This window comes from Sylvia atricapilla, chromosome 1, assembly GCF_009819655.1.
Source record: "Sylvia atricapilla isolate bSylAtr1 chromosome 1, bSylAtr1.pri, whole genome shotgun sequence".
Lineage (NCBI taxonomy): Eukaryota > Metazoa > Chordata > Aves > Passeriformes > Sylviidae > Sylvia > Sylvia atricapilla.
The window spans coordinates 118,847,101-119,057,405 of NC_089140.1; the positions used below are offsets into that span (position 1 = coordinate 118,847,101).

A 210,305-nucleotide genomic window follows, 5' to 3' on the forward strand; every position below is an offset into this window, starting at 1 on the left:
ACTAGGTAACAGGCTTCTAAAGTAATAAATTCTACATGCTTGTCTTGTTTAAAACTATAGGTTAATTACCAAAATTTACCTTCCCCCCGTCACTAGACCCCCTCCTAGTAATATTTCAAATTTTATCTTTAAGACGGTGTTCCCTTTCAGCATGTTCTTCATGCTTTGCTAATCCCTTTGATTATTGTTTCCACAGACCCAGCATATTCCCAGGCTACCTTCCCAAGGCCTAGTGCCCTAATGCTAGCCAAGAAGCCTTAGCATAACTACTGCTATACAATTTTCTGATATTTTGGTAACATTTCCCCCCTTTTGAGCATTCTTCAAAAATCTTCTTTGCAAGGATGCTCAATTCTTCAAGTTGTGGTTTCAACATACGGCAGAGGAGCAGTTCTTCTAGAAGTTGGAGCCATTACTTCACTTCGGGTTACTGCTTTCATGATCTTCCGGGTATGTGTTCCTTCCCGGATAATCATTCCCAGAAGGCACCTGTATGAGATTACTACTACAATAATGATTATTACAATCATGATCATATATTGTATCACTGAAGAGATCCAACCAGAGATCTGGATTCCAAATGAGCTAAATAAAGCTCCAACCCAATTATGTTCTGCCTCCTTCTCTACCTCCTGGACTTTTGATTCAATTTGGTCTAATTGGCTAATATCCCTTTCTACTTTGGTAGTCACATTTGGGATGTGTATACAGCAATGGTCATCCTTACCCTTTAAATACCCACACACCCCATGTTCCTTGAGTAATATTATATCCAATGCCATACGATTCTGTACTGTCATCTTTGTGGTTGCCTGTAACTGCAAATTAACATCTTTGAATCTTTTTTTGTAACTGCAGCCAATCTTTCGGTTTGATTCTTATTCTTAGTAGGGCCAGTGGTAAAGCTTGTGGCCACTGGATTTTGGCTTCCTGGCATATTTTCTTGATCTGCCCTTTTAGTGTCTGATTCATCCTCTCTACCTGTCCACTCAATTGAGGCCTCCACGGAGTATGTAAGTTCCACATGATTCCCAACATCCTAGCTATCTCCTGCACAATTCCTGCCACAAAATGAGGACCCCTGTCTGATGATAGCCCTAATGGCACCCCAAATCTAGGGATTATTTCTCTCAATAACGTTTTAACTACTTCTTTGGCCTGATTTGTTCTGCAAGGGAAAGCTTCTGGCCATCCTGAAAAGGTACACACATAAACCAACAAATATTTATACCCCTGTGCTTTAGGTAACTCAGAAAAGTCTACTTGCCAATAGTCTCCAGGCTGTGGTCCAATTTGTATTTTACCCATTTGCACCTGTTTTCTTACCACCGGATTGTTCTTAATACACAAAGGGCACATAGCATTGATCCTTTTAGCCATTGTTAGCATCTGGTTAGAGATTATCTCATTTTTCAAGAATTTCGTCAGCGCCTCTGCTCCCCAATGGCATTTATTATGTTCTATTTCCAAAACTGTTTTCATGATCCTCTGAGGCAGTACCACCTGTCCAGTAGAAGTTACATACCATCCTCTTAAATTTTTCCGAGCTTGAACAAATGCTGCCAATTTTTCATCATCTGGCGAGTAGAGGGGTCGTTGATCCATAAACGGTGTGGCTGGATTGATTCGTGTGGGCAGTAATACCAACTGAGTCCATACCTCTCGGGCTGCCTGCTTGGCCGTCCGGTCTGCGAACTGGTTCCCTTGGAATGCTTTCCCTTCCTCGTTTCGGTGTCCTCTCACATGCATCACCGCAACAGCCTGTGGCTTATGGATAGCTTCTAAAAGAGCTTTTACTTCTTCCCGGTGTTTAATTAATGATCCTTGAGAATTCAGCAGGCCCCTCTCTTTCCAAAGGGCACCATGTACATGTACCACCCCAAAGGCGTATTTAGAATCTGTCCATATGTTTACCCTCTTCCCTTGACTTAATATGAGAGCACGTGTTAGGGCCCAGACTTCAGCCTTCTGGGCCGAGGTCCCAGGAGGCAAAACTTTAGCCTCTATCACTTGTTTCAAGGTGACCACCGCATACCCAGCATACCTGGTTCCATTCTCCACAAAGCTTGATCCGTCCGTGAACAGTTCCCAATCGGGATTCTCCAAGGGCTCATCTTTTAAGTCCTTTCGGCTGGCATATACTTGCTCAATACTTCCACACAGTCATGTGCCAGTTCTCCAGTTTCCTCTTCTGCTCTTAAGAATTCTGCTGGGTTAAGATGATTAGTCGATTTTAATTCAATATCATCCTGCTCTCTCAGCAATGCCTGGTATTGTAACATCCGGCTTGAGGATAACCAATGCCCCCCTTTTTGTTCTAAAACAGTCAACACCATATGGGGAACGTATACCTCCATTTTTCTTCCAAGAGTTAATTTCCTGGCTTCTTGTATCAATAGTACTGTTGCGGCCACTGCTCTCAAGCATCCTGGCCATCCAGCACTAACTGAGTCCAATTGTTTGGAAAAGTATCCTACCGGGCGTTTCCATGATCCCAATTTTTGGGTGAGCACTCCCAATGCCAATTTCTGCCTCTCAGTCACATAGAGTTGAAAATCTTTATTGAGGTCAGGCAATCCCAGTGCCGGAGCTTCTCTCAGTGCCTGTTTGAGGGACTGGAATGCTTTTTCCTCAATCTTGCCCCATTTCAGTTCGGGATTTTTCACAGCCTCGTAGAGAGGTTTGGCCTTTAATCCAAAATCAGGGATCCACAACCTGCACCACCCCACCATTCCCAAGAATGACCTCAATTCTTGATGATTTCGTGGGGTCGGGATAGCACAGATAGTCTGAATTCGATTGACCCCCAACTTACGCACTCCTTGAGAAATTTCACATCCTAAGTAGATAACTTGTGGTCTTACCAGTTGCGCTTTTTCTTTGGACACCCGGTATCCAGCCTGACCTAGCATGTTCAGCAGATCGATGGTCAACTTCAAACAAATCTCCTTATCTGCAGTAGCAAGAAAAATATCATCTACATATTGCAAAATCACAAATGAGAAAGGTGACTCCTTTACCTGTGTTGTCTTCCATTCTTCTAATTCCCGAGCCAATTGATTCCCAAATATTGTAGGTGAGTTTTTGAATCCTTGAGGCAGACGACACCAAGTGAGTTGTTTCTTCCTCCCTGTCTCTGGGTCTTCCCACTCGAAAGCAAAATATTTCCTGCTTTGAAATGCCAAAGGGATGCAGAAGAACGCGTCCTTTAAATCAATTACTGAGAACCACTGAAATTTTTCTGACACAGATGTTAACAAGGTATAAGGATTAGCCACCACTGGATGAATGTCCTTAGTGATATTATTAATGGCCCTTAGATCCTGGACTAACCTATACTTACCATTTGGTTTTCTTACTGGGAAAATGGGAGTATTAAACTCAGATTCACATTCCTGCAAAATACCTATGGTCAGGAATTGGGATATCATCGGGGCCACTCCTTTCTTTGCTTCCAATTTTAAAGGATACTGCTTTATTCTTACCGGGCTGGCTCCTTCTTTTAATTCCACTACTACTGGTTGTGCAGCCTTAGATTTTCCCGGAATACCTGTCTCCCATACCCAGGGGACCACAGCCAACTCTATTTCTTTGGGGACTTCTACTGACTCCACTTCCCTAACCAAAAACAATTTAGATATGTTTTCTTCTGGTATTTCTAATTTCGCCCTTCCTTTTTCAAATGTTATTTTTGCTTGCAACACAGACAGCAAGTCCCTTCCTAATAAAGATTCAGGGCTATTGGGCATATACAAAAACTGGTGGTCAAATTCTTTCCCCTTCCAACTTTTGTAATTTCTTCCTTATATCCTCCTGTGACTGTCCTGTGAATATCAATGCCAGCTGTAACTTCCCTGATTCCTCCTCTACTTCTAAATTAGTAAATCGCCTAGCAACCTCTTTCAACCGTTCCAGGAAAGCCGATGGGGACTCATTTTTTTTCCTGCCGCACTGAATACAACTTTGGCCAAATTAATGTTTTCGGGATCCCCGCCCGTACCCCTTCAATCAATAATTCCTGGTAAGCCTTCAACTTCTGGTATCCTCCGATCGAATTGGGATCCCACTCCGGATCCTCCCTGGGCACTAAATCATTTAAAGTGCCATCTGCTACTCGCAATCGTAGCATTTCCCGAGCCTTTTCAGACATTACTCTAAATACCATTTCTTTCTCAGTGGAGTCCATAACTGTATCTAACAATACCTGCAAATCATTCCAGTCAGGGTTTTGAGTCTTTATAACCATTTTTACCACTCGTGCAACCCGATCCGGGTCCTCGCGATACGAACCAGCTGATTGTTTCCAAATCATTAAATCATTCGGGGAAAAGGGCACTTTTACCATTATCCTGTCCCCCTGCGGTCCTACCGCTTCTCGCAAAGGAGCCATCAAAGAGGGTTGTACCATCCTCCCCCCTTTCCCTGCTACCCGACCTCTCCTGGTCCTTTCCGATAAAGGAGTTCTAGGCTTTTCCTTTTCCCTCATTTTCTCTCTACCATCCTCTTCCTCTGAATCCCCCTCGTCTGAAGATTCCAGAGGAGGGGCACTGGGTGCTACCAGCATTGAAACATCCTCCTCAGGTTCTTTGAATGTGACAGAACAGCACTTACAATTTTCCCTGCTTTTACAACCTAAACATTTGTCATCTGCAGTAACGTTCAACACCAACAAACCACACTCTTTCTGCCACTCCGGCTTTCCTTGCAAATAATAAAACAAATCCAAATACGGTATCTCATCCCATTTCTCATTATTCCGCAAAAAGTGCATCAAAGGAGTAATAATATCAGAATTCAAAGTACCATTCCGGGGCCATTGCATTCCCCCAGTCTCATATTGTGGCCAAACATGATTACAATAGTCCATTAATTTCTTTTTGCACAGTTCTTGCCCAAAATTACCCACTTTCCAATTTTTCAGCAAGCACCCAAGCGGAGAATCATCGGGGATCTCCATACCTACGGACGCCAATGCTTTGAAGTTTTTAAACGGCATCATGACACACTTAATCAACAAACACTCACTCACAATTTTATTATCTCACTCACACGACTTGATTATTCCACAAATTCCACCAATTCTTGCCTTTTCTCGTCACTGCGAGCGGCAAGTGCTGGTCCTGCACAGCTTCCTTGCCGTGTCTTACGGCCAGCGCCTAGGCTTTTACCACAACCACAGACGTCTTTTTTACCCAGCCCTGTGGGAATTACTCTCCCGTCTTATAGGGCGACACCCTTATTAGCGGAATAAAGCACTTGTCGGGCTTACCTCACAGTCGTCCGTCAGGCGCGGGGTCGGGCACGGGTTGATGTCTCCCCAGAAATCACCTGGTGCCGGCGTGGAGTTGATCAGCTCGCGAACCGCCCCAGCAGCCTTCGGAGTCCTGCCGCGGTCGCCAGAAAACTGTTGCCCGGAACGAAGTTAAAAACACAAACTAACAAGGAGTCAGTTTATGTCGTGCTTTATTCGGGGCCCGGGGACCTGGGGACCAACGTCCCAAATCAGGATTCCCAAAGACCCTCATCAAGACTCAGGTTTTTATACCTTTTTACAAAGATTACAAACAGAAAAATCTTTGATAAAGCAATGACGTTCAGCTACTAGGTAACAGGCTTCTAAAGTAATAAATTCTACATGCTTGTCTTGTTTAAAACTATAGGTTAATTACCAAAATTTACCTTCCCCCCGTCACTAGACCCCCTCCTAGTAATATTTCAAATTTTATCTTTAAGACGGTGTTCCCTTTCAGCATGTTCTTCATGCTTTGCTAATCCCTTTGATTATTGTTTCCACAGACCCAGCATATTCCCAGGCTACCTTCCCAAGGCCTAGTGCCCTAATGCTAGCCAAGAAGCCTTAGCATAACTACTGCTATACAATTTTCTGATATTTTGGTAACAAGGTGAGCTTTTTTTGGTCTTGGGCTTTAAGTGAATTGATACTTGAGGATCCTGTATCATTCAATCCAGCAATTATAGCAAAATACAAACTTTTTAAACCCAATTAGAAGCCTTGTTTAGTTTAAGATTAATTTGAGATTTTCAGCAAATATTGACAGTATCTTACAAAGCACGTGCAGTGACTAGACAGATTACTGATTAATTATACACTTAAAGAAAATATTTAAAAATACCTGTCATTGTCCAAGAATAAGAATATTAAAATACTTGAGAAAAAACCCACCTTTTTGAACATCAAAGATTTTTGTTAAATAAAATATTTAATGTATTAACCTCTGAATAACAATAGTAAGTCTTTGCACTCTGAGGAACAGAAGTTCCTTACTAAGATGTGATAAAAATACTTCTTGTATCAAATACTTTCAAGCTGAAAGAGAGCCTTCAAGTGGGTCTAGATCTAATGTACTTCCTAAAAAAGAATACATGCCTGTAAAAGTCAGATACAGATCTCTCTTATAGCTTGTACCAGCTGATGAATCTAATGTTCTTTCCACCTCCTGTCCTTCAAAATAGTTGCATATGTTTATATAACTGTTCAGTATCTTCTGTGGGAAACTTATTGATGAGTTACTGCCCTGTGATGAAATATAAGCAAACAAACATGCTACACTCTTTAGAGAACTTTCTGTATCAGCTAACATTATTCCTGAAAGCTCTTAATCAGTTTCTTCCTCTTATAAGATTGTTTTCATTTTTACCCTAAAGTAAATGGAATGGAAATTCATTATACTTTTTATTTGTACCATACTTTGTTTGTCTGTTAGCTAAAAGCTAAAGAAGTCGTTGAGTTACTTTTCTGTCATTGTTTCCACATAAATCCCTGTAGCTCAATCCCTCTTTGGTTGCTTTGCAGAGACCCCAAGCGCATATCAAAAAAGGTGTTTTAATTGATCAGCTATGGCTTCTCTTCATAGTGATATAAAGATGGCGAGCAGCATTAAACATCTTTTACTTCTTACCAAGATGGGTTTTTTGACATTAATTGTGTAAACAGTATCCCTCTTATTTCAGCTTGAGTTGTTTATAAGGGATTTTATTTCAACTTCTTACCAGCTTTAAAAAGGTTGCTAAATAGCTAATGTGAAGAGGCTGTAATTAGATGTTCTCAAATCGAGGTGAAGTAATTGTCTGCAGCTGTTCTTTCTGTTCTTCTGCTTAGACATTACACAAGGTGAGGGTTTAGTTTAAATAGCTTTCATCAAAATACCTAAGTTGGGGTTGAACCTTGTGGGGGCTGTTTTTATTTTGTAATGGTGATTTCAGGTAAGGGCAATTTCTTCCTGAACTAACTAGAGTTTCTTGAGGAAATCTTGCCATGCATTTGTGTTAGTACATGGTCTTTTAATACCAATTTAAAGTCAAAAGACACTTGGACTAATTCTGCTCCTGTCTTGGGGTTCTGTGTGCCTGCTGGCTTATGCTAGATAACCTTCTGAAGAAAAACCATCTGTACTGACTGCTTGTCATTCTAAGACTTTGGTGGCTTTTGCTGCAGGATTTCTTAAAGGTAAAATTTATTCTCATAGGGAAAATCAAATACATTCACTTAAGTAAAACGCAAATCACCCTTTTTATTAAGAGCTATAACATTCATATTTAATTTTATTTTTTGATAAATCAGGTTTGGATCATGCTTCAGCAGTTCTTTCCATGCTAAGTAAATATTAATGTTAAGGTTTTGTTTGGTACAGATGTTTGTGTGTCTCTTGTGCTGGTGGGAATAAAGTGATTAAAAGCCTTTTGAATAGATACACACCATCATAAGAAGCTCCTGGAAAAGTTTTGTGGTGAAGTCCTGTGCATTCATATTTGGGAGAGCAATGTTGTAGCAGCTTGGGGTAAAAAGTCTGGTTTAGGGAATGAAATCAGCTTGTGTTCAGAATACCTGCAGAAATCTTTTGGATATATGAGCTTACTCATTATGTTGATGATTATTTTAGAGTGAAGATTATAACTTACTATGCTTGGGACTGTTTAAATGCCTTGGTGGTTAAAGTACCTTCATCTTTCTTCCAAGTGTAGCAGATCGATTACATTTCCAATTTCTATTCCAAAATAAAGTTTCTTTCCAACCCCCCCAAACAAAAACAAGCAAGCAAGCAAACAAAAAAAAACCCACACCAAAACCATAAAACAACCCAAAACCCCCCACAAAACCATCCCATATATATATGTATAGCCATAAAGGAAGGCTACAGAACTGATTATCTTGGTTCGTTCTTTGCATGCAATGACTTACCTTTAGAACCTGGTTGGTGGTTGCAAAGTTGGTTTGTTGTTAATTCTCTTGTGAATGAACAGACAGTAATGTGTCAAAAGTGAACTTTGCAGTTTATTTACTCTCCAACACTTACCTCATAAGACTTTACAGCTAGTCCCATACATATTAGCCTTTTAATTGCACAGGGTGGTACACAGGAGAGCCACCTGTTAAGAAACTTTTTATTCTGGTGAACTTTTTTAGTGTTTGTTATCATATTTTTTTGCATGGGCCTCTTAGTAATTCTTAAGGAGTTTTTGTTTTTTAATGTAAAATATTGTTTCAGCTGTCTCTGAAAAAAGACAATTTTAAACTCCCAGCTGGACTGAGGAACAGTTCTAAAACACAAGAAAATGTCCCCTGCAGAACACTTGACATCATTCTTGTGTGATACTGGAGCTGTCTTGCATTGATAGCCATAATCCAGTGGCAATGCAGAAACAAATCCAAGAGGTTTTCCCATAGAGGCCATAAGGGTCATGGCAGATCATTGGAGTTTAATTGCTATCATCTGTCATCCATAAGACATTTAATAAGCAATCTTCGTCTAGATCATCAGATAGGACCACAAAGATCACTAAGGAAATGGAGGACCTCACACACATGGAGAGGCTGAGGGAGATGGAACTATTCAGCCTGGAAGGAAGAAGGTCCATGGGCAATTTTATCCTACTTTCTAAATGCTTGATAGGAGGAAATGGTGAAGAGGGAGCCAGATTTTTCTCAGGAGTGCCAGTTGGCTGGATGAGAAACAATGGGTACACATTAAAACCCATTAAATTCTTGGTTTATGAAGATTATTTTATTTTTTTTTAACTGTAGAATACTGGTCAAACACTGGTACGTGTTGCCCATAGAGACTGTGGAGTTCCATCTGTGGAGCTACTCAAAACCTGGCTGGACAACCTGTCCTGTTTCCCTGGGCGCAGGAGGGTTGGACTAGATCTGAAGAGGTCACATCCATCCTCAGTATAGGCCATATGTGTTGCCATATTTTTTTCAACAGGATTCTAAGTAGAAATCCAACTTGGGCCTCAAATACCCTTGGGCCAAAATAGTTGTTCTTGGATTCCAGAGTTGTAACATTCCATGGGAATGGTGTGATTTTTCCAGTTTCTCCAAATCGGTGTCTTTCCACCTAGGGAGCAAAGATTGCTCTCTCCTACATGCTGCATAACTAATACACTGTTTTACACAGCGCTACCTGTCTAAAATACAGAAACAAGTTACCTACTAGTCAAGTTTCCTGGTACATCGCAGTGTAAAATCAGCTATTTAGTTGCTTAAAATGTCTTGTTCAGGCTTTTTTTATTTTTTAAATCCTTTGTCTCTAAATTCTACCTTTTTTCTACATCATCCGTTTTTACTCAATTTTGGTGTAGTGAAAACTACAATTGGAGCAATTTAGCTTTTTCCTGAAACTAGGGGAAAAAGAGTAATTTGCCCCATGTCTTTATTACTTCGAGCAAGTTGTCAGGAAAATTGTCTGAGCCTGTAGACATGTATGTTTTCCATAGATTGTGTCTGGTACTTAAAATGACTTTTCCTATCATTGCACATCTGCTGTGGGTTTTGATGGGTTCAGTGGCTTTAGATGAGTCATAAAAATCTCTTGTGTGCTGTCCCTAATGCTTTTGCTGGCCCAGATAGCTGGAGCTGCTTGCTTCAATGAAGGAGCATTGTGTGAGGGCAGCAGGAGTGTAAACTAGGACAAGGATCACTTTGGCTTTGAGGTCTTCTGGCAGTGAGATACAAACACGCAAAGGGAAGGGATCCTTGATTTTTACTTCTATAGATGATGGGAAAGAAATACTAAGCTGCTGCTCCTGCCTTTTTTAGCTGTCACCTTGGTCTGTGAGTGTGCATGGGACAACCGGTGGCACACGGCTGAAGCTGAAAGCACAGGGGAATGTCTGAAATAAAAAAAACGTGGACCCTTGTTTCTGATTTCCTAAAAGAAAGAGAGGGTGCTTTTTGACAGGAAATTTAACAAGTTTGAGGTGTTAGGTTATGACTGAGGGTAGGGTGCCCCTGAAGAAGGGCACCCACATGCTTTTAGGAGTGTGAAACAATAGCATGTTCTACTCCAGTGGCTTTGGATCTTTTTTTTGTGGTTATCACTTGAGAACTTCATCATGGGGTTCAGTGGGTGGTTAGAAGTAGCCTTCTTGAAGCTAATGCAAGCAATTGTGAAACACTTAATCTCATCCATAGGATCGGGGCAGATGCCACAGAACCTCAGGACTTTGGGCCAGTGTCTCACTGGTGATGCCCACCAAGAGGGTAAAAAAGTTTTGAGCTATTCATCAGACATGCTGTCTATTTTTAAACAGATTTTCTAAAGAAAGAGGCTTCAGTGAGCTGTGTTGGGCTTTTCAATCCGTCAGTCCATTTGAACCAAATTTAGCAGGGCCATGAGGTACTAAAAATGTGAAGTTTTGACTTCCATGAAAATCAGTGTCTGTTTTTGAAATGGACTAGTGCCATATTGAGAAAGGAGCTATGTTGAGGTCAGCAGGCAAGTTCCAGGTTTATCTGCACATCATAAATGACTGAGCAGGTTACATATGGCAGAATTTGTCTCAGCAACTGCTGCTCTTTGCCTTGGCTTTGTGCACAGGAGCTGTTTGTGTTTGGGAACGGGAGGATGCAAGGAAGTAGGTCACATTCAAAGAAATACTTTTTTTTCCCCCCTCTGCTCTTTGAGAAACTTTTTGTGGGAAGTGTATCCTCTGTTTCACAAAAAATGTCTGAGGCAGACAGCTTGATGATGCCCAGTTATCAGAACATAAATGTCTTTGCTTATTTTCTTCCACTAAAGGATTTTTCTCACTGCCTCAACTTGTTCTGCAGCTGTAGAAGAGTTTCAATCTCAGGTTTTCATTTTATTCTGTCCCTTTAGGATGTTGCAGGTTTAGAAAGAGAGTTGATGCGGAATATTTAAGTTTGTTGTAGTTTGTCTGTATTTTCTTTCCAGTCACAGACTGAAGAGCTAGCCAGAGAAAACTTCAGCTTTCATCAGTGGTCTTCAAATTTGCATGGTAATCTCTTGATATATTTCAGTCTTCAAGAAATCAGTTCCCCTCGTCTAAAGTGGCTGTATACTTTTCCTAGCTGTTTGAAATACCTACTGAATTATATTGTATCCTTTTAATAGATCATGCAAATCTGATAGGTAGGAAAACAGTATAACATGGACAGTTTATAGCACTTTGTTTCAATAAACAAACAAACCAGCCAACTTAAACCCCCTCACTGTCTTCAAAGAACTTCTCTGTACCTGCTCTGCACATGCTTAGCTGTGTATGTTTGTTCGGGAGAATATCACAGCTCGTATTTATAATACACATTGTAATATACATCTCGTGGGAAGGTGCGGAAGGGGAAGTTGAAATGGCTCTTTGCTGATGATAAAATCAAAACACAAACAACTGCCGATTCCCTGGCCAGCCAGCTTGCTGGGACATTTTTATAATTCTTTTACTCTCTTGTTGGAGGTCTCCAATTAGCCTCAAACTGGAGCTCGCAGCTTGTGTGTGAAACAGGCAGCTGCTGGCACGCAATCCTCCCTGAAGTTGTTTCCTTTCCTTTTTCCTGAGATTTAGCGAAGGGGGGGAAGGGGTTGGAGTCACATGGATACAAAGCTTTTGATTAATGTCCAAGACTGTGCTGCCGCGGAGGCTTTCCAACCTCTCAGCTAGCAGGGCGAGCTGGGAACCAGTGACCGCTCGTTTCCTCCGGGCTGTGTCCCCTTCCTGACGGGAAAGGAGCGCGCTCGGGGGTGGCTCGTCGGCTGCGGGGTGAGCGGGGCTGCGGTGCGGCTGGGCAGCGGCCGGAGCCCGGCCCCGCCGTGTAACTTGGCGGGGTCTTTTGTTGTCCGCAGCGCAGCGCCGGGGCGCACGGGGGAAGGCGCCGGGCTGGGAGCACCGATCCTCCTCGCTGCACCATGACAGAAGAAAGCAAGGGGGAAGGCAAGGGGGAAAGCGGGAAGGACTTGGAGAAGCAGCTTCGCTTACGCGTGTGCGTCCTCAACGAGCTGCTCAAGACGGAGCGGGACTACGTGGGCACGCTGGAGTTCCTGGTGTCGGTGAGCGGCGGGGCCGGGGCCGCTCCCGCCGCTGCGCGGGGCAGCCGCGGGGCTCCGGGCTGGGAAAGGGTTTTCGGCTTTTACCCCGAGCTGTTGCTTAAAGGGGAAGGAGAGTAACAGGTTTTGAGATAGCCGGAGGGTGCGTTGCCCCCTCCCCCCCATTCCCCGGCCGCACTTTGGCACGGATGATCGCGCATCTCCGCGCGTGGAGGTGGATGAGGGTGATGTGTTCGGGCTCCCCAAAAACCTAGCGGCTGTGGGGGCTGGTGTTCGTTTTAGGGCGCCGCAGTTCCACGGCTCGGGATGGTGTTGGAAACCCAGCGGTGCGGGGGGAGGGAGCAGGACAGGGGGTGCTGGTGTGCAGCAGCTGCTTGGCATTAAAGCCACATGTGGCGTTCACTCCTGTCTTGTGATATGGGGTCAGCTGGGAAGCTAGCGCGTTCTGCTGAGCTTCCTTCTACATTTGACCGTCACTGTTGGTAGGATTATTGGTGCCAGGTAAAAAAATACCCTGGTCAGAAAGGCAGGCATTCTCACTCTTTCAGAAAGCCAAAGTGATAAATTAGTGCACAACAGATTGCGGCCACTGCTTCATTTGTGCCTGATCTTGGTAGCATCACTTTAGGGCTCTGATGTGATAAATATGTCCAAATCAGCTGCTTAAGATTGCAAAAGTTTTCACAGTAGCTCCATCATGCATTTCTCTTCTCCTGTCCCATTGAGGAGGGGAAATCCTTCCAACTGCAAACTTCCTGCTTTGCTGCCTTGAGAATTGTGGACTTTCTGCTTATTACCATGAGAGAGGAAATTCTTAAGTTGGCTGTGACAGGGAGAATAAAAGCACAGACATTGGAGTGAAATAAGATCTACAGAGTAGCTTATTTTCTCCATATGTTTATCCTCAGCAGAACCATGAAAAATGGTAAATGGTCCAATGTGTTGGATTTTTTTTTAAATTTTGGATGTATATTTGAAAGAGGCTGTGCGATTATTTTACTTGTTTCCATTTAATGATCAGGTTTTACCTATTAAAAAAAACCAAACAAAACAACCCTATTCTAAGGCAATGTTCTTCTGTATTTTACCTTAAGCCACAAATTTGGTGTATGCCAGAGTCAGATTTCAGCAAATTAGAAGGATTCGTAATATCTTTAATTTTGAATTCTAAGGTTTTAGACATAAGATATTTGAGTTCAAGAACTAAGTGCTCAAGTTCTCCCACAGATCAGAATCTGTATGTTTTTCAAGTTCTATCCAGACATTGAATTCAGTAATAAGTCTTTTTGCAGTTTGATCAAGATGATGTAAACAAATCATGTGGAGAAAGGGAGAATGGTTGGTGTTAAATACTTGGTTCTACATCAGCTTTTCGGATTCATTAATGATTCATTAATGGACAGGGTTCAAGTGACAGTCCAGAGAAGTAAATCTTTCACAGAGAAATGTCACATGTTCCAATTATACCTCATCTTTGTTTGAGGAAACAGTTTCTGAGCTTTCCTTTGGTCTACCTGCTACGACTGCTGTTGAGATCAATGGTGGTGGTGGATTTATGAGGGCCACTGGTCTAGGATGGAGACCATCACATTGATTTTACATAAGCCATCAAAACCATCATTGTGTGACGGGTTTGCGTTCCAGTCAAAGTTGACAGTTAGGCTTCCATGTCATCTCAGCATCATCAGTGGAGCTCATTGTGATAGAAACCACGTTTCCTTTATGACTGAGGAGCTGAAGCCAGTTATAGTCTCCCTAAGAGTTTGCTCAGAGTACCTGCAGTTTTCACTGTAGTTAATAGGGAATAGGGTATTCACTTAGATAAATGAAAAAAAAACAAAAACAAAAACAAAAAACAACCCTCTACATGGCTAGAGGATGAAGAGGTTATAAGCAGGAAGTAACTTGCTGGTATCTGTCAACACAGGAAATGCTTTGCTGGTTTTCCTACAGTGGAAACATACCTATTATATGCCAGATTTATTTAGGTTCTTTTGTTTACATTGGAATTAAAAGAGTATTGCTCAGAACAGATTTCTGGTTGGTTATTTAAAGTCTTTTTTTTTTCTCCCCACTCCTCTATGATTGCTAATCTTCCACTTATCATCAGTGTAGTGAGAAGTAGCTTGGTTGTGTGTTCTGTCAAAAGTCTGTAACACTGTAAGGTGCAAAGCAGAAGATTTGATGTGTTTGTTACTTTATTAGATAGAAGTAGCTGAGTAGTCATTCCCATGTGAATTCATTCACTTCTTTTTTGGCTTTATGCTGTGTAAATACAGCATATTGTTTTACATCTGGGCTCATCACAAAACAAATCCAAGTGGAAAGGTCTGGTTGTATTAATATTATTCTTTCGTATCTCCTGAATCTTCCAGTAATAAACTGTAGTAGTGTAGTCTGTTGAGATTTCAGTGATACAGAGCAATAACAGTTTTGGGCCAATTGCAGTAAGGTATGTAAACATATGTGAGGTGGATAAACTTAAGTCGCCCAGTAGTGGCAGCAGTGTTGGAGGGAGGAGGCATGCACAGGAAATTACGGATAAATGCTTATCCTTTTCCTTCAGATGCTTCACTGTAACATTTAGAGTGTCATTGCAATACCAAAGGTTTTGCTCCTTCTAGCATTTCTTAAAAGTAAAAAGTGATGGGAGAATTTACTTTTAAAATTATATCTGTTGATGGAGGGTTTTATTTTTTTTAAATAAGCTACAATATTGAAGTTTCTGTTATGAGCAATTGATACTTTACTGGCTAAATTAGCACTTGGACTTCTGCTTCTGGATGTTCTTGCTGGTGATCATACCATTTTCCTGTGGCAAAATCTTTGTTTTCCAATGAAAGAGAAGCTTTACTTGCAAGAATAGAAGAAAATATTTTTTTCTAAGCAAAATGCACTTTCTGGAGGCGACAGAAAGCAACAGTTGGTGAATATTTGCACAGTCTAAAATAATTCTTTGTCATCTAACTGTGTGGCTGAATAATTAATAATTACCTTGAGTACTTATGGTAAAGATGCTTCAGAAAATTTGTGACATTATCAGTACGTACCTTATCTCTTTCATTCTTTACAGCAAATGACCAAATGTCTATATTTACTGTGATCTGTGTAAACATAGGGAAAATTTCCTATGTTAGCCTGGAGAAAAGGAGACTGAGGGAAAAATTTATCACTTTGAAAGTAGTATGTGAAAGGAAGATGTAGTGAGGTAAGAATCAGTCTTTCTTCCTCAGCTAACAAGTGCCAGGACAAGAGGAAAAGGCCCCAGGCTGCACTAGGGGAGATGTGGGATAATTTTGTGTGAAATTAGGAAAAATTGATTCACTTGATGGGTGTTCAGGTATTTGAATGAGTTGCCCAGGGAAGTGGTGGAATCACCATCCCTGGAGGTGTTCAAAAAAACATGTAGATGTGGCACATGGGGACATGGTTTAGTGGTGAACATGTCAGTGCTGGGTTACTGGTTGAACCTGATGATCTTGGAGGTCTTTTCCAACATTAACAATTCTATTCTATGACTAGCTAACTAGAGCAAAACTGCATAAATTTTTCTAAGATTCTCATCGGTTTGTGATTTTTGTAATTTGCTGAATGTTTTCATGTAAGGTTTCATTTACTGTGTAATCAGAGTATTCACTTGAATCCTCAACATAGCAGTAGTAAAGAGCCCAGTAAAACTGTAGGTAGAAGTTGATGAGACATTAAAAAGTATTTAATAGTACAGATTTTTTACTGTACTAGTTTTAATTTTAAAGTTTTTTTAAAATTTGCTAAAAAGTGGCTAGTTTATTTTGTCACCTTATTACCTGATATAAGGCTTAGTTCTTATGTTTGTGATTTACACTAGTTGACAGACCAGTAAAGGCAAACCAGGGCATAAAGAATTTTAAGATGCATGCACCTATATGTGTGTATATATACATGCATGTATATACATAGATAAAATGTACATATATATTTTTTAGAAAGAAACTTTATTTTGGAATAGAAATTGGAAATGTAATCAATCTGCTACACTTGGTACTTCAGGGGATATCCATGGAAGTAGAGTTTAATTTTCTGTGGCAAGAGATTGTTTCTCTGGCACAGTTTCGTGTTCTGACAAATTTGACGTTGATGGGAATAGAAGCAGATGTTGGCACTCCTGTAATCCTTCCCCATGGCCTCAGCTGGGGTGGCTAGTTAGGTCTTGAAGCAGCTGGGGGAAAAAAACAAAGCTAGTTTATTATGTAGACTATAGTATGGTTTACAGAGTCTCTCAGTGAATATATATGTTTCTGCCAGTTAACTCTCAAGTATCAGTTTGCTTTTATTACATCCTGCTGTACTATCTTCTGCTTGCACTAAAGTGAACAAATCGTTAGTTTCCTTTAAATGTACCCTGTTAAAGGGAAGCTGAATCCTTGCTTTTCAATTGGCATAAGAGATATTGTTTATAAAGTTTATTGTGCAGCCTTTTCAGTGTCTGTGTGACTCCTTGGGGTCTGGATTCCCCTGCTGAACATTCCCGGTCTCTTGGCTCAATACATATTTCTCTGATTGTTGAGCAGACTAATTATTTGGAGAAGTGATCCAAGTAATTGAGACTTCAGGTAACCTTTATAGTCGAATTCAGTGTTACTAACCCTGACTAGCAGCAGAGGATTTATGTTATGGATGAAAAGTCCTCAAATGGTTATGCTATGTAATAAAGTTAGATGTTGGGCTTTCCACAAAAAAGAACAATTTATAAATGGTCTTTTATGATTGTGGTTTGATACAACAACATCGCGTCTGTGTGTGTTGTTTTCTGTGTGCATGTGTATATATATATCACAGAATACCTAAAATTGGAATGGTCCCATAAGAATCATCTAGTCCCACTCGCTGAATACGTTATATGTATATCTCAATTACAGTGATGATTACTCACTTTATAGTGCTTTTCATAATTACATTTATATTTTATAAAAGGGATTTAAATGAATGGAAGGGAAGGGTTTTAGCTAGCTGCATTTTTTGATAAGGTTATGTGATTTCCTTTCTCTTCAGGAAAAGAAAAACAACATTCTATGGCTACTTCATCATGAAAAGTCAAAAGGAAGTGCAAACACAATTACCATAGAAAGTCAATATCTTTTCCATTCACTTCCAATTTCTGCTGTTTTTAACTTGCTTAAGTGTTAACGAAAAATGTGAGTGTGACATTCTATTTTTATTTGACTTTGCTTCTCTATATCAGTGGCACTACCTGTGGTCCCTATTAGACTAAGGGTAACTGCCTAAAAGCTGTTTGTTTCTTTATAACCCCTGCCCCAAGGTTGAACACTGCTTTATGGAGTGGATTAGAAAGAAAGACTTTTTTTGTGTGTGTCTTTACTAGGTGAGTGCAGAGTTCATGCAATGTAGGACAATGGCAAAACCCAGAGTTTTCTGAAGAATTTTCAAGTATATATCTTATCTTGCTTGGAATTGGAGGGATTTATGCTAGACAATAACAAATGTTTCATACTTTTCAATGTATTTCCTCTTACTGCTCTCAGATTGGATTGTATTGTGAAAAACTCTTCTTTAGGAAGAAATGTGATTTGTTAAGCTGTTCAGTGAAAAGTTTGGAATACTGAAAAGAGAAATCTTTGTTCCACAGCATTTAAGAAACTTTTCTGCTCTTAAGCCTTATTTTAGACTAAGATGAAGATTATAATGTGCTCAGAATTGTTGTACAATTTCGTGATTTATCTGTATTTATAAATAATAATTGCAGTGTTCCAGTTATTCCTTTGCTCTGCCTTATAGCTCAGTCTGAGTTCTCCTGACACACGCATTTCACAAATTTGTAGTGTGAGCTGCTAATTAGAAGAAGCTACTTGGAGGGCACTCGCCATCAAAACATCCAGGTTTAAGTTATTCCATGCAGCCTAGTGCTATTGTATGCTGTTTGCACTGATTTCAAATAATTATGGAGACTTAGTGTTCAGCTCCCTTCGGTAGTAATTTTTGTCACCATTTTATAAACACCAAGCTTTAAAACTGAGTATCCCAAGGTTGGTTTGTATTCATTTGGTAAGGTTAGCATGAAGAGCAACTTTGTCAATTAGATGAAGTTGACGTCATTGTAACAGTATTACAAGTGAGAAATTGAAAAATTCTTTACACTGGAAACTAAAAGGAACTATCTCTTGGCCAAAATGAATCCAAACTGGCTGTAGTTGACTTGAGATACTGGTTGGCATGATTTGCTAATCTGTAGAGAGCCATAACTGTGTATCTCTAAGTAAAGTATATGTCCCTGTTTGGAAAGGAATTGGATTACCCAGGAATGTATAGGCTTGAGCAAGGTAATGAACTTTATTTATGACTTTGCCTTTTTATACAAGTGTCTTCAAGAACTTCTTGTACTCACATACTCATGCACATTCTTTTTCAGTAACTTTGTCTAAGTATTTTCACTTTAGGACCCAACTACATGTGTGTTGATTCCGTTTTCTGTTTGGGATTGAGCAGGATTATTGCTGTCTTTGGTGAACATGTGGATTGGTGTGGGATTGGCTACTCAGGAGGAGTGCAAGAGTGGAGATAGCAAAGTGGAGTTACCACTCCTGGAGGTGTTCAGGAGGTGTCTGAATCTGGTGCTGGGTGATATGTCTTAGTGCCTGGGATGGCATAACCCTGTTCACCTGTGCAGGCTGGGGGCTAGAAAGCAGCTGTACAGTGGTTACTCTGGGAGTATTTGTGGGCAAGAACTGGAATATGCATCAGCATTGCACCCTTTCAGTGCAGAAAACAATCAGCATCCTGGGACAATTCCAGCAAAGGTGTTGCCAGTAGGTCAAGGGAGGCGATTCTTTACCCTCTGCTGTACATCTGTGGGACTTCTGAGAGTCAAATTTTGGCTCCCTAATTGAAGAAATAATTTTACCTACTGACACGAGTCTGGTGCTGGGACCAACCAGCAAGGTGAGGAGGGGCCAGGAGCATATTGCTGCAAAGAGGCTGAGAGAGCAAGGTTTCTTTGACCTTGAGAAGGCTCAGTGGAATTTTTACTGTTGTCTGCAATTCCCCAATGGATAGATGTGGGCAAGATGCAGCCACATTCCTCTCAGAGGTGCACAGTAGAAGGAGGGGAGACTGTGGAAAATGGGAATTCCAATGTGATGTGAAGGGAAACATATTGCTTACAATAAAACTGGTCAAAAACTGGTATAAGTTGTTCAGAGGCTGTTTTTTATTTTGCTTAAAGGTCATCTAGGCTAGACTGGACTACCTGTTCTAGTTGACACAGCTCTGTTTGAGCAATTGGGCTAGATGACCTCCTTTCCAACCTCCATGACTCATCAATTTGCAATTTATTGCTATGACAAAAAAAAAAGGCTGACTACCTTGAAGTTTCAGCCAATTTCAGGAGAACAGAATTTTCAGGGTTGCATCTCTACTTTGTTTCCTTTATACCCTGAAATTGCAGTGCAAATGGCCAGTCTCAGCAAACAATTATTCAAAATACAAGAGAAAACTCAGGTGCACAGTTTTAGGGATTTTTAAAAAAATTTCAACTGTATTACGTTTGCTTGGGATGCAGATAACCTGGCACTTTTGTACTATTTTTTATTCAGAAATGTCTCAGTGCATTGCTTTATTTAATAAATCAAACCTGCATAGTTCTGCAGTTGGGAAACTTAGATTTGATTTTTTGGTCCCTGTGGAAGTTTGTGCCAGAACCAGAAATATAATCTGATGTCATGATTCGCAGTTCACTACTCTGACAGCAAATCAACCTTTTCTCTTCATATATAATTGATGCTAAAAGTATGGTTGTCTGCTTAAAATGTCTGAGAAACTGCAAGGATAACTCTTCAAAGCCAGCTTCATTTTGTGCAAGCTTGATTGCTCCTGGGATTGTCTCACAGGCTGCTCACAGTTGAATTTATCCTGTTGTAGGGACAGAACTGAGAAATTAGGGGTTGACACTTATTTTAGGTATCATGAGATCTCCAGATTGTCCTTTGTGCTTTTGGCAATCTGGCTGCCAAGTCACCTGGCATCCCTGATGAGCTTTCAAGTTCAAGACTGAAGAACACGAAGGGAATGTGTAGGAGAAACAGATAGAACTGAAGTAAGTACTGGAAAAAAACAGTAATACATTGTAGTAAGGTGGCTTTCTTTATTTCAGTGTAATTTGTGTGATACAGGCCCCTTGAAAAATTGATAATATCTTGATGAGTGAGGCGGAATAAATAATCTAATGCTTGACCTTCCTAGGGAAGTCTTATATGAATTCTCATTTCAGAAAGAAATTTGTCCGTGGGTGCTGATACTTGTGCCTGAATTTTAAATACATTAATGTATTGGCATGTTTACTTTCTAAATACATTTTTGCCTATTACAATAACTAGAGCAAGTGACCAGTATCAATTAATATGATGGTGAATTTACCTTAAAAAACGTATTTTATAATTTGGCCTGTGGAATAAATTGTTAGTTTTCTAAGGCTGTTTAAAAGGAGTCATTCCTGGAGTGAGGGATGAAAGTGTTCCTACGTGTTGATGTAACAATCCGAGTCTCTTTATGCTTAAATCAAATATGTTGTGACAGAGTGATTGATGTCTGGATTGCTATGAATTTGTGCAACAAGGCTGGAAATCCACTTCATTTTATTGCTTAGTATGGGTTAAGTTACACTATATCCGTAAATTCCTTGGGTAAGGTATCTGGATTTCTAGAAGAAATAGTATGGGATGGCATGCTTCGAGACACCATCCTCTGACTTTATAGTGTGAATGTGGTCTTTGCTCTAAGAGTCACAGAGGCATTTAAGACTTGAACAGATGCAGCAGCATTTAAAGCTCTGCAGCATATAAACACCACTTTGATTAAAAAGGTACCAAAGCTTGACGAGGTAGAGGGAAGAAAAAGTGGCAGACATCTGTGGAGTAAGTGTTGTGTCACTTGTAAAATGTTTGTGGCTGAATAGTTTGTATTTATCCTTTTGTTGCCTGGGAGGGACAGCTATTTTGCAGAGACCATTTGAAGCAGGAAGGCAATAAGTAAGTCCTGATTCATAGAATGCCTTTGTAAAAATGGTCACCCTACATTTACAATGAGAGCTGCTTCCTTCCTTCTAGTGTCTGTTGGGTTTTGTCCATGAAAGATATGATAAAATACTATTTAGAAATGAAATTGCAGAATATATAAAGACCTAAAATGAGACATGCTGGAAGGAACCTGTGAATTTGTGTGACGGATTTAAGAAAAGGTCTATCCCACTGCCGTGATTCTGGCCAGAATACAGTTGCTTTTTGCAGTAGACAGGAGGAGGCATGGCTGGGACTCGGAAATTACTTTATACCATCTCACATCGTTGTCTGAGCTGGGAAGGGAGTCCCTTCTGGTCAGGGTAGCATGGTGGAGGCAGTGGTCAGGTATTGCTCTTTCCATCTGAATCATTTGCCTCTTTCTTGTGCCCTCTGCCATTAGTAATGCTGGTGTTACTGTTAGTTTTCTTATCTCACTGCTGTTTCCAGTAAATTGTTCTTATCTCAACCTCTGATCTTCACCTTTTATGCCTCAAATTCTCCTCTCCAGCCCACCACAGGGGGAGGGGGGAGCAGGGGCTGAGGGAGTCAGTGATTTGTGGTTTCAGTGGGAGCGCTAATCTGGGGAATACCATTACTAAACTACAACACACAGTAGTTTTTTTTATAATGGGAAGTAGAAGCATAACTTAGGGAGTTTGTGCTTCAACCTTGGGTGCTGTCTCTCCTGAAGAGTATAGTAGGTGTAGTACCTGGTTGCAAACTAAATGATTTCTGAGTTTGATTACTTTATTTTTGTATTTGTGTATTTTTTTTGGCATCTGTAACTTCTGAATGTGTATCCCATAAAATAATTCCTTTTATGCATTTTAAATACTCTATCTAAAAGATTTGCTAAGTACTTGCATCACTGTTTTTTTGTTGGAAATCTAATTATTCTTTTTATGAAACCCCTTTCCTACTTTGAGCCATCTTTCAAATTCCTCTGTGATGAATTCTTCTAGTGTCAGTATCATTGATCTTCTGCCTAGTTTCATTCCTAGTCTTTTGCATACAGTTTTCAGAGGGCAAAAACTAACATCTCCAAATGTGTGTAATAGATGTCTGAGGTACTGAGTTATGCCTTTTCTTGTCATAATTCAGTACCTCATACTTGTCATAATAACATCTTTCTTGACTGAAAGATGTTACAATTCTGTTTATCCTTCTTCAATGTGTAGTTAGCGCCTTACCTAGGCCCCTTTTCACCTCTTTACTTACCTCTAAATATCAAAAAGTGATATTTTTAGAGATTGGGTAAGATTCTTGAAGTATGACTTGTAGCTACCATTTGCTTTTTCTTACCATTCTGTTTTGCTGTGTGAATAGGGAAAAAATTTAGAAGGAGGTCTCAGTGAAAGATTAAGTAGCCAACCAGGACTAACACCAGGGATTAATACAAACAGTAAGAGCTGTAAGACTACATTTCTGTGCTCCAGAAATAAGAAGGAGAAAATATTAAGGAAAAATACACTAGCAGATAGAAAAGGAAGAGGAAAGATCTACTAAAATTAGTTCTCAAAATGAAAAATCACACAAAAATCGCCTTTGAAACATGGCAAATATGTGGTGAGATTTCCTCATATATGTAGTATGTGTTTTGATAAAACAGGCACCACTGGCTTTTGCAGTGTTAAATTATATGCAGCTTATGGTCCCAGAAGTTAACTATGTTACTGGATGTTTGCTGTGAGTGTGGTGGAGTGCAAGTGCAGTGTTTCTCAGACACCTTCAAATATGATCAGCTTAAGGTGTGAAAATACCATTGCCTTTGAACTTGGTTATTGTGTGCTATTTTGCTTTTATGTTAAAATATGAAATTTCAATAATTATCAAGAAATAACTGAGAATTTTTTATTGGAGAGAGCAGCATGTGAGCTGTCTTTAGTTAATCTTTTTTATCAATAAAAGAGATGTCCAGGTTTTCAGAAAGGTGTTACTGATTGAACATTTCAAAAGTGCTAAATTGCAGATTGCTTCCATAATTTTGGAAACATTTTGGCAGAGCTGAGACCTTTCTGTGGCTTAGAGTTACAATGGAGACATTTTAAGTAGAAGGATTGTGTCTGTTGTTTTTTTCTAAGTGGAAAGGTTCATTTTCTATTAAGATGTTGGTTCTGTAATTCAGCTACGCAGAACAATAGGTAAACACCATTAATAATAATATGGGAAACAATGAATAGAAATTGCAAAATTAATTTGTTGTAGAGCACATTTAAATATCTTTTAATACACCTGGAAGAATTCTTTATGTGGGCAGGGGCAGAGGAGTGAAGAGCTGATGGCAGTAAGTTTTCATTTACTTAAGGGTTCATTTATCTCTTTGACACTGCATGAGATCCTGTTTATTAAGAATAATGCCTGGAAGTTGGCAGTTATATTCTGTATGAGTGTGTTAATTTCTTCCCATATGCTATGAGGTTGTCCTCACAGGAAATAAAGGGACTTTTTCCCATGTTTAGTTATACTGAACTGTTGCAATAGTCAGACCGGACAGAAACAATGGGAAGGAAAGTTTCCTGTTTTCTGCAGATATTGAAGTGGTCTTCAACCCTTACCAAGGAAGATCTTCAGTCCCACTGTGAGTGCACAGAGAACTGATTGTCATTACTGTATGAAGATGCTGTGATCTCTCTTGACAAGCAGTGCTTCACTCTTAAATGTTTGAAGACAATTTACTGTCCATTCTGTCTGTCTCAATTACATCTCAGTATTTGTACTTAGAAATAGCAATTTTACAGCAGGGAATGCTTCAAGTTGCCTCTTTATAAGCACTCAGATATATTATGCTGTGTTTAGAATAGTTTTAGATAGATGATGAAATAAAGCTTGGGCCTGACTGATATCCTCAAAAGGAAAGCAGAGGAGAATACAAATATAGTAGACTTGGAAGCTTTTCATAATAGTAAGGATTTGAACTGCAAAAATGAATCATGCTTTGTTTTAAGTCTAGGCAAGGCTGGGCAAGGCTGGTAAATCAGCATCTCGGCAAATACTCTGATGAAATTTTCACGTGAAGCTGAGGGTAGATTATACTGATACTGCTACAATATAAGCTGTGGTTTTCCATAAGTAAGGAAAGACAAAGGCTCTGACTGGCCTCCCCAAAAATACTGTGAAAATCTTTTTAGTCAATATTCAACTTGTAAGTTCAAAAGAGATTGCTTGTCTTTAAATTTCGCATACTTGTGGTATAGAACAATCCCATGAGTTGTGGGAGATGACCATCAGACATGATTAAAAATTATTTTAATTAGAATGCAGGAAGATAAATTTGAACAGGAGCTGTAATACAGGTAGAATTACTTCATAATTTCATTCAGTAGGCCTTCATTCAGTGAAGAAACTTCTTCCAAGTTAAATTTTATTTTAAAAAAAGCAGAATTGTATTTTATAGTTACAGTAGTTTATAATCTGTTATACTATCAATTTTTAAGTGATTTAGTTGACTAGTTACAACTCAATCTCATTAAGTTCTTAACTTTAATTTTGTAATGCACTTTTCAACACATACAATCCAGTAAAACATAGGTTTTCCAAGTCAATTTGCAGAGTACTTCTTCACTGAGAAATATTTTTGATTTCCTCACACACTTTTATGTCTAAGTCATAATTTTAAGATGAATTAGTTAACAAAGCTTCTCTTGTTTCTCTGTCAAACTTATTGGGTTTATGCCACTTTAAAATGGTTATCAATGCAGTATTACATGAAATACTCAGTTGTACTGACATTTAAGTGGATTTTTTGTACCTTTCTATATGGTATGTGTGAGCAAGTGGTGCTGGCAGCTGCTGTATCATGAAAAATGAAGGACTAACTGAAGTTTATTTGGGCATCCTGTGAGAAATGTGTACTGGATTAATTACTTTTCATGTCTCTTACAGTAGCATCCAGCACAGAAAGTAACAATTTTTGCATTTGTAGATTTTGCTAATAAAAAGAGCTCAGTGTTTGGACCAAATGAGAGATTCTTACTACAATATGAGAAAACAAAATATTAAAATATGACCACCATGACAACCATTATCCATTTGCATATTGCATATCTTTGTAATGAAAACTTCCCCATATTTACTTGCCAAGTGCAATTTGGCTTTTGACTGCAAGAACTGTTAGATGTAAAACAGGGCTTTGGCAAATGTTATTTTGTGTCTAAAATGTTTGTTCTTTGTATGCTGTTGTCTTTCTTAATGTACCATAGCAGTAAAGGCTGTAATGGCTATTCCAGTCCTTTTCCTGTTGTTTTCCAGCCACCAAACAGCTCTGGGATAATCAGAGCTCTAACTTTCCTATTTAATTCTAAAACTTTTAATTTACCTTTTTAATAAAAAATTAAAATTTAATTTTAAGAACTTTAAGAAAATATAATTTTAAGGAAATTTTAATTAAGTTTTAATAAGTTAATGTTTCTCATATTCTCACTAGTGGTAACAAAGAAAGCATTTACTATAGTTATGCCACAGAATTCCAAAAGAAATTTACCAGTATATCACAGCAATTCTGGTTGCTGACCCTTTATTTTTCCATTTCTGCAAGTTTATTTACTTGGTTTTGTCTTGCAGGAGATGGTGGATGGTTATTGATGGATAACTGGACTTGAGATAGGTGCAACATTCATTATCAATAGGGCAGCTGTGGCTTTACTGTGCACTACATATGGGAAACAAATAATAGCATTTAAAATATTCAGTGAAAGATTTGTGGTTTCTTTTTCTGGGTAATGAAAAATATGTGTGAACTGGAGATTTTCCACATGCAACCAAATTCCACTTTGAAGGCTTTAAGAGAAAATGAAGCATCTTAAAATTATATTTTTGGCCTTTAGAAAGCTTCTGCTACTACAATTAACCCAAATATTATAGGGGACTACTGTTTTCATGAATTTTCATTTTTAGGAAAAGTGAAATCAGATGCTATTAAATATTGGCTTTCTATGTAAAAGACTTGTCACATCACTTTATAATTTAGTGTTTACTTCAGCAGATTGTCATATACAGATACACTAGGAACAGAGGGCTAGATATATCTTTAATTCTGATTTACATGCGTACACCAAATATGACATGGATTTTAAAACCATGATGAGTCATGACCAGACCTAAGATGTGAATATGGTTAATATAAATTATGAAGTAGGCTGATTCTGTGCCCAGGCTAAGACAGAGACTTGAGGAACCAGACTGCTGGGTAAATTTCAGATTCTTCTCAGATCACCAGTGCTTCTGGTGCAGAGTGAAAACAGTTCAGCTGCCAGCACTATGCTACCCCTGCCTATGCACATGGGGACAGGAGTTAGGCAAGACACTTTGTCTCAGCCTCTGAATGTGCATTGACTTGATAATATTATACTTCTTTTGCTGCTCTTTTTTTATAACTGCTACTCAAGACTTTGCCATCTGACCTTGGGGAATTAGATACTGCTGCTCCTGCCCAACAGAGGCTTTAATTTTTTTTTTTAATTAAAAAAGTCTTTGATTTTTTCCTTAATGAGAGAGAATGTCTTTGGTGATAAGTACTTTGATAACTGAAGAATGAAAATACATTTAGATTGTTTCAAATTTTCAGTGAGCAAACTTTTATGCAACAGACTTCTAAATTTGTATGCTCACACTTATGTGAGCTTAACTGGAAATTTTGGGAAAACAAACTTTCCTTAGATTTTAGGGTGACGTAGGAAACGGACTGCTGATGTCCTTCTAATACAAATTTTCTTTTCATGTCTGCTTTAGAAGCAAATAAAGCTGGGTTAAGTATGAATAATAGAGTAATTATGGCTGTGCAATATATATATATATAAGCATATGTGGTTGGGGTTGGTCCTAACCTGAGGTATTTCCTGGAGATGCCTGTATCAGGGGCTGTTTATCTAGGTAATTAATGGATGAGGACAAACTTGGATAGCAGGCTTTCTGTCTTTGCTTTTTGCTCAGTTACTGAATTAAGTTAAATACCCTTCCTAAAAGCTAATAGGTTTGTCCCTTGTTTCTTTACTGGTGTTTGAATTGGAAGGAATCTTAAAAATCATCTATCTCCAACCCCCCTGCCACGGACAGGGAACATTCCACGAGATCAGGCTGCTCACAGCCTCATTTAGTCCGCCTTCGACAGGTGGAGTTCACAACCTCTCTGGGCAACTTGTTCCAGAGAGAGGTTTGTTAGACCTTCTCAAACTCAGTCTCCTACAGTGAGTAGTTCTTCGCTCTCTCAGTTCCTGCTTTCACCTTTTGCAGCTTGGGTAATGTGGCTGGGATTCTTGCTGCTGAAGACAGAGGTAAAATATGGCATGGAGAGCCTCACCCTTCTCCGTGTCCTGGTAACCAGGTTCCCAGTATCCTTCCTGAGTGGACCCACATTTTCCCTAGTCTTCTGTTGCTGATGTACCTAAGGAAGCTTGTTTTGTTACCCTTGGTGCCCTTGGACAGATTTTCTTCTGTCACTACTTTAACTTTCCTAACCACCTCCCTGGCTGCTGGGACAATTTTTTCTGTATTCTTGGGCTACTTTTCCCCGCTTCCACCCTTTTAAAGCTACCTGTTTGTGTTTAAGTTTGCCCAGGGGCTACTTGTTGATCCATGCAGGCCTCCTGGCATTCTTTCCTGATTTCCTATTACTTCAGAAGATTTCCATCAGATTTATCTGTAGATTTTCAGCTTTAGATTTCCACTGAAAACTGTTCCTTATGCTGTAAAGAATTCCTTTATTCATATTCAGTTTCTTTTACTTTCAGTCTTTTCTCCCTGCCTCTAGTATGAATAAAAGATGACAGCTTTTGTCACCTCTCTTTGGTAACCAGAAACTGAATTAATTAAGTGACCATGAATAAAATACTTGTTTCCAGAAGCTTACTTAATGTTTGTAAAGGCTTTTACTGGAGCTACTGTACATGCTCAAAAAAGCAAAAAGAAGTTAACATTATCCTGGAACTCTAGTGTCATAATGGAAGTGCTTTGTCTTAGTTTAAATAAATATTTACTTTGAGTGTCCAAATTTACATTAGCTAAGAAGACTCTTAATGTGTATTGTAGATTGTGTATTCTGATAATAGTGCTGGATAACACATAATGGAAAAGCGTCCTAGAGACGCCAGAGTCATTCTGAGATTTACCTGTTGCTTATGGTGCATTCAGATTCCCATTATTTGGACCAACTGGAACTCAATCCATACTGTTCCTGGCAGAGGTGCCACTTGCCAGCAACTGGCATCTGGAGTTGTTGCTGAATCAAAGATGGGAGGGAGCAGAGACAGGCTGAGGAATGCTACAAAAACTCCTAGTCCTGCCAATAACAAATTGCAAAATAGGAGACTTCAGTGTCTGGAACTTTATTTTCTTGGCCCAAGTATTTTAAAAATTTATGGGTAACAAAGTTTGAGTGTGTACCTACGGATGCTGGAGGCTTTCTATGGTTCTCCTAGATATGGTTAGGGAAATAGCATGAAGGGTTAATTTAATTGTCTCCTTGTGGTATGTCTGAACCTCTGGCTAGTTCTTTCTACCATAGATTTGCCTTGTACTATCTATGTTAGAAGTAGCGCAAAAAACCATGATATAGAAAGGCTGCTCCACCATTCAGTTGAGCAGAATTACGGGTGTGAAAAAGTTGCTGGCAGCTGTGGTGGGGGGAAAAAGAGGAGCAGGCTTTGAGGACCTGGAGGAGGTAATTGTTTTTTGAAACAGATGAAGGAGAGGTCTGGTTAATTTTAAGATATTGCAGGGAAAACACAACAATGTGATAGGAGAAAAAATAGTGCTTCAGGTGTTAACAGTGTCTTTAATATAAACTGGTGCTGTTCAGAGATGTGCATGTGCTCTCTGTTAGTGAAGACTACCTACATAGTGCTTTATTGATTTAATTTATAAAAATCCCACTCATTCTTTCTCACGGTGTAGTTAAAGTTTTTAAGGCCAAAAGTGATTTTTAAAGTTACGTATTTTAATAATTTTATAATATTGAGAAAATATGATAATGCTGATTTTGTACAGCACACTGAGTGGTAACATCCTTCTGCATGTATTTAAGCACTTAGCACAAATTAAATGCTTATCTTTACTGTTTTATGGCCAAGTCTGTAAAGCACAGTACATTTGCTTTTAATAAACAGAAACGATGCAAGAACAGTTTTCTCTGTGTTTGGTCAGGAAACTGACACCTTCATATTTCATAGAATTTCATTAAACGTGAGGGAGGGGCAGAGTGGAGGATGCAGTGGAGTTATTTTCCTAATGGCAGAGAACAGGCTTTTACTCTTGTGTGTGAATCCAGTCAGCTCAACCAAGTGAAAAGCTCGGAAGCACTCAGTGGAGGCTAATTAGAAGCCTCCACCATCACTGCCCACAGAATCTGTTTGCACTCAGTGTTCTTGGCACTCTGCACACCGCTGCACTGATTTCACTCTTCATCTGCCACCTTTCTACAGCCTCCGAGCCTGTTCCAGTCCAGAGCCACTGGCTTGAAAAAAATTTTCCAAGCAGTTGCATCTTTGATAGCCTGCACCCTTTCAGTACCAAGCCTTAAAGTTGGATTGGGAAAGGATTTTACTCTTTTCCCACGTGATGAATATTTTCATGATTGCAGGATCAGGGAAAAAAGGTATAATAGCATAAATCAGCAGAATGATGAGCTGGGAGTGGATAATAGCTGTGGAAATGGTGAGCTAGTGAGAACAGGCAAAAAAAGCCAATGAATTGTAAGTAGAAATCAATAGATAAAAATCACTTGAGTGCGCGCTGCATTGAAACTCTGGGTTTCTAGGTCTTCTTGTTTGTTCCTGCTTATTCAGAAATAGTCATGAAACACTAGGAAAGTGAAATTCCTTGCTCTGGTAAACTCCAAGGTTTACTTAATCTATTTCTATTACCAGCTGGTCTTCTGAAGCAGTAGAGAATTCTGCTTTGAATGTAAAGACTAATGACTTATACAGAGGTGAGTATCAATTTACATGTCAGAATGCATGTTTTTCAGCTTAAACACAATTACTGGAGTTGTACTTCACTGCTCATGTTAATGCAGTTCTGTTGGACAGAGAAGAGCAGGGAAAGATTAGTCTTCATTGCAGTGCCAGGGGCTGGTATCTGTTCAACTTCTGCTAACTCTGTTAATCCTCTTGGGTGATTTCATTGTCATATGTACAGCTTTTTTTTCACTGTAGAGGATCTACTCAGTGTTGTAGATAAAGACATAATTTGTGCAACAGTGTTATGAGATCAGGGAAAACATGGCCCGTCCCTGTTCTTTCAGTTAACCAATATACTAATCCTTATTCTGCTCGTTGCCATGGTTGTCTCTGCTTGCCCAACCCCATTTTTTTGCAACAGCGAGGAAATATGTTTTACTGAAGATCTGTCATGTGATGTGGAATGGAAGTGGTCACACTAGAAGTCCATTGCTTTTCTAGTGTATTCTCTCTCTCAACTTTTGGCAAAGCACTTCACAATTCATCTGTAGTTTTGCTGTCTAATGAGTCTTTGATGTGGGACAAAGAGATATCATTTGTGTTGGATGGAGAGAGGTGATGAGGGAAACTGCATCTGGAGCCCTACTGGTTCTCTCCCTGGGGAGGTTCCTCTTATGAAGTAGAGATCAGTTTGCTCATTCCTCCTGCTCAAAGTCAGAAGCTTCCTTCACATTTTGGGATTGATCTTTTGAGGTCATCATGTAGATGTAGGTTACTTGACATGCACTAAAGTATATTTTATTTAGTAAAATGGGATCCTTTTAAAGTAATTTAGCAAAAGAGAAATGTTCATTAATGAAAAATCTAAAAGCCCAGGGGTTTAATAATATTTACAGTTTGATTGGAATCATATCTGGATAAATTCTTTCGATAGACATATAAAAAGAACAGTTTTGGAATGGGAAAACTTGGATATTTACATATAGAGAAGTTCCTAAAAACTGAAGTGATAACCTTGAATTATGTGCTAGGCACCTTAGCATATTAGTATTTTAAATAAAAGAAAACCATTAATACAGTATTCCACAGAAAAGGTTGTTATTTTTCAGTTCTACTGTTTTAAGTGCACATTTAAAACTGTTTTGAGATGAACATTCCTGAAGTCCATCTAAGCATTATTTGAACATAGTTAAGACTGTAGAAGAGAACTAAACAAATACACATCTGAAACAGACATTGTGATTGTTCTTTGAATTTTTTAATAGCATGTATTCCAAGTCTGACTCAGCTCTGAAGTTAATTAAACTAATTACTTAATAGCAGCTGGATCTTTTTCCATATTCAGAAATAGTTATTTAAAATCAAGTGTGTTATGAACTTTTTTTGGTAAGTAGGGCATCTATTACTAATTTTGAAGAAAATGTGAAGTTTGATTAACCTAAGTAGATTTTGTATTGTCTTGTGCGTTCTGAAAACTCCCTGGATGTAGTACTTTAATCAAAAGCATATGGTAGTCCTTATGAGTGAATAGAAGAATAGGGGTTTGCTGCTAGAGTAATTGCATGGGATTTTGCTGTTAGAGTAATTGTATGGTAATAAAGTCATGGGTTTGTTTTTTCTTCTTGATCACTATGTCCTGAAACAAAACCAAAATCAAACCTTTAAGGACCATGGGCTGCAGAGTCTCTGGGGTCGCAGTAACTTAGGAAAAGTATGCAGGGAGGTCAGAGATCACTTTAGGCGCCCATTTATCAAGGGAATGAGCACGGAGGGCTCCCTCACCATTGGTTCATGAGTTGATTTAGAAACCAGGAGTGAGAGCGGCAGGACGGGAAGCGCAGCTGAGATCTCTCAAGCAGGGCATTGATGGCACTGAATGCCTTTCTGGGTCATGGTCGTTTCACCAGTGAAGGGTTGGTTCCCCAGTCTCCCCAGCACAGGGAAGGGCGAAGGCCCCAGCTGGGGGGGAGGAGGAGGAGTAGGGCATGTGGCTCACGCCGCTTCATTCACAAGCACAAGGATGGCAATGGGCCCAGACTCTTCATAGAAGACCTGCACAGCAGCTTTCAGTCTAAATTCATGCCACTGATTAGATGCAAAGTTTCTTTTCATTCATAGCAGCCAATTCGTTCCAGGGAGCAGAGAAACATAACATAAAGTATAGAAAACACAGCCAGCGGTTGCCAATTTCTAGGCAGGCTAAAACCTTTTTGCTGTAGCTGAAGTATGCTTATCATGTAGATTTCCCTCATCATGACTTGTTTTCAGAGTTAGGCACAATAGCAGAGTGGGCTCTAGTAAGCATTTGGTATGCTTTGAAACTTTGCTGCCTAGCTAATTAATGTGATTTCAGTTTGAAGTATGGGCTGTGTTGCTGTTGTTTCTGTAAAGAAAAAACTATAGAGAGTTTAGAATAAAGCTGTAATGATCATCGTGACTGTAATCAGCTTTTTGTCAAGGTTTTCTTAACCTTGAAAACTATCCATACCTTATTTTCACATGTAACATTTTTGTGTCCATCTCTAATTAGAACTGTGAAATTTTTAATTTGTGGGCTGTCTGTTTTCCCCTGCTCCAAATTATATTAATTACTGAAAACTTAATTGGAAGACAACTGTTTCTAGTAAGGAAACTGTTCTGTGGGTAGTTGAAAATATTACAAAAGGCCTTCCCACTTATTAGCTATTAATGCTCTAAGGATGAAAGTAGTCTCTATGACTTAGAAAATGAATTCGCTTGCTAGCTCTTTATATATGTATTTATATAATCCTCTCCTGTACTGTTATTGCCTTGCTGAGTTTGAATAGGTTTTGTGGAGGTAGGAAAGTGAGCAGATTTTTTTTTCTACTTAGGTGCCTGAGTAACAGTCATTTTTGAAATGCTGCTTTTTTCCTAGTGTTGTGGCTTGTTTTGCATGATCACTGTGATGTATACAGTCAAATGTTGGGTTAATTTAGGTCTCAGTCGTTTTGTAAAATGAAATTAAAGCCACAACAGATTCATTTTTGGCTTCTAAGCCTGACATCCCATTGGCGGGTAGGTAAAGGGTCCCAAAACTTCTTCCAAACTGCAGTTGGAAACATTCAAGGGGTGATACAGTTACGGGTTCAGTGCATGAGAAAAGTTTAAGTATTTCAAGGAATTAAAGATGATGATGAATTAGAAGAAAAGACCTTAGTGATCTAAATTCATCAGATGAGCTAAGTACTGTCGTGCCCAATCGTTACTAGGTCTGACCAGAATAAAAGGGTGTTTGTTTATTATTGCTGTCTGAGGACATTCTTCTTCCCCTCTGTTGCACTAAGCTGTCTACAGTTTCTTATGATGCTTAAAAATGGAAACAAGCCTTCATAATTAAAATACTTGTGTAGCTGTTTTGTTTAGTCCTTAAATATACTGAACTGTACTAAAGCACAATTGAGAAGGTAATATTTAAATTATTTGCAACCAACAGAAAAGATACTTAGGAAAAAGGACCCCAAAAAGTGTGCGAAAACAAAGCAGTGCTTATGACAGTGCCCTGAATGATGATGATTAGAGTATTATTTTTGTGGTTTTTCAAGTGGTGAGAAGTGTTCTCATTGTTAGTGGAACCTAATTAAAAATAATTATGCTCTGGCATTTTCCTTTCTGATACAGTTGGGGCTGTAGTGGCTCTCCATGCTCTCCCTTAAAGTTCAGGAGGGTTTTTTGTTAGGTTTGTTGTTTTTTTCCCCCCCTAGATGTGATGTTCTAAAGCTGTCTCAAACATGTTAATATATTTGAAATGCAACGTGTTGCGCCTCGTGTTCCATGAGTATTGAATTGAACATCAGAGATTTTTGGAACCTTATACATTAATTTACAAAGCTCAGTGTGGTAGTAAAATTACCTGAATTTTTTTTCCCACAAAATCCAACAGCACTTCGAGAAATTCACCATTGTTTTGCATTTTCAAAAAAATTATTGGGGATCTTTCGAAAACAAAAAACGTTTGGGCATCTTTTTTTCCATTGCTTCATGGCACTTGAAAAATTATTTACCTTGTTTATTTCATTTCTATGTGATTTGATGATTATAAATGTAAAGTAAAACACAAATTCTGATGCAACATTTTTTTTTCCTCTATATGCTTCAAAATGTCGTAACTCCTTGCAATACTACTTGGATTACCTGGTTTTGTACCTATAGGTTGGCGAACAAAATTTTCTACTTTCATATTTTTTGGAATTTTTCAACTTCTTAAACTTTTTTCAGTGTACCACCCAAGGATTTGAGAGAAAGGATATGTTGGTTATTCTTGATGATGACACAGTTTCATTAAAGGGATACTTTAATTCCCCAAACTTAGTTTCATTGCTTTTGAATGAAGCCTCTGGTTTTTTTAAGATGGTCCAGAAAGTCTGAAGACTATGCCTTTAAAATTCAATGTGAATTAGTGATAAGACCTATGCCATATGTGTAAGGCATTGCTAACAGACAGACTTTCAGGTGTGTCTTATCCAAAGAAAGCTGTTAAGAAATGTCTCCAGCATAGAATTCCTCTGTTCTACAGGTAATGAGGAATGCTGTCTGTTTCTAGTCATCATGCTCTTTGCAAGCACCAAACCTCAGAGGACTGGGATAGAGCCCATGCTACAGTAGATGAAAAAAGTCCAAATTTATGTCCAAACTTAATGTCTTTGAAATTGGGTCCATAGGCAGATTATTAGCATTTATAAGTATGTATTTCCTCTCCCAATCTTTCTGTAATTTCTCTTAGTCTTTTTGACTAAAAGCACTCTTAAATCTATTGTCCAGTGGGTAAATTCCTCCACATAGTTCATTAAATTGAGTGATTTGCTTACTGATAGAACCTATTTCTAGAAACGTGTAATACATTTCTAAGTCTGAAATATCTGGTTTGTATGTGCTTACTAATTAACAATTAATTATAGGTATTGCAGAGGGTGGTGACCTTAGGATATGAGGTATTTACATAATAGATATTGATAAAATGCTCTTTGAACAAATCTGTGACAAATTCTTTTGGTTCTGAGATGGTAATAATTTATAATGGTTTTTCCTCTTTACCTTGCAAGGGAGCATAAAAAAGATTTTTTAATAAAGAAAGTAATGGCAACTTCTCTTACAGATATTATAAGCAAGCAACCATAATATACCTTCCACTCCTTCATTTGCTATACTAAGCCCCCTTAGCCAAAAAAAAAGGAAAAAAAAATGTGTATATGTATCTTGTGGCAGCACTGTCTTCCTGTGTCAGCCTCTGAGTACTGCAAAGGAGTCTTTGTGAGATAATTCCATCTAGCAAGACATCATATTATTATCAGAAGAGAGTAGGAACTATTTGTACTTGAGAATATATGAATAAATGGTATAAAAAGTCAAAGATAGGCACTGGCTGTGCTGGTCTTGGGAAAATACACCACTTCAGCCTTGAGAGATCATCTGTGATAAGGGGTCTGTTGAAGGGATCATCTCTTGAAGGTATCAGTGTATGCAGGTCAGAAATCTTCTGTGAAGCAGATTGACAGAATTCTTAAATACTGGCCCTTTATAAGACAGATGAGGATTGTAGTCATCATTCAACATTGCTCTTACAACTACAGCTCTGTACTAGTTAAGAAGGTCATAGAAAGCAAGTTTTTACTTTTGAAGAAATCTCATTTCATTAATACTGATGTTTTAAAAGTGAAATAAAAAAGAAAATACAAGCAATGATTATCCACTATAGAGTTTCCCTGATTTTTATATAAATTGTATATCTCAACTGATGCTTGGGTCCCTGGATGTGATCGTACGGCTGCTGTGAGTCGTGATTTCAAACCTAAACTGAATTTTTTCTCAGGGCATTGAATTCCTCTATTGTGTGGAGAAGGCAAATGGTGAATCTTCTCATTGCAAAGGCAGCTCTTTGCTGTGTGTTCTTACCTGGGGTGTTTTTGCAGGATGAATAGATGTACTCTGTTTTGCTTTGGATTTTTAACTGTCTTGAAGAAAACCTTCGCATCTCAATTTAATTTGCTATTGCATTAGATGATATTTTTTCTGGGAACTTTGAGTGAATTGTTCTTAGAAAGGCAGTAAGATTCGGCAGTAGTCTCAAAATGGCATCTCACAGTTATCATCACCAAAAAATTGTATTGAAGACCCTTATTGATCCTTAATTCTTGAGACTGGGAATGCATGGAGAAACAAGGAAGGAAATCACATATCTTGTTAGATTAGATGTGCTTTTTGAGGCAGAATTTCTTCACTAAAGGGGTGGTTAAGCATTGAAATGGGTTGCCCAGGTAAATGGTGGAGTCACCATTCCTGTAAGTGTTCAAGAAACAACTGGATGTGGCAATTAGTGGTGGGGTTAATTAGCATGGTGGTGTTGGTCAAAGCTTGACCTGGGAGTTCTTTTCCAGACTTTATGATTCTATGAGCCTTGTTGTAAGTGGGAGAAAATTATTACCACAGTTATTTTGTTTTAGATTTACAGAGCATCGTTTTCTGCTGTATCCATATGCTAAATGTAACCCACAGTGGTCTGGTTTCTATAGGATTGTGTAAATTTAGGAATGGTCCACTATCCCAGCCAGTGCTCCCACAGTTCTATGGAAGCAGTTACTTGGTACTTTGATAAAGGTTTATGACTCTGACTTGTTTTTTTTTATTGTAAATTCTTAGGTTTTAGTTATTCTTAGTAGTTATTCAACAAAAATAGGAAACCAATCATATTTTCAAGTTAATGACATAAGAATTGCCGTATCTCAAAACCTTGCATAGTGATCTCTTAATTTCTAAAGCAAAAACACTTTATATAAAATTCACTTCAAAATCTCACAGAAGTATCTATGAGAAATGTGCGTTACTTTATCTTTTGTACATTTCATGCAGTTTAGAGGAAAAAAATTACAATTGGTAAGAAGTGGATTGGCAAGTTCTGCAGTTCAGACTTGCTGCAAATTTTGTAAAAGAAAACACATACAATTAACTTAATCCTGATGCAAGAGTTAACCAAAATGGGCTTTTTTCTGCACCTAATGCAGGCACACTGAAATATAAGTGTAAAAAGAAGTTTTCTGAGTTGCATGCTTCTGAAAAACTCGGACACCAATGGAAATTCGATTGTGCATGGGTTTTAAAAAGTTTGCTAAAATTAATTGTCTAGGACAGTAAAAGTGCTGTCAAGTTTCTAGCCCCAAGTAAATTCTCACATTGTGGACATTATGATGGTTTTCTTCCATTTACATGCTAAACGATATGACTAACAGTTGGTTTTTGCTTTTTCATCATATGGTCTTTGCTTTTTCATCTTTTCTGCAGAAGGGGAAAATCATGAGTAGTCGAGATTTTTTCAGGAGGGCTATGGTTTTTTTTTTTTTTTTTTTTTTTTTTTTGGTGTTTAGTTTGTTTCTTTTGTTTGTTTGTTTTATTTAAATACTCTTTTTGCTTGGATTTTTTAAGGCATGACAAAATCAAAGAATGTGTTTTGCACTTGAGGCGGAAGGTGGCTGAGACAGCAATGTGCCCTATTTCCTGTAAGAACATCAGGAAATGCTTCTTGTACAGCCACTGACTATGCACTAAGATTTTTTTTGTTGTTGTTGTTGTTCGTTATGTTTTGGCTTTTTTTTTTTTTTTTTTTTAAATATGAGTTTATAAGATCATTACTTGCAGAGAGCTGCATGGTGCCCAGGGAGCAGGAATGTCCCACATAGCCATTCGCTGAAGTTTAACAATCTGTTACATTGTCAAAGCCCTGTCTGTGTGATTTCATCAAACCATATTGAAATTCTGTAGAGAAAGTGATTATAAGTGATGTTTCCAGTTTATTTTGCTGCAGATCTGTGTCTGTGTTCTGCACAGTCTGGAATTATTAGACACCAAGGGCTTCATACCAGAGTATATTTACCTTTATGTGGGCCTGGTATGGGAATATTGGCCTTAATAAGTATTCCAGATGAACATAAATCCACATAAGTGGATTTGATGATTTTCTGGCTTTGGTCCTCTCAGTTTTGATTCTCCTTCACAGAAAATTAAGCCTTTTAATTGCGTCTTTGCAGAACTCACTTTTGTTTGCAAAGAAAACCAGTTGATTTCACATATGTAGTTGTGCCTTTTTTGCAAATGTGTCACAGCACCCCGTTTTCACTTCTAGCTTCTACAGCTACAATATGTAGAAAAAGTTACTGAATGTTGCAAAGAAGTTGTGGAAGCTCATTGTGCCGTTACTCATGTGCTTCCATGCCCCTGGATGAGGGACATGATAATTGCTCTCCAATTATTAAGAACTAATGGTTTTTGCATTTGTCTTGCCATTAAACCTAGAAAACCGAACCCCAAACGAAACAAAAACAGTCATCCCCTCCACCAACAACCAAAAAAAGGAGGGGTGAGCAGAAATCAGGAAAAGCACCATCTAAGGTTTAGCCCTCTGGGACTTTGCACATGCTTCTAAAAGCATGGCTTGTAAACCTTAAATAATTTAAGGATTGTTTTGTGGTTTTTTTTCCCCATGACTTGGTATTTTACTTTTAAGATATAACCTGGATAATCAATAAAATTTAATCCAGAACACTACGTTGTTTTCAAACTGCGAATATAATCAACTAATTCATGAAAGGATATAGAAATGCTAATTAATTCCCTGACATTGCATCACAAACATTGGGTGTGCTTTACTGTGTCCTTGACATTGTTTCAGCCAGGAGTGTTAGCTACCAGCCTCTTGCTTTTGAGATCTCTGACCTAATGCCTCTTTGAGAGGAGTGTTCCTGTTCTTCTAACATGGAAAAAAAGAGGTTGAGTTCCTGTTTGCATCAGCACATCCTTATTGTTCTGGCTGCTTTCTCCAGGTCTGCCTTTTTTTTTTTTTTTTTTTTTAACCCTGTGAGTGAAATGTTTGTCAGGGTTTTGTTTTTATAGAGCCTAGAAGAAAGTGTTGGACCCTGAAAGTTTATACAGTTTCATGTGTTTGGATGGGGGAAAAGGGTAGGAACATACTAGTTAGATTAATATACTCTACTGAGGATTACTCTATTTCCAAAATACTACATTAAATTATATGGAAAAAACAGTTCTTTGTGTATCCCAAATATCTAATTAACCAGCACTTTTATACGTTTTTGAGACTTGAATGTGATATCTTTAGCAAACGGTCCTATGGAAAAGAAAAAAGAGTAAAATGTTGATGCTGGATTTTGCCTTGCAAACTTTGCTGACAGTTATTATTTGAAGAATCTGTTTCAGTAAGAGTTTCTATCCTTTCTAGAAGTGAATGACCAGTATACCAAATTAGCAGAGTAGTTTGATCGTGAAGTTCAAACTCAGTAAGAACCTAGTAAGGTCCTTGGAATCATGTAAGGGAACTATAAAATAGGTCATAAAATTATTGTAACCATCTAAACCAAATTCCAAAAAAGCATTAATGTTTAGTTCATATGTGAGGGAGTGTCAATACTCTAACAAAATCTAGCACTGATATTTTACTTTACTTTTTGTTTACAATAGTCTGGTGTAAATCATAGCTATAGCATACTTTTAATGGCTACCGTGACATTTATTGAAAATAGGTGGCTGAATTCAGTTATTTTCACCTGTGATCCATCTGATAGCACAAGATCTACAGGAGTAGGACTAGATCATGCAGGTGGAATATGCAATTTGTTAGGAAGGCCAAGCAACGGAACAAACCTGTTATATACAATGGTGACAGTACTAGAAAATCAAATACCTGGGAGAAAATATCCTGCTAATTATGCATCAGTTAAATCATAACCTGACTAGTTTTAGCGCCTCCTCATTTGAAACAGTGCATTTCTAATCCATATAATCTGACAATCCATGTAGCCTCCATGTAGATTAGATTTAGCCAGTGAGAAAATATTCCACTTGGCAAATTTTGGTATTTTGGGTTTTGTAACAGAGGGTATTATACTAATGTCTCATCCATCAGCCTTTTTTTCTGCCTCCTTGTACTTTTTACTTCTTTGGAAGGTTTATTCATACTGATTGATGAAGTCTTCATATGTTATATAAGGGAATTCTAAAGAAAATGCTTAATGATTATTATTTCTTAGCCTTAAATATCTGACTAGGTAGGAAGTCTGCTCTGGGCTTCTGAGGCCTTTGTTGTCACTCAAGTATTTGTCTCTCTTGGAAGTTCCGTGTCGCTTTTAAATTGCTAGAAGTCCTGTTGGTATTTTCTACTTAATGAGTGTTGATTTTATTCATCATGGTAGTGGATCTGATAACAATCGATGTATTTGACTCTTTATCAGCTCCTGTGATTGTGAAGACAGCTAAGAGAGCCCTTTAGAGTGGTAATCCTGTATGCATATACAAGTGAAACGTCAGCTTTAATAAAATCGGATTAATTCATAAAGTGGTCAATAAACAAAATTTGTTGCAGGATAAACATTGAAAAGACTGTTATCAGTTTCCAAAGTCAATTTTTTGCCAAAATCAGTGACTAGGCATGCTGTTCCTTTCTGAGAGCAAGACTTGCTTCATGGAGGTGAGGCAAAAACAGACATGTAGGTCCTCCTGCCTATCAAAATTGTTGCAGCACTCGCTCCAAACAGACACAAACAGTAAAGCTGTGGATGTTTTCCTGTGGTCAGAAATTAATCCACTGGCGTTCATGGGGATTGAAAAGCACATACATAGTCTAAACATAGGAGCTGGAGGGATTTTGTCTGCTTGGCTTGTTTCTAGTGCTCAGGAATCTCAAACTAGACACATCAGACCTTTGGGCAGATTTTACAGCACTGGAAATTTTGAGGCCGAATAGCCTGAAGGAACTGCTGATAGGTTTTCTTCCGGAGATCACAGGACCTTTCACATGGACATTGAACCCTCTGGTTCAGTGCTGTGGGTCAAGCTCATCCAGACTCCATTAATTTATGTGGAATTACAAAATTCTACTGCCTAATCTAAAATAGTTTTAAATAACCCATAGTTCAGCAAGCTCACAACCTATGAATTACCAGGAGCAGCCCTATGGAATGACTTCCACTGAATACAGAAGAGGTTTTGGACCTTAGGAGGCCAAATCTGCCTGTTCTGTATTATATTACCATGTGATCCCATGGTAAAACAGTAGTCTGGTTTGTTCCTAAAAAGGAGGCTGTGGGACACAAGATGTGAATTTTAGGAGTTAGACCTAGATCATGGAATTCTTGCTCTTTCAGACATAACAGCAAAACTTTGCCTCAGTTCCTACATTAATGAGAAAATGAGCAGAACTGGGTAAATGCAATAAGCAATCTGCTCTTTTTTCTCCTTTGCTAGGAAGGGAAGCATGTATTCAGTTCCAATAAATGCTGAACACTTCAGGAAGGAGACAGATTTGGTTTAATATTTGTTCTCATATAATTCTCTGATAGTCTGGGGTGGCCATATAAGAATGTGATTGTGTAGGAGCAGGAGGTTCATGTCCATTGACAACTTTGCTTGTTTCTTAGTTAGAGTCAGATCTCTGCATGTTGCTTATATGAAGAATGTCAAGTAGCTTTGAGATAGCTGCCAGACTGACAACACTGCATTGAGACTTGTGCAAGGTACATTCAGAAATCCTTCTGGTTTCACAGTATGCTGTAATCCAGAATTTTACTGTGGGAATTTTTCATGTGCAAAAGAAATTTGACAAAAAGAGGCACTGTGCCTCTATGATATAAATATCCATTTGCTGAAAGGGAGCATGTTATGAAATCATTTCAACTTGATGTCTGGTTTGGGAAGAGAAAATAGAAATACAGATTATTGCAGGTATTTAGAGAATGACTTAGTCCTGATTCCTTGAACATAGTTTGTTGGACAGGAAGGAATTTTTATAAAGCCATGCCATTCGCTTCTACCCATTTACATACAGGCTATGTGACAGACAGGGTGTGTATTTCTGGTTGACTTCTGATCTTGCTGCTGATCTGATCCTTTTCATGCTTTAGCTTCTGAAAAAGGCCCATGGCTAAGACTCCTTTCTGTTTTAAAATACACCAATATTTGATAATACAACATGACCAGGAAGCCCCATTTGGCCATCAAATCCTCCGAATACCCCTTGCACTGGCCTGGCAAAGTGTGTTGATATATTGAGCTGATAAGGTGCAGCTCAGCCAAGAGCAGCTCTATCTTCACTAGGGATTTGGCTTCAGTTTGACCCACCTTTTCTGTACATGGAGACTTTTTTTTTTTTTTTTTTTTTTTTTTTCCTGTCTGGCTTAATTATTTGAGCATCATCTGGTTGCTCTAAATCTTCCCTACTTCCGTGCACTTACTCTTGTCCAGAAGGACTCAGTAGTGCTGGGGCCTCCACCCACCTTTGTTCCTTAGACGAACTCTGATTTTTAAAAATAGACAGGAAATTGTGCTCTTTTCCTTTAGTTTATTTCTTTGAATGACAGTGAAAAAGAAGTGTCCTTGCTGTCTGAAAGGATAGTTGGAAAACAATATCTGGATATCAGCCATCCTTTTGGAAAATGAGATGAGCTTTCTGGTGCTTCCCAAAGAGATCCTGTGTCCTGTGCTCCTCCTTGGAACTTTTTGCATTTGGAAGTTTCCACCCTGAGGTGGGACAATTCTGTGTTCTAAGGTCTTGTCATATTGTCATTAACACTGACTGAAGGCATCTCTAGAAGGCTTTTCTGTAGCAATGGATGTTGTATTTCTGTTTTATATGGATACCTGTCCACTCAGAGATCGGAAGGATAGTGTCCAAAATTTGCATGTCATCATACTGCTGTTCACTCGTATTAGTCCTTGATGCTGAGTTTCATTACACAGAGAGTAAAATGTGATGTGCGCTTACTGTGCTTTGTAGATAATGACAGAGACTGCAAAGGAGAAAAGGAAATGTTCCCTAACACCAAATTAGTTTTTGTCTCATGCTAATGTTTGAACTTGTGTTGTTTGGCTGATTTATCTATTACAAAAGGGAGTGCAGTTTTCTTTGATGACTGTTGTATTTCAGAAGTTGTTACTTTGAAGCGGTCATAGAGAGAGGGCTCATAAAATTGAGTAAGATTTAAGTTTTTCTGTAGCTCTGTGTGATAGATATAACCCCACTATTCCAGACTTAGAACAGATTTTTAGAAACAACACATGAGTTACAAGATAATATCAATTATGTAGTAAGCATTATCCCATGTTGGTCTTCAATGAGTTATTCTTGTCACAGAAATGATAATGATTATATTAGTGCTGACACTGTATTTTCGATTTGCGCTCTTCATCACATTTGTTGCTGGCAATTCTGGTGAAGTAGAGTATTAATGGAAAGGAAATTCCATAAAAATGATGCTAAAAATAGGATTAAAATATATCATAACATCCGACAAATGGTGGTCTTCTTGTAAACATTAAATCTTTTTGTTTGTTGGACCCACAGTGATTTTCTCTTTAAATGAAAATGTATCAGACTAACATCCTGTTACCTAAATGTTTGCTGTGGCTTTGGTCAGTAAATGCCCAGTATGTTTAGCATATTTTTTGACATATGTTTTTGTTACCCCTCTCTAGCCAAAGGAGCAACAGTTTTTCTCTTTCCCTTAGATTTGAGGGAAGATAGGAAGCTCTTTCTGCCCTATAACACAAAGTATGTGGGCTGGGTAAGCGTCTGGAGGATACGCAGTGAGGATCCACTGCTTTTGCCTGATTTGGAGGACATGAGTGGAAGGAACGGGAACATGGTATCAAAACAAAACAAGCCAAATTATAGTCAGCAAACAGGATGATAAACTTCCTGGAAGCTTTTAGTTTATTGCTTAAGTTGATGTAATGATAAAGTTCAGTTTGTGCATTTTTTCAGGCTCTTCTTTTTAACAAGAGCAACAAATTCAACAGTACATACTTCTGCTTCACCATTTAGTTGCTGGAATTTACTTTCTCACAAACATAGCTGTTTGTTTTAGTTGTATGTTTTATTCTTCTAGTTAGTTGCAGTCCGTGGCAAACTTGGGAAGTCAAGACTAGCACTTAGTTCCATAATTCAGTCAAGGATATTTTAAGGATGTGGGCTGCTGCTGCTATGTAATTTGCCATACTATTTTAGGATGGAAGGTTAAGGTCAAATCTCTTGTGAATGATGGTTTTGTTTATCTATAGAGATAGCATCCATTTTGTAAATTATTGCACTGCAGTCTTCACAGTAGAAGAGGCTAGAAAAATATTTTGAAATTAAACTCCATTTCTTCTAAAAAAAAGCCTGTTGAAAGTTGCTAACTTTTTGGCAACCTCCCTCAGTTCTTATCCCAGTTTCTTACACGTGCTACCAGAAAAAAAATAAAAGTTTAGCAATTAGTAATTTTTAACAGGCAGTTTGGAGAAAGGAGGATAAAGCCTGAAAGACCAAGCAATCTGCTTTTCTTTTGTCTTCCTTCTGACAAAATTTCATCCTGTCAATATACTGTCTGCTTCATTTGTGTGTGTGAAGTATTAGGTATGCTTCTGGGCTTGTATTTCATAATTTAAAGTGAACCCATCTTCCTGCAATTTTTTTGTCCTTAAATTTTGATACATTTTTGAAAACTGAACATCTGGAATAGTGTTAGTAGATAGACCATCTTGTCCTGACCTCACTGCTTGCTTGCCTCCCGCTGCTGATCATTCCTGCATGCAGCATCTAAGAAAAGAAGGAAGATGAAGATGTTTCTATTAGGATCATGTAGAGACTGAAGACTTTCAGTCTTGATCTTGAGTTTGAGTCTCTTCTTAAAGCTACTCCATAGCTGTGGATCTGCTCCTGAAGCTATTTTGCTTTCATTTCCAAGCCATCTTTACCGATACATTCATGCAGTCCCATGGCTCAGATGAGTTGTGCCATCCATAACCTGTTCCTGTGCCAGCTATAACCTATTTCTTAAAAGGGATAAATCAGGCTTCCTAGGGGAGAAGCAGCACCTTATAGTCAAGAAATGAATCTGTGGCCTCAGTAGCTTTTATTATTGCCCAACAGATGAGTCTCTGCATGGCTCAGTGTCTGCAAATGCAATGTCTTTGCCTGGCCCTGGTATGGCACATTATAGTGGTCTATATGGGAACAAAGAAAATCTGCAGAGGCGTCATTTCCTCATCCAGAGGAAGCATGTACGGCAGGATCCAGAACTATTGAAGATGCTGGGAAACAACATTTGATATTTTTTATGGTTTCTTGATTTCCTGCTCCCACTAACAGCATTGTTCCCTTCTGTTGTTCTTAGAAATCTGGTATCTGAAGGTTTCAATGGTTTAGACAATTTTTTTTTTCACTTTGGAGATAGGAACTGAAAGTATGTTGCTCAAAGCAAAATCATGAATGAAGTAAAAATTATTAATAAAAAATGTTCCTTATCCTTATGTAACCTTATGTGGAAAGACTCAATGAGACTTCAGTCTGTGGAATCAACGTGGGTGTTTTGGTAAGCAGCAGTGTATTCTGGTATGAGTAGTATTCAGTGCTGTCAAACTCTGGTTGAGTATTTACAGATGGCATCTGCCACCAATGTGTTCTGTTTGTGCTTGTCTCCAGTTATGGTGCAGGTGCTTTGTTGAGGAGGGTGATTTGCATGATGCTGTGACTGCTGAATATTCTCCTTTTAATTTAAACAGTGGCCCTTCAGACTGTCCCCATGGACTGACTGGGAGTGACAGTCTCACTGTACTATTTTTACAGGTTTAATATCTAATAAAATCCCTAATTCTCTCTGCTTCAACCAGACGATGGTTTAAAGCTTTTGATTATAGCCTAAATGAATGAGGCTCTTATTTCAGGAAAAGGTAATAATAAATGGTGTTATCTTAGGGTCCCAGCATTCAAACAAAAAATTTCATTAAGAAGGCAAAGAAAATGATATTGTAATCAGGCTTTGTCTTCTGTTTCCCTATAAAAATGTATGAAAAGGGCAAGAACAGCCATGTAGTCTGTATTCCTGAGGAGCCCATGACTCACAGACAAGGCAGTTGTGTTGTGAAATTGTGCTGGGAACTCACCAAAGCCAAAGACAGGCCATAGACTTACATAAGACCAAAAAAGAGCCTGTGCTTGAATAGCAAAAGGAGAAAAGAAAGGACCAGTGAGAAAAGGATAGCCTGTGAATGAGTGAGGAGTTATTTCTCTCTAGTATGCATGTAGAATCTTGGTCCATATATCTTAAATTAGGAATACCTTTGACAGGAAGGCAATCCAGCTAACGTGGATAAATTCAAATGGTGTGGCTTTACACCTACAGCTCTATTCTGGATGTCAGGATGCTCAGTTTGGTTTTCTATAATCATGAATTGGTGATCATTGTATGCTTCAAGATATGGAACCTCTCTGATGGATGTAAATGATGATTAGCATGTAAAGATCCTGTGGCATAATTAATGTGCAGCAGATGTACAAATGTAGATGTGTAGGTATTTACTTCATGTATAGCATAAAGGAAAGAGAGAACTTGGTTTGATGACTGTTAAAAGGAGAAGATGATAAAACCAATAAAGAAATAAAAGATGAACTATTCTTTGAATTTGCACAGTTGAAGCATCATGTGAATTAAATACAGTCTAAAATAATAATATTAATTTTTTTTTTCATGGAAATCATTTCCAAACCATATAGGCATGTGGAAATTGATGAGACCAACTCAGGCTGGGGAATTGAGACATAACAATCTTTTGTTTGTATGAAGCTATGTTTAAAATAATTTAAATTTTTATATTATTGTGTTCTTTTTGGAATGAAGTTACAACAACTAACATTGGCATCTGATTTTCAGGAGCCAGTTGTTTTCTCCTTTATTTATTTTATTGTTTTTATAGTAAGTAAAAGTTATGGTTCAAACTGAAAAACATTAAATACTTAAAATATACTGCAGTGTTTATTAAATGATGGTTTCATGAACTGAGGCATCATTGCACACGAATCTATCTAAATGTGGGCCTGTTTAAATGACAAGCAGTAGGAATTATGCAAGATACAAGTTTTGTTATGTAGGGAAGCATTCGGAATACTACTGGTTGGGGAAGAGCTTAAATGGGGTTTCAGCTTTTTTTCTGTGATCAGGGCCAAGCACTTAACAGAAGTTCTATACTCACTATAGATTCCCTACAGGCTTTGCAAAGAATTGGAATTGGGTAAGAAAACGGCTGTTTCATATTCTTCCTTCCTTTGTTTTTTTCTTGGCGTGAGTGTGCAAGTGCAAATGGCAGCCAGAATTTGCACTGAATAGTGTTTGAGGGTACATTTTATTTATACAACTCTGAAAATGAAAATTGTAGATTTCTCAAGCATTCTAATTCCTAATTAGTGTCTAGCCATATTAAACATTAAATGAATTCCTAATTAAGGACTGTGCGTTCCAATGTTAGAAAAAAATATGTTGTGTTGAAAACTGAGCACGTAAAAAGGGCTTGATGGGCTTCGATTATGATTGCCTGTCAGTATTTTCAAGTTTTCTCAGTTTATAGGTAAAAAAATGTTTGTTTGTTTCTTTGTTTTTTTAATAAGCTGCATCAATCAAGAAGGACAAAATAATTTGTTTTTATTGGTGGTGAGTCAACTTTCCTCCCTTATTCAGATACAATAGGAATTAATAGTTAACATCTCCACTTTCAGAATTTAAATTATTTTCAGATTTCCTCCTCAAAATGAGTGATAAAGCTTATTTATGACTCAGGTTATTCTGGTGGGTATTTTTGAGTTAGAAGAGACTCAAACTTTTCTTCAAACATGTTAATGAACTCCAGAAAGATATAGAAGATGAACAGAGGAGTTTCTTGAAATATTTTTTAGATTTCTAACTATTATTTCTCAAATTGAATCAGAAAACTAAAAATTATATTTTGGGGGGTATTGGTGACAGATGCTTCTCATCTTGTCCTCTCATGTATTTCTCATCTTTGACACTTTCTGAAATTACTGATTTGCTAAAAGAAAAAAAAAATGATGTGTAGAATTAAAGAGTTGTCTCAGAAATATTCTGGAAATGTTAAATTCTTCCTAGTTGATGTTGTCCTACTTAAAAAAAGAAAAACGTTCAGGAAAATCCTAATTTTACAAGTAAAAACTGAATAAAAATTAGAGTTTTTTTTCCCAATTGAACAGAATAAGATATGCTTGCATAAAAGGAGCAGAAACTCTGGTATGAAGTATAAAGGTTTTAAACATATTAATTATTTTCTAATTATGATTGCAATATAATGGGAACATACTGTTACTTCCAGATGTACATTTGTTCTGAAGTTTCCTAGATTCTTGTTTTAGTTTGCTAGTAGTGGACACAGCTGAATTCACTGAGATTTCCTAACAAGAACCTAGTGTTCTATAAATTCAGGAAACAGCTGACTTTTATGAGAGGTGAGCTGTAATGGTAGACGTCATTTCTTTTCCATTTCAACTTGAGTGATACAAGGTCAGGTATGTGATTAGCAGTACATTATTCACTGCATGACATACATCAACAGGACCATGTGATGCATTGGCACAGGGAATTCCACATACATGTTTTTTATTACTTTTATTTTAATACAGCAGATATTTTTCTTCAAAAAAATCTTCAAAATGTAATTAAGAGGAATCTTGGCATGCTGGAAGCATTTTTTTTTATTGATCTGGATGCCTCTTCTTTGGTCAGTTTGTTGCAATCCCAGCAGACTTCAGAAATTCACAGGGCTTGTCAGGCCAATCTCTTTTTTTGCCTTTCAGAACCTCTCTTGGTCATGCTGAGACTGGAATCTAACCTATTTGTATTTTTAATGGGATAAAGGCTTGGTTAGAAGCAACCCATGTTACATAAAATGTTTGCCAAAATTATTAGACTAACTACCTTCTGCTTATCTTGCAGGTGGGTGTGCATCACTTATGCCAGCATATGGCCTTTTACTAAAGCTCTGGTTAAGCTGTATTTTAATTATAATTAAAACATAGCTTATATTAATGGATTAATTATAATTATTTATCATAGTAAGCAAAAATTTAGATGGTCTCCTAGAAGTTTTCTGTTTGTGTCATCAGATGACAGCAGCATGTGTGAGCCAGCCTCTGGTTTGGTGAGATTTGGAAAGATCTCAACTGCGAGCGTGTGAGTACCTCCGTTGTTACTCACCAACCAAACTTCTGTGGACCAGCAAGAGCACAGCTAGTCCTCAGAAGAACAGATTCCCAAAATAAGGATACCAGATATGGCAGACAGGATTCTTGACATCTGGGAAGAAAAGGAATGGAATGTCTTCTGAACTGGGTCAGGAAAAGGTTGTACTAAATCTTTTTGAGAATGGCTTCAGTGCAAGGAAGAGGGTGGAGACATCACACATCCTGCCTGGCTGTGTGGAACTGGACTTTAACTATAAATCTCTTACTTTCATCTGCAATGGAGCTGAAAGGAAGGAAGGGAACAAAAGTGAAAGCTCAGGTGATTTTAGAGGTGGGGAACATGAAGTGCCTTTGAAGGAGGCACTTCCTCATCAAAGGAGTGAACTGACTTAAAAGTCTCACAGTGCATGAAAGAAAGAACAAGATGTCCAGTAAAAAGTCGAAAAATATCTTCAGTGACCACAAAATGCAGAAAAGGTGACTGAGAAACAGAAGAGGATGAGGAAAGGGGTTTTTTTGCTTTACTCCTTGAAATTTTCTGATACAATAGAGAAAAAAAAAATTGTACATGATGTAAATGAGTTAAGATTATCCCAAAATGTGTCATCATACTTTAAGGAAAGAAGTCAGACCAATGCCCCTTAGGATCAGATGAATGGAGAAGTGGATTGTTTCATAGGTTGTGAAGAGAAATTATCCCTAGAACAGAAAACATTGCAGATGTTGTCCATTTATTCTCTCTATACTTACAGGCATCAGAATATGAAGCCAGCTTTGAAAGTAGCTCTAGGTACAGCAGGGAGAAAGAATGCATCTGACCTTGGCTGATGCTCTCTCTGCTGGTTGTGATTCATCCAGTCCTGCAGGCAAGATGGGAGAAACAGGTGGTGCCTCAGCTGGTGAATCACTGGAGAGAGAAGAAGAGTCTTTTGTTCAGTAGCAGAAGCCAGCCTGAGCAGTTACTGCCACTGCTGCTGGCACAGGTTAATGGAAAGAGGAGGGTAAGAACACAGTGTTTGCCACAGCTGCTACTGCTGCTGGAGTTTTCTCTATTGATTTTTGTGTTTTTCCTCCTTGTGGCAAAATCAAACAACAGTGCTTCAACAAAACTGGCTTGGTGTTCTTCTGGGACTTGGACTCTGATGTGCATTAATTATAGTGTGCGAAACTGCTATGCTAAATACTACCTCGATGCCTGTGAGCTGAATTAGCCACAACAGGCTAGTCAGCTATGATAGGGAGCAGTTTTCTTCTCAAGTATAGATCTTCGTGTTCTCTCTAGGATCATTTGGAATATTGTGAAAAGACCAAAAATATTTTCCACCGTGCAGGTGCCTTTAGTTACAATAAGAATGTAAAGAGTGAATGCAGAAACTACAAGTATTTCATATTTGTGTTTCTAAATTTGTGAAGATGAGGCTATTATCATAGACACAAAAAGGTTGTATAAAAATATAAATATTTCCTTATAGTGGGTCCCTTTATAGGATTTTGTCTTTGACATTGTGCAAAATAAAATTGTATTCAATTTTAATGTCCATAAAGGCTAGATGGCTTTATTCAGAAGGCTTTATGATAGGTCGGGCACTTCATTTGAACAGGTTCTCCTAGAGTGAAAATGTGCAGGAAATTAAAACCTTATAAAAAATGCATGTGTTTTTTGCAGTCCACCTTGGTTTTGTTTATGACAGAGTAGATTTAAATATAGAAACACTGTTAAAAGTATTCTGAGGGGAAAAATAAGTAGGTATTTAAAAATTATTTTTTATTTTTTCAGATAAACCCCAATATTTATTTATAGGTTTAATTTTAAGTAGGATTATTACTTTCAGAAAGACAGTTACATATCTTTTGTGGTCCAGGAGCTCTGACATAATTTCTGGCCTTTTTATCTGTAAAGAAGGAGAAAACTCTTTGTGCCCTGGGAGTCTTCTGCAGGCAGACTACTTTGTTTTCCCTGATTCCATTCCAGATGTCAGAGAAGTCATTTGTGCTGTTGGCAGCTCCTTGTGCTATCTGTAGCAGTGCTAGGTTTTTGTTTTGTTTTTTTATTCAACAACACACAGAGCAACCATCAAGAAAAAACCCACCAAACAACAAACAATGCAACTCTTATTTTGATAAGACCAGAAGTCAAAATCCCCATAATAGGAACCCAGTGTGTGTTCTCTGTAAAAAAATGCTGCTTCACAAAATGGCAGCTGATCAGCAGACAGGCAAAAAACATTAGTATTCATTTGTGAAAATGAACAATTTTTTTTACATTCCTTTGATTTTGGATTTTCAGTGTTTTGTGGTTTAATTTTCATCCACATTGCTTCCTGTATTGTGTTACTGCAGTGTCAGACATAGAGTGTAAGAATTAGAACAGGGAATAGTACAGAAAGTACATAACAGTTCCCAGGTCATATGAACAAAGTGTGTAATTGGCTTAATTGCTATTGTTAGCATGGAATCATCTCCAAACGATTCTTTACCGCATTTCTCAAATGCAGAGGTGAATTACTCTTCTCTCTACCACCATGGTACAGGAACACTGAATCGCAGCTGAAAATAGAGGCATTTTTTTGTTCCCCATAGGAGTTGAATGGAGTCAGGGAACTTTAGTACTAAACTGTTATCTTATATATTCCCATGTAGTTGCTCCCCTATTCCAAAGGACTTAGTTGGAATCCCATGTTTTGGTCTGCAATTTTGTCAGACTGTAAAGATCATAAAATTTCTTACTATGTGGCTCTCCGTATCTAGAATCTTATCAGCATTTTGGGGCATTTCCTCTCAAAAGCAGATATGCACTGGTCTTGCATCTGCCATTTTGTGTTAATGAAGTTTCCAGAAGGATTCTTTAGAAAGTTTTGGTTTGTAATTTGAATGCCAAGCTTTGTGGAGGCAGGAGTTGTGGCACTCTGAGTGACTCAAGAATATTCCTAGAGTGACAGAGTTTTCCATAAACAGTTCTAAAAACTGGCAAACAAAACTGGGTGTTGTTTTTTTAATGTGAGTAACAAACATCCTCCTTTATATTTGCTCTTCATCTGGTCTTTGAAATTTAGACTGCTCTTTATGGCACCCAGCCAAGTTGCTGCTCTGAAATGTTGTGTCAAGATCTCTTTAAAGAGGAATCATCAATATTTGGGCTGGCAGAGAGTTCCAGGAATGGCTGTTTGCTGTGCTGCAGGGTTGAATCCCTATCCTGTATCAGGGTGGATAGAATGCTGGTGGCACAAGGGGAACATCTAGAGAATTGCATTCTGTTTTTACTATATGTCTTCAAGAAAATTTGGAAGTGAAAGGAAGCTAAGGGAAACTCTGGAATCCACTTGAAAAGCTTTGATGAAGTTGAGGATCCCTGTCTAGGCGACGTTACTCTGGGATCCTGGAGTGCACAGAGGTATTTGTTATTCTCTGTTTGATTAGTGCTGTCAAACTTCTTCTACACTAATGTAGGTGAATATTGAAGTAACCTCAACAAGATGTAATGTATACTCCAGTAAGCATAGATGAGTCATGATTTTCTGACATGTATGTTTGATGAAATTATATTAAGTTTGAACTGATTTTTTACTTTGGTGATTTTTTTTTCTTTTTTCTAAGCATGGGAATTATGTACAACAATTGATTCCTACAGCTGTTTGGTCAGTCCAGGAGCAGGATCTATTCTATTGTTACCTTGCAATTTGTAATTGCTTTGCTCCTTCCTATAATGTGGTACTCAGCAACAAGTGTGGACTTGGAGTCTCATACTTGAAGTAAGTTTTAGAAGGAACTCAATGTTATTTCAGAGGAGTTCCTGACTTCTTGGTTTGTTTTTTTATTTTTTGTTTTTATGGGTCCATTCCTTTAGCGAATTGTAAATTGGCCGAGATGTCCGTTCTACTTTTGTTTTTTTTACAGGTGTGTTTTTTTCTGTGGTTAATTAGATCTTTTGCAGTATATTTTCAAAAGCTTATATGTTTTTGGTTTTTTTTTCCATTAACTGAAGAGCTGACAGTTTGTGAGTAGTTTCTGTCCATTCTTATGTATTTTCCTTTTAAAGTCTGTAATTTCTGTGCTGGGGTCCTCCTTACAGTTGTGTCTGCAAATTATGTGCTTTTTCTCTGTCTACTAATTTTTGCAGAAATGCTCATGGTTGTCCTTGGTTGATGCTTAAATAATTATGGAGATTTTTTGAGCAGTCAGCTCTCTCTGAGACCTATGCATTTATATAGGTTCAGAGACATTAGTCATTTCATAGTTGCAGTGCTGGGTTGAGGTTATTTTACACTGTAAAAAAAGAAATTACTTCTCCATCTTCCTGCCTGATGATGGCTGTCCATTCTCCCTAGCAAAGTACTAGTCCAGAGGTGTTATGTGTGTGAAGTCTGTGGTGTCTCTGTGCTCCAGGAAGGGAGTTGATAAGGGGATTTATGTCTTGGAAACCTGGGTTTCATCGATGCTTTGCATCATTCACTCCACAGTGGGTGAAGTCCTCCAGGGATTAGCCTTGGAGGGTAGACACATCCATCCCTAGCTGCACTCCCCTGGATTTTCTTAACACTTCCCTTCTAGAAAATGTGAAATTGTTCCAAGTATTTTGCAATATGTGCAGTTTGTAGAACTTTATGTAAGTGCCTGAAAAATTCAAGTGGGCCCATGCATTGATTTTTGAGACACAGCATTATGATTTTTTTCAGAAAGCAAATCTGCATTGATAGAGAGAACAATGGAGCATGGAGCAACCAGATCTAGTGGAAGGTGTCCCTGCCCATGGCAAGGGGTTTGGGACTACATGGTTTTTGAGGTCCCTTCCAACCCATAGGCAATTCTGTGATCCCATGATACTATGAACAGGTGGCAAATCTTCGGGGAAAACCTGGCCTCATGGCCATACTACCTCTGCAGAATGAGTGCAGTAAAATATTACAGGGGCTTGCAGGAAGTTGTCCCAGGCCTCCCTACCTTAATCAGTGATTTGTGTCTGGATTCTGCAAAAGTTTGGATTTTCCTGGATTTATTTTCCGATAACCTCTGCAGATGTGATGTCTGGGACAGTGCTGCTTGGACAACTGTTTATTGCAGCTGATATATTCTCTTCTTGACCTCATGAATTCCATCTAGTGTCTTGAATCACTTGGGAATAACTAAGGCCTCAGCTCTCAGTTCTTTCTTAGTTTCACCATCAGCCAATTTAATGTTCACCTTCCTTCACAGTTACAGGAAATGAAGGTCTTTTGAGATAACATAAGTGGAGATGAGCAGCATGTTTGGTCTATGGGGAAATAATGTGAACAGAGAGAAATTACAGACAGTAAAAGTAGATGAGAGTTTCAGAGGTTGTTCTTAAAGGTTGTGTTTTTTTTCCTCTTTGGTTCTAAAGCATATTTAATGGTGTTTCATGGTTTTGTGAAAACTTCCAAAATTTAACTGACTCATACAGGCTTTCGTTCTTTGTGGGGTTGGTTGTACAGATAATGCACCCAGAAAATTTGCCATAACCCCTGGGAATATTCATCGTGAGGAATGATGTAAAGGGCTGTTGTCCACCATCAGTTAACTGCTGCAAATGAGTTAATGGCATTTTTTTAGCACCAGTAAAACATTAAAAGGGAGCATAAATAGTCAGGAAAAAGACGGGTTTAATGAACTAGAAAATCTACGTCGTTGTAGGGAGCGATAGGAAACATACAGCCTGCTGGCAGTATTCCAAAGTTAATTCAGTTTATGTCCTGGATAACTAGATTTGACTCTTCAATAATAAAAATGTGTAATGCCAGCTACATAGTCCTCTTCAGCAGAGAAAGGAGCGCTGCTTGGGAATGAAAATATTTAAGCCCCAGCAGAGGGTAAAGAGGATTGCTGTGACTGCTGTATTTCCACATAGGGTTTATTTATGGCCTCTTTTATGGAATTTGCACCACGCCAAAATTCAGATGAGCTCATGTACAGTGTACAATGCACAGTGACTTGGAGCTAGATGGTTATGAAAGACATGACATTTGTGCACTTATGGTGCCAGATTTTAATGACTGAAGAATATGCATGTCTGTGTGAAGAATTATCAATGTAAGATTTTAGTCTACAATGTGTAGATATTTTTTAGAACATACCAATATCTTTGAAATGAGATGATTTCATAAAAAATAATTCTGCTCTTTGTACTTGAGATATTTTTATCTTTAGGAATTAGGTACTATATTCATCTTATTTTTGTGTCCAGGACTTAAATGTAAAATAAAAGAAAACTTACAATTTTGGTATTTCATTGGTGATATTACTAACTTCTTATTTGATCCCTGGGGATTGGGTTCTTGAGTAGGGAGAAGGAAGAGCTTTCATTAAGCAAAACCAGGTGCAGCTGACTGTTGTTTAAGGCAATTTACTTTACAATAAGTTTGATCATTAATACATCTGAACTCTGACTTTTGGTTGCTATGGTAAAAGTTACATGACACAACAAGATCTCCTGATTAGTTTAATTTAGAAATTAGCAGCTTGTCTTGTACTCAATTTGTAAAGTAGTAGAGTGAGATTTTGAAAATTATTACATTTTCGTCTTGCATGATAGTAATATGAGTGCAGGGTGGAAGTGGTGCTTCAGAGGATGTTCAGTTTCTCAGCTTCAATAATATTTTACTCTTTTTAACGCTATGTAGAAAGGTTTTTTATCATGTTAGAATAACAGGACTACTAAATGATTTATAAATAAAATGCTTGTTTTAGATTCTGAATAATACTCTGATGTGGCTCTATATCCAGTTTGGGAAACAAATTAAAGCATAACATGCCAGAAGTTGTTCAAGTCTTCCTGAAATAACTTTTTCCTTATTTGTCTTGTTTCATGCAGGCTTTTCTTCACCGAATGATCCAATGTGCTGCAGCCAAAGTGGATAAAAACGTCACAGAAGAAACAGTTAAGGTTAGTCTCCTAATTGCATTTTTTTTCTGTTTTGTATCTGATGTTTCACTTATGTATGTTTTATTCTTTTGCAGATGTTGTTTTCAAATATTGAAGATATTCTTGCAGTTCACAAAAACTTCCTGTCCCTTGTGGAAGATTGTTTACAGCCAGAACCTAATGCACAGCATGAAGTTGGAACCTGCTTTCTGAATTATGTATGCTATCTTTTATTTCAGCCTTTTTTTCATGTCTTTTTTTTGCCTTTATTAATTACTGTTACAATCGTAAGTCTACATAGTCATAAAGCCTAAATAAAAAAGAGTGAAGAATGAGCATATTAAATGAAATTTTGTTGTTTCATAATTTTTTATATTCACCAAATTACTCAGGCTGACAAACTGAGCCCTGCAACTTGGGCAAAGCTGTGCCTATGTGTTTGACAGAGGTACAAGGTTGCATGCAACAACAGGAGTAGTACTATCTTTTCATTCCCCCTTAGTGCTAGGCAAAAAAATGAATATTTAGTAAAGAATTGTATATGCTGGATAAAATACCTCCATGGTTCTGGATTGTGAAGGTATTTTATTTCCAACAACTGCAGTACCTCCACAAGTGTATTTGTATATCCTGTAGTAATTGGTTTCTGGAAGTATTATTTTTTTCTGTTGGAGCAAAACAAGGATGTTAGTGTTACAGAACTTGCAAAATGAGGAGAAATTGGTTTACTTTCAGTTGTAGACCTAACAAAAAGTCGAGGTTTCATTGTTATCTCTAGTTAGAGTCCCATTTGTATTCATGGTTAGTGGAAACAATTTAGAAGAAGTTGAGTAACATCAGCTTTTAACTCTGCAGAAAAATGGATCATATTTGAAAACAAGTGTAGCAGAGAAATGGAGTAATAATGTCAACAAATTAGCCACTCATTTTGCATTTTCTTCGTCGGTATTTTTATCCTGTGTGTTTGTGGTAGTTCAAGCTCTGAAATATTTCAGCAAAATCTTGATGAAGTTCATCAAAGACAAATGTAAGATCTTGCATCTGGAAAAACAATCTAGGATTGCAGCATAGGCTGGGATCTGCCTAGCTGGGGATCAGCTCTGTGGAAAGGGACCTCAGTGTCCTGGTGGACCACCATCTCAATATGAGCGAACAAAAAAAATAAAGCCAAGAGCATCCTGGGTTACACCAGCAAGGGCATCACCAGCAGAGATAAAGAAATTATTATCATTGTCTGCTCAGTGCTTTTTAGGCCACTGCTGGAATTCTGTTTTCAGTTGTGATCCCTGCTATACAAAAGAGATGTTGACAGTCTGGACAGAGTTAAGATCCACAAAGATTACCATGGGAAGTGTTCCATGTGGCTGCCTGAGAGAACTGGGTTGGTTCAGACTTGAGAAAAGCAGGCTTAAATGTGACTTTATCACCGTGTTCCAGTATTTAAAGGGTGGCTGCAAAGATGGAGACTCCCATTTTACATAATCAAATAGATAATATGAGGGGTAATGGGTACAAGTTTCTCCTGGGGAAATTCCAGTTGGACACCAGAGAAAAATTTTTCACAGCAAGAACAATCAGCCATTGGAATAATCTCCCCAGGGAAGTGGTGGATTCATGAACATTGGACACATTTAAGATTCCACTGGACAGGGTTCTGGGCCATCTTGTCTAGACCATGATTTTGCCAAGAAAGGTTGGACCAGATGGTCCTTGAGGTCCCTTTCAGCTTTGTTTTCTATGAATCTGTGTTTGAAATTCCCAAGTGGTGCTTCCAGACTGTTCATAATTTGAGGCTAGACCTCAAATAATAAATGTATGAGGAGGAGCTGACTTGAATCAAGCTGAATGAAGGCTATATTAGCTATGGAGCTTTGCAAAGTGTTCATTCCATGTTTTATTAATTAAAAAAAAATCAAAATGGCAAATGAAAAACAATGTCTCTCTTTGTTTCTGCAGAAAGAGAAATTCCGTATCTATGATGAATACTGTAGTAACCACGAGAAGGCACAGAAAGTTCTTCTTGACCTGAACAAAATAAGAACAGTGCGGACGTTTCTTCTGGTAAATAAACTTTGAGCTGGTGTTCTCACTTTGTATTTTTTGATGGGCCAGTGAATTCTTAGCACTGTTACTTCCACCATGGCCCAAGTACAAGTGCACCTGTAAGTGGTTAGCAGACAGTTTCATCTGGGGTTGCTGTTTCCAGAGGAAGGGGGAGGTTAAATCATATTTTCACTGCTGCACGTGGATCTGTGGATAATACAGAATTAGGCAGTGTGCCTTGAACATGCTGGCGAGGGGGCAAGGGTGTGAATATCTAGAAAGGACAAAGAATAGGATAAAATAGGTGAGGAGGGATAGGGAAAGGAATTACAGAAAGGAGCTGAAGAACTCAGCAGAACTTCTGAAGGGGAGGTCCATGTTCTGGTATTGTAGCCAGTGCTCTTGCAGACAGAAAAATCTTTTGTTACGGATCATTGAGTAGCCATTCTAATCTTAGACGCTGACTTAATCTAAGGTTGAAAGAAACAGCTCCACAAGTAGTCTTTCACTTTTTTAGACAAGTAAGGAGGGATTTGAAAATGTTAAGTGTGATAGTCTTCATGTTTTTTCAACAGCAGAACCAATTTCCATGTAATATTGAGTTTGCTAATAGTTGGCTTTGTCTGTTAAAAGAAGGGTTCAGTGTGGAATGATTTCCTTGGTGTCCTGTGGTAAAAAGGTCAGCTTTGAAATGTGTAGCCTACTATATTGGAACTTAAATACCTGAAGAGGTGTCCATGGATATGCTATCAAATTTTTGAGTTTTCAAATTCAGTCATTGTGTTTTGGGGCTAGAGAGCAAATGACCCTATCAGCAAAGCATCACAGATGTGTTTGATAAGAAGAGGTTCTATCAATGCTGACAGTATTATAAGTCTTATTTAGTTTTATTAATTATTTTTAGAGTTGACAGAGTTTTTGGTGAAGTCCTATTACAGCTCACTGATGCTTTGAAAGATACCAGATCTGACTCCCCAGCTGCACTTACTTAAAGACAAGTTAATGAGCAGTGTGGGAATTTCCTTATTCTGGGAGATGCTGTGTGACATGTAGCACCATCTGCCTTTTTGCTAAGAATCTCTTATACAGAAATGGTTATTCACAATTAAAAACTGCTTCAGAGTTGTCCTGTTATCCCCTGGTGGTTGACACAGTATCCTTTACCTTGTCCCAGATTGAGGAGCTTCATTCACATTGTTCTTGTATTGGGAGGAGCATGGCCAGACTCAAGAAGAAAGGGTAAATGCTGACTACAGAGGCAAAAAGCAAAATACGCTTTAGAAAGATTGCAAAGGGCTTGTTTTGTGGCAAGGGAAGCCAAGTGTGCCGTTGTGGCAGTTCATGATGTTACGTGCTCTGGGGAACATGCAGAGGGTTTCTCATCTACTTTGGGTTCCTCATCTATCTGGGGCATGTCTGTCAGATTAAGTGGCAGCAGTCTGAGAGAACAAGACATCTGACTGTGTGATTTGAAAGCACAGTCAAAGCCTTTTAGGCACACCACAGGGTTCAGGACATTACAGTTTTGGTTATCTATGAATAACTGGGTGCTGAAACCAGAACTTTTGAGCCTTTGTGTATAGGGGCAGTTGTTACAATAACTGTAGTCTGCATTGCCATTATCTTGGTCTTTATCAGTAAAGCTTTTGTGTTGGCAGGTTAAGTGGGATCTTTTAGGATAAAGCATGCTTTAGGATAAGACAGAACCTGGTTAAGCATGAGTACAAAGCAGATACTTAAGGGTGGGTGTGGGGATCCCCATAGCGGCGCTGGTTGTAGGATACTTGTGTTGGGTGGCCACCCAGTTGTGCAGCCTCTGTTCCATCTACAGTGTGTCTGCATCCAGATCTGTGGCCTGTGTTGACATCTCATCTGGCTGTCTTAAACTGCTTTTGTTTAGTGTCCTCAGTTTAGACAACTTGTTATTTGAAGCTAAGATTATCTCATACCTTTGCATCACAATTCCTTCTGATCTCTCCATAAAATAATTGTCATCATTACTTTAGGTCTTTATGTACTTACACTTCAATTGCTGCAATTCCAAATATTTGCTATGATGTCCTTTGCATGTTTTCTTATCCCCAAAAGTTCTGATTCTTTTCTTTATCTCAGCTGCTTTTATTGGGTATTTCCACCCAATGTTTAATTTACTCTCTGCTTCGGTAATCAGATATCTTGTTGAAACTTTTTAATAGCCTTTTGCCCATGACTTTGAGATATTTTATTCATTGCACATCAAATTTAAATATAGTAGCATGAAAAAAATGGGGGGTTTTTTGAGGCGTGTATTAGGATGGCCATGTTCAAACATTCAAACCACCTTTGATACTACTTAATACTGCAAACACTTTTTAGAAAAACAGCTATAGTGGTCACCCAGAAATATCTTTATTTTTGTTTGTTGAAGTCTGAAAGTATATTCTGAGCACCTTATTTACTGTCTTTTAGTTTCAAACTTTAGGAAAAGGTCCTTCTCTTCATCAGACTGGATGAAGAAGGCACTTATGTGAGAGGTCTGCATTCTGCCTTTGTGACTTCCTTGTCATATGTGATAGCTTGTGCATGAGTTCAAGCCTGTACTTTTGACAGTCTTACAAACCTTCCTCCATATATATACATATATATGTATGCATATATATGCATACGTATATATATATATACACACACACAGCTTATGTATACTTGAGCCAAACACTGCTTTATACCTATGTCCTTGTCTTTATTTCTGATAATTTTCTTGGGATTTTTCAATAATTTGTGAACCTGTTCTCACTCCAGAATTGCATGCTCCTTGGAGGACGCAAGAACACAGATGTACCGCTGGAGGGATATCTAGTGACACCAATACAGAGAATATGCAAGTATCCCCTTCTTTTGAAGGTACTTACCAGCTTTTTATTGAGGACTTTATACTTCCTACATAAAACTGGTTGCTAAGCATGTTTCTGAACTCCAGGAACAATCTTTCTACGCAGTGAATTATCTCTTTATTAAGATATTGGACCCAGCCTTGCTCTCATTAAAGCTTGTGGCAAGTCTTCTGACATCAGTATTAAAAGAACTGAGGAGCTTGGCTGGATCAAGATGATTAGCTCCGTTCTTCTTGTAGTTGTAAGGTTGCCTCTCTATTGTTGGCCAGAAGTGAGCCATTTGGGAGAGTTTAATGAGCCTAATTTCAGCTGGGTATAATCATTCCCTTGCTTAAAATGCTTGGGATAGCAGAATTTGTTGATGATGCTAATTTACCATCAACAAATCTAAAAGGAAAAAAAATTAATGGATTTTTTTCACAAGAAAAACTGTGGAGTAGCAGTAAGGTGCTGTAAATTGTTTTATGTACAATTATATGTTTATTCTTATGATATTGTGATGGCTTAAAGAAATGAAAGATGTTCATGTGATGATAAACATTAGATATTAACGCCTCTGAATTTGTAATTTACCATGTCAGGAAATAAAATACAGAACAGTAAGTATTTTAAGAAGATTTTTACTTAACAAATTAAGGTCTTGTATTGCTTATTGTTCCAAACTCTAAGAGAAAAACCAGAGCAGATTCTACTCTAAAAGCTACCTGAAAAATTATTATTGGACAGTATTTTTCACAATGCATATGTGAGATTTGATCTGTAAGATAACTAGTTGTGAGGCATATGACACAAAAAACATAAAAAGAAACAGGTTAGAATAAAGGTTTTTAAAACAAATTAAAGATATAATCATTACAGTGAGGTATGAATCATCCCAGGTAGCTGTGGCTTTACAGTTCTCTTGGTCTATTTTGAAATTATTTTTCTATTCTATTTTTGAAAGGCATACAGATAAAACAGAGGAAAATGACTAATGAATTAGTCTGGAGCAATGAAACCAATATATTAAGAAGATTTAAATACAGGGTGTGGTGGCAGCAGGGTTAGGGCTTTGCTGAAGGCTGTTCTCAGTCAGCCCAGCTGTAAATGGAAAGTTGGTAGTTTGGGATGGGGAATGTCAAATAAATGCTGATGACTCCACTTTTGTTTATCAGCATGGCTGCCTGTACCCTCTGAAATCAGTGAGTCACTAAGCTATTGTTCAGTGCTTTGCTGCATTGCATGAGGTTAAACAATAGTGTGGGGCTAAAGGAATGTTTTCTGCCCTGAGTTGCAGGAAAGGCAGGTGTTAATTTTGACATGAGTGAACTACTGTTTTTTTAAGCAGAATTGTTATCCTTGCTCTTGAACAGTTATGTTCTGCAGAATATAAAAAAACAACCAAAAAACCCCAAACCCCAAAGCTGAACATGAAGAAACATTGTTGGGGGAGAAAGTAGCTGAGATGCAAACTTCTTCCTAAATCATGATTATTTATTCTTAGTAATTAGTTACTCTTGAGTTTTAGTGTCCTGTTATGACACAGTCTTAGACAGGTTACTACTTGTCTGCTTAGTAAAAGAGAAGACTGGCTACTTTTTTTTTGTATTATGCTGGCTTGATTTAAGTCTCCTGTAATGGATCTTTAGAGATCAAAGACTAATTTTTTTTTTTCTTTCTTTCTTTTTTTTCTTTTTTTTTTCCCCCCTTTTTTCCTCCTTTTCCTATGGCTAAATAGGAATTACTGAAGCGGACTCCAAGGAAGCACAGTGACTATGCGGCCCTAATGGAAGCTCTCCAGGCCATGAAAGCTGTCTGTTCCAACATAAACGAGGCCAAGAGACAAATGGAAAAATTGGAATTTTTGGAAGAGTGGCAGTCTCATGTTGAAGGATGGGAGGTAATGTCATTACTGTCATTTGTTGCTTTCTATGTTGAGGAGGGAGTAACAGCTTTCAGCAAGTATGTGTTGCACTGTTTTTGTGATCCTGAGGTTCTGTCAAGTCCACAGTTCTGTGAAATCACAGCTTTTGAGATCTATTCTGTAAATTAAGTTGTCTGTGACTGAGCAATGCTGTATGAAATAGCAGACTTCAAGGAAAGATAGTTATTTAGCATTTGAATCAAGATGTATCTGTGCACACAGACCCATCTATAAATCCTAATTTAAATGCTGATTTTATTTTGCTGCTGTCTATGCTGGTCTAGCAGCACTTTGTCTGGCTGAAAAAAATTTAGCTTAGTATTTATTATTGGTTAAACATTAGCCTAAGTTTTTGTCACCTTGTTGGTAGTCTCTTAATATTGGGTGAGCTAAACTAATTTAAATGTATTCAATGGAATCTGTGTGAGATTTGTGGGGCTTTTTAATGGTTTGCAAATGAAAGAACTTTAGTGCTCCAACCAAGTCTTGTAAAGTAATCATAGATCTAGTTCTGAATTAGAATTTTAAGCAGTAACCAGAAGAGCCACCCTTTCCCCAAGAAAACAACAAGATCAAGTAGTTGTAGCACCAAAATCTTCCTTTTGAATTATTCTGAGCACTATAATTAGTTCCTCTGGAAAGACGGGTGCAGATAAGAGTGTATCTTTAAATTGCCTTGAGGGTTTTGTATTGACATGTCTGAGCTGACTGCACTGGGGTGGAAGGCAAACACAAGCAAAGAAATATAAAGTAAACAGTTTAATCATATTCAAAACTGACTCTAAAAACCAAAGAGACATAGGTTTTTTTAAGAGGCAGATTTCAACATGGAAGTAGTTCTTTGCTTTTTTGAATACTTTGCTCAAATATGCTACTTCTCTTACTGAGAAAGCTGCTTAAGAGCTGGAGGAAGAGGTTTTATCTCTTTAAGCTTTGTGGAAAGCTTGCAGACTGGGAGATGTAGCAAGAAAAATGTGTTTGTTGCATGTTAGTCTGGCACTAGAAGATAGTAGTCTGTATAGTAGGAAATTCCCTTTGCATAGTGCCGAGGAAAGAAAGGGTTAGGGACACTGAAGCAAAGAAAGTCTCAAGACAGACCTGTCTGAACTTTAACTGAGAGAGTTCCCCATGAAGTCTGACAAATAACAATTAGAATATTGACTAGAATAGACAACTTTCCAGTAGATATTTGTAGAAATAGGTAAAAAAGCAGAAATAAGAAATAGTTTCTGTGCAGCTCTGTTCCCTCTCTACACCTCCTGATCTTACTGTACCTGCTGTTTCCTGAATTTTGCTGTGCCTAAGGTTGTGCTCTGGTTCTGCAGTAGTGGATTTAGCTTTCCCCTGTCATCCAGAAGGATTCAGCAGAACAAGCCACTCTCTGAAAGGAGCATAAATGTGAACAAAGACCCCCCCTAAATACTATACCACATAATTATTTCCTGTGTGCTCCATGTGATACGTCCTGATCAGTGGACTTTCACAAACCTTTGGTTTATTATTAATTGAGTAGGAAGATTTGGTTCATTCTAAATGCAAATTAAGCAACTAATTTTACTTTAATCAAAATTCTTCATGTTTCTTCAGTGCATTGTGTGATTTGAACTGTTTCGCTTCAGGTATTTTTTTTTTTTCTTGTGTAGCAGCATTTTCAAGAACTGCTTTTCCATTTCTGGCAAATCATCTCATGCTGGAGCTCAGTGTACTGTAATGTTTTGGTATAGGATGGTCACTATGAAATGCTACTAAAAATCACTGTGCGTCATGTGAAGGAATTTTAGCAAAGTGATAAATTTAGAAAAGTGATAGAATTGCTGGTCCATATTCAGGCAAAACTTTCTGCACTTATTTGTAACTCTCTATCTAAAATAAAATAAACTATTTTTTTTTAAAAAAGCCATTGTACTCTTTGTAAGATTTTGAAAAAGAAAGGATTAATATAAAGTGAAATTCTAAAGGATTAATATGAAGTGAAATTCTAAAGGATTAATATAAAGTGAAATTGAAGTTGAATTTTGAGAGGAGGTCTAGGTGACATCACTTAACAGCTGCTTCTTTAGGTGAAAATGTGTTTCTTCTTGTAATTAGCTTGAGGTTGCTGTCATCACCAGTAACTTGGGAAGGTTAGTGTATCTGAACATTTAAATGCATTGGAAATGTCTTTGTGATAACCTCATGATAGAAGCAATAGCAAGTTAAGTGCTGAATACTTTATGGCAAGGAAATGTGCTAAGTAATGCTTATTGTCTATCACCACTTTATTCCTTCTATTATTTCAAACTTTTCAATTAAATTTTCTACTGCACTACAGTGATTAAAATTCTTCTACTTGCTTCCAATTTCTGAGTCATAGATATTTGTCAAATCCTTCTTAATGAACACACTCAAGTATAAAGTTAAAGTATTATTAACTCAATGCATTATTAGTCATATAAGTTGGTTAAGAACTTACTGTTCTCAAACCTCTATCCCTGTACAGGGAATCCACTTTCCTGCATTAAGTTTCTTCTGAATTCTTGGTGAGACATCCTATAGGAAATATGGTTGCTTTTGGAAATGTGTTAATGAGCAAAGGTAACAATAAAGAAGAAATGAAAACAATATGGACATAAGCATTTGAAACAGGCTTATTCTCCCTGTGCTCAGAATGTATTCTCTACTCTGTAACAAATTAATTTCCCACCAACATTGGGTGTGGCTTTTTTTTTTTTTTTTTTTTTTTTTCAACTTCACTCTTCCTAGATTTCATTTTAGGATTTTACCTGTGCTTGAACTCTGAATGACTGCCATTGTCTTAAAATAGGATGTTTTCAGTAGAGTTATGTGGTGTTTATTGTATTTTAGCTGATTTGGTTTGATATCATATGGCAACCACAGGGTGCACAATCTGGCAAAATTGCCTTGATTTTAGTATGTGCATCTTTTTCAGACATATTATAAGGTTAGTCCTTGAAATGGTTAGAATTCCAGAGCATGTATATGAGCTAACAGTATTTTTAAGGATTCCCAACAACAACTACAAAAAAAAAAAGTTCCTGAATGCAATGTTTGAGAGTGGATTTAATTAAATAAACATCTGGTTTTCTGCAATGCTGAAAATAAAGAGGCAAACTTGTTGGAGATTTCCTTCCAGAAGGAAATGCTTAGCACATTGCTTGGCCTCAACTAGAAGGAAAGGGGAAAAAAATAAAGACTATTTTTAGAATCTGATCAAAGCATGGCTTGAATTCCTATACTTAAGTGTCATAAAATGAAGCTTGTGTTTATTATGATAAAAATACAGATTCATGGAAAAAATGGAACATCTGTTTCAAGAAAGATGATTTTGAATATAATGACATTCTCACTTTATTCCCTAAGTGGTTAAATTTATTGGCCTGAATTCAGAACTTGTGTAGGTGGCTGTCTCAGTTGGAGAATGGCTCAGCAGCTGAAGGAGTCTTTCAGTAAAATTTGCATGGATGTTTCAGTGAGAGAAGAAAAACCAAAATTGATGCATTTGTTCGGCTGGAAGCTGAACAACCCAATCTTGAGTCATAGGCCAACTTAGTGACAGTAGCATGGGGTATTCTGTTCCTTTCCCTTCCAACATATCATCAAGTAATATTTTACCCGAGATTTCAGTCTTAAACTCTGAAATTTCTAGCCCTTTCAGGTTTTATTTGTTCCGTATGTCGATGTGCAAATACAGAAGGGTAAGTTAGTATTAGTCTGTATCTTCTGACTTTTATCACTATTAACAGGCTTGCCACTGACTCAGTATAGTCAAACCTCTGTACTTTACAGAAATTTGCCCAGAATATACAGATAAGTAACTTTTTTTGTAACAAAAGATACCAACTAAAGCTGCTTTTTGTCTCAAGGTAATGAAAGTAATTTTTTTATGTCAAAGAGGGCTATTTAATGAAATGAGGAAGGTTTTGTTTTGAATTTCTTTCATATAATCTCTTTCCTTCCAGTGTTTTTATTTTTTGATATGGTCATGGTAGCCCACATTTCAGACCTCTTGCCTGAGCTGTTTCCTTAGTTAGAATCACAGATGTCTGACTGACAGCCAAAGGTTATTAAAAGCCAGTTATACCTAAACAGTCTGCTTTGGTCAGGATGCTACCCACAGAGGAGGATTGCTGTACAGTCTTCAGTGACCTAGTAGGACAGATGGAGGCAAAACTAGTCTAGATTCACAGTATAGGCCTGCTTTGCAAGTTGTTTTTCCTCCAGCTGAATCATTTATATGATTTGTTGAAAGATGATCAGAATAGGTTTGTTTCTACAATACATAGCATTTTCAAATTGATGGATAACAGAAACACTGGTCTCACTGAAAATAGCCCATAGTTTCTACTTACAGGAACTTTAAATATACAGAAGCACGAATAGCATAGTAGTAGTGATTTTGCGTTTAGGTTGAGCGACTCTATTATCTCCTCTTACAAGCACTGAATTTAAATGCCCGTGAAAACTTTGAAATAGTAAATCACTTTTCAAGTTCAAGTTTCTCGTATTGGAAATGCCTGTGGTAGTGTCAATGCAAACACTTAATGAAAACATGTTTGTGTCAGAGGTTTTTGGTAATACTTGTTCCAAAAGAGTTGTAGGTAGTGTAGTTTCAGTTTTCTTTTCAGCAGAATGACTCACCTGCTTCTGGGAAGAGAGTGACCCCCTCATATGTTACCCTAACCTTGACCCTTCCCCTGTCAAGAGGGTCAACTTGGAGCTGGGTAAATGAATTGTCCTACTGGGCTGGATGTCCACTGTAGCTTGGTGTTCCTGCTGAGAACCCATGGGAGGGTTTAAGGAGTAGCTCCATCCTTCGTGAAAACTTGTTATGGTTCTTAGCCCTTTGAATTGCATGGTAGATATGGCAGTGATTGTATGTGCTCTCTGCTTCATCCTTCCTCAGGCATGTTTTTCGTCTCTAAGGGATGTGGTGGAGAGCAATGCTCACCCCAGATGTACAAACATCAGTGCTTCAATGTAATAGGCCCTTCCATTTTTCTCCATTTCAGCTCTGTGCTCACCCAAAATCTGGGAACAGGCAAATCCTAAGTATTACATAGGCAGGGGAGTGACAGGGGATATTTCTGCACTAGCAGTGTTACGTAGGATAGCAAGATGTGACTTCTGATCCTGTTTGCCTATTCCCTTGGACTTCAGCAAATGAAAGAGCCCTAACAAAATTCACTCACCTGTGATCACACCAGCATGGGTTGTGATCTTGTCAGAAGGTATCTGAGAAGTGACACTAACACTGATCAGTCTTTGGATGAAGTGTCTCCAAGAGGAAGAAAAGTATCCCTAGAACTTCGTTTTCATCACCTAGCAGTATATTTTAGAAAGGAAAGAAAATTAGGAGGATAACATTAGCGAAGGGTAGTAATGTGAGACAGAGAGCTCTCACTGCCATATTGTCACATTGAACTTGAATCATGAATGAAGAGATTGTAAATAAATCAGGTAGCCTGAATTATGTATACTTAAAATATGGGTTAAATGTGTTATTTTGTGACATGATGCTGTCACAGTAGCTGATCTTGTTAAGACTGCAGGGAAAAGGTTGTGTTTTTCTATACTGAACATGAAATTATTCAATAAGAAAAGACAATTTTTAAATAGAATCCTTTCTTTGAAAAAAATCCCATTCTTTTTTAGAAAGCTGAAAATTCTCATATGATTCTGAAGCCTTAAGCTGATTTTTTTGGCTTCCTCACAAAAAACTATTTTTCTGCGAAGTTGAAGTTTTGTGTAAAAACAAACCAAGACCCTTTTGAAAGTATCAAACCTTTTAAAATGCAAATTGTTACTAAGTACTGTTCCAGCAAATTTGAAACACAGAAGAAGATATTGTTTACTCTTTAATACACAAAAGCAATGAAATGGAATGGAAAAAAGTGGCCTGTTTTTCTGTAATTATGGTCAACAAGCATTACACATAGCCCTAATTTATGCCTAATTTATATCACTGATTGTGCTTTTAAAATGTTTCAGTGTGTGATTTTGAATAAAACTGAAAAATTAGCATGCTGGTACTGATGCTGTCTTAGGAAGGGAAATATGCTGTAGTGGCTGTATGTGGCATTAATCTTTGGCTTGTTTGATCACTTACTTGATCCTGAGTGGAAGCAGGGGTGGTTAGATAATACAGATCCTGAAGTGGCTTTACTTGGAGACCTGGACTGTGTTCCAGTGTGATTGTTGTGCAATCTCATCTCTGTAAACACTGCATTCTCCTTAGGACAGTCTGAGCTATTGCTCAATATTCACAGCTGTGACATACAAAGGATGAACAGTAGGATGAAGAATTGTGAGAGCAGAATGCATGATCCCTTCTTGGCTCTTAATTAAGTCCATTTTTCTTTGGACTACTGTGGTTAGATCAAGAAGAGGAAGTAACTGCAGCTATCACATGCCTAAACCATCCAGAACATGTGTAGATGACAGGAGAGTCCTGGCTTTTGTGTGTTTTCCAAGCTGACTTTGACTCCCTCAAGTCAGGAAACTCTTCAAACCCTAGGTGTATGCTTGATGCAGGCAACACAATAGATAATATAATTATCAATATATTGTTTGTCTGGATGGACATGCACATGGACAGCAGCTGTGTCCCACAGGACCATAATTTTTCAGACTAGGAAAATGCACCTCAGAATTCAAGTAGGCTTTCCTGAGAGGTAAATTGCTCTTTACAAGCAATAGAAGTGCTGTGAATTTTTCTCTCTCTTTTTTATTTTTTTTTCTTTTTCTAATATTTTCCTTTGTTAAGAGTTGCTTCTCTGTCATTAACTTTTATGAAAATGCCTGACACCATTTCACATGAATGATCTGTCTTGAAGCAAAAATGAGGCATGGGAAGTTTCATCCCTAATATCTAAACATTACCAAAATTCTGATGTCTTTGGAGTAGGTTAGGAGGAAGTATACTAGACAGTTCAAGCTGCACATGCCACTCTTAGCTTTGACCAAGTTTTATATCTTGCTGTTTTTGTGTGTAGCTTAATCTAGCATAGAAGTATCTACCCCCACTGATGTTCAAATCCCAGGCTGCTTCAGCTTCCAATTTCATCATCGCATAGATTATGTCTTGTAAAGCCCCATTTTCATAGATTATGTCTTGTAAAGCCCCATTTTCAGGCATTTCTGAGTAAAGTTGCTAAGGGTAGGAGTTATTAGATAAAGTTGGTCTGATTTTCAAGAGGTCTTTGCACAAAAGTAATATAATTTGGAAACTTTTTGTGATTAAATTGTATCAATTTACAAAGCTGGTGTTAAGCATCGTTACAGATTATTATATAACTACAATGCAATAAATTGCCATTACTTGTTTTTTTCAGTCTTTCCAGAGAATCCTTATTCTTGTGAACTTGTGTAAGAAACTTCCCTTTAGTTGATGCAAAGTACTTCAGTTCTCACTTAGAAGTAATCTCTTTCCACTTAATTTTAGGGGTCCAACATCACAGACACATGTACAGAAATGCTGCGAAGTGGACTACTACTGAAAATTTCAGCAGGAAATATCCAAGAGAGGATTTTTTTTCTTTTTGATAATCTTCTGGTCTACTGCAAAAAAAAGCACAGGTAAAGTCTTACTTTCAAAAATAATGTGTTTTTCTCACAGTAGAGCTAGTCATGAGTATGCTGTTCCATAAGAAACACAGCATAAAAGTTAGCATTTTTGAAAAGAAAATTATCAACCAAAGAGAAATGTGTTTAATTCAAGCAATTGAAAAAAAATTATATGGGTGCAGAATCCTAGTGGTGACGTATGGGGAAAAAGAATGTGTTCTGTCAGCCTTCCACAGCAGGTATGTGATGGCCTCACTCTCTTCTAGGAAGTGTAAACAGTCTGAATTTTTAGTTCAAACAGATTAGAATTGTAGCTTGTGCAATAAAAATAAGTGTCTACGGATTCAAGAGTCTCATGCCTTATATTTATAATCAGAGAAAACAACCAGAAAGCTGCTGCTTGCTGCATTCCAAAGACCAATTCCTTAGTTCAGCAAAAATCTGTAGATAATGTTGTGGGAAATAAGGGTTCTTCTATATATATATAGCTCTTTTGATACTCAAGTTTTCTCTTTAATCCAGAACTTGTTTTAGAGTAGCCACTACATACATATTACTGGGTAGATATTTGATAGATTCCTAGATACATGATACATCTTGTTTTAAAATTTTCTGATGTTTATTGTAGTTTATTGTCCAGCAGTTACAAGTAAGTTGCTGGTTACGTGGTATTTTTTCAGTTTCCTCCACTAGGTTGCATATTTTTGTAACCTTATTCTCACTAAAATGCACTATTGGATGAAAATCTCAAAATGCATGAAAGGTTGTGGTTTCTTTAGTTTTGAACAGTCATGTCCTTGGCTGGTACCATGGTGGCATCTCTGCAGATATAGGAATAACTCAGTTTAGAATGTAATTTCAAAGTTTAAGATGGGAAATTAATCGGTTATTTCCAGCAAGATCCTTTAAGTATTGATTGGCAAATATGTAAAGAGAGAAATTGTATCTTGGTAATTTTGCAAAAATTGCCTTGTCTTTGTGGTGTGAGATATTTTATGTCATTTTTAACCAACCTTTTGTGGTAGAGTTGTGTAAATATGGAAAATCATATTTGGGTTTACAGTTTTAAAACTCAGTAGAGCTATTGGATTTACTCACTTTGGAGAGAAAAAACATTTAATTCTGAAACTTTATGCTTTATGCTGGTTTTGCTTTTTTGCTTTCTTAGTATTTTTAATGTATTACTCAATTTTTGAATAATAAATTTATGATGTAGTAGAGTTACTCATAAGACAGTAATGAAGTAAGGATTGAGAGGCAGGTAATTTTCTGAAAACTAGTACCTCTTTGGAGTGAATGAAGGTCAAAATTCAGGACATCCTTAATTCTTAGGAACTGAACTTTGTTTGACATACAGTATTAATTATCATCATAGGCAAAAATAAATAGACAATAATCCCTGGCTTATCTGAGGTGTGAAAAGCTGTCTAGAACTGGGGTTCTCCAAAGGCATTGGCTTCACTGGGAACAGTTACAGCAATGCAAAGTGCTTTGGAATATATTGCAATGAAACTGCCACAAAATGTCAGCAATCCTTCTAATTCTTGGTTCACCCTCACGTTAGGAAGGAAAAATGTTGTCTTTGTTCTTCCTTGCATAAATCCCATTTATGATGCGAATGTACAAAGGTCAGGATTTGTATCCAAAGATGTTATCATTTAATTTTTTTCAGTCGCATTACCCCCATGCTGATTTTCTAGGCTAACATAGGGAGACCATGTTGGTTAGAAGGAAAGGCTCTCCTTTTTTTTGTCTTTGATGGCAGACAACAGCATATAGGTACCAAACTGTTGGAAAAGAGCTTTTCTAAAGTGAGACTTCCCTGATGAACTCCCATTCAGGCAGGAATTTGTAGCTTGCTCTTACCAGCTGTAGCATCTTTGCATTTCTATTAGCAGCATCCGTCCCATTCAACCGCGGTCCAATTCAGGTTTCTGCAGTCCAATTGCACAAGTATAAAGGTATTGGTGATCCTCACGGTGGTCTCTAAATGCTGCACGTGCAGTGTAGCAGTGTAGAAACATAGAACGGACTGGATGACGTGCTTGTCTGCTTTTTATTTTTTCAGGAGATTGAAGAACAGCAAAGCATCTACAGATGGCCACCGTTACCTCTTCCGGGGCAGAATAAACACTGAAGTTATGGAAGTAGAGAACGTAGACGATGGAACAGGTGAGTATATATTTGTGTGGCTCTTTTACAGAGCTGTCTTTTGAGGTGCTGAAATCAAATGCAGCTTCATAACTTCTTTGAGAATGAAGGATGCTCCTTACATTTAGAAAGAAAGAGGAGGATGTTGCTTTAAAAGCATTGTCTATTAGTATCAAAATTCTGCTTCTGTGACACATCTTGGCTTTCATCCGTTATTAGCTGGGCAGCCATAGGCTACTACTTTATGCTTACATGAACAGGGTAATAAAATAAGGTGACATTTATTGCTCAATTGAAATTACATATTTAACTTCACTTTACAGCATTCCAGCACTCTTAAAGAACTTATCCCTAGGTACATGGTATATATATAACAGCAAGCGAAAACCTACCTCTGTTGGGATGAAACACTATAAATGCTGAAATTCTAACATAAGGAAGGTTTTAAAGAAATATTTTTAGGGATATAAGCCATAAGATGACTTGAAATTTTCCTGATATATATTAGTAAAGTGAAAAGCCAAAGTATTCCTAGACATGTCAATTTTTGTTTTAGTATCTTGAGTTTAACCTTTGAGCTTAACAATAATTACTTTTTATGGCAATTAAAATATTTTGGGCTTTTTTAATGTAGAGCTAAAAAAATGTGGTATGTGAAACTTGTAGTGACATTGCAAACATGTAAGTCTGGAGGGAATTTCTGTGAGGTATATATTTCTTCTCCTGATATTTTAAAATAGTGCTAAGTTTGTAGTTTATTATGTATTCCAAGCATTTCTCAATGTAATTTTGTTCTAGAATTGAGCATTAATAACAATGATTTCACTTCTAAGTAAGCTTCATAGGAATTCAATTTTTCTTTAAAACTGGAATTTTTTTTCTATTCTTGAGCTCCTTGTGTTCAGAATACTTTGCTCACTTCTTGTTTTACAGAGTAGATTGTAGAATTGACTTGGAGAATATATTGACTATTGTTCATATTGCAACAAAACAGTTTATTGAAAGACTGTTGTCTCTTTCCTCCATGTCGTATTTTAAAGTCTTTCAAGCTTTTTTCATGTGTTGTGGTTTTTTTTATAATTTCTTATTTTATAATTTTATTTTTGTCCTTTGGATTTTGTTTTTTGATCAGTTTGCTTCCATCTTTTATTATTCACATTCAATTTCATAAAGCAATTACAGTAATAAATTCTTGAAATTCATAATTTAAGTGTCTAGAGCTGAAATTTTACTGATGCCAGAATAATTACTGTAGTGCTGCAATGTGGGATGTCTGCTACTAATCCCAGGATTGTTTGGCTCTTCTGAGAGCATTATTTTTCACTCTTTTAATTTGTGTTCAAGAATACCAGAGCAGAGTGTTTTGTACAGTACTGGTGCTTATCCCATTATATTTTATACTGTATTAATGTCTGAGAGTAGGACTGATAATTACTTTCTTTTCTGTACTGTTTATCTTACCATTCCTACAATTTGTTAAGCATTCAGAATTCACATCTCTTCTTGACATGGCTGCATGAGCAATGTTACCACTGAACCATTAAAACTACTGATAAAAATGGTGAAAAATACTGAACATAAGGTAGAGCTCTATGGTGTCACACTTGATTCATTGTCATTGCTTGCCAGACACTTTTTGTAAGAACCCCTTGACATCTGTTTTGGGTTATGTCCTTCACCAGGCCCACTGATTTAGTTAGTGATTTCAACCCATCTATGGTTACACTGTCATTAATTTCTTCAAGCCTCTTTGAGTTGAATATATTGTATTCAATGTTCTTTACCCTGCTATTCCCCTTTTCCAGCCTGTATCCCTGCCCAATGTTTAGCTTAATTTGTATAAAATCTCAGTGTTTTATTTGTGCAAAATAGAGAGTTAATTATTTCAGTCTTGTACTGTTTGACTACTTTCATTTATTTTTTTTATGCTCCTAAATATGTTTTAGAAGTAAAAGGCAGTTTCCCTGTTCATATCATGTCACTTTCTAAGACACCATCTCTTTGCTTGCGTTAACATTACTGTGTCCAGAAAATTACACTCACCATCTTCTTCGTGATGAACATTCCAAGAATTCTGTAACTACTCATCTTTAACTGATTCCTCGCCTCATATTGTCATGCATTTAGTGTTGGCTTTAGAAATTTCTTTGATCCTTTATCTGTCCTACCTTTACTTGTTCTACTGATTCAGTCCTTGGTCTTTTCCACACTGTTCATTTTCCTTCCTGTCTGTTCGTTTTTTTTTTCCTGAAGGAATCTTCAATTATAATGTGACTAAGCACAAATAGTCTTCCTCTATGCTCTCGACACCAGTTGTCTAATTTCCTTCAGCCACAGGAAATTTTCCTACTGTCCCCATTTCCTATAGCCTTGCACCCAGTCCTGGAGGGCTCATGCTTCCTTTCCCTTTGCTCTCCTGAGCCATTATCAGACCTTGTCACTTTATATACACATTATTTCTAAAATCCATACTACTGTGACATCATTAATAGTTTGGTTAGTCTGATTTCTAACTTTATTAGAGTTGGTGGATGCTCAATCCCTGGAAGCATTCTAGGTCAGGTTGGATAGAGCTCTGAACAGCCTAACCTAGCTGAAAACGTCCCTGCTTTTTGCAGGTTATTTCTAAGGGCCCTTCCAACCCAATCTGTGCTGATTCTTCTTTCCTGCTTTTTTCCTTATCACCACATTTTCCGCTTTTTCCATTTTAGTTTATCCAATATCCTAAAATTAATTTCTTGTAATTATTAATATTTCATCCCTCCTTTTTGTGGTTCTCTTTGAAATATGGAAATTTCTATGTTAAATTCCCTGGCCTGTGACATCTTTTCTGCCTTTTTCTTGTCATCCTCCCCCACTTTTTTTTTTTTATCTCTACCTGCTCTTTTCCTTCCTTGTGAGACTTCTGTATTCCCTCTCCTTACACAGATATTTTTTCTTTCACTCAGATCATGATGTCCTTCTTTAACCTTTGTCTGTTCTGCTTTCTTTGCTGTTCTCATTTGTTACACCCAGATGTCTTGTTCTCATCCCCTGCAGTCATCCGTGTTTGAAGTGTAACCCAGTACTATTCTGCTGCTTTCTTTTTGTCTCATTGCATTCCCAGGAGAAGTAATATGGTTTTCCTAGTGTCTCTCACATTAGCTTTGCATGTGCTTTTTTTGGTATTGTATTATTTTATTCTCTTTAATCATCTATTACCTATCGATTTCTCTAATTCCTAATTTAGAGTAGAAGCTCTGGGTGCAGAGTGGTTATATTTTCATATCTGTGCAAGACTCTTTGTCATGCACTCCAAATGGATCTCTTTATAGACATTAAAGACTGTTGAGTCTAGATGATACTTCCACAGTTCCTCACTGCAGATTTTGGGATCCCCTCTCACTTTATATATGGTGCTGTGGAGCTCCAGGAAAGAGGGCAACTGACAGTGTTTGCTTTCAGCATTGATAGATGTAGGAATGTAATCTTCCTTGTTTGGGAGTAGAAGCATAAGAATAACAAAACAGATTCCCAGTGTGGTTTATTATCATGCTAATGACATGCCTACTGAAATTAACAAAGCTTTTTCTGAAAAGCAATTTTCCTTGATGAAATTAGGCCTCGGCTGAGCAGTACAGTTGGTGTGAATTTTCTTTTTTGGTTTCAGCACCATGAAGCACTCTGCTTTTACTTGATTGCACTGATTAAAGTGGAATGCATATTACTTATCAGGGCAGACTATTTATGATCTTAAAATAAAATGCGGCTACACAACCACTTGCAAGTATTAGAAAGGTGGTCTTATGGTAATAGTATTCTTTTTTCTGTACTAGTTTCTAAAATTCAGTTTTGAGAGAAAAATACATTTCTAAAAGTATTCACCAGCCATTAAAGGAATGGTACTTAGTTTATGAAAAAAAGCACTTGAGACAGAGAAAATACCAGATTTATGTTTTCACTATAGCGGTTCTGTCCTCTCTAATCTTGAAATGAGGCATTATATAGAAAAAACACAAGATGGTAAAAGTAGCTGGAAACTGCATCAAAAAGTATACATGGAGGATGGCAGTTGATATTGTGCAGCAATTATTTCCTTGATGTTTCTGAGATTGATTCTCCTAAGAATCTCTAAGAAAATTTAGAAGTATTTCAATACAGAGACTTCTGTTTTTATTTTTAAGGGAAGAAGAAAATTCTTTTGTATATGGCTACAACAGATTTCTTCTTATGCATCACTAAAAGACATGAGTCTTGAATTTGAACAATATATTGCAGTTCAAATATCAAGCTTTAATGTATTACCAAGTCTCATTAAAAGATGAGACTTGGTAATACAAGCCTCATCTGTCACCACCTTTCCTACGGAGGGTGTAGGTTTTATGATTCGTTGATCCTGCTTGTTCAGACTTAGAATGGAGTCTCGTGCTCTTCTTCCTTCTGTAACCTTTATATCAGGTTTGCAAATTGTTTGTTTAGCCTGACTGGCAGCTGTGATTGCACTGGTGTGAAGAGTGTGCATATGTGCAGAGCAGCTGGGCAGCCAAGACATGCACACCTCCTGTCTGGCCAGCAGCTCTTGACCAGATTTTGCCCAATATCCAGTCTGAAGAAGGTAGGAGTTTGTATGGGATGACAGTGTAATGTTGAACTGCTCTTGATTATGGACATGGGGAGAATAAATTACTCATGGGAGCCTTGCAGGATTGTAAAGATTGCTCCCCTTTGTGGGGAGTGTGAAGAGCAAAGGAGAAAGCAGACGTGTTAGAGACAGAGGCTGAAGTCCAAGTGGGCATCACAGCAGTGCGTTACTATAGCAAAGCTGCACAACTGCTACACATTTTCATCCGCCTGAGCTCAGTGCCCTCTGTATACATTAGGCAGTCACAGCACCTAGTTTGGTGACTGGGCTTTTCCCAGAATTCTGTAAGTTTGTGGAGGAATGAGGTGAGTGTGGTCAAACAGCCAGGTTACTCCTGGCCCTGTAGTTACAAATCCTCTGATTCCAAGGAAGCTGCATATTTAAAAAGTCATCTCTACATTGAGAGGTTCAAGTGTCTGGATACATAATATTTTTCTGAATTAAGCTACTAAGTTGACACCAAATTTTTGTCCAAAGTTGTAGGATCTAAATCCATTTGTTAGTCTGAGCCCTCATTTTTGATTTCTTTGGTCACAATTCTAACTGTTATGGTTCAGTGCACCAGTAATCATTTCCCTACCCAATATGTCTTGTTGATGATAGACATGCAGTAACAAAGACCACAGGACAATTTTGACCCTGTAGTTTTATATGTATTCACCTCTAACTTAATAAAAAAACAAAGGAACCTTAACTTTACTTCTTCCAGTAGTGTTTCTGCCTCTGATCTGCAAGGGTCTGCACTCTGTCAGTTGAGAGTTTCTGTCTGAGACTTATTTCTTGTCTTTGACTTCTGGGTCTGATCTTCTAAGAGTGTATGAATAGTATGATGGGTAATTTTCAAGAAACAATGTTTTTAAAGAAACTAAGGATATTATGCATAGGTTATGCAAATAAAAATGTGATAAATAGATAAATGGCATAAACATGATATTGGAAAAATAACTTCATTTTTCCCCGTCATAGACTTGTTGCACTTTTTTATGTGCTTTGAGTACTATAAAGTTTAGCTGGTTTAGAAATTAGCCATCAGCCTCATGATTTTGTAGAAGTTCCTGACATTTCCCAGCCCAGTACACAAAGCTTGGCTGCTTTCCATCTAATTAAAATGCAAAGTTATTGAAAGGATACTAGCATGTCTGCTGAGATTTATGATAAATCTTAGCAAGCATTTCAGCAAGGGTTTCAGTTTCAGAAGATCTCATCTCATAATAAAAAGTAGAGCTGAAAAAGCATTTCCTAAACAAAAAGCTGCATGGTTATTGCACTAGTTCAGGGTTGACCTTAGGGCTTTTTTTGCCACTTAATGAAAGTTCATGGTGAGAAAATATTGACCTTTGATTTTTCTTAATGTTTTGTATTGTAGTTGCTAGCTCTAATTTTTTAGTCTGTGTTTTATGTAAATAAAGGTTGTTTCTTATGATAAGGCATTTATGCCTCACAGATTTTCCCCCAGGAAAGTCATGTAGTCTTAGTGAAGGATGGTTAGGGGGTTAATTTTGGAATTTCTGAGTGAGACTTATGAACTAGCATGGTAAAATCAATTCTACAGGAGTAAATATAGAGTAATAAGTAGCAAATAGTTTGATTTCTATAGCATAGAAATTTTTGCATGTTAAGTGTCAGGAGTTCTAGTTCTCTAAGAACATCAGCAACCCTTATCTCTCATAATGTGCCCATTGAACATAGGGCTGTTAGTAGCGTATTTCAGGAATTATGCATTTGGTTTTTGATCAGAAACATCTTTATTATATTTCAGTTTGTTTAAACTAGTAAGGGTAGGTATTTGCTTATTCTGGTAACCAGTAAACCAAATATCTGTGCTTTAGTTACCTGTGAAATTTAAATTGTATTCCCCCCATCCTTTATATATTTAGTCATTTTTACACTTTATAGTAAATCAGTCAATCAGCACAGCAACTCTGAGCAATTTAAGGGGCAAAAGCGCAATGCTGCTTGTTTAAACAATTATTTTTTACAAAAGTACTCCAAGTACCGTTACCTTTTCTTTTAATAGAACTCTGCCTGTTTTAGTGTTGACTTTATACTTTCTTCATATGCTAGGCAAATGTCTGTTACACTCTGCAGAGGACACTATTTACTAAAATTAAAGCTAGTGTTTATTAAGTTATAACATAGTTCACGGTGGCACAGATGACTTTAAATTAATTTTTATTCTTCTGTGTTTTCTGGGATTTTATGTGTGGTGATAAGTTTCTAGTAATTGTGGCAATTATTGCTATTGCTTTTTTTAAGAGTTTGTGCTCTTTTAAGCAATTTTATCTATTCCCAGCTGACTACCACAGCAGTGGCCACACTGTTATTAATGGCTGGAAGATCCACAACACGGCAAAGAATAAATGGTTTGTATGCATGGCAAAAACCCCTGAAGAGAAACAAGAATGGCTGGAAGCTATTTTGAAAGAGCGAGAGAGAAGAAAAGGTAGGTCAATAAACTTCCTTGTGTTGCTCTGCCAGAAAGCCATACTGTATTTTTATGTTGAGATATAAAGCAAAACCAGCTGGTAGGCAAACTTGCGGTGTCAGGTTGAGCTGAAGATTTATGAATACCATTCTGGGAATAATGAATCAAACTTGTACTGGGAAGGGCATCATGTCATATATGCTGATAGAAAATGCTGTTTGGGAAATGGGGAGATGGTTTAATCTGTGATTTTACAGCTTATTCTCAACTAGCATGAATTGTCATAAATTCATTGAGACCTATGTATTATCATGGTTTGTGGTATCTGAGGGTCTATCCAAATGCTTTGTGGGATTTCTGTGCACTGATTTCCTTTGTGACTGGCCATTTGAATCACTGAAATGAGCAGGCTTTTTGTGTTGGACCTTAATGCAGATGATCCAAACTTAAATGGTATACACAACACATTCACAACTCCATCTTGGATATAGTCTCCTACTCAAGAAAGTAATTACCATTTCCAATCACCTTTGGAAAACCATTACCTTTCTGAGTAACTGAATTAAGGTGGAAGAATACTTGGATGAAATACAATCCTGATCTCAAATGTGACCACGAATTACTTCAGATGTTCAAGGTGAACCCAGCACAAAGTAGAAGCAGGGAAAGATGATGCATCATCATTTTCTGGAGCTAATTTCATTTGCAAGCTCAAATATTCTAATTAGTAATGTTATTTGGAGCCTTGATATTGAAAGAAAATATGACCTTGTATTTAGATCTGCGATTCTTTTCCTGATTTTTGTGGATTTTCCATTGCCTGTTGCAGTAACTGTTGGTTTGTGCCTCTGTTGTAAACAGACAATAACAATATATTTTTTGGTCTTTTAAAACTGAATACTGGATGTTGTAGAATCTGTTGTAGGACCAGAGTTTCAAGTAGAGTGTCTCAGCACTGACTGATCAGTAGTGTCATGAGGAATTTATAGCAGAAAAGCTAAAAAGGTACTTTAGAGGTCTAAACACTTAACACTTTTAAAAAATGAAAAATGTTTAAAGAATGAAAAAGCAATGCAGTAGACATGGTGCCAAATGCAAAAAAACCCCAGGTTTGTCTGCTTCTGTACAGGACCTTGTGTGGAACTGACTAAAATGTTTTCATTAAATCTTATTTCTCTGTTAAGTTTCATGTCTCCCTTAGGTTTTTGATGCTTTAGGTAAGAAATACGAAGAGTAAGTAGTAGTATTTTATGTTTATGAATTCTTACTATTTCATGCTAATCAACTGAGCAGCTGGTAGTAGAAATTAGTTGGAGCTAAACTTTGCCAAGCTGGAGGTCTGAGGTAGCCATCCCAAAGCCAATGAATGTCTTAGGATTTTAGCATCCTGTGATTTGTGGAAGCTTTCAGGTCCTGATGCTCTCAGTGAGTTTGCCACCAAAAAGACAGCGATGAAACAAGGAGGTAATGAGGCACACATAAACTCAGATTGCAACACACATTTGTCAAAAACCAAATGAATTGGAAGACTCAGAGATTCAATGGACTGAGAGAAACTAAACCTGTATTTTCACTTGGAATCCATGTTGCAGAAGCTGAACAAAAAGGAGACAATGCCCTGATTGAAATGATTTAGTGGAGTTTTCAGCTTTTGTAATAAAATTGTAAACTAGGACCACTTTATAGATTGTATTTGCTTGCTAGGGGGAATCAAGGTGTGCTGGAAGCCTCTTGCAGGAAATTTTCTGTCAGTTTGCTGGCTTTTCGGTAAACACCTGAGACTTTCAGTAAGTTGGAGATTTATTTCAAAGGCGGTCATCTTTGACTGATCATGCTGTGATGACCTTATTTGAAAAGTCAGTACAAATAACACCATCAACATCCTATAAGCTCCAGAAGTAGTTAAGTTTTCTTTTTCCTGGGGTACTCCAAGTTTTACTTTGTGTGACATTACTGCTATCTGGTTCATGGATAATGAGAGACAATCCTTCTTCAATACTTAGTGCCCAGTACTACTGTTAGCTTCTTCTCATGACACATTTTTTCAGGCTGTATTTTCAGAACTAAAGAAGTACCAGGCCCTTACTCAGATGGAATATCATAAAATGACTTCGGTTAAAGGGGGCCACAAAGATCTAGTTCCAACTCCCCTGCCAAGCCTGAATGCTTTTGTGGGAAAAGGGTGGATTATCTATGTGAAACTAGCATATGTATACCTGATAAGTCGTTTTTACTATTAATGGAAATTTGAAAAATATTCCTTTAAGTGAAGTCTTTTTATTATCACATGGTAAGAGCAAAACCAAGACCTTTTATATAAAAATTGTGAAGACATGACTACTCCCTTGCAAATGTTCATGTACAGAAATCTGTTATTACTACAAAATAAATGGTGATGTCGATAGAATAGAAATTTAACTTCCCTGTGAGAAAAGTATCTTTTGGTTCTGCTTTATGAAGATCAGATGTTCATGGTTTAACTTGATCGTGAGAAAATAATGAAAAACAGTTCTTTAACTTTTTTTTGTATGTAAAATATCAGTATTGCTTCTCCATTTCAGGGAAGATACTGAACTATAATGGCAATATCACTTCATAAAATGTTAATGCATTTTTGGCAGGTTTAAAATTGGGCATGGAACAGGACACTTGGGTGATGATCTCTGAGCAAGGAGAAAGATTGTACAAAATGATGTGCAAACAAGGGAATCTCATCAAAGACAGGAAGAGGAAATTAACCACTTTCCCCAAATGCTTTCTTGGAAGGTATTATATGCATTTCATGGCACGAATTCTTACCGTCTAAACCCACATTTTAAATCTTCTTTGGGATTCTGTAAAACCACTTCATTTGTAATGTCTGTTAGGCCTATTTACCTCACAGAGTTTAGCCAGAATGTGAAATAGTCTGCCTGAAATTTATGAATGTGTACTTGTTTTGCAAAGTAGCTTTATTAATGAGACAAGGCTGCAAAGGAAGGGCATGATGAAAATATGGAAATGCAGCAAGTGAATTAGTTTCTCTCAAGAAATAATTCCCAACTTGTTGAGTGCAGTTTGTCTCTGTAATGACTAGTTTGGAGTGTAAAATTTTATTTATTCCACCTAAGTAATCCTTGTCTCTTAAAATAGCTCCTGTCCTCTTGCTTGAAGGTCAGAAACAGAAATACTCTATAAAGTTTATATGTTTAAATTATTAGGAGGATCATTATAATGCCTTATTATGCCTGCGGCTTGAGAAGACTAAAAGAGCAATAGATGTTCTAAAAATGTGTATATGAAAAAAAATAATTTGGGAGACAGAAGGGTTGTCACTAACTTCATTTGGCCATAAGATAAGTATGAAAACTTATGACCATAAGTTAAGTGTGAAAAGCATTTTTATAAAATGGAGTGTTTCACACACACACACACACAAAAAAAAAGTTGTTGAGAAGATACCACTGGGTTCAAAAGGGGAAATAAAACTCGAGAGATTCTAATGCACTATCAGAAGTCACACAGTTTATGTGAAGTCACACAGTTGAAGAGAAGTGAAATCAGGATTAAGATTAATCTTGATTCAATTATGGTGGAATCATGTTTCCTTAGGGAAGTTGTTGGATGCAGGTGAAGAACACACTCATGGTGAGGAGCCATTTAAATCTACCATCAAATGGCTTCTTTTCAGTGCTATCTTTGGAGTGAACTGTTTTGAAGAACGCTTCTGCTGGTCCCAGGGTCACCAGTTAAAACACCTGAATGTGAAGGTTGCACTACCTCGTTTTCTCTTGATTTGTGACTTGCACGTTTTGTGTGCTACAGATCCAATGTCTCTGAACTGCATCAGCTTTGCTTTGGTAGAAGCCAGGCATTTTCTGCACATGAATATACACCTGGTGTATATGCTCTGGATGTGAATATGTTTGACACACCTTGGGAGTTACAAGCCTATTGTCCTGTCACACTGTGTTTATGTTCTGCCATCATGGCATATCTGCCCTGGGCAGGTGCAGTAGGAATGCCTGGGATTGCCTTATATTGGTCTATCTGATCACATGCAGCTATGCTAGCTGAGGATATCCCAGAAAACATGGAAAATCTTTACTATGTGCCAGGTTAACTTCATGCATGGAAAACTTCTGAGCAGAAAAGACATCTCATGGGAAACCATATGTAGTTATGTTGAAATAATAGAAAAGCTGTAAAGAGTGAGTTTTTAAAGGTGGTATGACATTTTGAGGATCGTTGGGCTAAAGAATTATTTACAATACTAGTAACGAACACTGGTAATGGAGAGGGACATGCAGTAGATCTGATGGTATGAGATGTAAATTTTGTTTTTTGCATCTGTTTTTCAGTGAATTTGTGTCCTGGCTCTTGGAAATTGGAGAGATACACAAATCGGAAGAAGGTGTTCATCTTGGCCAAGCTTTACTAGAGAATGGCATTATTCACCATGGTAAATATAGTTAGTTTTAACTTACTTGTTTTCAAGATAATTGTTGTAACTATAATGGACTTAATTTTTTTTTTTATGGTCTTGTTAACACAAGATGGCTTGTTGAATCTGCATTATATCCTTACATGGGCCTCATGGAGCCATTGTTCATGTCCATAGCAGATTTACTGGGAAAGGCTCCACTGATTTAATCAGATTTCCACTATGCTGTTGGCATCACAGCATTGAGAAAAGGGACCTAGAGAAACATTGCTGTTCTCTTGTAAGCAAAAAGATACTCTGGGGAAGCACAGAATGGTATACTGCTTGTAAGAATTCTAAGGATTCTTTATTAAAGCCAGGCATTTTAGGGATAGGTGTTCAGGCTAAGAATTTTACATGACAGTGGGTCACAGCTGGCTGTTTTTATAAATGTGCCTGCTCATCTGTTAGATGTTACAAGTGGAGCTCATGAATCTGTAACCCAGCAGTTTAATCTTTTGAATTTTAAGGCTTTCTCTTCACTACATTGTGTAGTTACTGAAATTGATATTTTGATGATGAAATTTGCAGTCAACTCTCTGCATTTAGCTCATTGTGGAGAGAAATATCACTGAAAGGGTTCATTTTTTTTTTAGCCAGTAAGAAAGTTTGATTTCTGCAGGTAATTTGCATTGGCAACATTTTTTGCTAATCAGAGCATGTCCTTATCTCTGTCATTATTACAAGGTATATTCTAACAGGACCATATAAATAAACTGAAGAAACTTTTAGTTTTGAAGCCATATTTTACAGAATCAGATAGGTACAGTCACTCAAAACAAAGCTGTCAAGTTAACTACTGTTCTATCATAGATTCAGGGTGTAAATTTATATGGAGTCTTTCATAATATACATTCTAATACTTCTGTACTCCAGCCAGCAAGTACTTCAACACTTAATTTAAGTCCTTTGCAATGATTTTAGTGTCCTTGACTCGAAAGAAAGTGGGAGAAACATAGTGCTACTGAACTGTGTGTATTTTAAACATATGCGGAGTAGGAGGAAAAATATTAAGGTTATTCATCAGTAGTCATGTAGTCTTCATTTCTTTAATGTCAGTCTAGATGATTTTCCTCCACCATCATTCAAATGTCAGATGCTATTATGTTTACTACACACACTGAATTGTTTTCAATGGAATGGTTCTGTTGCCAGAGATTCTTCTCCTGATTTTATAATTTATATCCTAAATACACCCATAGATTTTGTCAATGCAAAGTTAAATGAATATTGTGTAACTCCATGAGATAAAAGGGTAATTCTATTAGAGCATAGAAATGTGAGCCAGACATGCTACTTTGAATAGTGAATCCAGCTGTGGTTCACTGAAAATAGCATTCCTAAAATAAAGTTGAATGAACCATCTGTTTTCACAGAGGGAGCAAGGGAGGAAGAACGTTTGACTGTTATTTACATTGCAAATATTGTAGAGGCCTTTGTTGAGAGTTTGCATATTCACTAGGCTGGCCATTATTGTCACTGTGCTGGAGTTCATTCTAGCAGTGACAGAACCATGGTGTGATGGACATTGTTGTACTCCTGATGTGTGAACTCTGGCAAGTAGAAAAGTTACAGTTTTTCCTTTTTTCCTCTCTCCACTTTTATGTAAGAGAAAAAAGTCTATTTGTATGCTGCTGTTTTAAATCTACTTGGTGGAATTCTCTGATATCTGAAATGACCGATACCAGTCAATGGAGTGAGGTGCTTTGTTCACTTGCTGCAGCTGATTAGAGATGGAAGCCTTGTCTCAATGGATTAAGGAGCTTTGTAGCTGCAAAAATAAACTGAATATTAGATAGTTTTAAAATGAATAGGTGGCTGTGCAGCTTTCTTGGACTGATGTAATGATCTGATTTAAAATTACTTCGGCAAAAAAAATTAGAAGACCAGTTTAAACCTTGATCAGTTCCCTTTTCATAGCATATGCCATATAAACAGCTATCCCAGCAGAAATGTGGGTACAGTGTTGGAAATGACACATAAAACAACTTGGCCTTTCTTATTTTAGTGGTAATGGAGCTTTTTGTGAGCCTAAGTGTTTGAAACCCAGCATGTTCCAGATCTGTGGAGCTACTCCCTTAGTTTCTGGTGCACTGTGGTAAGCTGGGGCTGCAAAGACAGAATGGTACTTGTGTTCCTCAGAGGGCATAGCCTGCTCTGTTTGTCATGAGCATGCAAGAAAGGAAAGGTGCTTTGCCATCCTGGGTCCTTCCCAGTGCATCCCTGTAAGAGTGAGGAATAATTTGGCTTTAGGCCGAGCTACCTTGATGGCATTTTTTTTATTTTTGGAACTTGCTGGTTATAAAGAACTTTTTTAATATGTTAGTCTATTGGAATACATTTTTTTTTCTTCAACAGTAGGAATACTTTTTAATTATAGAGGTAGAATACATCTTTTTTTCTTAGTTAAATGGTCACAAGCCATTAAAATTCACTTAGATACTTACGTTAGGCATTATATGTGAAAATTTTGTAGTCTGTATCTCATGTATTTAGAAGCAATGATACGTAAAAGAGCTTAGGAATTATTTTGAATAACCATCCGTTCAAGGCAATTGGAATAATGTCCTGGGCTTTACTATTAGTGGATATATCAAATGCAAGTAGAGAAGTTATTTTGCTCTTGCACATGACACTGGTGAAACCACTTAATATATGAAGTTCAGTTTTTATGTCTGTGCATCAGATGATGCGTGGAAATACTGAAGAGCTTGACAGGGCATGAAAAATGACACAAACAGAAGGAACTTCACTATACAGAGTTTATGATGCCTAACTAAATTTTTAGAAGAGAATTATGTATGGTGGCTTAATCACTTGCTATAGGAAGGCATGCACAGAATTACCTAACTCTGTCAGGTGTGTTATTCTGATAAATGAAGACATTACACCACCCTCCTTTATCAGTTGATGACAAGTAAATTGACTTCCAAAATTAAAGCTTACAACTGCAAGCAAAGCTGTAATTAATGAAGTAGTTATCTTAGGATGGTGATAATGCCTAAGCCTGTCGTCACCCATCAAATGGATCAGCTGGTTTTCAGAAAGATTTGCAGCAGTGCAGTTTCCAGGAGAATCTTTGTATCCTCTGATATGACTTGTTTTGACAAAACACTTGAAGTTGTGAGGTTTGTTGCTGGAATCTTGTGAAACTCCTGAAGTTCACCTTTAAGATCCTTTTTCCCAGGTCTTTGGGGAAATAGACTATGAACATCTTCGTAATAATTGTCAGTCTCCTGCACTTACGACATTTAGGTGGCTATATATAGAGGGAGACATTCCTCTCTCCTTTGTTCCCACTATAAGACTGTTGAAATGTGTTGTGAATTGTTTGTATATTTACTGAATCATCTGATATTTGCCTCATCAAGAATGATGACAGAAAATAATGTGGAATAATAATATGAATAGTTGCAAAATAAGTCTTATTTGGCTATTTGCTTGATAAGCTTTGCAAAAGCACTGAAGATTAAAAAGGTTTGGGTGCCTAATTTTTCATGCTGTCCCTTGCCTGTCTTCCTTAATCTTTGCCTCATGACTTGAAATGGTTTGTCTTCTTCTGTACTACTTAAATGTTGTAAGAAATATTGTCCCCAGTGGCATAAAAGAGCTTAGGGCAGATGATCTAATTTGGGTTCCTGGCCTCCTGAAATCTACCTATTGCTGTGTTTAGGGCTCTTAGTAGAAGAAATGATGCTGACCTTCTTCTCTCTCCTTGGTTTCTTCAGAAAGTCATCGAACAATGCCTTTGTTTTTTGTGTTTTTTTTTTTTTTTTAATTTAGTTACAGATAAGCACCAATTCAAACCTGAACACATGCTGTACAGATTCCGATATGATGATGGAACATACTATCCCAGAAATGAGATGCAGGATGTGATCTCCAAGGTACAGAATAAAATAGTTGCTATTATTAGGAAGAACACATCAGAAACTGAGATTCTGCTTGAAAAGTAATGTAAGATTTGCTGGGATAAACAACATCCCCTCATAGTTGCCACTCTATATTTATGTGAATTCAAATTCAGTTTTCCATTTTTAAGATTTTGGTTAGTTTTTATACATTTTAAATGCAAAGTGACAGTTTACTATTCTGTAGTTACAGTTGCTATTAAATGGTTTCATATGCAGGATGCATTGTCTGTGTTTCTGAGGTCCAGTCTATTGTATTTTTCAGTCTCTTCTCATAGATATGAAGATATATGTAGGAAACAGCTGTCAGATTTCTCTAAAATCTGAGTGTCCTTTATTTTTTCCCCTTCAAGACAGTAAATCTATAGTCACACAGATGTTTAAACATGATAGGTTATACTACCTGTCTATGCTACTGACAACAATGAAAAGATTGATAAAAGTTACCTTTAAAGTCATTAATATTTAAATTTGTCATCATTTGGAGTCAGCAGAAAATGTCTGCATTTGGGTATTATGCTGCAAACAAGTATAAACAAACAAGTATAATTTAATTTTTGCTTCACTGGTTAGTGTAAAGTGTATCTAGAGGAATCTACAATACTGAACACTCAGGGCAAAGTAGGATGGAATCTAATTTGACACAACTTTTAGTCATTATACTTGCATATTGTAAACATAATTGCTTTTTGATAGTTTCCTAAGTAATACTAATGTGTTTTTCCTTTTTTAAAATACAATTTTCTGATGGTAATTTCTTAAATTACTCCAGATATATAATTTATTTGTTTTTTGTAGAAAACATTTCTAATCTTCAAATCTTTTTGCATTTTTAAAATTGATTAGTTGTAATTCCAATTTGTAACTAAAGTATTGATGCATATAATGAAATGCAATGTTTTTTTACTTTAATTAATCAGTTGTGTGTAGAATAGCAACCACTGTTTGAGATAACCTTAATGCATGGAAATGTTGATTTATTTTTTTGTGTGCTTTTCTTTCTAAGTATATCAAACCATCAGGATACTTTAATGCTACCTTGAAGCTAATCTGTTTTGCATGTGTCTCAGTAAGCTTAGGTTAGATTAGAAATGTTTTCATTCTCAATATTGTTATCAGGATACATTGTTTTGGCATATGAAAATACATAGAAATTTTAACAGGTCTTGTTACTACATAAATGCAATCCATTGACAGCATACAGGCTTCCTTACTGTGTCCCTTCCTGTTGTCCTGTTGTCTGTGATGTGAATGTGTGGTTAACTCAGCACCTCTTTCTCTTTAACAGGGTGTACGACTGTACTGTCGCCTTCACAGTCTCTTTACCCCAGTAGTTAGGTGAGTCCAATTGGGAAATCCTGAGGAGTAATTTGGAAGAAGTACATGATCTGAAGATGTTGTGTTTGAATGTAGGAACCTAAACCCATACTTTCAAGATTGGTCTTTTGAGATTAATCAGATATGATTAAAATGCTATCAAGACAAAAAGCATGACTGAGACACTAAATGGCTGCCAACTCTGTTCAGTATAACTATTTAAATGGACTTCTAGAGCCTCCTAAGTCCTGATGGATATGCATATATGCTTACTTTATATATTACTGCACTCCTTTACTAACACACCCTTACCACATTTGAAGAGTCCCTGCTGTAACAACACACCTGCCTTTATACTCCACTGACAATATCACTCAAATAAAATGTGATCAGCCTCCTCCTTTCTGTCTACAAGAAAAACTTAATTTGCTATTTTTTTCTCCAGGGAAAACTTCTCAACCATTAGGTGCTCAATTCATGCTTGCACTAACTTGTTTATAAAATACAAGTCTTCTTCTTTTTCTTCTGAGCCTTTGTTTGATTTTTTAAAATTGTTTTGTGTTATTTTGAACAGAGATAAAGACTATCACTTGAGAACCTACAAATCTGTGGTTATGGCTAACAAATTCATAGATTGGTTGATTGCCCAGGCAAGTAGACACCTTTGGATTTATGTATGTTTTGCATTTAAATTCTGATTTGAAAGCTAGTGATAACAAGAACAACATACAAATACTTTGTGTAGGGGGTTATCAGAACAGTATGTATAAGTGTAATCCTCTTAAACTAGTAGAGTAACAGAAATCAGCTGTCATCAGCTATGCTTTCCATCCCTATTGTGCTTATCTTCCTTATTTAAAATTGAATTAAAATGTTTTGATGACCCTTAGCTTTGTGATTCAGCATATAACACTGGCTTAAAATGAAATGAAATGAGAAACTCTTAATTACTAACTGGATGAGCAAAAGTCAGTGCCAATTTGTTTCATTTTCATTTTGTTTCATTTTTTGTTTTCATTTGTTTCAATTCTGTTTCATTTTAAATGAATGAGAAAAAAAACCCAACATGGTATCCTGTTCAGTCTCTCAACATGCACTACTTCCATAAAACAAAAGTTTAAAACTTTGATGCTTATAGATTCTATTATGTTCAATTTTAATGGAGAATGCAGTCTTACTGAAGTCTTTTCCTATTTATTTGTAATTATAGAGGGTTATGGCATATAAAGAACCCTTACAAACGAAATTACTCTCTGATTCTATGATAAGCATATATATACTGGTTCATATATATATATGCTAGAAATGTATACATAAGGGTAGTGGTGCTGGTGAATGTAATCTACACCAATTGCCGTTGTGCAGTTTCCACTTTGCCAGTGTATTAAAATATGTTTTAAAAACGTACTGTGTTTTAACAGGGGGATTGCCGGACGAGGGAGGAAGCTATGATATTTGGTGTAGCTCTTTGTGATAATGGGTTTATGCACCATGGTAAGTAAATACATTCTGCACAAGCTATGCTTGCTTTCTGTTTAATGTTATCTGCACAGTTGGGAGGAAATGCAGGGACCGATAAAGATATTACAGAACAGATGGAAAGTTCTTCCATTGTATCACTAAAGAGATTGATGTTACAATCTTGAAGAAGAAAAATAACTCTTGTACACTCTGAAAATTACATCCAAATTTTATAGCATGTGCTGAGGAATTCATCCGCTAAAGGATTTAGTGGGGGCAGTTTTATTAGTTACATTGCAAGAAAAGTCTTAAGAAAGTAATTAATTCATGTTGGCACTGATGAGACAATAAAAAATAGCGTAGGAAAGAAATGTGAGATTTTGGGGGAAATTAATGAAGAATGGAGGAGCATGACTTCAAAAAAAGGGAAGTGGTGACAATGGGAGAAAGTGGATTGGAAAAAAATGAGAAAGGATAGCAAAGAACAAAGAAGACCAGATATATTTGTAGCACCAAAATTAGGGTGAACAAGGATCCATTTAATACCATCAGAGGGAAGATTTCAGTAAAAGTATTGAAGTAGTAGGTCCTTTACTGAAATGAAAAGAGGAAGAAATTTCTTTTTTTAGCTTGTTTAGACAAGGGGTTTGAGAACATACTCTCTGGTATTGTTCATTCTTTTTCCTTTGACTTTTGAACACACAAACTGCATCCATTGGCTGTTCTACTTGCTTCCACATCCCCAGCAAACCTGCTTCTAATTCTGAACCATCTGGAGAGTGCCAGAACTTGGTGGTGAGCATCTTCAGTAGCTACCCAGCAGAACTTCTTAAAATCATGCTTTAAAATCCCTTTTCAGAAGAAGCCTTATGCTGGGTATTTTCACTAAAACTATTTCAGGCTAATATATTTTTCTCAGCTTGGTGGAACCCAGATGTTGTAGTTGAAAAAATGAGCTTAGCAATACCTATCTCTCTATAATGAATCCAAGTGACAGTTGTTATTGCATGTTAAAAGATTTCCCTAGATTCACACACACAAGAATAGTTTGCTAGTATTCAATATGTGTATGCATTTTATGGTTCATGAAAGACATGATATTTAAAAGTCCGAAAGAAAATAAATATGTGTGGATTTCTGTTATACAGTGTTAGAGAAAAGTGAATTTAAAGATGAACCACTGCTGTTCCGTTTTTATGCGGATGAAGAAATGGAAGGATCAAATATGAAGCACAGACTCATGAAACATGATCTGAAAGTAGTGGAAAATGTCATAGCCAAGTCATTACTGGTGAGTGAAACACCATCATTGTGTGCTTTGATGAGTAAAAAAATTGGTCATAGTGACAATATATTAGGACAATTTATGGTTAATAAATGCATACTTCAGTTTTTATTAATGCCTTTCTGAACAATATTTTTAAAAATTTATTTTACAGATTAAATCTAATGAAGGAACCTATGGTTTTGGTTTAGAAGATAAAAATAAGGTGCCAATTATTAAAGTGGTGGAGAAAGGATCAAATGCTGAGGTATCAAATACTCAAAATTATCTTCCCTGTTTTATTTACTTGATCACAGATGTATGTTTTGTACATAATTTAGGAAGGTCTATAGTAGTAGAAGGTGACTGAATACTTACCAAGTAAGTTGTGCCTATGAATCTTTTTTTTTATTTGTTGTTTTTTTTTGGTTGGTTTTTTTGTTTGTTTTCTTTTTCATGTTTTGTTTTGTTTAAAATACTGTTTTGAACATTATCTAACAATTATTTTCTGCCTAGCTAAATTGTCATATTGAGTGATGATGACAACTTCCAAGTTGTCATTTTATTTTTATGGATTTTATAATTTTTCAGTCATGACATTAATCATAATTGAAATAAACATTATTAGTAGAATATGAAATTGCAACTCTGTGAGTTGCAGCTGATATATTTCATAATAAAGGATGTATCAAGCTTTAGATAAAATCTGGAATTTGAGAATCTGAATGAATAAATTACAGCCTTCCTCTTTGGTAGCATTGCTTTGGATTCTCTTTGAGTTAATAAATATTCTACTGAGCAGCATGGGAGTTTCTATATATGTAAAGTTAAAGTACCGTGCTCTTTCATAAGAGAAAAACTTTGACTTAGATTTCAAGGCTTTCTAAATCTCATGGTGGAGTACAAATTTAAATTATAAATAGACACAGCAGATGAATAATATAATTCAGCCACAGAGCTAAACAGGGTGATTTCTAGCAGTCAGATTCTGCCATACTCTCAGATGGCACTAGGGCTTTGCCTGTACCCTGAGCCACTCTTTGTAGTCCTGTAGTTCAACTGTTATGGTGCTTTTCTTGTTAGATTGAAGTTTAAAGACTCTCTTGTTTTGGAGCTTACCAAATATTCACTTACTGAAATATTAATTGGGTCTTTCTTTATGAAAAGAAACTTTAGTTCCTTTGGAAAATAGTGGATGAAAAATTAGGTACTGTCATAAAATAAATGGCTCAATCAAAGCTGTTGTGTTAATTACGAAGAAATTAACTGATATTGTGATACTGTCACAAAATCTTGATTAAGACTAGGTCTTGTATTTAGCTCTCTTCAGAGTGAGTGTTTACCCTTCACAGGACTTTAACCTGTTTTAGAAGGATTTTGTGATGTAAGTCCCTTGTGCGTAGTATGTGAAGGAGTCATAAAGAGTATAAAGAAAATGTGAATGTAATTTTTTCTATTGGGGTTGCATGCCAGCTGAAGAAAACATAATGTTAGTGGTCATAAAAAGCAAACATATACACAACTGTTGTTATTTTTCCAGATGGCAGGCTTGGAAGTTGGGAAGAAAATCTTTGCCATTAATGGTGACCTGGTCTTTCTGCGACCCTTCAGTGAAGTGGATTGCTTCCTGAAAGCCTGTTTAAACAGCAGAAAGCCCCTGCGGGTGCTTGTGAGCACTAAACCTCGAGAGTAAGTTATCATTCCTTTGGGAAATTTTACAAACAACAATTGAAGTGACTTTTAAGACCAGTGGAACTTCAGAGAGCACTGCTGTAACGGGTTTTTACATGTTGTATCTGGTCTGAGTTTGCAAAGTCAAGCAATTCAATTTGCCTTGATTTTGTTTTATCCTATTTGTGAGTCAGCAGAAGAATCACATGAGTACTTCATATCTTCAGTTCTGCCGCTTTAAATACATGAAGGTTCTGCAAGTTTAAATGAAGTTTTGTTGACTATATGGACAGTTTTGATCACTTATCTCTCACTGCGCATATGAAACAAATTCCTGTGTCTGGGGATTATTTGCTTGTTTGGCACTGTCAGACTCTTTGGTCTCATGGGCCCCTTCGGCTTGTGTGTTGGTTGTGTAAACAGCAGGAGGAGATAAACAGCTCCTCATCTTTATGTAACAGATGCATTTCTGTACACAGTTTTGACCGTTCCTACCTAAACACAAGTTTTGTTATGTAAAAGAAATACAAAGTGAGGCTGAATAGGTGAGTTCAGTCAATATGTAAATGAGCATAAGTATACTAGTAAAGTTAATGTAGTTTCTCCTAGGTTATTCATAACAAAGAAGAGGGAGACCAAGAAAAACTCACCAGGAGTAATTTTTATTCAAAATTTGCAGAATAAAGATGTGACATTCTCTGTTACCTTACAGCACTATAGAGTGCTTTGCTCAGAAATGGCTCTGGTTAAGTTTTGAAGATTTGGTTTAGATTGAAGATCTGTTTTTCCTCTTGATAAGCAAAGGTGTCTTGAGAAGTAAAATGGTACCCAGAACAGAAAAAAGAGCAAAGAAATAAATAAGGCATAAAGATGCTGATAGTGCAACACCTGCTCCCACCCCCTAAGCAAACAAAAAATAACAATTAAAAAAATCCCCCAGGCCACAGGATTGTAAAAAGCATAAAAGGCATATCTTGGCCTCTCTCTAATGCAAATCTTGGTTTAATTTCTGACTCAACTTGTGGGTGAATTTTAAGGTTGAGAGAGATGATCTAGTGAATGCAGGGTTCACAGGAGTCAAATCTATTTCTCAGTGTTCCTTGCTTTTTGTCAGCTGATGCTGCTAGCACAACTGAGTTCACAGAACTTCTCTACTGAATTCTTAGCCTAAACTGCCAGTGATGGTCTTTTACAGTTCATTAGCATGTTGTCAAAGCAGTTTCAGAATGCAATCATATAGATGATATCAATATGAGTACATTAAGTGATGTTATACTTACAAAATGTTTCAGGTGAAAATGTATTAGTCTCTATATATTATTATATTTTAAAAAAATTATAGACTTCAATGAAGTTTGGATCTCCCCTCTGATGATAATCATCTCTAAATGCCTAACATTATGTATACTAGAAAAAAAAAATAAGTACAAGAAATTATGCAATTCTGTTATTCAAAATTGTCAGTAAATCAAGTTTGCTACAGTCCAAATGTATTTTAAATCACTTTTCAGCATCAATTTGAATTTGTTTGCTTTTGCAGTGGGAAATGGAGCTTGGGGCAAAGATCTCTGAAATAATAGCAGAGTTGGCTCTGGATAGAAAGGCTGCAAAGTTAAATCAGTGCACTGTTATGTATGACCTAACTTGCTCTGATAAGGGCTAATGCAGCTGTGTTGCTTTTTGTAGACCCTGAGCCAGTATCATGAGGGTATGTTAGCTTACTTTGGGCAAGCTCAGGGCTGGATTTTAAGAAGTAGATGTGAATTTTGATTCTCAGAACTGTGTTTTTGTTGGTTAGGTTTGTTGGTAGGTTTATTACTCTTGTTCTTAGACCAAGCAGGAGCTCACCCCAATGTGCTTACAAGCCATACAAACAGCAGTGGATGATTCTTACTTTACAAAACTCAGTACTTTCCACAGGTGCTCAGAAAAACTGCAGCAAAACGTTATTTCAAGAAAGTTCAGCAAGGAGAGGCACATGTTGCTGGGAGTGCCTGATGCCTCTTTGTGAGACTGGGGACTACAAAGAGTTATTTTGCAGAAGATGTGCTGTGTTTGAGGAGCTGTGTTGCAGGTGGAGCTACAGGAAGAAGTCAACTGGATATGCAGTGTTTGAGTGAACAAGCAAAAGAGATGAATTATTTTCAGCAACTACAGTCTCAGACTCCCAGGAGTCTTGAATCTCCACTGTGGCGAAGAAACACACGGACTCAGAACCCTGTGGGGTAATTAGTCAAAGAACTGTTATCCAAGGGTCTGTTAAAGATGAAGGCTGGAGGCACGTCATGGCAAGAAGGTTCCTCCTTCTCTGAATTTGGCAAGTAGGATTGGTACCTTTAACAACAGGTATGGAGTCTAGAAGGCCAGACAACTGATGAGGTGGGGGAAGATCTGTCTGGAATGGTGGGACCTCCTGAAATGACACCACCTGCACCCTGCATCAGAGCCTCCTCTGTTAACAGGATAAGAAGGGTAGATGTGACAGGAGACTCCTTCTAAGGGGAATGGAGGGTCCAACATGCAGACCTGACCCAGCTCACAGGGAAGTCTGCTGTCTCCCAGGGGCTCGGATAAGGGACATTACTGGAAAACAATCCAGTCTAGTAGGGCCCTCTGATTACTATCTGATTACTACTGGTTGTTCAAACTGGCAGTGATGAAATAAAACAGAGAAATCTGAGGGCAATCAAAAAAGACCTGAATTCCCTGGGACAATTGGTAGAGGGACCAGGAGCACAGTAGTTGATTTCACTGATTCTTCCAGTAACAAGGAATAATATCAGTAGGATTAGGCAGATCCATCAGGTCAGCACATGGCTCCAAGGTTGGTGTCAGGAGAAAAAATTTGGATTTGTTGACCATGGGATGATCTACTCAACACCTTGTCTACTGACACCTGACAGGATTAATTATTTCAGAGTGAAAATGTCTTTGCAGTTGTCGGGTGCTAGTCAATTTTCAAACATCACCTCCTAAGGGCACAGGAACAGGTAATTCCCAAATGTCAGAAGTCAAGCAGGTGAGGCAGAAGGCTGGCTTGGTTGAACAGAAATATTCTCTGGAGATAAAGCCGGAAAGGAAATGCCCAGTGGAAACATGGTCAAATGACATGGGAAGAATATAAAGATGCTGCTCACTACTGCTGGGAGAAAATTCATGTGGCCAAAGGTCAACTACAGTTGAAGCTGGCTGGAAATGTGAGGGACAGCAAAAAGAGTTTTTTCAAGTATATTAATGGCAATAGGTAATGTAAAAATAACATGGACCTGTTACAGGATGAGGATGGTCACCTCACAAATGGGGACAGGGACAGTGCAGAGGTGTTTAATTTATTCTTCACCTCCATCTCTGACATGGGTGATAGACCAAAGGGGTCTCAGTGCCCTGAACTGAAGGACCATGACTGCAAGAATGATCAGCTCCCAGCCAACCCTGACACTGTGTGAGATCTGATGCTTCAGTTGGAACTCTACAAATCTATGGGATGGAATTCATCCAAGAGTCCTCAAGGCGCTAGCTGATGTAATTCTAAAGCCTCTCTTGTTGATTTTTGAGTTGTCTTGGGAATCTGAAGAGGTCCCAGCTGACTGGAAGCTGGCAAACATGGTTCCAATTTTCAAGAAGGGGAAGAATGAGGACCTGAGAAACTACAGGCCTCTCAGTCTCACTTCTGTGCTTGGTAAAATTATGAAGATTATTCTGGAAGGTATTGAAAAACACCTGAGAGGCAATGCAGTCATTGGTAACAACCAACATGGTTTCAGGAGAGGAAATTCCTTTTTATCAAACAAAATGTCAGGCTACTTCACTGCAGTCTGCAACTTTCTCAGGTGCAGAAAAGGAGTGACAGGCACTGTTCTCTTCTCTGTGGTGACCAGTGACAGGACCCAAGGGAAAGACCTGTAATTCTGTCAGGGGAGATTTGGGTTGGATATTATAAAAATGTTCTTCACCCAGAGGGTGGCTAGGTACGGAACAGACTCCCCAGAGAAGTGGTCACAGCACCAGCCTGACATAGTTCAAGAAGTGTTTGGACAATGCTCTTGGGCACATGGTGTGACTCTTGGGGTGTCTGTGCAGGGCCAGGAGTTGGACTTTGGTGATCCTTGTGGGTCCCTTCCAACTCAGAACATTCTGTGATTCTGTTAAACTAATATGGATCTAGGCTCTGCAGTCTTCTGCAGCTTGTCTGATCAGATGTGCTGTGATCTCTGGTCCCCAGGCTCTGTCCTCTCAGCTGGGGAATACTGCCTGCCTTTCCAGGGCTTTCAGTGTTGCTGTGCTATGGCAATTTATCTAAATATCAGTCCTTTAAGGAGGAATTTTAAAGCTATGGTGGTGTTGTAATTACAATCAGCATATTGAATTTCCCTGTGAAATAGATTGTTTGTGCTGTCTCAGCTTGCTCTTATTTCTGATGTTGGTGGTGCATGGTATCTGGATTATGAATGCTGCAAAATCTGAAAACTGATTTGAATAAAATTGTGGAGTTTTACACGTTTGTAACCTATATGCTGCTGAATATTAAAATGCTACCTGTTGCTACATTCATGTTAAATCTTTGCTTGTATCAGGACAGTTAAGATTCCTGACTCTGCAGATGGACTTGGATTCCAGATCCGAGGTTTTGGCCCATCTGTTGTCCATGCTGTTGGGAGAGGTAAGCCATAGGACCTGTCAATGATACTGGTAAATATACATTTAATATCTAAATGACTTGGTTGAGATAAGTCAAAATTAGGTCTAGTAATCTGTCTTAGATTGTTATTTTTCCCAAAGTAACAAACAATATTATATAAACTCAAGCAGAATCGTTTTGTGTACTTATACTCTGTAAGCTTTGGATGCATCTTCCAACTCTTTTTTTTTAATGTTGTTAGACCAATGTAGGAAAGTTAAGTTAAAGCTGTGCATTCTTTACAGATTAAGTAGTTGAAGGATGCAGTATCACTTTGTCCAATGAATGGCTGTTGGGAACCTGTGTGTTAATTTGTTAGATGGCTGTATGGTTCTGCAGCGTTCTGAAGACATTTTACAAAAAAAATGTGCTTTTTACAAATATTTTCAAGAGTGTTAGTGGCTTTGTCTTGGTAATTCCGTATGTTTCATGTAAATACTGTTTTGGGATGTGATTTTTCGATCCTTGCCATCCTAACTCAATGTTTTTGAGCAGTGCACTTGTGCTAAAAGAAGCTGAAGCTTTATGCCATGCTGTCTCAGGTTTTTTGTGGTAGAGCAAAGTGACTGTATTTTCAGCTGTGGGACAGTTGTGTCTCTTTCCCCATCCTGCCTTTGTAACTGGGGAATTAAGAGTGAACTGATCTGCAAAACAGCCTGATTTGAACAGAGTTTAATGATCTTTTTTCTAGGCTGTGGTGCCAGAAATTTTATTTTCAAAAGAAAGACTAATGAACTACAGACTTATTACCTGATGTGATAATTTTTTCTGCACCTGGATCTCAATTCAGTTGCCTATCATTATTCATTATGCACATTCTTTATTCTGATTAGCCTCAACAATATGCAAGTGCTTGCTTGCGGGGTTTGCTAAACCTGGAAGACTTTAAGCATGTGCTTAAATACTTTGCTGAATTGGGACCTTGGGGTTTTCTGAAGAGAGATTTGGGTTTGGTTTTTTTTTTTTTTTTTTGGAGAAGGATATTCAATAAGGTCAATTTGTATGTTTATTTTTAGACTTTTTTGGGGGGAGCGAAGATTATGATAGCTGGTAATAGTGTAATTTCCAATTACTTTATTTTATATTAGATTTTAAACACAGCTTTAATGTAATAGTGATAATCCCTAAAATGAGGGAAGCTCATGTATATTCTGTAAGTTATTTCCTTGTCAAATACGCTCAACTGACAAGTCATGAAGTTGTGACAAGCTTTCTATTTGTCAGCCCTGCAAATTCAGTCTAGCCTTTTTTTTATAGCCCCTAGCTGCTGCACCCAGTCTGGCAGTCTCCAGGCAATAGATTTTTACTTCCTTGGCACTTCTGTGGCAGCATCAAGAGGCATTAGGAGGTGAATGTTCAGGTAGCTGGAACTAAGGTCATACTCCAGCAGGCTGTCTTTCAGAAGTGAATTTGAATTGAACTGAAAAGACCTGGAAACAACTGCTATTTTTGTAGTGCCTATTTAGTCACTAGATTTTTCCCAATGTGGTTATTCCATTGTGAAAATAAGTCACTGAACCACATATTTTATGTTGCTTAAAGAGAATGTTTTGTTTTGGTATCATGTTGTGTATGTCCCCCTGTCCCATCCTCTGATAATTTAATTTGAGATATTCTACTTAATTATCTTTGAGATTTTGATTTATTGCTGTAAGACCCTCTGCTATAATTGTGTTGGCAGGGAAGATGAAAATAAAAACAAAACATTTGGAAATGTCTTTGGAATTTAGATATTTAATTTCATGATTAACATGATACTCTAGTATGCTTTCATACTTCTTTATGTATTGCCAGAAACCTTCTCTTTTGTATGTAAAATTGAAACACCTGAATTAAACAAAAAGCTCATAAGCTTGGGTTATATAAAAGTAGGATAAGTTGTAATTAGTGACTTTCAAGCTAGAGCCATTTTATCCTTTCGAAGTCCTTTTCTTTGAGGTGAATTTTCTACATTTTCATATTGCTAGTCAATGTTTGTTGTTTTATAAAGTAGCCTTTATAAAACTGTCTGATCTCTTTTATGGAAACATCTGCTGGCAAACTCCATTTTCTTGGCATCCAGCTGGTCTACAGAAGTACTCTGTGGTCAGGGGAAGTATGTAAGAATCAGTCAGACCAGGTTCTGATTTTCAAAAAAAAAGAAGGTTTTTTTGGACTGTGAGCTCAAAAGGACATGTTTAGAAAAAAAAAGTCTGGTAACTATGTGGGTTTTTATTAATAGGAACAGTGGCAGCTGCAGCAGGCCTCCACCCTGGCCAGTGCATAATCAAAGTGAATGGAATTAATGTCAGCAAAGAGACTCATGCAAGTGTTATTGCTCATGTCACAGCCTGCAGGAAGTACAGGAGACCAATGCAGGTATGTCTCATTTGGTGTCCTCGCACATTTTCTTCTACGTTTCTATTTTTGTCAAAGTAAACCAAAGCAAGTGTGGTGCTTATCTCTGTGCACATTTCTGTTGTGTTTGCGTGGCGTGAGAGGAAAGAAGTGGTGAATGAAACTGAAGAGAAGCCAGTTGAAACATAAAAGCTGACGATTGCTCCATGGTGATGTTCAAGATCTGCTTGGTTTCTGCACTGAAATAAATATCATAGATAATTTTTGTATGGTGTTTTTAAAGGGCTGTTTCAAGCATTTCTGCAGTCTTAGGCAGAAAGCATTTTGAGATAAATTCTCATCTTGATGGAGAGGGAATCACACAGCTTGCTGCCTGCTCAGCAGCAGGAGAATGAAATGTTTAAAACTGATCTTCTTCCAGAATTTTGTTACACTTCAGGACACAGAGAGCAGAGTGCATATATTCCATGCATAAAAGTAATAGTCCCCATTGCATTCCAGTCTTGACAATATGCATAGTCAAGGACTCATAATTTCCTTTTTTTTTTAAGTGCATGCAGATTTTTTTCTCTTTGTCATGTTAGTTAAGGATAAAATCTCAGGCTTCCAAGACACAAACTTAGGAAGAAAAACAAACCAAGCTGGATTCTGTAGTGTGATTTTCCAATTCTCTGTAAATTTTTCATAAACTGTGAATCAATAATTAACTCCACAAACTCTTGAAACTCTTGAAGTACGTATTTACTGAGGAGAAAAATCCAGCTAAAATGAAGCGTTGAATCCTTCTCCCACACCTAATGCATAGTTATAAGAATTATATAGTTAGAACTGGGTCATATAAATACAGCCTTTATGAAAATGTTCTTGGGATGTTTGTATTTAAATGATAATACAGAACTGAAATTGTTACATGGCATGTTGAGATAAAGCTCACCTATGCTTTAAAGGAAGATGCATTCTAATAAAGAGAAAATGTCCTGTTCACTAGTAGCAAAACTGGCTAGAATAAAAGATAAATTAAATTCATTATAGCAGTTTTGTTCTCTCTGTGTATAGCTGTAGACTTCCTATGGATATTAGTGACATCCAAAGGTGGTTGATTAATGTTGGCTGCCGTGAATGCCTTGACATTAAAAAATTACTTTGGTTTTTTTTAATTGCTTGTATAATAACTTCAAGTTTTTTCCTATATGTAGTATTTATTTCAGTTTTAAAAGTAGCTGATCATAATTCAGCAAATTGCAGATAACCGAAGTTCCTCAGACAGACAAGAAAAACTTCATTTAGGATGCAATGTTATCAAAAACTATGGGAGAATTGTCTTGACTAAAGTAAATGGTAATATTCCCACTGGTGCAAAGACAGCTAAAATTTAATTTCCTATTCAGAAATTTGGAGGGGTTTTAAATTATTATTTGGAAAATGACTATGGATTTCTCCTATTTTGTAAGTACAGTGCATACAGCCTATCATTTAATTACCAGGAATATTGCAGTCTCTCCTGTGGTTCCCAATTGCATAATTGAAAGGGAATCTTTTTCTGCTTCTTGTATCTTCTACTTCTCAGGGTAAAAAGTCTTCCTAATTGCCTGGAGCATGAAGCTTCATTTCAGATTCTTTGAGTCAGTAACTGTGTAATTTTTATTGGACAGTGTTTATCTTCTGTCTTGTCTGAATAAAGAAAATTGAGATCAGATTTTACTTCTTGGAATTACAATTTCCTTGCAGTGATATTAATCATGATGTGACACATTTCTGCTTAGTTTGTTCTCCTATGATGATTTTGAAGAACATTTCTCCAAGGCATATTGCATTAGATGGTTTGTTAACTTTTGGAAAAGGAGCTTCCAGTTTAAGTAGTTAGTATTTCGTATTAGAGGTTGGTATGGCAGTCTTCATGCTGCCAAGCAAGTCTGTAAGAATCCATAAATAAGCATCAAGCTTTGAGGTGAACCTGCAAAGAAGTGTGGATTTCAGAAGCATTCCTGTTGATCAGATTCTGCTCAGCTGTCTTCCAACAATCAACACAGAGCTCTTAAATAAGAAAATTAAGCTTTCTTATTAAAGTATTTCTAAAAGTAAACTATTTAAAGTATCATTAGTGAAAAGCAAGGCATAGATGAATCTAGGAAGCCTGGAGAAACCATACCAATGGAAGAAAGATAGAAGCTGAATGTTGTATTTTAGCAAAGGATAACCTGGTGTATTTGGCACTTAGCATGAAGATTTTAACATTTAGTCTGTTTGCTGTCCTTGTTTAACTTTGAATCCTTCCATGAACTTCTTTCTGTTATTCAGATTTGTCATAATAATGACATTTATTCTGCTGTAGCTATTGGATAAGGAGTGATGAACTGACTGTCAAGCTTGTTTTGAAGTAAGGGACAAAGAGTAATCTGAGGATGCCATGCTTGATAGGACCTTCCACAAGGGTATGATGGACATGTGCCTGAGTTGCAGACTGGGTAGAAGATGTGAGACATACATGTGGCTTCTTCAAAGGTTGTACGAACCATGTAAGCCACCATTCCTGTGCTCGTGTGTCACTCAGCCACAGAAGATGGTGGATTTTTGGAGTCTATGGTTCTTTTTCTTTGAGGGGTGCTAATCTGTGAGAAAAAAGAAAAAGCATTTGTTACTGCTCTAGTAAAATAAGTTTAGTAAAGGCAAACGTAAGTAATGAAGGCTGCAGTATAAGTTCTTTGTGCCAGTGACCCATGGGTGATAGATTAACTGGACATTCTCTGTCTTTGGTTGATATTCCATGATATTTGCCACTGGATTTGAGGATGCACAGCAGATTTAGCAAAGCAAAAATTGGTGTTTTTTTCTTCCCCTCGTGATTTCTTGGGGAAAAATGTTTTTCAGTCTGCAAATTGATTTGAAATGTCTTGAATTATTTTTGGCAGAGACATGAAAATGATGGATGTCATGTTGTCATAGACTTCATACTGTCTCATGACAATACATGCTGAAATAAAAAATAATTTGCCAAAATTCTTTGAATGGTTTTATACAATGCCAAAATTCTCTTTTTTTTTTTTTTTTTTTTTTCTTTTTTTTTTCTTTTTTTAATTTAGGCCTCAAAAATGGTGAAATAGCTGTTATCAGTTGCACTTGCAAATTTTTTTCTAGCTGTCCATTTTCTGTTGTTTTTCTAGCAAGATTCTATACAGTGGGTATACAACAGCATTGAAAGTGCACAGGAAGATCTTCAGAAAACAAACACCAAACCCTCTGGAGATGATGGAGGAGATGCCTTTGACTGTAAAGTGGAAGGTATGTGATGCTTGTTTGATTTTGTTGTTGCTGAGAATTCTATTATAATACAAGGAAAATGTAGGCAGTGGGTTGTTTTGCAGAGAGGAAATTTTGAGCAGATCATAAGATGTGTTTTACAAAAGGATTTGCTTTCTTATGTTTTCTAAACATATAAATTTAACATGGTATTATTTCAAAACTACTATCTTTCCCATTAGAGAAAATACTTCTGTGAACAGTGATGAAAATCTGTTTATTTTAATTTGTAAAAAACATAAACCTAGGTGTTACCTGATGTATTTTCCCCACTAGTAATAATTTATGGCAAACTAGATACATTAGTCATTACTGCATGGGAAATAAAAAAATTGCTATTCTTCAGATTATTTTCAGGCAATTTACATTTAAATAAAACTGCATTCATCTGCAACTTGTAATTAAAGAGACTGTTAACACATGACTTGTATTTATATCCTCTTCATAAATGCAGTTATTGTGGTTTCATTTCTGAATGTTGACAGTTTTCACAGTGATTTTCTTCTACTTTATTTAGAAATTCTCAATTTTCCCTTTTTTGGATCTTTCTTAATGTCTCTGGATTATAAATGAAATGGAATTATCTCCCTTTAATAATAGTACAGAAAGAGTACTGCCTGTTTTGCAGTCCAGTATTTTAAATCTATAAACTACCAGTGTTCTGATTGTTATACCGTTCAGCTAGGTTTTTTAATGAGTGTTTTAAAATAGAATGATCAGAACATACGTCTTTCTAGAATGTTTGCCTATCTCCTTTGTAGTTCATTTAATGGCCAGGACTTGTCAACTGATTTGTGTTACTTTATTTATTCTAGAAGTAATTGACAAATTTAACACTATGGCAATAATTGATGGGAAGAAAGATCATGTGAGTCTGACTGTTGACAATGTTCATCTGGAGTATGGAGTGGTTTACGAGTATGACAGCACAGCTGGAATAAAGTGCCATGTCTTGGAAAAAATGATTGAACCAAAGGGATTTTTCAGTTTGACTGCAAAGGTATGAAGCATTTTTTGTATGTTAATGCTTATTATGTTTAATGCCAATGGAAAAACTTCTGTCTTTTTTTTACTCTTATGATTATATGTCTTTGATTTGATACCTTATAATTGATCACCTTTATCTCTTTGATGTTTTGGAGGATGATTGTGTGCTCAGGAGGAAAATGAGTTATGTTGTTACTATAAATTGAGCCTTTAAATCTAAAAAAAGTTAAAATATCTTCAAAGTTTTCCATTCCTCCTGCCCCTCTCCCTTATCTCTTAATTATCAAATAAAACTTGGGAGAAAGTGAAAGATCCACTAAAATATCTATAAAGGCTATATATTACCCTCATCTCTTCAACATTCCTTTTATTTAGTTTTCTCTCACCATTATAGCAAGGCTTCAGTCTTTGCTGGGCAGTACAGCTTGTTTTGTGCCCTATTTCCTGGCCTTTTTATGCAGAATATACAAAAGGATAGCATTCTGTTTTCTTTTATGCCTTTTCAGTGTGTTAGTATTCTGCCAAACCAAAGATTTTCTAGAAGTAATGAATGAATTAATTCAGCAGCTTTGCATAATATGTGCTGATCAAGTAAATATAGCAGATAATGTATTTCAGAGGAGCCATAGTGGTTACATTAGTAGGAAATTAGTAGTAAATCCATTATCAGACAATGTCATGAGAAGCCAAGCAAAAATACTTATGGGTGTAACTTATCAGGGAGTAGATTTAAGAAAACCTCTTTGCATCCCATGCTTCATTCATTGTTGCTGTGCACCATTTTCTGTAATGTTATCAGACTTTTCAGCTTTAGTTATGAGATGATTAGTACGGGGAAATTTTAGTCAACTTATTTTCATAACATACTTCTCTTGTTTTTATTATCCTAGATTCTTGAAGCACTGGCAAAAAGCGATGAACATTTTGTGCAGAATTGCAACAGCCTCAACTCCTTAAATGACGTGATCCCCACTGAACTTCAAAGTAAATTCAGTGTCATTTGCAGTGAGAAAATTGAGCATATCTACAGAAGAATCTCTAGTTATAAAAAGGTATGACATGCATGTTCTAAGCTTGATTGTATTTTTATTTTAAGGGAAAAACAGGGGAATGTGGTACAATTTGAATAAGTCTTCAGAGCATCTATGGCAGCGACAAAAATGTGGCTGAAAGTTTAGCTATTTTGAAGCATGAATGCCTTAACTAAGTAATTGCATCATTATTTTTTTCAAGCCATTCTCTTTCTTATCCCTTTTTTAGACATTGGGTAGTTTGTATTCTTTCTTGTTTGCTGCATTCAGTTGCAGACACAACCAACTGCATATTCCACAAAAGGCCTTCATTCTTGTAAATGCCTTAAACCAATACTCTAGTGGATTTGCAGATGTTAACCAAAAATGTAGCAATAACAACAGAATTGTTTTTTTCTTTCTAGACCAACTCAAATACCAAATTTTAACCCATTTATTCAACTTTTAGGCCCTAGCATAGCTGTTAATAGTAACATCCCTGTAAATTATTAGCTTCACTTGGTTTAATGAACGATAATAGCATGGAAAAATGGAGAAGGTGCTGACTTTTATATGCTTGAGATCTGAATTAATGATATATGAATGAATAAATAGCCCAGACTATGACCTCCAGTTGCTGTCAGTGCATTTCTCTATAGTTGTTTAACCAAGCAGGGCATAAATGAATCAACTGTTGGCATTTTGTTAATGCAAACTCATTTTCTCATCCAGACTCCTAGTTCCTCTCTCATGGAACCTAGTTGTGGGGAGTTGAATTGCTTTGAGGTAGGCTCAAAATGGCTCCAAAAAATGTATCTGCCCTGTCTTACCTCATTTGGGGATCTGAGTTGTGACAGTTACAAACTGATCTGTTCTCAAAGTTTATACATAAAAAATTGAAAAGAAAAAAAGCAAAGGCAAAGGAAGCTTCACACGTTTGCAGAACCTGCATTTAAAAGAGTAGATAATGATTTTTTAAGTTTTCAGAGGAAAACTATGGAGAACTGTTAGGAATATCCGTAGCTTCAGTAGTCAGTAGGATGAAGGCCAAAAAGCAGCTTGTCAGACATTTCCAGGTGCTCTCTAAAAAGAAATGGAATAAACTGAGTTGTGTCAATGGAGACATCAATAGATGTCTCCACTGCTTTAGCAAAATCTGAGTTCTCCATTGTTTGCTGGAATTACAAACCTCCATGTTTCCAATTTGGTTAAAATCCAAAATATATTTTTAAAACCCAAAATTTATTGATTTGAATATTAATAGTTACATATTTATAGTTACAGTTCAAGTAACATGCAGTTGATTTATATGTTTTCTGTAGCTGAAAAATTTGACTATGATATACAGCCTCTACAGAGGAGGCCAAGACAGTAAATCAAATCTTGTTGTGTTTGCTGGATGTGAAACAAACAGCCTTAGGGAAATTTTCATAGTTCTTACACTGCCTAGAAGCGAATATTCCTGACACAGACGGCACTTTAAATCTCATCTGCTCAGGAATCAGTAGTTTCACAGTTATAGCTTTTAATGACAATTAGTAATGAAGTGGATTGCAGGAATAGATGTGTCATTTTCTTGGCAAGGTAAAGGTAACCATAGTTACAGGAGACTTTCAAAGTGCCTGAGCCCTGCTTGGCTCTTGGTTTTACTGTGAAAGTTTGAGTTCTATAAATAAAAGAGACTGTAGATTTCTGCAGTTCGTACTATTATTATTATCAGAACATTTTGCTCCTAATAGACCTCAATTCCAGTGCCACGAGTCCCAGATGTTTCTCAACACATATATGAAAAGAATTTTGGTCCTGACTTATGACCTGATTAAATCATAGCCAGCATTTGGTCTCTCTGGAGCAGGATGTGTGGGAGATTGAGATGTGAAATATGTACTTCTTGCAGAAACATTTTCATCATTGAATGTCCTTAGTACCCTTCTTAACAACTTTTACATTCTTCAGACTTTGAAAAATTCCATAATTGGATTTCTTGTAACCCTCCAGATCTTGTTGTGATCTGAAGATTTAAATGTAATTATCCCAACAAGTGTTTGTCAGGCTTAAGTAATATGGCGCCAAAATAAACAGAATTTTAAGTCCCAGAAACATCTTACTTTGCAGACGGGATGTGTCTTAATTCAGCTGAAGTGTTAGTAAAAAGTTGACCGATTCAAAATTTTACTGACATTTATTAGTGAAGAAGCTTTGCAAGTTAACTGAAAATATTCTTATGCGTGAGCTGTGCTTCATAGCTGAGGTAGGTCTGTGTAATATTTTGACTGGAGAGATATTGTGATTAAAATGCTGATTATGCCAGAAAAAACTCCTCCCTAACAACAAACTGCACTGGAAATTACACATATTGACAAAAATCTTACTTGTGACTGACAACTCTCTTATCCAATTGAAGAGCTTGTTCACATGACTTGATCTTGAAGTAGATGTAGCTGCTGAGTGTCCAGCTCAGTCTTCTCCATTTTGGGTTGACATCTTCTGATCTTAAAAACCAAATAACTCTAAGCCTATTCAGGACTCTGCACAAAATTTAAGAAGTTAGAGTCAAGGAGATGTGGCTAAGCACTGTATGAGAATTAGACCATAAAACCATTCCTCACTGTTGAGCTGATATACAGGGGTGAAAAGAGGTACTGGGCTAGGCAAGTCTGTAAAATATGGTGTTTGTAGTTTTTATGTACTAGTGCTCATCAGCTTCCTAATGTCACTCAAAATAGAAGAATGGTTGAGGTTGGAATGAACCTCTTCAGGTCTTGTCCAGCCAACCCTGATTAAGCAGGGCCACCTAGAGATGGTTTACCAGTACCGTCTTTCAGGAGGGAGACCTGACCTCTCTTCCCGCAAACTCTCTGAGCTGCTTGTGCCAGTGCTCGATCACACTCACAGTGCCTAAGTGTTTCCTGATATTCAGAGGAAACTCCTGTGTTTAAGTTTGGGCCCATTGCCTCTGGTCCTGGCACTGGACACCACTGGAAAGAACCTGGCTTTTTCTCTTTTCACCCTTCCTTCAGGTATTTATATACATTGATGTGTTTCCCCCTGAGATTTCTGTTCTCCAGGCTCTCTCAGCTTTTCCTCACAGGAGAGATGCACCAGTTCCTGAATCATCTCAGTGGGCTCACCTCCACTAGGCCCTCTCCAGAATTCCCATGTCTATTTCTGTAAGGCCCAGACTTGGACCCAGGACTCGAGGGAAGGCTTCACGAGTGCTGAGGAGAACAGGATCACCTCACTCCAACTCCTGCCAATGCTTCTCCTAATGCAGGAGGATAAGATATAATTGATGAGGACTTCCTCCTTCCTGAATAGGAAATCCAAAATTCATACTTTCTGATTTTGTCTTCATTATAGCTTCAGACCAAAATTTCATGAATTTTTGAAAAATACTGGCTTGAAAACATCGGCAGGTGTTTATAAATGCCATGAGCAGTACAGCAGTTCCAGACTTGCTTGCCAGAAAGACACTTATTTTTTTATTATGTTCCATGGGAAATAAATTCTATCTCTCTGTGACAAAGCTACTTACTTCTTAAAATATCATTTGCTTCAAAAACAAACCTTTAAAATGTAAAATCTTTTTCTTTCCCTTTTAGAGAAAGATGGAAATTACAAAGTCAAGACACTTTAAGTCACAGATGACTGAAATATTTTAAGCTTTTATTTTCTAGTTATGTACACAAGAATTGTTAGCTAAGTGCAGACACAAGAAGAACTAATGATCAAAAATTTGTTTTTCTTTCTTCTAGTTTTCAAGAGTATTAAAAAACAGAGCTTGGCCTACCTTCAAACAAGCTAAGTCAAAGATTTCACCACTTCACAGCAGTGATTTCTGTCCAACCAATTGCCATATCAATGTGATGGAAGTGTCTTACCCTAAGACCTCAACGTCCCTTGGTAGTGCCTTTGGTGTACAGTTAGACAGCAGAAAACATTCTTCCCATGAAAAGGAAAATAAAAACACTGATCAAGGTAAGTCAATTGAGCTTGAAAGAGCTACTTCCAGTGCTTCTGATAAAGAGTCTTAAAAGGTGATCAGTTTAGGTTTATAGCCCAAATATTAAAATTAAGGACAAGCCTTTCTGAAATCACCCCGCTTTCAATTCTTAGTTTTATTTTAAAGCAGAATAACGGGTAGTAATAATTTCACAATGACTTTTTCCTAAATGGCTTGACTTTGAAATGCAAATAAAATGCAAAATCAAATAAGTACATGAATTTTTAAACAGAAGAATATTTCAGTGTCTTTTAGATATTTTACCGACTTCAAAATGTATGTAGAGGAAAAGATAATGATGAAATCCCTTTGGATTATTCCCAGGTAAACTGAATCCCATGATTTACGTCCAGCATACCATTACTACTATGGCTGCCCCTTCAGGACAGTCTCTTGGCCAGCAAGAGGGCCATGGTCTGAGGTACCTCTTAAAAGAAGAAGACTTAGAAACACAAGATGTCTATCAAAAATTGCTGTTCAAATTACAAACTGCACTGAAAGAGGTGGAAACATGTGTCTGCCAAATAGATGAGTAAGTAAATGGTACCATCTGGACTTGCCTTTAATATTTCCATCGAGGATAATGATAAATCTGGGCAATGCTTTTGTGCAGCATAGGAATCAATGCTGACTTCAGATAGAATTGAAATAAAGTAAAGAATTAAGTGCAGGTAATGTATTTTGATCTTTTTTGCAGCATGCCTGACTTCTTTCCCCACAGTTTGTAGTTTTTTTTCCAGTTTGTAGATTTTCTTTAGAATGTGGCAAAGTTAATGGATTTGAATTGAGGAAAATGTGAGGCACACCAGTGTCACATACAATTTCACTAAGAATGGAAAGAAAGAGCAGAAGTATAAAAATTACTTGTATTGAACTCTTTGGGCATTGCTGAATAGTCCCACGGATGAATTTTTGGGTAAGGCATTACTCACCTAAGGGAGAGCATTAATTTGTTAGACATTTTTCAAAACCAATTTGACCTTAAGAAAGAACTATGGATTTAGAAAGAGCTACTGTTGAGTGATTAGGACATTTGGCTTGAGTGTGAGAGGCTCAGAGTCTCATCACAGTTAGTCCTAATTCAGGACATGGATTTATAACTTGCTTTTTCATTTGCAAAGTAAGTGGGTTGACTCCTGGGCTATTTACTGTCTTGGGATAAGGATGAAGAAGGGTTAAAAGCATTTAAGTTTTGAAAGATCCCATATGTAATACAAATGTCAGAAAATAATTTTGAAAATAAAAACAGAAATTTTTTTTGAATTTAAAAGTCAATCTGTCCTGATCCCAAGTTTAAAGAAGTGGTGTATCATTTTTTTCTCCTGGTATATTGAAGACTGTAGTGTGATTTTTTTCTTTCATGTGTACTTAAGTATGGAATTTCTTTTCTTACTGTTCTCATGGTAATTTTAATAGTTACAATAAGTAATTGTAATGTATTACATACTGCAGTGGGAATGAAAGCAAGAGTTGACTAAGTATTTTTAAGAAAATGTTGTTTCCTGTGCCTTTACAGAGTTCTGCTAATTATCACGCTAAAGATGAAATCAATTAATTAAATTCATGACAATTTCAGTGCTTGGGTGCACTTAGAAATGACTGTCTGTAAAGCCTTATGTTGTCTGTCTTCCTCATGGAAGTCAGAAAATTATATATGGAATTTTAGTCAATATTTCAGGAAGTCCCAGTTGCCAGTATGCCACACCTTTTCCTTCCACTCCCTTGAGCTTGTGATGCAAAAGCACAGGAAATTCTCAGCCTTTCTTTTGTATAAATGTATATATAAATACACACACTCACAGAAAAATTCTGTGTACAGGAATATATGTATGTCTATACATGTATTCATTTTAAGGGTCATGCAGTTTTGACAGTAAACACAAGGGTTCACTTTTTTCATTCCTAAATTTTCTGTACAATGACCTTGTAGCTGATCTTGTATAAGGTACACAGATGTATTTAGCAAATTCTACCTTTGGCTGATTGGAAGACTGAGACTTCATGCTTTATTCCTCATGGACATTGAGTGGACTGCCAGTCAGTAATTACTGTAGGGGAAAGCAGTTCTGTAGAGGAAGCAGGATAGCCAAGAGACCTACTTAAAAGTGCTGAACAGTGAAGACTGAGCAGTTCGGAAGTAGGTGGTGTATTAGAACATAGTAGCAGACACTAATTAACTCTTGAGATTTAGGACTTAAGAAACAAAAGAGAGTGACACAATGGATAATCCAAAAGCTGTGCTTTAATTAGAACTTTTCCTACTTAAACAGCTGGGAGGAAATGCGTGAACATACAGATTTTGTGGGTTTTATAGAGTCAGTAGAATTTATTTTTTTTGTTGTGGCATGTTAACAATAAAATTGAAGTCTTTTTACTGAATTGTTTATTATCCTAAACAATCAGCATTATTTTTAGTATTCTCAGGACAGATAATATGAACACAGCATCTATCACAATTTTTAGTTTATATTGATATTCGGTGACAGAAAAATGGGGCTCCTTAATGACTGTTTGGTATTCTTTATACTTACTGTTGAAAAACTTGCTCATTCATGTTACTGGAGGTTTCTGCTCTGTGTTGAGGTCAGTATTGGTCTGTGTTTCAGCTCACAAAATCTTGGGGCAGTGTTACCTGCTCAACCTCTGCCATATGTTAGTGAATTGAAAAATTAGTGTTTCATCTGAAGAGCATGTCTGTGAGAGCGTGTGGATTATGGCAAGGGAACATTTCAGAGAAGACTTTGTAATCCTAGATTGTCTGCATAAGAGTTTATGTGATGGTTTGCTGATGAGGTTCGGTTGGATAAGTGTTGTAATACTGACAGAGAGAGAGAGAAATAGACACAGAATATGTATCCCCTTTCCACAGCCTCTCAAGGGTCCACTGTGCTCACATTCAAATAGTTTAATGGTATCCCAATAGTTCTTTAGTGATGCTGCAGATACCCATGTTGCTGCTAGGTTTTACATAGAAATGAGTCCTTTTTCAAATTGTTTTCTATATGGTGACCTCTGCTTGTTCTTGGTTCTCATGCACTCAGTGCTCTCCCATGATCCCAGCTCTTTTTTGGAAAGAGGTCTTTTTGGACAATACAAGAGGCTTGAGCATTTTTCAGGCCTCTGTGGAGTGAGGAAGAGGCAGAGGAGTTCAGAGGTTGCAGAAGGTTTTTTGTTAGTGCCATTTTTAATTCTTTGACTAACCGTAGAGCAGGTTTTTTTTGTCAGGGTTGTGAGGATTTTTTTTTTTTTTTAAGATTTATATTTCCCTGTTTAATTGAAGTATTCCTCATAGAGACTCTCTAGCTGTTAGTTACTGTTCATGGATGTGTTTCTCCTTTGAGTGCTAGATATCTAAGGTAATTTTGTTTGGGGTAGCCCCATCTCTGGAGAAAGCGTATTGTGCATGTAATGTGTTTAATAAGAAAAAGTATATTTAAACATGATTATTAGGGAGGGGATGTATCCAGGTTTTTACTTTAAACTCCCTGGACTGAGGTTTTAAGAGCACACCAGTTACCTCAATAACCACTTGCTCCAGAACTTGGTAATCCAAAGTTCCGTCTTTTGTTCATGGTAGTTCAGCAAAAAAAAATTTCCTTAGAAAAAGAGTCTGCCTGCTGAGAGAAATGGAAAAGCCCCCTTAGGAAAATATCCAGCTACGTTAATCAGTCTTTTACTGAGCTCTTGGCAGCAGTGACTAAACAGTCACATAAAAGAAGGGGATATAATAGTCTGTCTATGTCTTGACAAATAATTACACAGGGGAAGATACTTTCAGGAACTGAAATTGCGGTTCATTATGGTTGTTTCTTACTCTTGATTATTTTCTTGCAATAACAAAATCCTGAGGAAGTTACTAGAATGAACCTCCCACTTTTATTTTTAAGGGGGTGAGAGTGGGAACACAAGAAAAAGCAAAAGTATAGATTTATCTTTGTACTTATCTTTCAGAAGGCAGAACGATATGGTCTTTTTGGAATGGACCTTTTGGTTTAAGAGCAAGTGTTAGGATGATCTGCCATAAATTTGCCTAATCCTTTTTTGAACCCCTTACATATTTCTTACAAAGAAATAAGTTTTACAGGTATGAAGAACTGGTTTTCTCCAGTTTCTGCTTCCATAACATGTTTATTTTAGGACAAGTTCAAAAGCACATATGCTCTAGCACGAGATTGACACTGAACACTGGCATAAAATATGGGCCCCATCTCTCTTCCCATACACATGGAATTATGCTTGTCAGTGACTGGAAAGTGACTGAAAAGAACTGATAACTGATAAAGACCTGATAACTGAAAAGAACTGATAACTGATATCCTACTGATAACTTAATAAAGTGTTGAGGCATCATGTAGCCCAAAAGACATTGGTCTAGTGGAGGAGTGAGTTTAAATTCTAGTGAAATTATAACTTTAGTATCATTTTTTTGTTTTCTAGTTGAAGTTCAGATCAGTATTTTTAACTGTATGTGGGATAAAATATATCTGTCTATTCCCATCAGTAGCAAGAATTTTGCATAAGAAGATCTAACATATGTTTGAATCCTACCATGTACTTGGTGGAAAGTTTGCCAGTTGACCATTCTGACAGCTCCTTCAATAAAACTCTGCTACTATTTCTAAGTGATTCAAGGGGGAAAAGAAGCTTAGTTCAGTCTCCTCTGATTTCAGGTAGTTAGCAAGTAGTTTTTGCCAGAAAAATTCTGCTTTTGAAATCCAAATATTAATTTGAAATTGTGATTTTAATGGAGTGTTTGAGCAATAGGAATTAAAGGACAATTGCTCATTATTGCTGTTCTGATCTTGAAAGTAAATTAGAGCATCACAGTATGAATTAATCATCCAAGAATATGAATTTTTCACTGCCAGTATTTCTACATGGTCTAAAAGTAGCTGTCTGCACTGTTCTCTTTTCTTGGCTAGATGTCACTTTTGTGCTCGTCATGGACACTTGTATATTAGTCATTAGTTTTACTGGTGATAATGGCTTAGACACTTTGAATGTCAGGAAGTACACAGAGATGTTAATAAAGATCTTTAAAATGCCCTAGTAGAATAGCTTGTGATGCACACTGGCATGTCTTGTACAGCAGAAATTTCACAGACATACAGCTTCTTTTGTTTGTTTTCTTACATTGTGCTAAGAAGTGCAGAATTCATATTTAAAAATGGTTATGTTAATATGCAGTTTGACCCTAAGTGTCCAAGAATGTGCTGTATTTCTTCTCCAGCTGGAATCACTGCTTTCATACGTGATTAAGTATTTGGTAAGGTTAATGGGTTTCACTGTTAGACTTTTTAACAACAGAATGTGTCACTTCCTTCCCTTGTTTCAAATAGATATTGACTGAATTAAGATATTCCCTTCACATATTGTAGAATAATATTTGGAGGGTGGTGATGAGAAATGTTATCCTGTTGCTAGCTCACTTTTGAAAAACATGAATTTACCTTTTTTATTTCTGTGTTTCACACAGCCTTCTGTCTTCAATAACATATTCTCCCAAATCAGAACGTAAAACTCCTGAGCCTTTAATACCAGCAGACAGTGATAATGAAAAGGGTGAAAGGAATGGGAAGAAAGTCTGTTTCAGTGTAACAGGTGATGAACAAGAAGATTCTGGTCATGATACCATCAGTAACAGGGATTCTTACAGGTAACTTTATTAATAGTATTTTTATTTTTCAACTGAATCAAATATGGAAGTCTGTGAAGTATCAAGTGGTTATAAAGACTATTAGAATATGATTCTGACGTTACTAATGGAGGAGTAACTAGCCTCAAGATGTGTAAAATGAAGTCTTAACAGTACAGATTATTGAACCTTAGTCACCCAAATCTGGATAGGATATCACAATTTAAATGTAAAACTACTTTAGATTTCTGGTTTTTATAAGACAGGTAATTACTTTTTATTATGTCTCCAGCAACAAACCAAATATCTAACATGGAAAACAAGGTGATAGAGCCTGATCTAAAGAAAAAATATACTGTTTATCAACATGTATTTCATACCTTTTTTCACTCTAAATACTATAGTATCAACTCACCTCTAAAATTTGTGATGCATCATGTTTTTTGTGAACGAGAATATGAAGAAGTTTGAAAAGGAAGGAATAATTATAGAAAATATGCTTCTTATACAGATTATAAGTTCTTATACACTCTTGCTTAGAGACAATTGGTTAACTACATGATATAAAACCTAGATTTAAATTTTAGCTTCAAGTAAAATGAGGGTTCATTATTTGGTCAGTATCATAGTTCATTATTATGCTCAGAATTTAGAGTCTTAGTAGGTTCATCATTTTTCTACAGGACGCTGTGTTGCTGAGATCACTTTCTAAGCTATGTTTGATTACTGCAGCCTGGTAGATATAAACTCTCCATCAGCGTATAGAGAACCATACAGATATAAATGCAGAGAAAATTTGCACAGATTAAGTTTGTCTTGTTCTTAACATCGTGAACACACAGGCAAAGTTCTTGGTCCAGCAGAAGTGCATTTAGAGTTTCCTGCATGTGTCAAACTGACTGTTCATGAGCTGCTCCCGTGATGTGTGCTTTCTCCTTTCAGGAGGTTCCCCCAGCTGGCACAGGATTTGTATGTGGAGAAAGAAGGTGTGACTCAGGACATGAGTGTCTCTTTGTTCAAAACATTTTCTTTCTTCTGATTCCTGTTCTTCCATTCTGGCTGTGTAGGAATAATAAAACATAGGGTTCCATATACAGAATAATCATTAAATTTCTGCGTTGAGGACAAGTGTTGGAGTGAGATTAGAATTTTTTTTTTTTTTTTTTGCTTAAATAATCGTATTAGTAAATACTTAAAATCTCCAGCACTCATAATGCCACAGTGGTTATTATTGGAACTATTTGGCTGATTTTGGCCATTATAATCTTCTCATTTAGTGTAGGGTCTCCTAAACTTAAGAACACAACGCAAAAACATGCAGAATGATACAGCAAATGCATCTAATCTGTTTTTCATTTTCCTGTGTTTTATTTTCTCATGCTTTGCACAACCCAGTTTTAATTAACCTTCATCTCCCCTTTGGAGACCTTAATAAGTGAATAGAGTTGGTTAGAAAACATTTCTTAATATCCAGCCAGAAATTTTTAATGCTCATTGGGACTGTTCACCCGCTATTAGGAACATGTTGTTACTGATGTCTTTTCATCTACTTAATGGTTATGATTGTAATTACATCATATTGCTTAATTTAAAAACTTAACTCATTCACTTAGATTGTTGACTACAGGTCCAAAACAAGTAGGTTAGCCAGGAAAAGTAAGTCACTCTGCCTAAATTACTGAAAAGTCACTTCTGTGTCTACGCAAATAAAGAAAAAAATATGGAGCACGTGTATAACTGCACTGTTATTTTAAGAATGGATATGTTAATCTTGGTAAATGAGTACACGCAAATCATAAAATAAGACCCATATAATTATGTATAAACATCCCTTAGGTACACTTTTACATTATCTTATATTCACTTGGGTTTTTAAGACTCCCTCTGCTGGATCATTACTTACGCATTTCCTGCATTGAAAAAAAAGATTTTTATATGGCTAAATAACTCTGAAGTCATTGAATTCAAATATATCTTCATTTTTTAGTATAAAAGGATTTTTTAGTATAAAAGTCAATGTTTTACTCTGGTTTTACTGCAGGAGTAGGTATATCTCCATGTATTTTCTGTACAGAAAATATTGGTTTTGAGAGAAAAGAGCAGAAAAAATTACAAATTTAAATCCCAAAATCTCCCTATTAGACCAATGTGGATGAAATTTCATATGCATACAAGTTTTGACTGAAACCACAGATGAAAATGTCTATACATCTCAAAAAAAAAAAAACAGCTGGAAGAGATGGGATCATGAACTGTTTTGGCTGACAAGGAAAATAGTTTGTAATTTGAGTTTGGTGCTATTCAAATGATTCAAATCTCCTGTAAACCAGCAGCGAGACTGTTATGCACGTTGTAAAGACTCAATGTTTGTGTTAGCTGTGGACCAGGAGAAAATGTGAAGTAACTAAAACATTAGAGGCCACAGATTCAAAAACTGCTACTCATGCAAGAAAAGTTGGTTGTTTTACATTCAAACTCTATATTACTATTCTGCAAGCGCTTGTTCACAGGTAAGGGGAAGGGAGATAATTGAAGCATCTATTTTGGGAATCCAGTCTTCTGAGTCCCTCCAGGACTGCAAATTAAACGAGAGCCTAAGCACAGGGATCTTTATTGTGTATAAAGAATTACACAGACCATGTCATCATTAAATTTAGGATGGGAAAAGGGAAAGAATTTCCATATTTTTTTACAGAGCCTGTGTTAAAGGACATAGCTTTATTTATTTTTTTTTTGTTTTGTGTTTTATTTTCAAGCGACTGCAACAGCAATAGGAACTCCATTGCCTCTTTCACCAGCATTTGTAGCAGTCAGTGCAGTTCTTATTTTCATAGTGATGAAATGGATTCAGGTATGTCTGGAAAAGTCATTTATGAATCTGTCTTCTGTTCCTTTTAATCAATTTTATTCTTTTCATTTGCCTGGCAAATTTACTGTTTTTGTTTTAAAAAATTGCATCCTTCTTAGTAATAGAAGTGTATAATTTTGCTTCTGCCTAGCTAGTGCTTCACTTAGGAATCATTCTGCAAAAGAGAGCCAACATTCCATTATCTCTGTGAGTAGACTGTATTAGAGCTCCTGGAGCCACTGCTTTTCATGTCTTGACAGTGCATTGAGTTGCACAGAGTAAGGAGCATTTTAGGTGAGTGTGGAATGCTCTCCTAGCCAGTGTCAGCACCTAGACAGCAGGATATGGTTGTGTGTGTTTGTAGGAAGGAATGTGAGACCACATAGGAGCACATTCTTGTTTATGCCATGACAAATTGGATTTAAGTAATTGCAGCTGCTAATAGGAATGAGATGGAATTTAACTGCATGGAAAAGGAGGTCATATACTCAGGGACTAATAATAAAAAAATATTTGCTCTAAGCTGGGAGTTTATCTTTTGGGAATGATTTAGAAAAAGAAAAAAACTGAGCATATTAGTTGAATATGACCTGCCAGTGGGGCCTTGCCATAGAGAAGGCAAACTTTTATTGCTCATTGTACCAGCAGAGATATTTTCAATTGAAACAGAAAAGTATCAAGACATTATGCAAGGTATCTGAGATGCCTTGTGAATAATGCAGAGTAATGTGAATAAGACAGAATTTCATTTCCAGAAATGATGCATACTTACACAGCCAAGCTAATACAGAGTAAAGGATGAAGGACATGATGAATCGTTAATAGAAGAGGAGACACAAGGTCCATATCTTCAACTTAAGATAAAAATGGGCTGATGTACTCTTGTGCAGCATCAAGCTGAAGTACCAGCTGAGGTGCCTAAAAACATATCTTTGCTAGCCAAGCAAAGATACTGTCCTTTAGATGACAAATTCTGCTGCACAGTGAAACTCACACTCTCTCCTGCCCTAATTTTTTGGCTGGTTCCAAAGTTAGCCTGGCTAACTCCAGATCAGGCCTCTTGGGCACTGTGCTCTGTTGCAATTAAAATCCTGTGAAGAGGTATGATTGTAAGGACATCTAAAGGAGCTAAAAAAATTCAAGGAAAGAAAAGTGCTGTTAAAGTGTTTCTCTGACATGAAAAAATGAGTCTCTATTAACCTTGAATAAATTTGCCTCATAAATTGTTTCTTGTCTGTCACCAACATCAAGGAGGAAAACCAGTTTTAAGCTCAAATTTTCAACATTTTTTGAAAGAGTTCAAGGTATATCACCTATTGTCTGAAAGAGGGAGTGGCAGAGCAGTGACCTGAAAGAGTCCTTTTCCTATGCACTTTCTGTATGGTATGTGCTACTAAAAGCTTCATATCAAATACAGTATCAGGGTAATGTATTTTTGCTGAATTACTAAAATCTCAGAACCATTTAGTTAGTAAGAACACTAAGACTCTGGATTATCTGTGGAGTCCTTACAAAAACTTTACACTGAATGCATTTCAGTGATTTTGTGGTTTGCTACGCTGAGTTTGCACTACTTGGCTGTTTAGTCTGGAGTTTAGTATGTTTTCCAGAAGAGGAGAATTGTGTGTTCTGGTCACAGAACAGTTCAGGTTTCAAGGGACCTTTTGGGCTGATCTGGTCTAGTCCCCCCTTCCCCCAAGCAGGCTCATCAAGAGCAGGTCTTCCAGAACCGTGACCAGTTGGGTTTTGAATATGGTCCCTTCTTTAAGAGCTGTTTTTGTATTATCGAGTAACCAGTAAATGCAAAATATGTAGGGAGAACAGTTACTGTAGTCCCGATAGTGTAAGCATCAATCTGTGTACGAAGCAAATTATCTAAGCTGCAAAGGTTTTGGAAAACATGCTGAAACTTCTAAACAGTTTCTCATTTTAAAATATTTTTCAGGTGATGAGCTTCCCATAAGTGTTCGAATCTCCCATGATAAACAAGACAAGCTCCATAGCTGCTTGGAGCATCTTTTTGGTCAAGTATGAGAGTATTTTTCTTGGCTTTGATACTGATGTCTGCTTGAGCTAGGATGTCTTTAGAAAATAATTCTTTTTAATTTTATGTCCCAGTGTTTACTGGGATGATATGTATTTACTCATTTCTTTCAGTTTTCTGTAAATAGTCCAAAACTGCAAATTAAACAGGTCCTTAAATTTAGTCTAGTGTTCTCTAGTTTGTTAGTTTAACTAGACCCATTAGGTAAGAAAGAATCCAAAGTTGCTCATCAGTAGCCCACATTTCTTACAGAAAGGATTTTAATTCTAATTGTTGCAGTAAAAAAACATCTTTCTCACAGAACCTTGATTCCAACAGGTCGATTCAATTGTCAATCTTTTGAAAGGACCAGCTGTGATGAGGGCCTTTGAGCAGACAAAGTACTTTACACCAGGTCGAGGCCTCCAAGGTAACAATTCTGGCTATGAAGGTGAAAAGGCAGATTGAAGGGTACATGGAAATTACTGTCCACTCCTTGAGCTGGTGTTAACTGATTTTGCTTAATCTTGGTATATTCTGCATTAACTGATTTGTGAAGTTCATGTTAAATAGATCTTAATTTTTAGTTGAAACCTGGCTCATTACTTTTTATAGCATAATGTAGGAAAAATTTTGAAGTAACTAAATTGTAGACTCTGAACTGACTGTCGTATTGCTGAGGCTCTTGAGTCAAGAAGCAATTTTTTTATATTGCAGGTGTTTTTAGTGCATATTTTGTCACAACTACTGAAGGCATTCTTGATCTGTTTTATTACTAATATCAGATTTTTATTATTTTTGTAGTTATATTTGAAGTTGATTTATAAATAATATAAGATTTATAGTCACAGCAATATTTATGCCAAATATGTACTTATTTAAGTATTACTGATTGCTTAAAAAGAAATATCCTGTATGTAAATTCAGACACTCTAATACCACTTGTGTGGTTGCTTAAGTCTAAGGATATAAATAAGCATCTGGTGGTAGTCATAAGTGATGAAAAAAGAAAGGACTTCTTTCAGTAGACTGAGTTTAAAAAAAAAAGAAATGGAAAATTTTCAGTGGGAAACTTAATGTTTTATTAATATCAATAGTAAGATATATTGACCCTACACATGTCTTTTAGCAAAGAATACTAGCTTTAAATGGCCAGAAGGGCTTTTTTTACCTCAATTAGGAGTTTTTACAAAGCCTGAATTACTACCTGCTAAATGAATTTGCAGGAAAGAGCACATAACTTCCTTTTATCATTTTTTCCCATTTTTTTTTTTTTGGGGGGGGGGGGGGGTTCTGTTTGTTTGTTTGTTTGTGGGGTTTTTTGTGTGTCCTTTTTTTTTAATAAGTAATTTTGGTTTAAATTTAATTTTCTGATTGAAACAATTTTGCCTCTGAAAGTTCTGAGGTCCCAGTTACCATTCACCTTCTGTGTTATGTACCTGCCTCAGAAAGAATCATGTCTGGGGATGCTGCTCACTGTCTCCTTAGACCTAAGGGAGCTTAGATGACTGTTAGACCTGTCACCGTAGCTTTAACTTGAGTTAAACAAGTTGCCAACTTCTTGAGCAGTGAAAACATTAAGGAAAAACAACGTCTTAGTGTGACATTCTCAGGAGGCTTAGGCAGAAAAATACTATTTTCATCCTTGCTTAGAGTTTCAGCAAGAAATGGAACCAAAGCTCAACTGCCCAAAGAGGCTACGACTCCACATCAAGCAAGACCCTTGGAACCTCCCCAGCAGCGTCCGGAGCCTTGCCCAGAATATCAGAAAATTTGTTGAAGGTTAGTAAGAACAACATGATCATAAATAAACACTTGATTTCGTACAGAGGGAACGGAAGAGGAGAGATACAACTGCTTTCTTCTGCTTCTAGGCAAGCTTTGTGGAACACAGTGTAGTCTATAGTTGGGTTGTACTCTCAATAACAAGGTCAGTGGAGTTTATCTCAGCTGTCTTGTACTTACCCTGTTGGCTTTAGATGCTGTAGAGGAAGTAGTCTTCTGAAGAGAAGAAAATAGTCTTCTGACAAGTGAAAACAAAGGAACCATACATTGGATGGGCTCAGGCTTTTCAGTTGCTATGAAGTCCAGTGGGCTTGGCTGATTTGTGACAGAACTTCATGGGACTGATACACCAAAATGAGGCTTTTATTGAAATTAAACTTTTTTTTTCCACTATCTTAACTGCAAAGATGAAGACTGCAGCTTTTGTCCTGTAGAGTTTTCTCTGTGCTTTTCTGGAGTCATTTTCTCTCCTTCTGCTATAAAGCCACAGTTTTCATTTAATCCATCCCTACTGATGGATGAGCTCCTCTTCCTCTGCCTCCCTTCCACCACTGTATAGAAGTTACCAAATGCTCTGCTCATCTTCACCACCAAGTGACAAAGTGAACTGAGGTTTTAGGATTTCTCCCCTGTCTTCATAGGAAAGTAACTGGCCTTTTCAATCCAGAATATCTTGCCTGTAATTCCTGCTTTATTTCCTGTACTGCTTGATACAGAAACAGAAATAAAGAGTTAGAATATTTTTATTGTAATGCCTGTGCTAGGATTCTGTGTGGGAACAAAAACTTAGGGCTAGCTTTAAATTGTTTTTGTGTTTGTGTTTAGCTTCTTGTGTTTGTGGGCTAGATGTTACAGTGTCCCTTGAAGAAACTGTTAAATATTAGACCAATGGGGAAGAACTTAGTGATAAGTTTTATTATTATAAACTTTCAAAAACCTTCCAGCCAAACCAAACAAACTCTTCCCTCTCTGACTTGGCATTTCTTATTTGAGATACATCATGTTTTCAGACCTTGGGTTAGACGGTTTTAAAAACAACGACATAAATGTCTCCTTGTTCAAGTCAATTACAGTGGGTTGACTCTTCAATACTAAGAAAACTTCATTTAGTTAAATGGTGGCTGTCACTAAGTGAAAAATTAATAGTTTTGAATCCCTTTTTTTCCGTACAAGTACTTCAGCTTACACAAAATTATTTTTAATTGTTAATCAGGGTTTCTTTCAAAGTCGAGGAGGAATGGAAATGTGTCACGAACAGTCCTTCCTCAAGCTCTTTCAGAAGCTAAGCTTACCAGAGGTTATTTTCACATAACTTCTTTGCCCATGAATAGAATTAGTAGACCTAACCCATTTAAACCTGGGTCATATACCCTCAATACTGAGCTGAGATTATTCAAATTTTTGGGGGAGAGTTCATCAAAGCCCAAATGACTTGCTGCCTCTTTGTAGTATAAAAATTATTTTTTACTATACTCAGCTCAGTAATGAGACACAACCAGCAGCTGGATTTAACTGAAATCAGATGATCAGGAAGCAGGTTAATAATGTTTTCAACAGCTAAATTTTCCCTTTGTATCTTCATTCTTGGTTTCTTCCTTCCTGTCTTGCCATCATACATTGTGTTCACAGCTGGTCTGGGTACCTAGGAGAACCACCAGTACTGCCCTGAGCTATTTATGGCTGAAAACCTAACACATGGTACAAAGAGTCATCTCCCCATTTCCTCTCTTATTCGCCTGATTTAGAAAAAAAACCCAAAAAGTGTCACCTAATATGATTGTTTAGTTGGGCTTATCAGAACAAGTTGAACAATGTCTTGGGATTTTAGAAGAATCTTCCTGTTTGTTTTTGAGTAAAAGGCAATATTTTAGTAATTGAGGAAAGCAGATGTATTTTTCTCTTCTGAGAGGAAGTAGTCACAGGAGACCATGGATACAACTTCACTCACAGAGGACAAAGAAAATGTAATTAAAACCTCCAGTTTTTATAAACATACTTAACCATTATAGCTCAATTCTGAAATAAGGATGAATACAATAAATTCATCTCCTTATTGAAAATGGACTAATTTTTCTTTTTATAAAACTATCACAGGATATTTTAATTTTTCATTCACAGTTCTGCGGCATTGCAGAATCCATTAGATTAGATTGATTAGTGCAATAAAGCAGGAGACATGGGAACCCTCAGAGATGAAATGTTTTAAGTCCTGGATGCTAAGATTCCTTTTATTTACTTTGTTTAATAAATATGATGAAATGGGAGAACTCAGAATGCCTTGAGAATGATTACTCTAGTCTGTCAGTTTTCTGTTTATTAGTGCTAGAGTTGGGAGAACTATTGAAAAAAAGCCATGAGGGTTTGCAAAGATTTAAAAAAAAAAATAGAAAAGGAAACAGAAAAAACACAACCAAACCTTCCTTGACTATAAAATTAAAATATAGCTGAAGATTGCTTTGTCTCATTTCATTTGCCTTGTCATATCATTAGAGAAAGAAAAAAATTCAATGGTTACAGTAAAAGGCCATCCTAGAAAGCTAATCTAGTTGCCAGAATTGAAGAGTTGTCTGAAGTAATATGCATGTTCTAGGAGGATTTCTCTGGAGCTATATAACTAAAGAAAAGAATGAAGTTATTTCTTGGATTGACTGGGCCTAATAAATTGTTAAACCAATAAAGCTAAAGATAAGTTGTTGGTACTGGCAGATCTTTGAAGGTGAAGTACTTGATTTTGGTGGAGAGGGCAATAGTCAGGGCTGGAGTTGGGCAGCCACCAAATAGAGGAAGAATGATGTAGATACATGATTGTGAATCTGCATGAGATATATAACACAAGAATTGGAAAGCACAGGAGGAAAAGACTGAAGCAGGAACCAGGAAAATGAACAAGATGGATGGAAAGAGAGGGACTCAACAACAGAAGGGTGTAAACAAAATGAAGAGAGGGGAACATTTCTGTAGTTGCTCTTTCCCGCAGAAACAGTAGGTAAGATTTTTGATCAAAAGAAGAGGTGCTCTCTAGCAAGCCGGATTTCCAGCCAGCTAGTCATGCAACTACATGAGGAAATGCAGCTGCTTTTCTAGTGCCATTATTTTAAGTCTAAACAGGAAAGACAATGCAATTGAGATAGTTCACATCTATTTTAAATTAGATGTGAGGTGTGACGGAGACTTTCAGTTATTGAAGGTATAAAAAATGTATGTTGATTTAAATCATACACTATGCAGTGCAAAAATCTATCTTTTTGAAATATTTTCAAGTGCAGAAAATAAAATTAAACTGAAACCTAGCCTTTCCTGGCAAAGATCAGAATAGCAGAATAATGTGGGTTTTTAAAATAAAGTACAAAAGAATAATTAAAAATAAAAGAAACTGAAGGCTTCTTGCATTACAAATCAGAATCTAAGACAAACTGCTGGGGAGTTATTCCTTTCCATACAACATGTGGCAAGAAGGAGTGAGAACTTCCATAGCATTTGGTATTTGTTGAAAAGCAAATGATTGACATCCAAGGTTCACTTCTAACTCTAGGTAAGTAGACAAATAATCTAAAAGTACTCTTTTGCCTGTAGGTATATTTTGAAGCACAGAAGACTTAGAGCAGTGATAAAAGAGAGTTTCAGTGTCCTGTGATTTCCCCATAAGCAGGAAATCATTATTTATAGATACCTGAGATTCTTTTGAATTCAGAGATCCAACAAATTTTATCTAAAACAAGCTGCAAGTAATAGCCTGGATATATCTAAGTTATTCAGATAAAAGCTGTATTTCCCTACACTGTATTTTGAGTTACTGAGTTATGTTCAAACTTCAGGTTATTAATCTCTGTAAGGTGTTGTGTGTTCTTTTTCAAAAGACAGAAGGCTAAGGTAAATACCTAGAACCAGGAATTTTCAGGAATAACTAGAAATTTTTAATGTTTGGGTGTTTGCGTTTAAGATTCTGTGGCAGTAACAGTGTAGGGGAAGACGCATTACCAAATTATCTTATTGTCCATTTACCCTATTTCAGCCCTGCTTGTGCACTGAGCAGGGCTTTGAGTAGGACTGCAGAGAAACTTGGGTGTGTGAAAGCATGTGAAGTAGTGGTGTGTTCCTCCAAGCAGTACCTGCAGGACAACTGATGTGCTAAAAGTTTGGCATTCTCTAAGGTTATGGCAGATTTTAACTTTCTGTTTCTTGCAGCACTGGTTAACACATTTAAATTTGTGCTCTGGTACATAACATGCACTTCCTTCAGCCTGCCTGCAGCCTTTGAAAAACAGCCCCCTCCAATGACAATATAAAAGGGGGAGAGGAGGGACGTGTAAAGAGAGATACACCCACATTATTGGCAATGTAAATTGAGATTTTTTTTCAATTTTTACTTTTTTACTTCATAGATTGTTAAGTGAAAAGACATTTTTGAAGCAAAGTAAAATCCTGAAGGCTGGAAGTAAAGTGAAAATGCCATTATATTTTTCCTAAATGCTTTGGTATACATTAACATGGGGATAATTTCAGATTTTTGGGTATGAACAAAAGACTACAAGAGAAGCACAAGAAAGGATTAGGGTAATGTGGGTATCAATGAAAACTAGTCTTGTTTTTCAAAGTTTTGGGACTGGAATTTTTCATGTATGAACTTGTTCTGGCCAGATGCTATACATGTGTTCTGAGATAGCAGCTGCTTTTTCATGTGTCTTTCTCAGTGATGGTGCTTTTGACTATTATCAATTTTTATTGAGCCATAAGTACAATTAAGTGAAGTTGAGACTAGTTACTGTTTTGTAGGTATAAATCAGCATTGCCTAGAAAGTAGCTGGAGTTAAGCTAATATGAAATAAGAAACTGTAAATGCAATATTATGTTGATGAAAACACTTTTAACCATTACCTCTAAATATTTTCTTCTTTTTTTTAAGAGGTGAAGGCACGGATACTCTTGGCACTTCTAGAATATACAGGTAATTTTGCTTGTTTTGGGAGGTAGGGAAGTGAATGTGGGTAGTTTGAGATAATTTTTGCTTTTGAACAGAAGTATTGTGTTTACATTAAGGGGGAGGAATCTCAGATATGATAAAACCTGATAATCAGCAACTTCATCCTACTGTTTAGAGTAAGGATTCCTGAAGAACATAATTTCAGATGTTTTTAACAAACATTGCAGATTCTTTTTTTTCTTGTTTTAATGCAAAATACCTTATCTGGTCATTTATTCTAGATCTTGGCAGATAAAATAAGTACTAAACACTCAGCTTTTGTACAGTGTCTCAGCCATCTTTCTTCTCTGGATGTTTTAATATTTGCTGTTTTTCTTTTCATTCCCATCTGTTTCCAGATTTCTTTTGCTATTTTACCCATGCCTTTCCTTTTATCTCTTTTAGAGAACATTTAAGTTCCTTGTTTATGGAAGGACTTTGCTTATTCTCTGTATTAATTGCACTATCATGCCATACAGCATTCAGCTTAAAATATACAAAATAGGGATATGTGTCTGCAAAAGTAGTGTACTGAATCAGTATTTAAAAAATAGTATCTATGGCACAATTTGTAGGTTGAACTACCTATGTGTTCAAGTAGGCAGTCCAATTTAACTGTAAAAGCTCATTATTTTGCCCATCTTACAGCACTACATGAATGCACTATTTAATTATTTTTGTTATGGCACATAAGAACAATTTTATAAAGAAGATTATAATCTTTGTTGTCAGATTTCTTCAAAGTATTGGAAAAGTTTTTAGTAATTCCTCGTTTATCCTAAAATAAGAAGTGAGTTGAGAGAGTGTCCTAAGACTTGATTTTTTTTTTAAAGGCAGTTTTCCCTATTCATGTTGTTTTTTAAGTTGCTAAACTCTCTAGTTCATTTTGTATAAAAATATTTGTGTAGGACCACAACATGCTCTTGTATTCAGTATCTGATGTTCAAGTAGTATTAAATGAGATTTAGAAATGTGTTTGAGTAACAGGAGGGCTGCTTCAGAAGCAGGAAATACAGAGGAAGTCAGCTGCTGTTAGAGAGAAAGAGATAAAATTCAGCAAAGTGAGGAAACAATGTCTGTTGGGAACAAATCCTGAGCACTGCTGGAACATTGGAAAGTTTTTGACCATGGAGAAGCCAGTGGGATTTTTGAAACTGAAGATGCATGTAGTTTTAGAGATGAAAATTCTCTGTCTTCTGGATTTGCACAACTTGAGAGAGAATTTTTAAACATAGAGGTTGATTTGAACAATTAAAAAAAAAAAACATTGAGTTGCAGTGCATAAACAGTAGTGCTTTGACCATTTATGGAAAATATTCCCAAAGTTCTGAGAAACTGTCAAATAGAATGGAAATTAAAGCAAAAGAGTGTTCACTATTATTAATAGCTGAGGAAAAGACTGAGGTAGATCTCAGAGGAAAATAGACAGAATGAGGTTACTTTGAGAAATATCTGGAGTCCTAAAAAGCACATTTTTAAATTTGGCAGTAATTTTGTCAGCACCGAATAATTTCTGCTGACTTATCCAGTCATCAGAATTCTTGTCAGTTCCATAAAAAAGTTGGAAAAGGACCTAAGCCTCTTAGAGGCAGAGCAATCTAGTAGCAAAGACAAATATTTTAGGCTTCGGAAAGACCTCTGTATCACCTGATCTGCTTCTCTTGCTCTGAGAAAGATTAAGTCTACCTGCACCATTGTGATTGATGTTTGCCTAACAGCTTATAATGATAAAATTACTTGAAGACCTTCAGAAAAGAGGACAAGAAGGAAGGGCTGAATATTTATCATCACAGTTTTGTTCTTTATTGAGAATATTTTTCCCTTTCTAATTCTTTTGACCTTTATCTAATCTAATACCTGTGCCCTTCAAAATAAATTGGTAGGATAGCTAGTCTCTAATTTAAATCAGCTGCTAATGTTCCATAGCTATCTACCTACAAACCTGTTCTGGACTTTCCTGACACCATAAATCTCTGCTATTTCCTGGATATGTGATTATGCTCTGTACTTACTTTATAGATTCACATTCATATCAATTTTATTTGCATAGATTGTGTTGTGGTAGCAATACTGTGCTTTCCAGCAGAGGGTCTTCATCTGCCCTCCCCAGCTGATAGCTGTGGAGTTGACCAGATGATGCAGTCATGTTAAGAGCTTCTGACTGTCCTTGCTTTCTGGTGGAAAGTAAATGTTGGTGGGCCCAGCTTCCTCTCACATTGCAGCAAAGAGATCTGACTTGCCTCCACTGACCTGTGACATCAAAAGTACATAGAATTTGTGGCAAGTACATTAAAATCTTATGAGAGAAACTTACTTACATTGTTTATGAAGAAATACTTTAAATTACAGATTTTAAATACACTCATATGCAATTTAGGAATTATAACATAATATTTTAATGAGGAAAATGGCAAATTGGGTCATGGGGTACTATTAATTAGGAATAACATTAGGCTGTAAGCTTGTAATTTGCTTGACGTTAAAATGACATGTTTTTTAGACAAAGAACAAGAATTCCAGCCTAGTTTCTTTGCTGTTTATTAATCTCCTGCTTAATTTTGCTTTTCCTCTTTGGGCTTTTACACCTCGCAGATAGCGAGATACAACTGAGGCGAGACATGGTCTTCTGTCAGAGCCTGGTGGCCACAGTCTGTGCATTTTCAGAGCAGCTCATGGTGGCCTTAAATCAGATGTTTGACAACAACAAAGAATATGAAATGGAGACCTTGGAGGCCAGCAGAAGGTGGTTGGAACAGATAGCCAGTGCAGGTCTTCTCCTTCACTTCCAGTCCCTGCTCTCTCCAAACCTGGTAAGACTCCTCATGTGTCATGCTTGGTCAGAGCCCCTTTTCATGCCCTTAAATGGGGTCAGATAGTCTCAGATGTAAATCTGATTTTCTGTGTCCTTTGTGCCTATCTTGGTACTTAGTTAGCTGCTATTTGGAAAAGGTACAATTCAGATAATTGCAGATTTGGGAAATGGTTGGTTATGATATGGGAAATAAGTTTTCCACAAAGACAGTGTTCTGTTTGCTTTGAGTTAACAGGTAGTGAGTTTACCCTTGACTCTCCACTGCTGTTGTAGCTCTTCCCTGGGACTAAATGTAGTATTAAGTGATAAGCAAAACTTCATTTTGCAATAAGCAATGATACAAGATAAATAAAATACCTGGTTTAGGTAATTTTATCACCCTTCTCCCTAAACAACTATAGGTGTATAGTACTTGAAGGAGTAAATGTGCTGGTCTGTTTTGCTCCTGTCATATGGAAAATCCTTGTAGCCTGTCAGAGTAATTGGAAATCATCTGGTTTTTCACAAGGCTTGGTAAAGAGCCATGGCTTAAGAAACAATTAAAAATGGGACATGGCTTTGTGGTCCCTTAATCCTCAGGTATCCAAAGTGCTTCTTTAGCTATTTAAGATGCTTCTCACACTAGACCGGTTCGTGCTAACCAGAGGAACTGTGAAACAGTCTGCATAGCCTACTCCATGACAGTCTTCTCTACCTCTGGAGCTGCTCACTAAAAATAAAACTCCATGTAAATAACAGACGACGATCTTAGTGTCAGAGATGTTTTCTCTTTGTCTGTCTTGGCAGCAAATTGCTGACAAGTTGACATAAGAAACTTTAGAAGCAGAAGAAACCAATACAAATGAAGGTATTTCTAAATCACAGTCATAAAGTCTTAGTCTGTGCTACTGCTGGAGAGCACTGACATAAGCCAGCGTGACCAACTACTTCACAGGCAGTTGTGGTACTTGAGTTTGCATGGGTGTGTGCAGCTTACAAACAGATAAAATCAGGGCCTCAGAGAAACAGGGGAACTCTGTCTACATAAGGAGCATGTGAAGAAGGCACTGTCTGGGAAGCTTAGACTCCTGTCTTGGGTCCTGGATGCTTTTTTGGCAACGTGTAGCACCAACAGGTGATGCAATACTTAGAATTCAAGAGTGAATTCCATTGGTGCCTGTCTAATGTTTTTCCATGTGCTTTGTTCTTATGTTATCACAAAGCAACTGTTGTCTTTACAGCTCTGAATAATGATAGTTTTTCTTTCAAGATTGCAGTGCATTTCTTTGTAGTGAAAATGTGTGCTAGTCAACTATTTTCACCTAATCAGGTATCAGCAGTATGCATTGTCCAATTGAAAATAAAATTCAGTCTTTTCTGCCGAACAGTTCTTAACCAAGGGAAATGTATTTAAAGGCAGGATTTTCAATACCTTCTCAGCACTATTTGGCTTACAAATGATCCATGTTATTTTAAACAAGGGTATTTGAAGGAAATTACACCCATTATGGCCAGAGTTCAGTAAAGAGCGAACAGTTGTGCAAGAGTTTCCCACGCTGCTCTATGGTATTCAGACTGTTCTGCTGACATAATCACTCTGTCCATAGACTTCATAAATTGAACCAGAAGACAAGATATTTCTAGCAGATTTGCCTTTTTTTATGTACAAGGGGGAATACTGTTTCACTCTACAGATCAGGGAAAATCATGGGGGTTTTTTTCTTCTGTTCTATCATTCTGTAAACTATAATTTATTGTCAATTTATGGACAGCTATTTATTATTCTTTTCCATCCGACTGTTTCATTTCTTAGAGGGGGAAAAATGCATGCCTCAGATTTCCTTTTGGCTCTTGCTAATCTAAAGAGCCAGGGGAGGGCTGTATAAAGAATAGAATTACTTTAAGTGATTATTGATTTAAGCTATAATTGCTCTGCATAGTTAACTCAAGATAGCCATAATTATAGATTACTATTTTGCTTTTTAAAGGTTTGGTTAAAGTGTCTTGAGAAATCCTAGATCTCTTTAACTATCTCTTTAGCTCATGGGTGTGCAGAGTGAACTATAACAGCAAATTGGAGTATTGGCACATTTATGTACTCGATTTGTGCCTAGAGTTTTATAGGAAAAGTGCAAGTCATCCTGAGCTGTAATTTCTCTGAGCTTCTGGTTCAATTATTATTCAATTATTATTTCTCTGAGCTTCTGGTGCTTAGTGGACACAATAAACTCTTATATGTTATTCATAAGTGAAATCCTAAAGTTACGGAAATTTTAGAAGAAAATTGCTAAAAAACAAATATAGTCTTTACATTTCCCTTCTATTGCTTTACAAGGTAGACATGGTGGCAAGACAAGGTGTTAAAATCTGATGTCCTGCAGAATAATGACAGAATTATTTGATTAAAGGACATGATATGAAATAATGATAGTTATAAATTACTGATTGATTTACTGTATGATGTGATAACATTAATTTTAATAACCCTGAACTAGTAACAAAAGGGAAAACGATAATCGAAACAAAGATATTTGCCTCATTTAGGAATTAAATAGGTTTCACTGCTGCAGTGAAATGTTGTGCAACACTCTGTAGTTAATTTTATGTCCTGCTCCCTTATATTATTTCTGCTAGGGAAAACATCTGGCTGAAATGACCTTTCCAATTTTTCTTTTGCCTTTTTTAGGCTGATGAACAAGCTATGCTAGAAGATACACTGGTTGCATTGTTTGACTTGGAAAAAGTGACTTTCTACTTCAGACAATCAGAGCCAGAACCACTAGTTGCAAGTGAGTAATTAATATCTGGGTTTTACTGGTTTTGTAACATTTTTTGTTCCTAGAACATCACCTCCCACAAGGAATCTTATATAACTTGGAATTATTGAGAATAAGTAGATGTACAGCTCTCCTGTTATTCCTATATGTACTGAAATACAGCTATCATCGGTGACAATGCAGAATCATTATCTGGCAATGTCGGTAACCTTGGGGGCAAAATTGTTTGCTTAGCTGAACTTTCCACTGGGAGTGTGTGACTGCATCAGAAAGTCCCTGGAAGACACAGCTGTTGCTGAAGAAATGTGTAAAAATAGTTTGAAGGTCTTGGTAGGGAAATGCAACCAATATGAGATAAAGAAGCATAAACCACATTTCATTTTGTTCTGTGAAAAATAAATAACTCTTTGAAGAGTTCCTTGAAAGGACAGGGCAGGCCTGTCCTTTAGGATCACTTTAAATTGGGCAAGAAGCTTTCTTTGGGACCTGCTGCTGCAGATGATCAGGGTCCTGAACCCTTCCTCACAAAACTTGCCCAACTCAGCAGGAAAGGACTGTCTTTGCAGTCTGCTGTTCATACACTTTGCTCATTTTCAGCCATTCCTTTATTAATATATGTTCGGCCTGTAGATATTTTCCTGCAGTGAACTTTGTTTAGTGAGTGAAAAGGCCTCATTTTTCTCCTGTCTCATGAGTCCCCTGGGAAGGGAGGAAAGCATGTCTGGTTCACATCAAGCCCTTCTGAAACAATCCCTTTGCTGGATTAAGACCACACTGGAGAGAACTTCTCCAATAACCAAAACCAGAAGACACAAAGCTGCCTGTGCTCTGGAGAGTTCAGTAGCACAGGGCTGATAGTCAGGTAGGATTTAGCCTGTGTAAGCCCATAGTTATTTTGGTTTGATTCAAGTAAGGGTCCTGTTCAGAGTGTTTTAAAAATAAGCCCTGCTAAACCAGGTAACAACATGGAAATGCAGCTCCAGAAGAGGCCTCCTGATGGGGAGTTAATGCTATACCTATGTCATGAACTGTTCAGGTTGCAGGATCTTTCAACTGAGGTGTCTATTCTAATATACAGAAACTCCGTGTGTTCAAGGATTGTTGTGAATTCTGTATTTTCTTTTAGTTTAAATGCTGCCACCACAGTCAGTCTGACTATTCTTACAGTATTCGAGAACAGGCAATTTCTTTTTTTTTTTCTGGTTATGATTCTGCATAATCAATAAGAGAAGTCTCCTTCTTATTACCATAAGTAGTGAAAAATGTTCCTTTGTAATCTTTACTATTTAGGTACAAAGTGATTTATGCACACAGTAAAAAAACTTTATGTAATAATAATACTAATGTGAGTCACTATGTTTTGTTTTTACTGTTTTCAACTTGGAGACTTATCTATGAAAACACTGTATAATGAAAAATACTGAATGTTGTGTCTGCAGTAATTTTTTTATCTAACTGCATGAATTTTGTGTGCAACAGTTTCTGGAAAAGAATATGTCATTGCTTACAATGGAATTGTAACACTGACTGTATTTTTAGATGTACCAATCACATACCAAGCAGAAGGAAGCAGGCAAACACTGAAGGTTTACTTCTACCTTGATGGTTACCATTTTGAACAGCTTCCTCAAAGGCTGAAGAATGGAGGAGGATTTAAAATCCATCCAGTACTTTTTTCACAAGGTAACTTGAAGTTAAATTTATCCTGCCCTGCTTTTTTCACATAATACCTAACTCTCTTTAAACTCCCACTTATTTACTCTGATTTGAATCCTCTGTAGCCATAAGGGTACAATGCTTATATTTAGATGTCATTTAATGTGAGCATTTATTGAGGACTTAGAATTAAAATGTAAATTGAAGAAATTCTGATGTCTTTAATAAAAAATAGAGGCATGGTTATGTATTTCTAAATTTATGCCAGTTACATGATTCCTACCATAAAGAGTGAATCTTCATTTATCAATATTGTTTTGTTCTTTTTAGCCATTAATGGACAAGAGTCAGACCAGGAAACTTGTCCTTAAAAGTGGCTTGCTCTTCAAATGCTGTCATAATCTTTTCCCATTACTTCATATTTGAGGACTAAGTTGTTATCCCCCTGAGAATTCCATCTTCTCAAAACGTTATGAAGAGTTAAATAGCATTTTCAGGCTTATGTAGTTATTGCTCTGCAAACATTACAAAGTGAGGAATGGTGGCGCTGATGCTCAGACTGTTCATAAATTACAGGCAGCCTGCATTAGCTGCAGTGTCATTACAGTCATCAGGAGCGTGAAGTTGGCTTCCCTGAAATGGTGAATGTGAGCTGCTGATTGCCTTGAGCCGCCTTTGATTTCACAGGGAGCTGAAAATACTCCATGCCTTGTGAAAGGCTTCCAGGGTCTGCGTGCAATAGGCAGAAGTCAGGCATACAAATGAAGTTTTACAGGGGAGCTTGGTCTCTGATAGACAAGGAGGATGTAAAAGGGAATAGTGCACAGAAATATAAATAAATAGCTCAACTTAGTATTAAGTTAAAATGCACAATTTTTATAAAAATAAGATCCTTGGAGTTTGACTTTTAAACAAACTAATGAAGACGTTGGTGGTTTTCTTTTCAACAGATTGATTTCAATCATAGGGAAAAATGAGAACACAGAGCAGGAGGCAAATTTCAGTAGAGCAGACAAAAAAAGCACTTGACAGAGAACAGAAAATACCTTGGTTCAGCTGAATTCCTGGAAATACTATTTTTTTTTAGGTTGGGGAGGGAATTTGGTGTGCTACAGGATTTATTTAGCAAAATTTTTTCCACTTCTGTTTCCAACAGCCCAAAAAAATTTGATTCTTAGGATAAGCATCTCTGTAGTCAGCTAAAGGAATAGGATAAGGATCCGTTCAAGTGTTTACATCTGCTTAATATTTTTCAGTAGAATGGAAAGTTTCTTCTTTCTTAATCATATCAAATTTCTTTAATATTCAAGCATCATCCTCTAAAATAGTCGACTAGACTCCAAGAATAAGAAGTCCTGGATAAGTCTTTAAATCCTAGTGTTAAAATCATTATTTTGAAGGTTTTTAACCTCATTAATGAGTGGTTTGGGATTCTCTTTTTTACTTCTTTCCTATGAGGTTTGGCTGACCTGGCATCAAGTTAACTCAGTAGATTCCCATCTGTAACTGAAATTTGTTAGCTGCTAATGTAGAATTCTTATTTAAGTTTCTCTGTGAAGTGAGTTTTTGCTTCCCCACTCTAAACATTGGTAGATTGTTTCCTGCCTAAAATACAATGATTTATATTTTCAAAAGGAACATTTAGAAAATCATGGTTTTGGAATACTTTGTCAAAGGCACAAGTCAATGCACATCAGACTCTTTATCTCTCTATTTCTCTATTCTGAGTGTCATAGATCTCTGCCTAAAATTACAAGTCTACATATTTACGATTGGCACTATAATACTTTCTGAAATTTCTTGTTTGCTCAGGCTATATTATCTATCGCTCCATTTGTAATAAACCGTTTTGTTCAACCACGTACCCAAGTGTGTATACCTTCAAAAGGATCCTGGTTTGCAGGACTGGAGCTGAGGATGTTGAGATATTGTTATTGGCATTTAGATTTCTCTATTTCCTCCATTAGACTTAAGATCTTGGGAATAAATTTAAAGGCGCTATTTAAAATGAAAAGTCTGTTTATTTTAAATTGTTAAATAGTTATGTATAGTTATTGTTACTTAATTATGTATAGTTTTTTGTTTGTTTGTTTATTTTGGGTTTTTTTGGTTTTTTGGTGTTTTTTTTTTTTTTTTTTTTTTTTTTTTTGTTTTGTTTTGTTTTAAGTTTTTCATAGAGTGTTAGAACAATTCTGATTGGGAGGGACCTCAGGAGATCTCTATTCCAGCCTTCCACTCAAAGCAGCAACAGCTGTGACATGAAACCAGGTGGCTTGGGTGCCTAATAAGTAGGATCTTGCAAGCACCCAGGGACAGAAACTATACAACCTCTTGAGTAACCTGTTACTCTGCTTATCTGCTGTAATGGTGAAAAAGCTTTTTTTTCTATTGAGTTGAAACGTTTCAATTTGAGTGGATTGTCTCATTGTGCTGGCTTGTACCATTGTGAACACCCTGGTTCTTTATGTGGCCCTGCACTTGGGTGTAATCCACTGCTTGTCCCAGTTTGGCATTTGCAAATTTGTCTTACCTCCCTCCTGTCAGTGATAAGACACTGAACAGCAGAGATACCTGTGATGCTCTGCTTGTAGTGGGCCCCTGGGCACACCATGTCCTGTTAGCTACTACCCTTTGAGTCCACCCATTTCCAGGTTCCTTTCCCAATCACTTCTATACCTTCAGACCATAATATTCCATCTTGGATTGAAGAATACCATAGAAGATGTGTTTGTAAGGAAAGCTTCCTTACAAAAGAACTCGCTAGTATATTGGGTAGAAAAATGTTAAACCATTCAGAGTGGGCAGGGACAAAGCACACAGCTTGGGAGTCCCTGCCTGCACCTGTTAGTGTGGCCCCAGAGAGGCAGAACTCTGTGCTCCTGCCAGTCCTCACAGATGACTGAGTTTCCTGGTAGGATAATCTAATTGAATAAAACCAACTTCATGCCAGTAAAATAAGCAGTAGGGATTATCAATTCTGTTTGTGTTAACATGATGTTAAAAATGGAGTTCAGTGGATATTTTTGTTTGAGCTTTCTGGTGTGACTTAGAACCAAAGAAGAATCAAGTCTGACTGTTGAAACTTAATATTTTTTGCACAGAAGTAGAATTACAAACTGTGAAAGCACAGAAGGGGAGTGCAATTTGCATGTTCTTTCACAATGAATGAATTATTTATTAACTGGTCATATTAAGCAATACAAGCAGAATTAATATTCTGTGTTCAGCTGAAGCTGTAAGGCAGCAGCATGTTTCCATGAAAACTCTGCTTATGGCTTGCATTTTCTGATATGGTGATGACTTCTTAGAATGTGTTTGGATTACTAAAGTGGCAGTATTCCTAATTGTAAAGCCTTTAATGTTTCTCCACAAAAAAAAAATTATTTCACCGAAAGTTGGGTTTGTTATAATGTGGTTGACCTCTTAATATGAAGGTCTTAATATTTCCAGTCCAAATTTTCATGAGAATCCTTTCATTGAAGTTTCTATTTAGTTCCTGAATCCTTGTAACAATATTCATCCTTGGTTTTGGTAAATGGATACAGCAAAGGTGGAGGCAGACAAGTATTCTAGGCCATTTTCAGAAATCCAGCAAAATTTACTTCACTTGATCTAGAAGAAAGTATTCACATTATCAGTGGGTATAACTAGAGGAACCTCTAGGTGAGGTGCTCCACATCATCTCCCAAAATTGGGTGTCATGAGCAGTTATTAGGTCTCCATCTGTGAAAGTTACACTGATCCTTTATTTCCTCTACCCCAGCTAATTCTACTGTTTTCTTCCAGGATATATCAGAATTAAACCCCACATTTGAATTCAAAAGGCAGGAATACTTTAATTAGAGCAAAGGAACTCAAATTAGTGCTCTCCTTTATATTTTCCACAGGGCAAGAAATATAATTTTTCTTGTAAATGAAATCTTTAAGAGAGATCTGTAACAATTTGATGGCATATGGAAACAGCTCAGTAATTCACAGTAGGGTCACAGCCTCAAGGTTAAAAAGTAATTCACTTGTGTGTGAACAAAACTACAAAGAAGGCAATTACTAAATATTTAATAATGATCTTTCTCTTTTCTGCTCTCTTTTTTCACAGCATTGGAGAGCATGGAAGGATACTATTACAGAGACAGCGTCTCAGTGGAAGAATTTCAAGCTCAGATTAATGCTGCCTCACTAGAAAAAGTCAAGCAGTATAACCAGAAACTACGGTGGGTAATAAACCAACATTTCTCGAATTAGCTTAGAGTTCTCTTTTTAATTCAGTTCCCGTGGCACAGCTTTAATCTGAAATGTGTTGTATGGTGGTTGGCTTTTGGTTCATGATTAAATAATGTCCAAGATTCATGATTCTGATTTTTCTGATTTCTGCATTGTTAAGTTACTTTTAAAAAAATTCTTTTCTCCTGAAAGTTTTAGCTGTAATTGCCTCCAGGTTGTTGTACTAATGCATATAGAAAAGGAATGGTCTAGTTGATCACAAGTGGAGTATCAAAATTGCTGCACATTATGATCTGATTTTATAGACCATATTTACCTAATTTCTACAGAATAGGACTTGAAAAATCATGTTCTTTTCCTGCTCTTTCTCCCCACACTGCACCATACTGATGGGAATAGAGTCATATTTGGATATCTGCATCAGCGTTGGCTATGGATTACAGAGTTCATACTTGCCAGTATATGCAGAAATTCTGCAGCTGTGTATTTTGGTACATATTTCATTAAGGAGTTGCACACAAAGACAGAACTTCTATTACACAAAATAATCCATTAGTTATGAAGTAAAGTAAGGAAAATGGGTACATAGATCACTCTTGTGTCTCACTGTGCCTGTGCAAAACACTTGTTTGAGTATGCTTACCTGCCATGTGCATTGAAAAGTGCAAAGGACTGTGGTAAAACAACATCTATTCACTTCTAAAATTCTTAAATTGGATAGAAATGTCATTTCACCAGGACGATTAGGCAGTTTATAAAAGCAGCAGAGAACAGGAGTTAAAAAAAGCTCAAGGACAATGGAAAAGGGGGAGGAAGATAAATGAGGGTGTCTTTGCAATTCCTTCATCTGTCGGTCCTATGTCTGCAAGGTTTTCTTCGGCGATCTTGCAAATTTATTTATCTTATTTGTTATTAAAGCAGTGGGATCTCTAGATTCTGTCTTAATCTAAGTACTGCTGTAGAAAAAGTGATTCTAAAGCCAATTAAATTCAGTGAGTATGGTATATTTGATTTTTTTGTGTGATGTCTCTGTCAGTGCACTTGTATGTCAATGACAAATGTATTTATTTAGTCTGTTTTCTATCTTCTTGTACTTGCACTTCCTATTTGGGAAAAAAGTGCATCCATGTGGCAAGGCTTATGTTATAAATCAGTTTTACAGAGAACTTTGGTTGTGCCAGTATTTGGCCTAGATGAAATCAGCTGGTGTTGGAAAGAGATTCATTCTATCAGTTAGACAAGGCAAGACTTTTTGTGTTGGGTTTTTTTTTTTTTTTTTTTTTTTTTTTTTTTTTTTTTTCCTATGAATAGGACTAATTTAACCTTCCATAAAAATCCTTAAAATAAATTCTTCCTGACTGCATGCTCTGGTGTTCCTTGACCTTGCTTACCTCATGAGTTAGGTCCTCCATTCATGCTGTGCCTATAATGAGATACATCCCTCTTTACAGTGTTGTGACTCACAGCTCTGATGAGTTGCTAAGCTTCAGGGCCTAGTTTTATAAGAAGTTACCATGAAAAACTTATCATTAACAAAAATTACCATGGGTATCTCTGCCCAGTCAGAAGAACAGGAAAAGAATTGGTGTTTTTTTCAGCTCTCTAATGTCTGACTAGAACATTCAGTAATTGATTTGTTTGCTTTCTGGTGAACTCTACCCATTTCTTAAGTGCAGCACAAACAGCTTCAGGAAGTAACTGACAAAATGTGAAGAGGAAAAACAGAAAAGCAGATGCTTCATTTTTGTTCTGCAATTTGCTAGGCTATGTAGGTGTTTGGCCAGGAGAATCTAATGAAGTAACTACAGCAGCAAAAGATATTAACATTTGGGTAATTGCTCTAAAGAAGAACAAAAAAATAAAATTGCATATTCCCTGGAAACATACTCAAGTGCAATAATACTAAAACTCTTCAGATGGAAGAAATCCTCTGTGCAGAGTCTCTTAATCAGTAATAAAGTAAGTCATTCGAGATACAGCCCATAAGCCATTCTTTCTCCATAGAAAAGGAATCTGCTGCTTGTTTGTTAGATGACCATCTGATGAAGATTTTATTATCTCTCCATCACTACAGCAGCCAAAAGCAAGTGTGAGCAAGAGCTGTGGAAAAAGTAGTGGGAGAAGGGAAATTAGTGAGAAAGAAAGCAGTACTTGGCAGTGCCAAGCTGCAGCCAAGGCTTCCATTGATAACAACTCAAGAAACAATTTCAGCTTCTCTTATTCCTGCTGCATTGAGTTAATAATGCTCCAATAATAATGTGAAATAAAAGAGACTCTTTGGTTGTGTATGGTCCCAGTTGCAAACAGGGATGTTGGCCTTGCTTGGTATGTACCCAAGCAGGAGTGTTAATAAAAAAAAATTGTAGTATCTTTGCTCAGCTACCTCTTAATTTCTTGTGGTAAAGTCTTGTTAAAATCTTAGTACATAGAATATTTTTGGGTGATGGATCTCATACCCATGTGTGCTTTAAAACATTAACATAGAGATTATTTATTCGTAAGAATAAAAAGATATATTGGGAAATTTTTAGTGGATTTCAGGAAGAATAGCCATTAAGTCGAGAAGCTGAACTTTTGCTTTTATTGCAGAGGTCATTCATAGTGCTGGAACTCTGATCAGTTTTTCCACAGTATCAGAACTGATGCAATAAATCCAGGTGCAAAATTGTCCTCCTCGACACTGATTTGAGCATCATAAGAGCTGTCTTTCATGGTTCTTGCTTTTGGCATTTTTCAAATTCTACCTCAGCTATGAAATAGCTGATACGATTATCATTTTTGATAAGATTATCATTTTTATGAGAGTGCATGAAAGACAGTTGAAAATTGGTTATAGAATTTCATGCTCATGTGGAATGGAGGAAATGTCCCTCCATCTCCTGTAATGGACTTAACCCTAGCTATTTGAATCTTATTACTAATATAAGGGAACTTTTATTCTGAGATAAGCTCAACTTGAGTTCATCTACAATTCCTAAGGCAACATCCTCTATACCAGCAGTATGTAGGAAGTGCTTTTTTGAAATAAAGGTGTTATTTAAAGAGAACCAACAAAACAACCACTACCTAGTTTATGAAATTTCAATCTGCTGAGAAATTTTCAACATCTAACCCACAATTATTCTTAATCATCTTGGATTTTTTTTAATCAAATTGTATTTATATTTATTGTTCCAATTCCATTTCTGTGATACTGATAAGGAAAATAAAGTTATGTTCAAATTCTGTTTGAGAACTGAGCTGGTGCTAGTAGTTGCCAGCAATGTCAATTGAACTTGATCAAATTGTTTGCTAATGAGAAACATTCAGTGCATCCAAGTGAAAGTAATTAGGTCAGCAGAGATTTTCAAGATCGTTATTACTATGTGTTTGATCTCTCAACAGTTGTCTTCTAATTTAGAAGTGGGCTAAACAGAACCTGTGTATCTGACCACTATCAAAGTCAACATTAAGTGAGACTTTTCTGTATTCTCCTTCCTCCTCTCACTTGTCCCCATCTTCCTCCTTTGTTACTCCTTGACTTTCAAACAGGCTTTTTTCATCCTGAATCAATCCTTTTGCTGTTACAGATACCAGACATTACTTTGCTTCAACAGTGCAGGACACAGTGGTGTTCAAATCCATAACTACTACAAATGCTGATAGGAATAACAAAATCTCACAAATGCACTATATTTACTCAGACTGCTTGGTTGATTTAGGTATTGTCTTGAGTCATGTATTTGCAAAAATGTGAGGATAAACTTAAAGCAGTAATGCTTCAAAATTATAATTTAAGAATTATCTGTTTAAAGTACATTCTGTCCTTTGATTATGGTCTTTATAACTGGTAAAGGTCTATTTCCTGCAGTAAGGTTCAGTATGCTAGCTGCATTGCATAGGAATAGATCTTTTGGTCCTTGTTGTGATGGTCAGATTGGTTGTGATGCAGGCCTGTTGAAAGCTGGGACAGACCCTGACAGACAGGTTAGCTGCATGGCCATAGCTCAGCCAATCTTTGGACTGAACAATGACTTCAAAGTAAAACATTCAGTTGGATAGGAGAATAGTTTTTATACTTAGAGAAATAGGTTTTGAGTTAGCTTCCTCCAAAAAGTAAACCATTTTTGAAAATGGACTTTCAGTGTCAGAATTAATGTTTGTCCAAGTTATCATATGTTTGGACTTGCTGGCCCAGGATGAGAATTTGAGTGTGCAGTAAGAAGCTTGCTCTTTCAGTCTTCCTATCTCTGTGTTCGACATTTTTTCAGATAATTTTTTTTTTTCTGTAGTGTGAATTCTCATTCTAGGTAAGAGCTGTCCCTCCTATAACATTCTATTAAAATGCATTTTTCTATATGTGCTTCTGGTTAGCTGCTTAATCAGAAAAGTCCAACCACATCTATGGTTTAAAAGGGTTTTTTTTTTTTTTCCTGGATATGTCTGTGCACATAAGGGATGTATCACAAAGGCAGAGAGGATGTTCAGGGCACAGGTCATTCAGCAGGGTGCAGGGCTGTGCCTGTACCAAGCCTACTTCCAGCTTCTGTGTCTCTGCAGTGTGCTTTGCTTTCACTGGTGACTGCAAGAGCAAACTATGGTGGTCTGTAGCTGCTGAAAACTGGATCAGTGTACGTGCTTAGAGTTCAGAACTGTCTATGCAGATAATTTTTAGCTAATAAGAAATTAGAGAAATTAGTGGCTTTTAAATAGATGAACATTTTTAATGCTTCTTCAGAAATGCATGCATTTAGACATCTAAACACCTTCAAAATCTGTTTTCTGATGTTGTGGTGTCTAGGATTGGGAACCTACAGAGGAAATGAGAAAAATAATAGATGAAGGTGAGGTCAGGAGAGTTCTACTTTTCCATTAATTTTCTCTTATCCTCAGCATGGCACTTTCTTGTGACACCCCTGATTATAGGATGACCCAGTTCTTTATTCCAAAGATAGGATCATGCTGTGGGAAAGGCAGCTGAGGGTTGCTGTACATTCCTACCACTGGTGTGGGTGCTAATTACCACTGTGTAGTAATTAACTCGCCTGTGCATCAATAGAGAAAGACAGTCTGGAAAAAATGTTCCTTCCTTCCTGCCTGCCATTCTGTGTGATTTGGAACTATTCTTTGAAGTCAGCTGTGTCCAGGGTTATTGGCAGCTACTTCTGTAGTCTGTTGTACAGCCATAATAGAAGAAAAATTAAAGCAAGCAATAAAAGGAAAAGAAGAGAAGTGGATTTTTTTGAGTTTTCTTGATTTTTTGTTGGGTTTTTCTCCCCATGTTGCTGTTTTCTTGGATATCATTTTAGGAGGTAAATGCAAGTCTGTTATGCTAAGGAAGCAATTATAATCAGTGAATCTAATGACAAATGATTTAGCTAACTACCCTCATTACATTGAACATCTGATTACACTGAATGTAATATTTGTCATTTTAAAGAGTTTCATTTACAATGTAACTTCAAACAATTTTTCTGTCTGAAGCCTCCTGTATTATGTCATAAGTAATCTTCCACAGAGCAATGGCAAATTTAACTGAATTCTTTATTCAGGGATGTTAAAATTCATGAGGTTTTCATGTTGTTGGGTTTTCTTGTTTCTTTTAATTTTCAGAAAGAGAAGAAAAGAAAATTATTTCTGCCCCATAATATCTGCAAACATGGAACAAAAACTGTCTGAGGAGTGTAACACACACATATACATGCACAACAGCCTCTCAAGCTGCAGGCTTCTTGGCAGGACAATATTTTCCATATCCTGTATAATTTAGTCAAGGCAGAAAATAGATGTGATGGCGCTCGTGGCTTCAGGTGAACAAAAATTCTGTAATAGTTGCTTTGCTGTAAATGAGTTACAATGACACAAAGGATGTATCCACTTAAAGATAGTTAATTACTATGAAGGAAAAAAAACTTGTCTCTGAAACAAAATGATGAAGCCTCAAGGCAATACCTGCATTATCACAAGGCTAGATCATATATCAATTCCTGCAGTAAATACATGAAAATCCACCTTAAGGCTGACAGACTCCTTGCCCCACTGTTTCCAATGGAAAGCTTTTCCAAAGCATATGCTCAAGCGGTCAAGGAAGTTGTGTTGCTTGTCCTTGTGCCACTCTTGTCCTGTGACAGGTCTTTCCTTCATGTCTGTTCAGTTAAGTGAGCAACATGTAAATGAGCAACTAACAGTTTCTGTCATTGCCGTCAAATTTAGAAGAGTGATGTGAGCAGTGTTACGGATTTCAGAGAGTGATCCTGTGATAATGTTTTCTTTTTGTTACAGTGAGATGTATCTAAATCACATAGAAAAACTGCTTTCCTGTGTTCAATACTACCTATTTGATACACAGCTTTGTGTTCAAAATGGCAGCAGTAAAACTGGACTGCGATACTCCACAGACAAATTTATCCTGTATTTCATATGACTATAAACATTGGAAATCTAATGACTCTTAGATTTTTAAGATTTGGTTCGAAATGTCCAGAAATCTGTGACATAACTCTCTCTAAATGTAAAGTCTTTATGAAAGAGAAAATTAAGCAATTAGAAATTGAAAATTAAGCATTCACTCTAAAGGATATAACAAAGGAATAATGGCTATATTTGTCTCCTGATGAACTTAGTGAGAACTACTTAAATAGAACAGAATAAGATTCATTGCATCTAAATAAGCAAGACCAGAGAGAGAATAGAGAGATCCTGGGAAAAGTAAATTAAATTTGTCTAGATGGTCTAAAAGATATTACCACATGGCTTGAATTTAGCTCTGGGATTTTTTTCCTTTTTCCATGCTTTGCTCAATCTGTGAATGTAAATTGTTTCTTCAGACTTTTGACAGAATAGGATCAGTATTTATTACCAGTAGTGTTCTGTAATTGAAAATTATGAGTCTTGGTAGGTTATATGTTCTGACTCTTTGCTCACTGAGCTGGACATCAGGTTCATCCTGCTTTCTTTATCTGCTGCAAGCACAGAGAATGTATATCTGTAGTGATCGAGGTGAAGCCTTTTGTTTCGCTCTGGTCACTGATAGGAATCCAGCCCAAGCCTGCAGTAGTTGAAACCCTAACCACCTGATGAATATTTGGCATGTTGTCTCTTTTAACAGTGTATTCCATGGTTGGAATGTCAGGAGTCAAAAAGGAGACATCCATTGTCTGAAAGAGAAATGTGGAAGCAATCACTTAGCAATTTGGTTCAGTGTGGATTTGCCTGTTTTGATAGTGATGGGAGAAGCAGGAGGACATCTGTAACTGGTCTGGGGTCAAAGAACTTCTTTCACATCTCAAATAGATGTTTTCAAGTGCTCTTGGACATAGGTAGAGATGCTGGAGACTAAATTCGGGAAAACAGGTGAAAAGTGGGCAGTGTTACATAGAGCAAACTGGATTTTTTTTCCCATTTTTTTGTCATCCATTACTTTCTGTTTTCACGTTTCTGTGTTCACATTTATATAATCCCCTGGTTTTGTGTTTTCAAAGGTTTAAGAGTAGGGCTGTGGAGAGCCTGCTTTGACAGCAGGACTGTTGCTTTGCATTCATCCTCCTCTGTTTCTACCTCAGATACTTGTAAACATTCTAGTGCCAATTGCTCAACATACCTCACTCACAGGCTGAAGATAGTTTAAATTGGTGGGAGACCAGTAGTTTAGCCAGATGCTGCAGTCTTTCAAGAAAATGTGGAGCATTTTGAAGATTCCTCCCCTTAGTTTAAGGGTCTAGTTTCTTGGGAATTTTGTTCTCAGGAGTTAAACATCTGTGTCCCCTCTATACTCCCAGTCCAGTCCAGTAAAGCAAATGGTTGCTTGCCAAGAAGTCCTTAAGTTTCATTTATTGAAATTTTCTTAATATCCCTCCCTACTTGTATTTAAATGCATTCCTAAACCTGATTAAGTTTTTCTCTTTTCTATGTATTTTTCTTGTCTTACCGCAGAGCCACATTCCCTTCAGGAAAGCCTGCACAATTTCCCACAGTAGAGAGAAATTATAGTTGTCCTGTTTCCAGCCAGGAGAGTGTTGGTTTTTGCAGTAGCCAGGAGGGACATGGCTAGAACCTGGAGATTGTTCTGTACCACCTTACATCATTGCCAGGGGCAGGGGAACGGAGTCTCTTCCAGGAGAAGAGGTTCTTTCTGGTGGAGTAAATGTGGTGCTGGTCCTGAGCCAGAGGGAGCAGTCAGGGTGGCATAGTTGTGGTCAGATTGTGGGCTACACAGAGAACATATATGTGTGGAAATCACACTCTCTTTTGTACACTTTTGTCATTAATATTGTTGCCCTTACTGTTTGTTTTCTTGCCCCACTGCTATTTCTGGTAAATTGTTCTGATCCCAACCAGTGACCTTTACCTTTTTTGCCTCTCATTCTCCTCTCCAGCCAGCTGCAGGGGAAGGGAGAGTGAGGAATGGTGCATGGCTTGGAGTGGTTTCAGAGGGAAGACTAAGTTGGAGACTATCATTACTAAATGATGACATCGGTGGAGACTGACAAAAGCTGGTTTGCCACTTTGTGATGGGAGTAAGCCAGGAATAATAAAATTGGTGTTAGTCCACCACTAAACCATGTCCTTAAGTGCCATATCTACACATCTTTTGAATACTTCCGAGGATAGTGACTAAACCATATCCCTGGGCAACCTGTTCCAGAGCTTCACAACCCTTTCAGTGAAGAAGTTTTTCCTAATAACCAATCTAATCCTCCCCTGGCAAAAGTTGAGGCCATGTCCTCTTGCTCTATCACTTGTTGTGTGGGCAAAGAGGCCAATCCCCACCTCAGTGCAAGAAGAACAATAAGGTCTCCCCTGAGCCTCCTTCTCTTCAGGCTAAACAACCCCAGCTCCCTGAGCTGCTCCTTGAAAGACTTGTGCTCCTGGCCTTTCTCCATCTTGATTGCCTTTCTCTGGACACAGTCCGGCACCTCAAGGTCTTCCTCGTAGAGAGGGCCCCAAAACTGAACACACAATTCAAGGTGTGGCCTCACCAGTGCCAAGTACAAGGGTGTTAGGACCTTAACAAAGGGTAAGGCTTACTGAGTGGCTTACTCATGAAACATAAGTTACACACAGATTAGAGTCATATGGTACTAAAATTTTCTGTTCTGCACTTCAGTTTTCACAATAGTTGTGAGAGGTCAAAATATTACTGGATATGCTCTTTGACAATTTTAAATCATGGAACAGTCATGAAGCTTTTCAGGTGTTAAAATTAAACCTTTCTGCAACTGCCAAGGATGCTGGTAACACTGTACATAGGACTGTATTACTGACAGATGCTAGGAGACATGATTTAAAATTGCTGAGTCTTAGCATGGATTGAGATTTACCATCTAGTGATAAGAATACATGAAATAATTGTCTATAAAGAAAATGGATACATTTACTAGAGAAAAAATTGAATTTTTACATATATGTTATATGTATATAAATGTATTTACAAATGTTTATGTATAAATATATATATACACACACACAATATGCATGTTATACACACTTCCACCTGTGTAGTTAAAAACCAGATGTCAGAACATAGCATTGTTATTCAAGAAATACAAAAGTATGTGTGCACATAGATCATAAATACAGAGATACTGTTTATCTGTGTTGTAAATATGTGCTTTTTAGTTTGAGCTGAAGAAAATATTTAGAGGCTCCCATGCTTCCCTACTCCACACTCTGCTCTGATGTGTCCTTTCTCAGGTTGCTGACTGTGCTTTCCTACATGATCTTTAATATCTTGTGGCTGAGGGATAAAAAAATCTTGTAGAACTAAGATCCATTGCCATGCTTCTGTTGAGGACAGTAGGAATTAATTTATATGTTTGCCACAGTGATGTGGAAATCAAAGGCTAAATTTTTCTGTGCTATAACATCAAAGCAAAACCTTTCTAGAGCAGAACCCTCAGCTTAGTGGTATTTATTGCCATAACCCAGTTACCTCCCCCTCTCCAATTATTTCTCTACTACCCTTGTATTTTGAAGAAAAGATTAGCAATACCTAGGATAACCTTACGGGCTTGCTGGCACAAGAAATTGAGAGTAAGACTAAACACTTGGATTTGCTTGAATTATCTTTCTGTTCAAAGTTACTCAGGAATGTGTCCCTCTGCAAGTCTGAAACCTTCTTAGGATTCTATTTGCAAAATTTCAATGTTCACGATTTCAATGTTCAATGTCTTTGTCAGTTTTAGAGGATACCCTGTAAAATGCTTCACTAAGAAAAAATCAGTACTTCTGCGTTTCCTTTGTACTCAGGTTCTGGGAAGACATCTTGGGAAAGCATTTATCGTGTGAGAGATTTTTCATTTTGATGTTTGTTACCTTCTCCTGGTGTTAGTTTTCCCTAAGATACTTGTCCCTGTTATTTGACATTGCTATATAGGGGATATCTTACAAAAGTCAAACACAGCAATAATCCTCAGTAGATTTATTGTGTATTGGATTATCTACCTTTTCTTTTTTAAAGGTGGACTTTTCTGCAGGATCTTCAAGAAATTGCAAGGCTTTAAAAGCTAAACTAACATCACATTTGGAGACAAAGAACTATGATTTCATTCTGGTTCATTTCAAATGGATTAGAAAATATTGTCCAAATTGGGCACCATGCCAAGATTGCCATTAACTTTTCCCATAAAATATGATTAAGAACCTTAACAAGCATTTAGTAATTAAGTGAAGTGCTTTGGAAATTTATATGCTGTCCACAGGTTGTCATGTTCTGTAAAATACTGAAGACGGTTTTTATGAAAAGCAATAAAATAAAGCACTTGAGAAACATCTGGGAGTGTTATCTGATGAGGAAGGAATAGTTTCAGTTGTAACAGGATATTTTGATATTTAAAATGGATGTTGTGTATAGTTGATTTTTTGTTTGGGTTTTTTTATGTTAATGAATAATTGCCTTAGTTAATGGAGTAATTCCTATAACCATATATCCCATTCTAGTGTTTGTGTTGCTTCATTTTATACTCTGAGTTAATTATTTTCCATGTACTCCAATAATGAGTGTACTGTTCCGTATTTGGTTTCTGGTTCCATTTAATGCAGCTGAATTTGCTGGAATAACAGTCCAAAGAGATGGGATTGCTGAACAGTCTCTGAAAGAAGCAGATTTTTCCTATTGTATGGCGGAAAAAAGCAGTGTAGGTTTTCAGTCTGATAATGTTCGGTGCAGAGCAGGGTGAGGCTTTGTTTTGCAGCTTTGCTAACAAAGAAAAAAAGGTTGGTCTGTTGCTGCTGAGGAAGCTTTTATGTGCTGTGGCCACTCCAAGTGATTTATGAGTAATTTTCTCTACAAACCTCTTTTCCTTTCAGTAGTGCCCAGCATCCTTTGACACAGAGTGCAGTGTGGATCATGCAACAGGCTTAATGGAATAACAGAACTAGATTATCTTTGCTGTGCTTTCTGAGGGAATTAATCCAAACCTTAAATTTGGGAGAAGTTATTTTTCAAAACTACAAACAAATAAAAGGTGGATGGATTTTTATATGAACTCAGTTATTCCAGATTATTGAAAGTATTCAGATCTGCAGTCTGCACCCCTGCCCTGCAAGTGTGAACAATGTAACTTCTCTCCTAGATGAAATCATAAAATAAGAAGGGGAGCAATTTTTAACCTTGTGTGCTACATGAATCATGTTTTAATGACTGAGGGATTGAACTGATCCTCTTGTTTGAGAATTAGGATGCAAGGAGACCATTTTTTCTTTTTTTTTTTTTTTTTTTTTTTTTTTTTTCTTATTATAGAGCAGCTGAAATTTGGCTGCCAAACTCCTCAGTTCCAGCCTGGGTTGTGGCTCACTTGTGACCTTTAATCAGGTTTGTGCCTTAAGCACCCATTGTGGAGCTAGACCACAGTGATACCTTGAGGTTGTCACTGGAGAATCTTTTTTTTTTTGCCCTGTGTGTCCCACAGTTCAGTTGGGCTTCTCTTGTTTCATTTAAATGTTGCCCAGTTTCTGCATTAGTAGCTGTTGCCTGGTTCTCACTGGTAGGTAGGGAGCCCTACCAAATATTTCTATTTTCAGCTGCCACAGGAGATTTTAGGAGCTTTACAACCAGCAGAATGGGTTTTGTGACCACAGAAACATGGAATGGTTTGGATTAGAGAAGCTTAAAAGATCATCTGGTCCAACTTCATTGTCATGGCAGGGACAAACTTATTTAAGTGTTGCTGCAGTGGCAATAAAACTTGTGATATTATCACAAAGATACGTACAATATTTACTCTACCTATGTGATGTTTAATGATAGCTCCTCTGGGGTGAGCAATTAAGTTATTTATAAGTTGGAAAGTTAAAACAAAAATTCCTCTAGGGTTCCTGAATTGGAGAAGACATGTATAATGCATATTTGTCCCCTGTGGGGTTTCTGCCTTTTTGTTTCTTGGTATATTATGAACATGTGTATGTTTCCTCTGTCAGTGCTGTGTTTCAGGTCGGGGATTCTGCTTTTATGTTACTGCACTTATATACAGCAAATATTAAAAAAGCTCGTAAAATGTGAAGCTCAGGCACTGTTTGTATGCCAGTTTTCCAAAAGCCACTCTTAAAGCCTATACTGTTGCCACAGACCTTTTCATGGGTAGCTTTGTTGAAAATCACTTTCAGATCATTTTTTTCTGATAACTAGATGTTAAAATTTTGCACTGTACTGTTAAAGGGCAAAGGAATAGTTTTTGTCTCCAGAACAAAAATAAGTTATTACTTTAAAAGAAGGAGTTATAGTGCCTGTTTATTATTGTACTACTCCTTGACCCTCTCTTACCATAAGGTAAAAAACCTCCAGCCTTAGAATGGTGTCTAAGAATAGTCTCTTGTAGAAATTTTGTTCAGGACTTGAACCAATTAGTTTTTACCTTACTCTATCTGTTTGTTCTTTCAGGGCATTCTACCTGGACAAGTCAAACTTGCCTCCAAATTCAACATCTAAAGCAGCTTATATAGATAAGGTAAATAAAAATATTAAGTGCCTGATTAACCTCTGCATGTTGCACACTCTGTTACTGAGACTTTCTTTATTCCACCAAAAATAGAATTGTTTAAAGCGGGTGGGAGAGGGGCTCCCTTGCAGCTTTTTTTCCCACTTGCATTTTTGGTGGTAGGAGGTGTGAGGTGATTCTGTATTAAAAGGTGGGGCTGGAGGGAGTCTGTGTTTGAGAAGAGGAATCATTACTTTCATTATTCACTGTGCTTTCGGAGCAATGCAACCACTCTAGGAGCATGTGGGGTAGGGAAAGACAGGTACAGGCAGAAATTCTTTGTTCTGAAAGCTGGAAGTGCTGTTCCAAATTAAGTACTCCTTCAGCATCCTGCTCAGAAGGGTTTGTTCTGAATCTTCTCATTTAGACTTTCTTCAAATGCTTTCATCTGTCTTTAAACCTCAGTGGCTGAGAGATCCCAGGGGCTATAAAAATTCATTTAATGCTCTCTTCTCTTGTTAGAGAGTTAATTCCCTTATTGCACCCCAGTAGGGGGAATAAAGACATTCCTAGGGTCTTGCCTACAAAAGTGATTGAGCTACTGTGGCTTGAGAAATAAGAGTGTTCATCAGATGAGCCCTATGGCAGACTAAATCCAGCACCAGCGTTAACATACTGGTGATTCCTGTTTCTTGGATCCATGGAGAACTGCACATGAGGGAAGAAGGACACTTGCTGCTCCTTCCCTGGGGAGTCAGCAGCTTGCCTCACAGTCAAGCAGTCACAGGTGCAGGAGGGGATGTTTAACTGTGAGGGAAGTGCTTGTTACCCCTAAACCTGTTCCCTGTTTCAGCAAAAAGTTCAAGCGCAAGAGAAAAGCATCTCATAATCCACATCTGAGCAAGGGATGCTAGGTTGAGCTCATGCATTTATTTTTGCAGCTGGAGCTGGCAAGTCAAGAGTGAATGCATGATCCATTTTTGGCTGCACCTTCCACTTTATTGTCCATGGTGTCATGATTAGATGACACCAGCTAAAATCAATTTAGATAGATGCCAGTTAAACCTAAACCAAGTTAAATCTGTTTGTACCCAGGTTTAAATATGCTATTTGTTGTAGCTGATTTTCTTGACATCTAAGCTTTTCAATGAAGTAACTATCATAGGACCAAGTGAGACTGCTGTTTCTCTAACTACTTAAAACTGTCTTTAGGGAATTAATCTGTCTTTCAAAAGATTAATTCTTTGAGTAGCATGTGGGGCTTTGTTGGAATCTTTAGGTGTTTCTGGACTAAAGAGAAGCAGGAATTTGGAATAAGTTGGTCTGAAACTTTGTATTGTGAGCATCTCTTTTACACAAAGCACCATAAGAGACTGGCTTTCATTGCTAGATGACTTTTGAAGGCTCCTCTTCTGACACAAGCTTTGCACTTGAAAGCTGCCTTCTTTACTTCATTCATTCTTAGTATGGTAATGCTGGGATTATTTTAAGTCTTGCTACAAAGCTAACTGTTCTTGCTTGTATGTTTTTGTCACATCTGTTAATTTTTATTTTTGATGTTGCTAGTAAGGATTAGGAACTAGACATTTGATAAATAAAGGACACTGTTGTCATAAATGTAAGCTGTTTTTTCTCAGCAAGTCAAGAAACAAGTCTTGGTATCTTCCTGTATATGTTGTAGGTTGTAGGTTAGCTCTTTATGGCTTCCTGTCCTTTCCCAGTCTATTAATGGATACAGCACCCATGGGTCAATCGAGTCTATTGAAATGAAAAACACTTTCATAGGCAGGACTGGTAATGAAATAGTCAGTGATGTGAAGAACTGAAAGGCTTTAGAAAGTTGTCATATGTCATGTAACAGAAGACTGTTTTGTATGCATATCACGGAATTTGGCTTTCTCAGCCAGACCTGGTGTTCTGTGTGCATCTCTGATGACCCACTCTGTTCAAGTGTTTCACGAGCTCTCAGGAGCAAACGTTCAAACACCTCTGTCTTCCTTTGCAGCTGATGAGGCCTCTCAATTGCTTGGATGAGCTTTACCGGCTGATCGGCTCCTTTATCCGGTCCAAGCGCACGGCGGCCTGTGCCTACACCGCGTGCAGCGCTTCCGGCGTCGGGCTGCTCTCCGTGGCGTCGGAGCTCTGCAGCAGGCTGGGAGCTTGCCACATCATCATGTGCAACAGCGGAGTTCACCGGTATGACAAATTGGTTTTTTTCCCTCCTTTTGTGGCAGTCACTCCATCATTGCAGGTTGGAGACTGCTGCTCCTATAGAGATGGGTCTTATACTAAATATCTTGTGTGAAATAGTGAGTGCACTTGAAAGATCTGTGGTGAAATTCTAGAATTGTGTTCGCAGTGATTGACAGAAATGAACAGTACAAGTCTTTTCGTTTGTGAAGTTGTAATGAGATTGTTCCTCATTCAAGTTGGCAAAAGGCAGAAATCTTAATTGCTAAAGTAGAAAGAGGAATGTTACCTAGATGAATGATATTGATGATACTGAGCTCTTAATACAGGCAGGAAATGCTGAAATTTGTATTTACTTTGTATGGTAAAGGGAATAATAGAAGAGCTTGATTTAAGGAAAAAAGATGAAACATAAGACATATGCATTTTTGCAGGTACACCCTATGATAACAAGAGTTTGAGTCTGAAGGACAGTTGATGTGTTTAATATAATACCAAAAAAATAGACTGACCTATAGTCAACTGAACTTTGTCATCAACCCTAAGAGATTTTAATAGCAAATATATATATGTCAAACATTATCACAGCATCATCATAGAGCTCTCTAATACTTAATCATATTTATCACAGGCAGCAATATATTTATGCTCCAGCTGGGCAGATTGCAATTTTTTGGGACAGTGTACCAAAAAAGCACAGACCAAACTTGGAGAGGGGGAAAAACCCCAACAAACAAAAGAATCAACATAACAAATAATCTGATACTAAAAATATGCTCTTTTTGTAAGAATTCCAAATTGTAGATCAGTGGTAACAGGGTGTTAAAAATGCTGCTTAGTTTCTGATCTATGCAAGTCCTTACTTCAGCAGTTTTGGTTACCAATACCTTGTGTTAGAATGAGCATTACTTTCTCCTCATTTTAAGTAATATCCTTTCTTCCAAAGAGCTTTGAGGAGGGGAGAAGAAAAAAGGCAATTGCCATATAAGCTGCAATGCAGACTGTCATGCATGAAAAAAAAGGAAAAGCTCCATATACAGCCAAAAAAATTAAGTTGTATAAAGACAGTGTTTGCCATTTGAGGGTTGGCAACAGAGTATTTGTATTACTCTCTGTCAATGATAGAAGTGCATATAGCATACTGCATACTGTATTAAATGTTAAGGAATAGAAGGAAAAAGCTTTGTTATGTAACACCAGTCACTCTATCAGATGAACATGCAAACACTATAGAGCATGGGCTGTTGTGACACTGTTGTTTCAAAAGACCATGAGGCTACACAGCTTTTCTCTTTGTCTTGCTTTCAGTTTCATGTCTTATGTGATCAGAAAAGACTTTGGGCATCATTCTGATGGGTTTTTTTAGGCTGAAAAAGACTGCCTCTGGGTTTGATCACCATTTCATGAATTTGTCAGTACATTCGTACCAAAAATTCTGATAGTTTAAGGCTAAAGTCAGAACTGCCCAAATAAACTATTGCCCTGTAGTGTGTGGGTCACAAATTATTCAGAGTAATTTGATTGAATAAAATGTGGTTTGCTCAAATCTGAACATGAGCTGTTCTGAGATGAAAATTAATTAGTCATCAAGTTTCTGCTCAAACTAGGGCTGATTCAAAGGTAAAACCTCCTAAAACGTATAAGTGTATCTAAAACCCACAAAAAATTAGAAAACCAACATATTGGTTTTGAAGACTATATTATGAGCATGGGAATGGGATTTGAAAGTGTTATGTGTGGGTTTCTGTCTAGATGTTAAAGGATTCATCATCATCTATTTACATAAAGTAAAGGTGCAAGATGCTTCTCTCTAAAGATGACTAGCTCTACTTTACAGTGAGTCCATTTGAGTTTTGGTACAAGATACTGCTGCTTCATTTGTGCATTAATACAGCCTTTGTGGCTACCATCTGTTCAGAGAAAGAAACATCAACTGTTGGCATTATCAGAGATATTTCAAGATAGGCCCTCCAGGAAAAACGAATGGACTAGTTGAGAATCTGTATAAGTGCTCAGGGGTTTGTACCCAGAAGTTCAGAAGAAAACTCATGTATTTAGGTACAAGAAGGGATTAAGTTACTCTTCTAAGGGAAGTAAGTCCCTTTAAGTGGTTAAAGCGAAGAAAGTTTTTTAATAACAATTCCCCGAAATTACTGTTGCACATGCAAACTGGATGGATGAATTTTGTTTTTGTTTTTTTTTTTTTTTTTTTTTTTTTTTTTTTTTTTTTTTTTTGAGTCACTTCATGGACTGTTTTCTCTTTCTGCATCTCAACTGTCCAGTTCTAAGTGGGCTTTGGTTTTTGACATTCTGAAAATTGCCTTTGCCTAGGTAGAAAGCTTGCTTTGTTTCCAGGTTTGCTCAGTAAATTTTGTGCCCAGCATTTCTAGTGCTAAATTCTGCAGTGCTTTTGTGGACCTACTCCCCTTGTTGCTCTCAGAGTGAAACAGTCTTACAGCAACACAAAATCCTGTGAGGAGGACAGAAGAGGAAATAGTAAGATGTTGGATGTGATCAAGTCCCATAGACGTAGAGGATTTTGCTTTGTGCCTGCAGTCTTGAAGGCTAAATTCTTCTGTTTGTTGGAGTAGTGTTTAATCAGGGCAGATAATGTTCCAAAATAGTGCCCCTTGGCTTGTTAGCTAGTTCTTTAGAGTTCAAGCTACTGATTTTCAGTTAGAGGGGATATTTATCTCTGGTTGTATCCAGCAGTGTATCTGGCTTTCTGTTTTCTTAGAAACTAAATACTGTGAAGTCCATGATTGCAATCAGCTGCAGAATTTCACATTTTGTTGGCCCAGATCAATGACTCATTACTGTTTTTTAACACTAGGCCACGGATATTAAATGAGTTGAAAATTGTTATTATCTACAGATGCTACTAGATTAACAGATGGGGGAAAGATCCGAATTTTTCTTGCAGATTAAATTTTGAAAATCTCAGTCTTGCCAGCTTAAAAATGAAGCTCAACTTTGAGCAAGGCTCCCCCATACTTTGTTTTTAAAAGCCCTCATTTCATCCCAGTTTCTATGATTGGTCTTTAAGGGAGTGAATGTCTGAGAGTATCTGGAAGGGTACAGGGTGCTCTACTCATCAACATCTTCATTTTGTTCATGGGGAGTGGGAGCTGAGCAAGGCATTAGACTGTCAAAATTTAAATACATTTAATAGAATTAAATATATATATATAAATATATATATATACACCTTCCTTTACTCAATTTATTCAACTCATACTAAACTGACTGGAGAGCCTTTCTCAATTTAGGTGTCATGGACTGACAAGGGGGTAGGGAGAGGTTCTGCCACTGCTCCTACTAACCAGAAGCAAGTCCCAGATAGCTTGTGAGGGAGTCACTGGGTGACAGTCCAATGCAGAAGAGGCCAAGAGCTATGAAACAGCAGCTTTGTCTGCTTTGACAGTGATTGCTGATCTCTGGATCAGCAGTGCCTTGATTTCTGACTTCTCTGTGATCCATATTAAATTGCTTTTTACACTGCACTAGGCTAAAACAGCTTGACAGAGTTCATACTTTCATCCCTATATCCAAGATAATGCTGGGGATTTTGAATTGCTGGTGATTGCTTTTCTTTGATTTTTATTATGACAATATGTTTACCAATTTACATTACAGCCTGCAATCCTATATCTATTTTAGACAGCAGTTCTTTTCAAATACTTTTTGAGCACCAGAAAACCAAGGATGGAGGAAAATAAGCCCCTTTAACCTTCACTGTCCTAAGTGATGTGAGAGTGCTACAAACCTCCCCATGGATTATCATAAGCGAACATGCCTTGTTGCTCAACAAGAGGAGCAGAGCTGTAAATTAGTTAAAGAAATCAATAGTTTGCATTTTTTTTTACCTTTTTTTATCAGTCATAATTATATTTCTGCCTGCCAGCCAGCTGTCACGCTGTAAACAACGTTCTGCTTTCTTTGCTTGTGTTCATTCTGTTTGAAGTTGCAATCAGTCTGTACAAATGCAGGTGATGAAAGGCACTTTTAAATTTTATTGAATCATGATTCTAGCTCCTGCTAGAGGGAGAAGAGCAAGACTGCACTGCACAGACATGTCCTAGCCTCTTTCTGTGCCAAAATGAAATTAGGTGCAGCAGCTGCAGAAGTCTGTTCAGGCCTTGCAAGCTCAAAGGAATCATATAAAGCATCCAAATGAAACAAATCCCAAGTTTATTTAAATTTTTGCATTTCCTGGAGGATCAAGAGAAAAATCTTCTATAATCTTGATGAAACCCAGAAAAATCGCAGTCTTATTTTCTTTTCTGAATTTTAATTTCCCTTGCAGAAATTCTCTCCTTAGTGTTACCATCCTTCAAGCAGCGGGGTTCTGGCTGGCAGACACTTGGCTGAAGGATGAGGCAGGTTTTGCCAAGTGTTGATTATGCTGTCTCCTGTAGCTGGCAGTGGTCCTACAATCCAGCTAAACCTGCTTCATCTTCCACATTGCAAAGCAGAGTAGCACCATAAGCTGTCCATCACAGCCAGCTGCCTTTCTGTGAATTGAATGAAGAAAGGTGAAAAATGGGTACTCCGAATTTGTATTTTTGACATTCTATCATAAGAATTCTTTCTTTTAGATTCAGAATTTTTCCTGTAAGGATTTAGTTCTGAGCTCAATGAGTGCATGCTACAAAGAAAATCCTTGGAGTTTTGCAGCTGTATTTAGGCCATCAACTCCCCAGTAAGAAAGCTTTCAGGGATCAATGTGACTACTTTCAGGAGACAGGTTAGCACAGACTGAAAAACTAATCCATACCCTTCTCCAGCCATCTGGTCTCAACAGGGGTTTTAGTCCTGCTACCTTCCCATTTAGTCAAGATTCTCTTTATTTTTTAAATGGTAGTTCAGTTATGTCTGTCTACAGTTAGTATATTTTTATGATACCATACCCACTGAGGCATAAACAAACTTCTCTTTGCGTAAAATAATTTAGGATAATAGAGTATTACATTCTGTGCTGGTTATTACAAAAAACCAGCTAAATAATTTTGAAATATGTGAGAATTTGTTTTAAAATAAAATAAGCAAGACATTTAGCACAAATAGTGCTAAACTGTTCTTACAGTAGTAATTTTTTATTTTGCTCTATATTTCTCTTTCTTGGGCAATCTGGTACATTTTTTGCTTTGCCACCCCTAGTATATCTAACATGTACTAGATGGATTATAGTCTTACTGTTCTCTTGCACGTTTTAAATTCTGAGATGCTATTTGGTTTAAAATGCCATCTGAAAATGCAGAGAGATGCATTACATGCCGTGAGACAGAAAAGATGGCTCTAAGTTGTTACTAGTATGGATTTCAAGGTGTGCTTTTTTTCTACTTGGTCTTCTTTTAACATTATGGATGTTCAGTAGCAGGGTTGACACACAATGCTATTGCTGTGCTCTGTAGAATCATCCTTTCATGCTTCAGTTCCTGTACGATTGCCTTATCTGCAGTCCAGCTCTTTGAAACTGGTGTTTTTCATGCAAAATCTTCTATTTTACAATAAAAATAAAATAGGACCTCTCAGACAATCTGAAATTAAAAACTTAACCAGATCTGCTTTAATGTTTGACATAGAGAGAGTTAAGTGAGTAGCTTGAATTATTACAAGACAAGAAGTAAATTGCAATTTTTTACCAGATTTACTTGCCTGCATAAGAGGAAGAAGCCTTTAATGGAAAGACTTTCTGCACAGAATGAGAGAGAATGGCCAAGGCTGGAGTTTCAGATGCTTTAAGACTGTGTTTATTTTTGCAAGTATGATGGAAAATGAGTAAATAAAAGGCATGGAATACTTCAAATTTTTGGAAATGCTGTTCTCTCATCAAGCAAAAAATATTTAACAGTGAGATTGCTTCCTTGCAACATTTCCAGCTGACTAGAGGTGGAAGATTTTACAGGAAAAATGATTCTGGAAAGATGCTCCCTGCAGTTTTTTTAACACTGACAGATGAAGTGTGGTGAAAAGAAGTGCCTTTTTTTCTCTTCCTAATTTTTCTTTGAAAATCTCTCTGTTTTAAAGAGGTTGAATAGTTACATGTATTTCTGGAAACAGACTGGATAACAATAGTCTTTCAATACAGAAAAAAAATCAACATTATGTCCTTTGTGTTTCATACTTCAGCATTAAAAATTATTAATGCTGGACCAAATACTCCTGATAACAATATACAAACCTACAAAAGAATTAATTAACCAAGGGTAGATCTGATATATGACTAAAGAATACTTATCTCCTAAGACTGTATCTGTGGCTTGATAAGTTCATGTCATCTACTTCAGTAAGTCAAAAATCTGTTCGTAGTTTGAAAATATCTGGTAGAGCTGGGTTTGATTAGCCTGTCATAAAATGGTGGATGCACGCCTGATAAGGGAGTTGGGATACCTCTATTCTGAGGTCTGCACAACTATGTAACCACAGTGGGTGCCTTTTGTGAATGAAACCTCTGCATTCTGATGCTTAATGGATAAAAGGCAGAAAATCCCTTTAACACGGGCTGCTCATGCCCATTCTGTGTGGTGATGGTGTATGTTCCACAGACAGTTACTTTTTGAAGTGTTGTTTTTGATTCAGAGTAGAATAAATACACTTCATGTGCATAATAATGGCTTTCTATACGTTGGACTGGCCTTCAGTGAATGGGTTCCATCCAACACTGATTTTCAAGTAGTGGCCTTTCCACACTGGCAACATCTCAGCTTCGCAAAGGTTCATAAAGGAACTAAAGCTAGATCCTGAACTCCAGCAGAGTTTACTGTAATTGTGAAATACAGCATTGAAGTTTAGTGTATGAACTTCATTCTCATTTTCTCTCTAATACTTAATGGCTGGCCAAATTTAGCTCTGCTGAAAAGCAATGCTATTCAGCAAAGTTTCAGTACACAGGCACAGAGAACGCAAGGTTGAGAGCATCTTGGAGCTTGTGGGAGAATTTTGAATTAGGGCTGCCTGTCTTGTCTTCCTTTTTAGTTTTACTGTGTCTATTCTGTAAACTTATTTTTATAGTCCTGGACAACATTTGTCTTCCTTTTTTAGTTTTTTTGTGTCTATTTTCTTCTCCAAGGTGTTCATCAGAATCAATGCATATTACCCCACCATCACTATGAATTATAGATAAATACCCTGAAAACATTTACCCCAAAGTGATTTACTTTAAAACTAAGTTTTTAATTGCTGCATGCACTGACTTAAATAATATTCCTTCTATACAGATTAATTTAAATGACAGCAGAAAAAAGAATATTTGTAGTGTAGTTGGTCTAAAAAGTGGTCAAAGGTAGGAATGATTAGCTTATGATGTACAGCAAGAAAAGTAATTAAAATAATAATAATGTCACTAAATTACATGTTGAGTAGAAGCTTTAGATTTTAATTAGACTAAGCACACATGCACCCTTTTCATATTTTTTTCCTATTCACATAGAACATAATTCATTTTGACATCTCTGACTGCAGTAACTACTAAACTAATTTGTTTCACCTCATATTTTCTACTCAGGGCTTTTTTTCTAAGGGATATTTTGGTACATTTTTGGATGTAGAAGGCTGAAAGCCTAATTGAAACCTGAGAATGAATTAGATGATTTAGATCCCTTTTATTCTGGTAACTTAGACACTCTGCTGAATGGCACCTCTGTAGGTAGTGAACACAGACTCAAATTATTTTTCCTTTCAAGTTAGGCATTAGACAATTCTGAGAAATAATCAATTTCTCAGAAAATTTCAGTCTGTATTAATATTTTACAACTCCATTTTTCAGGATAGATGTGCATCTGTCCAGCTGATTTGCAGCCCTTTAGTGAAAATCACATCCAAAAGGACTATTGGTGGTAGAAAATAATCTTACTTTTCCAGGCACATTCAGAATGGTTTGATCCAGAAGTTGTTTGAAAGTTTGTATTTAATCTTCACATCAATATTGTCATGACTGATGGGAGACTGGGGATAGCAGGCAGGAGCTGGGAGCAGCTGCAGCCCCTTCTGTTTCTTGGAAACCAAATGGATGAAATGAGGAATTCTCAGCCCTGTTGTCCTGGGAATTCCAAATGTCTCTGCCTTGCTGTTGTAATCTGTCAAGGCAGGGAATTTATCATTCTAACTGACATAAATTCTGAGATGATGAATTTGGGTCTTTTGTTTTTCTTGCATTAAATAAAAAGAAAAAAAGGAGGTGAGGTGAGAGGAAAAGAGAGAAACTCAGAACAGATTATTTGTTTACACTGTAAAATCTATGGATTTGGGCTTTATGCTTCCCATAACAGAATGTTATGAGGGTTTTTCCCTAAATATTTTCCTTCTCTGGCTTGTCTGGGCGGATTGTATCCAAATGACCAGATACTTGCAGAGGTCAGGACTGCTTCCAGATTGCTTTGTAAACTTTATTGCCATCTGTTTATCAGCTCTCAAAATGCAGGAGAGAAGTGGATTACTACTTACTGCACATATTTACTGACAGTCCTTGATACTGAACTTTGCTCAGGCCACCAGAAGAATCTTACAAGATGGAGAATAACCAGATTTCATATTGTTTAATAAAATTTTAGAAGTTGCATTGATTTAAATTTGCACATGCTTAATCTCTCCATGCTTGGCAGCTCTATTGCTGAGGTACTTTCAGTTATGACTTTTCTGTGTTACCATCTGATGTTTTGTGTTTTGCATTTTTTCTTTCACAGCAGGTGTCTAGGGCAGTTTGATTTGTGAAAAGGGATATGTACTAATTAAAAAAAAAAACTATTTGAAGAGCTGGGAGAAAGCACCAGTATGTAGATAAATATGAGTCACTTCAGCATTGTTTCATGGAAGGCTAATATGATTAGTTTTATTAGAAGATGCCATTTCACTGATCTGGCATTCAACTAAAATGACACTATTTGAGTGTTGTTGGCTTTTTTTATTTAGAAAGTAGTCCCATTATTTCATAATCATAGGACAAAAGCCATAATCTATAGTTTATATTTAACTCTGCCATTCATCAGACCTTTTACATGCCATAGGAGGAACACAAGATCTGGTGATATTAAATTGTGCCTCTAATGAAACAGTATATTCAAATGCAATCATGTCTCTGATGCTATTTTAACAACTTTTAACATCTGATAATGAATAAGACGCTTTTTTAAAAGAGAATATGGATGTATCTAACCAGCATTACTCCAGGATTTCACCTCAAACATCAAATGCTCTATTGAAAGGGTGTGATAATAATGAACATCATCACTGCTGTCATCATGAGTCTTTGCTACTAATTTCATAGGATATGTTAAAAAATATTGTCCTTAGAATTGCTAGTCTTACTTGCCGTGAAGAGAGATCTTCAGTTTTAGCATATATGTTTCATATCCTACAATATAGAATTGTACTGTAATTGTTGCCTACCTCCATAGCAGCCTCTTAAAGAAATCTTTATTATGCTGTTTTATGCTCTGTCTCTGCTTTTCCCACTCTGGTTATGTCTTTATCTACACTCTTGGGAGCCTTATTTCTGAATCATGGTTGGCATTGTCCAAATGCAGAGGCCTCATAATGTCCACAATTGTCAGCCATTTCATCAGGTTTTGGATAGGGAGCAGCTTGGCAGTCTTTTTCAATCACAAAATTGCACTTAGCTCTTCAGGATGACCTTCATTTAGGAGGTTCTCTTGTTAGTTTTGATTCACGCATGCAGAATATAATTTTTTTGGTTCTTTCACTCTTCAAGAGTTCCAGGAAGATGGGATTTCTGGGAAACTTGGCTCAGGAACTGCTTGCTTGATAGCTGTACTTTGAACCCATTAATACATATTATACCTACTGAGAAACTTTTTGCCCTTTTTGTTTGGTTTAGATTATACCTGTCAAACTACATTTCAGTTACTTTTGCTTTTTTCCACTGTCAGTAGAACAAAGCCTCCTTTGCAGTCTGGTCTTGAAGGTTGGATGTTTAAATTTTGGTGCTGGCAAATATTATGAACATGTGTTTTGTGCAATATTTCACTTTTCAAAGACAAGATGAAAACAATGTTTAGAATTTCTAATCTAACATTTAGCTATCTTACACTTTAATCAAAAGCATAACAGAAAAGATCAATACGCTTTGCCTCAAGTTAACTCTGAGGTCAGTGTATACAAGAAACTGGGGAATGAAAATTATCTCATTACAAAGGAAAAATCATTTAGCTTATAAATGTTTTATGAAAGGCCATTAATAAAGCTACAGATCAAATTTAGTATTTTCTACGCTCACTTCTGTGAATTTTTTTGCAGTGCAGAAATTAACTTAAGCAGTTTTTAAAATGTGTCAGGGTTTCGGGTTTTTTTCAGTAAGAAAATAAGTACAGACACATTTTTCCTCCTACAGATCTTCTGCTCAGCAAGATTAGTGTTTGATTGAAACATATTGTCTGTTCTGTGTGCATATTATAAACTATGCAGAACACTTTGGTCAGGATTTTGCCAAAAGGGTGCTCAAAATTATATATTAATAATGTGTCTTAGTTTTATTATTTGAACCTGAAAATTACAGATTTTATCAGGTTCTGCTGAGGTAGAATCATTTTCTGTACAACCCATCTTTCTGGTTCAAGAGATTTGATTATTGCAGTACTTTGGTTGTGAAGAGAAAAATCACTAAGCAACTTACTGGTGCAGAAGAGAGTCACACTCACCTCTTGGGTGATAGCGGCCTTCAAACATGTTCTTTCTTAAAAGCACCTGTTTCTGCTCAGGTGTTTTGTCTTTATCCATGAGTTTTCTGCATCTTTGGTCTTCATTGCATAAGATAACAACCATTTTTTCTTGTCCTCATGAAGACAATGAAAATCAGATGGCATGTCCAAAATGACCTTCCCTTCTACTTCTTGCCTGGTGTGCTGGCAGGTTGTCTATCCTAAAGCATGATCTTTAGCTTTGAAACTTTTCTGGTTGCTCTGATACAACAGTGACAGCCTTTCTGTTAGATGAGGTATCACAATCAGTTTTTGTCCTTCAAGTGTTTATTTGAAAAAGATTGGCAAAGCAGCACAGGAGAGTTCATTTAAAGGAATGCAGTTTTCATCTGTTTTCTTTTTTGAAAAAGGTAAATGCCTCTTAATTTTGCACTGCACTGATGTGCCAAGAGAATAACCAAGCTAAAATAATTTTCAGAGACTGGGACCCTGGTACAAAGCCTTGGTCTACTTTAAGAGTGCAAGGTGAGATACAATATGCAGAAACCACCAGAAAAGGGATTTATGTGATTGCAAAATAATATTTTTTTCAGGTTGTTACTCTCCAAGTTGTGCACTTGCCAAGCCATAATTTTTAGTGTGGGTTTTTGTGTGCTGTTTTTGGTTTTTTGGGGGAGTTAGGGTTGTTTGTTTGGGTCTTTTTCCTTGAGAACAAAACAAAACAAATGCATTTGACTTTAAGTCAGCAGGAACACTTGTTACACTCAAAATCTTAGAAACAGTATACATCAGGCTAATGTCTGCATGGGTGAGGGTGGCATGGGGCGAGGGGCATGTTTCCTATGTAATCTTTTTATTTATAATTTTTTTAAAAAAGATGGCTGGTTTAAAAGCAGTTATTTTAAGGAGACAGCAGATAGCTGACCTCTTTCCCCCGTTGCAGCTGCACCCTGAGTGTCACCCTGGAGCAGGCGATCACGCTGGCCCGGAGCCATGGGCTGCCCCCTCGCTACATCATGCAAGCCACGGACGTCATGCGCAAACAGGTGAGTGCTGCTGCAGGAGAGACCTGCGTGCCTCCAAACAGCTGCTACTGATGTGGTCATTGGGAGCAATGGGAATGTAATTCTGTGTACAGAAATTATAGCATTGTTCTATCAGATGAGAAAAGACGCACAGTAGTAGAAGGTAGTTTATAATTGACAGAGGTATCAAGAAAGGTTTCTTTTTTTTTTTCAGTTGTACTGAGAGGGGAGATTGTGGGAATATTGTGGGAACTGAAAAAGCAGAGGATTTTCACAGCCTTGCAATAAGCTTACATAGATAGCGGTTTGAAACAGGGTTGAATTTTAGGCCTTGAAATATTTGGAGTATAAAAAGTTCTTGAGTAATAAGAAATATGAAACAAGCACCTATCATTAGCTATAGGGTATACGTGTAGTTTTAATGATTGGTTTATGCACGTCTGTAAGCTTTTAACAATTTGCTATTAGTCAGAAAACTTCTAAAAGGCCTTGTAAAGAGAATTCTGGCTGCTGTTGACGAGATGTGAGCTGTTGCCATCTCACTTGTCTCACCCTGTACTGTGACTGATGTCACAATAAAGCTCATGGAACATCTCCCGGCAGTCCCGTCCTGTTATTCAGAAACATTAAAATCCAACAGTGTTCAAACAGGAATGACTCAACCAAGCATTTTTTGACCTTCATCCTAATGTTGTGCAGTGTCTATTTGAGTTCTCTTAGTTTGGGTATTATGCTGTTTGTGTTTTGTTGTTTCGTTTGAAATTTTCTTCCCTTATTGTTGAAGGTGTTTTATTTATTTTTTAATAAGACCATTTTTAAGACCATTTTTTAACCAGTTGTTTTCTTTCTCTTATGATCTTACTAAATGGTTTTTGTATAGTAACTGCCTTGACATCACCTTACATCAGAGTAGTCAGTTGAGTAAGTGGAGTTCTTTTAATGATGTATATAATTGATAGAAACAACTTGAGATTATTGAACTATTGTCAGTAAAAAGTGACTCATGCACTGAATTAAGGGGAAGTGTAGAAAGGAAGGAGAGAAATAAATACCATTCTTTTTAACTTTCCAGGAAAGATTCCTGAGGACAATGTCCTTATTACAAAACAGTGTTTTTCACTCTTTGGTCATAGTAGGATATTAGGATTTAGAGGCTGTTGTGGATAGATAACCCCTCAACATGAACTCTTGATGCTAAAGTATGCCAACAAATACTGGATTAAAAAGTAATATCAACTGAAAATGGGGAATACACTCTACTGTATTAGCTCAATGTTTTCTAGAATATCTTGTTATCAGAAAATACATTCAAAAGTATGTATCTTGGAAGGAATTCAAAGGAGGAACGTGAATGGTCCACAGGTTGTTAGACAAAGCTTATAAACTGAAGATTAAAGAACTCAACCTGTTCAGTTGATGAAAGAGAGGTTGATGGGGGACTTAATCACTCTGCATGCATATGAAATATCCCAGCCTGTGGTAGCTTTCAACCTTAGAACAAAATTATAAGGAAAATACAGGATGCATTCAATCTTGAAGTGAAAAAAACCCCGTAATTAAATATTGTAACAATTAATCACAGATAAGAAGAGGTTCATAATTTCTGGGTTCTAGATGGCACCTAATTTATTATGTTCATTAATTTTGCTATGTATTTTGTGCAACAATAGCAGTTATGAAAATTATTTAAAAGCTGTACTTCTAACTTCCTGTAGAGAAAAATGTGTGTATGCTAGGTGTGACCTTTAGTCTGTTAAAACAATTTTGTGGATTGTTTCAAACCATAGATTCCCATCAGCTGTATGTAAGTGTTGTTGCTGAGCATGGGTACATCAGAGTGTTGAGTCTCATACCTTTTAGTATTGGGATTTCACTTACTTTGCTGCATAAATTAAGTTTCTGTGGTGAATAAATACCCTCGAGATTCTTGAATCAGGTCATGTACATCTGCTCAGGAATTATGACTTTAACTTGACTAGAAAAGAAGGCTGCTGCTTTGTATGGATAAACTTGTATGTATAGGTTGATACATCTGCTCCTGCAGTTCTAGACAAAAGGCAGACCTTCGTATTTTGCAATTAAAAAATATGGTTGTAGGGGTTTGCATAAATCTACTAGCAGGATGTGTTCTGTCAAATTGTGCATTTTCACAATACAGATCTCGGCCATTTAAAAAAATGCTGATTCATTTTTGTATCTTCTGCAGCTTATTTAATGAAAATGAAAGAAACCTACATGGTTTTGAGCAGCTATAGCTGTACTTGCTCAAATACAGATGTGAAAAAAGGCCTTTTAGTGAGGCTATGTTTCTTTGAAGTAAAACAGCAGGTGATCAATAACTGTTAAAGATACCAGTATCTCAATACCCCACACAGACACTGTGAAAAAGTGTGCGAGTATATCTAGACTTTTTTCACACATTCTTTCACTTGCAGGAAACCACTATGGCATTTAATAGGGTAATAGTCATTTGTTGTAATTTTCAATCAGTCTTGGAGTTCTGTAGTAGAAATATAACCCTACATTAAATTCTAAGTGTTTTGGAGTTATTTCAACAACGCACTGTGGTATTTTCCAGAAACATGTTTGGATTTAATGATTAAATTATCTGTAGGATTTAACTGTCAGGATCATCATGCAGGCCATAAAACTTGGAAGAAAAAGGAATAAAAAGGTTTCTTGGGGCTTAATGCAAGAACACTTAGTTAAGGGCAAAACATGTGCTTTTTCCACATAAAACAAAAAAAATTTGTTATTCCATTTATACACTAAACCTTTTGTAGAATAAAGATATTAGCCACAGGGAGGTGGAAGTCAAAGGACATATATTCCATCTGTTACTCAGCAGCATTAACTCCTATCTGTATCAGCTTTCCACAAGAGGAAATCATCTCTACTCAAAGCTGATGTGTTTTCCAACTTGGTGCACCAGTACTGAATAACCAGAGACACCTGATTGAATGGATAACCTCTGGAACGATTTTATTTTTTAATTAAATCAGGTCAAGATTATGTTGAAAAAGACTAATAATAGCTCCAACTGTACTGTTGGAACAATGTTCAAAGTAATTGTCATGTCAGTTATTATAAGATATCAAGCACCTGCTCTGTGAGAACTAAAGAAAAGTGACCAACTTGTGAGAGCAAGTATTGAACTTGGGTCTGTGGGATGGCTTTAGTTAGGCAGTTTTGATTTATTTATAAAATGAAGAAAAAATGTTAAAACCTCCCAACTATCTTTTGGTAATTTTTCTTTACTTATGTATATACTCATGTAAACATCTACACACACAAAATACTATGTAAAGCTCCTGACAGCGGTGTGACTTCAGGATGCAGCGGAGTGGAGAGGACAGAGGCCTAGGAAAGGAGCTGCAAAAGGGCAGAGAGCTCTGAGGGAAGAAGGTAACTAAAGGGCTGATAAACAGAAAAGGCCAGAAGAGAATTTATGTTGTCTTTTAAGTGACTAATCATGCTTTTATGCCTTTTTAAAAGTATAACAGCACTATATTTTGAGCGCACTAGGGGAGGGACTATGTTAGACCTGTTGTTTGCAAATAGAGGTGGGCTGCTGGGAGATGTGGTGGTTGAACGCTGCTTGGGGCAGAGTGATCATGAAATTACAGAGTTCTCAATATTTGGTGAAATGAGGAGGAACATCAATAACACTCTTATACTGGACTTCCAGAGGGCAGACTTTGGCCTATTTAGGAGATTTATTCAGAGTTCCTTGGGAAGCAGCCCTCAAAAACAAAGGAGTCCAGGAAAGGTAGGTGTGCTTCAAAACAGAGATCTTGAGGGCTCAGGAACAGACTGTCCCTGTGTGCCGGAAGATGAGTTGACAAGGCAAATATCGAGTCTGGATGGGCAACGAGGTTTTGAAGGAACTTTAGAATAAAAAGAGAATGTATCATCTTTGGAAGGAGGGTCAGGTTTCTCAGGAAGTATTTAAGGGAGCTACTAGAGCATGTAGGAGTAAAATTAGGGAGGCCAAAGCTCAGTTTGAACTTAAAATGGCGATGTCTGTAAAGGATAATAAAAAATGTTATTTGTTATACTGTTATTAATTAATAACAGTAAAAGGAAGGGTAAGACCAACCTTTGTTCCTTATTGGATAAGAGAGGGACCTTAGTAATTGTAGGTAGGGAGAAGGTGGAAGTGCTTAACGCCTTCTTTGCCTCAGTCTTTAGTGGGAAGTTGGCCTGTCCTCAGGACAATTGTCCTCCTGGGTTGGTCGATGGTGTCAGGGAGCAGAATGGTCCCCATGTTATCCAGGAGGAGGCAGCCAGAGAACTGCTGAGGTGCTTGGATACTCCTAAATCTATGGGCCCAGACTGGATCCATCCCAGGGTGATGAGGAAGCTGGCAGATGAGCTTGTGAAGCTGCTCTCCGTCATTTACCAACAGTCCTGGCTCACTGGTGAGGTGCCAGATGACTGGAAGACAGTGTGACTTCCATTCACAAAAAGGGTAGGAAGAAGGATCCTGGTAATTATAGGCCAGTTAGCCTGACCTCAGTACCTGGTAAGGCAATGGAGCAGTTTATATTGAGTGCCATCATTCAGCTCTTACAGGATGGCCAGGGTCTCAGGCCCAGCCAGCATGGGTTTAGGAGGGGTAGGTCGTCTTTGACCAACTTGGTCTCCTTTTATGACGAGGTGACCCGCCAGGTGGATGCAGGAAAGGCTGTGGATGTTGTCTGTTTGGACTTCAGCAAGGCCTTTGACATGTCTGCCACAGCACAGTCTTGGAAGAGCTGCCAGCCCATGGCTTGGACAGGAGCACTCTTTGCTGGGTTAGGATCTGGCTGGATGGCCAGGCCCAGAGAGTGGTGGTGAACGGTGCTGTATCCAGCTGGGGGCAGTCACCAGTGGTGTCCCCCAGGGGTCTGTACTGGGGCTGGTTCTGTTCAGTGTATTTACTGACAATATGGATGAGGGTATTGAGTCTTCCATCAGTAAATTTGCAGACAGCATTAAGCTGGGAGCATGTGCCAATCTGTTGGAAGGTAGGAAACCTCTGCAGAGAGACCTGGAATGATTGGATGGATGGGCAGAGTCCAGTAAGATGCAGTTTAATAAGTCCAAGTGCCAAGTCCTGCATTTTGGCCACAATAACCCCCTGCAATGCTGTAGGCTGGGGATGGTGTGGCTGGACAGTGCCCAGGCAGAAAGGGACCTGGGGGTCCTGGTGACAGCAGCTGAACATGAGCCAGCAGTGTGCCCTGGTGGCCAAGGCCAGTGGCATCCTGGCCTGGATCAGGAATAGTGTGTCCAACAGGAGCAGGGAGGTCATTCTTCTGCTGTACTGGGCACTGGAGAGGCCACACCTCGGCCCAGAACTGGACACAGCACTCCTCAGTTTAGGGGAGACCCATGAGTGTGTCCAGAGAAGGCAAGAAGGCTGGAGAGGGGTTTGGAACACAAACCCTGTGAGGAACAACTGAGGGAGCTGGGGTTGTTTAGCCTGGAGAAAAGGAGACTCGGAGGTGACCTTATCACTCTCTACAACTCCCTGAAAGGCAGCTGTAATCAGGTGGGGGTTGGTCTCTTTCTCCAGGCAGCAACTGACAGAATGAGAGGGCACAGTCATAAGCTGGGCCAAGGGAAATACAGGTTGGATATTAGGAAAAAGTTTTTTTACTGAAAGAGTGATAAAGTACTGGAATGGTCTGCTCAGGGAGGTGGTGGGGTCACCATCCTTGGATGTCTTTAAAAAAAGACTGGATATGGCACTTGGTGCCATGGTTTAGTTGAGGTGTTAGGGAATGGGTTGGAAAATCTTGAAAGTCTCTTCCAACCTAGTGATTCTGCCAATAATTCTCATAAGAATTGTACTGATTTAGAGCTTTTTGAAAGAGAATCGGTTTCCTCTATGTGACAGGTTCTTGCTATCCTTAAATTAGTGTGTAGCTTGAAAAGAAACCTATAATTTTTAAACACGGCAAAGATAATACTACTTCATGTAGAAGTGTCTAGATTGATGGTGTCTCACAACTGCTATCATCTTTCACCAGTGCTCTGGCAGTTCTAATATGCAGAGGGTAGCAGTCTATAGAGTCATATAGCACAGCTCTCCCTTATCCCCATGTGAGACAGTGTCAATTAAGAATAGAACTGGAGGAATATAAATTAGCAGTATATTGAAATAGAAATGGTATAATGATGCTCAGTGGTGAAAACAAGGTGCCATGTAACAAGTTGCTAGTAATTAATGGGGGCTTTTCCTCAAAAGAAATAAGAATTTGGTGGTTTTGAGTAAGGTCTAATTTGTGCCCCAACTAAATAAAAAATTACATGATTATATAAAGCTAGACTCCTTTTTAAATCAATGCATTTGATTTATTTTGTGAGCAAGATACTGAAATTAATTTGTCTGGGGCATGATGCAAGTAGAAATAGGCTGGTTTTGTTCTCAGAGGAAGTCATAGCACTGATGTCCAGGATCAGCATGTGATTCATTTAGGTAGTTTTTGCAAATATATGTATATTCCAGCTCTCAGTGCTGTTAATCGTGTGCCAGTCTCAGCAGTCTGTCATGGTAAGGTTTCTTTATTATGATAAATTTTTAGAAAATGGCACTGAGAAAAGGCCACTGGAGGTGCCAAAGGTCTGGACTCAACATGTCTAACTGTAACCACATCTATCCCTATGTCATTGCTGACAGACATTTGTTTCATCTGTTTTAAACCTCCAGTAGTGGGGACTCCTCCACAGCGCTTCCCAAGTGGTCTGTTCCAGAGTTAATTGTTTCATTAGGATGCTTTACTTTGTGCTTCATTTAAGTGGCTTTTTTCTTCTATCTTTTCCTCTTCAATTCCTATTTTCTGTCCACTAACCATAAACTTAGCAACCAGATTTTCTTCCCTATTTAGTAGTAAACTTTTAGCATTTTGATTGTTTCCAAAAATGGGGCATCTACCCTACTCTGGCCAATTTGTTCCTGTGTTACCACCCTCATCATAAAATATTTTTCCTTATATCTATTATGAATCTACTTTTGTTTAGTTTAAAACCATTACTCCTTTTCCTATAGCTACAGCTCCTGCTAAAAAGTCTGTCCCGAATTTGATTATCATTTCCCTGATAAGCTATCACTTGTGTAGATAGAAGAAATCAGTTTATCTGATCTGTCATGTTTCACTTGTGTTTTCTTAACCAATCTTCCTATTCTCTACTGACCTATTTTCAATTCCTTTATTAAAGATGAGAAGTAACTCTGAAAAATTATAAATGATTTTGCAGGACTTTGTCATTGGGCAATAAAATAGTAGACGAAAATCAGTGTAATTACTCTTTAGTGAAGAACACTGGGGAAAAAACAAACCCTTAGTTCACGTTCAAAATAATTGACTGTGAGCTTGCCATCCATTTCATATTCAAGACCTCAGGACATGAAGAGAAAACATCAGCTCAATTTGCAGCTGTTATCAGTAAAGCAGAAGTTATAATGGTTTAGGCAGGGATAGATGACAGAGTAGAAATCATGCTGTCATGACCCTGCGTTTGAAACTATCTGATGTTCTTATCCCTTCCATAAGGATATAGCAAAATGGAAAAGATTCAGAGGAGGTCAGATAAAAACTTACCAATGGTTGGGAAAGGTTTATAGACAGAAAGACAAAATAATGTGGGACTGTTCAGGTTCATGACGGGCGATAACAGACTTCTAAAGAACATATGTCAGAGGTAGGGACTGACCATTGTCCTCATCAGTGCAGAACTAAAGGCATCAAATTAAACTATCAGATTTAAAGCAAATTAAAAGAGTGGAGAGCTGGAGTTATTGTAGTGCCATGTAGTGGAGTTATTGCAGTGGCATGTAGTGATAGGGCAAGGGGTAATGGCTTCAAAGTGAGAGTGGGCTTAGATTCTTTATTTTAGAATAATTTTAGATATTAGGTTTAGAAAAACGTCTTTACCGTGGGGGCAGTGGGGTACTGGAACATGTTGCCTAGAGAAGCCATAGATGCCCCATCCCTGGAAATATTAGGGGACAGGATGAATGGGGCTTTGAGCATTTTGGTCTAGTGCAAGGTGTTCTCACCCATGGTGGGAGGTTGAAACTAGATTATCTTTAAAATTTTAGCAACTCAAACCATTCTCTGATTCTTGATGTAGCAAGCTAAGATTGTACCAACCATGTGGATCTTTCACAAGGTTTATGATGTGTATTTATTACTGAATACAAGATGAGATGGGAAAGAAGAGAAGAGCATCACTAAAATTGATTAAATAAATATTTGTTGATGAAGAAAGGAAGCACTGAATGACTAATAATTGAATTCTGGAGGAGTTTCTGGGGAAAGACATATGTTCGTCATGTAGTTATGTGCTTTTGCAATTGTTGGAGACAATCTTACTTAGATGCAGCTATAGTAAAATAATTTTATATTCTGTCTTAAGTTTTATATGTACTCTAGCTATTTTTACTATCTTTATCACCATTTATTTTGCCTTAAAGAAATGTAAGGACACAGTATGTTTTTGTGGAGCAAGTTGATTTACATACAATCTGAGAGCCTGTCTGTGTGTAAACAGCCAGCCTTTTTCATATACTGTTTCAGCCCATGATGGTGAATTAATACCTCGTCAATTACCTGTGTACCTGATTACAGTCATATGAAAGGTCTAGTCTTATTCTGTGTCTGGAACCAATTATTATAGCTATTTTACATCATGTGCATCTGGCACTGCAGCTCTGTTAGAAATATAAATTATCTTTGATGCTTTACATCAATCTAAGCTTACGCAGTAAGAATTCTGAGGTTATACATTTTTATTCTCTCTTATTTTGTCCTGAATTTACATAGTACAGGAGAAATAAATGGAGAGTCAGTAAATTTGTTATTGATAGAACAAATAGTTTCCATCTCCTTTAAAATGATAGAAAACATAGTAAGCCTAACAGATACTTTATTATGACTACTTTAATCAATAAAACTGAACTTTAAGAGCTTGTTCTCATAAATCAAAAAGAAATTTTACAAACTTCTTTGATATGTGAAGGCTGGTATGTTTGCAGAAGGTATTTTTCACACAATAGTTCATGGTATATGAATATTGTGCATGTTTTATCCATTTCCTCCTTGCTAGATGAGTCAGTGAGACAAAAGTACTTTCATTATTGTTTTTGAAAGGATCAGCTGAGGTAGAGAGAGACCAACTTTTCTTTTGTCCCTTCTGTCCTTTTGCTTTAAGCAGGGATGTTAGACTAAATGTGGTGGTTTAATATGAATGTGAAGAGGTTTTTGTTTTTTTCCTGAAGAGGTAATAGCATGGATTAACAGCTTAGCTGACAAATAAGAGTGTTGTACACGCCACTGGAGAGCACAGTCTTAAATCAAAAGTTCCAAGGGACTCAGCCATTTTCCTTTTCCAGCTGGCAAGGAGTTAACATAACTTTGTAAATCAGAAGTTCGGGCAAGGCCCCCCAGGGGCCAGCAGTGTCCCCTCTCTCCCCTGGCAGTGTCCCCTCTCCCCCGGCTCCTCTGATGCGGAGAGGAGGAGGATTGAAGTAAACATTTCTGACCAGACTTCTCTGGATGGGAACTATGAAGAAATAGACTATTTCTTGTAATATCATAATGCTGTTTAGGGGAATGCAAATTTCAGCCAAAAGGTTGTGTGTACTGATATAAATAAAATTTAATTGAGGATTTTAAATAGAGTAAAGCCCCAGCTCCTGGGCATTAAAAGGAGGTCTTTATTTCTTTTAAGATAGAAACAATTTTAAAAATAAAAGAATAAAATCCTTGTTTTATACTAAAAAAGCATTTGTAAAACAGTACCTCAAACATGCAGAGGCCCATAAGCAGCTTGAAAAACTGTTAAATGGGCGGGACCGCACAAAATCTGCAAAATTCTGGGCAGTTGCAGATTTGTGACATTGAGAGCCACCAAGCCTTTTTATGTAGCGTGTATCTCCATAAACACTCGAGAAACTCCTCTCCCAAAGCAATGTAAAGTTGTGTTTAAATGGTTGCAACTGACTAAAAATTGTAGTTTCCTCTCTATGTCAAGTAAGAAAGTGAACAGTTTGTGGTAAGAAGAAAAGTGTTTAAAGGTTTCTTTTTTTTTTTTTTTTTTTTTTTTTTTTTTTTTTTCTTAATAAAATCTATCTGTTTTACTTTTAAGTTGAGGTCGTTTTACCTTTTCCTCCCAGAATCCTATCTCCCAGTTGGGAAACAAAATTCAGCAAACATAAAACCACCACATTTATTAGTATTTCTGATTATATTTTATTTATTATTATTTGAGGTTTTGAAGTTTTAAAAGTTAGTTGGAAAAAATAAAAGGCTTTGAGTAAAGATTTTTTTAATGGAAGATAGAGTGATTTAAAATGCAGAAAAATAGTACAAAATGAAGTCAATAAAAGAATTGATAAAGATTATTAAAAAATGGAAGAAGTAAATATTTTAGATTGGATTTTTTTGGATGTGAACTATGAAGAAATAGACTATTTTTTGTAATAATATAATGCTGTTTATGGGAATGTAAGTTTTAGTTAAAAGGTTGACTTTTTAAAAAAAGTATTGATATAAATAAAATTTAAGTGACAATTTTAAATAGAGTAAAATTTTGGGTTTTGGGTGTAAAAGGAAGTTTTTATTTTTTTTAAGAGAGAGACAATTTTAAACATAAATGAAGAAAACTTTTGTTTTATATTAAACAAGTATTTTTAAAATAGTATTTTAAATATATGGAGGTTTATAAGCAGTTTGAAAACCTGTTATATTGGTGGGATTGTATAAAATCAGCAAAATTTTGGGTGGTTGCAGATTTGTGATATTGAGAGTTATTAAACTTTTTTTTGTAGTACGTATTTTTATAAATGCTAGAGAAACTTTTTTTAAAGTAATGTAAAACTTTGTTTTAATGGTTGTAATTGATTAAAAATCATAGGTTTTTTATGTTAAGTAAGAAAGTGAATAGCTTATGGTAAGAAGAAAATTGTTTAAAAGTTTGAATTTTTAAATTTTTTAAAATGTATGCTAATAAAATTTATTTGTTTTATTTTTAAGTTGACTTTGTTTTATTTTTTTTAGAATTTTATTTTTTAGCTGGCAAATAAAATTTAGTCAATATAAAATTATTACATAAATGGTGCATTGGCCAGGAAACCTGAGAGAAACCAAAACCACTACACTAAACAATCTCACTAGGTTCCTGCCTATTTGTTAGGAGTATTTTTTTTTAAGATTCTCTGATTATAAAGGAAGATCAGGACCTGCATTTTTCTAATCATTATTTAGTGCCTGAGTTTAGGCCATTTTTTGTTTGTTTTATTTAGTATTTTCATAGATAATAATCTGTAATATTCGTTTGTTCAAAAGTTCATAGAAAATAAGTGACATGTCAGAAAATAACTTTATCTACGGCTTCTACATGGAATGGTGACAAAAATCAAACAAATTGGAACGACGTGTGTTTAGATTGTTTTAAACCTTAAATATTAATTTTTAAATGATTCTCTTTTAAATTACCAAGACCTATATGTGTGCACTTATTTGGTGAGAAGTGGCAAGATTTCTGTTTCTTTGTTGCTTTAGCTTGTTCCTCACCTTAGAAGATAATAGTTGTTTTGGGAGATGAAACATATGTGTTAATTACTTATATCAACAGTTATGTTCATCTACAAAGCTCAGAAAATTTCCTAATTTATTATGGGATTAAGGAAGTAAAAATGTTACTCTTCTTCCACAGGGTGCGAGAGTACAAAACACAGCAAAGAATTTAGGAGTGAGGGATCGAACACCACAGTCTGTGCCAAGGTAACTGATTCTTTGTGTCCTGGACCATGGCTTTGTCTACTTCATGCCAAATTCAGTCCTAGCTGCTCAAAAGCTAACAGTAAACATTGACTATATTATGCTCTAGCTGGTAAGATTTGGCTCTTAATGTACATAAAATCAGTTGCTCTCTTAGCCATACAATTTTACTTCAAGTGATTAGTTGCAGAAGTCCAGGCTATGTAGCACTCCAAAGCATGCCCATTTTTGAAAAATGAAACCTAGATTATATTAATTATGAAAACACTAAGGAGTAAGTCCTACATCACTTGTAATATTTAGTGGGTTTGGGAAAATGCTCTTATATGGGTAAATAACTAGATCCATAACCCCATTTTAATGCAATACTTTACCGCAGTATCTCAGCAAAATCATGTTCTAGTTGCATTTGGGGATGATGTAGTCTTTGTCTCTTTCTGAAACACACATTACAATAAAAAAATGGGCTGTTCTATATTTATCTAGCTTTTTAATGTTGAGATGGATTGCAGGTACCTGCAATTTTTCTTTAAAGGCACAATACTTAAAAATAACCGAACAACCCTGTTCTTAATTTGATCTTCAAATGGTTTTAGTAATTCAGAACTAATTTAAATTGGGTTTTACCAATTTAAACATAATGTTTTTGTTGACTAATGAGAACACACTGAATGAGCTAGACAGATGTGTGAAATACATAACAGATCCACTGTGGTGTTTAAACTTCTGTAAGGAAACAGGGAATGAGTAAAACCTGATAGAGACAATGATGTGAATGTCATTAGCTTAGAGGCAGTGCAGGACCAAAGATCCCTGATCAGCTGTCTTCCCTTGTGGGAATCCATGTGAATAAAGTAGCATTTTGTTACATTAAAAGCAATTAAAGCATTACTGGGAGAAGAATTTTTATATTTTGAGCAGTATGATTTAGGCCTTAAATGAACATAATTTTGGAGACAGCCAAAGAATTTTTGCAACCCAAAGTTTTCCCATCCCAACATGACAGAATGTTTATCTAGATTCTGAGCTTTTGTGATTAAGGAAATAATCTAAGTTCTCAAAGATTGAAACTTAGCAATAAAATTTTTTAACATTGCATCTGTGGAAAAACCCTGCCTCTTTCCAGCTGAAATGCCCACAATGTAGCACTGAAATGCTGAAGAAGGATTGTGAGAACATAGAACAGACAGATGTACCCGGCACTCTTGACAGTGAACAATAGCAATGTCACAAGAACATCCCGGACCTCTGTGGTTGGGGCATTAGATGCACAAGTCAGATTTGTCATCAGTAGGATGCATTTGATGTATAGCTAAATAATATTATGGCTTCTCAGTTCTCTGCTTTGAAAACAATTTTATATTTGGGTTCATTTAACATCACTTGAAAGGGTTCTCTTGTTGTCTGCAGATGCCACTATTTTTGTTTTGTACCATCTCAAATAGTTGTTCCTTATATATTGACCCAAAACAGGCTATTTCTGCTCTATAGCATCTTCAGCAACTTTAGATCCTTAGGAATTTATGCAGCCTTATTATTAGCTTGCTTCACAATTTGTTTCTTTCACTTGCTCGAAAGACAATCTTAGTGATTTCCACTATAACGTAAAGAATTACACTGACCTTAGTGCTTGTGGCTGAGGTTTTCTGCACTTTGCTCCATAGAAATTAAATATTGCAAAAACATCACCAAGTATTAACCCCACTGCAATTACTCTAGATGAGATTCTGACTGTAATTTTATGTCTTCTGCCAGCTTTGAATATTACTGCTTTATTATGCCAGCAGAATCAAATCATTCAACCCCTGTTTATTCTTCTCTGCTTCATACTCTGTATAAAGGTCAGACCTTATCCTCTCATCACTATAAAGATATGAGATATATGTGTATTGCCTTATATATGGCAACAGCAATATGCCTAACAGATGTTTTGGTGTCTCCACAATGTGACCTTAAATGATTGTGTTTCTGAATCTGCCATATGACTATGTGGAAGAGCCCAGTGATCTTCAGAACACATTGCGGTGGAGATTTCTCTTTGCTATTCCTTCAGTGATACATTTTCCCAGAGGAATATGTGTAATCTCCAAATGAGATCATGTCTATGGCTGGTTCTAATTGCTGTGGTATCAGAGGAGATACTGTATGCTGGACAGGAGTACAGAACACAAGGGGCGTGAGGTCAGAATGATTGCCTTTTATTTTCAGTATTTCTATTATAAGGGTAAAGTTTCAAATACCTGTTAATAACCAAGTCCTTGCAAAAGGCATTAATAGACGTCCAAAAACCTTTATAAAAGCAGTAGCTACTTCAATCTGCACTGAGGTTGTCATTTGAACCAAATCGTACTGCTGTTGACTTCATCCATGAAGAAACAGAGGGAGAGTGTTTAAAACCTGCATGCTTGTGCCACATGTCTGACACCTGTCTTAGGTGCTTCAAATAGCATCAGTTCTTCAAGGAAATATTTTTAGAGTGAGATTTGACTGCGCCAAGACAAAACAGAATTGGAGGCAATTACATTCACCAAGCAGCTTTTCCAGTTAAGAAATCCAGGGCAACAACTGATAATAGGGTTAATAAAGGCATCTTCAGTGCAGAAATATGAACATTTTCTATATTGAAATGTTTTTATAAGACTACTTATAGATATGTGTTTTAATGATTCCACTTTCAATGAAAGCAATAATACTTACAAAGAAGATTTTATTAGTTTTACATTGATGGTATTAAACTGAATTCAGTACCTTTTGTTTTGCAATACAGAAAGATGCAAATTTAGTTGCTGTTCCTTAAATTCACTCATCTTAATAATGACCAAGTTCTCAGAATAATCATTGCTTTGTTTGCTTGTCATTTCAGATTATACAAGCTGTGCCAGCCACCACCACCTGTTGGAGAAGAATGAGGAGATCTGCTCCAGAAAACAACCCAGTAATGACCTTCAGGATACTGGGACTATATGACAAAAATCCAGCTGCACTATAGCAGTATGTCTCTGCAGCTTTCATAAATAAGAAAAAAAAAATCTTTTACTCAGGAAAAAGAAATACCCTAAATATTACCTACTGGCATTGAAAAATATCTTCCCAAAAGCATTTCTGAAATCTGTGCACTCCAGCCTTACACTCACAGGATAGTACTCTTTCTTGGGAATTTTACACTGGAATCAGATTAATTTGATGTGTCTTGTTCAGCCACATGATAGGTATAGCCAGCAGCTTAAAAAAAAAAAAAAAAAAAAAGTCTTGTTCAGAAGGAATGTCTTCCCTTGTACATTATGCAGAATGTGTTCTTGTGGAAGCCTAGATAAACTAAGCCTGATAATGAGCATGCACTTCAGATGGGGACCTTTGCACTTGATATACCTTTTATTCCTGTCACAATCATAATTTCTTGGAATGTTGACTTTACTGTTTCAAGAATGTAATGTGAGGTTTAAAGACAGAATGCTCATTTCGGAATTGTGTTTATTGGCTGCAGGTAGCTGCTATGGATGTGTCCTTCTAATTAATAAACTCAGCCATGTCTGTAGCAGTGCTTGTCACACTGCTTCGGAAGGAGGACTTACAAGGCCTTAGAAGTGCCTAATGGTATGGCATATAACGTAAACTTCTGCCCTTTTATAGCTGCCATTATAATGAAGGAGAAGGATGAGTCTGATCTTCATCCATTGTTAAGCTAAGTTTCAGACTCTAATAGATGTTTTACATTATTACATGTCTGCACTTCAGTGTTTTCCAGAGTTGTGTATATTCTTTTGTAGCACTACATTAACAGATCTACATAAGGCAGAGATGAGTCAGTATTGTTAAACTGGAAATGACTGGTTGAAGTTCAGGTATAGTTTGGGGTTTTGATGTTTTATGCTACCATTTTCCACATTTTGTTAGAATTGTTTTGTATAGCATCTCAGTTCTTTGGAGTGGTAATTGTTACAGATTTATTTTGAAATTGTACTAACTATTTAGAGAGCCCAGGGAGAATTTATCTGCATTTGGCTGTTCTTTTGGCCAAAGAATTTTCAGAGAAAACACCCCCAAATGAGGATTTATACATGAGCACATTAAAACAAAAATTGTATTCTGAAATAGTTCTACTTGTAGCAGTAGCTGTGTATTCCATTAGAGCAAGACACATACTGTCTGAATAAAATTTATTTTTTGTACAACAGCGGCCTGTAGTTATGCTGTAGCAATCAAATCTCACAACATAATTTTTGCATATGATCTAAATATTTATGAATCTATCAATCTACAATGAAATAAGTGAGAATTCAAAAGGGTCTCTACTCTTGAAGAGAGTGGGTTTTTTATAGAGGATATTTAGGGAACTTGTTACTTTTCTCCAAAGGAGGAATTAGAGCTCCTACCTTTTTCAGTATTCTAAATGTTTTTACACAGACTTTAACTTTGCTAAGAAAACAAATATTTTTATATATCCACAGATACATATATTTGCACTTACATGTACATTTCAACATGTATATATTTATGTAGTCATATCAATAACTGGTCCTACCATAAATAGAGAATGTTTGCCTTAAACTATGACAAAGACATGCAGTAAAGAACAGTCCAGTAACAACTTCACCTTTGTGCTTTAAAGTTCACTGTCTCTCATAGTTACTGGAAGCTATTCCACTATGTTCTTTTTGATTAAAAAACCCCAATTTAATGCACAAAATCTAAATCAAAATCATAATCAAAAATTTTAAAAAAATACTTTTAAAGGCTTTTGTCTAGCATGACCTAGCATGACCTATAAGCTTACATATAAGAAAGAGTTATGTTTTCTTTAATTGCTGTTCTAGTCAGGATCTCATACTTTCAGATGTGTTTCCTTCAGAGCAGCAGTACTGGCTACAGTAATTCCTGCTCCGGGCAAAAGCACCAGTAATTTCAGTTTCTGCTTGTTCAGACATTAGAAGTGCAGAGAAGCCATAAGCACTGCAAGCCAAGGGTGTGCCGGTGTCAGCCCGGCTCTGAGCTCACATCTTCCTGTGAGGTTTCCCCACATGAGGTTTGATTTACTACGAGGGAAGTCATCTGTCAGCTGCATGGAGCTGCTGAGCCTGTATACAATAAAATAACCTAGAGGACAAAATCTGTTGCATGTACATGAATTATTGTAACTAGTCGTCCTTTTTTTTATATAGCATTGAAAATGGTAGGAGTGCAAATTCTCCAAAATAGTGTCTCTGTATAATATGGTAATTTCCTGTTTCATTTTCTTGTTGAAATCATAGGATAATAGACATTTGTAAGGGACAAAGAGTTATAAGCCAGTCACTGGACAAAATTCTTCAGCTGTTGTTTCATGAGTGTGCATCAGAAATCTTGACCTCTGATTTTGGTATCTAACTTTTGGTCCTTTATTCTTTTTTGCTCCCTATAGAGACAGTTTTCAAAAACCTATTCAGCATTATGTGCTTTATTGGTGATTCAAACTGCAAAGTAAAACATCTCTTTAGCCTGGTATCAAAGGAGCTGTGAAACCTACACCCTCATTTTCTGAGATTACAGATAACACATAAAAATATGATTCCACAGTAACACACAGAATCACAAAATCAGTTAGGTTGAAAAAGATCTCTAGGATCATTGACTCCAACTTGCAGATCGAGTCCAACCTATTTTCTGAGGAAATGGGGCATAAATGGCCCACTTACTGTCTGTTAAAAAGTGGAGACTTGATTTCTCAAAATGTTCTTCAATTAAACATTCTGTAGTATTTCACACAGAAGTTTCTGTGTGTGAAATCCGTGTAGTGTTCAGATTGCTTTTCTTTTCCCTCTGCTTTCAGAGCACACTGCACATTCTAACACTATTCTATTGATAACATTAATAACATTTTAATAACATTAAATGGACTTTATATTTTAAGAATGGACTTATTAAATTTACACACGTTCACTATTAAAGCTGTTTATCTTCTTTGGTATATGTATAGGATGTATTTATTCCTTATACACGGTGCACTTGCAGAGTAAAAAAAAAAAAAAAAAATCCATTCTCATCACGGTATGTTTATCCTCTCATAAACTTTTAAACTCACAGGTGACAAGAAGGGAGACCAAGACTGATGATTTACAAGAATTGTATCACCTACACCTTAATTCTCTTTGACAGAAACGGGTTATGTAGCCTTTTCTTGCAATGTGTAGGAAAAGCATTCTGTATGTAATTTTTACTTTTTCACCTAAGGCAAGTGTAATTCTTCTGGGAATAAATTCAAGGACCTAGAGGCATACATTATCAAATACTGCCATGATTCAATGCTAGCCTGTGAAGGAAGGGTTACAGGCCAAGGAGTTGCCATGAGTTGCTATAGCATCCATGCATGGAGAAAACATAGGTTTTAAGTAGAGCTGAGGATGTTTGGCCTATCTTTGTAACCATCATCTATGAATAATAGGATGTTAAGTGGTCTTTAGTCTATGAAATGGCCATTGATTCAGTCTAGTTCCCCAAATTAGTTTTTTTTAATACCTATTTTCCTCGTAGATTGTAAATGTAAATAAATATAAAAATGTATGTAGTCCAGACTTCAATGTCAAACTTTGTGTTTAGGAAATGTTACATTTTAAAGGAAAATGTTCCTGCTGTCAGCTGAAGCAACCAACCAATTTCATGTCCGCTGAGACCGTTGGAATCTTTAGTGGCTTTTTGGGTAGATTTCACTGGGTTTTAGCAAAGGCATCAGGTTTGTATTTCTTTATTTTAATGCAGTCAGTAGTGGTCAGAACTGCTCTTCTACTGGTTTAGAGCCAAAACAATTAAACTTCAGTCAGCAAGGATTTATAGTAGTCATACTTAATTTCATTTTTTAGAATCCTTTAAAGGAAAAAAAAATGAACCACTTCTATTGATCTGTTTTTAGCCAGAGAAATTCACAAGCAAACATGTTTTAATAATGCATTGTCAGATGTTGTGTGTGTGTGTGCGTGTTTGTATATATACATATATGTATGTATTTAAGACAATTGCCTAAATGTGAGTATACACATCATGGTTAAGCATGATGCTAAAAAAAAGGAAAGTGTCTTTCATTTATTTTCATTTACATGAGAAGATCAGTAACTGTAGTATATATCTGCATATTTTTCCATACTCTTTACTTTACAGCTCCTTCATGGATATGTCTGCCAGTATTTTACGCATTTTTTGTATCATTTTTGTTTAACAGTATGAAAAGAGCTAATGCATTGCCTTATGTATTTTATCTCTGTACTTGATAAATGCAGGTAGTGCTTTTCTAATTGTACTCCAACAGTACTCTGGCATTGGTAAATTAGATGTGCAATACACATCTGACTCAGGATACCTGGATTTTTCATCATTAGGTTTTTGAAGTATAAAAAGATACTGAACTCGTATTTTTGTATGCTGACAATTGTGTAGGTTTTTTTTATATACTGTATATATCAACCAAGTTTTCCTAAAGAAAGTTTATTATTATGAATGTTTCCCTTTTCCTGCTAGAAGACATGGACTTATGTTTTCTTGTTATGTATGTATAAATGAATATACAGCACACACAGTCATGCAGATGTCAACACCAGTGCAAAATTTCAGATTGTCCAGAGGCTAATCAGGCTTTTTTCCTTATGTTCTTCTCTAAAAAGATGTATCTCCATACTAGAAATCTACTTTAGAAATAACTTCTACGTCAGTTTGAAAGTCCAATAGAATGTTCAAAGTACTTAGATTTGGACTTTTATTGGAATATCCATGACATCTTCTGTATGTGTGTGTCCTATCTGCAGTACCATAACCCAGGTTTAAAAAACTAAGCAGCCTTGTTAACTTCTTTACACCCTGTATATAGTGTATGTATTTGGTAATACTTGTGTTACACTTTAAAAATGAACTTAATTTCTGCATTGAGTATTGCACACATTTTTCAAATTAAGAATATATTTTGTAACATCTCATTAAGCACAAGAGGCCATTACTGCTTTGAAATATTATGTGTAAGTATAGCCATACACAGAATGTCTCAGTCAGCTTTTGTTTGAAAACAATCAAACTAGCAGTTCTGTGGTAGTTGAGTTTGTTGGAAGTAACCTTTGGAATTAAAGATCCTTGGAACATGGATTTAAATTACTTTTCCCTTTATTTTGTAAAGTGCCTCTGTAGCATACTTTGAATCAGTTACTGTATTGATTATGGCTAAAACTAATACTGTGTACTTTTAGATCTATGGTTTATTTTTTTAGTTACATAGTAAAGACTGGAATGGTAACAATGTATTACAAAATGTCAGAGAGCAATAAAACCATTCATAATATGGCCACTGCAAAGCTCTTTATTTGTAAGCAAGGAGTAAATTGGGAGGGAAGGGGTTGAAGGTCTTTAGCCCTTTCAGTGTGCCTGCTTAGGAATTCCACTGCAGTAGAACAGAAATTAAACCTCTAGAAATAAATGTTTATAATAAGAATCTCTTCTGCAAACCCAGGCAAAACTGAGGCTCATTGCTGGTAATTGAAATATATCTTTATAACCACTGGAAAACTGAATGAGCATTAGCCCCTGGCTTTGGGCAGCTGTACTTTGTGAAGGCTGAAAGAGACACAGTCATGAAAATTGCTTTCTGGCCCCGTGGTGCCATGACGTTCCACGAAGCTCTGAAATATCCACCATTTCTGCACTTCTTTGTCTGAGGATTTTCTGCTTACTGCTGTGCACAAGGGTATTCTGGCAAGCATAGTGTGGAGTCTTGTACTTCTTGTACTAACAAAACATCAATAAATGGTGATCCTTTAGAGGGGTCCTTTGGGATGCCAGGGGGTTGAGGAGTTGCACTTGCACAGGTTTTTTTTTTTTTTTTTTTTTTGTAGGGCTGAAAGCTGATGAACTATTAGAACTTACAGAGCAGTTGTCTCTATATGAAATGAGCTCTGATTTCTACGTGGTTATGGTCAACAGATGTTCAGGACTGAAAGAACAGTGGAGACAGGACCAAAAGCAACTACAATTACTTTGTAAAATCTCTTTTGTTTTCCATCTTATGCAAGCAAGGAGGAGGATGTAAGTATTCCTAGATAACTAGACTTGAAAGATAGATTTATTTTTTTTTCTTCTATGTATTCCTCTTTTCTAATTTTGTGGAGGAATGCAGCATGGCATCTTAAAGTATTTAGCAGCAGGAGTGACCACAGGATTTCAAATATGGTCTGCATTTCTACCATTACAAGTGAGGTTTCTTTTTTCAGTGATCATTCTGTGGTTTTGCTGCCATGAATACCTCAGGAATAAAGTTCAAAGAATTCTTTTCTTGATCAATGTACACAATGGGAATACATAGTGCTTTGACACAACTGCTGAGAAAGATAATCAATTACACCTTGGTAGCATTTGGGTGTCCAGTAAATTTGCATGTTTCGTGGGAAAGTGTTGCTATCATCATGATTTGAAAGTCTGCAAAGGCACTTGATACACTTACATGTCAAATGAGCACAGTGTGAGTCCATGATTTCAAAAAGATGATATATCTTTGCCTCTCATCAAAATATGTGTCTGCTAAGCTTTGACAGTAAAGACACTTCCTTTTAAATGCTACTCATAAACTTACTTCTAGTATGTATTTGATTGCTTTGGAGATATTTTAATAGCTCATTATGTCATGCAGAAACAGGATAGATGAAGCTCATGCTTGGGTTATACTAATGAAGTGGAATTGCTAACAGTTACTTCATTCTTGCTTGTAGAATCTTAATTCTCTCAAACTAATTTCCCAGATAGTACTTGATTCCCTGCCCACACCCCACCCCCCCCATGCCCCCTTCCTTATTTCCATATTAATTTTGCTCTGTGGAGCTACCAGGGTTCTGAGGACACTAAAATGCCCTAATTTCTCAAAACAGCCTCATCCCTGCACTCACTGGCCATGTATTCTGGGCAGCATTTCAGATCAGGCCTGGGCAGCTCCTGTCAGCAGCCTCATATCCTGGGTGAACCTGGAAACCTGGGCTATGGGTAGCTTTGTCCCTAGTCCCATCTTCTGCTGTTTGTGATAGGACTTTCTGGATGGACCTTGAACCTGCTTCAGTATTTTGCCCTGTCTGATCATCCCTGGACTGTCAGCAACACCTTTTGCTTCCCTGGTCCTTTCATGGAGAGGCCACAGCACTGTGTTCACCCACAAGTCCCAGATTGTCCTCCTTCAGGGAGTGGACCTGCTCTTGCTGCTTCCCAGGAGAACAGCCAGTGCTGGTACAGGTTTGGCCATGTGTAACATACTCCTGGCTTGTATTGTCTTGAAGCAGACCAATGAGTTAGATTAATGGGGAGGCAGCAGGGGAAGGGGAAATGCCCATTTCCAGTCACAAGGGAGGCTTCTTCCATTGATTTTAATCTTGGGACTGAGTGTAGCCTACAAAAATTTCTATATCCCTAATCTGGCAAAAAGATTTGAAAATGGATCTCCAGAATGTATTCAGGATTGGAGAGAGGGAAAAAGACACTGGGTACTTAGGAAGACTGTAAGATAAGGGAAGTGCTAAGCAGTGTAAACAAGCAGTGGAATGTCCTGAAGATCTGGCTTTAGCTTTTCCAAGTATTTAATACAGTTGATGTTTTATAAACAACTGCATGCTTCATAGAAGACTCAACATAAATTGTTATAATTTTAACTTATATCTAGATTTTTTAAGCTCTAGTTTTAGCTAGTCATTAGTTATTTACAGTTCTTTATCAGGGCTGGAGGGATTTTAACATCTGGAATAAATAATCAGTGTCTTCCCTTGTGAAGTATAACAGCCTCTAAAAGTAGGAGGAAATTGTACTGGATATATTAGAGGAGCATAATCAAATGAAAAGAACACCAATGGGTTTTGATTCTGCTTTCAGTTAAATGAATAACCAAATTTTCATTGACTGGAGAGAATGAATCCGTAATACCAGCACTATTATGCCAGACCCGGACTAGCTTGAATGGCTGTCAATGTGTTTAGTTCACCTAATTAATGAAACTATTCATGTCTCAAGACAGAAAGCTTGACTGGAAATGAGAAGCAGACCACATGTAATCAATGAGGTTTTGTCATCAACCAGCCAAGAGTAGGTCTAATCAAACCAATACAGGACATGACTGCAAGCAAATGAACATCAGCACTGTATTATCTACAGCCAGTGCATCATCACAAAACTTAATGACAAAGTATCACCCAAATTAAGATGGAAATAATGGCTGATGCTAATCAGTGCTACTTGCTCATATTGTAATACATTTCAAAATATATTGAGTGGCAGCTGAATTCAAAGTCAAGACAAAGTGAAGCTTGATTGAATGCTTAGCAATATATTAGATGCTGTTCCAAAACAGGAAAATACATAAAGCTTTTATACATTAAGAAGTTGAGTAGGTGTTTGGAAATTTGACAGCACACCCTGGAAAATTAGTAGCTTGGGGAACAGGGAAATAATTACAATCATGTGCCAATTTTAAAGGACATTTGTGGGCCTGCACAGACAGAACAGACAGTAGGCTTTCATTTCTGGACTAATTCCCATGCCTTTGACAGGAGGCATTAATACTTGAAACTGTAGCATAGGACTAAATTACATTATCTGGGTATCACACAGCAGTCACGAGGAGAAAGAGAATATTGTTTAGTTTTACGCCTTATATTTAGATAAACACAAATCCCCTACCTTATTATAACTCCTCTTTTTATATCTAGTGTGAGAAACAATCAATGTCTTTCTACTTTCTTCAATAACAAAATAATATATTAAAATGAGATTCTAAGAAATTTTCCTCCTTTTTTCATTTAATAAGCTCATTTATTCAGCCAGGTGAGATGCCTTTCAGGGAAATAGTAGAAGCTAATATTCCAGTCACACTGATCATATGGGCTTATTGTGCTTTCAACATCTTGATAGCCACGGTATGTTTGGAGCCCCCTGCGTGAGCACTTTTTCTAGTGGTGAGCAGTCAGGGAAAGAGAGGACTGAAGATGGAGGTGTGACTGAAGCTCTTTCTGCTGAGATTGTGGTAAAAATGCATCCTGTGCACATTAGTGTTCTAAATTCTATGATCTAAATGATCTTATAACAAAAAAACTCAGTTCAGTATCATCAAAGCCTTCCTGCGCCTTCCTGATGGTCTTTCATGTATCTGACTGCCAGAAGAACAGGAAACAGATACTCCATACCAGCTAGAATACAAACAGGACAATTGTCTATATTGTGTTTTACAATGAGAAGGGCAGAAAAAACAGTGAAAATTTCTACTTTCTCCCTAGGTATTCTCAACATTTATGTTTGCCTTGGGCCACATTACATCAAAAGAACTGGGGACATATCCCTCATGATAATCAGGATTACAGTAAATTTCAAAGCAGTTTGAAATTTTCTCCAGAGAAGTAGAAAATTTGATATAAAGTGAGGAACTCCTTCTACTGTTCTTCTACTGAGTTCTATTTCCGTGTTTCAAAATGCTAATAATCCCTGTGAACCTTCCTTAAAACAGACTCAGTGGGGAGGACAAAGAATAAAACAGCATGGAAAAGGGACTCTGCTTATGTTCAAAGGAAAGAAAATCACAGACGCTGAGGGCTTTTCAAATGTGCTGAACCACAATCATTTTCTGTTTCATTCAGAATTGGTTTGAAACGTGTCATGGAGCAGGGCTTTCAGTGCAGTGAGGAAGTACAAAGCTCTGACTGGTCTTTTAAAGTTGTGATACATGAAAGCAGGTCTGCTTTGAATGTGATGGGGTGAAATGGAAGAAATGTGCTTCCCTTTTGCCCTTCCTGTGAAATTTGCTGTTTATGCTTCTATGGAAAATGAGACTTTTTGTCAACCTAGATTTTAACAGTCTGTCTGCTGAAAAATAATTTGCTTTCAACATCCTGCAGGGCCAGCTATGTAGTGTTTCAGCTCCTGCAGAATAGCATGGAGGTGTGGTAGGACAGACCAGAGGAGGTGTTGAGGTGCTTCTGCCTTTGTACTCTTCTTAGTCCAGTGCTGTATATCTGTAAATATCCTGTATAGCTACAGCAGGAGAGATAAAGAATTGCTCTTTTTCTAGAGCACAGCCAGGCCACTGGGGTGCAGTCCTGGGATAAGCATGTTCACAGGAGTGTATGTTGTTTAGTTTGGACCATGAACTTTCAGTTGCCAGACCAAAAACTCCAAGAAGATTTTTATACCCTCATTTGTGCTAGATTTTATAAATGTATGTACTCGGGATCAGGCCTTCTTTGTTTTAGATTCCAGAAGCACTTAGATGAGAGTTAGACTGCAACCTATTTGCCTACCAGCCCCCTAGGTGTACCTGGAGCAGACTTACAGTCACTCAGGATTTTTGTCTGGAGATTTTAGAGAAACTCACAAGCCATTTTGAGCAACATTGACATTATAGGTACTGAAATTGTAGTTATCTAAAGTAAAATCAGAAACTGTGTCATGTTTCTCAGAGGTGACTTAGGGCTGAGTTATCAGAGTATATATATATATATATATCCAAGTGGTGTTAAGATATGGATCAAAACTTTGGACTTGGATTCTGATGTGCAACCTGTCTTTTCCTCATTTAGGTACTGGTGTCAACAAATGCTAAGCGTCCAGATATATCCATCACTGAGAACAAAGCTAATGCTTCTGTCCATTAGCAAACTCCAGTAATTTTACAGTGAACACCTAAGTTCCTCTGATTCATTGCAAGAAATGTCTTAAATCCTTTTTATGAAGCATTTGTATTTGGTTACCTAATCATAAACACAAACACTTGTTAAAATTTCTGAAGCCTAATCCAAAATATTTCCATGGTAATTAGGCATAAGAATGCTTTAAAAATCCCACCAGGCTATCTGCATTGTTTCTAAAGGAGTAGCTTTAAGAATCTCATCTAGATGGCTAAGAAATGTAAGATGAACCAGGTAATATTCATGGTGTCATTAACTACCTTTAGAATAGAAGCAAAATACTGATTTTTATAAACAAGCTTGATCTTTCACTTATTGATCTTTCACTTACATTTATTATGTATGCACATTTTTCATACTCACATGAAATTCCAGTATTTAGCTCCATTCACTATGTATTTGTCTAATTTGGCTTGAGTCATTGTTGAGAGACCTTTCCCCTTAGCTGCCAATCCCAGTGTAAGGCAAGTTATATTTAAATGCTTACTGACAAAATCATCAGTTATTCAAAGGTTCTGGTTTATATTCAGAACTTCCTCTTCTCTTTCTTTTAAAAATGTCCTTGAATATATGAATGTCTCAGCTAAACACCTAATGACAGGCTCCCAGACCAGCTCCCACTCACTGTGAACCTTATTATTCATGCTGCATTTGCACTACCACAGCTTCCCAGACACATCAACTATCCAAAGATTTTTTTAAATTGTCCATAATCTGGAAGACTAGATCTCAAATAAGTCAGTTATTTGCTGAAACATTAAAGATTGAACAAATCCCCAACTAGTTTTCCTTTAGGATAATGAAATGCACCATAATAATCTGAATATTGTCATATTTAGGTTGTTCAGTCCTTTAGGTACCTCATCACTGTTAGATCCACCTGGAAATGCCAATATTTTCCTTTTCCTATTGCAGGGTTGTAACTAAGTTAGGATAGGAGTATAGTTCATTACTATAAAGGAATTAAGAAGCCTTTTCTGATCTAACGTGCATTTAAGTATTTACTTAGGGTAAATCTCTAATCCATGTAATCTGTTCTGCTTCAACATCTGTAAAACATAAATAATACTTTTCCCTTGACCTTTAAGGTTTTCCCTTTCCTCTACATAAAAGCATTCAAATGCAGCTTTCAAGCATCTCTATCCAAGTTTTTGATGCTCTTCATGCCAATCAACATTCGAATTCCTCATATTTGCACCAGTAAACTTCTGTAGTCAACTGCCTGCCTACCTGCTTGCTGGCTTTGGGGCATGCCCAAAACTATGCAAGCTCAACCACAATCTAGTAATCTATTTAACTTCTTTAAAAACAAGAAGTAGATATTCTCCTGCATATTTCATTAGCAAGAGCTTTGTCAGAATATAAATGTCAGATCCCAGCTCACACACAACCTTGAGACTGAGGTAGTATAACCAGCTCATCCTCCAGGGAATACAGCCCACATGTATGTTGATTTTACTATAAGTAAAGCACTACATGCAGTTCCATGAATGTGGAAGAGGAAGATCTGCGTCCTCAGGATCTCTGGAGAATCAGTAACTTTTCAGAGGCACCAACTGAGAGAGGGGCTGGAGTAATTAATCACTCAGTTCTTTTGGCAGAGGCTTCTAGAAACAGCTGAGCCCCAATTATTTCACCACATAACTATAGATTATTCCTATAATAAGGGCTTTCATGGACCAGACCTGCCAAGTCAGGCACTTGTCAATACTCTTCAGGCTACTAGGTTAGTATTTATTCTGAAGCTATCAAAGGAAAAGCTATGCAGTTTGCTGAGTCTATAATTCTGCTGGTGATAATTAGCTCTGCTTTGCCCTAAATGTTCTAACAAATGGGTCAGGTGCAAAAAAATAAAAAACGTTCAGCAATATTTCTGTATTCTGTCTACACAGTGGGTAAGAGAAGAAGAGTTTTGCACCAGTGTATTAATTATTTAGTATGGTGTCATTCTCTAAGCATACAGAATCTTTTTTTTTTCAAGTACCTCCAGATTAAATTAGTTAGGACTTGGCAAGGCAAAAGAGAGCAGCTGAGAAGGAGGGAGAGGAAGAGGTAAGTAAGCTGGTAAGATGAGCAAGGTCTTTAGATAGAGGCCATGCTCACAACCCAGATTCAAAGGCAAAACCTCTTTTGGTTTCAGCTGCCTCTAAATGAGTCTTCATTTGAATGAGATGAGAGAAAGCTCTCTATCTGACAAGTGAAACTACAATGATCAGAATGGCAGTATAAAACATTTCCAAGTTCAGTTCTTATATTTCATGGGGCTTGGAATCTGAGCAAGTACAAAGACCATTGTATATTCAGGAAAAATTTGATTTCAAAAGATTGAATTCAGAGTGACTTTTTTCTCAAAAAATTTGCTCAGACAATAGCTTTGTAGTTCCTATGCAGTTACTATGATTTGGACTGAGTAAATTTTATAAACTTTAATTTTGCAATTCTGCAAACTCAGTCAAAACTTAGGTAGAAATTTCAGTATGGTTGGATTACAAATGCAAATGCAAGCGATGGAACAAAAAGAAGTGAAGAACGGGAAGTTTTGTGTACTCAATAAAACTTTAATTCCAGATAGAGGGAGGTCTGCTTTGCTTGTGTTTCCTTTCTGGTTTTTCCCCAGTAGAATTTGTGTAACATCAAATAATTTTACCTGCTGGAAACAAAATCCAACAACTTTTTTGTTTTCTGTGCTAAAGAAGATATTGAGAATCTCCTTTTCAGACAAGGACTATTGACCACTGAAAAACCTGAATTACTAAATATCTGTGATTGAAATTATGAAAACTGTACATAGGACTGGCATTTTTCATTTGAAGTGAATTTCTATATTTTTAGTAAAGCATTTAAAATATCAAGGGTCACCCTCTCTAGAAAAGAAACATAGATACCTTTTCATCGTTGCCCAGTATTTTCAAAATTCTCAGACATGTCTGCTCCTACAGATTATACTCCCTGGATGAAGTTTCCTGGCTCCAACCTCAAGCTTAAATTAAAATAAGCACATGAATAAAAATCTGCTTCTTACAGGTTTTTTTATTTCAAGGGTTGCAAAAGGAACTAATATGAATGGAAGCACTTGAGCTGTCACATCTTGTTATCCCTAGGGGAATTTGCAGGGATCTATATTCAGGTAAGTTGTATTAAAGTTTCTTGCTACCTATCTCAGAAAAAAATTCAAGGCTGGCATCTTAGAAGCTGTGAACAGGTTGAAAAACCATTGTAACTTGTCATTTGAGCAGACTTGCTAAGCATTTAAATAAAGCTGTAAGATGGAAACTGCATCAATGGTTTCAGTTTTTCAGACTCTATTCTGGAGTGGCTCCTAGAGCTGAACATTGGCTAATGAATACCAGAGCTTTGTTCTTTAGAGACAGCTACACATGTCTGAATTAGATTGGTGTAATTGCCTCTGGAAAGGAAGAGCCTCAATAGATCAGGGAATTTGCTATTCCAGTGGTTCCAGAGGCAAACACACCATCCTTCAATGGATTTCCCTTTTGTGCAGTATAAGTGTTAGCAAAGCTATTTCTACTTGGCTCTGTCGAAGCAGCAGAGAAAGGGGTAGTTAGCTTAAAGAGCAGGTGTGTTTGGCTTTGACTCATTAATGTCTCAAGTAACTCCAGTATTATTATTACACCTTGTTGAAATACTAGTCATGGCAGCTATCCATAATGTCAAGATGTTTCTTTTGGATGGAATTTATGACACAGAACTGAATCTGGATTTGGCATGGTCCATGGCTTCTTACTGGATGCAGGAGTCTAGTCTTTGCATATCTAAATGGAGAACTCAATCAAAAGCTGCTTAAGCCTTGAGTGAAAAGGAATAAGATTTAGGCCCCTAATGCTTTTATTTCTGAAAACAGAAATAAAAACTCATTCACTGAGTTTGTGAGTCTCTGCAGGGCTGTGTTTTAAAGAGTCCAGAGTATTTTACCATAATGTTTCATATTTAGACCTACAGCAAAAAGGCTTCTGGAGGAAAGGCTTTTTGCAGCATGATGGCTATGAACAGAAAACCAAGTTACAATTATGTCTGCCAGGTTTTTCTGGTAAAATGAGTCACTGTCAATATCACATCTTGCATCTGTGTTCTGCTGTGTATAAAGTAACACTTTGAATGCTCTTACTGTAAAGGCTTTTTTGCCAGACAGAAGGTAGTGTTTTCTTTGATACTCTAGTATTTTGTTAGATTTGTCACATTGAGAAGAAGGTTTATGTTTTGTATTTTTATAAAAACCTTTATTTTCTAGAAAATATACATAGTAATAGAAAAAAATAATGCTTGTGCAGGTTTTTTATGGATGATACTCTTTTATGGACCAACTCCATATACTCTAGAGGTCTTACCAGACAGCAGCATATGCTCATTATGATCAAATTTTGAGGAGTACTGAGAGAGAGAATTTCCACTGATTTCATCAATATCCCTACAGCAGACAGTTCCATTTTGGTGAAAAACTGAATGTGAAGGCATATTGTCTTACTGAGAGGTAATTCAATTGGTAAAATAAATAATGTAATTAAACAGTTTAAAACATAAAGAAGCATAACAGAAGAATAAACTCAAATAATAAAATTTTCTATCAAGCAACCACAGAAATGCATCCTCTCCTCCACAATAAAATTTCTCTAGAGCAAGCCTCATTACGTTATTATTGTATTGATTTCTGTAAAGGAGAGTTGTATAAAAAACAGCTCTTTGTGCAAAATATTAGCACTAACCTTTTTTTGTCTATATATTGCCAAACTGAGTCCAAAGCCTTTCATGGAGAAAGATGCCACCTTATATATTTGAGGTCAACAATGGGAGAGAATCAAACAAGGATGAAAGTTGTTTTTTGCCAAACTTTAAAACAACTAATGTACTTTTGTAATGTGTTTTGCTTTGTTTGAGATTTTGTTTTAAAATATTTTAACATTTTCAAACTTTACTTCAGATCATAGTTAAGTGATGGGAGTCAAGACACGTCTACAAACTGTAGAAAGTACAGCAGAGGAAGACAGGGCTGGAGCACATGGCAGACAAGGTGAGGTTGAAGGATTGGCACTTAGAGGGGTGCCAAGAAGAAAAAAGAAGAAAAGTCAGATTTTTCAGATAAGTTCAGAGTTGAAACACAAGATGTGATGGTCACAAGATAAAAAATGGGAAATGCAGTATAATTTTTCCTGTAGTGTTACAGGAAAAAAATGCATCACCTTAACCCCTGGCACGTTCTGCCCCAAAAAGGCTGTAAAATCCTAGAGGTTTTCAACACTCAGCTGGAAAACCATAAGCACTTTGATCTAACTTTGAAGGCAGCATGGCTTTCATGTCCCCTCTCACCTAGATTACTCTGGCTGCTGAATTAATTGCCATTAGATGAAGCCTCCAGACACCCACATGTTCCTTCCAGTCATGCTAACCCCACACTGGTGGCCAGCTGATCAGTACAAGCTGTGGGTTGTAGACTCCACAGGCTTCCTGCAGGCACTAGATGTGAGCCACAGTCTCAAATACTTCTGCCTGTGAAAACTCTTGCTACAGGGGTTGCACCAGGAGTATTCAACAAGGGGCACTGCTCCTCTGGATTCAAACTTTGTCTTTGTGACAAAGTTTGTGGGAAGCCAGGCTTTAATGATGTCAAACTGCTCAGTGGTTGGATACCTGGGTTTCAAAGACCAGCTGTTGCACAAAGTTTACTGTCTACATAGCAATGGCTCATCCTCTGCAATGGTGGAGACTCAGGAAAGACAGATAGACTCCAAATGACATGGACCCCTGAGCAGGAGGAGGAAGAGGGGCAGATGCAGGCAGCAGTTACTTCTGCACTTCAGCTGGCAGCTGTGGATGCCTCTGGCTATGCTGCTTCCCTGATGCTTTACAGGTGCCACATGAGCAGCCTCTGTGCAGGTGTGAAGAGACGCAAGGTAAGGGGTGTGCCAAGCTGCGCTGCAGCTGCTCAGCACAGTGGATGAAGCCAGGGTGCTCCACAAAGATCTAGTCTTTAACTTGACCTTCCCATAAGTAGCTGGGCTCTTTGCCTCTTTGTGGATCTCAGAGATAATGGAGACATATATTTATGGTTCTTTCCATGCCAAGAATGTGAATACATGCCACTTATCCAATTATTACTATTGACTTCAAATGTGTGATGAATGTGTCAGCAATTTCATTTAACTGTCAGATGGAAAAAAAAAAAAAAAAAGATTGAATATAATAGTTTCTGGATAAAACTATCAGATGACAAATAAAGTAGAAAGGTGAATGACATTTTGAAACTAATATGACATTTTCAGACCTTCTCAAATATCTCTGATATCTGCATGAGAACTGAAAGATTTCATTTTCTGCAATAAATGGACTTGCAAAAAGCATAACAAAGAGCAAAAGTAGGAGAAACAGGCATTCCAGACTATTAACTATAGTCAAGGACCATCAAATAGTTCCCTACAGTAGTTACGTAAACAATGAAGATAGCATGACTTTTTGACTAAGTAGGAATATCTTTACTATAATAAAAAGTTTCCATCCAAGAACATACAAAAAAAAAGAGCTATAACAAATCTTCCAAGTTTTAGCCTGGATGAGAGATGGAGAACAGAATCCCAAACCAGAGCTTTAAAAGAAGATAAGGTATGCATATAAATATAAGAAATATGTGAAAACTTAGTTTTCTTTGCTGCCAGTAATCACAGTTAACAGGATCCCTCAAGGGAATCCAGAGATTAAATCTGGCTAAAATATAGCCTCTTCACAAGGACTAGAAGACTCTGTTTCCTCCTTTTCTGGAAGGGTCTTTGTATTCTATTATTACTTTTTCAATAGGTGACTGAGATACTGATGATAAAGTATACATGCTTTCATCCAAACAGTGCAGCAAACAGTGACAGCACAATGATTCAGTGAAACTAAGAAAGCCAAGAATAAGCATTGTTTTCTTAACTGTCTAAACATTCCAAAGAAAAATGTACTTTTTCAAAAAAAGGTGGTTTAAGTACACTTTTCTGTTAAACCTTTTCTCTTTAATCAGAAATCAAGCAATTGTTTTGTTTGCTTGTTTTGGGTTTGTTTTTTTTTTTTTTTTTTTTTTTTTTTTTTTTTTTTTTTTTTGTGGTTTTTTTTTTTTTTTTTATGCAGTCTTCCACACTGCAAATCATAAGGAATATATTTCATATGTTCATATGTTACAGATATGGCTGAGTTTGCCTTTGGACCACAGAATGGCTTAAAGGACATCTCAAAACTCTTTTTAGCCCTAATTTTCAAAGTTGTTATGACATTCTAGCATGAACCTGACCTTGCCCCGACCCACAGCCTGATAAGGAAATACAGTCAATGTTAATATTGTATCATTTGGGGGTTTGCCTATCTGCTGGCATTAATAGAAAAGAAAAGCTCATTCTTTACTTTGAATGTTCAAAGTTCTATTTTGGAACTGACAGTATCTAATCATTTAGAACAAACATAAGGTTACATCAAAAGCAACTATTACCACAAAAGTGTTTTTTTAGACTTGAGCATGGTCATTTAGTTTTGTTTTAGTTTGTGTAAAAGTTATGCAAAATAGAAGTGTGAACATACACACTTTTGTCTGCTATATGTAAGAAGGCATTATTGAAATCAATGAAACCATTTTCTGTCTGCTCAAAAATGTTATTTCATCTTAAGCACATTGTAACACAACTGTGTGTGCATTGCAGGAGTAAAAATTACTGTCTGTCATGGCTTTTGGGAAGATTCTTGCTGTCTTACCTACCAGGATTTAGCATAAATTGTGTAATCTATAAGGTCTAAATACAGCCAAATGTAGATTAGGGAGGGAAAAAATTATGGAATGTTTGTGTGTTTTCACCTTGTGTGAAAGTTGTAATTGAAAACAAAAGGAACTAGAAATTTTCTACTCACATTCTGTTGCAAATATTAATAATAGTTGGCCTAACCAGTGAAATATGGAGACTTTTCAAATTAACTGTGTGCTTTGGTGTTATTCTTTCGAGGCACTTATAATGGAATCTTGTACTTTTTTTTCTCTTCTTTTTCATTTCTCAGGCATCATAAATATAGCCATATATATGTACATATGTACACACATGCACATAACATGTCTGTATGCACATATTTAAGTATGATCTTTCATTTTGCATTTGCCTTGGCTTTTTTTCTTTTCCATTTGTCCTGTTTGTCTCTGTGGTCTGGTCTCACATTTCCTGAGGTGCAGATCACTCCATTCCTGACAATTCTGTGCTCATGAAGCTACAAGGTCTGTAAAGTTAAGCACGTATATAAATACTTCCAAGGAACAAGGACCTGATTGTCTCTAGGCTCCTAAATGTAAACATCTGGATATTACTTCTATTTAATTTTGCAATTTCTATGACTTCCATTACAACAAGACTAACTTAATTGCCTACATGGCAGTTAAGATCCTACTGGCCTTGACTCCCCTATTAGATACTGGAAATACTATGCATTACATGTAATGTGGATTGCCACTGAATTGTAGTAGGCAATTTCTATCTCTTGTACCTTCTTATTTTGCCTTGTGTGTGTCTTTATCTAGGAGTTTCTAACCATTCTGAATTATACAGTGAATCTTTTCCTGACCAAAAAAAATTGTTCAGTTTGTCATCACTTTTTGATTACTGAGTTTTCCTTCTCATTTGTAAATATGTTTAGATATTTCATGTTATATGATGTCAGATTTTTTTTTTCAAAATATCACTTGTTCTCAGATGCAGAACTTGTTTGGCTTTGCTATATAAAATCCCAACGAAAGCAAAATCTAACTGCCACTAAAAGCATTAGTTCTATTGGAATGTCATATACATACATTTTTATGTCTTTAAATAACATGTTTTCCTTGCATAGAGAACACCTGCCTTAAAATATTTTAAACATTTTTAAATTAACACATATGCACATTAGAGGAAATGCATACATGACCAAGGAAGTTGGAGGTAATAAGTAGTTACAAATTTTGTCCATGTTATCTGTTGAAATAACTACCCAAAGGAGACACTAAAACCATTTAGTAGATATTGTGCTAGAAATTTTAATCCTATTTGAAAGAAAAATCTATTTTTTAAATTTTCTTATGATTCACCTTTCCAGTTCTGATATTTATCAGTAGTCTTCTACCAAATTCCATAGGATAATTATTGTTTTGCTGTTAGGTTTATACTGTATTCTCTGTCATACTCCTCAAATTCCTACCTTTATTCACCTTAGATAGCACCTTTGTCCACAGGAATTCCTGACATATGCATGAGTGTTAACTTTTATTATATGTGTAAGTGGCAATAATATTACTTAGATAAAACCCTTCTGAGGAAGGAAGTTAATTTTGGTCAGGAATTGGAATCCATTCTTCACCTCACAAAGACTTTGTGTAGTATCTTCTAGATAATTTGGCATTAAATCACTTCAGATTAATTATCAAGATGCAAATCACTAGTTCAATCTTCTGAAGCCCCTTTAAGGATTTTTAATGAGCAGACAAACCTGGTGCAGCCTGATCTAAATTAGTTTGTCTAAGTTACTGAGATTACAAATCAACAAGAACTAAGGTTCATTTCTGTCACCACCTAAAAACACAATGACCATACACAAAGGAAAGCCATAGGACTTCCTAATTACATTAAACAACTAAATATGAACATTTGCATAATACCATCTCAATAGCTAAAAGTTGCAAAATATAGTACTCATTTGTAGTAGAAAACTATGACAGTTGCTGTTTACTGTAAATCTGCAAGTTTATGCTGACTGCCAGACAGAGGAAAGAAAGGTGGGAGACATAGGGCAGAGGAGGTTTTTTGGGGCTTTTTTGCAGTGAGTTACACCTGTAAAAACAAAAAACTTCGCCACCTCCTGGCTAGCTTCTGCCACACTCTGTGGAAGGAAATGGCTTCATGCATAGACAAGAAGAGTTACTGCAAAAGGTGCTGACTGAAAACTCTTAGATTTTAGATCTTCTTTAATTGAAACTTTAAGGGGTTTTGCACAGTTCTATTGCAAATACAAATGTGTGTACCATTGCAGAACTGGGTAAGACAAGGCCAATCCAAGAAATCTGTATCTTTGCCAAGTCCACATGTTTGTAAGTACTTTTAGTAGTTGTTTACTCTATATTAACTTATAAAAAGGGATAAAACAGCGGGGTGAGTGGAAAGTTCACAACACCCTTTGAAATGCATTAGGCTGTACATTTTTATTTCATAAGGAGAAACATGTATACCAAAGACCTTTACTACCCCTCAACACATTATAAATTATTGGAAGATTTCTACTTTGCACATGTGTTAGAAATTCCTAACTGGAAAAGATAATGCCTTTTTCAAATGCTGGTAGAAAATAATGCTTTTATACAGAAAAGTCAGGCCTGGCAGTCTCATGGCCTAGTCTAACACAGAACAGAAAAACTGTCCTTTCTAGAATCCTGACCCAAGAAATTTGAAATGTCTGAAAAACTTAAAAGCTGTCCTGCATTATCTAGGAGCGAAGTTCAGGTGAGCATATGCAAACTGCTGATAGAAAATATAGCACCACAGAAATATCTTTGTAACAAGTAACAATTTTTCTTTCAGCTGGATCACACTTTTCAAAGGTTTCATACGTGTTTTAAATGTGATTATGCTGTGGCTGTCAGTTCACCAAAGTACTGGGTAGCATTTTAAGAATCTTTTGGGAGGCATATTAATATCAAACTGTAAATTATAATTGCAGTTCATTTTACAGAATGTATATGAAACCTATTTGATTCCTAGTCTGCCACTAGAATATGTCCCAATTTCTCTTTTTTTTTGTCCAAATTGACATTACTTTTGTCATTAGGATAGATCAACCACTGTAATTTATATCTTCCCAAACCTCAGCTCCACTCCACTTATTAAAAGCATACCAGCTCTTCTTGCAGCATGCATTTTGCACATATTTTATATCTGATTTTACTGTAATCACTCCTTTCTTAATGTTCCTTCAGCTTGTAATCTATTTGCTCTGCTTGGCATGCACCTTGGATTATATCCAAAATAGTCTCTGATCTTATTTTCCAGTAGCTCATATGAGAAAACACAACTGATCTTATCCTTTAGCTCTGTGCTACTGTTGTATTCCACATAAATTTTTTTAGTCATCCTATAATTTTTATTTCACTCACTCTACACATTTAATAGAAGCTCTGCAGGACTTATATAGGACTTTTCCCTTTACAAGTCACTTTTATGTCCAAGCAATCTACAAGCATTGCTTCTCCTGCCCTCCACATCAGTGCTAGTGGCAAACCTTATTCTCTGCAATTGTTTAGCCCTAAGAAAACAGTGTTATTTTTTCATCTCTGAATCAGTTGGGAGACCTTTGCTGTCCATTGGGGACTTCATGTGGCTGGACACTGAAGGCTGCATGTGTCCTCATACTCTTGACTTTCTGCTTGGGCATACAGCAAGGCTAATTTACAACCTATGAAAAGAAAGGGTGTGTTTTAGGGCTCAAGCAGTTCCTTCATCCCATGTTCTCCTGTCAATTGTTTTTGAAATGATACTCTGATTCCTTCCTTGCTCCCCTGCTGAGCACTGCTGGCAGTATGGCTTTCTTTAATCCTCCGTGGCACTCTTAACTCCATTACCACACTCCACCACTTTATCCTTTGCCTCGGAGTCTGAGGGCAGAATTTCATAGAAGAACATTATGTCTTAATCCACTAATTTTGATGTACATAAGCTTCTCTTTCAACAGTCTTGTAATTATATTATGTTCTCATAAAATAAACTACAATTACAGTCAATTTCCTGATCTAGCTTCTACACAGACCAATTGCATTATATTTATCTTTAAACATATTGTATACATTTGCATTTTTGATATATTGTTTTTCAAGCTTCTCGAATGTGAAATGAAATGATACTCTGTTTTGTACTTGTAAAGGAAAATGTCCTCTTTCCATTTCCTTCCTTTTCAATGCACTGCTTTCTGTGAACATTTAAACTACTTTATAAATACTTTAAGAAATATTAAAAATGTTTTAAAAATACTTCCCAGGTGGTAGTTTCTCATCTGTTCTCTTTAGGTATTATCCTCATAGGAGATAGAAATAATTTCAATGTCTTTCAGAAATTGGAACCACAGAATTTTGGAACATGTTGTGGGGTTTTGTTTGGTTGTTTCTTTTATATATTGAAATAAAATCTGGAGAAGATGTCCATATGCTATCCAGCTTTTGGCTGGAACGTACTTGTATAGAATGGGGTTTATGATGGAAAGGGCTTTCGTATTTGAAACAGCAGTTTATTCAGATAGCAAGAAACATTAACTAGACGGGTAATATTTCTTAATGCTAATTTACTTTTAAACTAAGAAGAAAATTTTGTTTTCATGAGATTTGGCTTTGTCATGAAACTGACTGTAACTTGTTTACTCATGCTGGTGCATATAATATTGGAATGCCTATTAAAACGCACTGCAGTAGAAAACAATGCATCAATTTGGACCAGTCAATCATAACTCTATAAAGAAAATACATTTCTGCATAATGTCATTATGGTCATGCATAAGGTAACAACTTCATTTGTGAACTAAAAATAAGTAAACATTTTATTGGTATGCTAGCCAATAAATGATTTAGAGAAATACCCCAAATATTAATATTCCAATGAATGAAGCAGAGTATAAACTTTTCATTGTTGCAGACTATAGAACAGGTAAATGAGGACACAAAGAGGGAATAAGTGCAGTAACTGAGACTGAAACACACTAGAAAAGAATGGTGGAGAAAAGGACAATTGAAGGATTTGAACATCAGTGCAACTTCAATACTAGTGCAGAAGTGAATGGAGCTTCGTGATGGAGGAGGACACCTGCAACACATTAATTCTTTCCATTTAGCAGCTATGCAACAAGTAATTATTTTTCTGACTTAAGGACCTTGAGTAGGAAGGCAGAAAAGGTGATTTCCCAAAACAAAACTTTATTAGTTTAGTCTTTTGTCTCCACCCCTGGTGATCTCCTGAGAGATAGGAGAAATATCTCCTAATGTCATTGGAACAAAGTTGTACTGTAGCTCATTAATGTCTTTATAATTGAACTGAAACATCATATCTGCAGAAACTGCCAAACACAACAGAAGTATCTTTAGAGAGACTTCTTTAAAGATAAACAGAAATATCTTTATTGCAAATGCTCCAGCATAAAGCAAATGAGAAGGATATAACAAAGCCTGAAGTAACTAAAACTGATATTCCTATCCTTGGAACCCATGTTAGTGTCCAGATTGAGAATAGTTAGGGTAGAGCCTGGGATATAGATCTTTTTAAGTGGCAGGAATGCTTCATATATGCTGAAGAAAAAGGTAGAAGATATAGTGGAGTTTGTAAGAAGCCTTTACTGACTATACACAAAACTCAGTGGAAAGTAGGAAGAGAGATACTGATTTTTCTGTAGGAAAATACATTGTCAGTGAACATCTGGATTATTTTGTGTGATGTACTTAGGTTCCAAAAATTAATAACCTTTATTTCTTTTTTACCCCCACATTCTTATAGAATTTTAAGAGCATCCTTACTAATAAACAATAATGAAATAGATAATGCACTTATCTACTCTAAAAGAAGATGCATTCATCTCTTTTGAGTAACTCTCGATAATAGCCACAAATTCTAAATAAGGAATGAACAGAGGGAAAAGAAATAGGAAAAACATGAGTAAGACAGGTATACTGCATTCCTGAATGGGCTTGTGAATAAATTGTTTAGCAAAATGCTCACTACCATCTCCATCTCTGTATCAGTTCAGATAACTATTTGAATTGATTCTCCAAAACTTTTGAAATGTTCCAAATATACTGAGCTTTCTTAAAGCTCAGTAATAGCAACGTTTGCACATGCTCACAATATGTTGATAATAGTGTTACCTTTCTTACATTTTCTCTGGTTTGAACAGACTGCTCATTCATTTTTTTTATTTTTTTCCCCCTCAAGTGCAGCATGTTGCTACTTACAAAAAAGGCTGCACCAACAAAACTGGCAGAAATATAGTTTTAAAAATTCCTTTTAAAGCTTCAGGTTTTCTGTTTTTTTACCCGTTATCTTTACTGTGGACCCAATACTGATTCATAGTCTCTGTCTTGAAAGTGTGATTCCAAATCTCTTGGAATATTTTCTTCCCTTCCTAGGTACAAGTAGATAACTGTGTTGTTCACTTTGTCATTTTGACTAAACGGTCATCATAGCATAGTACAGCAAGCTTGGCAGATATCTTTTTTTAATGAACCATGATACCTGGTCTACAACCCTTTCTACATTCTCCAGCAAATTAATGTGGTAATGCTTGCTTCTAGCACTTTTCTCACTCACTCTGCTCATGGTATTTATGTAGATCCAGTCACCTGCCTTAGTGGTTTCCCTATCAGTTAGTCCTTATGCATCTCTTCATGTTTTTTCAGCTTCTGTGCCATCATTTAGACATCATCAAAAAGTCATCATATAAACACACAATTGTGAGTATCCCTGTTTCCATTTAAAAAATCCTTCCTCTACAGAATTTGCTGAAAAGCCTTGAAAGCCAGAAAAATTGTGACAAATTTCTTATGCTTTTCTTTGGTAATGTATTGAAGTCCCTAAATTACACTTTTGTAAATCATGTACAAATGCTTACCTGCTAATTAGAAAATAGTTTTTGCTGTAAAGAAACCTACTATGCTAAATTTCTATAGCACATTATGAAAAATCCACATTAGCTCTACATGGGTCAATTAGCATGAATATTTCAAACAAAACATTCAAGACTGACCTCACAAATCCAACTAGAACAGAACTGTGGTCCAATTCATGTAAACACTCTACTAAGGAGATTTAATGCAGGTCTGCCAGTGATTACCAATAAATTAGAATCTTGACTCACTCTTATAAAATACAGTTAATAGTTGATTGCAGTATTGTTTATAAGTATTGAATTAGTATCTCTTTATGTGGTCCAAATTTACATGCTTTTTCTTTTGAGGGAAAGTTGGTACCAACCCACTTATTATTTTTTATATACAATCTGGAATTTTAGTTTTCTGATAACAACATGACTCAAGCTAAAATAATTCTGTGAAATAGACAACACATCCCTCTATTTACATGAAAAAAGTTTCCAGCAAAATATCTGTTGACATATTTTCATTAAAAAAGCTTAGGCACATAGCTAGTCTCCAAATGAACCTTTCAATTTTGCTGCAGATAATCTTTTATTTCCAAATTGTTTAGGACAATGAAGCTCATGAAATTTAAATTGCTTTATCAAGTGCTGGAAAATTAATCCTAGATTAAAAATACATTTTAAAATGTTATTAGGGATGCCATGTTACTAATAACAAGCCAACCTTTCCCCTTTTCTTTTCAGACAGGAGACAAATTCAATTACATTTTTTCTAATTGTCTGATGTATATTCTTATTGTAATGCATATTGTTTTATGTGTTTCAAGTTCATACTTGCTAGTGGGAGACAGCTGTAGGGCTAAGATTTGGTGTATTAGGTGGAAAATAGAACTCATTATCAAGGCATCAGCCTATGAAGACCTGTGCACACACTGTTTTAGGAAAATCAGCTGAAACTTTTTGAAAGAAGTTAGATGCAAAAATGTTAAACACCAATTACTTTCACAGCAGAAATATCATTCTCTCTTTCCAATTAAGCAAATCAGTCATGATGAAGTAACCCTGTGTCCAGTATTTTCCATGAGAAACAACCCAAGGGGATGGGTCCCAAGCCAAGAATTTTTCCACTTTAGAGAGAATCAGATGTGTGTGTGATGGTTGAAACGCTGCCAAGGGCAAGCATTCAATGGCACATTCAGTCCAATGTCCTTGTCTTCCTCTTCAAGGACTGTAATGGGCATTGGCATTAATATTTCAAGGACTTCCTCTAATTTCACATCCCTCCAAGTGTAAGCAGCAATCACCTAAGGAGATATTATTACTGAATAGTTGCTAAGCTTCCTACTACAGGAAATTAAATGGGATCATTGCTAGCCTTCCTCTTGCTAAAAAGCAATACATACCCCTTTGCCTGGATTTTTGTGTGAAGATAAGAATCTTTAGATTAGTAAACTTTCCATTTTTAAGCTCTTGTCCCTGGATATTGTCTTCAAATCCAGTTCTATTAAGCCTGGAAAATAAGATACAGCAGCATCACCCACTCATATATTTTTAACCACTACTCCTTTTGTGGTCGTTTTTTTTTTTTTTTTTTTTTTTTTTTTTTTTTTTTTTTTTTTTTTTTTTTTTCCCCTGACTCTACTTCCTGCAGTCAAATGGCTACAGCAGAATCTTTGCCTTCATTATTAAAAGAAAGAGTTATTGGGGATCACAGCTTTGTGTCAGGAAAGCGGGCAGGAGAGAAGGGGAGTTCAGAGGCCTTGAAACTGTGAAATTTAAAGGCTTAAAATTTATTTCAAAGTATTTCTTGATGAGTTTGGATTAGAACTGCTTCTTTTGTTTTGTTTTTAAGTGTTGGATGATGATATTAATGGTATGCTCATTTAATAGAATCCTGTTCATTCTTAGGTCTGTTCTTGAATTAAAAATCAGCCTGCAAAACAGCCTCCTGTTATGTTTTGGGGATTCCTGATGGGAAATAAGAATTCTTGACTAATCTTGCACTGTTGAGCAGAGAAGTCAAAGTTGCGTAGATAAAAGCCAACTCAATCATCTGAAAATCAGTTGTCCTAAACTTACACTATCTAGATTCGCTTCTGCACAGGTTCACTCACTTTTCAGCAGCTTTAGTACCATTACCTGCTTTCAGTAGCTTCCCAAATGAGGGTCTTACAGGCATCTCAGGCTTGACAGCCTCCTAAGCTATTAAGCTGTGACTGATATCCTTGGATGGCCACACCTTCCTGCCCTTGAAAACGCCATCATCTAGCAAAACACTTTGAATATGTTTATCTTTAGCACCTGAAAAACCTAACTTGGATGTATGTTTTCAGCTAATAAAACATGCTGAAGTGCTTGGTGGTTCATAGCCTACATAACTTTACCACTGCAAGTAATTAGGATACAGTTAGCAGTACAAACATTTATAATAATTATGCAGTGAGTGTACAAACATATTATAGGTTTAAAGACCCTTAAGTAAACTTGCTGTCTGAATACAAATGTAATGGCTGCAGCATGAAGCAGCCGTGCCAGCTGAGTCAGTACAGCACTTGATCATGGCCATGGTTGAGATGTCCCTGCAAAGCAGTTCACGATGCAGTAACCTATGTTAGAACAGTATGATTCTTTATTCCCCTCTAGTGGCTGGTCTGCATAGTATTAGTTACTAGTCGAGGGCTACAAGAACTAGACCGGGGACAGCAGGACATGCCAGAAGGTTTTGGTTCAGTCCCTGCTGCCATCCACACTACCAGAAAGCCAACAGTGCACAGAAAAATGTGCTCTGTGCTCTGGCAGTGATCCAGAAGGAGGGGAGAACAGTTTTTGAAGGGTTTAAGTTTTATGTTCTTAGTCACTACCAAGTAATTAAATTAATAGTTTTATCCCTCAGAAAGGAAGAAGATTGTAACTGTCAGTACGTGTTGCATGTCTTTTATTTAATTACTTTAGTCCCTGAGTGTCAGTGAAATCGAATACGAACCTGGCCAATTCATCTCCAGGAGGGTACTAAGAGTTATGCTTTGCAGCTGGCTTCTGAATAAAGCCTGTCTGCAGTCTTCCATAATGCAAATAAGAGTAAATTCTCAGAGCATATTGTCATCAAAATGTATGCATTTTGATATATACAATATATACAGCCAACTCTGTTACCAATATTCTCATAAGTACTGCTACTTTTACTTACGTATTATGTTAATGTATAGCCAAACAGAAAAAAAAAAACCCATAAAGGTGCTAAAAATGGATATAAGCTGCACTAAAGGCTTGAAGGAGTAGTGATTTCTACTAATGGTTGGATTTCTAATATGATATGAGATAAATTCTTGAGATGGAATTTTTTTTTCTGAATAGGATGAGAGCATTCCCAAACAAATCATTTGAAGCAGGAAAGTGAACATGATACATGAAAACAAATTGCAGAATATATCTGACAATAAGAGGAGTCAAAGAGGTAGACACCTATCCTCCTTAAGTACAGTGGGGGTTTATGAATCTTAGATTTTCCAGTAATTTGTTCTTGTCCTTATTGAGAGCCTGAGGATAATGCAAACTTTCAAGATCCCAAGAGCCCCTGCCTCACAGAGAAGAGTAAATCTTTTACAACAGAGGCCATTTGTGGTCAAGATCACAATGTATAAAGGACAAAACACCCAAACCACAGGTTGAATCCTCTATAAGAATGAAGAGGCAAAGAAATCCTTGCTCTTTACAACAAGTTTTGGTCAAGTCCAGATTTTGAAGTTGTATGTGTCCTATCTTAGTGCGAATAGAAAACCATACAAAGGATATTTGAGGTAGTTTAACTCAAGTTTGTGGATGTATTATAATTTACTGAGTACATTTAAAAAAAACACCAGATAAAATTAAGTGTACAAAATCAGCCCTCCAGTGATGTTATTCCCAATTCTGTCAGTTAATTTGATATGGGATAGAAGGTAAATTGGACATTTGAGCATAATACAGTAAGATGCTTCAATTTCTTTTGAGAACATGCCATCTGAGCATGGGGAATACTAAATAAAAAGTAAGGTGACAGCTTTCTAGGTAAGGAACTACTAGACCATTGTTTTAAACAGTTTGAAGCACTGCGATATTGAGCCAGTGTGTATGTGCATGTGTGCTTTTATAGAAAATTTTGCAACATGGGTTTGTAATGTTCCAAGGCCATGTTTTGGCAATAAAAAAAATGTCTCATTTATAAAATGCTCAGGGATTTTATTCTCCTGCATGTAACTTCAGTTGCATTTTTTTTAAAGTACAAGGATACTTTAAGAACTGCATTTAGTCAAATGTTGACTAATGGCTCTTAGCTCTTCATGAAGCAGATGACTTTGCATAGAATATCAAACTCAATAGAAACAATCACAGTAACAGAAGAATAATATTTTATTACATGAAAGGAAACATTGACAAAAGAAAAAGCTTTCTAAGGAAAACATCACCAAGTTCTGATGAATACTAGCTCTTTTGATGTGCCTGCTACTTTTTCTGTTCTTTGTAATTGTTTTTGAAAGGTTTGTTAAGGAATTTCTGACTATTTTTGATAGCTGAGACATAAAGCACTTAATGGGAACTAGAAAGCCATTTAAAGGTTTGCAATAAATTCAGATATTGCCACTATATTTCTCTTAGATTGTAATGTCTCTTTTGTACTCCAGATGCCATCTCAAAAATAAACTTTGTACAGAGCAT

General features: G+C 36.9%; 1 protein-coding gene across 1 annotated transcript; it reads left to right on the top strand.

Annotated features, from left to right (window-relative positions):
* Positions 1-12,069: 12,069 nt before the first annotated feature.
* Positions 12,070-185,644, top strand: PREX2 (phosphatidylinositol-3,4,5-trisphosphate dependent Rac exchange factor 2). The gene is made up of 40 exons (XM_066332148.1): positions 12,070-12,308; positions 56,091-56,162; positions 56,237-56,359; positions 58,098-58,202; positions 60,963-61,064; positions 62,772-62,933; positions 70,399-70,532; positions 72,589-72,692; positions 79,586-79,735; positions 82,339-82,483; positions 84,058-84,158; positions 87,963-88,066; positions 89,379-89,428; positions 89,982-90,057; positions 90,829-90,901; positions 92,017-92,159; positions 92,308-92,400; positions 93,673-93,821; positions 98,378-98,463; positions 100,703-100,839; positions 103,980-104,097; positions 104,931-105,115; positions 105,993-106,154; positions 109,868-110,090; positions 110,440-110,647; positions 115,592-115,771; positions 118,507-118,601; positions 120,544-120,626; positions 120,961-121,051; positions 122,275-122,403; positions 127,310-127,351; positions 129,959-130,176; positions 132,844-132,946; positions 134,474-134,617; positions 138,687-138,801; positions 151,668-151,734; positions 153,710-153,900; positions 165,493-165,595; positions 177,281-177,348; positions 180,209-185,644. Exons 1-40 carry the CDS (start codon positions 12,168-12,170, stop codon positions 180,252-180,254), a joined length of 4,821 nt encoding a protein of 1,606 aa, XP_066188245.1. The 5' UTR covers positions 12,070-12,167; the 3' UTR covers positions 180,255-185,644.
* Positions 185,645-210,305: the final 24,661 nt, after the last annotated feature.

What these genes read in the sequence shown, in the direction of transcription:
- PREX2 (XM_066332148.1), top strand. Translation starts at nt 12,168, where the DNA reads ATGACAGAAGAAAGCAAGGGGGAAGGCAAGGGGGAAAGCGGGAAGGAC. An exon ending in TACTGCAAAAAAAAGCACAG is followed by an intron (nt 70,533 to 72,588) that starts GTAAAGTCTTAC and finishes TTATTTTTTCAG; the next exon opens with GAGATTGAAGAACAGCAAAG. An exon ending in AGAAAGGATCAAATGCTGAG is followed by an intron (nt 92,401 to 93,672) that starts GTATCAAATACT and finishes TTATTTTTCCAG; the next exon opens with ATGGCAGGCTTGGAAGTTGG.